This window comes from Filicampus tigris, chromosome 12 (genome assembly GCF_054856515.1).
Source record: "Filicampus tigris isolate MCC_2025a chromosome 12, RoL_Ftig_1.0, whole genome shotgun sequence".
NCBI lineage: Eukaryota > Metazoa > Chordata > Actinopteri > Syngnathiformes > Syngnathidae > Filicampus > Filicampus tigris.
Genome location: NC_141228.1, coordinates 18476054 through 18734291, shown reverse-complemented (window position 1 = coordinate 18734291; position 258238 = coordinate 18476054). Strand labels below are relative to the sequence as shown.

The 258238-nt window shown below is 42.7% G+C and overlaps 19 protein-coding genes, 2 long non-coding RNA genes and 1 pseudogene across 42 annotated transcripts in view; 15 read left to right on the top strand and 7 right to left on the bottom strand.

The window, feature by feature from the left end:
- Positions 1–44654: 44654 nt before the first annotated feature.
- prdx6 (peroxiredoxin 6) lies at positions 44655–49426 on the bottom strand. Its single transcript, XM_086047764.1, has 5 exons — positions 49257–49426; positions 47740–47896; positions 45847–45990; positions 44977–45123; positions 44655–44894 (listed from the first exon to the last, which is right to left on the bottom strand). The coding sequence occupies exons 1-5, from the start codon at positions 49346–49348 to the stop codon at positions 44769–44771; spliced, it is 666 nt and encodes a 221-aa protein (XP_085903890.1). The 5' UTR covers positions 49349–49426; the 3' UTR covers positions 44655–44768.
- A 783-nt stretch (positions 49427–50209) lies between these two features.
- plpp6 (phospholipid phosphatase 6) lies at positions 50210–52396 on the top strand. Its single transcript, XM_086047762.1, has 2 exons — positions 50210–51003; positions 51262–52396. The coding sequence occupies exons 1-2, from the start codon at positions 50505–50507 to the stop codon at positions 51627–51629; spliced, it is 867 nt and encodes a 288-aa protein (XP_085903888.1). The 5' UTR covers positions 50210–50504; the 3' UTR covers positions 51630–52396.
- A 2034-nt stretch (positions 52397–54430) lies between these two features.
- On the top strand, positions 54431–63466 carry LOC147138966 (flavin-containing monooxygenase 5-like). The gene is made up of 11 exons (XM_086046732.1): positions 54431–55061; positions 56469–56607; positions 57454–57642; positions 57722–57887; positions 59091–59233; positions 59328–59527; positions 59947–60082; positions 60424–60643; positions 61634–61706; positions 61793–62045; positions 62613–63466. The coding sequence occupies exons 2-11, from the start codon at positions 56476–56478 to the stop codon at positions 62760–62762; spliced, it is 1662 nt and encodes a 553-aa protein (XP_085902858.1). The 5' UTR covers positions 54431–55061; positions 56469–56475; the 3' UTR covers positions 62763–63466.
- Positions 61794–72692, bottom strand: LOC147138964 (uncharacterized). Of its 2 annotated transcripts, none has more exons than XR_015088914.1 (4): positions 72465–72692; positions 69621–69757; positions 68631–68797; positions 61794–62030 (listed from the first exon to the last, which is right to left on the bottom strand). It is a non-coding gene; the product is annotated as an uncharacterized LOC147138964 (long non-coding RNA). The 2 variants fall into 2 exon arrangements; XR_015088915.1 differs by lacking the exon at positions 61794–62030 and adding an exon at positions 64449–66990.
- LOC147138965 (flavin-containing monooxygenase 5-like) lies at positions 64914–72224 on the top strand (annotated as a pseudogene). The gene is made up of 10 exons (XR_015088913.1): positions 64914–65042; positions 66593–66725; positions 66791–66979; positions 67471–67636; positions 67981–68123; positions 68625–68821; positions 69583–69718; positions 70434–70653; positions 70722–70794; positions 70869–72224. The product of XR_015088913.1 is annotated as a flavin-containing monooxygenase 5-like (transcript).
- Positions 72693–72916: 224 nt separating the features above from the next.
- On the top strand, positions 72917–79677 carry LOC147138963 (flavin-containing monooxygenase 5-like). The gene is made up of 9 exons (XM_086046733.1): positions 72917–73485; positions 74850–75038; positions 75337–75502; positions 75815–75957; positions 76033–76229; positions 76325–76460; positions 76791–77016; positions 77696–77768; positions 79042–79677. The coding sequence occupies exons 1-9, from the start codon at positions 73354–73356 to the stop codon at positions 79415–79417; spliced, it is 1638 nt and encodes a 545-aa protein (XP_085902859.1). The 5' UTR covers positions 72917–73353; the 3' UTR covers positions 79418–79677.
- A 966-nt stretch (positions 79678–80643) lies between these two features.
- Positions 80644–89195, top strand: LOC147138962 (flavin-containing monooxygenase 5-like). Its single transcript, XM_086048100.1, has 10 exons — positions 80644–80804; positions 82911–83043; positions 84304–84492; positions 84862–85027; positions 85714–85856; positions 86135–86331; positions 86833–86980; positions 87050–87257; positions 87707–87779; positions 88420–89195. Exons 2-10 carry the CDS (start codon positions 82912–82914, stop codon positions 88835–88837), a joined length of 1674 nt encoding a protein of 557 aa, XP_085904226.1. The 5' UTR covers positions 80644–80804; position 82911; the 3' UTR covers positions 88838–89195.
- A 1163-nt stretch (positions 89196–90358) lies between these two features.
- On the top strand, positions 90359–111227 carry prrc2c (proline-rich coiled-coil 2C). Its single transcript, XM_086047207.1, has 34 exons — positions 90359–90738; positions 92089–92260; positions 92349–92523; positions 92604–92713; positions 93305–93436; positions 93519–93817; positions 93892–93971; positions 94451–94587; positions 94673–94754; positions 95011–95182; positions 95258–95903; positions 96690–96862; positions 96972–97230; positions 97427–97637; positions 97708–100164; positions 100549–100706; positions 100809–100963; positions 101207–101603; positions 101688–101773; positions 102384–102578; positions 103070–103330; positions 103409–103501; positions 103775–103876; positions 104043–104211; positions 104477–104695; positions 104800–104921; positions 105559–105713; positions 106711–106942; positions 107021–107131; positions 107636–107878; positions 108129–108229; positions 108770–108896; positions 109532–109813; positions 110060–111227. The coding sequence occupies exons 2-34, from the start codon at positions 92143–92145 to the stop codon at positions 110306–110308; spliced, it is 8508 nt and encodes a 2835-aa protein (XP_085903333.1). The 5' UTR covers positions 90359–90738; positions 92089–92142; the 3' UTR covers positions 110309–111227.
- Positions 111228–111591: 364 nt separating this feature from the next.
- myoc (myocilin) lies at positions 111592–123196 on the bottom strand. The gene is made up of 5 exons (XM_086046957.1): positions 120641–123196; positions 116384–116449; positions 116217–116291; positions 113927–114138; positions 111592–113060 (listed from the first exon to the last, which is right to left on the bottom strand). Exons 1-5 carry the CDS (start codon positions 121095–121097, stop codon positions 112473–112475), a joined length of 1398 nt encoding a protein of 465 aa, XP_085903083.1. The 5' UTR covers positions 121098–123196; the 3' UTR covers positions 111592–112472.
- Positions 115931–130885, top strand: LOC147138959 (uncharacterized). 3 transcript variants are annotated; one of them, XR_015088942.1, is made up of 7 exons: positions 115931–116096; positions 116183–116429; positions 117092–117332; positions 118367–118522; positions 127253–128011; positions 128107–128249; positions 130704–130885. It is a non-coding gene; the product is annotated as an uncharacterized LOC147138959 (long non-coding RNA). The 3 variants fall into 3 exon arrangements; XR_015088944.1 differs by lacking the exons at positions 127253–128011; positions 128107–128249; positions 130704–130885 and adding an exon at positions 125036–125547; XR_015088943.1 differs by lacking the exons at positions 127253–128011; positions 128107–128249; positions 130704–130885 and adding an exon at positions 120047–125547.
- vamp4 (vesicle-associated membrane protein 4) lies at positions 125923–134014 on the bottom strand. 2 transcript variants are annotated; one of them, XM_086046966.1, is made up of 9 exons: positions 133853–133985; positions 131944–132065; positions 131527–131652; positions 130031–130077; positions 129507–129557; positions 128091–128191; positions 127376–127455; positions 127240–127291; positions 125923–126065 (listed from the first exon to the last, which is right to left on the bottom strand). In XM_086046966.1, the coding sequence occupies exons 2-9, from the start codon at positions 131944–131946 to the stop codon at positions 126040–126042; spliced, it is 486 nt and encodes a 161-aa protein (XP_085903092.1). In that variant the 5' UTR covers positions 131947–132065; positions 133853–133985; the 3' UTR covers positions 125923–126039. The 2 variants fall into 2 exon arrangements, with proteins under 2 accessions (XP_085903092.1, XP_085903093.1); XM_086046967.1 differs by lacking the exon at positions 131944–132065 and having other exon boundaries at positions 133853–134014.
- On the top strand, positions 133771–135620 carry rangrf (RAN guanine nucleotide release factor). 2 transcript variants are annotated; one of them, XM_086046965.1, is made up of 3 exons: positions 133771–134028; positions 134177–134235; positions 134314–135620. In XM_086046965.1, the coding sequence occupies exon 3, from the start codon at positions 134359–134361 to the stop codon at positions 134929–134931; it is 573 nt and encodes a 190-aa protein (XP_085903091.1). In that variant the 5' UTR covers positions 133771–134028; positions 134177–134235; positions 134314–134358; the 3' UTR covers positions 134932–135620. The 2 variants fall into 2 exon arrangements, with proteins under 2 accessions (XP_085903091.1, XP_085903090.1); XM_086046964.1 differs by lacking the exon at positions 134177–134235 and having other exon boundaries at positions 133780–134028.
- itpa (inosine triphosphatase (nucleoside triphosphate pyrophosphatase)) lies at positions 135052–139932 on the bottom strand. Of its 2 annotated transcripts, XM_086046962.1 has the most exons (9): positions 139650–139932; positions 139403–139460; positions 139142–139206; positions 138703–138776; positions 138589–138620; positions 138411–138523; positions 138251–138327; positions 137820–137977; positions 135052–135489 (listed from the first exon to the last, which is right to left on the bottom strand). In XM_086046962.1, the coding sequence occupies exons 1-8, from the start codon at positions 139710–139712 to the stop codon at positions 137863–137865; spliced, it is 597 nt and encodes a 198-aa protein (XP_085903088.1). In that variant the 5' UTR covers positions 139713–139932; the 3' UTR covers positions 135052–135489; positions 137820–137862. The 2 variants fall into 2 exon arrangements, with proteins under 2 accessions (XP_085903088.1, XP_085903089.1); XM_086046963.1 differs by lacking the exon at positions 135052–135489 and having other exon boundaries at positions 137757–137977.
- mettl13 (methyltransferase 13, eEF1A lysine and N-terminal methyltransferase) lies at positions 138410–146078 on the top strand. 4 transcript variants are annotated; one of them, XM_086046956.1, is made up of 9 exons: positions 138410–138541; positions 141077–141342; positions 141949–142423; positions 143105–143304; positions 143378–143567; positions 143950–144099; positions 144295–144507; positions 145022–145153; positions 145313–146078. In XM_086046956.1, exons 2-9 carry the CDS (start codon positions 141175–141177, stop codon positions 145582–145584), a joined length of 1800 nt encoding a protein of 599 aa, XP_085903082.1. In that variant the 5' UTR covers positions 138410–138541; positions 141077–141174; the 3' UTR covers positions 145585–146078. The 4 variants fall into 4 exon arrangements, with proteins under 4 accessions (XP_085903082.1, XP_085903080.1, XP_085903079.1 ...); XM_086046954.1 differs by lacking the exon at positions 138410–138541 and adding an exon at positions 140086–140349 and having other exon boundaries at positions 141070–141342; positions 143378–143564; XM_086046953.1 differs by lacking the exon at positions 138410–138541 and adding an exon at positions 140087–140349 and having other exon boundaries at positions 141070–141342.
- A 147-nt stretch (positions 146079–146225) lies between these two features.
- On the top strand, positions 146226–172414 carry dnm3a (dynamin 3a). Of its 5 annotated transcripts, none has more exons than XM_086046949.1 (22): positions 146226–146886; positions 148042–148326; positions 150538–150611; positions 151280–151429; positions 151503–151706; positions 152203–152301; positions 153192–153352; positions 153421–153563; positions 154087–154222; positions 155045–155112; positions 155187–155325; positions 155402–155488; positions 155596–155666; positions 155763–155823; positions 156684–156710; positions 158593–158697; positions 163671–163780; positions 166728–166839; positions 168214–168375; positions 169780–169997; positions 170071–170184; positions 172098–172414. In XM_086046949.1, the coding sequence occupies exons 2-22, from the start codon at positions 148190–148192 to the stop codon at positions 172129–172131; spliced, it is 2412 nt and encodes an 803-aa protein (XP_085903075.1). In that variant the 5' UTR covers positions 146226–146886; positions 148042–148189; the 3' UTR covers positions 172132–172414. The 5 variants fall into 5 exon arrangements, with proteins under 5 accessions (XP_085903075.1, XP_085903073.1, XP_085903077.1 ...); XM_086046947.1 differs by having other exon boundaries at positions 170068–170184; XM_086046948.1 differs by lacking the exon at positions 146226–146886 and adding an exon at positions 147471–147606 and having other exon boundaries at positions 170068–170184.
- On the bottom strand, positions 172371–175654 carry pigc (phosphatidylinositol glycan anchor biosynthesis, class C). Its single transcript, XM_086046958.1, has 3 exons — positions 175545–175654; positions 174385–174615; positions 172371–174144 (listed from the first exon to the last, which is right to left on the bottom strand). The coding sequence occupies exons 2-3, from the start codon at positions 174610–174612 to the stop codon at positions 173488–173490; spliced, it is 885 nt and encodes a 294-aa protein (XP_085903084.1). The 5' UTR covers positions 174613–174615; positions 175545–175654; the 3' UTR covers positions 172371–173487.
- A 193-nt stretch (positions 175655–175847) lies between these two features.
- LOC147138952 (uncharacterized) lies at positions 175848–181983 on the top strand. 2 transcript variants are annotated; one of them, XM_086046946.1, is made up of 5 exons: positions 175848–175956; positions 176863–177192; positions 177291–178042; positions 178251–179344; positions 179859–181983. In XM_086046946.1, exons 2-5 carry the CDS (start codon positions 176884–176886, stop codon positions 181619–181621), a joined length of 3918 nt encoding a protein of 1305 aa, XP_085903072.1. In that variant the 5' UTR covers positions 175848–175956; positions 176863–176883; the 3' UTR covers positions 181622–181983. The 2 variants fall into 2 exon arrangements, with proteins under 2 accessions (XP_085903072.1, XP_085903071.1); XM_086046945.1 differs by lacking the exon at positions 175848–175956 and adding an exon at positions 176472–176735.
- Positions 181984–182359: 376 nt separating this feature from the next.
- Positions 182360–185754, bottom strand: tmed5 (transmembrane p24 trafficking protein 5). The gene is made up of 4 exons (XM_086046961.1): positions 185438–185754; positions 184549–184646; positions 184247–184427; positions 182360–183114 (listed from the first exon to the last, which is right to left on the bottom strand). Exons 1-4 carry the CDS (start codon positions 185624–185626, stop codon positions 182896–182898), a joined length of 687 nt encoding a protein of 228 aa, XP_085903087.1. The 5' UTR covers positions 185627–185754; the 3' UTR covers positions 182360–182895.
- Positions 185755–186832: 1078 nt separating this feature from the next.
- suco (SUN domain containing ossification factor) lies at positions 186833–218971 on the top strand. 5 transcript variants are annotated; one of them, XM_086046972.1, is made up of 23 exons: positions 186833–187082; positions 201888–202017; positions 203122–203205; positions 203600–203967; positions 205220–205360; positions 205578–205716; positions 206475–206586; positions 206741–206868; positions 206985–207052; positions 207147–207254; positions 207904–208009; positions 208905–208925; positions 209313–209368; positions 209563–209654; positions 209789–209854; positions 210476–210559; positions 211947–212037; positions 212752–213993; positions 214864–214951; positions 215033–215137; positions 215263–215521; positions 215801–215856; positions 216751–218971. In XM_086046972.1, the coding sequence occupies exons 1-23, from the start codon at positions 187030–187032 to the stop codon at positions 217300–217302; spliced, it is 4149 nt and encodes a 1382-aa protein (XP_085903098.1). In that variant the 5' UTR covers positions 186833–187029; the 3' UTR covers positions 217303–218971. The 5 variants fall into 5 exon arrangements, with proteins under 5 accessions (XP_085903098.1, XP_085903096.1, XP_085903095.1 ...); XM_086046970.1 differs by having other exon boundaries at positions 205578–205755; positions 215804–215856; XM_086046969.1 differs by having other exon boundaries at positions 205578–205755.
- A 590-nt stretch (positions 218972–219561) lies between these two features.
- Positions 219562–226560, top strand: mysm1 (Myb-like, SWIRM and MPN domains 1). Of its 2 annotated transcripts, none has more exons than XM_086046974.1 (19): positions 219562–219696; positions 220057–220120; positions 220217–220287; positions 220416–220490; positions 220634–220742; positions 220818–220916; positions 221547–222028; positions 222109–222239; positions 222372–222475; positions 223056–223133; positions 223215–223285; positions 223387–223441; positions 223525–223575; positions 224200–224274; positions 224338–224526; positions 224596–224728; positions 224994–225099; positions 225445–225502; positions 225600–226560. In XM_086046974.1, exons 1-19 carry the CDS (start codon positions 219641–219643, stop codon positions 225876–225878), a joined length of 2286 nt encoding a protein of 761 aa, XP_085903100.1. In that variant the 5' UTR covers positions 219562–219640; the 3' UTR covers positions 225879–226560. The 2 variants fall into 2 exon arrangements, with proteins under 2 accessions (XP_085903100.1, XP_085903101.1); XM_086046975.1 differs by having other exon boundaries at positions 219649–219712.
- Positions 226561–226918: 358 nt separating this feature from the next.
- Positions 226919–234557, top strand: oma1 (OMA1 zinc metallopeptidase). The gene is made up of 8 exons (XM_086048061.1): positions 226919–227593; positions 228253–228481; positions 229157–229330; positions 229411–229518; positions 230927–231055; positions 231465–231539; positions 232683–232832; positions 234179–234557. The coding sequence occupies exons 1-8, from the start codon at positions 227280–227282 to the stop codon at positions 234464–234466; spliced, it is 1467 nt and encodes a 488-aa protein (XP_085904187.1). The 5' UTR covers positions 226919–227279; the 3' UTR covers positions 234467–234557.
- A 14160-nt stretch (positions 234558–248717) lies between these two features.
- Positions 248718–258238, top strand: part of dab1a (DAB adaptor protein 1a) — a 190563-nt gene continuing 181042 nt past the window's right edge. Inside the window, exons 1-3 of one of the 2 annotated variants that reach the window (XM_086047316.1) lie at positions 248718–248804; positions 250433–250603; positions 255112–255268. The gene's annotated coding sequence lies outside the window, so the exon portion shown is untranslated. Of the gene's footprint in view, positions 248805–250432; positions 250604–255029; positions 255269–258238 lie in introns of those variants that run through there. The other variant, XM_086047315.1, reaches the window with a different exon arrangement.

The window sequence follows — 258238 nt, the reverse complement described above, 5'->3', positions numbered from 1 at the left end:
ACACGCGCACACGCACGCGCACACACTCTCGCTATTATCTGATGCTGTTTGATGTGCTCACTGACTAATGTAATCCTTTACCAGCTGCGTAAAACAGGCCAAGTGAGTGCATTTCAGAGTGCGTGCGTGCGTGTGTGTGAGTATTTGCACCCTTGGGTGCTGGCTAATAAAATAAATAGGACAATTTCATGGTAATTGCCTGCAATAGACAAGCATCTTCCCGTAGTTTGGCTGTATTACATTTAGTTTGGTTTTACAGCAGTTGCTGGGAGGAATTAAAAAAAAAAAAAAAAAGAAAGAAAAAAATCTGCAATGAGCGCTCTGACAACAATGAGGTGTGAATGAATCCTTAATTTAGTTATTTTGAAAGTATGGGCAAGGAAAAAAAAAAGAATAATAAGTAATGTTATCCGGGGGAAAAAAACGTAGCAATACTCGTTTCATTAAGTTGTAATATTTTGAGAAAAAAAATAGTTATTTGTTTTAAGCTTATAAAATGAGTTGCACTGTTACAAAAAAAAATAGAAGAATTTTATTGTGAGAAGGTGGGATTTTTTTTCACAATAATGAAGTGGTAACATTAGAAGAAAGTAATTATTTTATAAGAATACTATTGCCATTAGTATCGGAAAATTTGTAATTATAAAAGACAAGGAGAAAAAGAAAAAAACATCAATTTAAACATACAATTGGAATATATGAAAAAAAAATTAAAAGAAAACATTGTGTTATTATGAGGAAAAAATGTGTAATTTCACAAGAATAAAGTTGTAATATTAGGAGACATTAAGAAGAAATTTATAATAATAGTTAGGAAAGGAATTTGACAAAAGCTATTCATACTTCATTGTAGCAGAATAAAGCTGTGATTTACACAAAAATGAGGACTAATTGTGTAATAATAAAATCTGAATTTTAGAAGGAAAAAAAGATAATTTTACAAAAATAATGTCATAATATTACAAGAAAAAAATATTTTAAAAAGAATACAATAGTAATTTTGCAACAATAAGGTCTAAACATTGGGAGAAAAAAAAATGAATTTACAAGGTGAAAGTTGTTAGATTAAAAAAGGTGTACTTTTACAAGAATATTGTAATATTAGGACAGAAAATGACACATTTTTGAAAAAGAACATGATAATACTACTACCGCAGTATTGCTCTACTTTCATCCGTATAAAGCTGCACTTTTTGGGGGAATTTCTGTTTCATTTTACACGAATGAAGTCCGAACATTACGAGAAAAAACTCAATTCCTCTCTATGGGAGTCATTTTTTCCGCGCTGCACTTGTAAACTAACAAAACCAAAAACAGCCCGTTCGTGCTTGGCGCTGGTAAGAACCTTGGCGAGAGGAAAACGAGAGCATGAAGACGTTGACGAAGGGGAAGGTGAACAACGCCCCGGGTTGAGGCTCGTGTGACTGCGCATCCGATGGAATGATGCTCCGAAATGTTGTGCATCCAAGCCTTTCCCCCCTTCACTTTCATGTATCCTGCACCATGGACCGCCCCTCTACCACCACCCCCCCCACGCTGGTATGCAACATACCCCCCCCCCCCCCACGGTCCCCCTCGAAGACCCCCAGCTCCCCTTTTTGACTGTGTGACAGGGTTCAGAGGTCAGGAGCTGGCAGGTGATTGGATGTTGTTGTGGTAAGGGAATACGGGCTCGCTAAGTGCTGCAAAAACACCAACTGGCTCTCATATCACCGCCTGCAGGGCTAAAGTGTGTCGGTGTGTGTGCCGTGCGCGTGTGCGTGCGCGCGCATGCGTGTCAGGTCAAAAAGGGACAAGGAGCAGATTTTTGTCTTGAACTAGAACTTTGGAACACACGCTCCACCTGGGTATTAACCACATCCACATGTGTGTGTGCGCGCGTGTGTGTGTGTGGGTTGTAAATGAATGGGGTTCACCCACTTCATCCTTCATACCCCCTTTATTGTATTTCACTAGGGTTCAATTGGTAATCGGCCAATATTAGCTCTTCGAAAGAATTGGACAAAAACCGGCTGATTTTTATGTATTGATTTATTTTACATATTAACATGTTACAACATAAAACAAAAATAATGACCTTCAAATATTCTCACACCCCCAAAAAAATTTCACTCAATAAAGGAGAAAGTATTGTAAGACTATCAAGCGACCCCGCCAAAAAATGGTTTTATTCAATATGTATTCTTTTAATCATTCGGCCGATTAATTGGTGTCGGACTTTTATCCTGCCAAATATGGGAACTGGTATCGGCCTAAAAAAAAAAAAAAAAATCCATATCGGTCAGGCTCGAGTTTTTACAGCATATGCGATGCCCTCAAACGTGGGAAAGGAAACAACAATCCTTTATTAAAAGTGCCGTAGCTGCTGTCGGCCACAGCTCACGCTCACACGCACACTCGCTGACGTCACACGCCATCCCACCTGGCCCCGCCTCTTAAAGATACACATACACTTGTGCTTGCAAGTTGTTTTTTTTGTTTTTTTTTTTGTGGTTGAAAAATGTGTTTTAATAAGTTGAAATGAGTTTGAATGGTAAAAAAAAAAAAAAGTCACTTTTTCTGTGCGAATGTTTGTTTTTCTGTACATCCCCCCGATTGGCTGGCGACCAGTTTTGGGTGTATGTCACTTCGCTCGCCAAGTCAGTCAGTCAGTGGGAGAGGGAGCGAGAAAGAGGAGAAGTGGGACAGGAAATTCTCCTCGCTGGCTCCCATGTACTTGCTGTCTGTGCAAAGTTTTTGTTTTGTCAAGGGTACACTAGCATGTTATTAGCTGGTTTGCGGCTTCGACGCAGATGGCGCGTTGATGTGCGGCGTGGTCGCAAGTATGGCTAACAACGTGGACCTTTGTGCCCGCGCCAGCGTGTGCGTGAGCGTGCGCCTTTGGAAACTGGAACGCAAAGCAACATGTACTGGTTTGACACTGTCTGGTGTCAGGCACCATTAAAAATCAATGGGGCCCCTGGGTTGACATTAGGAAAGCGACGATGTAATCCCGACGAGCAACCTCTGGCTCGCGGGTCATAAAGATGAGCGGCATAAAAGAGGTCAAATTGTTTGAAAAACAATACGTGTAAGAATAGTAAACGATGATGTAATAGGTTCAGTAGCTTGGCTTATTGAATGTTTGTTTTGTGACATTTGGATCTTTGATCCTGGATGCCCTTGTAGGCTCCGTACGATACACTCTAAAAACAGTTGGGTTCAAAATAACGCAATTTGGGGTTAAAAATGGACCGATCCACAAATGGGGTCAATTTTTGACCCCAAATTGCGTTATTTTGAACCCGACTGTTTTTAGAGCGCAGCGCATGTGTCAAGGAAGAGAGTGCTCGATGATTGACGGGGAAACGGGAAGCATTTTTCGTTCAACTTTTGGGGAAATCGAGCGTCCACGATTAGCGTAATCCTGCTAACAAACAAAAAAATCAGGTCGTCACGGGGATTTTCCGCACCGCAACGACGAGGCGCTCTTAAGCGGCCGCGCCAGCCGACTATCTAGAACCCAACAATTGATTTGGAATTTAGGGGGTCATTCTCAATTCAATTCGATTCGAAATTTGCCGCAGCTCTTCATTAAGTTTCAGAGAAATGCAGTCGCGCTCCCGTGCGCGCACCCACGTGCGCACACGCGTACCCGCGCGCACACACGGCCCACGCCAAAATGTTTCACTGCAACGGGGAAGTGAACGCGTCTCTCACCTCTCCTCCACTTGTCAGTCAGAGTGCGATAAATAATCTTGCGGCGAAGGCCGGTAATTAGCTGGCACCGGCGTGAGAGCGCCCGCGAGATGACGGGAACAGCCACGGGTGGGAATGAGGCTATATTAAAAAAAAAAAAAAAAAAAAAGGTGGATGAGGAGGTGATGGAGGGTCATTGCCAGACAAACCCAGTGACCCTCCATCTTGTTTCGCTTTAACCATCTCCCGCCTTCTCTCTTCTCCATCCTCAGCACGCTCCGTTACAATCAACATAAACTTGCCTTGCCCCATTGTACGTCTTCAGGGGGGATTAGGGGGGAGTGTCTACGCTCTGGCGAACTTTTATAGCTTTATAACGCTCAAATGTTGTTGTTTTTTTTTCAATTTTTATTTTTCTATCAAACATCCATTCATGTAGCCCAGGTGGACGTAATTTATCGGACCCCCGTTGCTACCTCCAGATTCTCCGTCCTCACCCATCGCACCCACTTGGGTTGTAGCAGAATCCCGACTGATCCCGTATGCAATGCGAAGCAGATGTGCCATATACACGCACACACACACACACACACACACACACAAAAGCACACTCACACGTTAAAAAAAAAAAAAAAAAAAAAAAAAAAAAAAAGCAGCCTGCAGCATTTTGGGCCAGAGGGCGGGGGTGGGGGTGTAGTGTGAGGGGTAAGCAGAAACAGCTCCGTCGCTAGGGTACGTCCAAAATATAACAGAGAGCTGCTGAAACAGGCCGCTGATTTCACGCGCGCACATGCAGGCTGCAAAACAATGTTCTAAGTGAGACAAGATGGTTTGCACTTGTTGTCCGGTAAACTTGTTCACGTGTCGCGTCAAGTCCAACGGTGCAAATTGTCTATCTGTGTGCGCCAGTGAGTGAGCGTGTGAGTGCTTGTACGTGTCTACGTGTGTGTGTGTGTGTGTGTGTGAATGTGCGTTCTTGTTTTTCTATCTTTGTGCGGCGCGACCCCTGGACATACCACAAGTCTTAGTGCGGTCCACACACACGAGAAAATTGCTAAGATGAGCTGCCCGTTCGACTTTGCGTGTGCTTGCGTGTGTGTGCGTGGTCGAGGCTTGCTTGTGCTTGCAGGTGAGTTCAACGGAGGGAATCTTTTACTGATTGAATTGCTTCCCTGAGCACTTATCCTATCCTAGGATCTGCTGTGTGTGTTTGTGATGGTCTACTTGTCACTGTCTGACTGTTTTGTCAATTAGAACTCTTCGCCCCGTCTCCGTTTCTCTCCGTAGACCCTTCCATACCACCTTTAGAAGTCGCCATTTTGGATTGGTGTCATATCGTGGCGTGAAACTTGTGACAAAATATCGCACCTTTGTTTCGTGTCGAAGGCAAAGTTGGATAAACGTCTTCTGCTAAGGCTCCCACGAGGCAATTTTGCGGGACGGCTGTGTCGGAAGAGGCTTTTTGTGTCTCTTTCCGTAGCATTCGGCGTCATAAAAAACAAATTGAACGCAAGGCAATTGAATGTGGCGTAATATAGAAAGAATCAAGCAATGACAAAGTTAAAGCTAAAAACACGTACGCCACTCAAACAGGGGCGGAGTCTCGAGCTGTTGGGAGCCAAGGCGTGTAAGGCGGGTTTTGAAACTGGATAGTGAGGATGCTTGTTTAATGTGCACTGGGAGGTGGTCCCATAGACTGGGACCAGCAATAGAAAAGTCTCGATCCCCCTCTAAGCTTCCGCTGGTGCCTCCAGGAGCAGCTGCTCAGCTGACCTGAGGCACCGGGCAGGAGCGTAGCGATGGAGCAGCTCAGAGAGGTGAGGTTCAAAGTGAGACGATTGAGAGATTGGAAGAGAATCAGTCCTCTATCGCAGCAAAATGCACTCGTTTCTAGCCATCTCTCGGGGCGGCCATTTTGTCTTCTGTCGAGTGAAAATGACATCACAATTGCTCACAACAATTAATCACGGCTGACCTGTTTTCTGAATCTGAGCCGTGATTGGTCGTTGTGAGCAGTTGTGATGTCATTTTCAGTCGACAGAAGACAAAATGGCCGCCCCCGGAGATGGCTAAAAACGAGTGGATTAACACTTATTCCACAAACGCAATATTCATCAGAATGCCCTGTTTTGACTATTGGGCTTTCATAGAACATATTCTTGAAAAAAAAAGTTTGCATTGACTTCCGCTTTAAAGGGGGAATTCAACCCAAACATGTTTTTTTTTTTCCAGAATATTTTCTATGCAAGCCCAATAGTTGAAACAAGGCATACTGATAAATGTTGCGTTTGTGGAATAAGAGTTGATCCACTCGTTTCTAGCCATCTCCGGGGGCGGCCATTTTGTCTTCTGTCGACTGAAAATGACACCACAACTACTCAGGGCTCAGGTAACGAGCAATCACGGTTCAGCTTTAGAAAACAAGTCAGCTGTGATTGGTCGTTTCCAGTCGACAGCGATAACAAAATGGCCGCCCCCGGAGATGACTAAAAACGAGCGCATTTTGCTGCTTAACTCATATTCCACAAATATTCACCAGAATGCCGTGTTTCAACTAGTGGGCCTGCTGGGGACATATTCTTAAAAAAAATGTGTTTGGGTTGATTTTGACTTCGATGCAGTCTTCAAAACAAACCTGACAAAACACACACACACACAGGGCAAATGGGGATTCTTGGGAGTAATGTTTAACAGGAAGAAAACAGAGCAATGCCGTCAGCGTTGATCCCTTTGTGCAGACGTTGTGCTTTACTGGAGATAGCGGGGCCAGGCCTCCCAGATAAGACGCCCCAGTGGCAAGATGAAAGCATTCTCTTTCGTCCCCTTTGCGCCATACCTGGACGCTTCCCTCTTCTCAAAGCGGGGACCCGGGATGCTTTTTTTTTCCCTATCAGGGAATCCGTTGCCATTTCTTCATCCGGGCCACCTCGCCGAAGATAACTTTGGCTTGTACAGCTGCGCGGAACCGCATGTCAATAATTCCCAGGGAAGCCCATTTGAAAGACTTTGGCGAGCGTTGCTTAATCCCACATTTTCAAGTAGACACAAACATATCGCGAGTCAAATCCCAGTTGAAAAGCCAAAGGAGGGTTTCGGGACTTGTGTTATTATTTGAACAGTGTCCGAAACTGCCGCGGGTGTACTGGTAATGTTTAATCTGCAACACACACACACACACACACACACACGCTGTTTGAACTTTGTGCTTCTGTGCGACTTTAGAGGAAAACGTGTGTGTCATTCTGATTGGTTTGACTTCAAGGCCACTGTAGAGCCACCCATCCATTCTCTATAGAGTCCTCATTCGCGTCACAATTGAGCTGGAGTGTACCCCAGCTCGCTTTTTACTGAGAGAAATTGTCCATATTTACACTTAAGGACAATTTCGAGTCTTCAATTAACCTCACGTCGCCCACATTCCAAACCAGAATCTCTCTCCTGTGAGGCAGACATACAAACCACCAGGACCCACCGTGTCTTGAGGACCCGAATTTGTTTTGGGAAACATTCGTGGTAGCAACTAGGGAAAAAACCCCCAAAAAAAACATGTTTAAAAGTCGCTTTGAACGCGGGCTGACATTTACGCCCACTCTCTTAGCGCCAATGTTAGTAGCTCCCAACCGCAACCTGCCTGCTCACTTGTTCCCCCGTAGACGCCCCGCACACTTGAGCGCACCAAACATGAGAAGCGACCTAATTTGGCGTCATAAAACTAACATTAGCTACTCGCTCCAGAAGGACGCCCACCATGTTGAGTGCTGGGTGTAACGTGTAGATTACAGAGCTGTCAGGGTGTCCGCTTGCGAGGAGGCAATTAGAGCCGAGGGATGTCTTACTAATGGGATGCCTGACCCCAAAGACACACGCACACACACAACCACACTAATTATTCCTTCCTGAACTTTACCCCCCAAAAACAAAAGCAGCTCCAGAACGCACATTTCCACCTGAGCAGGATATGCAGAGACATGCATGCCATCAGTTTTGACACACAGGAATGACAAAGATTCCACAGTAGAGCCACTGGAATATTGTACATGTTTCCTAAGAGTTTGAATAAACACTGCGAGTGTCGGCGATGGTGTGGAGCAGTGGTGGCAAAAGTAATCAATTACTTAAGTAGAAGTACAGATATGTGTCAGAAAAAGACTGTAAAAGTACAAGTACTGATTCAACTCCAGTGGTGAATTAACATTAAAAAAAAACTACAGACTCAGAAATAAACTTAAAGTTGAAGTCAATCTCCCAAAATTCTTTTCAATATGTTGTATGTAGCCCCATGAGTCTAAACACGGCATTCTGATTAATTTGTGGAATATGAGGAATCCACCCGTTTTTAGCTAGCTCTGGGGGCGGCCATTTTGTTACTTCTGTCGACTGAAGATGACATCACAGTTGCTCAGGGCTCAGCTAACGACCAATCATGGCTCAGCTTCAGAAAACAGGTGAGCCGCGATTGGTCGTTACGTGAGTCCTGAGCAACTGTGATGTCATTTTTAGTTGCCAGAAAGTGGCAAAATGGCCGCCCGCTGAGATGGCTGATTTTTGCTGCTTGACAAACGCAATATTAATCAGAATGTCGTGTTTGGACTAGTAGAGGCACATAGAACATATTTTAGTGAAGAACAGTTTCGGGTTGACTTCCGCTTTAAGTACAAAAGGAAAAATGAATTTTCATTTTCAGTTATATACAATATGCATCACACAATGTGTTCCCACAGCTTTACTAACATTGACTACCAAAAAAAAAAAGCTAAATTAACCGATGACAACAATTATAAAAAAACAGACCTTACGTTTATGTGACTATTTTTTTTTAAGGCCAGAAGTGTTTTATAGGCTGGCACAACGCTTTCGCAATGAATAATTGTTGGAGCCAACAGCGTCAATCAAATCTCCAAAATTACAAATGATAACGCCTTATTTGATATACATTTGGATTTTTTCAATCATTCATATTTGGCAGGGTTAACGAAACCCTTCTCTGCGGTGTGTCAAATGTGACATTTTCACATTATAGAGACTTGAAGTAGAGTAATTAAGTATTTGTACTTAGTTACTTCCCACCATTTTGTCCAAGTCGGTGTATGTGTGCGTGCGTGTTATTCCTCAGACAGAGCGTACATTGTGACACGCCGGTGTCCCTCAAGGCGCTGGAATCTGGCACATTGTCTGCGTCGGAAACTCGAAGCCGTTACAACTCTCGACTTGTTTTGTTCCCAGCAGAAAATTCCAGTTCCAACCGTGTTTTTCTTTTTTTTTTTTTTTTTTTTGGAGAGGGGAGTGACGCCACTGGACGAGCGTCTGGAAGGAAAACAAGTCTCATTACGGCCGGAGTGTTGGCGGGTCGAGGACTGTTAGATAAGAGGGAAACCCGCCGTTGGCTGAGGGCTTCCGGATGCAAACGGCTGCTTGCTTTCTGGCTTTAGTCACGATATTCATAAAATGTCTCATTTGTGTTTTTATGAGTTACAAAGGGGAGAGCCAGAAGTTGAGTGAAAAGGATTCCGCCGATCAGGATAGGATCACTCGTTGGCTGCCGAACACAAATTTGACTTTTCAGAAAACGGATAGAGAACACTTGGAAAGACAGCACTTTGGAGCCATCAAAAATGTCTCGATGAAAAGTCCCCCCAAAAGTAAGACTTAAAGTAACAAAGCAACACTGGGACTAATCTCGCCACAAAAACAAACAAGGCACGACTCGGGGAGAGGTGACTGACAGAAACAGAAACAACCAAGTGGCCAAGGCAGCAAGCAACCAGGTAACTAAATACGGAGCAAACTGATGAGACGACGAGGCACCCCTGGACAAGACACGAGTGGATGGAGGGAGATGATGGGGCAGGGCTGTTGAGAGCGGGCGGACACAAAAACACAACACGGGAAATGAAACTAGTTGAAATACTGGTTGGAAAAAAATAAACTACCATAGTAGACGACTGCTCAGAAATTCTGGTAAAACTGGTCGAGATTTAAATAGAGTTACTGGTAAAACGGGTAATGCTCTGAACAGAAACACTGGCAAAAAAAAAAAAAAAAAAAGTAGTACACTGAATAGAAAGTAAATTCAGTGGAACTTTAAATAGAAACACTGGAAAATACTCGGACAATCCATGACACACATCATGCTACGGTGGACAATTCCTCATTTCTGACCCGTTTTCTGAATCTGAGCCGTGATTGGCCGTTGCGAGTAGTTGTGATGTCAATTTCAGTCGACAGAAGACAAAATGGCCGCCCCCGGAGATGGCTAAACACGAGTGGATTAACACTTATTCCACGAACGCAATATTTATCAGAATGCCCTGTTTCAACTAGTGGGCTTGCATAGAACATATTCTTGAAAAAAAAAATGTTTGCATTGACTTCCTCTTCAAAATAATAATAGAATAAAAAACTTTTTTCTGCAATATGTGTTTTTTAAAAATATTTTATTCTCACTGTATTTTATTTTCATGTTTAGCGTTAGCTTGATTTTTAATTCTTACTTATATTCACACCTACTTAAAATAAATTAAAAAAATTATTAATTTAAATGAAAGAACGATTTTTCATTTTCAATGCAAACAACAATTTTTGACATTAAAATTTCTATTCTATTATTTATTTTATCGTATTTGAATTTTTTAAAATAGTGACTTTAAATTTCAAATTATTTTTCTTCATGAATGCTTGTATTTTTATTCATATATTTATATATTCTTTTATTTTTTTATTTTTATTTTTTATTTTCATTTATTTAAATCACTTTATTTGTTTTCTTACACCATGATGCATTATTTACTTTTTAATGTAAAAATATGTACAATATATTGACAAATAAAAAGGGGCATTTAGTCCAATTTTTGAAATTGATATTTAATTTAATTTAAATTAAAAAAATGTTAAAAAACAGACACGCTGATTAGCAACAGCACTCAATGGGACGCTGCAACCACAAAACATATTGTAAATAAGTGAGTGAGTGAGTGAGTGAGTCTACGTAAGTAAGGTGCAAATTGATTGGCCGAGTGTAAGTATGGCGTGGAGGGGATTGACTGCGCGGAGGCGGGGGGGGGCATTCCGGCGAGGCCCCTTTGTGTGCCGCCGTGGGTGTCGTGCATGCAGATGTGAAGTTTGTTGTACGCCAGAGAGACATTTGCGTGTGACAGAAGGCAGCTTGTAGTATCAGTGGCGTGTGACACACAGTGCTCTCTCGGCAGCCACTTGAAGGACTCGTGCCAAGAGACAGAATGGCCGCCCTGTTCCCCGCTGCTGATTGACAGCAGGGCTCCTTTGTGTGTGCGTGCACGCGTGTACATGTGCGTGTGTGCACGCGTGTGTCTGCGTGTGTGCATACTGCGTGAAAAGCCAAGTGAGAGAGAAAAAAAAATGCTTCCTTTTGTCATTTTGTGGTAGCAATGTTGAGTTGTTGTGCTCACAATATCACTCGGTGTTGCGACCTAAATGTAGTGGAGTTTATCAAGTAATTCCTTTTAAAATCGAGGTTTTATTTTTTGCCTTTTTTTTTTTATTTGAGTGCAATTACTTTTCAATAAATTGTATATTATGAGTTAGTTGAAAGTAAATACTTCAAAAATAAAATATATATTTAAAATGACATATTTTTTCTATTACTAGTACTGACAGTTGAGTAATTTATTTTAATGTTTTTTTTTCTAAATTACATATTACAAGTTGATGCCATTTTAAAGTCATTTTAAATTCATTTAAAATATTTTTAAATGACATATTTATACATTGCTAGCTACTGTTGTTTGAAAATATTTCATTTTAATTAAATGAATATCTATTTTTCAAAACGACATCTCTAGTTACTTCCATTTGAAAGTAATTTATTTTAAATCTGTTTATTTGTTAGTAATACTTTTCAAAAGGAATATTAATACAGTAGTCACTGTTATTTAAAGGTAATTCATGCTAATTAGAAGTATTAATTATTAATATTTTTAAGGACCTATTGCCACTTACTGTCACCTGAAAGTAATCAATTTCACTGTAGTTGAAATAATCTAAATCTATCAATAATGTATAAATCTATAATCCAATATATAATCACATTTTAAGACATATTTCTAATTACTGTTATTTGAAAGCAATTCATTTTAATATAAATGTTTATTAAAGAAATTCTTCATGATCCGTTTTGGTTAGTAACAGAATTCAAACGACAGTTAACTCTTTTCTTTCCATGTTTCAGTTATGTACAGGAATATAATAGAGTCACTCATGTTTTTTGCCAAAGGCATTTTCTGAGAAACTGCTTACGAGCCTTTGAATGTGCTGCTGTTGTGGTTAGCAACAGAATTCAAAAGACTTCAGCAGTTAACACTCTGTGTTGCACTTCCATTGAACTACTACTTGAGGAAATCGATTCAGAGGTTTGTCGGTGGTGTTTTAACCAAACAAGCTTTTCAACTGTGTGTGTGTTTTTTTTTTTTCCCTCCCCCATAGCTTGCTGTGACATTCGCGTCTTTGATTGACAGCAGGTGCACACGGGAACAAAATGTCACGAGTTCCTGACATTCTGTGTCACGTCTTCACGACTAAAACTTGAGACTGGGGAAACACCTGCAGGATTTTTTTTCTCAGGGTGCAAACAAGAGGAGGGAGAGAAAACTGAAGAAGTGGCCCCTGCGGCCGTCTTGAGACGATAAATGTCACCACTGTAAACGCACGCATGGACAATCAGCACTGGGGCTCTCCCTGATGTACAAAGACAGAACTAACCAACGGTGGACCACCTAATTCTGTCACAATTAGGACAGGCGTCATGGCAGAGTAAAGAAAAAAAAAAAAACGGTACGGATAACTACATGTTTGAGCTCCAATAACATATGCATTGAAAGCCTTTGGTGGCTGGAATATACGTAACCCACCCAATCGTCATCGAGCTTTTCCAAGCCGCAACAACAAGGCGCTCTAAAGCGACAACGCCAGTGCTAAGCCCCTTGTCCCCATTGTCTTGTCTGACTACCACCCCATCGCTCTTTCCCCTTCTACCCATGATATGCATGCACTCACGGCCAACAACCAGGCGCTCTAATGCCGCTCGCCACCAAAATTACAACAGCTCAGCAATTATGTATTTCCGGTGATTCCGCCAGATTTGGTGATTATTAGGGATGTAACGATTATGCGAAAAGCGATTCACCCCGATTAATCGATTAATTGAACTGATGTCTTGAAACGTTTTTTCATTCCAGATGCATAGCACATTTTGAATGTGTAGATCAAATGATGCTTTTACTTCAAACATCATTGCGTATTGCGTTTGTGGATGGCTGCAGAACCACACTAGTGCACAGAGACGAGCAGGGTAGCAATTTTTAAAAAATCGAATCCAATCGAAAATAGGGGACTGAAAATCGGAAATCCTATTGAATCGGAGGTTGAGTGAATCATTACATCCCTAGTGATTATCGGATAAAAAGTGCAGGAAAATTACCAGTTTGTTTTTTTTATGACTCTCTAATATTTGACATTGACTTTTCACGCGCGAAAAGCGCTGAAACCAAAGAATCGATAAGTGGTCTGGCGGTCTGGCGCTGAATTATTTTGAGAGCGCTAAGCAAGTGTCGCAGATTTCCAAAGCCGTAAACAAAGTGACGAGGTAACGACAAGCACATTTGCTGTGTCATGATGGCAGCTCGGTGAGGGGAGGGGGGTGGGACACACGATCCCTCCGAAAGACCCCCACCGGCTGCTTTCCACATCATGCCCGACGCGTCGTCTATTTGCAGCCGACCCGACCGCTCCTTTTCTGCCGTGTGAGTCGAGGGAAGACGAGCGATTCCTCGGCTTATTCGTGGCCCGCCGCCTGCCTGAATAATTCAGTGAGACTCAAACGAGGGAGGGGACGCGGCGGCCACTTTATGGCCATTAGATACGAGCCGCGTTAGATTTGCTGGCGGGAAAACGTGTCAGAGAGAGAAAGAGAGAGAGCAGTCATGCGACCTGAGGGAGATTCCCTCACGTGACTTCCTGGAAAATCACCCGGCTTCCTGACGTCCATTCCCAGAAAGCAAGAGTAAAACTCTATGTCCCGTCCATTGTCATTGAAATACAGTACAGAATATATGATGAGATACACCGGGCGGTCACTTTATTAGGTACAGCATCTACTGCAATGCACGGTGCCCTGTGTTCCTTATAGTGCGGCCCACTCGGCATTTGCATTATCAAGAGCCCTGTAATCATATTTTTTCATGAATTTTTTCCTTCAAAAAAATGAAGCATATAGACATATACATACACATATATACATATACATATATTGAGGCAAGGCAGGAGTGCAGAATAAACTCAAAGAAAGCGTATTTATTTTCCCCAAATAAAAACGAAAAGGCAAACAAGGCACGTGGAATCAAAAATACAAAATTAATAGAAGTCCAAAAAATAAGACACTGAGTAGCAAAAAGAAAACCAGGAAGTGACTCACAAACAGGAACACCAACAGAAGCAAGAGGGAGCTGATTGGTCGACACAAGGGACCGGCCTGACGAGAACAGGTGGACACAAAAAATGAACAAGGCAAAGGGACACAATATTTCCAAATACCTTTTAAAAAATATATTCATTATTTGATTAAATAATGTTTAATTGATTTATGAGCAATATCAAAAACCTTTTTCACAATACCACTGTAAAGCTAATATTAATACTACTAATAACCGTTAAAATAATAAGACTTATCATGAGCATGGGCGTGAGTTGCGCAACTTTTAAAACATGTTTTTAACCTCATCTGAGGTCAAACCTGGCCCATTTGTCGGATTTGAAAAGCCAACGTTGACCCAAAGGTCTGCCTACATTTCGACCACAACATTATCATCCCCTAGTTTTGACGTCACCTCTGTTTTTACGAACAGAACTTCTCGTTTTAGCCGACAATCGAGAGTTGTGTAAACGTTAAAACTCGAAACTGTTCTCCGAGTGGGTCAAAACAAACACGTCGCCGTTTTCGGATGGTCTTCCTTCGCAGCCGATGAAAAATGCCGCTTGGCACGGCGTGACGCAAAATACTTTCCGTGCACGCACGCCGCGGTGTGTTCCCACCGACCGTTTACACGTCCCCCATGAGAATCTGATGTTTACTTTAGTTGCGCTGCGGCTTTTTTTTTTTTTTTTTTTTTTTTTTTTCGGCGGGCCGTGGGTAGAAACAGGAGCTTGGACCTCGGACGCCTTCCGCGGTTTTTAAGCACTTTGAATGAGGAGAAAAATATAGGCTGTGTTTCTGGGGAAGTGTGGGTGAAGCAAATCCCCCCTTTTCTGGCTTACTGTAACAGACCAGTGTTGGTTTCAGAGCAGCCACTCGTGTTTCGCAGCATCAATAATAAACCACCACAAGCGCGCTGGTCAATAAGACTGCCATTGGGCATGACGGTAAAAGACATCAGCTTAGTTGTGCCCGTCATTTAGCAGTTGATCCTACTGTATGTTGTCTTTGTTTTTTTTTTTAAATGCCCATCCCCTTCGTACATAATTGCTTCGCCTATGTAACCCGACGCTCGTCCCGCTAGCTCTAAAGTGTTGTTCGGGCCGCAGCTTAAGTACTCGCCTTGCCTAATCAGCACCAGGGCCAGATAAGGCTTATTAATAATTCAGCGTGTTGCTTTAAAATGCAGTTGGTGGTCAAAGACAATCTTGTTAAAGGAGAAGTCAACGCAAACATTTTTTTTTTTTCAAGAATATGTTCTATGCCAAGTCCACTAGTTGAAATAGGGCATTCTGATTAATATTGGAATAAGTGTTTATCCACTCGTTTTTAACCATCTCTGGGGGCGTCCATTTTGTCTCCTGTCGACTGAAAATGACAACTGCTCACAACGACCAATCACGGCTCAGATTCAGAAAACAGGCCAGCCGTGATTGGTCGTTGTGAGCAGTTGTGATGTCATTTTTAGTCAACAGAAGGCAAAATGGACGCCGACAGAGATGGCTAAAAACGTGTGCATTTTGCTGCTTAACGTATATTCCACAAACGCAAAATTAATCAGAATGTGTTTCAACTCGTGGGCCTGCTGGGAACATATTCTTGAAAAATATATGTTTGGGTTGACTTCCGCTTTAAGATTAGCTCCGGTTTCTGAACTGCAGCTGGAACGTCGACTGCTAGCTTCGGCCGTTTGCTCTGCCTGATGACATTTAAGCAGACATTTGATTCGGGTCTGACTTACAGCGGAAGTCAAGTCAAAAATGTTCTTTGCAATAATATGTTCTGTGCCCCAACTAGCGTAAACGCAGTATTATGATTAGTATTAAGCAGAATAAACATCCCGTTTTCAGCCATCCAAGGAGGATGACATTTTATGTAGCACCACTCCCTGCTGTTGGCGTGCACATAAAAGTCTGTACTCACTCACGCTTTACGCACAAGCATAAACATGGCGCAACACGCTGACGTAACCTGCGTGCGTGTAGCGGGAGGCCGAGGCACGCTCGGCGCCTCGGACCTGGTAACTCGCAACGGGCTTCGGCTAGCTAGCTAAACACATTGCGGGATCGCTATTACACCAATAATCATCGCCTTCACGAATAATATACACGCCTGAAAAAAAATCATCCTCAGGTAAGGAACCACGAAGAGCACAGAGAAGTCAAGCTAATTGCTAAGCTAACCTTAATGACTCCACTGTGGGGATAAAAATGAATTAAGCTCTATTGCGGCGTTCGTCAGCCAGGAGGAGTGGCCTATAAGCATAAAAGTTTCTTAAGACAGTGTACATTATTCATATTGTCAGTATTTTTCACAAGATTTCAACAGTTGATTGAATTTATATAAATAAAGAAAATCGATTGTTCATTCGTTATATTGTGTTTCTAATGTTTACTAAAACCCTTACTTCAGGTCCCTGGGGTTAACCTACAAAAATTTGCTCCTCAAAATCAGAAATTTGCTCCTCAAATGAAGTCAACGATTAGCAAAACTGCTCCGCAAAGAAAAGGAAATTCTTATTTCAGAGCCTTGGCTGATGTCATGTTGGACTTCTTTGAGACAGCAAACTAGTTGCGACAGAGTAACCGCGTACTGGATGGCAATGGCCGTGCCTCGTCCTCCTTGCGATCCTTCCCAGCCAGAATCCTCCTCTCCCATTGGGTGGGGCGCGTATCGCCTGATGTTGTCGGTCACCTGATGATCTCACGCTGTAGGTGATGTAGTCTTACAGCAGGTGAGTCATCAGGCGCCGCTTACTGGAACCGCATGGCCTCATCCATCCCCCACCAGACACTTGCTTTGTATCCGCTGATGCTGATGCTGCTTCGTCTTTGCCGCATCACGCAGCCTCCGTTTCTCACTCCCCCCCCCCCCTCCCCCTCCCGCCTACTCCTTCGCTCTCGTTCCCATCGGATGCCGTCCAATTGTTATGAACATGAAACCTATTGCATAAATCCATTGCTGAGGGTCGTACGGAATTCATGGAATCAGATTTTTTTTATCAGTGCGGCGGACCCTCGCTATGTCTGGGGTTGGGATCCAGGGTGAAAATGAAAATTTGTAGAAATTAGACAAAACCTATAGGGCTAGTTCATTTTTGAAGCGCGGCTTGAAATAGCTAAATTGACGCTAAAATGGCTGCTTTGACCCAAACTGGCAGATTTGATGGTCTTTTTTGTCGGTATAGTCATGATAAACATGCCTAGCGAAGTTCATGTTATGTGAAACTGGATTTGAGGGCGAATGTTAAAACTAATCTTATTAGAAATTTGTGTTTCCACGTCGAGTCGTCATCAAACTTCACTACCATGCTACGCTAAAATGTTTTGTGTCCAGCCCTGTGTCTAGTATATGTGGTTTGAATTTAGTAGCAATCTGATGAAATCTCTCGGCAGACTTTGATCCCAAATGGCTGACTTCCTGTGTAGTGTTTGGATATAGGTTATTGAAAGTTTTTGGTCGACTCATAATAAACCAACCAAATTTCTTGCTGATATAGGAACATGGATTTGGGCGCTGAATTTTCAAACTCGCCACACATGGAAATTGCCAAATTGACAATTAAATGCTCCAAAATGGCAGACTTCCTGTTTTGTTTTTCTTTTTATGGTATTGGTGCCTGAGACATTTTTTGTGCGTCAACTCATGATAAACATGCCTACCAAATTTAATGTTGCAAAGTGAAACTGGTTGTGTTTTCCCCACAATTCTAGAGGGCACTACGAAACCCATTTTTGCCAGCCACGCCCCCAACCAAACGTACATTTCCACACAGAAGAACAGGCCTGCAAAATTTTGCGTCTATGAGAAAGCTGTCACCCCAATGAAAAACGTTTTCTATTGACCCAGGGGGCAATTATGAGTGAGCCCTGGGAAGCCTGCCTAGCAACAAGTGCCCATGACTTTTGATTATTAATACTCTTAAAAACAACACACACACACAAGTATTGCTTCAAGTGCTGACTTAGCCACTTGCCATCTTTCCAGGGAGGATCCAAACAAACACGCCGTGCCTCGACACGGGCGTATTATTATTCTTATTCTCATTTGACGTTGTTGTTGGAGATCATTATGTGAGATAATTATATCTATTAGCTACGTGCTGTCTATTCGGCAGTGCCAATGTCAATATTGGTTCACACGACGCAGCAAAACGCTTGCCGGTCAGGTGGGGTGAGGGTGAGAAAGAACCACAACATGAGTGAGCGCAGTTTGTAATAATATAATAACATTTTTACCTACTTTATGACATTATCTCTTGCGTTTGGACACATGGGAACAATATTTTCAAATAGATTTTCAATTAAAAAAAAAAATACAAATTGGTGTCAAATTGAGTCAAGCCACGCTATTAAGTAGTTGAAATGTATGTAACATTTGAGTGGCTGTTGGAATGAAAATGTCATTTAGCCACTAAAGAGTCTCTGTTGGTTTCCTGGTGGCGCTTTTTGACGTCTGACTGACGCACACAGAGAGAGCTTTTGTGTACTGCAGGTGTGGAGCTACACAAGGCCAAGCTAAAGGGTGTTTTATTCCTTCGGGGCACCCCGCCTCCCCGAGACGTCTCCCCCGCTCCTAAAATATTGCAGGTCTGCTGCTGGAGAGTCAGGCCAGAAATTCTTTCAACTTCCTTTGCGATTTTATTTGCATGTAGCATGCACATGGCTGGCGGAATCAATCAGAATCTTTGGAAAATTCCGCCCCCGCGGACAGTTTCACTGAGCCACATGAAATTTGGTAGCCATGTTCATCATGATGGGAACCACCAAATATCTCAGAGACCCACGCCCAAGGAAGGACAGAAAGTCGGCCATTTTGAGTCAAAGTGACAATTTTGGGGTTATTTTTGCCATTTTCAGCAATCGTCAAAGCTCCTTATAGCGATTTTGTCCGATTGCTACCAAATTCGAACCGTCTATACTTAACATTTTGCAAGTTATTTTGGAAGGATTGATGACTCAAAACTCAAAAAACACTGATAAGTTGAGTTAAAAAAAAATGAACCCCCAAATCTAGTTTCACGCAGCAACATGAAATTTGGTTGGCATGCCCATCATGATAGGACCCACAAAAACCTCAGAAAGTTAGTCATTTTGATTCGAAGGAACTTTTTTAAAAAAAATTTTATGATAAATTTAGCCATTTCCAGCAAGCCTCAAAATGGATCTCATCCCAGTTAGAAAAGTTTCACTTAGCAACATGAAATTGGTAAGCATATCTATCATGAGTAGACCCACAAAAAGTCTTATGAATTCATGGCCAGACAATAAGTAAAGTCCCCGTCTTGTGCTACCCAAAAAAAGGGGCCTGGAGAGCCATGATGAAAACAACTCTTGCTGGTTTTAACATTAAGAGGTTCAGCATTGGAACATCCCCAATGGCAACCTTTTTCTAACTAACTTTAACGACTGGTGCTTCTCTCAAATAGAAACGCTCATCATTAATTTCCTTTTGATGGGATTTTTTTTTTTTTATGTGGCTTTAGCCCTAGCGGTAAATTTGCGTCTTTGCCGTTGGTGCCATAAATCGACTCGCATGCGCTCCCAAGCCCTCATCTTTGGATGACGGCTGCGTTTTAATGGGCCAGTTTGTATTTGCAAAGAAGCTTTTGAATTCTGAACTTGACGCAAAGATTTTGAGTGAGCCGGAAGGCCACTATGCTCCTCTGAAGAGAGAAAATAAACTCTAAGTGTTATTTATAATGGGGCGCTGATTTACAATACGCTGCGTAACATAAGAGGCGGGCAGTACATTGCGTCCAGTCGACAGGTAGACGAGCTGGGCAGCGCTCCCAAAATGGAGGCTGTTAGAGGCAGTCAAACGCCACATTACTGACCTTTCCTCTTTTGGAAGGCTGGCACCTTAAAAGCCCGAGCCACCAGCCCACGCCATCAAGCTGCCCACTTGTACTCGTCTGTCCTGTGGTGCCGTTAGAATGCTTACGTTAAACTACAAAGGAGTGCTTGTAGTTGAGTTTTTGAAGTCGGTTGAGCTTTGATTTTCTGGGATTTCACGTTAATTTTGTTTGATTTGTTTATTTGGATCTTATTTGATGTGGCTCGTTTGTCCGCTGGACTAAAATAACACAACATAAGAAACAATATAATGTAAATTAATGTATAATTGGCCCATTTTGAGTGTAAGGCTAAGCTAGGTGTGGATTTTTTGTTTAATTTAATTTTATTATATTTTATGTAGCTGAGTTTGATAGCTGGGAAAGTAAATTGTAGTTTGGTTTAAATTTTAGTTTTAATTTTAATTTAATCGTATTTTAATTTAATGCTATTTTGCTATGTAATAAAAATGATATTTTTATTTAATATTAACTTAAATGGCTATGCTAAGCCGCCACTTTGTTATTAATTTTTATTTGATCTTATTTTTTTTAATTTAAATGATACATTTATGTTTAACTTTTTAATTAAATGGATTAAATTTAATTTATTTTTAATTTTAATCAAATTTCAATTGAATTTTACTTTTATTTGCTATTTGATTTTATTTATTTCAGTTAATTTGAGTAAAGTTTAGATTCAATTTCACTGTGCTGATTTTGAGTGCTCAATTAAGATAAACAACACAATGTTTTTAATTTGATCTTAATTTCACGTTTTCTTAATTTTGATAATCCGATTGCGGGATTATGACAAAATGGCGGATAATTTAATTTCATCTTTATTTAATTTCAAGTGGACTACTGTATTTTCTTTTTACAGTGGAACACTGAGTCCTTTGAAGTTTGACGGGCGAACTGCACTTGTTTTTAGTACGAGCCGTCCCTCTTTTGGTGCGGTTAAGACTTCATTCCAGTGGGCTGTCCGTCACAGTGACTGTGTGGGCTAAAAGTGGGCCAAACGCTGACATGTTTTGCTTTGCAATGAAAACACACGTGCGTTAATACTCGGGGAGTGAGTGCGTGTGCGTGGTCGGGCGCTGCACTTTTCACGTGTGATGTGATTAGAAAGCAATTTGCTCCTTGACAATGTGACCCAAGAAAAACACACGCGTTATTAAAACGAAACAAATTACCGCATTTCGGCCCCGTAGGACGCGACAAATACATCACATGGACGGATTAGTGTTACCACATCCAATCCTTTATCGGGACCAACTGTGCCGCAAAATGACTTCGCTTGACCCACAATCTGGGCTGGAATAGCTTAACTGAACGCCATAGCGCTATTTTTGTACAATGTATGTTTTAATCTTTCAGCCGTGTAAAGAATTTGGATCAGTTGCACAAAGATCTTGCACATTTCCAATCCAGCCTACCAGACGATCTTCTGGATTTCATCGTGTAGGTCGCCTCTATGTGTTATGCTGCCCCGTGTGGCCAAGGGGCTCACACCTGAAGGAGCAGCACAATGCGCAGTGAATTATCATGATGCGCAAACTGTTTAATTCTTTGCATTCTAGTTACTAATGTTATTGCTTGCTAAGGTTTTGATGTAATTTGAATTTAAGTTTGCAATGTTTTTTATTTTGCTCAGTTTAAATTAATTTCACTATTTTGGAATGCTAGGCTAAGCTACCCTGCCGATATTTAATGTAATTTAAGAATTGTAAAAATTACATTTGGCTAATTTTGAGTGCTAAGCTATGCTATGAGTCAATATTTATTTCAATTTGAAAATAATCACATATTTGTCATTTAACCTAACAAAATGTAATTGTATTTAGAATTTTTTAAAGAATTATTTAGCAAAATTTTGTTCAATTGCGCATGAACAATTCTTTTCCCGGCAGTGTGAAGAGGCTGTTGACGCTAATGCGACTTGTTGGCGCAAGACTTTATTCCAAAGACAGTTGAGCTGAAATACAACGCTCGTTTGCTGCCAACTGTTGCATCTTCGCATGGGTCTTCAGTATCACTACCACACTGACACAATTAACGCAGCAGCTCTGTATTCATTGGAAAACAGACAGTCTGGCGTTTCTTAGCTTTGTTGCCGATTAGTGTGGATTTTTTTGGTCTTTTGTGGAGCTGGCAGTCTTAAAATCCAAGCAGACACGCGGATCACATTCCAACACTGGTGCCAGTGCGTGTGCGCGGGCAAGCGTGTTTGTATGTGTGCATGTTTGATATGAGCGTGCGTTTTGAGTGTTAGTGCGCGCGTGTTTAAGTTAGTGCATGTGATTTTGTCTGTTGACTTTCGGAGAGAGAAGCCAAAGCGGCTGGCTGCAAAAGAAAAGACAAAGCAGATGCTCGTTCTCGGCGAGGGCGACGGGACGGTGCCAAGAGACTGTTGCCGCTGGCACCGTGAGTGTGCGCGCGCGACCGCGTGCGCGCGCACGCGTGCTTGTACGTGCGCGAGAGTAATTGCCAATGTAGAGGGAAGGGAGGGTGGATTGTCTCAGTCGTGCATTAGTTGTGCCCTTATAAAGAAGGCGGCGGGATATACTGTTCTCTGAGTGAAACGCCATATTAAATAAACACAGAGTAGTGGGTGGCGTGTGTGTGTGTGTGTGTGTGTGTGATGTAAAAATAGATTGTATATACTTAGTCTTTACGCGCCGAGTCGAAGATTGGAGCTCAATCACGGCACAACGTGGAAGTGGAGCGTTTTTTTTCCCCCAAAGGCGGTGGTGGGGCTAAAGGACCACGATGTTGTTTTCAGTATTACCTTCACAATGTTTTTTTTTTTTTTTCTCTAACGCACCAAAACGGAAAAATGAAATTTAACAGTTGAACGTGTGTGCGTGCGTGTGTTCCATGAAATGGTAGCTTGACAAAAACATCTAAAAAGGGGAAGTCAACCCCAACATTTTTCTTTACAAGAATATGTTCCACGCAGGCTAGTCGAAACACGGCATTCTGATTAATATTGCGTTTGTGGAATATGAGTTAAAGCGGAAATCAACCCAAACATATTTTTCTTCAAGAATATTTTCCCAGCAGGCCCACTAGTTGAAACACGGCATTCTGATTAATATTGCGTTTGTGGAATATGAGTTAAGCAGCAAAATCCACCCCTTTTTAGCCATCTCTGGGGGCGGCCATTTTGTCACTTCTGTCGACTGAAAATGACATCACAACTACTCAGGGCTCAGGGAAAGACCAATCACGGCTCAGCTTCAGAAAACAGGTGAGCCATGTGATGTCATTTTCAGTCAACAGAAGTGACAAAATGGCCGCCCCCAGAGATGGCTAAAAACAGCTGGATTAACTCTTATTCCACAAACGCAATATTTTTCAGAATGCCTTGTTTCAACTAGTGGGTTTGCATAGAACATCCATCCATCCATCCATTATCTACACCACTGATCTTCACAAGGGTCGCAGGGAGTGCTGGAGCCTATCCCAGCTGTCTTTGGGCAGTAGGCGGGGGACACCCTGAATTGGTTGCCAGCCAATCGCAGGGCACACAGAGACAAACAAACATCCGCACTCACAATCACACCTATGGGCAATTTAGAGTGTTCAATTAACCTACCATGCATGTTTTTGGAATGTGGGAGGAAACCGGAGTACCCGGAGAAAACCCACGCAGGCACGGGGAGAACCTGCAACCTCTGAACGGTGAGGCAGACGTGCTAACCGTGCCGCCCCACATAGAACATATTCTTGAAAAAAAAATGTTTGGGTTGACTTCCCCTTTAAGCAGTAAAATCCACCCGTTTTTGTCCATCTCAGGGGGGGCGGCCGTTTTGCCACCTGCTGTCAACTGAAAATGACATCACAGTTGCTCAGGGCTCCGATAACGACCAATCATGGCTCAGCTTCCGAAAACAGGTGACCTGTCCTCCATGGGCGTGTCTAGGGTGCCGTGCCCGCCCACCAAGTTGCTTGTGGGACCTCCATCGGACCAGGTGCCAGGAGTGGGCCTACTTCGCTTATTGCGAATGTGAGCGTTAAGTTATGTCAAAGCAACACGAACGGTCAGACTTCACCAGCGAGACAATACCGTGTGTGTGCGTGTGTGTAGAGCAGATGTAGTATGAAGTCATTACCAGTCAGACCCAAGAGTAATTTGCTGCAGTACTGTTCCTTCAGATTGTAAGAGTGCGCGTGTGGGTGAGGGTGGTTCATGGTTATTTTTCATTATGTGTCATCTTCGGTGTTTTTATTGTCCGTATACTATTAACACATGAGGTAATGCAGTGCTTGACTATTTGTTTTAAATGAATCAAACCAACCATCGAAAAGACAGGAGATGCAGCGTAAATACAGATATGTGATTTTTAACAAGTAAAAACCTTACAGGGAAAATGAAAGAAATCAAATATTTCAAATGTATAGCGATATTAAGAAATTGAATTACACTTAAATTATAAATAATCAGTCTTAAAATGAAATTACTTTTTTTTTTTAATTGAAAAACATAAAATGTGTTTTGTAAATGGGATAATAATAGGATATTTAAAGATTTAAGATTAAAGATTTAAGACATAAAATATAGTTAAAATAAATGTAAAATAACATCTAGTGAAATATAATCTAGTAAAGTTTTTGAAATTTGTAAAAAACTAAATCTTAAAATTAAATTAAATGAAAGGTAGTGTTTAAAATAAGTAAAATTATTGAAGAATAAAAAACATGTTGTCTTTAAATGCAATGAAATCATGTTGAATATTTGAAATATATCTAAAAAGATTGAAAAAAAAACAACGTTGAAAATTTTCAATGACATCACTAATTCAGTATTTAGTCAGAATCAAACTTATATTTGAAATATAAAACCAAATCACAACAAATATTTGAACTAGGACACCTAGGACACCTAGGACACGTTTAAAACAAAGTAGTGACACAAAAACTAAAAAAAAAAAAAAAAAAAAAAAAAAATCTTCAAACAACATAATCAAACCAAATGATTATGAATCAAGTTTGAATGCAAATCAATGCTGAACACTTTCCCAGGCCGCCCGCTGCCGTTGCTGTGATGCTTTCCATGTCGCACTTGTTTATGGGGCGGGAGAACGGAGGGGGTGAGTCAGAGGTCCACAGAGAAGAGGCATTGAAGTAGAGGCCAATGTTTATGTTTGTGTCTGGTTTTTCTCTCTCTCTCTCTCTCTCTCTCTCTCTCTCTCTTTTCACTCGTACGGACGCAAGCAGCTCTTCTTTCTTCCCTCCCCATCCATCCATCCTTCCATCCATCTAGCTGACAAGCGTCAGTGTCGCTCCTCGGCCTCTATCCACCTGCCAGTGTTTGTGTTCCAGTCTGGCTCTGCGTGTCTGCGCGGGAAGGAGAGAGGGAGGAAAAGCCATCAGGTGGAAAGATGGAGGATGGGCGGAGCTGGAAAGAAAAGAAAAGAACGCCTGTGGTACCGCCATCAGAAGTTTCCATCGGGGGGGGGGGGAAGCCAGACGTCTGTGCAAGCTTTATCAGGACGGAGTGCGACTTGTTAGACAGCAGGGGGATTTTTTTCTTTTTTATTGTTGTGACTGGACTTTCCGTGTTTGCTTTTACCATCTGTGATTGTACACAAACAGCAAAAGAACACAAAAAGCACGTGTAGCTAAACTTTCTTTGAGATGGGCTAACAAAACGGGGGCGGAATCAGAACTTTGTCAGTGTCGTGGCCGTAAGATGACTATGTCACAACTCAGTTCAATTTTTTTTATAAAACACAAACATTGATACATTGATAAATAGTATCACAATAATATTGACCATTTTTATGCAAAATCTTGCAAAATTCTCACATACCTAAATGCATACATCCCGGTACAAAATGTTTACTTTGTCAAGTAAAACCCCCAAATTCTAACACTACAGTATATAAAATTGTTTGTTTGTTTGTTTTACGTACTTCTGCTAACACCAATGCGCAAAATCTCAAACACGAAAATTGAAAATATAGATGACTAGTTAGCTAGGTTATGAAAGCACAACAATATATATGAGTGAAAATTGAGACTTTTCGCACAAAATCCTACTAAATTCTTGTGAAAACAAGCTCACAATGGTTTTGGTTGAACGCAAACAAAACTAGATAGCTTTGTCACATAAACCCAAAATTAATTTGGGCCAAATCTTACTAAATTAAAAAAAAATACTGTACATATTTTTGCATAGACTACGCACGCACACAAAAATATAAAACAAAACCGAGCGGCTAGCTTTGTCAAGTAAACCCCCAAAGTATATCAGTTTTCTACCAAAAAATGCCACTATATATAAACTCCTACTAAAATGTATTTATTTTGTGGGCGGAGGGGTGTCGTATCCTCCATAGTTCTGTTAACGCAAATGCACAAAATTCTAAACATGAAAACTAAAAACATCAATAACTAGCTACCCTTGTCACCTGAACCTCCAAAATATGCCAGTAAAAGTGTATTTTTTTGTTGTAATTTGCTGGGTGCAAAATCATACTAAATTCTTATACATACTGTACACATTTTAGCAAAGTACATTTTATTAAATCTTCCCAACACATGTAGGTCACATTAATGGTGAAAAAAAGTTTTGAAAATAATTCATCTTGGTCTCTTTTTTCATGTCACAAAAAATGCCATTTGAAGAGGGGTGTGTAGACATTTAATGTCACTATATTACTGTATCAAAATATGGGTTGGGGGGTCTTTTTTACATAGTCAACATTCAAAAAGGCTCCCTGAAATACATATTATAGTTTCTGACTAATTACTGTACATTTTGTAAAATCCTACGAAATTCTTGTAACAGCAGCCATTAAAAATTCAATTTACTTTAAATTACAGAAGCTGTGAAAAACAAAGGTGGGAAAAACCTGTTTATCTCACTTGGAGTTTTTACTGGAGTTTTACAAGCGAGAAGCTGTAAAGGTGTAGAAACCTTTGACCTTTTAGGTGCACTTTGGCCTTTGTGTGCCCTCCTCTGCAAGCAGCAGCAGCAGCAGCAGCAGCTGTGTTGCTCTGCACCTTTATGATGTAAAAATTCACAACTTTAGCGTACTCGCACACTCCCTCCCACACTTGTCGACACATGAGAGGTAAACATGCTGTGGTTAGTGTAAAAAACGGACGTCCCCCACCATCCACCGTGAGATTTTTTAAACCACTCACAATTTCAGTATGACTGTGAAATTACCCTCTGAGTAGGGATCGTGAAACACTACAGATGACGAGGTTTACCACCACCAATAGGATCGAAGTGGAATAGTTTTGACTGCAAAGTTTTAAAAGTAGCTTGATAAATTACAATCGAGTAGGTCTCCACCTTAATTAAGGCGAGTGGGCTAGCTAATAAGCTAGCAACAGAGCTAGCTAGCTAAGCCGTGTTACTTTGACATACATACAGCTAACTTAACAAAGCTAGCTCCATTAAGGTTATCTTAATACATTGTATGGTAATTTTCTATACATTGATGATCTCTCTACCTTACCCAAGGCAAGTGGACTAGCTAACAAGCTATCAACAGACCTACCTAAACCATGTTACTTTGGCACATACATAGCGCAAACTAAGCAAAACCAGCTAGAGGACGCGGCTATCCAGTGAGCGTGAAAACATTGGTGTTTTAATAATGGGTCTGATTTTTATCCTGCTCCACGAAGGGTATCTTAATAAATTGTAGTCTTATTAGCCATTCAACTACTGCCAATAGCGATTTGGACCTTTCTCTGTATCGTCTTGAGAAGTGTACCACCCAGACTTGTATTTTGAAACATCCCTACGACGCTGCAAAGGTGCTGTTGTTGTCAGAGAGTGGGTGTCCCGCTTATTAATGGGGTCAGCGCAGCCCCCCCTGGGAGAAGGGGGATTAGGAGGAGGAGGAGGAGGAGGAGGAAGAGGAGAGGGCAGCGAGGACACACTGTCCAAAGCTTTCAGCTCTGGGGCGGCCAGATGAAAAGAAAATAAGAGTGCTACGCATTCCATATGTCGGGGCAAAGGGTGAAAATGTGCTTTGCATTTGCTTCCCTCTCCGGTTTGATTGGGACGTCTGTGGCACTTTTCGCGTGTGTGTGTATGTGTAAATGGAGCTCAGTTGTGCATTTAGTACTTCGTTTGAAGCACTACACAAAAATTGCCCAAGCGTTATGTGAGTGGGTGGCATGTTCAAAGGAGGATGACATTTTATTTTAAGCTTTTTTTTTTCTTATAAGTATTTTACTTTTTTGGGGGTCAAAAAGTCTGTTTTGCTCTGAAATATTTTTTAAAAACTTAACTTGTTCCTCGAAAATACATGATAGGACTTTGCTAGAAAATAGAGACAAAATTCTTGAATTTTTTTTTTAAAGTAACATTTTGCATTTTGCAAAGTATGCAACTTTTTTTTTTTTTAAAGAAAATGCTGTATATACTTTTACTTGAAAGTATGCATTTTCCCTTAACAATACATGACTATATGAAGGCGAACGTTTTCTTCGAATGAATGACATTTTTTAGTTTATGACTTTTTACTTGAAAATATTCAACTTTTTGTGAAAAATATCCTACTTTTTGTGCAAATCTGTTCCTTCCTTCCTTATGGCTCTTTGCTAATCCACTTGTGGAGATTTCCTTCCCCTGAACAGCGAGACGGATCCTCGCAGCACCTCTGGAGATCTCCTCCGGCGCTCAAGTTAAAGATGGAGTTGATTTTGTTGATTAGATTTAAGCCCGTGAAATGAGACCTTGGACACACATGGGAGAAACGGGGGTGGGGGGGTGTAGGGGTTGACTTATTAAAAAATGCCGGTGGTGGGTGACACAAGCCACAACATAACCTGCGCTATCTAATCAGGGCTAGGCAAAATTTTGTGCTTAAGGGGCCACATTTGATTTTGAACAGGATTATCCAGGATTTGGGAGTATTCCGTGTGCGGCCCACGGGCCATATTTTGCCCACTCCCAATCTGATGCGAGCTGTGTCAACAATTCCCACTTTGCAAGGATAATAATGCTGACTTTTCATTTTGGGGAGTCGATTTACGCCGCGCTGTTCTGCAAGGGGTGTTCCTAATATTTTGGTTAGCTACATGAGAAGAATCCACATAATAGAAATAGGTCTCGGTTGTACCAGTACAATAATAAACACATATATATATTGAATATTTTTACTATTTTTCCAAATATTTGAATATTTCATCCGTCCCACACATCTCCAAATCTCTGGGGAACCTCTTGGACCAGCCTGGCTCCACCGTACTCCAGGGGGAGTCCAGGGAGGGCATACCCCATCTGTGACTCACTTCCTGGGGCACAGGTACACTCATTGCCCTGGCATCACAGTGGAAGAGGAGGAGGCGTGTGTGTGTGTGTGTGTGTGTGTATGTGTGCAAGTGTGTGTGGTCACGGTGCAAGCCCAGCTAATGAGTCACACACAATAAGTCAGTAATCTTCGCCGAAGGTCTTGTGTTGTTTGGCATGAATATCAGTTATTGCGGAAAGATGGAACTTTTCCCTCACTTCCTCCTTAGCGAAAGGATTGCAGTCATGCTCACGTGGACTCTCACACCTACACACACACGCACACACAGTTCCACCAATATACTTCAGAAGGCGGGAAATTAACCTGAAAGTGGAAGTCAACGTAAACATTGTTTTTTTCAAGAATATGTTCTATGCAAGCCCACTAGTTGAAACAGGGCATTCTGATAAATATCGCGTTTGTGGAATAAGCCACTTGTTTTTAGCTATCTCTGGGGGCGGCCATTTTGTTTACTGTCGACTGAAAAATGACATCACAACTGCTCACGACGACCAATCGCGGCTCAGCTTGAGAAAACAGGTCAGCCGCGATTGGTCGTTGTGAGCAGTTGTGATGTCATTTTCAGTCGACAGAAGACAAAATGGCCGCCCCCAGAGATGGCAAAAAACGAGTGCAATTTTGCTGCTTAAATTCCACAAACGCGAAATTTAATTTAATCAGAATGCCGTGTTTCAACTAGTGGGCCTGCTGGGAACATATATTACATTATATTACAACATACATTCCTCACACAACACGTTGCACCGTAAACTAACTAACTAACCATTCGTCCTAGAAAGTAAAGAATGTTTCCCGCATTGATTTGTACCCTCCAGAGAGCCAGGGGTCACCTCGAGCCTGTTGCCCCTCACCCTTGGGTGGGGTTAGGTCTGTGAATGTGTGGGGGGCGGGGTGGGGGTGGGGGGGGGTGTCAGAGAGAAGCTGAGGGTTAATTGTGGTCCCTCTTAGAAGTAATTGCCAAAATCACCCACGCCTCACCCCAAATAAGCACCCCCACCCTCCCTTCCCAGTGTTCCCATCATCTCATAGCAGCGATACAAGTATTCTTTTTTTCATGCGCAGCATAGACGCTCGGCTTGTTTCCCGCGACGTGTTTGGCATTCCGTAGAGCGCCTGGAGGTCAGCGCTTCTTTGGACACCCCCACACACCCAACCCCCAGGCCTTAAAAAGGCACAAACCCAGCTATAGTTCTCCAGATATTCACACAGGAAGCATGGCAACTATGAGGAGGAGATCTGCAGGAAGAGCAGGAATGTTCATTTCAGGGGGAATTTCCCATAAAAAAAAAAAAAAAAAAAAAAAATTAAATACCGAAACAATGCAAGTGTGCCACACTGTCGGTTTAAGATTAAGAGGCTTGTGGGTGATTGGCTGTGGCACAACGGATGACCCAGCATCAAATGGAATACCGTTTGTCATTCAAAGTTAAAAACGTATTCAACATTTAAATAGGAAAAATGATCAGAATTTTGATTACAAGCACAAAAGATCACCGAAAAAAATGTGAAGAAAAAATATGATTTACAAAGTTCAATTGTAAGTGAAAACAATATATTAAAAATGTAATTTATGTTTAAGTAAGACCAGGGAGAAAGGTGAAAGGCTGGTCACTAGCTGGTTGGCAAAATGACTTGCTGACAGACTACCTTCTCTCATGTTGATGATTTCGCTTCAGATGGTATATGCACTTTCTTCTTTCATGATTGGTTTGATTAAGGACAGATCTGAAATCTATCGTGTAAGTAAAGTGCCGTTAATCCCGATGGATTGTCCTTTAAAATACTTTCAAATACTTCATTTTTCATTCTTTTTTATTTTACAAAGGAATCGTAATCGTAATCGTAAAATCGGGTACGAGAGAAAATAATCGGGATTTTCTTGTTACGTAAAATCGATATATATATATATATATATATATATATATATATACTGCATATATTTACTTATGATTCATTTACATTTACAATAATTTTCTACCAACTATCGAAAGCTGCAAATGATTGGAAACACACTGAAAATGAATGAAGGCATTTTTGGTTTGGTTGAAGACTCAGCCCTGTTTGCACCCCTAATCAACTTCCAATCCCCAACGAAGGACGACACAGAAGAAAAATGTTGGAATGGGCTGCTTGAAAAATGAGAGTCCTTGACCCTTTGTTACCTCCGGGGATGGATGATTGCATGCTCCCCCTCCATCCAATGGCCACTCCCTTCCCCCCATAAAAAGCTTTAAGTACAAGGCTTGTTGTTGGGCGTGGTGCTTTCTTGAAGTGTGTGTGTGTGTGTGTGTGTGGGGGGGGTGTTCTCAGCTGCCTCCATTAGCCTCTAATAGGGATGTCACTCTGGGGCTTTTAACTCTGCTTGTTAGCACACGGGGACTCCCCCCCCTCCCTTTTAGGCGTCCATTAGCATTGGCATTACCCATCATGCATTGCACACGCCTTACCTGAACACCTGTGACATGTCCTGCACACACATACACCGAGCGTCCAAATCTTGGCGGTGTGCCCGGGCGCCAGGTGGATGCCCGCTGATTATTGAAGCTCAGTGCTAATAATGAAGACGTGGTAGCCCCACTTGATGCCTGATAGAAATTGGAGAGAAAAAATTGGAGAAAAATTTGTCGGCACCGAGGTTATTACATTCATTCAACGAAAACGAAATGAAATAACGGATGATGTGAAACAAGAGCAGGCCTATGATATTCCAAGTAGCCGAAGCAGGTGAATAACGACAAGAAGACGGGAAAGGAATATGAAGAGACCGCAAAAACAAAACAAAAACGAAGAGACATGAGGGGGTGGTGCACTTTTGTCCTTGTTAAAGCGCGTCCATCTGGTCGCCATCTGAGCTCCTTGTGGATTTTTTTTTTTTTTTTTTTTTATTGACGCTCTTATATCTTGGCAGGCTCGGCCAGGGGGCCAAGGGGGGTCGGCTTACCTGCCAAAACACAACCATCAGGCTAGATTTTTTTTTTTGCTCAAGTGTAGTTTGTAATCACATGATTGCTTTCATATTGGAACCGGCCAAAAGTGGTACGATTTGGAGTTTGGAGTACGACGCGCACGTGTTTGGCTGTTTCTTTGGATTTTTGTTGTGTGGGAAGGAAGAGTAGCGATGTGATGACAAGTGGAACTTACTGACCTTTTTGGGGTCTTGGTGGAGGTCCTTGTTAAGAATGAATGCACAAACCAACTCATAACTTCTGGATAAGTGAACCTGGACCAACCCCCGACGCGATTGCCAAAATCCACAAGTGACGGATACCCTGTCATTTTATTTAAGGAAGCGAAAATGTGCCCCCTCACTTTTTTTTTATTAGTTATTAATTCAATATTTTATCATTTTTATTTGTGAAAAATTGTGATCAATGTGCGCCACCTGGAACTTTTTTAAATAACGAACAGCAAAAATTTGCGAGCGATGCACCCCAAGCAGCTAGCCATTAGCAAGTAGCTGTTAACGTAACCATGGCAGTAACCATGGCAACCAGAAACTTTCTCTGCATCACCTTAAGAGGTTTACCATCCTCTTGTACTCGGCGTCAACCCCATAATGAGCGACTGGAATCGTCCATCGCGCTTCTATTGGTGAATCAAGCCAGCCAGCTATCAGCAGCTGTGGTGGCTAACGCTAACAACTCCACTGCTAACATGGCGTCTTACTTTGTAGAAGGAGCAGGGAATTTGGACGCCATTTCAGAAAGCGCACAAGAATATGCGGGTAGTTGTCTTTTTTAGTTTGCGAATGGCCATTTGCCAGTCGGTTTCACTTTTCATGAGAACTCAAACACACAAAATTCAACGTCTCAGCCGCTAATTTCTTTTGATCCTTTCCCACATAGTTCATTAGGCTTTTCCCCCCCCCCTTTTTCTGCTGTTTTTGTTTGACTTGCTAACCCTCCAAACCAAATTGCCTTTTCAGACCTTTCGCTCAACATTTCAACTGGAAATGCGATGAAAGGGGATCGGGTTTCCGCGGGCGAGGGGGATTTGATCTTTGGATGTGAACGCGTGCGTGTGCGTGTAGCGGTGTGTGCGTGAGTGTGCGCGTGAGTGTAACTGGAGCTTATTAAGTTTGGAGGATTACACAAAAACTAGCCGAGCAATATGTGGCTGAGTGGGTGGCGCATCTTCAAAGGAAGACGCCAAGTTTAATTGTAGCTTTTTTTTTTTTTGGTTGAAAACATGCATTTTTAGTTATTCATAAACGTACAACTTTATTCTTGAACATATACCACTAATATTATCAAACTTGACAATGTGTTTATTTTTTTCTTGAAAATGTACAACTTGAAAATCCTGAAAACCTGCGGTTACATAAAAAAAACAACAATATGCAATTTTCTTGAAAGTGCAGTGCATGACTTTTTAAAAGAATTTATATATTTTCTTAAAGATCTTTGTTTTCTTTAAAACTTTTGCAAAGCGGTACAACTTTTTTCCTCCCTAAAAAATAGATGACTGTGCAGATATGGAGCCCCTAAAGTGACATGCGCATAAAAAAAAAAAAATTTAAAAAAATCAGTTTTTGCCCAATATGTTCAAATTAGTTGTTCTTTTTTTAAAAAAATTTAACCAGATTTTTGTCTTTTTTGTCAATTTGTGCAATTCTTCATCAGAGTATTTTGTACTTTTTTTGTTGCCTTTTATTTTACATTGTTAGCCAGATTTATATCTGTTTTTGTGAAAATGTTGCTAATTTTTTCCTTTAAATTAGATTTTTGCCGGATTTATGATGTCTGTGTTGTCTGTTTTTGCCAGATTTTGTCCTTTTTTTTTTTTTTTTTTTTTCGCATGTGAAGGAGTACGTGGGGCGTTTGGGGTGGGTGGCGGAGTGAAGACAGATGTGCCGGGAGATTGTAGCGGTGGGAAAGATTAGCGGGACAGCTGCGGGCGGCGCAGCTACTCTTACAAAAAGTTTTGGCTGCAGTTCAAGTTTCAGCTACTCTTCCCTGTGGTGCATTGTCGCTCTCTCTCTCTCTCTCTGGCTTGCTCTCTCTCACTCGCTGTGCTTGACATTTGCCAAATAGTGAGCCTGCGGTCCATTTGCGAAGGTCAGGCTTGACGTGACAGCCGTCAGGTGTGAGGCTGGGAAAAAGAGAGAAAGAGAAAGACAAAGATGGGAGTGCGATGGGAGGCTGCGCTTAGTTGAAATGCAACCAGAGCAGGCAGGTGACAGGGCAAAAAAAATTGCATGTTATTAAAAATAAACAGTTTTCCAGAAAAGATGTTTATCGAAAATACATGGCTATTTTTTTTTTTTTTATAAATATGACTTTTAACATAACAGAAAATATTTTGACTTTTTCTTTTTTTTATGACTTTAGAAAAATTATATAATTATATTCTGGAAAAAAAATTGGAGAGCAAACCTTTTGTTCTTTTCAGCGTGCGCGCGTGTGTGCGCGTGAGTCAGTCAACTGGCTTCAACTTGTCCTGTTGAGCGTACAAGAAAGCTTTTGTTTGGCAGCAGGACAGCATGTAATTTGCTCTCACTTCCTGTTTGGCAGCCACTAAAGACAAATGATAAGACGATAAGACACTCGAGTGGCGCTCCACGAGGTCGTCTGTCAAACTCAGTCGTCCCTGAAAGAAACATCTTTTCTGCTCTTATCACTTTTTTTGTGGAAGTATGCAACTTTTTTTCTGGAAATTTTCCCTCGTTTTAAATGAACCTATGCAAAAAACAATCTTGAAAATATACAATGTTTTGTTGAACCTATAGAATTTGTTTTATGGAAATAAATGATTGTACTAAAATTAAGCAACCTTTTTTTTTTTAATACATTTTTTTAAAAAACAACTTTATTCTGGAAAACATACAACTTTTCCTTAAAAAATTAAAGTTCAATGTTGAAAATAGGATCTTTTCCTTAAAAATATTTAAAACAGCTGCCATTTTTTGTTAAATATTTGACTTCTTCTGGATATGCATTTTCCCCAAAAAATATTAGACTATTCCTAAAAATATACTGTACAACTTCAGAAAAACATTTGACTATTTTTCTGAAAAAAAAAAAGGTTTTCTTTAAAAGACTTGACTTTTGACGAAAGGTTTGGACATTTTTCTTGAACAAATTTGATTTTTTTTTCTTTAAATGATCTATCGTTTTTTTTTCCCAAAAGAATTTACTTTATTCATGAAAAGTTTGGCCTTTTTGCTAAAAGATGTGACGTTTTGTGATTTGACGTTTTCTTGAAAATAATTGACTTTTCACAAATGATTAGACTTTGGCTTCTACTCAAAAATATTATTTTTTTTCCCTTGGAAGATCTTATGCTTTTTCTTGAAAATATTTGACATTTTTCTCTCTCCAAAAAATGTGACTTATTTTTTTTAAGAAATGATTTGATCTTTTTCTTGAGATTTGAATTCTTATCTTGACAAGATTAGACTTTTCTTGAAATGATTTGACTTTATTCTTGAGATCAATTTATTCCTTTAATATTTGACAGTTTTCTTGGGGGAAAAAAAATCCCCCAAAATGACCTTTTATTATCAAAATGTACATGTTTCTCTCAAAATATTCTACTTTTTTTGTGGAAACTGACTTCTTTTTTAATGAAACTATACATCAGTTCTCATTGCGCACCCACCTTCCCAAAAACGCTGTATTCGGTATTTATAAATGGTGTGAAAACATGCTTGACATACGTGTTTATAATCAATCGCCCTCATATATATACTACCAGTATATAACATATTACCGTGTGTGTTTATTCATCATGGAAGAAACCAAAGTCTTGTGCGTGCGTGCGTGCGTGCGTGCGTGCCAGGCATTGACTTCATCACCTGACGCTGCCCGTGACCTAAAGGTTAACAAGCCAGAGACCATGTACACACACTCACACCTACACACTCGCACACCCACGCACACACCGATGCAAAGGCATGGCTTGATGCTTTCCAGGCGCACTCTCCTCCCTCCTGTTCGGCTTGGCACCCTCGCCCTCTCTCCCACAAACACACGCATGCGCACAAACGCACACGCGCACACTCCCTTCACCACCAGCGCCTGCTTATCAAATGTTTTTTGCCTCTTCAGCTTCCATTTTCCCATGCACAGACAAAACAGTGCGGCGGTGCCAAGGGGCGGTGTGGAGGGGGGCGGTGGGAGGTGGGAGGGGGTGGGGGGGGGGTTTGGCTTCCTGCACTTCGCTCCTCCAGAGACCCCCTCTGGGGGCGGTTATGGCCCTGCAGGCTTCCTCCGCACCTTTACTCGGTGATGACAAGATGGAGGACAGGACACACTCACACACACATGCACACTAGTCTTGACCTCAGGATTGGGATGAACTTTCGAAGGAGCAACACCCCCCCCCCCCTTAAAGCGGAAATCAACCCAAACATATTTTTTTCAAGAATATGTTCTATGCATGCCCACTAGTTGAAACACGGAATTCTGATTAATATTGCGTTTGTGGGATATGAGTTAAGCAGCAAAATCCATTTTGGCGGCCATTTTGTCATTTCTGTCGACTGAAAATGACATCACAAACGCTCTCAGGTAACGACCGATCACGGCTCAGCTTCAGCAAACAGGTAAGCCGCGAGCAACTGTGACGTCATTTTCAGTCAACAGAAGTGACAAAATGGCCGCCCCCGGAGATGGCTAAAAACGGGTGGATTTTGCGCCTTAACTCATTTCCCACAAACGCAATATTAATCAAAATGCCGTGTTTCAACTAGTAGGCCTGCCTGGAACATATTCTTGAAAAAAACATGTTTGGGTTGACTTCCTCTATAAGCTCTCCTTGTTGCACACACTCACCCGCTTCACACTCACACGCGCACAATAAACACACTCTCGCGTGCACTCTCTCACACGCGCTGGCCTAATGTGAGATAGATGCTATTGTTTTGACGCGGCCTCATAAATACGTAGCGCCGGCTGACAGGGCCTATTAGCGCCTGCAAAGCAGCTTGATGAATGCGAAGTTAAAAGTGCAATCTGTCTCTCGCTCTCTTTGCCTATCTTGATGTCTCTCTATCAATACGGCCATCTTCCTCCTCTTCTTCCTCCTCTCTATTAGAGACACATTGATCACCTCACCTGACTAATGGCTAAGGGTGTCTGGGCCTTTAAAAAGTAGCCCGCCACAGCAGTGCCAAACGCTTCATCACCGCCGTGACAAGGCAAATGGCTCCTCTGCTAATAAAGTACGTCTGTACTCCATACAAGTGTGTGTGTGGGGGGGAGGGGCTGGGGGGGATTTGGTCAGGCGTGAGCGTGGGTGTGTGGGTGTGTGTTGAGAAGGTTATTAATGACTTAAAGTGGTTTAGTAGGAGGAGTGCTGGTGGTCTGCCATTCTTGTTGAGTTGTGCGTCGCATCTGCTAATGGCACAGCGTTATGATCGCCCGTAAGAGTTGTTGCATTACTTTTGCTTTTTTTTACCTTTAAAATGGATTAATTAAAAGGTATTTATTCATGTTTTATTCTGGATTCATTCATTTCATGAAATGAGTTATTTTAAATAACATCTGAAAATTTGTATAATAGAAAGTGTATGTCCACATTTCACATTTTTGTATGTACCTGTATTTTATTAAATACAGTAATAGGTCAATCAGTTAAAATGACATTAATTGTCCTTGATGAAATATTTCATTCTTATTTGTCATTTCATTAAGTAAACATTTATCTATTCTGTATTTATTTATTCATTGATCTAATTTGATAAATAATTATTTTAAAGAGAAAGTATTAAAATCCTTCATTTCACGGAGATGTATGTTTTATTTATTTTGAAATAATTCGTCATTCAAATAATAAACTATAAAATAGCACAAATTAATACAACTGAGTCACCGTATACCTGTCCAGATTTTGTTACCATGACGACAATTAGCAGCTTCTACTTGCGGAAGAACCCGCAGTGTGACAATTAGCAAAGCCTGCTAAGACAAGAAAAGCATTTTCACTCACGCCGGCAGCACTTCATATACTAAACTGTGTGTATGTGACACATGGACTCATCACCAAACAAATCCACCGCCCCCGTCTCATCTTGTCGACAACTTCATCGAGCAATTAAATACGCACCGGTTCCCCCAAACTAGCGCTGTTAGCTAACTAATCTGTGTTCCAACAAAATCAATGCCGCTCTGCTTACCTTGTAAGATTTGACATAATAGCAACGACGTCACACCTTGGAGGCATGTGGGTTTTTCGGCACCGTAGTGCCTCTGTATCATACTGTATTAGACAGTACCATTGCTTGAAAGTGGCTCCGGATCTTCCCCTCTTGAAGTTACCTAAAGTATGTTTTTTGGAATACGGGAGAAAGGACCTGGAGAAAGTCCACACAGAAAGGCCGGAGGCCGAATTTGAAACGACCAACTATGAGGTAGACTTGCTGTCCACTTGGACACCGTGCCGCCCCAAAATAAACCAGAAAGCAGGAAAAGAACTAAAGAGAGCCCTACAATTACAACTACCCTCCCACCCCCAAGTGCTGTTTTTCATCTGCTGTGTTCTTTTCCGCATGTTTATTTTCCTAAAAGCAGAGGGCAGCCCGTGTTACAGGGCAACAAGGAAAACACGGAAGAGGTGCTTGTGAAACTCTATCGCTGGAGGGAAAACAGGCTTGTGTGCGTGTCAAAGAAAGGGCGGGGCCATAGCGTTGGCAAGGTATACCAGATGAAAAGAAGTGGCAAAAAAATACATAAGTGTATTGTATATATCGTCGCTGTCCTGCGAAAAACACTTCTCTTATTTTGGAAACTTTTTAAATTAATGCGATGTCTGTAACGCGGAAACACCATTCATGTAAAAAAAATAAGAAAAATGGAGAGAAAAAAAATGGAGATAAGTATTTTTCACATGACGGTGACGATATTCAAAACATGTACACAGTATATATACATATAATTCAGCTTTAAATTTTGCTCTGGAAATTTTCTGTGAAAAACAAACAAAAAAAAAAAAAAAAGACTACAAAAGCAAACAATTCTAATTTTCTACAAGAACATTTCAAACAATTTCCATTTGATACTAATCTCTTCTGAAACAAATGCTTGAAAAGTCCAACAATTTGAATTTGTTACAGCCGACGAGCAAGCCCTGCGAAACTCGCCGGCTGTAGGGAAAACGGGCCCGCTGCCACTTTTTGCGCACGTGCGTGGCAAAGAATGGGCAGGGCGAGGTACCACAGGAAGAAAACTGGGAGAAAGTTGACGAGGGAGGTCGTGTGAGGCAGTGTCGCCACGGCAACTGTTTAGGGTTTGGGATGAGCCCCCCCCCCCCTGCTTTTAACCATAATGGGGCTGGTAATGAAACCAGTCTGGCTTTCCTGGCTCACACACAAATACGTAGGGAGAGCCGAGTGACTAACACATGTTTTGCTTTAGAACTTGTTTATGTTCATCCAGCGAGGAGAGAGCGCAGCCTATCAATTAAAACCACCGTCATAAAACAACAACAAGCGAGAATAAAGGGGAAAAAAAAAAAAAGTACAACTGCTGGATGTGATGTACGGCAACACCGTACAAGCAGCTCAACTCCATTTTCAGAGAGCTTTTTTTTTGTATTTTCATATTTGTATGGATCATACGCACAACCACCAAGGGTTTTCTATTTTACAGAAACAGACTTTAAAAAGATTCGACAAAAAAAAAAAAAAAAAGTCGCATATGTTTGGGCTTATCCTCCTGTTAGCATTTGACATTTGATTACACCCCAAAAAAGTACTTATTCCGTAAGTATCCACCTAGCACAAGTTAAATATTATTCTTATGTTTCGGGTTAAGTGAATGGACACATTTCATTTGATTTAAAGTGGCCTTGTTTTGTGCTCCAGTATTTGGATTATGTTTGGGTCAGCGGTGATGCTTTCAAAGTGAACACATCCGACGCTCACTCGCCGCCTTGCTTCTGATTCATTCACCGCTCTCGATGCCAAATGCCGCACGATGTTTCCCAAAAATAAAGGCTTTTACCATATTTATAGACAGCGGGTTTAGAATTGTTGACGGCATTGTGTTGAAAGGTTACGTTAGGTCGGTTTGACACAAATTGGAGGTGGAGCTCCGTTTGGGGATTTCCCCTGCTTGCCTGCCTGGCGTTTTCTGGCACTCCTTCTTGTTGTTGTCTACAACCTGGATAAATGAGTAAGATGTTTTCAGGGTAAAAGTTGAAGATTTGTGAGGGGGGGATAATAAGAAAATATGTTGCCTATTTGAGGAAAAGTTATATTTTAAAGAAAAAGATCCTATTTGAGAAAGTTATTTTCAATTAAAAAAAAAATGGATATAAATAAACATATTTAACAAAAAATAGTGTATATTTTCAGCAAGAAAAATATACACTTTTGAAAAGTCATATTTCAAATAAAAGAATTAAAAAGCTCAACAACAAAAAATTAAATGAAAAAAGTTGGATATTTTCAACAAAAATGGTGTCTCATTCCGGCTGTGTTTTGCAGTTTCCCAGAGCATTATTTTGAAACTCTCCATTTGTGTTTCCCAAAGTCTCTACGCTATATCATAGCTCATTGTATAGCCGCAAGAACACAGTTGTTCATTGTCCTGGTGCTGGCTCGTTCCCAAACTCAGCACTCGGGGAATTTCGGGCCAATTTTTCCTGCGCTCGAAACAGCAAAAATCCAATGGATACCTTTGGCAGAACACGCCACTTAAAAGTCACATACTGTAACACCCCTCCTGCATTTTTAACAACCAAACTCAAATAGAGCGCTTTGTTTTATTGCATCCACTGCGGTTACTGCTCTGCGGGGAGCGTTTAAAAAAAACCAGCACAGGAACAATACGTGTACTGTGGCGCCGCGTTACAGTATCGGGACAAGCGTTGTGCATTGAAAAGCTCACGTTTGGTTACTTTGACTGGAAACGAATGACCCTTGTAATAGAGTTTATATCCCCGTGCTTTGCTATCACGGTTTATCTCCTTTGAGCAGCCTACTCTTTTTTGCACAGGAAATGCATTAAAAAGTTTGTACTGGAGAGAGAAATCTCTAACAGTTCTCATGAACTCTGTTGGCTCTTGAGAGCGTTTTGTGTTCTACGTTTGTTTTCTCTTGCCACTCATAAAAGAAATTCATTTAGACCAATAGTAAAGCCTCAGAGGCTCGTATAATGTTAAAAAATAATAACATGGAAAGTTGACTGAATGGGGGAAAGGTAAGCAAATATGGAGTCTACGCTTTTTGACACATACAGTTACAAAATAAAAGTATGTAAACCCTTTGGAACGCTCAGGACTTCTGCATTAAGTGCTCATAAAATGTTATCTCACCTTCATCTAAGTCACAATAATAGAACAAAACAGTCTGCCTAAAGTAATAACCTCCTAAAATCTATGTTTTGCATTGGACACACCGCAGAAATAATGACAGTGCAGGGTGGAAAAAATATTTGAAGCGATTCAACTTTAAGCTAATTGGATATGATTTGAGGTGTTGGTTAAAGTTGAGGCAGATCCTGAATAGTCGTCTGAACGGCAAGAATATGATCCAGGCCAATAACACCTGTGTCCTGCCAGAAATCAGACACTCCGCTGGCATAATACCCTGGCCAATGGAAGAGATGCAAGACACTGATATCAAGCCAAAAAAATCTCCGGACAATGCATCAAAGGTTCCACCCCAAGTCCAGCATCCTGAAGCTGTACAAAAAGTGAAAAGGGAAGGACCGAGAACTAGTGAGCATCACAGGCATGATCCAGGAGGAAACAACTGCTTTCCAAAACAGATGCCCAGTAAGGAGAAGGAGCCAGATGGACGATCATGGAAAGACAAGCCCTGGCATGGTATGTACAACCGACATACGTAAGAAGTGGCTGACAACAACAACAAAAATATCAGTGGCTGGAAAAGGCTACAATGAAAGACAGTACTGAGGCACTAATCATGGCAGCACAAGAACAGGCCCTACACACAAGATCAATAGAGGTCTACCGCATCAGACAGGATAACAAAGTAGCAGGAATTCTGCACCGGAACATCTGGATCAAATATGGACTGGAGGTCCCGGAATCAAGATGGCAGACACCACCAAAGGTGATTGAGAACAACCAGACCAAGATCCTGTGGGACCTCCCGATCCAGACTGACAGATTGGCGGTGGACAGGCATCAGAAGACAGCGGTCGTGATAGAAGCAACAATCCCGAGTGATCGTAACATCTGGAAAAAGGAACATGAAAAGCTGGAGAAATAAAAAATAATTGGACAAAATGTGGATGGTGAGTGCCATAGTGGTGCCAGTAGAGATCGGGGCACTGGGGGCAGTGACCCACAAGCTGGGCGGACAGCTCGGCAGATACCAGGGACAACATACGACATCTCTGTCTAGAAAAGCGCAATACTGGGAGCAACAAAAATCCTGCGCAAAACCCTTTGGCTAAGGAAGTAAGCTTGAAGGAGATACACAGACAAAAGTTGGATATCTTCGAGAAAAAAGGAAAAAAAAGACATGGAAAAGTCATAACCTTAGTAGGTGATGTCTATTTTCAACAAAACGTATACTTTTGAGGAAAAGGCCGCAAGCTTATCTCATTACACTGGTTTCCATCAACATCACTTGGTATGGTTATTCTGACCACCAATGTACCAATCCACCCGCACCACCCCAGCTCCTTGGAGCCTTTCTACTTCATTTACAGTCTTGAAAACAACTCAAACATGATCCACCCTCACACTAAGCAGAGCCTGACTCGTCAAATCCCGCCCATAAATCCTCATGGGGGGGGGGGGGGGCTCCGATGTGACAGAATATGAGTGAGCGCTTGTTTTGCTTATCAATCCTCAGGAAAAAAAAAAATGGAGTCTTGCTAGTCTGAGGTGGGCAGGTTGGGGGGGTAGGGGGGAATATCTTCCCTGAGATGGAGCGGGGGAGTTTGGTGGGAGGCCAGTCCTTTCACAGCACTGTTTATGTCTTTGATCAGCCCTACTACACATACGTGTACATGTGTGAGCATGTGTGTGTGTGTGTGTTTGCAGCTGGTACGGGGCTTGGTGTTGTATTACCACGCTGGAGGAGGCTCCAGGATGACAGATGAACATAGAGGGGACGGGGTGGAGCGGGGCGGGGGTAAAAAGGAGGGCAGTTGAGCCAGCGTCTGACACCCCGTAAGCTCTTCTTATGCTGGCTCGCTATTAGAAGGCTATTGTTGTTGCGCTAAGCTATGGCACAAATGCATTTGATCAGTACTGCTGTCTACACAATGTGGCTGTTGTTCACCGTGATAGACAAGACGAAGAGGAGGAGGAGTGGATGGAGTGCACTCCCGCCAATAACACTACTGCTGGGTACAGGTTGGAATCTTGGCAAGCCTGTATTTAAAAAAAAAAAAAAAAAAAAACAAGAAAAAAAGTTGTATGGTTTTAAGAAAAAAGTAGTACACAATGTTTCAGCAGGAATAGCAAAGATCTGCTCAACCCCAAAGGAGATTTATATTTGCGTATTGGTGGCGGAAGATGATGCCAAAGCACTACTTTTTTGTGAGATGGCGCTTTGATGCCATCTAGTGGCATCTTACAGGGGTGCCGAAAGAGCACAAGAACAGCAAATTAGTTTTTCAGAAAATACTGTAATGAGGATAACTTGGTAACTTGATAACCCAAACAAAATGCTAAGTGACTTTGTGTGGAGCAAATAATGATAATACAATCATAAAAAGTGCATATTATGAAGGAAAACATTTTTTTGAGAAAAAGACTCATGTGGTCACTTATTTTCAAAATGGCTTTTTTTCTTATAAAAAGTGGTATATTTCCAACAGAAACCATTTCAAACGTTAATTAAGGACTGTGTTTTTCCCAATTAAAACATGATTACAACTGTTACTACTTTTGGGAGTAGAGCACACATGGAAGAATCAGTTCTAACAGTACAGCGTGCATCTAGCGACATCTATTGGTGAAACGTAAAAGTGCAGGACTGCAGTATTCTCTATACCAGTTTTTCAAACTTTTTGAGTCAAGGCACATTTATTTCATTGAAAAAATCCCGCGGTACACCACCAGCTGAAATAGTGAAAAAAAAAAAAGATCATTTTAACTATATAAGTGTTATATTGTTTATATCAGCTTTTTTTTAACATTGAATAATGACATATTACAACGTCTTGAATAGGAATTAAATAAAAACAAATAAAGTATTTTCTAATGTTTCATGTTGATACTCAGTGTGAAACATGGGCCTCATTGGATAAATATGCGTCACTAATTCGCTTGTCTCTAAACAAAGACAACTAGCTACTTGCTGCTGCCACCTGCTGGCATGGAAGAGTACTACAATGTAGTAAAAACATGATTACGCTGCCAGGCGCACAGGGACACGAATTAGATAACGACACACCTGACAATATCTCGCGGCACACTGCTCCATACCGGGTAGCACAACGAAACTATTGCACAGCAGAGAAAAACGGGAAAGCCAGCTTATTTTGAATTGAAGTGCAAAGGTTATTTATTATGGGATGGTCGAGAAGGCACTAACTCTTGTGTTTATTGTTGCGGTGGACTATTTTGACTTCTTTTGTGATTCGGGAAGGGCTGATGGTCTTCAGAGCTGAGTGTAGCGCAGGTATTTTTTCCCAGAAGGCACCTCTTTAGTGGTCACCCCGTTGGGGAAAAGAGCGGCGGCGTCAGCGTCGGAGAGGTTGGGAAGCACCATGACTTTGTCTCCGGGCTGCAAGACGAGAGAAAGTCCGTCCCGCGGCTGTGATGGAAACGCGAAGCGGAATGCGGGAAAGGGCGCAAGCGCAGCGTACCTTCCAGTCGACGGGCGTGGCCACCTTCTTCTGCGCAGTCAGCTGCAGCGAGTCGATAACGCGCAGCAGCTCGTCAAAGTTCCTCCCCGTAGTGGCCGGGTAGAGGATGGACAGCTTCAGCCGCTTGTCGGGTCCGATCACGAACACCTGGACAAAGAAATGTCACAAGCGTCGGAAAAGGATGTGCTGTGTGATGGTTTTTTTGTTTTTTTTCGGGCGTCTTTTTGTCTGTGTGTGTTTCTTGTTTGTGTCATTGTTTTGTTTTGTTTTTTATCATGATTGTTTTTAGTGTTTTGCTTCATGTGTTTTGTCCACGTTGTTTTAGTGCATTCGTGTGTGTGTTTTTCTACATGTGTACGTTTTTCTGGTGTGTTCTTTGGTGTGTTTTGTAGATGTGTTTTTGTTGTGTTTGCTTCATTTTCATGCGTGTGAATGTATGATTTTGTTGTGTCTTTATTTGTATTCTTTTAATTTGCCTGTCCTTACTCTGCCATCTGCAGCCATGGTCGGCATGATTGCAAAAGAGAATTTGTTCCCGACTACCTAAAAAAACTCACATTTTTCATGTGGTTTTTTTTTTTTTTTTTTTGGTTTGTGAGTCTTGTTGTTTGTGGCTTTTTGTTTGAGTGGTTCTGTGTTTTGTTTTTGTTTTTTCAGCTTGGGAACAATAAAGAAAAGCGACTTCTTGACGCCTTTTTGCTGGGTTTTCCGAATACAAAAAAAATCTGAATCTGAATTCATATCGCAAGAGGGCAGACATCAGATCTGCCTTTGCCTTTTACACAGAACTCTCAAAAGGCAGAATAATGTCAGTAAAAAGGCTCATTCTTGTTCAGCGGGCCGTCTATTGCGACAACACCGGGTTCTTACACAGCGAGCGGTGAGCGGGATGCCGTGGCAGTCGGTCTCGTCGGGGTCCAGCATTCCCAGCTTGGTGGCCAGCTCCCTCTTGTCGTCAGCAATGATGGGGAAGGGCAGATCACTCGAAGCCTGACTGTTGAAGGCCATGACGTCCTGCACACAGTAAATGTCACAAATGTTTAATTACAGTGCATGAAGCAGTGAGTTACATTGTGTATGAAATGAGGTTTTACAGTATGTAAAAACAGTAAAATTACTCATACATAAAAAGTCCATTCAATTACAAATGATGTTAACGCATTCAATAAATTGTCACTTAATCAATGCAAATGTGAAGAATATGAGCACATAACTGAAATTAATTGATTTATTTTAATTTTTTTTTAAACCCAGTAATAAAAAATTTAAAAAGCTGATGTGCCACAGTTGTTTTCAAAGTGCCCAAAATTAAATACATTAATAAATTATTAAATCACATATTAACACTTGTATATACTATGTATATACATCACACATTTCAATTAATTAGAGGGCAAATTAAATAATTCAAATTTAATTGGCCTTGTTCATTTGTAGGATAAAGTAAATAAAAATGATTCGTTAACTACATTTTTTTTTTTTTTTTTTTTTTTTTTTTAAATAATCACTGACCACAGTGTCACAAGAGAAGTTGCAAAAGCTCCAAAGTTCAAGTTGGGTAAACAATAAACGTGCCGCCTTGGAGTGACTGAAGCACTTTTTAATTCATCCTATTTTGAGTCATCTTCAAAGTTATCCATCCGGAAGGCTTGAAGATTAAAGTTTGATGACCTCGACAGGCAGGTTATGGCTTGCGTTTCAAAGTTACGCAACACAAACAATGCAGCACAAACAATACACAGGCACACGCACTCTCACACTGTTACTCTCGAGCAGTGCAGTGCAGTAAATGCTACAAAAAATTATTCAAATAGGTTATTTCTATATCGCCGATTCACTTCATGCCGGCGTGGTCTGAAACGTAACCGCCGCGTTGGAGTGCTGGGTGATGCATATCAAAGTAGATTTTTAGCAGGGTCGATTGCACCTCTTAAGGGATTGATGTTCATCGGTCCAACGTTAGTCAAATTATCCATAAATGCAGAAAGTTCAAAACACTTTCTTTTCCAAGGAGTGAACGTCAAGTAAAGACGACTACAAAAGCACAGGGCAGAATGCTTAATGAGTTATAAAACAACCCTAGACTGTCAGATAAATATTTAACAGAATTCAGGGGCACATGTCAACAGATAGTTTCTACTCCACGTAAAACATTAAACAAGGATGGGGTTCATGGGAGAACACCAAGAAGGACGCCCTTGCTGCCTATTAAAGCGGAAGCCAACCTAGACGCATTTTTTTCCGAGAATATGTTCCCAGCAGGCCCACTAGTTGAAACACGGCATTCTGATTCATTTTGCGTTTGTGGAATAGAAGTGAATCAGCAAAATGTACTCATTTTAGCCATCTCTGGGGGCGGCCATTTTGTCTTTTGTCTACTGAAAATGACATCACAACTGCTCACAACGACCAATCACAGCTGACCCGTTTTCTGAATCTGAGCCGTGATTGGTCGTTGTGAGCAGTTGTTATGTCATTTTCAGTCGACAGAAGACAAAATGGCCGCCCCCAGAGATGACTAAAACCGAGTGGATTAACACTTATTCCACAAACGCAATATTTATCAGAATGCCCTGTTTCAACTAGTGGGCTTGCATAGAACATATTCTTGGAAAAAAAATGTTTGCGTTGATTTTTCACTTTAAGAAGAAAGAAAAAAAAAAAAGGAAAAATGCTGTATTCTCAGGACAGATGAAACCAAAGTTGAACACACAATGCTATGTGTGGAGGAAAAATGGCACAGCGTGTGCGTGTGCCCCCCACCTTGCTCCAACCACGGTGATCCTCCACACTGTCGACGGACAGGGCGATCATCTTGACACCGCGCTTGGCGAACTTGTCGCTAAGGTTCGCGGCACACGCCAGCTCAGTGGTGCACACAGGGGTGAAGTCCTTCGGGTGGGAGAACAGGATACCCCATCTGCGCGTTGAAAAGAGACACAGAAAAAAAACTTGCCGAAAAGTTCGAATCAAAGACAATGGAAAGATTCCACATTACAATAAAGTAGACATACAGAAATCCACCACTATTTACAAATTCACCTTTTGTTTTGGGGGGGGGATTATTCACGGCTTTCGGACAAAGATGTTAAGCACTCAGTCGCGATGTTTTACTTCAGCATGTCGCTTTGGGGAGGTTGAATGACACAATTGTTCATTAGAGCTTCTTTGAAAATAGTTATAACAGCACATTAGTCCATGACTGAGTGGGGGGGGGGGTCATTTGCTCATGTGACTTCACACATGACTGAACGATAGACAGGCTCTCGATTTGAAGGTCTCGATGCAAGGAAGCCGTCAAATGGGCTAGGTTTGCATGCGTGTAAAAGGCAGGCACAAAGAGGCTGGGAACCTCAAGGGTGTGCCAACAAACTCGGATGCCCCAGTTCCGACATGAGACACACAATACAAGCCTTGTGTGCATGCTGCTCCCAGGTTTCGCTCAGTGACCAAGTTGAACTGTTGTTATTCCGTCAAAATGAAAGTGAAAATAGAAGATTGAAAAGTTTAATGCTTTCAGCACACCACAAACACATTTAAGGACTACACTTGAATTCCACCAGGCATTATTGACCAAATTGTAAAAGTTGTTTAAGACGACGATACGGGATACATCGATGCACAACTATTATTAATATATGGAAACAAGTATTGTTATAATATTGTATAATGTAATTTTGAGCAAAAGCACTTTCATGACACTGAAGTACGACTATGGATTTTAGTAAACTACTCAAGAGTGACAAAGTAACCAATTACAAAATATCTCTTATTTTCTTTAATTAGTAATGTGGATATGATTTCTAATCACATGTATCTAGAGAAAATTGCTAAAGGCAAAAACATGACTTTAAATAAAAGTACACTTAATTACAAAACTCCAAAATAATGTTTATACATTTCTTTTTAAAGTAGATGCACACTCAAAACTACTCCAAATTTTCAATTTCAATTCAATTTCACTTTCACAATGACAGTTACACAATCTAATCAATTAAATTTAATTTAAAAAATATTCAATTAGAAAACAAACCAAAAAATGTAAAATGACTTAAAGTTACAAAACTACTACTACTGTTACTAATAATAATTATAATATGACTTTTGGTGAGGGGATGGGAAGCAAAGGGGGGAAAATACCCACAAAATCACCAAATGCAATTCAATGTTTTGTTACACAGAAAAGCACACCATCCGGTTGATTCAGCAACTGTCACACGGTCCCGCTTGCATAAAGAACGTTTCGGACATCGTAAAAGACAAGTGTTGGCTCTACTTACGACTTGCCCAGGAATTCGTGAAACGTAATCGGGCCGATGGTGGTGTCGGCCTCGAAATTGGGAAACACGTCACCGAGCAGGATTCCAGGCATGCTTTGCTCTTCTTTGAAGGTCCACGCGTGGGAAAGATTAAGGTGGTTGTGTGGGCTGTAATCAACCCCTTACGCAAATCAAACCCGGAAGTAGGTGTGCTTCGTGCGACTGATATCAACCAATGAGAGGTGAGCACGGGGGAGATATTTTTTTTTATCAGGGAAATAACTTTATTGAAAGAATATACACGACAGTTACAGTGTCGTTGATTTTTTTCTTTTTTAATTTTGAACGGCAGAAATGAAGCAAAGAAGGAATAATGAAAGGAAGACTGGAGGGGGAAAAGCAAGGAAACAAGGATGGTGTGAAAGGAAGAATGGAAGTATGAAAACATGGATGTACGAAAGGAAGTTAGTGGATGAAAAGGAAGGTTGAACGAAAGCAGTGATAAAGGGATGACATGAAAGGGTGGATGTAAGTAAAGAATGAAAGCGAAGCGAAGTTTCGCAAGTAAGAAATGAAAAAGGGGAGGGGCTCACAAAACGTGTATGCTGTCCACAGTCAACACTCAAGAAAGCTGTCTCGAAACCAGAATTTGAAACCCAAACTCAGGCTACAAACCCTATTTTGAAACCCTACTTTTACTTTTTGAAAGTAAGTTGTTTTTAATGAATTTAATTACAATGAATAAAAAAACACATGAATTATAGTCATCATTGTTATGATTGATGACGTTATGAGCAAATGTATTTGTTGCTTTATTTCCAAACAGTGAATATTGTGCTAAAACTGGTAGGAAAAAAATCAAACTCGTTAAAACAAATATCATTTAAAAAAACGTTTTGGGGTTCGTTCATCATAATGCCAAAATTAAATAAAAATGTCATTTTAAATGTAAAACGTTTAAAATTATATTTCGTATTATTGGAAATCAACAAAACAGTCAACTCATTTTGACGATCTACTTCACATTTTATAAATTTAAACAAAAATCATGATCGCAAAGCAAACATTTCTCATCATGTCTTTCGTTGATTATAGAGAAAAACACAACTTCCCAGCAGGCTTTGCGATAGAACAACAAATATGGCGTCCTATAGCTTCGCTACGTGATTTGAATAGTCAACCTTTGCGGTCGACGAGGTAACGCGGCGACAGCCTGCACAACACTGCGGAAACACTCCTACTGCGTTGTCAGCTCGCCGCAACGACAAAATGTCTTCACCGAAGACGAAAACCCCGAGCCGCGCCGGCGGCGTTAGTGTGGGGAGCCCGGTGCTCGGCGGCACCAACAACGGCCCCTACGAGTTCATGTCGCTCACCAAGCCTCTGAGCCGGTCGTCGACGCCGCCTCATCTCCTCCAGCGGCAGAGTTCCGACGCAGCCACTGCGCGGCTCCGCGCCTCGGAGAGCCCCACTCGCCGCCGTGGCTCAAGCTCGTCCACCGGCTCCGTGCCGCCGGAGGAGGACGGCATCCGGCTCAACCCGTCGCTCTTCCGCGTTGCCCTTAGCTCGCTGCTCGCCATCGACCTGTGGCTGTCCAAGAGTCTTGGGGTGTGCGCCCGTGAGGAGTCGTCGTGGGGGAGTGCGCGGCCCCTCATGAAGCTCATCGAGGTGACGGGCCACGGCATCCCCTGGCTGGCTGGAACCGCCTACTGCCTCTACAAGAGCGACAGTGCTGCCGGCCAGGAGGTCATGCTCAACCTCCTCATGGGTAAGTACGTCCGTCTGCTGGACAACCACCTTGGCCAAGGCTCAACAAAAACTGACGGGTAAAGTCGATTTTTAAAGCAGATTTGTGCAAAACTAATGTGTTCCAAGCACATTTATCAAGGAGTGATTTATTCAGTTTTGGTAGAGAGGAAAGACCTCTCCAGGCAAAACTAGTGGGAGGAACATTGATGTCCTACTTCCACATTTGTCAATTCGACCATTCCAAATCAAAATGTTAATTACTATGTTTATTTTCCAGGCCTTCTGCTGGATCTGCTCCTCGTGGCCGTGGTGAAGGCGACAGTACGACGGCGGCGTCCGGCCCACAACCGCATGGACATGTTCGCCACCTTCTCGGTGGACCGCTACTCCTTCCCGTCGGGTCACGCCACCCGCGCCGCCATGTGCGCCCGCTTCCTGCTGGCGCACCTGGTGCTGGCCGCTCCGTTGCGGGTCCTGGTGCTGCTGTGGGCGGCCATGGTGGGGCTGAGCCGCGTCATGCTGGGCCGCCACAACGTCACCGACGTGGCTTTCGGCTTCTGGATGGGCTACTGCCAGTACAACCTGCTGGAGGCGCTCTGGCTCTCGCCTCATAGCCTGCAGGCCCTGCTGGGACACACAGCGTAACAATCAGAGACTTATTGTGATTGTCATCGTTGTGGGAATGCTGAAGAGCACGGACGGACATTTTCGATGCACTACTGCGGGGGCTGTATCATTAAAATTCAGCGCTTTTTTTTTTCCCCCAGTTTCACATCAAAATTTATTAATTGCAAGTATCAGAGTTCAACCTCTCTGCTCTTCAGCATTCACACACAATTTCCATATTCACTGTTGTTTTTATTGTTGCTGCACTTCTGTGAATCATGTGAAATATTTATTGTCCCACAAAAGTGGGTTGTTGGTGCATTCCAATACTTTTAGTCTGGTCCAGTTTTGTATTGTGACTCTTAAAGGCAGTTTTAGCTTTTGCTAAATGCTACTGTTGTTCTGTTGCAATTTGAAAAAAATCACTGGGTTTTTGTTTTGCCATGCAGCACATACTGTAAATACGCACGACTGTTAAGTCATGAGGCACAAGGAGCATGAACATTTTTTTAAGGCTGCGTTCCTTTTTTTCTAAAGGGTGTTCTTCAAAATCAATTGGTTTCTTGCTTCAACGTGGATAAGTATAATCCCTGAAAGCATGAAAATTGTGACCACTAGTTGAGTGATGGAGTTTTGTCTTTTTTTTTTGTAAACCTTTGATTTTTGCTACATCTTCCATTTTGTATTTGGGTTTTGTTCAGAATGATTGAAAATCAACAGCGTTCTTGTTTTGACATGCAGCTCACATTACGTTTTGTGCTTTTGACTGTCAATAATTTTGAATGCTTATAAACAGTGTTCAGTCAGATGAGTATGAAGTATTTTTCCTTTTGGCTTTTTTTTCTATCAGGTGTTCTTTGTTCATCAACAAGGAGAATTCTAGTCAATGAAGGGTGACCAATAGCCAATTGACAAGTGATTTTTTGGGGGGTTTTGTTTTGTTTGTTTTTTTACCTTTCGCCTGGACTATGTCCACCATTTTGTGTTGGGTTCTGACTGTTAAAAATTACCAGCAGGACAAGTGGGCAGGGATGAGTATAAGCGCTAAAAAGTTAAGTGAAATAATGGAGATGACTAAATGGGACAGGAGAATCAAACCAATTCAATTCTTGTGTCACTCCAGTATTTTAGCCTCTGGCTGTGGTTGGCCACCCCTAAATTAGAGGATAAAAGAAGATGCGACGAGACAAGCTGTGGCAGAATACTTAACTGAAAAGATCAAATATCGTATAACAAGAACAAAGTTTGCATCTGCTTATCACTACTGAATATGTTAAGATTGATGATTCCACTAATTCATCAAATAATGATATACAAATTCATTTTGCAATCAAATGTGGGTAGTTAAGCTTGGATAATGACATACTAAGGGCCACTAGTTTGGTATAGTACAAGTCAGTTAAGGTTATTTATACTACAGCTGGAAAAATATTATTTTCATGATAGATGAAATAGATTTTTTTTCTCCATATATTGAGAATGATTCAGTTACTAGTTTGTGCGATGTCAGAAAATATTGATTGCTGATTTACAAAGTAAAAGCAAGTGTTTGCAACTGTCTTATTTTTATAAAACTCAAAAGATAATCCCAACAATTATCCCAGAGGTTTTTAGAGGGATAAGCGAGGCTATAATAAAAAGAAAGAAAGAAAATCAAGCTGAAAAGTCATGCTCTCGTGTTTACTCCCAAATTCTGTGGCACTGAAACCATGCACCGCAGCTTTCTTTTATAACAGTCCTATTTCTTCATAGAACAAGTCATAACGGTTCCAAATATGCTTCAAAATAAATAAAAAAAGAAAGAGAGAGGAATGCTCCTCCTCGCCAGCCGCCAGGTTATTTCTTCTGCAGATTCTGCTTGGATGATTATTTAAGGTTAAAGCAAAATTTCTATTCTGTCCAAAAGAAACCCAACACAAAATCACAAGACACAGCTTTTAGCCAAAAGTAAATACGTCAAGAAAATTAAATCCCACACCACCTTTGCCACGAAACACTCTGCAAAGCTCTCAAAGTGACAGTATGTAGAATGTTTTCATTTTTCAATATTCATTCATTAATAAAAAAAAAACACGATTTATTTCAATAATATGCCCCCCCCTCCCAAAAAAAAGTTCTATCACATCAACGTACATTTTTTAAAATATATAATCGCAGGTCTAGTAATCGCTAATTATATTACATAGGGTGCACTTCCCCTACAGGAGGCTGCCATGTTTTGCCGCCATTTTTTCCTGAATCAAGCACAGAATCAAGATTTTGTTGATGCAGAGTAGCAATGCAGCCCTAAGGCTGGACTTTCCTGGCAATGGCATGCAAACGTGCTACCAACCATGATACGTATTAGTTAAACACATTTTAATCATGAGCACCCGAAAATCAAGTACTGTGCTTTTTTTCCCAGCGTGCTGGCAGGATAGTAGCAGAGGCAGACCGAAGGATTTACAACGGAGAGCGGTGATAAAATTAGCGTTGTCATGCCTCACCCTTTTGTGAAGCAAAGCAGAATGTTTTGGATAAGTAAAGGGTACATGAAAACCAAACAAGTGTTTATTTTACTTTTCTTTAGCAAATGGTGAGTTTTCATAATCTGACTTCACTGTCCTCCACATTAAAAAAAAAAAAAGAAAGGATTATGCCTGAGAAGAGTGTAATATTTGTAAGTAATTATTTTTTTGTATTTATAGTGACTTTTATAGTGGTCATCGTGCAAGTGTGCATAGTTTTTGATTCGATTTGAAAAAGTAATAAACGTTTACAGCTAAAAATGTTACGGCCATAGTATCACCTTCAATTTAAATTGCATCATCTTTTATAAACATTTCAGGAATGCTGCTAAGTTCAAAGTTGAATGTACTATCATCTTAATTTACTTTATTTTTATGCTTGCGATTTACACGATGATCCGATTAGTCGACTAATTCCAACTTCTATCGGTGACTAGTCGAATAGCAAAACAATCGTTTGTGACAGCCCTAGGTGAGGATTGTTTTTCATAGCCGACACGACACGACAACATTAAGCTATGCTATTCAAGTGACATGCATACAACTTGCCACGGACTGCAGAAAATGAAAACTCTGAGTTTGTGTGAGTGTGTGCGCACACAGCCACACACGCACACACACTTGATGCAATCATAAACAGTCTCTGATCCTCATTGACTTTTCGGCGTCAGTTATCACATAGCAGATTTCACACTCGGCTCGGTACGGATCCACGCACTTCAAGTTCTGTGAAAATAATTTGGTTGCTCGGTACAGGAAAAAAAAATGCTAGAAAAAAACCTTATAACAACTCCACACACACACAAATGTGGGGTGTTTGCGTGTGTGCGTGCGAGGGGGTGGAGATGTGTGTGTGTGTGTGTTTGATATAAAAACAAAATGGAAAAGGACTTTAGGACCCTTCGAGGTGATCACATCAGTTAACCTTTGGCTTCAGCTGTTGTTTGGACCTGACGCTGTACAGGTAGGACCCCCTCCTCCTTAAAATTTGCGTGATACATTTACGAATTGTCGTTTGGCCAATATTTTGTATTTTGCAATAGTTTGGCCCACTCGCAAATAATTACATTGTTTTCATAAGGGCAAGATGCAACATGATTTACAAGTAATTTGTTCGACACACATTTTTTTGGGGTGGTGAAACACCTATGCAAAGTGTCATAAAAGTGTGTTCAAAGTGATTTCAGTGTGTGGGAGGGGTATGTACTTGTATCGCAGATTTTCACCCATGGATTATTATGATTTTTTAAAAAAAATACTTTTTACGCTTACAAATTGTATATTTGGTTTCAAATGTGTACAGAATGTGTTTAATAGGTTACATTCAGTTTAATTCTGTCATCATTGTACGTTTTTATGATATTACAAAGCGTGATTTTTCTGATTAAAAACACATAGCGTTGTGTGTTATATAACTTTGGCTTCATCTGTCCACAGAATGGTTATGGTAAAAAAAAAAAAAAAAGTAATAGTAATGTAGTCTAATCTTTGGAACATCCAGAGGCTGTTTTGTAACCTTTAAACCCGGAGCAATGTTTTTTTTTTTTTTGGGGGTGGGGGGGTTAGTGCTTTCCCCCACGGTGTCCTCCAATAACATCCATCATTTAAAATTTTACTTGTTTTTAGGCTACTTAACAATGAGCATGTCATCATGAAATGACAGTTTAGGATTCTTCATGTTTATGAGAAACCACTACTTTTGCATTTTTTGTCACCTCAGTTGAGATTCTGCACTGCGCTCTTGGAGTTACATTAACAGAAAACCACTAAAGGGAGAGCAGCAGCAGTGATGAATTTTCTCCATTTATTACCGTAAATTGATGAATGCTGTCCAGTTTAATGAAAGTAAACAAGGTGTGATTTGGGGCTATTCTGAGAGCTCCTCTCTATGAGGCATGTTTCATGTCAGGCTTCAGCAGAATGGAAAAATTAAAATTTACGAGTATGTGTGTGTGTAGGGGGGGGGGCAGCTTTAATCAAGGCCCCCAATCTTATCACATTGATTGGGGTCCCTCTGTGCTGACTTCTGACAAAAAGTATGTTTTTTTTTTGTTACCTGAGGCTAGAGCAACTGTGATGTCATTTTCAGTCGATAACATGTAGCAAAATGGCCGCCCCTGAAATGGATAAAAATGTTTCATATATAATAATAAATAATTCATATTCCACAAACGCAATGTTAATCAGATTAGAGAGTTGGGACCGGATAGATATTATTGTAACGAAAATTTGGGGGTTTACTTTCACTTTAAGAGATTCATTGTTAATCAGAACCTGCCATTTTGCACTCTGACTTTCTTATTCTTGTTTGTCTTATTCTTGCTTTAATACAATGCAGGAATCTTATTTATTATTTTTTTTTTTTAAATAGCTCCACCATGGTGCGTAGCGTGGCAGTCATCGGCGCAGGCCCGTCGGGTCTGAGTGCAGTCAAGGCTTGTCTGGAGGAAGACTTGCATCCGACTTGCTTCGAGAGCAGCGACGACCTTGGAGGACTATGGAAGTTCAAGGTAAAGATATAAAAAAGAAAATACATAGGAATCAATTGTAATTGTATTAACGTCTGAATGAGCCAAGGGTGGGGCCAGGCACTTTCTACCTGAAAGTGGGGGGGGATCCACAGTACCCTCCCACGGCAAAAAAAAAAAATCAGCGCGTAGATGTGTCCACGACACCGCCGACTCCTGGTTAACAAGATATTTCATGGTCATGTTCGTCGATGATCACAGATTTATGGGCATATTGAAGATGGGAATGAGGGCCATCAATTTAGGAAAACTTTCATCTCCATCAACTAATTACTTTGCCGGGGCATCAAAACCGCGCCAATCGTCCCGAGAATCCACTGACTGTGCTATGATTAGGGTTGCACATAAATACAATACATTTTTATTCATATAGTGCATTTCACAACAGCTACAGCTGTAACAAAGCAACGACAAAATAGCCATAATGCAACAAGTGAAATCAATAATTTAACACAAAACACTATATACAATAGACACCGTAAAAACAGCCGAAAATTTTCAAAAGCCAACGAATAGAAATGTGGCTTTCAAATGAGGGTTTTACCCTAGAATTAGGGTTTCAAAGTAGAGTTTTAAACTCGGGTTAAGGGTGTCAAATTATGGGTTTAAACAAGGATTGTGATTTCAAAATAGGGGTTTAAATAGGGTATTAAACTAGGGTTCTGTTTATGTCCATGCATTTATAATCATGAAAAAAATAATAATATCAATAAAATAAATATTTTTAAAATATACAAATAAATAATAAAATATATAAAATAATATAAAAAATATTTATTAGAAAGTTTGTTTTTTTTTTAAACAAAAACGGATGTGGTTCCCCTGCAGGAGGTGTCCGAGCCCAACCGCGCCAGCATCTACCGCTCCCTCACCATCAACATCTCCAAGGAGATGATGTGCTACAGTGATTTCCCCATCCCGGCCGACTTCCCCAACTACATGCACCACTCCAAAATCCTCAACTACTTCCGCATGTACGCCGACCACTTCAAACTGCTGCAGCACATCCGCTTCCAGGTAAAGATTGCTTGCTTGCTTGCTCGCTTTTTCGGTTGCTTGGATCGACGGCTTCCTCACACGCGCGCCGTTCCTCCAGACTTCGGTGAAGCGCGTCACGCCAAGGTCGGATTATGCCAGCACGGGCAAGTGGGAGGTGGTGACGGAGAAGCGGGATGGGAAGGAGGAAACGCACGTGTTCGACGCCGTCATCTGCTGCTCTGGACACTACACTTACCCCAACCTGCCTCTGCAGGACTTCCCGGGTAACTGGCGTGCCCTTTAGCCTGCTGTCGACGTCATCAAATTGGCTATACGGGAAATTCAAAAGCATTTAATAATAATGAAAGTGTTCTATATGAGAAAAAGCATTTTGCGAGAATAAAGTTGGAACATTATGAGGAAAAAAACATTATTTTCATACGATTAATTTTTTTTAGAACAAACCCCTCTTTTTTTTTTTTTACTCTTATAATGGGAACCAATATTGGGAGATTTTCGCTATTTGCCAGCCATCTCGGTCCCTATTCCCCGCAAACAGAGGTCCACTATTTGAAAAATAATATTTATGACAATGAATTCATGTTGTTAAAAAAATTAGATTTCACATAGACTGAAGTTAAAATATTTTAAGAAAGAAATATTCTATTTATATTTTCAGGAAAAAGTTAGCAAAACACGTAACTTTCTTACAAGGCTTAATGCTACCACACACTGCAAAGCACCACAGACAAGCTATTAAACTATAGCATTGCATCAAGTCTAATCTGATCAATTATTTAATCATCATAATATATCTTAATTTTATAAGATTCATGTTGTAATAGTGAGGGGAAAAAGGAATGTATTTTTTAAGAATTGTGATATTATGGGAAAAAATATTTTTAAATTAGTAATTTACAGAGACTCAAGTCGGAATATTATGATAACGAAAACATAATTTCACAAGAATAAAGAAGTGATATTACCAGAAGATAGTCATAATTTTCAGACAATAAAGTAGTATCATATGAGAAGAAAGAATGAAAAAAAGAGAAAGAAAGAAAGAAAAATGTATGAGAATACATTTCTGATATTACAAGTAGAAAAAAAATCTAAATGAGACTAAAGTCAGAATAGAAAATTGACATTTTTACAAGAATAAAGTATTATATTAGATGAACTGTCAAAAGATTTTGAGAATAAAGTTGCATTAGTACAAGAAAAAATAAATGCTTTTCTGAAAATGAATTACAAAAAAGGTATTTTAAAAATTACAACAATAAAGTTGTAATATTACAAGAAAAGTAGTCATTTTCTCTTTTATTCACAGAAAATAGTGGATTTTTCTTGTTATTGTCAGAATAGCATCTCAATTTCAGTACAAAAATAGTTTTTCCCCCCTTTATTCTTAGAAATATGTGGGTTTTTTTCTCTTAATTCGTGAAACCATTTAGACTTTTCCCTGTTGAAATAAATGTCGCACGCAGGACTGGACACTTTCCAGGGCCGCTACTTCCACAGCTGGGACTACAAGGGTCCCGAGGACATGCATGGCAAGCGCTTGGTGGTCGTGGGCATCGGCAACTCGGGCATCGACATCGCCGTGGAGAGCAGCAAATTCGCCGAGCAGGTTGGAGGGGATCTCCTCTTCCCCCGTTGTCCCCGCCCAACATCATGCTAACCAGTCCCACTAACCAGTCCCACGTTCCCTCTGTTCGAGTCAGGTGTACATGAGCACCCGGCGCGGGGCCTGGGTGATCCGACAGGTGTCGGACGATGGCCTGCCGGTGGACATGAAGTACAACACGCGCTTCGTGCACATCCTGTTCCAACTCTTCCCCATCAACTTCTTCAACTGGTACGGCGAGAACAAGCTCAACGCCATGTACGACCACACCATGTACGCCCTCAAGCCCAAACACAGGTACCAAATCAACGTGAAGGCGATTTGAAATGTGGACTCGTCAGACCACAGCACGCTTTTCCACAGGTCCAGCCCAAGGAAGCATGGTAGAGTTTTAACTTGGCATTTTTAACTGAGAATGGTTTTGTGAAGTGCTCTTAAGACGACGTGGCATTATCTTACACGATGCCGTTTTTTTTTTTAATGCGGTGCCACTCAGACGCAAGCTTGATATCAAAATAAAAACAGATCAATCAAATGAAGCTGTATCCAGAAGTTTCTTCATTATCCTCCATCGTTATCCTGACAACATCCGTAACTGTCAGGATGATTCCACGTAAAATAATTCACTTCATGTATTCAATTTACGCAATTTCATATGAATTGAGGTTTGTACAACAGTTTTCGTATTGAATACAAAAGTGTTCATGTGTTTTCAGGCTTTTCAGTCAGATCCCAGTGATCAACGACGACCTGCCTTTCAAGATCCTGTCGGGCTCAGTGATCATCAAGCCCAACGTGAAGGAGATCCGCGGCTCCTCGGTATTCTTTGACGATGGCAGCGTGGCAGAGAAGGTCAGACATTTTCAGGGCAACCCTCAAGACCAGTCGCGGGCAATTTTTTGTGCTCAGGGGCCATGATGGGTTTTTAAAATGGTGAAATGGGTCAGGTCCTTTATAGGACAGGTAAAATATAAAAGAACACTGCGTCAAAAGCAACCCAAAATGGCTGACTTAGCTAAATGCTGGGTTATTCATAGCCAACGCATTGGGTTGAGGATTTTGAGGGGTAAAAACTGATGAATCAAAGCTATCAAGAGACAGGTTATCAGGTTATCAGTAAAGCAGCAGCTAGTTACGTAAGTAGATGGCTCGGTCATCGGCGACCTCCGCCCCTGACAGTGCGTTTGTTCCAGGTGGATACCATCGTGTTCGCCACGGGTTACAACTACGACTTCCCGTACTTGCCCGCCAACTCTCTGTACAAGTCGGGTCACCGCGTGGGTCTGTACAAGCACGTGTTCCCTCCCAATTTGGAGCACCCAACCCTGGCCGTGGTGGGCTTCATCCACGCCCTCGGAGCCATCATGCCGCAGGCCGAGATGCAGGCACGTTGGGCCGTGCGAGTCTTTAAAGGTCAGGCGAGTTTGACTCCTTTTCCATCAATTGAGGACTTTTTTTCCACTCGCAATCTGGTGACTATTTTTGGACATCTTTATTCTAGATAAATTAAGATTTTTTTTTCTTGTAGTATTGCAACTTTAGTCTTGTAAAATTGGGATTTTCTTTTGGATCTTTAACTCATTCACTGCCATTGACGAATTTATTTGTCTTTTCACAGTCCGGCCATTCAATCCCTGGAACTTTATATTTTTTTTCACATTTTTTCAAACAATAGGGTAAAAGAGGGTCTGAAAATGTCTGGCAGTGAATGAGTTCAAGGGATTGCCACATTTGCAGTAGCCTAATGAAAAGTTCATTCATATTGTAAAATGACAACAGGAAACTCATTGCATCATACCATCTCAAACTCAACCGAACTTTCAAATTGAATTCCCATTGACTTGAACTGAATCATTCGACTTTGAATTCAAACTGTCCTTGAAGTCCTATTGCACCCTATATAAGATACGTGACGAATTGTCTGTCACTGGAGAGATGCACGTCCCGTGTTTTTTTGCCATATTAAAACTTAACAATTATACTTGTTTCCCCTTATATTATTATTTCAATCTCTAAACATTTTGGCTTTTTCTCCTAACCTTGCAACTTTTTTATTCTTTTTTTTTCAAATATTTATTCTTTGACTTTTTTCTCATAATATTAATGGATTTTTTTCTTGCAATATTGTACATTTATTAAAGTAAAAAAAATACAACTTTGGTCATGTAAAAAAAATAAAATGTAAATTTTAACTTTAATTTGTTTTCATAATGGGAATTCAAATTTGGTATAAAAAAAAACATCAATATTATAACGTTGTTGGGAAAAAAAACTCTTGTAATATTACATCTTTATTGCAATGCATCGTAAATGTCTTCGCTCGACACGACTACCGAGTGTGATGAGATTTTGCTGGGTGTACCCAACATTGTGGCCATAGAGCCTTTTTCTTTTAATGTTCAGGACATATGAAGCTGCCCTCAAGCCAAGCCATGGTGAAGGCTGTGGAGAAGGACACCAAAAGCATGGAGCAAAGGTAAAAGCTGCTCACCCATTTTGCTGGTACTGTTAATCGAATCAACCTCCCCTCCACCCCCCACCCCACCCCCGCCTTTGCCGTAGCTACATCGTGTCCAAGCTAGCCCCACTACAAGTGGACTTTGTGACCTACATGGACGACCTGGCGGGCGAGATCGGGGCCAGGCCTAGCCTGCTGTGGCTCCTCTTCACTGACTACGCGCTGTTCAAGGAGGTCCTGTGGGGGCCCGTCACCGCCTACCAGTACCGCCTGACTGGGCCCGGCAAGTGGGAGGGCGCCCGGCGGGCCATCCTCACCCAGTTCCAGCGCATGTTTCAGCCCCTGAAGACCAGGAAGGTCAGTAGCGCTCGCTGCTCAGCGACTAGGTGGGCATCTTCACTGAGAGTCCTTTCAATTCATTTTAGAGTTAAAATATAAATACTTTTTTGTCATTGATTGGTTCAAATTCAGTTAATGAAATGCAGTTCAATTCAAAATTCTATGTCCCCAAAAAATGATTACAAGCTGCATAAAAGTTTAACTAAATTACATTAAATTGAATAAAATCATTAAAAGTTAATTAAATCAAATTTAAATGGCCATCAAATTGAAGTCATAGTTCATGAAAAGTCAAACTTAATTGAAAAAAAAGCATTACTTTAAAATGTATTTAAATCACATACAATTAAAAATAAAAAAACTTTTGTTAAAATAACAAATCTAAGTCAATTACATACAAATTGAAATTTACAAATGTAATTGTCTATTGAAAATGAATTCAAATATACTTTAAATTAAAACACGAGAATCCAAAAATTAAAACATCCGCACAGAACACATTTGGATGTTGGCTGAAACGAGGTCTAGTGATATTTTGTGACACCAACTTCTCCACGTCGTCTTCTTGTCGTTTGTCGCCGACAGGTGCAGGAAGCGAATGCGGCTAGCTCGGCTGGCCTGTTCAAACTGAGCCTGACGCTGGTGGCCGGAGGGGCGGCGGTCTACTACGTGAACGTTCGAGAGCCCGCCCTCCTGCCCAACCTCATGTCCAAACTTTTCCCCAAAAGAATTTGAACCACTTTCAGTCCGCTAGCTTAATGCTAACTATAAATAGCATCTATGTTGTAGTTGCTTTAATCCTTTTAAGCAACTGGATTAAATACAAACAGTGCAGCAAAACATGTAAACAGACAGTTTCCTCTCTGTACTTCTTTGCAAAATACAATCTGGCCTTCCGATTCTTTTTGCTAATGAGTGATTTGCGCGTTGTGATATGGCCTGTATATTTCTTCTCTTGAAACCTTCGTCAAACTGTGGATTACGATACCTTCACTTCTGCCCTGTGGAGGCTGGCAGTAGCATCACTGTTGTCTTTGGGTGTTTCTTCACAGCTCTCACAATGTTTCTGTAATCAGCTGCTGTTGATAACCTTTTTTCAAGACACTCCAAATTGATGTATTGACTATATCCAAAGTTTTGTGCAATAGCTTCGGTCGATTTCCCCTCTTCTCTCAGCTTCAAAATTGGTTTCCTTTCTCCCATAGACAGCCCTCTGCTCTTCATGTTTGCTTAATAGCAAATGTATTTTTCACAGGAGAAACCCAAATCCCCAAACAATCACTTATGTTTAAGCAATCAAACTAAAATGAAACACCCATCAGTCACATGTTCCAATACTTTTGTTCACTTGAAAAGTGGGTTACTTCAAACAAGATACTCTGTGACTTGTTTCACACATCTAAATGTAAATACCATGAAATAAAATCTGGAATTCTGAACTTTTGGTTCGTATTCATCTTTTGATCTGAAACCCAAATGCCTTTGGTATATAACAAAACAAAGGAATTGACCTAGCAGTCCCAATGCTTTTGGAGGGCTGCATTTCTAAACTTTTTTTTTTTAACACATTTTTCTAGAGACAGAGACACTTTTCTTCTCTCCCTTTTAGACCCATGTTGTTCATGTTGTATAACAAGAGTGAGCAAAAACATTTTTTTCCTCCTGAAGTTGCAAACCACACCCCCCGGGAAACCACACACCTAACATTTATATCATGTTATTTGACTCTTGCCTGATTCCCTGACAGTCCAAGTTGTTATTTAGTTGAACTGAGTGTAAAGCCTTGACTTCCTGGATTTCATTAATAATCAAGTGGAAAAGCAAGTTAAACACTATAAAAGAGAACTCAAGTCAAAGACGCCACAACAGTCTTCTTTTATGCTCATTTGCAAGCTGGTTGTTAGCCCTTTTGTTGTTGGCTACATGCTATTTATGTTAGCATCTGCTCACTAAAATTCATTCGTGTATGAATTGGATTTTTTTTTAACAATCGTCTCAATTTACAAATCACAGACAATGAACCAACAGTGTTATTAACACACAAGGGGAAAAATACGAGCAAGGGGGATTTTAAATAAGAATATGAAATAACGAGCATAAAGCAATAGTCTTAACTGCTTTCTTGTTTTTGGAACCTAAAATGGGTTCATGTACTGCTTGGTTTCCGCCTCAAAGATTAAGAAAAGTATGAACTGATAAGGAGCTAGCTAGCGAGTGTAGCGAGTCTGTTAGCTAGTGAGATTTCAGAAAAAAGGAATGACTTAATAGCCACAAAAGAAGCTATTTTGTCAATCACAGTTAGCAAGAAGTTAGCAAGCTAATTAGTTTGTTAGCTGACAGGCTAACAAACAAAAAACACTTGATAATCAATTTTCAAATAACTTTGGAGAGGTATTTGTTTGCTAGGTACAGCAGACCATAACTATTTCCGGAAAATATATATATAAAATGAATATATATAATATGAAAATATAATTAAAAAAAATCTCAAATACACAATTTATTTCTCAAACACACAGCAGTTATTTTGAAAATACTGTAATATGTTCTCTTTTGCCTGTGGCACAAATACGTCTGTGTACTAATCACTTTGTTAGCTGGCAGGATTACACCGAAGAAGAACAGCCAGACCTTTTCCTATGTCGCAGTAAATTCCATTTCCTGTTTTGTGGTTATCGTGTCACACTTTGTAATTGTGTTGCTGTCACGACTGAAGACTAATATAAAAGTTTTTGCTCAATTTGCACTCTGATTCACGGTTGTCTTCCCGAATGAAGCGTTCATCAGACTGCCATCTACAGCTGACAACTAACTGACAACTCCGTGTGGGGAGGAGGGCGTGGTCAATGAAAATACTAATATCACACACACATACACGGACGCACACACACACACACACACACACCCCCGACTGCCCTAAGAAGTCGGAAAAAGTCACTTTAGCTGCTGTTTTGAATGGGAATGAAGTCACATGTGATAATTTTTTACCTTTGAGGACTACGTATCTCTTCCAAGGTACTGCACCTGTGCTTGTTGTGTATTGTCTGTTTCAGTGCACATTCTGTTCTGGTTTATGTTGCATCAGCCACACTCACAGTTGTGCTTGTTTTTTGCGCTTATCATTTCCGCATGTAAAGCTATTGCAAACCACTTTCTAAAGTATGAGGAATGTTCTTTTTTTTGTTTGTTTGTTTTTAACAAATGTCCAAAATAGACAGGTACAAGGAAAGAAGGGAATTGACAAATATGCAGAGCAAATCACGATGTAGAAAAACCGGGATAGAACTCAATAGGGGTTCAGACTTTTGCCAAGCTTTTAATCATAAAAAAAATATGTGATGGGGGGGAAACAAAGTGCCTTTTTTTTTTTTTTTTTTTTAAATTTCTGCAATCGGGATGCACTCTGACAAGAAAGAGGGAGCAGTCATGTTCTGGACATGTTCAGGCCATGCAAGCATATTATTCAAATGAAAGGAGGCATGAATTATGCAAACAAAGGAACAACTGCATTTGGAAAGTATTCACACATCACTTTTTGCACATTTTATTATGTTAGGCTTATTCCAGAACGGAATTAATTTTCCCCTCCAAATTTTACACACAACACCCCATAATGACATGAAAAAAGTGTTTACTTATACAAATACTTGCAAAAGTATTAGTAAAGTAAATCTCCATTCGCCATTAGTGTTAAGGTCAGTGAATGACGTTCGGATCAATTCGCATCTTGTGCTTTTCCGAGAAAACACGTCCGAGACCAACAAATGAAAAATACAATTTTTCAAAATGTTAAATGGAAATGGAGTGCACTTACACTGAAAAAAGGTGTGACGAATTTACTCCATTTTATTTCATCAAGTGGTTGCACCCAGTAAAATGATCTGGATCCAGTTACATTTTTAATTATTTTAAGATGTATAGTACAGGATTGGACACATTTTACTGTTACAGCCTAATGCCAAAATTGAATTATTTTTCCCTCAAAATTCTACATAAAAACCTCATAATGAAAACAAGTTGTTGTTGGCACTTACGGTCTGTCTCATCAGTAATCACCACTGCGAGTCACTCACATGACTCGTTCGATATAGTATTTACACCCAATGCCTTTCCTGACACAACTCATTTTTATCCAGGCTTGCAACAAACAGTGGCTGGGTAGTAGGGCGCTGGCAGGGAATCAAACCTGCGCCTTCCACACAAAAGTATGTCTCACAACACTACAAGTGCAATAACATGAAGCAGTGTTTCTTAATCAAAAATCCAAAACACGGATATGCTGTTGCTTTCTGTAGGCGTAAAACGCAGGATGGGAGCGGACTGAGACATTCAATAATCTCTCTGATTTCTCAGATTTTATCAGGTGAAAAAAGGTGTCGTCGGTAAACAATTCCAGCAACAAGGAGGGATGAGCTTCAGGTGTTAAACGTTACACCCCATTCCTGCCCGACAACTACTTTGCCATTATCCAATCAGATATGCGTAGGAATGTAGTATGACTGGAATGCAGCTCATCACGCCAAATGGCAAACAAACACACCGACCATGCTAACTTTTGTCTCCAGCATGGTTCAGAAGGTAGCTGTGATTGGCGCCGGGATTTCAGGCCTGGCCAGCATCAAATCCTGTTTGGAAGAAGGTCTGGATCCCACCTGCTTCGAGAGCGGTCCGGACATTGGCGGTCTCTGGAGATTTAAGGTTTGCTCTAGAAACGAAACGCTTTTGGCTGAAATATGCAACAACTTGTCGTCGACGCGCAACAGGAGGAACCGGAGCCCGGGCGGGCCAACATTTACGAGTCGGTGATCCTCAACAGCTCCAAGGAGAGGATGGCCTTCAGTGACTTCCCGCCTCCTGCGGAGCTCCCAAACAACATGCACCACTCCGAGGTGCTGCATTACCTGCGATTATATGCGCAGAACTTCGGCCTACTGCGGCACATCCGATTTCAGGTGGGGCTGCACTGTGGATGATTTCAAGAGATTGTGCAAAGAGGAATCGTCAAAGATCCTTCTTTCTGATGTCTCCCATCTTGTGAAACATTATAGGAGAAGATTAGGTGCCATTTTCTTGGCAAAAGTGGGGAGGTATAATGTTTTAACATCAGGGGTGCTAATATAATTGTGGAGCACATGATTTGATATCAAAGATTAATTCCAAATGGGGTTCTTTTCCCATGTATGCACAAATTTCACTGAATTTATTCCATTTTGGAATAAAGCCGTAAGAGAACACACTTTACCAAAGGTCTTTAACCCATTGACTGCCATTAATGAATTTACTCGTCTTTTCACAGTCCGGCCATTCAATCCCAGGAACTTCTTTATATTTTTTTCAGATGTTAGGGTAAAAGAGGCTCTGAAAATGTCTGGCAGTGAATGAGTTAATTAGTTCTTCAACCCAAACCCAAACCCTTTATCTTTGTTTTTGTTTTTGTTTCAAGACCGCTGTGGTCAGCGTTAGGCAGACTGCGGACTTTGCTGACACTGGTCAGTGGGTAGTAGAGACCGAGGGGCACGACGGGCGGCAGGAGAGTGAGGTTTTCGATGCCGTGATGGTTTGCGCGGGACACTTCACCACACCCGACCTGCCACTCAAAGACTTTCCAGGTACCACTACCCACACCGTCGTCGATTGTTGTGCATATAGTGAATCCTCACTATTTATGGGGGGCTGCGACCAAGCACTAACGTTAATATCTTAAGATTGCGAGAGGTGGTTGCCCCCCTAAAAACGTATTATCCATACAGGGGAGTGAACCCCTTTGTAGATTCGCCTATTCTCTTATCTTGGAACAGATTTGAAGGTGATCCTGTATTCTGATTGGCCAGTCTGCTTTTCCGGGCTCAGCAAATTCTTGTCAATTTGTCAACATTTTGACATGATATCAGAGGTTCATGAGCTTTTTTTCTTTTCTTTTTTTTGTTTTTGTTTTTTTTTGTTCATGGTCCAGGTATAGAGAGCTTCAATGGCAAGTATTTTCACAGCTGGGAATACCGAAACAGTGAGGGCAATCGGGGTAAAAGAGTGGTTGTCATCGGGATCGGAAGTTCCGGAGGCGACATTGCGGTGGACATCAGTCGCGTTGCTGAAAAGGTGTGTTTCTTTTAAAGTACTCGAACAGTGAGGCTTCCACCTCAAACTGAATGCCAATAAACAATCAAATGCAAATTGACATTGCAATGTATAGGAAAATGCAAAAAATTGCTAAGGCTGTCAATTTGGGAAAAAAAATAAACTGCTTCGTTTTGGGCGTTCGGTAGGCTTTATTTTTTTAGATACTGTATATTTTATGTATGTAGTGTGTCATATAAGTGTTTACTAAATCAAAAACTCAATTTGAAATGGATAAATAAACTGTCATATTGATGTTCATATTGATTTAAGGTGCATTTGCCTTTATTCTAGTGTAAGCCTAACTTATAAGACCATGTATCGCTTGTGTTTGCTTAAAAAAAACAAAAAAAAACATGGGAAGACAACCTTGAAAAAAATGGAATTAAATTTCAATACTGAGAGGAAAAAAAGGCACAATTCGATTATTTTCTCAATCTCTCAGCCGTAGAATTAACCACGAGATTGCGTGGTGACCTGCAGGTGTACCTGAGTTCGAGGAGCGGCGCTTGGGTGGTGAGCCGCGTGGGACCCTGGGGCCTCCCGGTGGACATGTTGAACGCCTCCCGCGTGGATATGATGCTGCAAAGACGTTTCCCTTCTCGTAGCAACAGGGTGGCGGAGAACATGTTCAATCGGGTCTTTAATCATGAGCTCTATGGATTGAAGCCACAACACGGGTACCAATGTCATGCTTGCTTTTGAAAGCTTTCGGAGGTAGTTATCAGAGCTGTAGCGGAAGACCCTGCATTTATTTAATCTATTATACAGAATCTAGTCAGGGGGTATAACCACATCCTGTCTGGTGTGAGGTGGGCACCGCTTGTCGGACAGTGACAAGTGCTCTCAACACAACAGGGCAGGTGAAGTGAGTGTCGGGTGTTAAACTTACACAGCCCTTTCCCAGAATTGCAGAATTCCCTTGCGCACTGCTGTCATCCCGTCCCTGTTATGGCTCTGATACTACCGCTAAAATCAGTCAAATGTTCAGTCAATACCATTTATTGCCGCTGCCATTTATACAGAAATAATACAAATTTGGCTTTTTGTTATTAGGACAATAGGAGTATTGTCTTCAATATAGTCCCATTTTTCCCAGAATAGAAGGCGTAATATTATGAGAATGAAGTTGTATTTTTTATCTACATGTGTAAAAATACAACTATGTTCCCTTGTTAATTAAGACTTTGTTCCTGTAAGATTATGATTTTTTTCATCCCGAAAAACACCCATCTTTGGTCTTATAAATTAAAAAAGAATAATAATACAAATAAAAAAATAATACAACTTTGTTCTCATGACATCAGGTCAACCTTTTTTTCTCGATTATCGTAATTTTTTTCCCTCAAAAATCGTCAACTTTTTTTCATTACTATGGCATTTAGGGAATTACGGTTCTGAGAAATAATCTGTATTACCGTGATCTGTTTCTCTCTCTAAGAACTTTTTCACAAAACGTCGTGGTGAGCGATGACCTACCGGCTCGGATAATCTCCGGTCGCGTTCGGTTGAAGGCAAACGTCAGGGAGTTCCGCGGATCCACTGTGGTCTTTACCGACGGCAGTGCTGTAGACTAGGTACGTTCAAATACTGCTAAATGGCACCCTCAAATAAACCTGGAAAGAAAAAAAACATGTGGTCACGGAAATGATCTCAGATCATAGATACTGTTGTTCTGATGCTGCCAAGTTAACTGCTGTCCATTAGAAAGATTGCGCTAACTATGGCCCATAAACACGTGCAGCTGAATGACATCACATTTAACATTTACAATTCTGTACATTGTAGACCAGACTCTCAGAACTCAAACTAGGTCAGAATTTGATTTAAAACCTCAAAAGGGTCCATAACACAATCAAGAATCCACAGCTGTCTAGTTTAGCATCAACAAGAAAAACAGTGGGGGTGAGATGGAACAAAACGAAATAAAGCAGCTATCTTCAGCATCATATGTTCTCAACAGCTATGAATTTATTACACAGGTAACGACCAATCACGGCTCACCTGTTTTCTGAAGCTGAGCCGTGATTGGTCGTTACCTGAGCCCTAACCAACTGTGACGTCATTTTCAATTGACAGCAAAATGGCCGCCCCCTGAGATGAAAAAAAACAAAACAGGTGGATTTTGCTGCTTAATTCATATTCCACATAAGCATTATTAATAAGAATGTCGTGTTTAGATCAGTGGGGATGCATAGAACATTTTATTGTAAAGACAATCTATATATATTTTAATTTGATTTCATGAAGAAAAATATTTTTTCAAGGCACTGTATGAATTTATTTCCTTAGGTAGACGTGGTGGTGTTCGCCACAGGGTACAACTACAGCTTCCCCTTCCTGCCTCCGACCCTGCAGGAGAAGTCGGGTTATCGCCTGTGCCTCTACAAGCATGTTTTCCCACCCAGGCTCTCCAGACCCACGCTGGCTGTGGTGGGTTTAATTCACGGCCTGGGGTCTTTCACGCCGCTGGCAGAGATACAGGCCCGCTGGGCTATCAGAGTTTTCAAAGGTAAACCCCCAAAACTTTATCTGATAGACCGCAATAAGTTTAAAGTAGTTCCTCCCACTCTTCTGCAGGTTTCCTAAATTTACCTACCGAGAAGATGATGCTGGATGAAATTGCGACGGAAACGGAAACCATGCACAAAAAGTACAAGAAGAACACAGCCAGGATCATTGTCCATTGCCAATTTGTCTTTAAAATGGGGTTTTGCCCTCTCTTAGGTACACCTGCTCCAAGCGTACCCCCATCCAGGTGGACTACATGCCCTATCTGGACTCTGTGGCATCTCAGATCGGGGTTAAACCAAACATAGCTCTGCTTCTTCTGAGAGACCCCAGATTGGCGTTCCAGGTGTTGTTTGGGCCTTGTACCTCCTATCAGTTCCGACTGAACGGGCCGGGTCGCTGGGCCGGGGCTCGCCAGGCCATCTTCTCACAGTGGGACCGTGTGGTTCGGCCATTCGACACAAAAGTGGTACCGAAAGCCCTAAAGATCAGATTCGTGCCGAGACCAAGCACACCGTCCAAATTGAGCGTGGTGCTTTTCTCGAGTGCAGCCCTGCTGTATGCCTGCTTCTACAATACTTAATGGACTCTATCTTCCAGCACTTGAAACATTCTAAGATAGCATACTGCTAAATGTTTACAGTGATGCTTGTTGTTTTTTTAGACGCTCGATAACATTACTACCTCAACCAAGCGCACTTTGTGTGAGACAAAATTTTGTTTGGGTAGCAACCTAGCTATCTGAACCAATGGTTTCAACGCCTTTTTGTCTTGTCCACCCGAGAGTCAAAATGGTGGCAATGTGCTCCATTAACTGAACACAAATTAAATATTTACAATGAAACAGGTTGAGGATTTTTTTGACGGTTAACCCTCGTTCATGTGCACAAGTTACACATTCATAGCACTTATCCCTTGTGGTTATTCATCAACTTAACCTCAATGTTGAGACGACCCTAATGGAGTAAGATGCTTGCTGTGGTGTTCATGTGACCTCGGTCAATAAATATTATATTTAAAATATAAATTTGAAATTGATCAATGGCTTACAAGTTGAGATGTAAGAAAATGTATATTTTGACTCTCTTATTTACATATATAAGGTAACACTGTCCAAATAATAGGGCTTTTGCACAATCAGCTTAAGCATTCGGCAAAACAGGTCAAAAGTACTTCCTTCCGGGTCAAGTGACTGTCATTGCAAGCAACCGTGACAAAGCAACTGTATAAATATTAAACGTCTATGTTGTCTTTTGCTTTACAGAGGATATCTTCAAGAGCTACTGTAAGAATAATAATGCATTTTATTATTCATGTGTTTGATTTTTATCATTAGGCCAACTTGCTTGGTGTGCTTTGCTTTCACATATGTATGTTAATTGCTCACACACACACATAGACAAAACAAGTTCATAGTGTTCCAGCTGCTTTCGCTCCCCTTTCCCTTAGAGCTGGAACACCTTTGTTATCAGGGACAAAAATAAAAAGAGAGGGGGCGCAGGAGCCGGGCAGAGAGTTTTAGGAACTGTAATCGTACACTTCCCTGCGCTCTCCTTGCAAGTAAAAAGACAATATTGTTGTTGAGTGTCTTCTCTCCTCATTGTGAGCATAGTTTATGAATGTCTCACTTGGTGTGAACCTGACAGCTACCAAAAATGCCAATATATGAAGTTTTCCAAAAAAGGCCACTCCAAAAATCTCGACCCCCATAAACTTTGCATAAACATTGGCCAGAAATTGGTGCATTTTCACTGCTTTTAATGAGTAAGAATTTGTCACATGCATGCAATTGAGCAGAGGTGGGCACCTGACCCTTTTTTTTTCCGGTCCGTCCTCCGTCCGTGACCTGGATACCCTTCTTCTGGGTACCCTTCCTCGTCCCTCCGTCCTTGCTCATGTAAAGTGAGGGTTCGTTGATAGTTGATGGAACACTCCTTATAAAATGAGAAGGATGGAGACGGATTTCTTCTTTAAACAAGGGTTTTTACTCTTCACTCAGCAGCTATCAGCACATACCGTACATTACTTCCTGACACTCTATCACCTGACTAAAACTAACCAATCAGGAGCTAGCAGCAGAAGCAAAGATAAAATAATATAAAAAATTAACTTAAAAACAGGAATTACCTTTGAATTTACTGTACTGTTGAAACTGGTATTTCTCAGTATAAACTGTTACAAATTTCTGAACCTTACATTCATAAAAATGATCGCCCCCGACCCGGTTGCGTCCTTAAGTCCGCTCCACCCACCAAAAAAAAGCTTCCGGCATGACGCGCAGCGGGAGAGATGCTAACGGCAGAGGTTAATTTAAAGTTCATTAGCGGGCTAATTTACTATTCAGACCCGCTGTAGACACGCTTCAAACGCGCTACTAGTAGTTACCCAACTGCTCGTACTTACTTGGGACACTTTGTGTGATGTGACGTCCGTGGCGTCCGTCCAGGTCGGAGGGACGGACAGTTCCGCCCCCCGGACTGCCCAGCTCTGCAATTGAGTCGCACCTCTTAAAATGCTGCTGTGGACAGCAGCCTCTTGCGCGCATTGGATGTGTCACTCTGGATGGGAGAACCAATGTGCCTTGAAATTGCGCAAGATAGGCACGTAAAAACAGGAAACAAAAACAGCCTATCAATCAGTCACTCGGTCTGTCAGTCAGGTGTGTGTGGTCGCTGCTCTCCAGTCTCAATCAGCTGGCAGCATGACTCGGACTGTGGCCGTAATCGGCGCGGGGCCCTCGGGTCTAACCAGCGTCAAGTCCTGCTTAGATGAAGGTCTGGAGCCCACCTGCTTCGAGAGCGGCCCTGACATCGGTGGTCTGTGGAGATTCAAGGTGAAGGCAGTTTACAAGCTCATGTTTTCTAGTTTCTGCAACACCGCCTGGGAAAAAAAAATCCGAATGAAGTAAAATGTTAAAATACAACCAGCTTGCTTTTCTTCATGAACGTCATTCATCCTCAGTTGTTAGTCATAAGGTTATTGGATTTGGGTTCATGATGTCGTGTTCTATCAAATGGGAAAATTCTAATGTTCGAGCAGAAAATGAGCATTCGACGACTAGGCTACAAATACAATTTGCTAGAGATAAAGAAATAAAGCAAGAGTAAATATTTAAAGATAAAAACTAAGATTGTAAAGATTTCTGTTAGTAAGGTCCAAAAAAATGTGAGTTTGGGCATATGATAAAAGCCAAAATTGATTAGGTTTATAATGAAATTGATCAAATCAAACTGAGAACTTTGATTCTGTCCAATTCTATATAACCAAACAGTGTTGTTGTTTTTTTCAAATACAAAGTAAAATGAGAAATGACATGATATTTAACGTGAGCTGGCTTGTTACGGTTCTATATTTTTTTGATCAATGTGTTTTGCTGGACACTTATTTTATATCTCTTAGCTTAGTAGAGTCCCAGCACATGGGAAAATAGGTGTTACTGTATGTTAGTTATTTGTCAACGTTAACTGAGAAATTTTGTATAAAACACATTACATTAGCTAAAGGAGGATATATATTTAATTAGCTAAAGGAGGATATATATTTAAACCCCACAAATTCTTCAAACAACGCTGATAAACATTCAATAGGCGTTCTCCACACAAAAACAACAGTGGGAAAATGAATTAAAAAACCAAACCAAAAAAATATGTTGAAAAATATTTTACAAATCCGCGGGGTCCACTGTAGGCTGTATCAGTTAGCTAGCTGACTATCTTGAAGCATTGTTTTTTTTATCAGTTTTAAAACACTTCACATCTAGCTATCAAGACTTCACTATCTTTTGATGAATCTCTCAGTTAATATTTTATTGTTAGAAGACTAGTAGTTAGATTTCTAGTTAGTGTTTTTTTGGTTATCACTTGATGAAAAGAGAAAAATTACATGATAAAACATTACATCCTACCTGCTAGCTAGAAGAACTGTGTTTTGATCACTATGTTAACTACATAGTTACTAGTTAGATATGTTGTTCGTTAACGTTCGTTTATTAGCTAATCTGTAATAAAGTGAAAAATTACGTGATTAAAAAAATGTTACATGTTGATTTTACTGAGACTGTGTCAAATTTGTAATGTTTTTTTAAAGTTTATAATCCCCAACCATCATGTTTATTTTACTCCCCCCCCCCCCCCCCTCCTACATGGCATTTGAAACATTTTTCTTAGTATCCATACAGTTTTACTGGGATTTTTGCAGGAGGAACCAGAGCCAGGGCGAGCCAATATCTACCAGTCGGTGGTCATCAACAGCTCCAAGGAGATGATGACCTTCAGCGACTTCCCGCCGCCGGCCCACTTCCCCAATAACATGCACCACTCCGAAGTGCTGCTCTACCTGCGCCTATACGCCCAGTCCTTCGGCTTGCTGCAGCACGTCCGCTTCAAGGTGGGCGGCCACAAACTTGTATTTTTCGTAATTTAATTGACTGGTGACAAGTACAAACTAAGTCAGCTGGGATAGGCTCCTGCTCATCTCTGAACCTACTTTGGATAAGCGGTATCGAAAATGGATGATATGCCATATATAAAACTAAAATATCCAGTAATTTTCTATAATTGCCCAGTTTATTTCCATTTAAATTGCTCAACTTTCCAGACTCTCCCATTTGAACTTCCCATGGCAAGTTGAATTGTTTACTAACACGTTAATACATATGGGGCCTGTCGCCATGGTGTCCATTCAGACCGCTGTGGTGGATGTGAGGCAAACTCCAGATTTTGCAGCCACCGGTCGTTGGGAGGTGGAGACCAAGCGGTGCGACGGCCAGCGGGAGTGTCACATTTTCGACGCCGTGATGGTCTGCACGGGACACTACACCACACCACACCTGCCCCTCAATGACTTCCCAGGTACAAGCACCAGATGCACCCTGATCCCATCCATTACAGCATTCTTACAGGATTGTTTATTTGAAGATTTTAGTAAAAACGTTTCACATGTTGAGTTTCTAGTCAGTTTAGATTAGTGAAAAGTATCTATGGATGTCGAACAACGGCTCCTTTGTGTATGCCAAAATAATAATGTGGATCTGGAAAGAATGGCACTTATATTCATTTCAAATGAGAAAGATATACACGTGTATCAAAATAATTCATCAGCAAATGATTGAATAAAGATAAAGAATCCATCCATCCAGCCTGTCGTGTTTTGTTTTGTTTCAGGTATAGAGGACTTTGAAGGCAAGTATTTCCACAGTTGGGAATACCGCGGCCCCGAGGGTCTGCATGGGAAACGGGTGCTGGTGGTCGGCATGGGGAACTCGGGAGGCGACATCGCCGTGGATATCAGTCGAGTTGCCGAGAAGGTATAACGCCCTCCCCGGATGTTATTGTAGAAGGTACAGTATATTTCACCTCTCCCATTTTTGTCAACCGTGCAGGTGTACCTCAGCACCAGGAGTGGAGCGTGGGTGGTCGGCCGCGTGGGTCCCGGCGGCCTCCCAATGGACCTCTTTGAGAACTCTCGGATGGACGCGCTGAAGAGGAAGCTGTTTCCTTCGTGGGTCAACCAGATGACGGAGAAGCAGCTCAATCAGTCCTTTGATCATCAACTATATGGAATCAGACCAAAACATAAGTAAGGCAGCCATTTTGAACATTGTTTATTTCCCACACACGGTACAAAATAACATACAAATTGACCATATACATTTTTACCGGCGGTGGTGTCAGTTTTTTTTCTCAGGTTCCTGTGGTGAATGACGACCTGCCGGCTCGCATCATCTCAGGGCGCGTCCAGGTCAAACCCAACCTCAAATGCTTCAATGCTTCTGACGCCATCTTTGATGATGGTACCGTGGTACACAAGGTGAGTGTTTGTGGCCGTGTTTGAAATCACTTCCTAGCCACTACGTTAGTGTACTGAAGTGATTCCCAACCATTTTTATTTAATTACAAATATGTTCCTTCATATACTGTATCCATACCAGCAACGGTACAATAAAGCTACATTTTCACCTATTGCTATTCATACAACAGAATAAGTTAGGCTTCCTGCAAGTACAATATATAAACTTTGCATTCAGTTGAATAGGCCCAGATTTCATTTTGGATTAAATTGAGGCAAACTCACCATGACGCCCATATTAATACGCCATCATATTTTTGTTTGGTTATGAACCTCTCATTTATGTGGCAGGTGGACGTGGTGGTGTTCGCTACAGGCTATGACTACAGCTTCCCTTTCCTGCCCCCCGACCTGCAGAGCAAATGCGCCCCAGGCCCCCTACACCACCTCTACCGACACGTTTTTGCGCTCGGCTTGGTCCCACCCACGCTAGCCGTGGTTGGCTTGATCGACGGCTTTGGTGCCGTCAACCTTCAGGCAGAGCTGCAGGCTCGCTGGGCCACGCGTGTTTTTAAAGGTACACTACATCTATTGCCCAATCCCAATACCCACACTTGCACTCTGATTGCGGATTTGACCAAAATATTTGACCAAAATTCCTGTACCTGTGCCGAAAAAATGTCTCTTCAAGTGTAAATATCCAATTATTACAAAGTTTATCATATGTATACGTGTAATTTCAATTGATGTTTGACAGTCAATGTTTCCCTGTTACCGTTTACCTACATATTTTATCCTAATTTAGCTGCCATACTTAGCAACCTTCCGCGCATGCACCGCATATGGTGCAGGAGCCGCAAATAGTCCAAATGATGGAGCCATAGCTCCCATCGACTGGAAGACCGAGCCCGAGTTTTACTTTACTACTACTTGACTGAAGTTTTAATATCATTTTAAATAGCGACATTGCCAAAACAACAACCCGTGCCGCCATGCTCGCTGACGGAGGGGCCACAAGTCAATGACGTTTGACAGTACCCACAACTGCATACATGTGATCCTAATTTACTATAACCACACTGTTAAACAGCATTTTGTATGAAAACTCCGGCGTGCACACATTCACACTTATTCAATAGCGCAACCCATTCACGGTATATAAAGTCAAGTTTTACCTGCAGAAGTAGTGTGAAAAAAAACGCTATCTAGTTAGTTGGTCATCCATCCAATGTTTCCCCTTATTTGACCTGTTGCAGGTTTGATAAGTCTCCCCTCACAGGAGGCCATGATGGAGGACATTGAGAAAGAAATGGCAACCAGGCACAAAGAGTATGGCACCATTGTTTATATATTTGCTTTTTTATTTTATTATTTACAGCAAATTAACCAATTCTTTAAAATGTATTTTAAAAATGTTAAAGGTATGCATCCAATGTTTGTATTTTTTCATGTAATCAAATCCGTCTAAAAAATGTTAATGTGTAAAAGTTCAATATTTTTCATTATTTACAATAAATTAAATAACCAATTTTTAAGTAAAATCATTTTTCCTTTTTTAAAATGTTAAATGTAGGTTTATTACTTTTATTTTATGAACAATAAATTACACAATTACCGGTATGTAAAAATTAAATTGTTATAATACAAGTCTTTTTATTTTGTTTTTTATTTACAATAAATGAATTATTGTTTAATACAGTATTTTTTAATTCTAATATTTTCATGAAATTATAGCAACCACATTCTTTAATAAGGAAAATAATTCACAAATTTAAAATGTATGCAGGCGGCACGGTGGTCGACTGGTTAGCACGTCCGCCTCACAGTTCAGAGGTCGCGGGTTCGATCCCGGCTCCGGCCTCCCTGTGTGGAGTTTGCATGTTCTCCCCGTGCCTGCGTGGGTTTTCTCCGGGCACTCCGGTTTCCTCCCACATTCCAAAAACATGCATGGTAAGTTGATTGGATACTCTAAATTGCCCCTAGGTGTGATTGTGAGTGCGGATGTTTGTCTCTGTGTGCCCTGCGATTGGCTGGCAACCAGTTCAGGGTGTCCCCTGCCTACTGCCCAAAGACAGCTGGGATAGGCTCCAGCACGCCCCGCGACCCTTGTGAGGAGAAGCGGTACCGATAATGGATGGATGGATGGAAAATGTATGCAACCAATTACTTTAATAATTTAATATTTGTAATTAATAAAATATGTAAAAAATGTTAAATGTTACATTGTTTTTTTAATTGTGTTATTTACCAGTGATTAACCAGTTCTTTAATCAAATCGATTTAAAAATGTTAACTGTATACTGTGCAATTTGTACAATTTACAGTAAATTGACAAATTACGTAGATTAAGATTACTAGAAGAATGTAAAATGTTATACTATTTTTATTTTATTGGCTATAAATAAACTAATTGTTTATTTTAGTGTTTTTATTTATTCACAGTAAATTAACCAATGAGTTCATCAAATGTATTAAAACTGTGAAATGTTTGTTTTTTACCAATACTTTATAATGACGAATTTGACCAACCAATTTTAGGAAGATGTACATGAAGAATAAAGATTCCAGAACTCTTATTGCTTAAGTTTTCCTTCGACTTCAGTTTCACCAACGGCGAAAAGAACCCCACGCAGGTGGATGTCCTCCCGTATTTGGACTCCCTGGCCGTGGAGGCGGGCGTTCGACCCAACATCTTGCGGCTCTTCCTCAGCGACCCAAAGCTGGCGTGGCGGGTCCTGCTGGGCCCATGCACCCCATATCAGTACCGCCTGTTTGGGCCGGGCAGGTGGGACGGAGCCCGCCAAGCCATTCTCACCCAGTGGGAGCGTGTGCACCAGCCTTTCCGGAGTCGGCGAGCGGAACAGGGACCACCGCCAACAATGTCGTATGGTCTCATTGGGCTTTTGTCAGGTGCCGCCATCCTGACTTTTTGTTTCTACAAGAATTTTCATCTTTATCTATCCTGTTTTTTCTCTTAGATCAATGCCAGATGTTTTTATGGTAAAGTAGGATCAAATGAATCTTTTTTTATGTTTTTATAGAGGCAACAACCTCTTCTTGTAAGAACTCTTTTTTTTGTCCACGTTACATGTTTTCTTTTCATTTTAGCCGCAAAACACTGACAGAACACACAAATATTTGTATTACGTGAAATTAAAAATATACAATCGATGTAAAAAAGTCTACACATCCCTTTTCAAATGCCAGTTTTTGGTGAAATAAAAGACAAGATAAATCATTTCCAATTGTTTTTCTGCCATTAATGTGATTTATAACTCACGCAATTCAGTGTTTCTTTTCAAGAGGGGAATTAAACAATAATTGAGATAATGTGATAGCACAAGTGTGCACACCTTCTTGCAACTGGGGATGTGGCTGTGTTCACAAATAATCACATTCAAACTCATGTTAAGTGGGAGTCAGCACACCTTTCCCACATTTTAAGGTCCCTTTGATTAGCCCCAAATTGCAGTTGTTTTAGTAGTTTTTTTCCTGACATTTTACCAAGAATGAGACCTTCCTCCAAAATAGATGAAAAGACAGCAACATTGAATGAGTAGCAGCGATTTCTGCCAAGTATTGGCTGTTTAGTACATCAAAAACAATCTCATGTCTTCTTCACGTCTGGGCTGTAAGGAATGGGTGGCCAGACGGAAGCCTTATTTTATAAATAACTTCCATCCAGCATCCAAGCATGATTACATTTTGCAAAACCACACTTGAAATGGCCTAAACATACTTAGTTTACGTAGTTTAACAAGAATATAGTTATGATAATAAAAAACAAAACATAAGTTATATAATGGGGGCTTTACAAGGACAAAAATATTATGAAGGGAAAAAAGTAAATAGTACGTTGTCATAATATGGATTTTTTGTATGATTGAAAAAAGAATTAATTACAAAAAACATATGATGAAAACTAATCTTAATTTTACAAGAATAAAGTCTGAATATGAGTGTAAAAAACATTAATTTGACAAAAATTGTCGTAATATTCCAAGATAAACAGTGTAAGAATGAAGATGTACTTCTGTGGGGCAGAAAAGAATTTTACAAGAATAAAGTCATAATATTGGGATAAAACGTATCTTGGATTCACAAAAATAAAGCCTTTCAATAAATATTTTAATTTATATATATATTTTTTGCAAGAGCCCTTATGTAAGTGTACCTGTAAGTGTACTGGGCGAGACTTTTGTTTGTTTTTCCAGCAGATCACGCTGCCATGATGAGTTCAGGGGTCAAAGTCGGTCGCGGGTGACTCCAACACTCCGCCCACATGCAAGCACTGATGCGAGTGCGAGCAGACAACAACACAAAACCACAAGTCACTTCTATCATCTTGTTTTGAGTGCAAAACGGGTAAGATAACGTCGACTGTTTTTGTTCTCACGCCATCTTCTGTCTTTTTGAAGCCACAAAACAAAAGAAGCCGTGTTGACTCGAGCTTGCTGCGTTCACTTGCAGTCTCGACTGTTGGAAATTCTAGTTTTGACATAGTCAAGTTTTTGTAGGGTGTTGTTTCTGAAAGTCTGACTGATTCAGACTGAGTGCTGCGTGCTACTGATTAACTCATATAGACGCTTGCGTGCGGTCCGTGCGTGTGTTTTGCACTTTGAAAGCTTCTTTGTCGTAGGGACACTCTATAAAGCAAATCGTTTTAAAGGGCGTATTTGTTGCAGCAGAAGTGGCAAAACAAAAAGTGCTCACACTCAGTAGCGGAGCCAGAGCGGGGACAAGGGGGCGGTCGCCACAGGGCCCACAAGCTCACAGGGACCATGATAGGTCCCCGTTTTGTAGGATGTGTTCATGTAATCGTAAATTTTTCTCACACGAACTGGTTCTTACAAGTATAACTATTCACCGTCAATGGGGAGGCGGGGTGGGTGCGAGTGGTGCAAAATACGTCTGTTTTGTTTTAATTTCATAGTGGCCCATCAAGAATGCTACTGTGCTGATGCCTACGCTCCGCCCCTGCTCACACTAGAAGCAAAGATACTTGAAAAGGTCAAAGTAAAAAGGAAAGAATTAATCATCAACTCATTTACTGAAGTCAAGTTAAAAAAAACCTAAAAGTACAGCCTGAAATGTGCAAAAGTAACGCCAAAAAACGATAGCCAAAGGAAACTGCACACCATACTCTGCACAGTGCACATTTTTTGCTTTGTCACTTTGATGTTTTCTTTACGTCTTTTTAAGTCATGTTGTCTGCAGGGGTTGGATTAAGTCACAAGCCTATTTTGACATAGTAAGGAGTACATAGTACAGATAAATCTTTTCAAATGCAGGGAGGAAAAATGAAATGTCGTCAGAAAAATACTCAAGTAAAATACATATGAAAAATAGACTCAAGTATCGGCTAGTAAAGAAATATTTGTACATAGTTACTCCCTTAGTAAGAATATCTGTGCCATCTGAGTTTGAATTTCAAACACAGAATTTTTGACCATCAAATTTGAAATTTGTGAATTTTGTACATAAAAAAGGGCAAAAATCTTAAATTCATTTTAAATTCAAAGTCAAACTTGGATGGCCCGAAAATACCATAAACTATATGTGTGCTATCTTAGTGTTTTTTAAAACAGCTTCACTGTCAAAAATTTCAATATCTAATATCCGATTAAAATTTAGATTTTTGCATAAATTAAGAATTTTTGTTTGGCAAAATGTATAATACGTAAAAAAGTGGGATTGAGGTGGATTGGGGTGACGTGAAAATTTGTAAAAATGTCTATTCATTTCAACTTTTTTTTTTTCATCCAAAATGTGCAATTATGGGAAAAAACAGGAGCAGAATGTCATGTTGGGTCTGTGTTTGTTGGGTTTTCTTTCTTTTCTGTTTGTTCTCAGTGTTTCTGTGTCTCATTATGATTATTGTGTCCACCTGTGTTCCTTCCACTCCCTAGTGTTAACCAATCATCTCCCTCCTACCTTTGTGTCTTGTCCAGGTGTTCCTCGTTGTCTCGTCAGTATGCCTGTACTTAGTTCCCAGTTTCCTTTCAGTCATTGTATGGTGACTAGCTATGTTTTGTCATAGGTTCATGTCTTGCGTCTGTGACGTTCAGCCCTGCGTCCCGAATATAAATCAAATTTAGTCTTTTTCTTGTCATTATTGTAATGATGACAAATATTTTTGCTTCCATGTCAAATTTTACAATAGGATAAAAAATCTTTTCGCAAACAAACCATTTTGAGTCGTACCTCAAATTAGGGTTGTGATTATGGATTTCCAGAATACTAATTGTGTCGAAAGGTCCACGCATGATGTTGTAATAACCGAAAAAACAATTTTACACCTACGTCAAATTTGACTTATAAAAACAAAAAATCAATTTGCATCAAACCACATTGAGTCAAAACTCAAATTAAAGTTCATGATGAGGACTTCCCATTGCTGATATAATTCTCTGAACATCTCGTATGATAAGGGACATGTTTTTAACACGTTTGTTGCGTTGCATGCTTCAGTATGCCTCGTCGTGTGGCCGTGATTGGAGGAGGTAGCTCGGGCCTGGCCTGCATCAAGTGCTGCCTGGACGAGGGTTTGGAGCCGGTCTGTTTTGAGAGCAGTGATGACATCGGCGGACTGTGGAGGTTCAAGGTGGGTTGAATACAGCGGTGGGAAGTATCAGAGTATAAATACTAATAGATATTGAATCAACCATTGCTCAGCTCTTGATTGATTGAGATCGCAGGGACCTATCCGGTGGAAAATAACAAGGACTGTTCCGACATGAATGTCAGATGCTCTGGCTCTAGTACATGGAGGAATACAAACCATAGAATGATTTTAAAATGGCCACGTTTATAACATTCAAATTCATGAAAAATCATGCCATTGTATCTGTTCTTAAGATCAGTGGACGTGAGCACATGAAACCATTCTTTGCTTAACTGTCAATCAAATGACACTACTACGACTTTAAAAAGTGGATGCTAATTTATCTGGCATTCCACCTGAAACCACACTTTCCCTCATGTCTGATCCGCAAAAAATTATATGCTGCAATTAGTACGCTAACATATAGCAAGATAGTAACCTGAGTACAGCAGCAAAAACGCTGAAGCAGACTATTAAGGATTTACTTCATCCCCTGTGGTCAGGTATTATTGTGAAAGAGGATAGTTGAATTACTAAGATGGTAACAGTAGCTATGCTAGCATTTAGCAAGAAAGTAACCTGAGTCTGGAAAGGTCTGAGGCAAAATGATAAGGATTTGACTTTGTGTACTGAAGCGAGGTACTTTTTTCAACCAGAATAGCTCAAATTCAAACATGCTAACAGTTGTTTTGCTAGGAGATAGTGAGATAACCTGAGTAGAGAAAGTGCAGAAGCAGACGTATTTTACAGTGTGCTCTTTGGTCTGGTACTTTTTGGAAAGAGATTAGTTCAGTGTTATCATTGCTAATTTAACATTTTTGATCAGTTCACAATGCTAGCAAAGCTATGGCAATGCAGTTTTTATAGCATAAAAGCCTGAGCTTTCCGGGCTAAATGGATATTGTATATTAGTGATATTTAAAAAAACAAAAACATTTTTTCTTTGTACTTAAGTACATTTCAGAGTCTATACTTTTTTTACTTAAAAACCTTAGGGTTTGCTGGGGAAAAAAAAACATTGATTATGCCTATGACTCACCAAGGGTAAAAGTATAAATGCAGAGAAATACATTTTCTATTGCTCTTTAAGCGAAAGATAAAGGGATAAGTAAGCAGTTAAATCGGCGCTTACGTTTTACCAGTCTTTTTTTTTTTTTTTCACACAAATTTCTGTATTTCCACTTAAGTTTAAGGTGTAAGTACTTTTGCCACCTCTGGTTCTTGTCATGATGTTCATTCTTGAGCGTATGGTCATTGCAGGAGAACCCCGAGCCAGAGCGGGCCAGCATCTATCACTCGGTCATCATCAACACCTCCAAGGAGATGATGTGCTTCAGCGACTTTCCCATCCCGGCCCATTTCCCCAACTACATGCACAACACCCTCATCATGGACTACTTCCGCCTGTACACCGACCACTTCAAGCTCCGCAAGCACATACGCTTCAATGTAAGCACAAATTCATTGTAATGACAGTCACAGAGACCTCTGCCGAGGACAAACAACTTGCCGTTGTTGAATTGAAAAATCACAACTGTGCCGAGTGGTCATGTTCCGTAATTTTTCACCTTTTTTTTTTTGCGTCGCTTGGAATGAAATGCGGGGCATAGGTACACTTATACTTACTTATACTACGAGCATATACTTACTATACTCCCACTGTTACTTCAATCTTAGTCACTTTCTCCGTTGCAATAACACAAAAGGATCATAACAAGTAATAAAAAGATAAAAGGACAATAATATGATTAAACGGTATATGGCTAAAACAACGTTACGTACCAGTCGTGTTGTCTTTTTTAAAATTTATGCCCTCAGACCAAAGTCCTGCAGGTGAAGCAGAGGGCTGACTTTTCCCGTTCGGGCCAGTGGGACGTGGAGGCGGAGAACCAGGAGGGCAAAAAGAGTAAACATATCTTTGACGCTGTGATGGTCTGCATCGGACACCACTGCCACCCCAACCTGCCTCTCCAGGACTTTCCAGGTACCAGGTTTAAAGTAGGGGTGGCGCATATGGAAAACATTCACAGCTCTTCCTTCATTTGCAAGTTTATGTCAAGTTTATTTATATATTTATTTATTTTATAGGACTAAATCAAAACAGAGTCTCAAAGGGCTTTACGGGGACACAGTTCACAAAATTCAATGACATCCCCTGGGCGTTTCACTATTTCCACATTTTTTTTTCCAGTAAATTTTAAAATAAACAACGCCTTTCTCATGTTGTTAATAGAATTTTGAGGGGAAAATATTTTAATTCGGGACTAAATCTATAACATTAAAAAATGTGGTGAATGTGAAGCCTTGAGCATACTTTCTGGGCGCACTGTACAATGCAATTCTAATGCAAAGGGGAAATAACTTTTGTGTCCTATTGCAATCTGAGATCAAGCACTCACTGAGTACTACTTTTCTCATAAACCTTCACCTCAATTAAACTTCCAGCGTCTGCATACTGAGGGATCCAAGTGATTCTTTCCGCATTAACTCATTCACTGCCATTGACGAATTTACTTGTCTTTTCACAGTCCAGCCATTAAAATCCCAGGAACTTATTTATATATATATTTTTTCAATTTTTTTCAAACATTAGGGTAAAAGAGGGTCTGAAAATGTCTCGCAGCGAATGAGTTAATGACTCACGGTGGATGCTGTTTTGTTTTGAGTCAGGCCTGGACACGTTCCGGGGAAAATACTTCCATAGTCGTGACTACAAGACACCTGAGGACTGGCGGAACAAGAAGGTGGTGGTGGTCGGCATCGGGAACTCTGGAGGCGACATCGCCGTGGAGCTCAGCAGGGTCACCAAGCAGGTAGATGATGTGGTGTGCGTTGGATCATGGGCTGAAACTAGATAGGTATATAATGTGGTATGCTCTCAAACATGAGCTCTTGTCAGTGATAGACACATGATGTGGTATGTTTGGGATTGTTGGATGATTCATCGTTAGACCGCTGAGTTGGTACGGGTGATGTGGTATGCTTTGGATCCTGAGCTGTTCCCTTGCAAATTGCAACGTTTTAAAGTAGATTATCAACTTTTTTTTTTTTGTTTTGTTTTCTATGACTGCTTCTTGTTCCATCCTTTCAGCTTTACCTGAGCACCCGTAGGGGGGCTTGGGTGCTGTACAGAGTTTGGAACAACGGCATGCCCATGGACTTGGCCCTCAACAGGGCCATTTTGCTGCTCCGGAACCTTCTTCCCTTTGGAATGGTCTGCGGCCTGGGAGAGAGCATGCTCAACCAGCGGTTTGATCACAGTCTGTACAACTTGAAACCCAAGCACAGGTACAGTATATAAAGTCCATATAAGGCGTCAAAGTAAATTGCATGTTTGAGCATAAACCAAGCATGAAGATAATGGAATGACCTTAGCATTTTCTGCGGCTTTGCCTCCATCATCCATTAATGTTCCACTTCTCAGAAGCTAACGCTGTTCGCTAATGCTAATCTGTGCATCCAGCAGAAGTCATTGCAGCTCTGCTTACATTTTGGCTCTGACCTGATAACTGAGGGTCTTGGAGTTTCTGCATGATTATGTTTCACACAGTTTAGTCCAGTGGCCATCGCTTTGAAGGTGGCTCTGGACTGGATCTTAGAACAGTGGTCCCTAACCACCCATCCGCGGGCCCTTTGGTACCGGGCCGCACAGATATATATCTTTCTAAATTATAATAATATACTTTTTGTGCATTATCAAAAAGCCTAGTGATTTTGAGTAACCCTCGGCCGGTGTTTGCCGTATTGCTGTGAATGTTGTCCTAACGCGATTGGTTCTCAACGTGTCAGGTTGTTCAGCCAGCATCCCACCGTGAACGATGAGCTTCCCAACCGCATCCTGTCGGGGACGGTGCAAGTGAAGCCCAACATTAGCCGATTTGAAGGCTCCACGGTGGAGTTTGACGACGGCAGCGCGGTGGAGGACGTGGACCTGGTGGTAGGTCATCGAAAACGTCATTTCGTCATCTTGGCGCAAATGCACCTTGTGTTTTGTTTTTGTTGTCAGGTTTTTGCCACAGGCTACAGGTTTTCCTTCCCCTTCCTGGCCCCGCATGTGGTCAACGTGTCGGAAAACAAGGCGTCTTTGTACAAATACGTGTTCCCCCCGGAGTTGAAGCACCACACCCTGGCCATAATTGGACTGGTGCAGCCTCTGGGAGCCATTATGCCCATTTCTGAGATGCAGGCCAGGTGGGCCACTAGAGTCTTTAAAGGTAGGACACCGATGTGTAGTGGCGAGAAGTAACCAAGTCCAAATACTTTGGTGTAGTGCTACGTTTACTCTATGCATAAAGTTCCAGCAGCCACTGAAGCTCCGTTTGCGCAAACTGTAGTGCGGTGGGCAATTTTAGCCATTTTTTTTCCCCAAATATTTAAAGTCTTGCTAAATTTTCTCACAGAGTTCACTACATTTGCGCTTGCGGTTTGCCACGGATGCCAATACGCTCCTTCCTGCAGCGTGGGTACCCTTCCGTCGTCCGTCATTCGCCTTTTTTTCCGCTTGGTGAATTAGTACCCGTCTATAGGCCGGTCTGCCTCTAATTTCAAACGGCCGTCCGTCGGCGTCAGACTAAACTTTCACTCGCACCCCCTGCCTCTGTCACTCTGTTAAAACAAGTAAACTTGACCTGTTTTGTGATGTCATATTTTGTGGTATCACCAGGCTGCGTCAAGCTTCCTCCAGTGGCTGACATGCTGGATGACATCAAATATAAGCAAGAAACCATGGCTGACAGGTAACCAACTCCATGATGAGACAAAAATATATGGACACGTCAACTATAGGAAGTGAAAGAAAGACAATGTGGAGTCACTTAAGATGGGCTTACATGTTCTGTACTGTGGGCTGTAACTCCTGGATTCGTGGCATTTGGCCTCTACTTAAGAGTGTCAAAATTTGAGTTCCACGCAAGCTTCTGATATGTCACCACTTGTGGGAACAAAATGGAGCAATTAAGGAACTGTTATGCCCTCGTTTGGAGCCATTTCCAATTTGTAAACAACGATAGCATAATCAGGTTGTGCACGCACCGCTGGCCGTTGTAGCAAAATTAACTCCAAGTTTTACAAGTTATTTTATTCATTATCTTTTTTTTTTTTTTAATTAATGTATTAATTGTTCATCTGAATTTTACTCTGCCAAATAGCGGAATCGGCATCGGTCGGGCACTAGTTTTATATAATATTATTTTGGTTTATTGTGGTGTTTGCTTATACAATTTAAAAATACTTAACAAAAAATAGTTCAATTCATTTCAATGAGGAAAATTGATTTGATTAATTGAGTTATGAGCAACAAACCAACTAGAAAAAATTTAACTCGTGAGTCAAGGTACCACTATATAAGCACTGGGGGGGGGGTTCTTGTACTTTTAGGTATGTGAGCAGTCAGAGACACACCATCCAAGTGGAGTACGCGACCTACATGGATGAGATAGCGACACCGGTGGGCGTGCGGCCCAACATCCTCCGGCTGCTGCTGACCGACCCGAGGCTTGGCCTAAACTTGCTCTTCGGCCCCGTCAGCCCGTACCAGTACCGTCTGCGGGGGCCTGGCAAATGGGCTGGAGCCCGTCAGGCCATACTGACACAGTGGGACCGGGTGGCTCTGCCCATGCAGACCCGACCATGCGACCAAGCCAAAGCCGAACGCTCTCTGAAGTGGCCCCTTGTTGTGTTGTCCGCTGTGGGCGTGGCTCTGTATGTGAATAGAAGCAACCTGGCTGCTTTGCTGCAAGACCCCGCCATGCTTTTGGACCGGGTTAAGGTGCACCTGCCCACACTGGGACAGTGAAATGTATATGAATGGTGACACACATTTCAATCGTATAATTAATGCACCTGGTAAAAAGGAGAGAACGACTGAAAAGTTATCATTTTTTATGAAAATCATTATTGTTGTAGTGAATCATATCCACACTGCGTTCGTTATTAATTTATGCGCATACATGGGTTGATTTATGACAATAGTACATTCTAATACATTTGCACCACAGGGAGGGACAAAATTGCAAATTCATTCTCTGACAAGCAGAGCAGACAAGCATGAACCAGGATCCACCCAATATAAATGTGAAAAGCCAGCTCTTTAAGCTATAAAATAATAACCTACATTTCAAATTATAATGATAATAAAGTCATCTTAACTAGAAGCTATCTGATTCTTTAATATCTGTATGCACTTTTGTGAAATTTAACATTGAACATGTAGGGAAAGTGTGGTGATGGCTGAACAGTGCCACCTACAGAGTCTCCAAGAACACAACACCTGCCGCAGGGACTGGAAAAAAAAAGCGCCACGATGCTGCGTGTGACCCTTCCGGCACGATAAAATACGGAGCTTTCAAAAAATATTTTTAAACGTGTATGCTCGTTACAGACATCACATATATACATTCGCGATAATTTATATTTTATGAAAAAATATTATAATGAACTATGTCCGACTAGCAACTGGTGAACGCCGGTAAAACCCGGAAGAAGATCCGCCCCGCGTGATTCGGTCACATTCGGGTTGCCAGGTTTATGCAATGTGTAAAAGAGGTTTGACGCATACTCATCAACATCCACTGCACAGCAGCGTCTCCAGGCAGAGGAGCAACATCAGTGACAGGCTGCTGTCACTGCCCTGCTCCACTGACAGACTGAGGAAGTCTGTCCCTCCCCCACGCCGGACGGCTTTTTGATTCCATCTTGGGCGGAAAAAGGCTAATATCACCTCAACTGTTCTGTCCATATCTTGCACCATATTAATTACCATACACCTTATTCCAGATCCTGAGACCACCTTGGAATTATGACTTGCATTTTATTTATGTGTGAATTTTTTTTATAGATGTTTGATAGATTTCACATCTAAGTTTATTTTAGATATTAGGTTTAATAGTAAACATTTTAATATTTTTTATGTCCATCCATTCATCCATCTCATGGTAAAGCTCATGATACAAAGAATACCACATCATACATCCATTTATAAAAGGGATATCTTTCAGACAAGGGTCTATCCTAATATTTAAAAAATGCTGGATTTAATGACAGCACTGATTTTCTGGCCCAATTTAAAATCCATGTCCAATTTCACATTGAATTAATAAAACATTTAAATAATACAAACGTGTTTGTTTTACAACAAATGCCGCCTACGTTGACTAATTGCCGAATCACCCTAATAACAAAATATGCATTCGAAACATTTTTAAGATCAGAATGCAGCTACCGCTAAAAATTCATAGAGAGAGACAGTTGGTGAAAGGTTCTGAGGAGAGAGAGCGAGAGGGGAGGCGGTCAGGGGATACGATTAGTTAAATCTGGCAACCCCCAAGCTTCCATCTTTGATTGTGCGACGGGCCGCGGCGAGAGCGGGGCCTCACTGCTCACTCACCTTAACCACAGCGCTCTTGCTCCCCGGTAAACGGGTGTGGACATATTCAGAGAGCCCACCGGACTACGCCGTACCGGCTCACCCAAGCGAAGCCCGAAGCTACGAATACAGTACGACCGGCGAACCGCGGACGTGGACTCGGACGCCGTCGCAACCGACGAGCCGAGCGAGCTAACTAGCCGGAGTGGGGCTAGCCAGCTTTTGTAATCCGCCGGCGAGACACCCAAAACTCGCCACCTCGTCGCGAGCATTAAAAACCAGGATTCCAACAAAAAAGTAAAAAAGACAAAAGGAAGCACCGGCACTGGCAGGTAAGACCATCGTGGCCGCCTGGGAAAATGCACGGTTTTTTACCTCTTAAATGCTAGCTCGCCACTGCTAGCACGCTTTCGGCCACTGGTAAGGGGCTCAAAGAGGATGTGATGGCGACTGGCGAGAAATGAAACAACGTTCAGCCAGCCAAGCGGCGGCGGCCTGTTCTCAAACCACACCTCTCTCCCCCACATAACATTCAATATCCACGAAATCCAGTCATTTTTGCACATACTTTATATTGCTTCGGTTTTACATGCTATGTGTGCCCACCCCCCGAGTTGTGATTTGAGCCGGGAGGGCCTGCACCGTGCGCCGGTATGAGGCACAGTGCCGCAACCGGTGGTGACGGCTAGGCTAGCTGTTGGGCTCACGAACACAACGAAGCACAACGTTAATAATGCATCTTTTTATTTCATCGTCGCCGCCATTTTATGGAGTCAATCCAATGTAACGGATTGCCTTGCAGGCGGATGACTTTGAAAGAAGAGTAAGAACGCGTGGGCTGCGATGGGGAGGGTCCTTGTCTGTGTCACTTTGACAGTGAGGCGTCATGGTATTGATTGATTGGTCACTCAGTGTGTAAAAGACAACTTTGACCACACTGACAACAAAAGAAAATTAGATTATGAGATCAAAGTCACTAACATCAAAACGTGAATATTTCCGAGATAAAAAGTTGTGACCAAAGTTCGTATTGCGGAAGTCAATTCGTATTGATGTGTTTTAATGTTAGGTTTATGCCATAGTATAATGGGAATAAAGTCTTAATGTTTTGAGAAGCCAGTCAAAATGAGAAGAAAAATAAAGTAGGACTGACACAGAATGGAATCTTAATGCTACACGTTGTAATTTTAGTAGAATAAAGTAATGCGAATTAAGTCTTAATGGTGAAAAAGTCGCAGCAGTTGTGATCGTCACAAGTCACTGCTGAGAAGTGGAAGCAGTGTAAGGAAGGTTTCCCCGCGGGAAGGGGTTAAAATAAAAATGAGTCAAGTGCGTGACCCACTTAAGTGAGTGTCTAATTATCGGAAAAGCCCTCATTTATTGCTTGACATAAGTCCTGCCAGCAACCTCTAAATAATAAATTACCGGTGTATGTGTGACTAAGCCTCAGCGCTGTTGTGTCCTTTCTTACTACGGCCACTTATACACACTTTTAAAACCTTAACTGATATTTAGAACATGAGAAAGCACACACATAAGGCAGGGACAAAATGTATAAGTGTGTGTGGTGTACTCAGGCTGCCCAACACAGCTCACACAAGCAGCCAAGAAACTTGGTTTCAAACATAGCCTGATTGTCATTTAAAAAAAAAAAAAAAAGTAATATTGCCTCATTTTCTTAGGAGCTGGTTCCGGTGGCTAGGCCAAAGGACCAGACTCAATGAGTTTCCAGCGAAATGTCCGAGAAGTCAGGGCAGAGCACCAAGGCAAAGGATGGCGGAAAAACAAAGTATGCGACCCTTAGCCTCTTCAACACCTACAAGGGCAAGTCTTTGGAAACCCAGAAGACTGCAGGTAGGTCAAAGTGTTGCATTGTCATGTGCCAGGCTATTATGATGAGACTGCCGGGTGCTATAATAATGGCCTCCTCTTTGTGCATCAGTCGCTGCCAGACATGGGCTGCAAAGTTTGGGTAAAGTTGCTGCCAGCAGGCGCATGCCCCCTCCAGCCAGCTTACCCAGTTTGAAAGCGGAGAACAAGGGCAACGACCCCAACATTAACATCGTCCCCAAAGACGGCAGCGGCTGGGCATCCCGGACTGAGGCGGGAGACGAGAGGTAGAGCCTAAACTTTTCTTTTTAGAGAGTGCTTTGAAAGTTTGACTATGGAACCTCTGCCTTGAATTTGTGTACCCTAGGCAGCAAGAGACACCCCCACCCCAGGCCAAACCAGCAGTGGTCCCGTCTCAAGAGCCTCCCACAGTTGGAAGCCGCTCCTGGGCGAATAGCAAGCCGACGCAGCTAGACGGTAAGAAATCAGTATCACACCTCCAATTTAAAGGAGACGTGAGTAACTCTAAATATGGCATTTATTTAAAAATAAAAGAATACATTTGGTTTCCAGAACCGCCGTGTGGCGCAATGCAGTTATAAGGACATTAATCCTCGTTGTGTTTGTGTTACCAAGTGTTGAATGTGTCCTATTTAACACATTTATGTTGCACAATTTTCGTTTTATTAGATTTTTTTTAAATTTATTTATTTTTTATTTTTTTATTATTTTTATAGCAAATCGTGACTTTAGTTTGTGTAAAATGGTGACATCCAATGTCAATTCCGTGCACAATTTGCATTACTCACCTAAGCATTGCTCGTATACATTTTTTTTTTTTTTTTTAAAGTTTCACTTTGTTGAATGACAGTTCCATAGAATGATCTTAGCAACACATTTCAGTAAACCGCTGATTTAATTGGCTGGCCGATAAATCGGTTGGGCCCTATTGTTTAATTTCACACTTGATGGGCTGGCACCCCAGAGAACCACTATTTGTATACAAACCATTAAGATTTCCTTGTATGTCCCTTTTAAATACTGATAATGCGTTTCGTGTTGTTATAGGAGCTCCTCGCGTGAGCAGCCACTTCCACCAGGAATTCCCCAGCTTGCAGGCGGCTAGCGATGGGGAGAAAGATGGCCAGCAGGAGGAGGACGAGGAGCCATACGGGCCGGGCCCCAGCCTCAGACCTCAAAGTATGGCTGCTGCTGTGCATTTAATGTCACTCTTTGTTTGTTTGGAGTCACAGGCGGCCAAATAAAGCGTTGCATTTGTCAGATGTGGGCAGTTGGCGTGAAGGTGGCGGGAGGAATTTGAACACCTCGTCCAACCCCGCTGAGATGGACAACAGGCCCCCAGAAGAGGGAAGCGCCGTTCCCGACGCCTCCCCGACTCACGAGGACGCTGACGAGGCCGGTCGAAACCTAACCGCTGACAGCCAGAGAGAGAAGCGGGACGGCAGGGACAAGCTGCAGCCCTCGGGCCCCACTCAGCCGAAACTTAACGGGGGCCAGCAGCCACCCGCGGGGGTGCCTTCCCACTTTGACCCCACGTTCAGGAGCATGATGCCACCTTATGTACGTCTGATGAGGCAACGTTAAACATTTCCGCTCGTTCCTTCTCATGTTTGTTGTATTTTTTGCTGTTTCAGATGTTTCACGCTTATCCTCAAGTGTCACAAGGCCCAAGGCAAGCCAATATCCGATACACCGTGGCACAAGATGGCGTAAGGTGGGTTCCTTCCTGAAAGGTGGTCTTCTCTAGTTTTCATTTTTGCGAAGGCCATCTTGGAATTACCGTATATTAAGCCTCCTGTGACAAATGAAGCGCTTTTTGTGCCGCATAGATAGTTAATGTTCTACTTTGACTTCATGGCCGGTCAGGGACTGGCGTTGGGCCGGATGGGGTCATGTTTAACCACTAGTCGACCTTGCCGCCATTTTTAACAAGCTTCACTTATGGAGTTTGCCTAAATGAGCCCCAATGGGAAGCAGGTATCCCAGACAGCTCGTTGATGCTAAATTGCAAAGCTTTTTTTGTGCCTATGCCATCAAATGTGGGCAGTGCTTGACTTCAAATTATGATCATTTAAGAGTGGCTAAGGGGCCCCGTTCATCACTGCTCAGTTTTAATTTCTGTTTGAAGCAACCTTGAAGGGGGTTGACTTGTTCATGTCGACATGGTAACTTGAATGAATTATTGTCCCTCAGGGCTCCACGCTTGGCACGGCCGCAACAGCCACCCCCTCAAGCGTGGCTCCAGGATCCAGACAGACCTTCGATCGTCAGCGCGACGGAGCTCAAAGAGCTCGACAACTTGGACACCGATGCCGATGAAGGCTGGGCAGGTCAGTAGAACGAATGCGGGTGACTCAATAGCGCCCCTGTTTTTTTGTTTTTTTTTTAACAATTATCATCCTTTCCGCGTTCCAGGAGCTCAGATGGAGGTGGACTATACGGAGAAGCTCAACTTCAGTGATGACGAGGAAGCTGCTAAAGAAAAAGGAGAAAACTGGCAAGTGTTTTGGAAGGGTTCCACCAAGTGCCTCATTATGTACTGCGGTCTCGTCTTTCCAATTTAAAAAAACAAACAAAAAAAAACCCTTCAAATACACCCACGCAAACTGTATTCCTCAAACACGCATCTAGGAAAAATATAACACTACATAAAAGATGGCAGTGCTGACATGCTCATTATTTGTTAAATTAAGGGACTATGTCTGACCTTAATTTCACTTCAAGCCAATATATCTTTTTTTTTTTTTTTGCAGGGAATGGATGGGCAAAGTGGAACGTATGAGAGCTCGCCCTCCAGATGGCCAGGAGGGATCCGAGGAGCACGGAGCCGGTAAAGGGCCATGGGCGGACGGTGTCGACCCCAGAGCGCCGTCACCCGGCAGTGCGGGCCACTACAACAAAGCGGCTGCCCCGCCAGACTACCAGGTAGTAATGCCTTGTGCGCGCTTACAGGGCGGCTAAGCCGCATAATCAATCGCTGCTATTGCATCTATTCCCTAGGGCGGCTCTCGCACAGGTAGCGGCGGCGCGCCGCGTGGCGGCAAGCCACCCGCCGCAGTAGCTGCCGCTGACGAGGACTCGGACGCTTGGCGGCAGAAACGCAAGAAGTCGTCGGAGGTTTCCGAAGCCGTGGAGCGTGCGAGGCGCAGGAGAGAGGAAGAAGAGCGGAGGATGGAAGAGCAGCGCCTGGCCGCCTGCGCCGAAAAACTGAAACGGCTCAATGAAAAACATCGCCAGTTGACAGAGAGTCAAGCCAGTTTGCCTCAGACTGCATCCGATGAGGGTCTCGCCCCCCAAGAGGAAGCTCAGTCAGCTCCTGACCTCACGTCGAGTCCTGCGCCCCCAGTCGAAATTTTACAGCCACAGGCCTCTGTAGTACAAACCCATCTACCCGAGAGGGCGGAGCGGGACCGGGACGGGGCGGGGATCAAACTAGAGCAAGTCGAACCAAATGCAGAGGAAGAGGACAAAGAGGAGGTACCCCTACCTCATCATCCCAGCTCCCCTGCGCCTGTGGTTTCAGCCCCCGAGCCTCCGACCGAAGCAGAGAGCACCCTGGCAGAGGGCGAGCCGCTTGTCGACGAGAGCCAGGCTGAACGGACAACAGTGCCTATCCGAGACTATTTCAACATGGAGGACAACAGAGGTGAGAGAAAATTGCATAAGTCAGACAGACGTTTCCCCTGACTCCACTTTTACTGATGGACTCGAAATTGGGTGCATGTCAATCAAAAGAGGACATATGGAAAAAGTTTCAAGGACCCATGCATAAAATTGACACATTTTGATTTGAAGCACCCGTTTGGGGTGAATTCTACAGCTGGTACTGTGACAAACTCTTAGTGATTAGCCCCAATTGGACACAGTTCCCCTAGACCTGAGGTTCCCAACCTTTGATTGAGCAAAGGCGTATTTTATTGGATAATTTCCCACAAGAAATCACTGTCCAAGATGATTTTCCCAACCCTTTGAATCAAAGCAAATGGTTTACATGAGAAAGATGTCACGGCACGCCACCCCAAAAAAAAAAAAAAATTCCTATTTTTTTTTTTCAAAAATCTATACTATTGTTCAGTCCACACGCGTGCGTGTTACTTTTACACATTATTGACCAATCTCAAGTGTTGAAAATGGCTTGCTCTCTTTCACAATGCTATGCAAGTCATTTTCGAGCCAATTAAGCGAAATTGGATAACTTCCTGCAGCGCAGTTGGACAATCATTTCTCAAGGCAGATAAGCAATGCCGAATTGCCAAGCTTCTTTGCAAACGGCGTCAGATGCTAATGTGGACAAAGCATGGCAGCGAAAGGGCCTGTTCATCACTGCTCACAGATTGCCATAAAAAAAACGCCACATTAAGCCAGACCGCTTACACTTTACTTTTTGATGCGTGTTTTTTTTTTTTTAATTTTTGCGTCTTTCTGTTTACAGTGGATGAAGCGCACCTATCACTGCCTCATATCGACACCCCCAGCGGTGAGGATGTAGCCATTGCACCCCCACTGCTGGAGGCTGAGGCCGCTGCTGGTATGCGTCCTTCCCTCACCTCCGGTTACTCCAAACAGTTTCAAAAATCCCTGCCGCCTCGTTTCCTCAGACAACAGGTAAAATCAAATCCACAGCTCTCTTTTCGTCTGGCGCTAGATTGTCATCATGGAAGAAAATGAGAAATGACAATCAATACTGTATTTTTTTTTTCTTTATTGGTCTCAGGAGCAAATGAAGCAGCAGCAGTGGCAGCAGCAGCAGCAGCAACAAAGTGGGGGCTCCGTGTCCCCGTCGGGTAGCGGTGGAGTTCCAGCTAGCCAACAACCACAGCAACACCGCTCAATGTATCAACCCATCGGGCCGCATCACCAGCACCTGGCCTCCATGGGCTTTGACCCCCGCTGGATCATGATGCAGTCCTACATGGACCCTCGCATGATGTCCGGGCGTCCTCCCATGGACATGCCGGCCAACATTCACACTGGTAACTTTAAACTTTGTACAGCGCTAGTACTATGTGATAAATGTTGCCCTCTCATCACCCCCCCGCCCCAATAATTTTACACTCAACTGGCGGACAGTCACTCCAGAGATCCAAGTATCTTTATAGACAATTCTATTTTCATATGCGCCCTTTCATGAAACTGCTAAACCAATGTCTCCCTCCTCAACATCTCCAGGGAGGATCCCCCCAAAACAGATTGCGCGCAGAGAGCCGGGGGACAACTCCAGTTCCAGCTCGGACTCCTTTGACCACTTGACTCGACCCATCCGTGACCATGGCCTGCCGCCTGACTCAAGGATGGTTTGGGGATCCGACCCGTACCCTCCGTCGGAACCACTGCCGTCTGTAACTCCTCCTAAAGGGCGCGACGACAGCAAGGAGCCACGGTAACAAACCGATGACGAATTACTTAATTTTTATGTTCATACGTCTCACGATGTTTTTCTCTGATTTTAGGAATGACTCCGGTTTAGATTTGGAAAGGGCTCTCCCGTCAATGTATCCCCAGGAACACAGTGCGTTGGACTCCCGGAAGAGTAACTTCTTTAGGGACCCGCCTGAACCCATACCAGCCTTTTCACAGAGCCCAGATGATGTGCCTGGACCAATCGACCGGGTTCCGGTCACCTCCAGCTTCGACCCTGACGAGTCTGGTCTGCCGAGTGGGGAAGAAGTCGAAGCGCTAGGAAAAGCTATGCTGCAGAGAAGTGTCTCCCAGGGCTCCTGTCACTCGCTAAAGCTCGACGAGCCCAGGTTTGACGGGCTGACGCTGGGAAGCAAAGCACTAGAGCTGCAGGACCCGGTTGAGCGGGCTGACGACAAGCCTCAGAGCGAACTCTTCACGCCGGCCGCCTTGACCAACAACAGAGCCACGCCACCAGCCGACGGGCTGCACAAACCGGAGAAGCTTCCTCTACCTGTTCCCAGCAAGCAGAAGGCTGAGCTGCGCTGGGGTGGGAGGCCCGGCCGCAGAGAAGGGCTGGGGGGGGAGAGGCCCCTCCGCAGGTCTGGACCAATTAAGAAGCCCGTTCTAAGAGATATGAAAGAGGAGCGAGAGCAAAGAGAAGAGAGAGAGAAGCGCCATGAAAGAGGAGAACGGGGGGATCGGACCAAAAAGGACCAGTCGTCCAAAGCTCCCTCTGCGGCTGCCGCCGTCTCTGCCGCCGCCGCCGCCGCCGCTATTGCGACAGCAGCCTCTGAAGGCTCCAGAGTGCAAGGCGAAGGCAAGAGGGAAGCTGCTGAGGTTGAGGAAACGCAGATTGTCCTTCCTAAAGCCAGAGAGTCCCTAACATCCTCCGGGGTTCCTACGTCTTCCTCTCAGGAGGATAAGGTTGACAAACCGCCCAGCATTGAAAAGCACCCCGAACCAAAACTGCCCTCCAGAAAGGAGTCAAATCTCGCTCTCCGTAACTATCGACGAGAGGAGAGGGAACGAGACCGTGACCGCGAGCGAGACAAAGAAATGGACAGAGACAGGGAGTGGCCGGTCGACGCTAATTTCAAGGGTCGGGGTCGAGGAGAGTATTACTCCAGAGGGCGGAGCTTCCGTGGGACGTACAGTGGACGAGGGAGAGGCGGTCGTGGTCGGAGCAGAGAGTACCCTCACAGAGAACCTCGGTCCCGCTCAGATCTACCCTCTGGCGCCGTGGCCTTCCGGAACCGGGAGGAAAGCGAGACGCGCAGCGAGAGCTCCGACTTTGAGGTTATACCGAAGCGCAGACGCCGACGCGGCTCAGACACGGACTCGGAAAGTGAGGGCGGAAGGGAGTCGGCCAGCGATACCGGGCCATCCGATCGCGAGCCGAGCGCCAAGCCGAACCGCCCGCTACGACGCGATTTCCCCGGCGAGGTGCGTTCTGGCCTCCACAAGCCGGGCTTCGGACCACCTCACATGGCGGAGAAAGCGGGCTCTAGATTGGACGATGAGGGCAGGCCCAAACCAGGGTTTCTGCCTAAAGGAGAGCCTTCTCGACGGGGGAGAGGAGGATTGTATAGTAGACGAGGTGGGGCCAGGGAACGCGGAGGCCCCCGCTCGGCCCCTCTTAGAAGACCACTGGCCAGAGAGTCCTCGTCTCAGTGGCCTTCCAAGCCAATGGAGACATTCAGACCTGAGGACATGGAGTCCACATCAAGATACGATCACCCGCCGTCGGATCGGCGGCCACCGAGATCTGACGGTAAAAAATTCATGGACGTGGGCCCTCAGAGCAGCAGAGAGCGACCTCGCCGATCTCGACCGGCAAGACCTCCCAGGCAAGATAAGCCGCCCCGCTTCCGGCGGCTAAAGGAGCGGGAGGCTGCAGTGCTGGCAAGTGGAGAGCCGGGCCCAAGTCGCCCCGTCTCTCTGCCCCCCGTGCCCGTTCCTGCGACTGCTGCTCTGTCTGCACCCGCATCTGTGTCGCCGACCTTATCAAGAGCACCAGGAACTCCCTTGACCGTCCCTGCAGAAGCGTCAGCGCCCGCGCACAACCTCCCTGCTCCCCAAGACGGGCCCCTCTCCGAGACGAGCGGCACTGCCGCCGTCGCTGCAGTCGGGACCAAGTCCCCCGACCTGTCCAACCAGAACTCGTCCGACCAAGCCAACGAGGAATGGGAGACGGCCTCCGAGAGCAGCGACTTCAACGAGAGGAGAGAGCGAGAGGAGAGACGAGGGGCACAGGAGGCTGCCAGCAACGCGGCCGCCGCCACCACGGCGCCTGCGCCCCTTCAACGCTCTTTGACGCCGAGTAAAAGCCCCCCAGAAGGAGTTGTCTCACCCAAACGGGATGGCGGCGCTGCCGCCAAGAGGAGCTTCTCCAGCCAGAGGCCTATTGAGCGACAGAACCGAAGAGGCAACAGTGGAGCCAAACCAGGTCGCAGCTACGGTGGGCCCAAGGGGGACAGAAGGGGCGGAGCCAAAGGTGGCCGCAAAGGGTGAGCGTGCACAAATGCCTTTCCTTTTCTTTTTTTTCCTCTCGTTGGCTCAAGCTGAGGCAGCGAGACCTTACAAATGATCGGTAACACAATCAGAAGCATAAGTTCTAACTTAGCGACGACTGACATGATCTTTTTCGCCAAAAGATCATTTATGTAGTGCTTTTCATACATTAAAAATGAAAGGGTTTCAAATAAATAAAAGTCCACAAAGGTTTTTTGTTTTTTTTTTAAACCTGGAGTATTATTTTTGTCAAATGCAAGCACATTTTTGGACATGCTTGATCAGTTCATTTAGTTAGACTTGTTTTTTTTTTTTTTTTTACATATAGATATACTGTGACAACATACCTCAAGCCCCAATTTCTTTTTTTTCCATTTCAGCCCTGGCATTCAGCAAAGCTCTGACGGAACAGCATCAGCCTCTGCATCGTCGAGGTCTGCCAAAGATCAGGCTGCACGGCGCAAAGATGAGGCCAAGCTGGCTGTCAAGAAGCCCAAAGAGAATGCTCTCTCACAGTTTGACCTCAACAATTATGCCAGTGAGTCAACTGTTTTGATTGATTTGATTTTTAACATTTGCACACCCTCTGCTTGCTTTGTCCTTTTTTCAAAAGAATGAATGCAAATGTCGGTTCCCGTAGGTGTGGTCATCATCGACGACCACCCTGAGGTCACTACCACGGACGACCCGCAGTCCAGCACCAACGATGACGGTTTCACTGAGGTGGTCTCGCGCAAGCAACAGAAACGTCTCCAGGATGAAGAGAAGCGGAAGAAGGAAGAGCAAACTACTCAGGTGGGCAAACAGAGATTATGATTGGCTAGTGTGAAGGCTCTCACTTTATTACTACGATGAATTATTTACGTTTTGAGTGGCCTTCAACCTGCCCGAAAACTCGCCAATCCTTTTTTTTTTTTTTCTTCCCTGTTTCATTGGATTTCATTTTTAGCCACTGTAGAAATGCAGAGCCACAGTCTTGTGAGTTTTTCAATGCCGGACTGGTTTGCTGTAGTTATTATACCGATGCTGTGCTTTCAGAATTGGTCGAAAAAAGGTTCGGGCGACAAGAGCAGAGGTGGCGGGGGAAAATTACCACCGAGATTTGCTAAAAAGCAATCATCACAGCAGCAACAACCGCAGCAACACCAGGCCCCGTCGCAATCTCAACCTGCGCCACCGACATCCAGCCCTCAAGTCCAGCAACAACCTGCCATCTCCGCCCCCCAGCATCCTCACCTCGCGCCCGCTCAGCCAGCTGCAACCCCCCAGACCCTGGAAGGAACGGTGCCCTCCGTGCCGGCCGCCACTGTGGAATTTACCTCAAAGAGCCTACCCGCCACCACGGCCGCCGGCGCACAGACGCACGGCAGTCTGGGTACCGAACTGTGGGAGAAGAAAGTCGCTGGCCCGGCCGGCCTCCCCGATGTCAAAAAGCGTACGTCGTTGATGCGTCTACTGCTTTTTTTTTTTTAATCGGACTGCTGGGTGGAAGTAATCACTCTTGTTCATTTCTTGGCAGTGGGTCCCATCAGCCCTCCTCAGCCTCCTTCTGTGAGTGCCTGGAACAAACCTCTGACCTCCTTTACCGGAACAGTCTCCTCCGAGGTTTGTATAGCCCTACCGTTCAAGTTCCGATAGGTGGGAGAGTCCAATTCATGCCGTGTCTGGAGTCGGACTCAAAGCGGAAGTCAACCCAAACGCATTTTTTTCAAGAATATGTTCCCAGCAGGCTCACTAGTTGAAACACGGTATTTTGATTGATTTTGCGTTTGTGGAATATAAGTTAAGCAGAAAAATGCACTAGTTTTTACACATCTCTGGGGGCGGCCATTTTGTCTTCTGTCAACTGAAAATGACATCACAACTGCTCACAACGACCAATCACGGCTGCCCTGTTTTCTGAATCTGAGCCGTGATTGGTCGTTGTGAGCAGTTGCGATGTCATTTTCAGTGGACAGAAGTGACAAAATGGCCCAGCGATGGCTAAAAACGAGTGCATTTTGCTGCTTAACTTATATTCCACAAAGGCAAAATTAATCAGCATGCCGTGTTTCAACTAGTGGGCCTGCTGGGACATTTTAAAAATCTGTATTTGAAAGGAAGTGGACCATTTGTTTTGTTTTTTGAAATAAGGTGTTTTGTTGTGTAGTGCATGCAAACATGGCAACCTCCTAAAATGCCATCTTGTTGTTATCTACCTATTGTATTGTGTCAGGGTGGGAAATCCGCTTCAGAGGGTGGCGTGGAGTTGGCCATCGACAGTATTCAGTTCGGGGCGCCGTCGTCCGCGGGCAGTACGGACAGCGACGGTGTTCCCGCCCTTCTCGAGACCACCACAGACAACAAGCTTCCTGCTCCTAAAGAACAGAGACAGAAACAACCTCGCGCCGGACCTATCAAAACACAGAAGGTAACCATCTGCGTGTTTAGTATTTGTGCAACATCAAGTTCTGTTGAGTGCATTCTCCGAAATAGTTGCCGTCCCTCCATATTTCTCACACGGACATTAAATATGTTATTTCCCCTGCGGGAATTTAAATGGTCACAGCAGCAACATTCACACGCACACTTGTATAAGTGTAGTATGGTAACCAAGAAAGTACAACAAAAACAAAGAGCATCATTAAGTGCGAATTAACAGAAATTCAAATGTTATCCAAAGAAAAAAAAAACCGTAAGATTAAGAATTCTAGTTATGGGACTGTTAAACTGTTAAATTGCTAATCCAAACAGCAGGACCTGATGACTAATAGAAACCATCTCAGATCAATTAAAGTGGATCAATTAAAATGCAGTTTTACAAATACACGGAGTCTTATTTGATTTATTTTTTGTATTCCAAAAATACAGTCTTTCAAATAAAGGCCTAAACAAAGTGCCCTAAATGTTCCTTTACCTCAGCTCCCCGACATGGAGCCAGTAGAAACCAAGGAGTACAAGCCTGGTCCGATTGGCAAAGAGCGCTCCCTGAAGAACCGCAAGGCAAAAGACGCCCGAGGTGGTGAAGGCGAGGGGATGGAGGCGGGAGTGCCGGGAGGCGGTGTCGTCAGCAGAGCTGCCGCCTCCAGCCCCCCCACCAGCGACGCCGCCGTCGCTGAGCTGGGCGGAGACATCGAGGGCATGATCACGGTGCCCTCGGCTGAGTACACCAGCAACTCCAAGGTAAAATTTCCGCCATCTCCTGGCTTGTGCGTTACTGAGGTTCGGCTGAAAAGTTTGTGTGACGTTTTCCGCTCTCAGGAGTCTGTCACAGACTACACCACCCCCTCTTCCTCGCTCGCCGACAGTGTTCCAACTGGAAACAATAAAATGGAAGAGAGTCTGGTCGCCAATGTGAGTGTCCATGTAACTTTCTAATCCAGGGGTGAGCCAACATACAGCCAACTAAATTTGTGTTGAATATATGTATTTTTAATTTTTATTTTTTTATGATTACTGTTAAACAATTTAATCACTTTTTTTTTTTTCTTTGCGCCTCATCTCGTCGACTTACCTGGCACACAAGTCTGTTCTAAATGTGGCCATTGGCCAACCTGGTCACATTGACGCGGTATACAAAAATGTTTAATGTACTTGGAATACAACTTTCTTTTCTGGGCTCCTCAGGTGGCGCTACCACACTCGTTGCCTCTTCCTCGACGAGAGACCTTGCAGCAGAGCTCCCCTCTCAGCACAGTCTCCCCCGCCACCGTTGACCTAACACTGAAGGTATACAAACTCAAAATCACAGATCACCAGCACTGTATGATGGCAGTAAACTCAACTCGCTTTAACAAGCAGCGGTTTGGAAGAACAATTCTACAAAAATTCTTCAGTGCAAGTTTACTGTCGAACTTTGTCCATTTTTTTTTTTGGTTTTGTTTTTGTGCCTCAGATGGAGTCTGCTCGCAAAGCGTGGGAGAACTCGCCGAGTCTGGAGAAGAACTCACCAGTCACCTCCTCTTCCTCACCCAACACCTCCTGCGCATCCTCGTACTCCTTCTCTTCGGCTTCCATGCCGCAGATCCCCGTGGCCTCCGTCACCCCCAGCACATCGCTTTCCGGTAACCAACGCTGAAATTGACCCACAAAAAAAAAAAGTCTCCTGGGCAGACTAGTGGATCCTCTTTGATTGTTCTGTAGTCATTAAGGTGGGACGGCGACATCAATTAATTGTGGATTTTTTTTGAATAATTCATGATGAAAATCGTAGAATTTCACTAAATGTGTCTTGCCTCTTGCCCCACCTCAGGTGGCGGGGCAAAAAAAAAAGTCTCCACAACAGTCAAATGAGTTGGTCATGTTAAAATTTGCCCCCTGGTCATACAGGTTCGGGCACCTACACAACATCGTCCCTTGGCACCAAGACCACCACGGCCTCTGACCCCCCCAACATCTGCAAGGTGAAGCCCCAGCAGCTGCAGGGTGGGAGCCTGACCTCCAGCGGCACCAGCAGCGGCAGCAGCTTTTCCCAACTGGGCTGCGTGCCCCCACTGCTGCCCCAGCAGCAGCAGACCCCGCAGGTGTACGTGTCTCAGTCTGCAGCAGGTGAGACCGTCACGCTACGGAAAATGCCCCCCCCCCCCCCCCCCCCCCCCCCCAACTCACCTTTTCTTTTTAATTGAACATTTTTATGTTTTCTATTCATGTAGGTTCTGCAGCTCAGATTCCAGCCTTCTACATGGACACCAGCCATCTTTTCAGCACGCCACATCCTCGCTTGGCTCCTCCCTCTTTGGCGCAGCAGCAAGGCTTTCAGCCTGGCCTCTCGCAGGTATGCAAAGTTGTCGACGATGGTTTGCAGGAAGTGCGGTGGGTCCTCTCTTTTTTTTTTTTTTTTTTTTTAAGACAGATTTCCGTTTACTGTAATTGACATTGTAAACCGAGATATGCCTTTATTGACCTGTAGAGTTGCATTTCGTCGCTGTCCTGTGAAAAACACTTATCTCCATTTTTTTTTTTTTTTTTTCTTATTTTTACATGAATCATGTTTCTGCGTTATAGACAGAGCATTAAAGTGAAAATTAAAAACATTTCCAAATTTGGAGAGAAGTGTTTTTCACGGGATTTCAAAAACCAGCGACCTTAACTCCACCATCACGGCTACGTTTTCATGGCAACTTCTTTGTCAGTGAGAAGCGGGACTCAAAAAGAACAAAACCTTTCCACAACGCTTCGCACCACACGTAACGAAAACTGTCGAATCGTCTTTTGGTGGAATGATGCACACCCCTAATATATATGTAGCAATCAAATCAAACAGTAAGTTCCCCTGAGTAACACGGTGTGCCTTTTGTGCCTCGCGAACACGTATTCTTGCATCATGCAGCATTCATAACCTTGAAATATCGCACATCAGGACGGTCACAAAGTGAAGAGCCACCCATAACGCTGTCCGTCTGACTCTTCAGCCAACAGCGGTGCAGCAGATCCCAATCCCCATCTACGCTCCGCTGCAAGGCCAGCCCCAGCACCAACACACGCACCAGGCCCAACTCGGACTCGGCGCCGGTCCTCCAGTCTCGCAGCCCCAGGACCTGTTCAGCTCCTCGCTGCAGCCGTACAGGTACCGCTCATTGTTGACACCAAGGAGGCAGAGAATGGCACGTAACAGTTTAGCTCACCGGTACCTGGTTAGCTTCGTTTTGGTTATGCGCTCCGATCGAAGACAAAATAATTGACCAATACGAAGACTGGTTCAGGACCATTAATACAAATACCAACATTAAAGTGGCGAGTATGTGACTATATGTAAGGCTAGGTTCACACAGCAGGTCTTAATGCTCAATTCTGATTTTTTAAAAGTTCATATTACATTATGAATGCGACCTCGGTCTTGTCTGCTGTATGAACACATGCGTCGTCAAAGTGGCCCGCATGCACAGAAGGAGAGACGACGTCACACCCGACGACGTGTTTGCGGAAGTAAATGTGGTCCAACGTGTCGGGGCATTTATACAGTCAAGCCATTAGGTAGCAGCTAGAAATAAATACAGTGTTTGGGGGAAATCACGAGGCGAGGGTTTGTCTCATTTCATGGTGACATCACTAACGATGACGTCACGCCTTAACCGTGCGTAAAAAAAATGAATCGATCTGAGCAGTGGCTGAATTACTACGATCGCCATAAATGCTCACTTTATGCTTCATGTTTCAAGGTGGATTAAACGAAAGTAAAATATAAAGTCAATAGTGTTACTCAAAACAAGTTTGTAGATTCGATCCCCTGCCTGCGCGGAGCACATTTGGAGCTCCGGATGACGTCAATGTCGGATATATGCGACCTGGCCGTTCAGACCGCGAACGCATTGGAAAAGATCGGATACGTATCCGATCTAGGACCACATGTGAAAGCGACCCAGGTCGCGTTTGAAAAAATCGGAGTTGAGCCGGTCAGACTGTCCTAAAAAAAAAAAAAATCAGATACGGGTCGCATATGGGCAAAAAAAAAAAAATCCGATCTGGTTCGCATTTGCCTGCGGTGTGAACCTAGCCTAAGATTGCCAAGTAATGACTTACTTGAAGATTTTTTAATTTTTCTAAGTGACGTTTCCTCGCTTCAGGTCTCAGCAGGCGTTCATGCAGAGCAGCCTGTCGCAGCCCTCCATGATGCTGTCGGGGCCGTCTCTGCACAGCTACCCCGGCGTGCAGGCGCCCGAGCTGGGCAAGCCGCAGTCCAGCCTGGCCTACCAGCAGCCCTCGTCCACCCAGCACATCCCCATCCTGTTTGAGCCGCAGCTCAACCAGCCGTCTGGCATGGGGGGCTCCCAGCTCATTGACACGCACCTGCTGCAGGTATTGCGACGGCTCGCGCGCGGCCGCCGGATTGTAAGCAAGGCAAACATGTTCACGTGATGCGTTGTGTGGGTTTAGGCCCGTCAGGGGATGAGTCAGCATTCCAACATGTACTCGGGGCAGGTGCAGCAACATGGTCAGAGCAGTTACTACAGCAACACCCAGTCTCCCAGCTCTGCAATGCAGCAGGTAAAAAAGAGGGACACCAGTGTTGTGCACGGGGTGGGCGACTCGAGTCGGACTTGGGTGGCCAGTTTTAAGACTTGGCACCGACGTGGCTAAACTTTACGAAGGACTCGAACGCTGTCTTGGTATTCATGACACTCGTCACGCCGTACGTGGCTCGACAAGTCTTGCCCGTTTACGTTTGAAAATGCTCATTTTCGACAAAGGTTGCCAAGAAAAGTAGGGCTGAAACAAATCCGAGAATAATTTGGGTACCTCAATTCCGCCCCCAAATATATATATAAGTGCACAGTGCCAAGAAGTTAAGCTAACCACAAAAACGCTGCGCCAACGTGGTAAGAAGGCCAACTTCAAAATAAACTTTACTCACCCAAACAATGCAGTTGGTACGTACGGAAAGCACCAATACTTTTTGTCCATGCAGTGTAGGAAAAAAAAAAAAGTCATTTCACCACATTTCCTGCGATCAAATAATCAATAATCCAAAGAAAGCACGTGCGTTTCCAGGTGACGGTGCCCCTGCCAGGTTCCCAGCTCTCCCTGGCCAACTTTGGCTCGGGCGGCGGTCAGCCTCTGTTGGCGATGCCGCCCACCCCTCCGCAGGCGCAGCCCCCCAACATCGGCAGGCAGCCGCCCATCTCCCAGCCGTACCGAGGCCTCATGGGCCCCGGCCACAGTCACAGTCACAGCCACAGCCACAGTCACAGCCACAGCCACAGCCACAGCATGATGCAGCCTCCCACCAGCAAGGTACGATTTTGCGCCGCGCAGGGGTCCTCTGCTTATCGCTAACCTCTGCTTACGCAGTAGAAAACGCATAATTGTGTAAATGCTAAAGAGTATATAAACAAACTGAAGATTACACAACTATAAAAACTATTCACGTCAAAATGTGAATTTCATTCAGAACAGCCTTTTTTTATTTTATTTTTTTTTAATTTTTTTTTTTCTCTCCCCTCTCTCCCCCGGTGTGTTTGATTTGAATTGTAACATGTTGCAGATGGACATGGACCTCAAGTTGTTTGGCGGCGGGATGGACGTGAAACCCGTAACGCCTCCAGTCAGCGCCCGGAGCACCACGCCCACATCAAGCCCTTACAGGTCAACAGACACTCCACACCCTTAGCTGTACTGAACGTGGGGCTGTTCGATTTCTGCCTAATAAGAAAATCCAGATTCTTTTCTCTCAAACCCGATTTTACGACTACGGTTTCTTTGTAAAATAATGAAAAATGAAGTATTTTGAATGTCTTTTATTTAAACTTGATTTGTCTTTCTTTGAACTCAAAATGCCAGTCAATTTAGCTTAATACGCACAGAACAATCCATTGGGATTAACAGCATTTTATTTACACAATAGATTTCAGATCTGTTCTGAATTAAACCAATAATGAAAGAAGAAAGTGCATCTACTATCTGAAACGAAATCAGACTGCTTGGATACACCAAAAATAACAAAATCCAACGTGCCGATTTGAACGTTTTTAACATCGTTTTATCCAGAAAATCCGGTTACGGTTCAAAATGGCTTAATCGAGCAGCCCTAACTGAACGTGTGTGACAGCGAAGCCCACGCGGGGGCCGAGCGATGAACCGCGATCTAGGGATCGGTGTCGTCACGCTGTTGTGTTCTCCATCCAGGGCAAGCTCCACCTCCCCCAGCAGCCAGTCGGCCAAGTTGAACAGCATGTTGTACCAGAAGCAGTTTCAGCCCAACTCCGGCAACATGAGGATGACTCAGCACTTCCCCGGCCAATTCAACCCTCAGGTGGGACACGCGGCAATCTTACCGAACGGGACGAGCTTTCATCAGCCCGCAAAATGCAGCTGTACTGCAGCTATACTTTTAGGCCAGTAGAGGGCGCTTATGTATCATAAGATGTTTGCTAGCTCTCTGAGCGGCGGGAAGAGTTTCTCATGTTTTTGGGTGAGTAGCTTTCTCGCCGTCAACGATCGAACAAGGTAGGAAACGGATAAATATCAATATGCAACACTTGTATAAGTCCCTGCTAGTGTTTACGTTTTCAAGTGATCACTTCTACACCATTATTGATTTCGCTTGTTGTATTATGGCTACTTTTGTTGTTGTATGTAAAGTGCTTTGTTACAGCTGTAGCTGTGGGAAAATGCGCTATATAAATGAAATCGTATCGTACTCTTCGGAAATCACAATGTCCCATCACCGGTCTGGTATTTTTGGAGCAGGCGCCATATTGCTGACTCCTAGTCTCGTAGACAGGGTTTAAATTTAGTCATAAATGGACAAACTCTCGAGGATAAGTTGGTTTTTGAGGGCCACCTGGAAATCAGCCTAAAGTGACTCCTTCAAACCAAAATGGCCTCTTGTCACCTTGCGACCATTACTCCCCTTTGGTCTCAACTCTTTCATTTGTGTACTCACAGCTTCTGTCCCAAGCCAACATGGTGTCCCCCCTTGTGCGGGCGCCTCACACCAACTCGTTCGGCGGCGGCGGCATGCAGCGCTCGCCCATGGGCCCGCCCATGACCCCCAACGTGGGCATGGGCATGGGCATGGGAGGCGGCGGCGGCCTGATGCCCCACCCTAGGCCTCAACACCCGCAGCACAGCCAGCACCCTCAGCACCCTCCTCCTCGGGGGCCCGGCGGGCCCCCCATGCCGCCCAGGGGCACGCAGGCCGCCCTGAAGGCTGAGCAGGACCTCAAGGTCAGCAGCATTTTGGCTTCTTCTTGAAATTCCTCATCTGAAAACCGCATTCTACTACGTTGCGATGTTGATTTTAATCCACTTAATTTTTCAGCCCTAATGTTTCAGGTAGTCGTTTAAAGTTAGACACGGTGCGGGCAATAAAGGAATTCGAACCCATATTTACAGTAGTTTTAACAAACCGACGAGATCAATTGAAGGACGCCGATGTACTTTGGTGTGACTTGGCGTCGGTCCCGCCCTCAGGCCAAGCAGCGCGCCGAGGTCCTGCAGTCAACCCACAAGTTCTTCTCGGAGCAGCAGCAGCTCAGCAAGGCGCTCAAGCCGCCGGTCCAGCTGCTGGACGCCGCCCCGCCACAGATGGCCCAGCTGCCGCCCCCCATCTCCAACCCCGACGCCGACAAGCCGCCCCAAGTCTCCTCGCTGGCGTCGGCCAAGCCCGTCCGCACCGGACCCATCAAGCCACAGGCCATCAAGCCGGAGGAGGGCAAGTAAAAAAAAAAAAAAATGGGAGAATTCAAACAGCTGGCCAGCCGCCTTTTATCAGCTGCGTGTGCGCGCGTGTGTGTTTGGGAAAACATAGAAGAGTTGACACCGATGTGTGCTGCTCACTTTTTTATTGCTCTCTCTTTCTTTTGACTTCAGCTCCCTTTTTTTTTTTTTTTTTTTTCGAGGATCAGTTTGACCTGTTTAGTTAATGGAAGTATGTTTTTGTTGCTTTTTGTAGTGGAAACAATCTTGTCGAGCAGATGCGGTCGAACTAATCGTGACATTCGAGCATCATTTCACACCATGGAACATCCCAAATTGTCTCCCTCACCCCTCCCCATGTCAGAATTGACCTCTTCACCGCACGTGTGTGTTTGTGTGTGACAGGATGCTCCTGTTTATTTAGCCAAAGGTTAAAACAGCACAGGGAGAATATTGTAGTAGGATTGCTCGAACACACACACATTCACACATTCATTTCGAAAACACAGAAGGAGCTGCAATGTGAACTGTGTTGGCAGAATTTTTCTTTTATATATTATATATATATCTATATATACTGATGAGAAGCATCAGTCCTGTTTTCTCCATGTCTGCCTTCTGTCCCAAACAAACAAACAAGCAAAGAAGCCGAGCACGCTCCGGTCTCTCGTCTCTTCTTCGCCTTCTCCATCAGAGACTCCCTCACACACAAAATGGCCGCCCCCGTTTTCCAGGCACGAGAAGGAAAAGTTTGGGAAGATGAGTGGATGATGGATGGATGGATGGATGGATGAATGAGAGAGAGGGAGTGTCATTTTTTTTTTCTCGTTTTTGTTGTACTTGTACAGGGGTTACATCGCTGTATTAAAATATGTACGGTCTTATTTACATTCTCTTGGTTTGGTTACAGAAACTAATAAAAAATAAAATACAGTTAAGAGGACCCACGTGTGCTGACTGTTTTTGTCCACTTGGTGGCATTGCGGTATTGTTAAAGAAGTCACTGTTGAAAGTGTGGAGTTTTTCGTTTTGTCATTTTTGGACATGTTTGAACCAAAAATAAGCATACAGGCCGCTAAAAATATACTTAAGTGAAAGTATCTGGCTCAAAAGCTAATTTAAATTTGAAACCCGAGATATTACCAAGGAATATGACATAAAAAGTACATTTTGACTTTTATGGAAAATTTACTTCAAAAGTTATCCAGTACTAAAATTGATGTTTTTTTTTTAAACTGCTTAAAAAAGTGCTAACTGTTTAACGTCACACAATGTTGCTCTGCTTCTCGAACATTGAATAGCACACATCATTTTAAACACCTTTTATTTGAAGATGAACAATGTACATTGCTGACTACAGTGTCCATGCAATATCATGATGTCAACTCTTCACACACTGTACACTTTAGTATTTGTACACACACACACACACACACGTCATGAATCAATCATATTGTGCGACAAGTTACGGTTGAAGTGCACGCCAAAGCAGCAGGTGGCGCCATCCTATCCCATCGGAAGAAAGACGTTTCCTGGGAAAAGGCACACTAATGAGGGAATTGGGAATGGCAACCATTACTGTACTGTTCGTAGTTCTCAATTACACACTTGGGTGCAATGTTAGTCAAACGTTCCCGTAGCACTATGCACACAAATAAAAACAAACATCAAGTACAAAAATAATTCCTCTTCTGAATACTGGTGTGCTTGGCCTGTCTGCCAGTTCACAATTTAAAAAAACAACTGCGTTTTACATTACAACAAAATGTTTTTTTTACCTTTTAACTTAATTGGAACTCGTGTTTTTAAAAAATTTTGGGGCTCATTTTTGGTTCATGATTTTATGTGGGTTCTTTTTTTTTCTTTTTTTAAATGTACATGATTTTACCAGATTCTACTTCATCATTCTTGCAATGTTTTCGTTTTTACATTACGCTTTCACTTAAATGTAACATTTGTTTTTCATTTTTAAATCATTTAAATCTTAAAAAACACTTAACAATTACAAACAAGATTGAAAATCCAAAGTTAAAAGATAAAACTCATTAAGTTATAACGCGTATTAAAAAAATATAAAGTTGTGGTGGGCTTCTTGAGCCTTTCAGCCAGCGGGCAGCCTCACCAAAGCTCTGAGTCTTTGAAGCGAGCGGAGCGAGCCAAAGTCACTTTATGTAGGGCGGCGGGGCTCTCAGGCCTCGGCCGCCGGGGGGCGCCCCAGCCGCAGGTCATAGGAGACCATGTGGAAGTTGTCCCAGGCGAAGAGCTTCTTCTGCGCCGGGTTGTAGTCAACCATGCTGTTGTAGCGGTACTTGTTTTTGAAGGGGACCGCCAGGGGGCGCCCGCGGCTGCTCTCCGTGTCGTACACGTAGTTGACGGTGGTGTTAGCCGCCGCGTAGCTGGCCACGGTGTAGAGGCGGCCACACACCAAGAAGGCATTGGCCACGCTGTTTTTGCGGATGTTGGTCTCCCAGCTCTTGGTCACCCGCAGGTCATGTGGGTTCAGCTTGGACAGCACCACGGCGCCCTTGGCCTTGCTGGTGGAGTAGATGGCCCACAGGCCGCGCTCATCCACCGCCAGGTCGATGTCGGTGTAGCCGCCCCACGAGTACGGGAACTGACCGTGGAAGCCGGCGTGCGGCAGTTCGCGCCGGGCCGCCACGCTCTCAGACGCCAGGTCGAAACGGATCAGGGTGCGGCTGCGCCGCCGCTGGTAGTACAGCGAGCCGTGGTACAGGACGGCGCCAGTGCTCTCCAGGGACTCCGGCAGCAACACCACCTGAATGATGCCACGCACAAAGTCAGTGTCCAAAGTTGAACACCTTCAATTCAAAACCAAAATTTCCTGGACAAAACGGCACATAAACATTTTAACCTACTTTTCTGGAAAAAAGAGATGTGTCAAAAAAGTCACATTTGACTTTATGGTCAATTCTATTTGACCCCAAATTCTCTGGAAAAATATGTCTTAAAACATTTTTAGAAAAAAATTATACTTGTTAAAAGGCCTCAAAAGTCCACAATTTCATATTTTGCCCTCGGTCAATTTGAATTTAACACCAAAATCTGGGGGAAATTTATGGCTCAGAACTCAAACGATTTCCATTTTTAGCCAGAATTTCTGGTAAGATAATACATTTATAAAGTTCAACAATTTCACCTTTGAAAAACATGTTTGCTGTCTTTAAAGTCACACAATTGAAATTTGAAACCAGATTTTTCTGAAAAAATATGCCACATAAATCAGACAACTTCAAACACTTTCACATTGAACCTCAAATCTGAAATCCTAAAACCTTGTTTAAAAAAAACTGCCTCAAACCTCAAACCATTTACATTTTTTGCCAAAGTTTTCTGGAAAAATATGCCTTAACATTTGAATTTTATACCAAAATGTTCTGGAAGATTATGCCTCAAAGTGGAAGCATTTGGATTTTGAGTAAAAACACAATTTAAATTTAACACTAAAACTAAATACGGAAACTGCAGCTTAAAAGTCTATTTGAATTCTATGCCAACATTTTTCTGAAAATTCCTGAAAACTCAATTTCCAATTTTAGCCAACATTTCTGGGGAAAAATAAAACTCCTCAAACGTCCACCAATTTCAAATGAACATTTCCTAGTGGAAGTCAAAAATAACCACCTTGGTGGGGAAGCCCTTGGAGAGCTGCTCCATGTCTTCGTATCCAAAAAGCTGCCTGACGTCAGAGCCGACCGTATCGATGCGCCACACCATGTTGGGCCCATACGGGGCGACGGCCTCTGGGTCCTGCATCCACACGCCGTATTTGCCCGCGATGCCGTCGGCCTTCCTGTGAGTGACGGGCTCCGACACGGACACTAGTACGCCACAACCTGGACCAAACAGAACCAAGAACAGCGTTAAATTACATGTCCGGTGTGTCACAACTAACTTTTATTTAAAGCGGAAGTCAACCCAAATCTATATTTTCAAGAATATGTTCCCAGCAAGCCACGGCATTCTGATTCATTTTGCGTTTGTGGAATATAAGTTTAAGCAGCAAAATGCACTCGTTTTTAGCTATCTCTGGGGGCGGCCATTTTGTCTTCTGTCGACTGAAAATGACATCACAACTGCTCACAAATCACGGCTGACCTGTTTTCTGAATCTGAGCCGTGATTGGTTATTGTGAGCAGTTGTGATGTCCTTTTCAGTCGACAGTAAACAAAATGGCCGACCCCGGAGATTGCTAAAAACAAGTGCTTATTCCACAAACGCAATATTTATCAGAATGCCCTGTTTGAACTAGTCGGCTTGCATAGAACATATTCTTGGAAAAAAAAATGTTTACGTTGACTTCCACTTTAAGAACAAATGTATTTAACTTTCAGACGCAATACATTTGAATTGAATCAGGTTTTTTTTAAAGTTTAAAAAAAATAAAAAAATTTAAGACCCATGTCGATGTTTAAACCATGTATGTTAATGTGGCTTACATTAACATGAAATGTACTTTTTAGGAATAATTCCTGTCTCATTTATGATGAACACTTAGGCCTATTATATATTTCAATGTTGGTCATGATGGTGGTACATGAATAGCTCATTTATTTTTGAGGCGACGGCATAAAAAGTTTGTCTACATCGCGTGACCCTGAGACCATGAGGACACCTGTATTAACGTTAGCATTACAGCAGCGACTCGGACTTTGGCGGGAAAAAGACTGGTGGTGCTTTCCCGCCAGGTGCAGGATTTGGCAACACAACAGCGTTTTCAATTCCAGCTTGCACATGTGAAGTGCACGTGCGATCATCCCCCCGATCCTCTCTGGCCAAAGAGTCGGCAGAAGGTTCAAAAACGCTTGTTAAAAAAAGTAATCAGAGCGATATGCTGCGACCAGCGTGACGCTGCTATTCTGGACCCCAACGCAACCCTATTTATTAATAGCAATATTTGTTTTGGGGCTGTCACCATGCAGGCTACTTTGTGTGGGTGTCATGTTTGTCAGTGTCATGTTTGTGGGCCAGACGGGAGGAAGGCCAGACTTGACAGCGTTTCTGACGTCATTTTATTGACTCGAAAGCTGCAAAATAGTCATGAGAGGAAAACATGCATTGCTTAAAAAAAAAAAAGCATGGCTGTAGGTTCTTTGGTTTGAAAGGAAAATTCAATGGCTTCGTTGTTGTTATTGATCATCACATCACAACATTTTAATTGGACCGTGATTTTGTCCCAAGTTTTAATTTTGGCCCACTGGGAATTTGAGTTGTCATTAGGTGGCCCATATGACATGGGATCCAGAAGTTTGAAAAGCAGCTGATTGATGGGCACCAGTGTTTAAAGAGGGGCTCGTCCGGGGGTTGAACCCAGGACCGCTCGCAACATAAGCGAAAATCATAACCCGAGACCAACAAGCCTCACAGTTAAGAGACCGACCCAATTACTTGTCATACGGTTGCCCATGTGACAAGGGTGTGGAAATTCCAAAAGCAGCTGATAAAAAAAAAAAAGATTTACATACAGTCGTATATTTTCAAAAAGGTCACTAAAATTGTACCAGTATACTTTCAAGGTTGCAGTCGGAAACCACTGTATTCGCCTGTGCAGACGGAGGTGATAACTGTCATGTGTAGTACTGAGAGTCTCCAATAGGAGCGCTACAATGTGCTATCACTGTTTAAGAACCAGCAATGTATGTTCGAGCAAGTATACAAGCCAAAGACATCGAGCTGCCAATCCGTCGATCGCCATCCAGAGCTTTACTGTAAACTTTTATAAGAATAACGTATTCCTTATACAACCTTATATAAGAATAACGTATTCACGATTGGGACATATACTGCAAATACTGTGAGGTGTCCTTTGTAAATCGTCACATTCAGACGGAAAAAAAGATGTTGCTTTTAATGTTTGTGACCTATGTGTTTGTAATTTAGCATCTGAAAGAAGAGTCCAGTGACATTCTCTAACCTGTGTATTCTTCGGGAGCCGGAACTTCGGTCACCTCGGCCTTGAGCTCCTGGAAGCCCTGCTGCCATACGGAGTCTGTCACACACACATACACACACACACACGTTGAGGAGCCTAAATTGTTGATGGTGTAACAAATCGGACACTGGATTACAGGACCACCTGACCTCTCAAATTGCTGCTGTCACCCTGCCTGCTTGGACGCTCCATCAGGTGGGACATGGGGCTCGAACCTGAAGACACAAACATGATTTGGACTCAGGTGTTTCGATGACATGGACAAGTCCAGCTGTGCTCGGCTGAACCATGACAATGGAGCGGTTGATAATCCGATTGATCACTACTGTGTGTTAGGACCCAACCCATATGGATTTTTTTTAAGCAAATGTTGATTCCAATATAACTGATTAATCAGCTGATTAATTTTAAAACGATGTAATGATTAATTCATTTTTGGGTTCTCCAACGCTTACAGCAGTAAAGCTATGAATTACAGGCACATTTGGCTGTTTTACAATATTTTGTACTTTAGTTATTTAACTGTACAACAGAGGGAAAAAACGACATTTAAAAAAAGTTTGTTTGAACGTCATTATCTTTTTCATATGATGTAATGTGTGTCAATGCATTACAAAAAAAAAAATCTGTCTATTTTTATCAAATCGGCAGGCCGGTTAATCGGTCGGGCTCTGATAATGACTAATTTTCCCTCCAAGCTTCGCGTGTGCAAAATTAAAGATTTTTTCGACAATAATAAGTGAAAATAGTTACGTTAGATACATTTGAGCCTGAATACAATTTGAGAAAGCCTGTTTTTGTTAAAAACGGTTCGCTGAATGTTACTTTTTTTGTTTGTTTTTCTTTCTGCCCGACAGTGCCGATATAAAGATGAACTGAAGACGCATCCATGATTTAACTGGTAGTTGGTGAGGCCGTGTGAGGGCAACGATAGCAGGGAATGTGACAGCAGGAAGTGGACACCGGCCTCTTCGTCGCATTCCCAGCTGCTGTGGAGACAGCCAGTCGGAAGGCGACATGACGCTCAGGACACCCTGCCGGGCGCCCCCGTTATTCGCACCTTAACTCCGTACATCTGCCTTCAAGAGGCGTGGCCTAGTGAGTGCCATCAGGACCTGCAGTCAGTCAAACAACTATGGTTATTTGAGCATTTTTGTTGTTTGTCTGCTTGTTTGTTGTTTTTAACACCTGGTAAAGGTGACAAGGCAAACAGGTGGGGATTTTTCATTACTTTGGGGTGGCCCACAGCCCTTTACCCCACTAGAATAGAACCGATCCTGCCGTGAACAGATGTCCACACTTAGAACCAACGCAAGGGTAATCGGTAATAAGATGACAATTTTTAAAGCAGTGTTTACTCGAGGATCTTAGTTAATCATTAATGTGTTCGTAAATCAGACCTTAACACAGACAGCAGAAAGTGGAGGAAAACATTTTTGCTTCTGAAACTGAAATATCTTCATTCGTGAAGCATTATAAACAGATATGTTATTGTTTTAGTTGTAAATAGTTTCTTTGCATATCCAGAAAAAAAATCTAAGTCAAAAGTCATTCTATAAATTGAGAGGGCCGCTAGAAAATGGACGACGGGCCATAGTTTGGACACCCGGCATTAATCGCCCCTTAAAAAAAAAAAATAAATAAAATACAGCCAGTATCGGTATGGATGATTCGCGCTGTGGTGGCAGCTTTAGAACGCCTCGTTATCATTATTCCAGCCACGAGAAGCTTTTCGGGGCTCGTGTAGTTGTGTAGAAAGATGGTGGAAAAATTAGCATCCATTTTTCAGGTCGTACTATTTGATTGGCAATCGATAGTCACCCGAACGGGGCAAATTTGGTAAGGTTGTTAGCAACAATCTTCTCTGTGCTGTGTCAAATTCAGGAGGCATATTTATGTTCACGTCACAGGTGCTTTAAAAAAAAGAAAACATCCAAAAAACATCCAGAAAAATAACCTAGCATTAATCTATAAAATCAAGAACTTGCCCAGCCCTAATGACCCCACCTGGTTGTATTCTTGCTTTCCCGTACAAGTTGAGAGAGAATTCAACGCACGTTGCATGCCGCGTGCAGTGGCACACAAACTCTGAGGTTTAATGATGCAGAAAAACTTGTTTTAATGGCTTTCAGGCGGAGGCTGGTGATGATGGAGACATGCTAGCGAGAAATGCCAGCGACATGGGAAAAGTCAAACGGGACAGAAAAAAAAAAGAAGACGTTTGGGGAAAAAAAAGAACCGCAGAAAAATCAGAGGTTAATGGACAAAGCCATTCATCAGTACTGCAGGTAAACACATTCTCATCCCCAGTGTGCATGCGTGTGTGGTCCAGATGTGCCGCCATCTTTTGTTTATCACCGGAGAGTTTCCATGGACCCCTTGTATGGTTAGGATATGTATTCTTACAAAACAATTTTTAGAAAGTCCAATATTCTAGAATTCTATTTGTCTTATCAAAAAAAGACAAAATTCAAGGAACAAATTGAACTTGTATCTCAAGGAACCACTGCGCTCTCCAGATGCGCACAAGGTCACGCAGTGCGGAAGGATTTATTCCTAACTCAAGGAAGTCTTTGGGGGGGTCAACAGACTAGCATGCGGGGGTAATTAAACGGATATTTGCCCCCTGCAAAGGCAACACCAAAGCGCTTAACCTCCTTGGCTCCTTGTATGGCGTCGCCCCCCCTCACTGGCGTCATGAAAAGCCTCGAGTGCATAACCTCCGATTCCATGGCTGTGCCTCGCATTTCAAACCTCCCCCCGCCCCAAAAAGTACTTTGCACCCTGCTCGCCATGCAAAGGAAAACGCACATCATAAAGGGCTCATAAGTAGTGAGCTGAGCCGCTGGGAGTAAGCTGAGCCGTGTGTCTGTTTACGCGCAAACATTCACTTGAAAACATGAGTCTCCCCTGTGGATATCAGATTACTGCGGTCCAAAAGGCTTTACACTGGCTCCCAATCGGCTACAGAAGAAATTTAGAAATTGTGCTACTGGTCAAATCACTGAATGCTTTGGGTGCTGAATACATAAAAGAAACGCTGATTGAATATAAGCCCAGTAGGGCTCTCAGATCTGGACACTTGAGTCAATAAGTGGAGCCCAGAGTTCAAAAGTAAACATGGTGAAGCTGCACATTTAGCTGTTATGCTGCACACAAATAAGTGGAGTGTAAATACCTTTGAATCCAGGTTATAATAATATACACATATATACACATGGACATAAATACACATACACATGTATACATATACAGTATACACGTATACATATATACATACACACACATGATACATATACTATATACATATCTATACATACATACATATACATATATATATACATGTGTACATATATACACATATACTGTACATATATATATATGTATACATGAATACATATACATACACTCACATATATACACACACACATTATATATATGTACATATATATATACACAGTATATACATACATATATATCAACATCCACATACCGATATATATGTGTATATATATATACACGTGTATACATACACACACATGAATATGTGTATATATATATATATATATATATATATATATATACATACATACGTATATATCCACATACCTACATACACACTTATATAAAACACACACAGAAAGAGTAACATCCAACCTTTAATTCAAGTGCATTTATTCAGTGGGGGGGGGTAATCCCAGGGGGGGGGGATCCCACATTAAGAAGTAATTATTTTACATGAAATCATGTGTGCCACAATTATTAGCACCCCTGATGTGAATACTTTGTCCAACTCCCTTTTTCCCCAACAGCACAGCACCTAATCGTCTCCATAATGTTTGACAAAATGGGAGAATATAGAAAGAGGAATCTTCAACCATTCCTCTTTGCACAATCTCTCGAAATCATCCAGCGACCTGGGTCCTCTCCTCTGCACTCTCCTCTTTAGCTCACTCCACAGGTTCTCAATAGGGTTGAGGTCTGGGGACTGAGATGGCCATGGGGAGGAGCTTGATTCTGTCTGGTGAAGCATTTCTACCGTTTTCAGTATGCTTCTGCAATAAAAATTAAATTCATTTCAAGGCTTTTGTCACATCTTCACCAGGGGTGCCAATAATTATGGAGGCCACTGTATGTGTGAATGTGTGTGTGCGTACACTCATTGCATCATACCCTCTCAAACTGAGCCGTACCAAATCCCACACCCGCTCAATCTAACCAAGTCGAATCATTCTACTTTAAAAATGAACCGTCCTTGAATCGTATCACGTATCGGAATACATACGCAACCCACCAATTGACAGTATGGCACCGGGGACATTCTGATCAATTTGTGTGCGGTTAATCATGCCTGACATGTAGACTGACCAACTATATGGAGTGGGAGACACTTGGAGTGATCTTACCTCCAGCGGGTCTCATCAGACCACTACCCGGCACGGCGGGGGTCTGCGGGGGGCACGGTCTGCTCCTCAGCCTCTCCGTCTCCCTCAGCATCTCCTCCAAGCGTCTCTGAAGCGAGCCCAGCTCCCGCTCCAGCCGCTCCTTCTCGCCCTGGAGCAGGTTCCTCTCGCCCACCGCCCGGTCGAGCGCTTCGCGGAGCCGGGCCTCGGCCGCGGCGGTCCCCGCGTCCCCCCCGGTCAGCTTGGACACCAGCGCCTCCAGCACGGAGAGCCTGGTCTTGATGCCGTCCGCCTCGGGGCCTCCAGCCTGGGGGCAGCTGGCCTCGGCGGGGCTGGCCACGGTGAAGGTGTACTGGCATCGCCCGCTCCGGTCGTTGCCCCTCCACAGGGCGGCTCGGTCCTGGGCGTCACCCCGCGGGGCCAGGAGCCCCAAGAGGCACATGGAGAGCAGGAGGAACATGATGGAGGAGTGACGAGTAAATCCCAAAAGGACTTTTCAGGGATGGATTTCTTCGTTGTTTATTTTTATTTTTTTTTGTTCCTGTAGTCTCCCTTGCGAGCAGGTCGCTTGCACTGATCTCTGGCAGTGCCGCTTGCAGATATTTATACGGTGAGTGGAAGAGGTGAAAAGGAGGGAGGGAGAGAGTGAGGGAGGGGAGAAAGGAAGATGGATTTACGGGAGGAGGTGTGTTTTCACTCTTTCGGCGCGGCTTTATTTCAACCCACCGACGACCCCAAACAAACAACCCGGACTTTATTTGTAATCGGCGTTTTGTGTTTGATTTAATAACCTGGGTGTAATTATTAGGATATGGCCCGCGCATTCTGAGAAAGCCGGGGCCTCATTGGATACGGTTACGGCAGTGTCACCTTTCGTATAGTTAGGTGGGGGGGTGGAGTTCGAAGGTGGTAACAGCGCAGAATAGGGTCCCCTGGCTCGTTTATTTGTAATAAACGAAAAAACGTTTTAATGAATATATATTATGCATTAATTTTTTTTGACATTGATTTCTTAATGATTGGTTGATATTTCTATTGTAAGTAAAAAAAAAATGGGTAGAATAAAAATAGTTTTAAAATAATTGGTTCCATCGACTTATTGTAAATGATCAAATAAAAAGTAAAAGAACAAATTTAACCTGTGCCGAATATTTTCTATAGAAAAATAACTGGTTGATTTATTGTAAACAATTCAAATAATTTTGCATATGCATGACACTTTTTTTTAATAATCAAATAGAAGACAGGAGTAAAATAAAGTTGTTTACATATGCATTTAAATTAACAAATTTCAAATTTAAATGAAAACTGTCATACTTTTTTTTTTTTTTCCGAGCACCAATCTCACATTTGGCACTTCACAAATGTCTGACCAAACTTGTGCTATATGGACAAAAGTATTGGGACATGTTTGGTCAATCATTTTACCTTCAATAAGCATGCACATATTTCCCAAAGGTGTTGGAATTACCGGGTGCCGTATCTACAATTTTGAGGGGGAAATATGCAAAATTTTGGGAGAGATTTAAGAGACATGGTGATTTGACATGACTTCCAACACTTCCAAATAGTGTGTGCCTCAATAAATTGAACACAACACAAGGCGCACGCACATGCTCACAAAATGAAAGCCCTGTTGGCCGACACGTCGTTTTTGCCGCCGCTCGCTCTTCATCTCTTCGCAAGTTGAACCGCTATCTGACTTTTAGCGTCACGGGATAGCCACGGTAATCCCGTTTATTTTCAGATGAGCATCGCGATGAAAGATTCGCTGCCGAGACGCACGAGCCAGCCTTCCAAAGATGCAGACGGGCCTTCTCATCTTCAACTTCATATCCTGCGCTTGTTTGGGTGATTAAATGCCGGCCGGCCGTGCCCATGATAGGGAAAAAAATTGAGCATTTTGGAGTGATTTTGCCTCTGCGAAAGCAGACGAGCTGCCAATTTCAATCGTTAAAACCACTTCCGTATTTAACCGCCTTTCTCAACAGCTCCCCAAAACCGTCGGTCGCCTTTGGAATTACCCTTGAAAACCAGAAGTTCTCCCAGAAATTCAACACATAACAAAATGATTACAATCTCAGACCCTGTAGCAGACAGAAACATAATCCCAAAAGAATTAAAGATTTTAGACATGTGGCTTTCACAGAATTTATTATTATTTACTGTTCCAATCAAAGATGTAAAAATAATGTGTCAGTGCAAGAGAAGCACTATTTTAATTTTTAAAAATCTAGCGGTAATTACCATCCTCTGTTACAAAGACGTCAATATCGTCATTGTCTACAAATCATATATCACGTTCGACTGGTTCCACTGGTCGTGCACGTCGTCTATATATGACTGCCGTTACTTACTTTAACCAGAGCTCGATCCCGGCGATCGACGGCGTCCGCCATTAGCTTACCTACGGCTCGAAAAAAATCCGCGACACCGTCACGTGTATATTCTGATGCATTAAATTGGCTAAGAGACGGAGAATTGGATGTTTAAAAAAGTACAGTGACGTTTACGCTCTCCCAGTTTGAAAGGTAGAAAGACGCAACAGCTGACCGCAGTTCCCGGCTCTAGTGGTAGAAACGCGGTCATGCGCTTCCGGGTTTAATGGGGCAAAGCGGGGTAAAAACATGCCAACAATCGAGCCAATTTTGAGGATTCTTTCAACCAAAGGCCCGATTTTAGAATGCCTCTAAACCAGGGGTGCCCAACCTCTATCTACCATGTTTTACACCCTGATTGAAAAATGAATTAAAAGTCAGTGGGCGTCTCCAACTTGTGATTGATGTCTAAAGTTATGAAGAGGTATGTCTCGGTTTTGGGAAAGGAACATGGCGGGCAGTTGTTTAAAAAGTGGGATTAAGTATTTAACCATGCTTGTTTTCACAAATCTTAGCCAAAGGGCTTAAAGTGTCTTTCATTAGAGATTTGTTGCCTTTACTTCCAGCTACCGACACGCCCATATCATTCCATATAACTTCTCCGAGTGCTCCGTGTGTGTGACTAATACTGCTTGGCACCCGCTTCTTGTGTGTTTGATTTCCTTTCATGTGACTCACATAAGCGTCGCTATGCCCGGAATCTGAAGTCATCGCAAACGCAGGACCAAAACATGCTGTGCTGCCAATGTGGGAGGGGAAAAAAAAAAAAAAAAAAAGTTCCCTGTTTGTTACAGCATGATGGGGCTTTGTGTGCTTCATCAATCAGACTTTTACCAACTCCATTTTTTTTTTACTGTCGTGTGATTGAGTGGATGTTTTAAACGGTCCCAGACTCTGTCTTTTTAAAACGTCAAATAAAACCATCACCCTCGGGTAGGCGTGCCACAATGGGGGCCTGCGTGAAATAAAAGACCTTGGTAGAACAATAATGAGGTCTGAGACATTTTTGTAAACTGTTTCCAGACCAATAAAATGTAAATGACAGCATTTAGAAGACAGCACAAAACATCCCCCTTTACAATTTTTCCTTTCTTTCTCCGAGACTTTTTTTTCACCAAATTCTGCTTGTACGTGTCCAGTCCCCTCGAAAAATATCGGAACGGCAAGGTCAATAGCTTTGTTTTTGTCGTCTACCGAAGACATTTGGGTTTCAGATCAAAACATGAATATGAGACTACAGTTTTGATTTCATGGTATTTACATTAAAAACTAAGAAACAGACCGTTCCAATACTTTTGGATTGGACTTTTGGAATTGTTGGCATCTTACAAGCAAAATGACTCCATATGTTTGCTTCTCAGCAAAATGTTAAGAAGGACTTCAGGTAATGGTTAAAATGACTTAAAGTGGAAATCAACCCAAACATTTTTTTTTTTCAAGAATATATTTTACGCAGGTCCACTAGTTGAAACACAGCATTCTGATTAATATTGAGTTTGTGGAATGAGTTAAGCAGCAAAATCCACCCCTTTTTAGCCATCTTCACGGCTCACCTGAGCAGTTGTGATGTCATTTTCAGTCGACAGAAGTGACAAAATGGCCGCCCCCGGAGATGGCTAAAAACGAGTGGATTCATTTATTCCACAAACGCAACATTTATCAGACTGCCTTGTTTCAACTTGTGGGCTTGCATAGAGCATATTCTTGAAAAAAATTTTTTTTTTAATTGAATTCCACTTTAAAGGGCAACTACAAAACACTTTGCAAAAATATGTTTGTCCCGCCACTAGTCTAAACACGGCATTCTAATTTATATGATGATTGTGGAATACAAATCAATCAGGCAAGTTGAGGTTGTCATTTTGTTTGTTTTGTTATTGATTGGAATTGTTTAGTTTGCTTTGTAGAAAGAAAAAAAAAGAAATGAAGCATTTCCTCTTCTTTATCTCCCGCCATGTTTTTTTTTCCCCCCATCAACTCTCACACATGTTCCTCCAACTTGTCCGTCCCAACTTTACAGTGTCCTCCCGACCGCTGGCTCAAACCAGATCAAACTGGAGAACGGACCTTTAAAAGTACTTTATTTCAGACGGAGAGGAGGCTGGGAGGGAATAAGGACTGGAATGCTTACAGCAAAGTGTTAAAGAATCAATATGTACAAGCTTGGAATAAATTAAATAACAATAAAAAATAACAAGGGGTATTTATGTCCAGACCATTTTCACAGTTTTAAAAATGGCAATTGGAATGCAAAGAGAAGATGAACCATCCCGATAAAACCTTCATACAACACACGTGTCAGATTCAGCAGGACAAAAAAAAGAGAAGAAAATACAAGCACTACAAGACCAAACAAAGGCGGCGGCTGATCACATCGGCCCAGAGACATTCATGACCTGGAGGTTTTGGTTTTGACACTTTAACCGGCAAGGAGGATGATGACGGATTTTGATGTTTGGTTGATGCCCCTGAAACCACTTTGCCCATTAAGATCATAGTTAAAAAAAAAATAATAATAAAAATTGGCTGTTGCGGTTTGATTCAGTTCTGTACAGAAAATTTTACAGTACTTTTCCATTTGAGGCAATACACACTTGCAGTCCAGTGTCACTGGTGGATAGAGAATAGTCACTACCATGAAGGTTAAAAAATTAAAAAAAAAAAAAAAAAAAGTATGAAGACCAAAAATCCTCCATTGTGGTTCCCCGGTATGGCCTTCCTCTCGTTGTTTACATAGATTGGCGGGTTACACGATAAGGTCACACATTGAACTGTACTACTTGGCGTAAAGAGGTCCAATGAACCCGAGTCTACGCTTTCTAAAACTCCAAAGCAGGGATGAAGGCGGCCGGGCCAACATTTGTGATGATCGCTGAAGGTGTGTGTGTGTGTGTGTGTGGGGGGGGGGGGGGGGGGGGGGGGGGGGGGGGGGGGGGTCGGCCGGTGCTCACGAGCCCATCCGGATAGGACGATCGTGTAACGAGATGAGGGTGGAGGGCGGCCCGTCGCAATCCTCCTCGGATACTAACGGTACCGCAGAATTACTGGAACTGAGAGGGACAAGACAGAGATTAAGATACAATTCGTTTTTTATGATACTGTCGATGTTATGACGAGGGGTGCGCATTTCTCCAATCCAGTTATTCAGTCGATTAATCGTATAAAATGTTATTCATATTCAAGTCTATTACAACCAAGGGCAGAGCCATGGCACAGGCCCCACCCCACATTTTGAATTTATTATAATTTGAATTTGGGTTTGGTTGTGTTTTTTATTTTCTATTTTATTGAATATTTAAAATGATATAATTGTGCTTGTCTAGGGAAGATCTGAACTTCATATTATTCAGATTGTCATTTTACTTGAATATACGATGTGACGGGACAGCGAGAGAAATATTCAGGCCCACCCTGATTTTTCAAGGCCCACCCATTAGCCACATTCTGTCTCCGCCCCTGATTACAACCCCCCCCCTCCCATTTACTGTTTATTAACCAACTTATTTGGTATTGTTCAATGATTAAAAAACAACAATTGAGCAATACCACAAGACAGGAATGAATGTGTTACACACCAACGTTTTCGGAACCGATTCAGAGACGGGTTCGGTCATTGTTTTCCAAAGTACAAGCAGATGTTTGCAAATGTCTTATTTGGATTACACACAAAAGACTTAGCAGTTTGCTGTCATGAAGGACTACAGAAATCTGAGAGTAATTACCGGTACTGTTGGGAGGCTGAAATCAGAGAATCTGGAACATTTCTAGTGAAACAATTGCTCTACATAATTACTCGATTATTAAAATTGTTATTCGATAATTGATTAGGTAGCGATTAATTTGGACACCTCTCCTCTCTGCCAAAAGACTATTCAATCTTGATGCGTGGGGTGCGATACGATTCACTGACGGTTTACTTCCTCAGTGTCAAGATTCAATTTGGTGCGATTACAATTATTATAATTTTTTACAATTCAAACTGATGTGGAACGGATCTGTTCGATAGGCTCTGACGCAATGAGTTTCTTGTTGTCATCTCATCAGTACTGTAAATGTTACCGTTACATTACCGTCAAAGATGCACCTCTCCCAAAAAGACGATTGGATAAGTAACTTCTTTTATTTATTGATAAGTGGAACAATTCGATTTGATTTGACGCACGCAACGTCTTTTAAATCAAAACCAATTTTCCGATTCAAATCGGTTTTCTTTTGCTTACTCACCGATTATAATCAGCAGGAGACCCACCACGACCAGAGCGATGATCATCTTCATCTGAGGATGACAAGGCACACGATCTTCGTGACACAAACCATCGGTGACCGGGACGCGTAGGTTGAAAGGGGGCCAACAACACACCTTCATGTTCCGCCACATCATCCTCCTGTGCAGCTGTTTGGCTCGGCCGCTGAAGGCCGACGCGTTGTCCGATAGGCTCTCTGGAAAAAAGAAGAAAAAAAAAAAAAAAAAAAAACGGCCCGTGAGGACATGTGAGGATACATTTTAGGAGAAGCTGTGTAACGCGTTTGCTCGGACCAAGGCTAAGGTGACTCAGACTGCGCGCTGTTGCGCAAGGTTCCGGAACACATGAAAAGTGGCCAATTTCTACACAACAGAACAAAAACACATTTGCCGCCTACTATTTAACTCTGTGTCATGTCCTCGTGATCGCCCGGATACCGCCGCTGCGAATGTACCGTTGGCTGGCGTGTAAACACTCGGGTCCCCTCGTCCAAGGACAGAACCCCCCCCCCCCCTTGTGAGCCTTTTGTCATGCACGTGTGAATGTAACCAACTAGTAAGTCGGCACCAGCAGCGGGCGCTCGAGGGCGGCGCTCATGCAATTAGCGCACAAATGTGTTCCACATGTGCGTTGCTGGCCGCTCAGATACAACAACTGCGTGAATGCTAACCAGCTGGCGACGACCTCATGTCTTCATCAAAGAGGCGGCGACAGCCTGTTGGTGAGCACGCGCACGTGCTCGATACACACGGGTAAGCGAGGCGGCGGTGTTTCTGACACGTTTGCGTGCGAGCACCTGTAGGGTCCACGGTACGATGAAAAATAACTCACCCGACTTGTCCTGCAGGTCGTCGAGACGCTCGCCCCTCTCGATCACCTTGGAGATGTTCTCCTGCATCACGTCGATCACCTCGTCCACCTGCGACTGCACACTGAGCACAATCGAGACACCAGAGAGTCGTCAACATCGGAATCCGCCATGAAACCGTGGTAGATATTAAAAAAGAAATTCTTAAAAAATCACAGAAACGTACACTTTTATGTGGCTTTTTTTTAATTGTTTACATACAAATGACTGTTTCGCTGGGATGGCCATTTAATGAATTTATTATTTAATGCATGCAAAAGTCTTTGCTCACAAACATGTTTTCAGAAACAGGCAGATAATTAAATATTTAAGAGAAAGGAAACGAGCTTCCGTACTCCGTTATAATTCGTTGACACATATATTTAGACAGGGCTTTGGTGACATCTTCTGGCATTTCAGAAAAGGCGCATGAAATGGAAATAGCTGGGGTATCAGTGTCAAACATACGGCCCGCGGGCCGGAACCGGCCCCCAGGGAGGTTCGATCGGGCTCGCAGGATCATTTACATGCGAAAAAAATGCATAAAAGACACGGAATTAATATTTTTAATACGATGCAATATATGAATTATCCGCTAGGGGGCACACTATTTTGATCAGAGTAGAAGACAACATTGTTTAAAAATTCCTTTCTTTATAAATCTCGTTTAATCTTAAAGTGCATTACTATATTTTTCAATACTAATTGTTAAAAATTTGTGCCTTTTTACAATCAGTGGGATCAGTTGCAAATGCATATTTGTGAATGATAAAAGTAAATTGCACATTTGCCCAAGCAAATCTAAGGTGTTTCGTGAAATATTTTGTAAAAGGAATGTTCATTAAATGTCAACATTTTCCTAATGTTCTTGTGCCTCTTGACACCAAAACAGAGGAAATACATGATATATTTCGGTTATTTATAGCTGAGTATGGTCGAATTTTTATGGTCCGCCCCGCTTGACATCTACCGAGGCCGTGTGTGGCCCACAACACCCCTGCTCTACGCGCACAAAAAAGTGAATGGTGAACCCCGAATATGCGGGGAATTAACGTCCTTGCGAGCGGGCAGGGCGCTCCGGGGCATCCGACTCTTTGCACGCTTTCAAACGTCAGAATTTCCACAATATGTGCGCCCTTTCAAGTTAGAATTGACTCCTCACATGGAAGCGCTCTGTGAAGGAAGGGCTGCGAGGTTTAACATTAGGGTAGACGGCAGTGGGATGGGGAGAAGATCTCCAGGGGAAGATTACGCAACAACGCGCATGCTAACGCGCTTCGGTTACACAATGCGCTAACTACCTGCAAGCCTCCGGTAAACACAACAGGCCGCTTACGTAACAACGGGCACGGGCCCGACTGGCTGTTTAGCATCGTGGGAAGGGATGTGTTTGGACTCACTGTTTGAGTTTGTCATTCTGGCCTCCCAACCGGGGTCCCGTCGGGCCGCGTCTGGAGAATGGGCAGAAATCAAGTCAGCGTCACTACAGAGCACTGCGGTACTGTAAGCAAGCCTCACTTGTTGAAAAAAAACGGCATTCTGACTAAGAATGCAAAATTCACCCGTTTTTGTCTGTATTTCAGGGGGCGGCCATTTTGCCACTTGCTGTCGACTGAATATGACATCACAGTTGCTCAGGTAACCACCGATCGTGGCTCAGCTCCAGAAAACAGGTGATCGGTTGTCACCTGAACCTTGAGCAACTGTGATGTCATTTTCAGCTGACAGAAAGTGACAAAAATGGCCGCCCGCTAAAAACGAGCTACTGAACTCAAATTCCACAAACACAATAATAATCCCAATGCCGTTTTTTTAGACTCGTCGTGGCGCGTAGAACATATTATTTCAGAAGAATTTTTCAGGGTTGACTCCCCCCCCCCTTTAAATAAGCTATTTTAAAAAGTATGTGCAGAAACAAACTCACAGAAAAAAATCTTCCTCCTCATCAGAGTCTTCCTCCAGCAGGTTCCTCTGCGAACACAAAACAGTCAGATTACAAAGGATACAAAGATCGTCAAACGTGGAATTAGCTCATATCAGTTAAAAAAAAAAATATATATATATATATATATATATATATCTCAGCGTTATTAAGTGGAGTTGTACACCACCGCAAACTACAAGCACAAGAACCGTGTTGGAAGAATACCCCCGAAAGAGCATTTATTACCTTTGTAAAGGCGGATGTTTTTGCATCGGAGGTGCACCTAATGTTGTGGCTGTCGAGTTCAAAAAGAGGATTTGCTATGACGATGATGAGTGGCTACAGGTCCGCTCGCCGTCCCCGCCTGAGCCAACATCAAAAGCATCGAGTCCGTGCCAACAAAGGACCGGATCCAAAGTGTGAGCGCGGATCAAGAGCAGCAGACGCGAGTCTAAAAGAAGCAGCGACACCAAACACCCGACGCTATTCGCGGGGAATCCGGTTGGGCGGCTGCATTCGAGTCCCCGCATGAGGAGAACGGGTCCTGCGCGGCTCGCTGTTGCCGGGGGGGGGGGGGGGGGGGCGCCGCCTCGCTTCCATTATCTAAATACGGTGGAAGCATTACGGGATGTTCTGTGAGATTATGTGGACTTTAAAACGACATTTCGTACAGGTGCTGTGGAAACACAGAGACTCATGGAGGGTGACCTTCATCTAACCCTGATGAAGTATCCACAACACACCACAACAGAGTTCAGATGGGATGGTGGGTGTTGTGAGGCTCGAGTTTGGCAAAGACAATTGCACAAAGGCACTACAGGAAATCAAAGCGGAAATCAACCCAAACACTTTTTTCTTTTCAAGAATATGTTACTTCTGATTAATATTTGCGTTTGTAGAATATGAGTTAAGCAGCAAAATCAACCCCTTTTAAGCTATCTCAGGGGGCGGCCATTTTGTCACTTCTGTCAACGGAAAATGACATCACTGTCGCTCAGGGCTCGGGCAACGACCGATCACGTCTCAGCGTCAGAAAACAGGTCAGCCGTGATTGGTCGTTACCTGAGCCCGGAGCAGTTGTGAGGTCATTTTCCGTTGACAGGAGTGACAAAATGGCCGCCCCCACAGATGGCTAAAAACGGGTAGTCTAACTCTTATTCCACAAACGCAATATTAATCAGAATGCCGTGTTTCAACTAGTGGGCCTCAATAGAACATATTTTTGAAAATAAATATGTTTGGGTATGAAATGAGTATAATAAATGTAATTAAAACTCAAAATTTACCTCGATATTTCACAAAAAAAAAAAAAAAAAAACATTTTCATGTACATGCATACACTCATCAACATGACTTGGAAGCTGCCATTTCAAGCGAAAACGAGGACTGTGCGACTGTCAATCCGGCGCACTTCCTTCCGTGCTATCGAGACTCACAGCCTCGCAATCGAATAGACGCGCACACCCACGGGCAGACGGATCGCCTCCCTTCCTCACCCTCTCGCTGCGAACGGATCCCGTGACCTCGTCGTCGTTGAGATGTCTCTTGAACTTGGGGGGCATGTTGTCGTCAAGCTGCTGCTGCTGCTGCTGCTGCTGCTGCTCCTCCCGATCGGGCTCCCTCTGCAGGAGGCACAACGCAAACGGCCATTGGGTGAAACGCCAGATAGAACGCCAACAGACACTTCATTGGGTACGACTGCATAATATAATGCCGCATTTACACAGATAACGCTCAACAGCTGCTAAGAGGGATTGACGGGAGGTATGTCGGAGATTTTGTAAAGACAACTGTGTGTGTGTGTGGGGGGGGGGGGGGGGTGCTGGGGGAGGGTACTGGTGATCCATAAAATGTGTCCTTTAAAAGTCTCACATAACACTCTCGCTCTCTCCGGTCAACCATAAAACTTATACCATTGAGTCCAGTTCAGTTTTGAAACGGTTGCGTTCTCCGCGTCCGATTCTGGCACCGCAACTGGAAACCTTTCAGGCCTTTCAGTGCGAGGAAGTTTCCAGTAAACACGCAAGAGAAGTGGCTATGGTGAGGAAAGAGAGGAAGGTGAACACAACTCAAAAATAGAGAGTTAGTTAGTAGAGAGTCGATAAGGAAACATGAAAAGCCCTGGAAATTATTGATTTAATTAAAAAGTATATTTGGGTTGAGGTTATCCATAAAGTCCAGTTCAAGACCCAAGATTTGCAATGGGACCCAGGACTCCAGGGGCCATTTTGGGCTTCACTCTCAGTTTGGGGCACCTTTCATCTAAAATCTAACATGCAGAGCATAATCACGCAACATCATGGGAGAGGATTGTCAACACTCACAACTAAGGCAAAAAGGAAATGTGTAATATCTCAAATAAGTCTGTTAAATCCTTGAAAATGAAACAGAAGGGACAGACTTCATTTAATTAACCCATTCACTGCCAGACATTTTCAGACCCTCTTTTACCCTAACGTTTGAAAGTTTTTTTTTAAATATAGATAAGTTCCTGGGATTGAATGGCTGGACTGTGAAAAGACAAATAAATACGTCAATGGCAGTGAATGAGTTTAGCACTTAAGTTTGAGGTGGATCAAAAGGTGGTGTACTGTTTGGAAACCAAAAGGGAGGGAGGCAGAAAGGTGTTTTTAAACAAAGGTAGGAATGAAAGGAATACAAAGGAAGGTAGAAAAGAAGTCAGGAAAGAAAGCTGAAAAAGCAGGTTTGTGATGGAAGGCGGTAAAGTGGTTTTGAGCAAAGGGAGGAAGGATGTAAGGATGCATGAATAAAATGCAGGACAGACGTAAGGAAGGACAGAAGGAAGGAAGTTGAAGAAAGCAGGAAAGAGGTTCAAAAGAAGAGAGAAAGGTAAACAAATGATGGCTGTAGGAAAAACAAAGGAAGGCAGGCAAGAAGGCAGGCTTAAGTGATAAAGGAAAGATGGAAGGATGCATGAATAAAAGGCAGGTCTGAGGGAAGGAATGAAAGTAAAAGGAGCAAAAAAGTGAAGGTCCGAAGAAAGGAAGGAAGGTCAAAAAAAGGCAGAAAATCAGGTTTAGGCAACAGATGGTAGGAAGGATGCATGAAACAAAAACGGTGTGAAAGAAGGAGGGAATGAAGAAGCATGTAATGATTCATGAATAAAAAGCAGGTCTAGTGGCTAAAATGTATGAGCGGGGGAAAAAAGGTTTAAGCAAAATAATGTAATAATTATGTGGGGATACTTGAATAAGACGGGCGAGATTGAAGGAGGGAAGAGCAGGTTAATGCAAGGAAGGAGGGATGCAAGGGTGCAGAATTAAAAGGTGAGTCAGTGGGAGGCAAAGAAGGAGGGAACGAGGGTCAAAAGGTCAGGAAGGAAAAGATGCCAGGCAGGGAAGCAGGTTTGAGAAGAGGGAATGCAAGAAAGGAAGTTGAAGTTAGGTTTAAGTAAAGGAAGGATGTATGAATGCACAAATAGAATGCAACTCCAAGGAAGAAAAAGATACCAGTAAAACACTTGGAAATGTAATGACGTTTTTTGTTTTTGTTTTTATTGGTGTACCTACTTTTGGCCCACCCTGACAGGAATACCTGTCACGAAGCTCCTTTGTAAAATATAAATGTCACAATAAATCCCAGAGATGTGCTCTGTTTAGTTTCAACAATACTTTCATCGCCCTTCGGCATCAAAGCAAATGCTTGGAAGCACCATTTGAAAGCAAAACTTGCATATTAAAGAAGCTGTGTCACTGCTCTGTGTCATGTCGTAGCCGCCATGCGACGCTACGGATGCGAACGCCACCGCCACTCGCCTCGGACAACAAAAGAAGCAAACCTCGACGTAGGAGGAGGACTCACGCTTTAAGGTGTCAGATTTGTAAGAGGTTTCATCAAATGATGTCCAAGAAGAGGACCATCGTGGATGTTAGCCGAGCTTCCGTCGCCGATGATGCTACTGTTTTGTGATAGCTCCACACGGACCAGCTGACCAGGAAGTCGGCAGGAGAGCCGCACCCACCCGCCACAAAATACAGGTCAGTTATGTAGTAAGTTTTAATGACATTAATAGCAAAACACAAATCAGTTTTATAGAAATAAAATTAAATTTACATTAATGATATTTAGGAGAAATGTAGAAATCAAGCCAGGTTGATGTTTGTCTTGTCTCCGCCTCGCCTGTAGATAGCAGCAGTGTGTATGTTAAGCGTCCATAATACAAAGAAGAAATCACACATCCGGAAGTACGTTTTTAACATGTCAACACTGCATTTCCGCCACGTTTCTGTGTCTAATTTGTAATAAAGTGTGTTTATCTGCAGATAAAGTAAAGACAGTGTCAATTGTGGGAGCCTCCTGCTGACAACATGCAGCGCGTCAACGAGCCTCATCCGCTGTTCGGAGGCGCTCTGTCCGCGGTCCTCCCTCACAGCGCCGCGGACGTAAGCGAGATGCGTGAGATCCCGGACAACCAGGAGGCGTTCGTCCACACCCGAACCGACCAAAGCCTCATCGTCGAGCTGGTCGAGTACCAAGACCACGTCGCGGACCAGGACGCGGCCCGGTACCACTTTGAGGACATCGCGGGTAACAACGCCGCCACGGAGCCCGGCGCGCAGCAGGTGGCGGACGTGATTGCCTTGCCCAAATCGTCACTCTCCCTGTCGGCGTGCAGCTCAGCCTGGGCGCTGACGGGCACCCAATGCGTGTCCAAATACAACGAGACCGCGAGAAACCGGGTGAGGCTTCACCTAGGCGTGTTCCGTCTGCCCCAGTTCGGCACGGACGTGTTGGTGACGTTCAACGACCCGCAAAGCATCTGCCCCGACAGTAGCAGCAGTCCCGCGGCCGTGGGACCCGGCGTAGAGCCGTGGACGGTGGAGGACTTCCAGCACCTGCTGCAGTCCCTGACACTGCATAACCCAGGACTGTTTGGCTAAAAAAACTGGGATGGGGAAACCTATGGACCGTGGGACATGAACAGACCGCGAGAGCATTTGAACCCCTCTTTTTTCCCCTCCCAAGTTTATTTGATAGTTATTGCAAAATAAAATTAAATGCTCCAAAGTCAAACACCATATGTTCCATTATGCAGGCTAACTTTTGAGAAAAAAATCCCACTTCATATAACCTCTGCTAACTGTTCAGGCAGTGTTTAAATAACATTTTGACATTCTTGACTCTCATACAAGTGTAAACATAAGATAATTACTGTATAATAAAAATAAGTGTAAAACTACTCACCCTTTGAAAACACCTGACAGATATATAATGGAGTGGTGGTTGCTAAAGTGTACACAAAAGCCCTGTTTCAGTCAAATTCTATTCACAAATCAGTGTTGGTGAGCACTTCTCCTTTGCCAGGATCATCAAAGTTACAGGTGTGGCATATCAAGAGACTGATAGAATGCATGATTATTCCAAAGTTGTGCCTTAGGCAGGTCGGTGGGTCTGATTAGGAACTGAGCAGGCCATACTTCTTCCACTTCTGGTTTAAACTGTTGATATAGAAAATGTTAAAAAATATTATTTGTGAATTTTTGACTGTAGTGTATAAGCAAAAGGTCAAAAGGATAAACATTGTTATGCGTCAAGTGCATGTGACTTCAGTAAAAGTCAGATCCAGTCACACAGAGACTTTGCTTTGCTCATAAACTCCACAAATACCAAATTGGAATGTTCCCATCGCTTTGGAAGGAACAAAAAAAAAAAAAAAAAAAAATTAATTCCCATCCTCCCCTCCGGTTCTGTTCAAAACATTTATGGAAAGTTATTAATATGCCGCTTTTGAAACGTAAGACAGCCGTCATCCATTTGGTATGCGGCTCAAAGCTCTCTTTCATACTCCTGTGGCTTCTTGTTATTCTTTATAAGTCTGGAGTTTTTCATGTTTGTCAGGTGCACTTTGTCTGTCCCCCTGGAAGCCACATCAAAACCTCCTCATCCTCTTGCGCAATTATGGCAGACTGAGACTTGATTTAAGTCACACAGCCCTTATTCATTTCATTTTTCCAGCGAATAAAAGATCCACTATCCTAACCCAACAACAAAGGGGTTGGAGCAAACAATAAAATGAACACATACTGTAATTTTTTCCCAGTGCAAAGGGCTCTTACATAAAAAGTACCATTCAAGGATGGCACAAAACTGCTGAAAAACAAACCAACATTAAATGCAGCAAAAAAAAAAAAAAATCAACTCACCCAAAATTTTTATATTACTGAAGGGAATATGTCTGTCTTGCATATCATTCTAAATTAAAAAATTATTCGGCCAACTCACGTAGTAGTATGTGCAGTATAAGTCCCAGTGTAAGCGCAACAAAGACATGTCTGCCATCTAGTAGTGATTGGTGATATTACAACTTAAAATTACAGTCGACCTCTGCATATTCACAGTTCGCCACCTGCAGTTTTTTCTCGTTTTATCCGGGATTATTTTCCCCTCCATGAGCCGTCACCTTACCGTGGTGGAGGGGTTTGCGTGTCCCACTGATGCTAGGAGCTAAGTTGTCTGGGCCTTAATATAACATAATGTCTCCCTTAAAATGTTACTTAAACATCACCAGAAAGGTTTTTAATAATCTTGGAACCGATTCTTTTTTATTTCCATTATTTCTTATGGGGGAAAAATGGTTAGCATCAGGGAACAGACTGTATTGGAATTTGGAGTTTCCGCAATTGTTTTCTATAAATGTGAAAGCGCGTGATTTTGTGTTCGATCCGCACGTGCGGCGCTGGTGCCGCACGTGGACCGTAGCAGTCACATTTCAACTTCCTGTACCAGGACTTGTGACTCCATGGGTCATTTAATACCCAAATTCGCATGTTATTGCAGTTGTGTTTGGGCTGCAGACCCCTTGCCCCCCCCCCACTGCACCATCCAGCCTGAACAATCATCATCGTTCCTGGGCTGTAATCTGCTGCTCTCATCAGGCCTCTGCAGCTACTCTTGTGTGATTTATGCTCCTGGATCAAATCTTTTTGTGCTTGGAAGCTACAGTGCAACCGGAAAGTATTTACAGCATTGTCCTTTTTCCACAATTTGCTAAAAAAAAATGCTTTTTTTGGGTGCAAATTGAGTAAAACGAGAAAACTAAATGCAGTGAATTCTGGAAAGTATTCAAAGGCTTATTTTTTTTTTTCTCACACCATTTCATCCTTATTCCAAACTGGAATTATTTATTTTTTCCCCTCACAATTCTACACACCACATCCCATATTGACAACACAGATTTTTTTTTAAAAAAACAAAGCTAGTTTATTAAAATATGAAACTAAATGTGTGGAAAAAAGTAGAGCCTGTGAATACTTTAAAGTATTCAATGGGCTTCAATTTCCCCCCACATTTGAACTTATTCACAGCCAAGGCTCCATACTTTGTTGACCCATCTTTGGCAGCAATTACAGCCTCAAGTAATCTGATTACTTTAATGATCTACCTTAGCGAAGACAGAGTCACTGTGTCCAATGCGCTGAAGTATAATCAGGATTGACCAGAGGTCAATTTTCAGCTTCACAGCAAAGGATGTCATTTCTCACTGTTGTGTGCAGTATTTAGAGGAGAAAAAAAGGGTTGCAACATAAAACGTGGGAAAGGAAAAGCACTTTGAATTCTTACCGGATTCACTCTAACCCTTGCCAGATTAGGTCTTGACAAACCACAGAGGAACAATTAAAACAAATCTTGATTCAGTCGCTGAAATGTTTGCATAGTTTCTGCATGATGTCTCCCCCCCCCCCCCCCCACGGAATAACACATGTTTAAAAAAAAAAAAGAGCAAAACATTTATTAAGAGCAAATGACTGGAAGCACATATGGCGCTCACTTGAACTGTAGTAGAATCTACTGAACTGCAACAACATGGCCGCTCAATCGTCTAACTTCTTTCTCTTGGCCAGCGGCGAAAAGTGCTCCGACATGGCCGCGAGTGCCCGGTATCGATGAGAAATGGCGTTCTTCACTGCTTTAGGCAGCTCCGCATAGCTGGAAACAAGGAAGAGGGAGGTTTTAAAGATGGATGTTTAAAAAAAAAAAAAAAAAAACTTTTAACGGCTTGTACACAAACAGATGTGTCTCTGGTGTGCCTCTCCACTCATTAAGTGTGAATGTTATTATGTTTTTTTTTTTTTTTTTAATTTTGTAAGAAAATAATTTTTTCAACACATACAAGTACAGTACTGTAAGTGTATAAGTTCTGAACCCCAGTTGAGCTCTGGGTCCCCCATGTGGTAGGAACAAAGCAGCGCAAGCACCTACGTTTTGTCAAAGCCTTCTGGCTGGAAACAGGGGTCCCATCCAAAGTCTCGAGGTCCCCTTGGTTCCACGATGCACCCCTGGGAAAAAATACAAAAATGACATCATATGAGACAAACATTAAAGGTTTGAGGGTGTGACTGAGAAGGGAGGTAAGAGAGACCTGCGTTATTCCTCTGAACAGCTGCACCGGCTCGTCTTTTCCGGACGTAAATGCAAACGTGCAGAGGGCCCATGCGGATTTATCCTCAAAGCCGGCGAGGAGTTTGTACAAACCTTTGTAAAGAACACACGGTGAGAAGTTTATCATTCAACGTTGACAACATGACTCGATTGCTCACCTTCTGGCTTGAGTTTATCCAGGAACCACTTTCTGCAAAACAAAACATTTCTGTTGAAATTGCCTCACGATTTAAGGCTTTGAATATACTGGTTATATTAGTCACAAGACTAACATGTAAGGGCCTGGCAATCCTCCCAATGCTTTGAAACACAGACAGGTGTCCTCCACTACGACCGGGCCGTCAATCTGAACAAAACACGCAAAGCAATTAGCTTCCAGAAGAACAATGTTTCAAATCTTCAGCGGCACTTAAGTTCCCGCCATTCTAACACCAGGAATGAACTTCTTAAACACAGGTTGTTCACTTAAAGGTCAGGCAGAAAAGTACACAACGTTGTTTCCAAAATGCATCTTTGCAGTGATAGTCAAAATTGTGGCTCTTTGCCTTTGATTGGTTGGTCACCCCTGCTCTACAGTTTCTGTTTTGTAGCAGCGGGTCATTTTCTTGCAGCCCTTCTTCAGATACAAAAAATGTGTCTCCTTCTAACTAGATAAATATCCGACGCAGGGATGGTACTCTAAAATATGACATTTTATATTTGAGAGTGCACCTGTTTTGCCGCCTCTTTGCATTTCTGTATGGAAATCTCATCTGGCTCTCCTTGATATTCAGGCACTACATGGAGGGATATGGATGGATGGATCAAAAGTTAAACATGTTATGCACAGCGTGAGGGAAATTAAAATGTCACAGCAACAATATTCACACATAGACATTTGTATATAGTAATCTGTAAACTGATAGCCAAGCAAATGATAAAACTGTCATTTTTCTAGATTCATTAATAGTATATCAAAAACGTCGCACTTACAGTCAATTTTCTTCGAGATAAGTTTGTGTGGAAACTTGTCGCCAAGAATCTGAACTACCTGTAAAGAAGTGAAATCGATAATCTTTTAGTATGGTTTGGTTGCACTACCATAGGTAACAAGCAGGTGTCTCTGGCGTGCAAAAAAAAAAAAGCCACAAGTCGAGTCATTTTATGCATTTTAAAGTGTATCTCTGAAAAGCGCACCAGGCTTCCTTCGTCTCTCCATCATTAATAACACGTAGCTTACTTCTTCAAGTTTTTTCGCGTTTCCAGTGACAAACACCACGGAACGTCCAGCCGGCACCGCCATACTTGATCTTCTTCGTCGTCGTCAGGCACGTCAGCTCCCCTCTTCTTCTTCTATGTTTTTTTTTTTCTTAATAAGTGGACAGTTTGACACGGGATGTGGAACAACATCTATATCGCGTTTTAACAATACAAACTCATCTTTAAAAAAAACTTAATATGATTTAGAAATTAAAAACATTTTATTTTTTTACTATTACAAACTACTTGTCCAATTCTTCAAAAAGAATATTAAACCAGAAACAATTGCAGCTAGTTTGAATTTCATACGGAGTAGCAACGCCAAGCACCAAGTAACAACCAATAGAAAACAGCTCGTCATGTATTAACCAATCACTGAGTGCTTTTGAAAAATACTATCCAATCAGATAGCTGTACGTCTTGTAATGTAGTCCGACCTAAACATTGCCATGAGGACAGTAAGAATCTGGTTACCAGATCTGTATGCACAATCTAAAAAAAACCCATAGATTAAGGTAAAACAAACAATGAGTTTATTACCTCGAACTGCCGAGGAATTCAGCTCTGCTGAGTACTGGGAGAGATTTTTTAAGAAGCGCGGAGAGAAGTCATTTGAGTGGTATGGAGACTACAACAAACTATGCGGCGTGCTGCACAAGTACATCAAAATGCAAGACAAGGTAAACAAATCCTTATTATACAGGAGACAGTCACATTCTAGGTTTTCAATTGATTTTAATAAAACTTGATCAACAACAACCCATGCCATTCAACACGCAGACAACACTCGAAAGTTGCAGAAGACGTTTATTGCCAAGGCTGATTATGATTCACAATGTAAGAAAAAGAGAAGAAAACAATGGCATTTTTTTCCCATTTCAAGACGGTTCGCCTAATTCATAATGTGTTCTGCTTTACAAACTGTTCTGTAAAAGGCAAATGCACGTAATTAATTTGTATTTGTTTTGCACTTTTCCCAGAGAGGAAGAGACAGTACTTTCCAAAGTTACCTAACAGGACAATAATATGACACCAGATTCATCAATCTGAGCATTGACCTGTAAGTGACTTTTAAACTAAATCCTAAAATGAACAGGAAACGAGTGCAAGGACGGCAGAACGGGGGTGACTTGCCTGAATCTTTGGGATGTAGACAAAAGCCTTGCGCTAATTTTTTTTTAACAGATTAGAGAAGGTCTAATGACGTTTTGTTGAGACAGTTAAAGCGAGAATTGCAGTAGTCGAGAGATGAGGAGACAAACGAATAAATCAGCATTTCTAGTTCAGAATGCAATAATAACAGGGGCCTAAGTTTAAAATCCGTTTTAAGGATTACAGTTTTAACAATATGTACGTAAACGGTACAGTTTTAACAAAAGTTGTCACATTTTAAATTTGAGGTGCTAGTGGTGGGCTGTGGAAACTCTGAGTTGAGCGAGCAGCTTCATGACGTTGGCTACAAGCACCTGACCAACATCGACATCAGCGAGACTGTGGTGTCCCACATGAACCAGCGCAATGCCGAGCGGCGGCCTGACCTCAAGTTCCAGCAGGTGGACGCCACCCAAATGCCGTACCAGGACGCTTGTTACCAGGCCGCTCTGGACAAAGGCACCCTAGACGCAATGGCGTCAGAGGAAGGGGGAGAGCTGGCAAGGAATATGCTCACTGAGGTACTTTGTACAAAAAAAGTCAGTCACAGCACATTTGGACTTTCAGTCTTCATTTAATGTCTTTAGCAAAAAAAAAAATAATAATAATTTTCCATTCAGTGGTTCTTTGAAATTCAAATTTCCCAAAAGACACAAAAAAACCTTTAAAAATACATGTATGTCATATTTTTAAGTGAGGGAGGGACCTGGAAGAAATGGTGACCAGGATGTGGAGGGTCAGAGAGAATTTTGCCTGCCCTTGTCTTTAGTACTCGCAGCATTGAAGAACTAAATATTGCGGCTGCTATAGCTATGGATGTGGTTGGGGTGACGGCAATAAGCCAAGACTTCAAATTTTATGACGTAATCATCAGACATAGCATTAGCATACAGTAACACCGTTACATTTGAGGTTACGATGTCTGGGATTAGTACCAAATATAAAGTATTACAAAGACCCTTTGTAATAATGTAATAAGAAATCCACGCCAACACGTTGAAAAACATACTGGACGTAAACATACATTGTATCTTAATTCCATTGTGATGCTGTCTAAAGGTGACGTTATAAATCCAAATACTTGTTAACATTCAGTTAGTGTACATTTCCTGTACGTGTGTTTGCAGGTAGGCCGTGTGCTCAGCGTTGGCGGAAGGTATGTATGTATCACACTGGCTCAGGAGAATGTGATCCGCCTGGCCGTGGAGCACTTTGTCCAGCTGGGCTGGGCGGTGAGGCTTCACTGCCTGCAGGAAGAAACCAGCGCCGAGGAGGACGACGGCTCCTTTGCTCTGCCCGTTTTCGTCCTGGTCTGCACAAAATTCCGCCAGCCCATGCCGACGCCCATTCTGGAATTTTGCCTTGGTGAAGACGGCGCCCCGAACCGTCTGGCGCTGGCGGCCGACTTGCTGGCGGCCGTACGGGAACGCCAGGCCTATTCTGTCCTGAGGAAGAGGCTTCGCACCCGCACGGATGCCGACGCCCACTCGTCGCTAACGCTTTGCCACGCAAAGAGCGGCCTGCCCAGATACACTCTCACAGTGCAGGATTCACCCCCAACCGCCAAGGTGCCAAAGTTCAACCAGTTTGCCATATTCATCGGTGAGCTTTGTTTTATTTTTTTTATTGTGTGTTTTAAGTCACCAGACCACACACGTCATTAACTACACCAGCAGAGCTCTCTGTTGACCTAAAATGTACAAATTCTACAACGACGAAGTACATTTGTGAGTAAATTGAGACTAGATTTTGAACCCCTGTTTATCGTGGGGGCTACGTGTCCAACCCACCTGTGTTGTGGAGAGACCATATAAAAAAAGTTTCAATACCCCTCCCAAAGGCTCAAGCACATTTGATCTTGTTTACGTAGACTTTAACTTATTAAAACACATTTTTAAAAACTTAATTCCTTAGCCCCTACTCTCACTCACTCGCTGGCACAGTTCTCCATTTTTGAGGCATGCTTGCTTCAAGCATTTGTCACCCCCAGTTGAAGTTTACTGTAAAACTGTCACATAAAAAAAAAAAGACAATAATTCATCCAAGGAAAGTCGGCTAGCTTAATGCTAACATATAATACGAAACGCCATCGATGCGCTAAGGGAAATTAGTGTAGATGTTACAGTAATTATAAACCTATAAACAAGTGCTACTTTAACCCCCAATTGTGAATGTTTGTAATAAGTATTAAAAAAACGTCGCAATAGCAGCGCTGTGAGCAATATATCTTGGTAGGTGTCTGTACTGCATGCCATCCTTCTTGAACGTGCTCGTCTCTTGCAGTGCCCCAAGGCAGCGAGACGGCGTGGCTCTACAGCTCCAGCGAGGGCCGGCGGCAACTGGCGGCCAGCGCTAACTTCCGCCGCCTGGTTGTCGTGGCCATGCACAGGAATCAAGAGTATGCCGACATGCAGGCCGTCCAATCGGAACTCTCGCCCATGGTGATGGACCTGGCCCCGCCGGGAATGCCAGACAATCAGCAGGTGGGTGCCAAGAATTGACTAGCATCCAGCTAGTGTGTCGTCAACCGGACAGATTTTTTGACTCCTTGTTCAGGTCCCGTTTCTGTCGGTGGGCGGCGACCTGGGCTGGCGGGAGGAAGTGAGCAGGGGTGTGAGCGAGCACAGCGGGGAATACTGTGTGGAGAACGTCAGAGGGGAGGACGGCGAGCTGTACCGCAGGCTGGTGTTCCTGTCCAACGCGGCCCTGGTGCAGTCGGAGAGTCGTCTCGTCTCCTCCAATAGTAGTCAGCTGACTTTTTTTTTTTCTCCTTAATTCATTTTGCTTGTTAACTTTGGATTTTAAGGGATCTACAGAGTTGTGAAAAGGCATCAATTGTAATGAAAGTTTTCAAAGAAAATGGTTGAATTTTGGATCAAGTCCGAGTAGGAGTTTGTCAGAATTAGCCCGAAATTCAATCAAAATGGCTGTTCAGTTTTTGTCATGGGCCCTTGAGATTTCGTGCATCCCGTTATGATAGACATGTCCACCCGGTTTTGTGTTAATCTGTAAACTACAGTAACTCATGTTTTCAAACTTCCGAACACCAGAATTTTATCCCAAATGTCTGCTTTAACACAGACTGTCCAATTTTCTGAAAATTAACTCATGCGTTTCTGTTCTTGCAGCCTCAAGTCATAAGAAGAAGAACAAAAAGAAAATCAAACAGCCGCCATCGTCCTCCCTGTCAGTGCACAGCGGCTTCCTCTGCTGTGCCCATCACGAAGTCATGGTGGCTGGTCTCTCCATGCTGGCCATAGGCAAGGAAAAAAACAAAGGTGAAGTGGAGTTTGTATTTTATGTGAAAGAAATCCTCATTGTTGTGAATGCTTGTCAGTTTGTGCCCTGTGATTGGCTGGCAACCGACCCTAAATTGTCCATCGGTGTGAATTTGTCTAACACTATGCCCTATATATTTTCCTAGATTGACTTGTCTTATGGGTACCCGTACCCCTCTCTCTCCCCTCCTTAAGATGTCCCGGTGTCAGTTCTGGTGGTTGGACTCGGAGGAGGAGGCCTGCCCCAGTTTCTGCGAGACTTTGTACCCGGTGTATCAGTGGAGGTGGTGGAGCTTGATCCCGTGGTTCTGGAGGTGGCCAAGGAGTGGTTCCACTTTCGACCGGACGATCACCTGACCGTCACGCTCGGGGATGGCCTTGAACGTATCCGCGCTCTGGAGAAAGAAGGTGGGGGACGCGGATACCGCTAGCTTATGCTAACGCAGTAATTAAGTCGTAAGCGAGAAGTTTCAAAGCACGCAAACAGCCTTGGCTAGCAGGAGAAGCTCACCAAGCAATCTGCATCTTCACTCAGTATTCTTACTTGTCAAACCGCGCAAATGGCTTTGGCTAGCAGGAGAAGCTAACCTAGCGTCTTCACTCAGTGCTACTACTTGTCAAGTCGCGCAAACGGCTTTGGCTAGCAGGAGAAAACTAACCTAGCGGTCTTCATCTTCACTCAGTGCTCTTACTTGTCAAACCACGCAAACTGCTTTGGCTAGCAGCAGAAGCTAACCTAGCAGTCTGGGTCTTCACTTAGTGTCTCTCTTTTCAGACGGCTAGCAGAAGCTAACATAGCAGCAGTGTGTAGTTTCACTCAGTGCTCCTCCTTGTCGCACCAGTCACTAAAGGTCCAACTCAGTTCTCACAAAAAGTTGGTCAATACCAGACCAAGAAGTGACCATATGCGTTTTGTCTCCAGGTGGCCGTTTGTTTGACGCCATCATGTTCGATGTGGACAATAAGGACAGCACAGTGGGTATGAGCTGTCCACCTGCCGCATTTGTCGAAACCTCCATCCTGCACAAAGTCAGCAGCCTACTTACCCCTAAAGGTATAGTTCACCTTTTATGATGTAACCTTATGACCTTTTATTTGTTTAGAACTAACTTAAGGATATGATAGCAAATAACTGAGTTGTATAATTTCACAAATACCCAACTATTTACCATAATGCTATATGTCCCCGTTAATTCTTCTTTTGGCTGCCTAGGCATTTTCATACTCAACCTGGTGTGCCGCGACTCCGCCTTGAGGAAAGATGTGCTGGAGCGTGTCAGCGGCGTGTTTCCCGCCATTCTCTCGCGAAAGATCGACGGGGAAGTGAATGAGGTCCTCCTTTGTCGCCACCAAGGCGAAGGTGTCTGCGTCCTGCCTTCGCTGAAGCAAGCGGGTCACGATCTGCAGAGAGCCCTGCGCTCCGGCGAGACCCACGGCCCGAAAATAGACATTGCTGAGTTGTTGAAAGATATGAAAGTGGCGTGAGGGTGACTGTGACTCAAAGCAGAGTTGGAGAACCTATGGTGACAAAATGCTAATGACAAATAATAAGAAACATTTAATTTTCATAAATTTTGTGTGGTGAGGACTGAAATCACTTTTTTTTCACATGTCATTATGTTACGGTCTAATTCCCAAATAGAATACAGTGCTGTCTTTTTTTCCACGCAAATTTCGAGATGCAACACCCCATAAGGACAACACGTTTATCTTTTGCAAATTTAAAAAAAAAAAAAAAAAAAAAAGCAAATAATTCCCATGTCCATAACTATTGACTACCTATGCTCAGTCCTACATTGGGCAGCAATAGCTGCCGTCTGACAATTGACAAATTTCCGAAAAATGATTATGAAAAAATAATAAGAAATCATGTTTCATGCATCTGGAAAGTATTCACAGCACTTCACTTTTAGTGTCCCACATTTTATTATGAAACAGCCTTATTCCAAAACTGAATAAATTCTACTTTCTAAATGCAACACCTCATAATGCAAATTTTTTTTTTTTTTTTTTTTTACTTTAAAAATATTTCCATCCATTATCCATACCGCTTCTCCTCACAAGGGTCGCGGGCATGCTGGAGCCTATCCCAGCAGTCTTCGGGCAGTAGGCGGGGGAAACCCCGAATTGGTTGCCAGCCAATCGCAGGGCACACAGAGACAAACAAACATCCGTACTCACAATCACACCTAGGGGCAATTTAGAGATTCCAATCAACTTACCACACACGTTTTTGGAATGTGGGAGGAAACCGGAGAACCCGGAGAAAACCCAGGCAGGCACGGGGAGAACATGCATTAAAAATATTTGTAAAAAACAAATTACATGTCCAGTGCTTCCTGAAAGTAATAAGTGCTTCACTTTTTACACATTTTTTTTTACAGCTGTATTCCAAAATGGAATAAATTATCTCCCCCACGATTTTACAGAACACATCATTATGACAACATGAAGAAAAACTTTTAATTGACACATTTATTAATATCTAAAAATAAAACTGATTTACTGGTATATTAATGTTCACAAGCCGTTCCTTTGATATGGATATTAAGGCCACTGGGACCTCCAAAGCAGAATATTGTCAGTGATGCGAAAAAATCCTGTCGTTGAAACCGACTGACAAATCTCTCATGCTTTGTGTGTGCTCTGACATGCACTAGGACCAGATGTAAACAGGTGTGTGTCTTTCCAAATCATTCCAATCTGGCTTTACCACAGGTGGGCTCCATTTAAGACATAGAACAATCTCAAGGATGATCAGGTGGAACAGGAGGCACCCGAGCTCAGGTTTGTGCCTCATGACAAAGACTAAATTGTTACGCATACTTTTTTTTCTTTATTGTTAATCACATTTGCATAAAATAAAAAAATCCCTATTAGGTGTTCAGAGTAGAATTTCAAGGAAAAAATGAATGTAATCCATTTTAGAATATGGCTCTTACTACAATGTGGGAAAACGGAAGTGCCGTGAACACTTTTGTGTTTTTTCCCTTTTCTGCATTAGTGTCACATCGCAAAGTAAAGCAGCAGTGCATTTTATCTCACCTAAATGTGTCTTATCTCATTGACACTCTGCATTATTTCAACCTTAATTTTAGCACCAGGCATTCCATTTCACTCCCCTCGGGCTGCACTCCTTTGCACTGCACACACTTCACTACCTTGGAATGAGGAAGAGTTATTTACAGTAGAAGTGGAATTGCACTCCCTCTCTCCCACTCACCAAATGTTTAATTCAATCATTTTAATTGTCTGTATTGGAGAAGGAACGAGAGTTATAATTGTATTGTATTCACAAAATGTAAAAGTGTGTTTACATGGGGGGGTTAATACAGTACAAATTAAGTTGCATGGGGCGCATGCGCATACGTTTCGCGCCCGTTAGCTGTCAAAAAGTTGGGTGGTTTTTTTTTTTTCCTTCTCCCTGCTCCTCCACCTACTCCTCTTTCGAGCTAACCGTGGAGCCCACTCAGCATCGCGGCTAACTTCCTAAATGTCTACACGGAGGTAAGGAGAAGCGAAACCGTGTGAAAAGTGAGCCCGCGTCAACAAAATAAGACTAAAGAGTATTATTAGCGGTTGCTTCGCCCTAAATCTGGACGCTAGCTCTTGAGAACTAACAAGTTAGCAAACACGCCCCTAACGTCAGCCCCTTTAAGAATAACTTTGCTTGCCTTATATTCTTCACATAAATGTAACAGTCCAGTCGTCATAGATTAGTCTAGAAAACTGAGAATTTGGTCGCGACGTTGCTAGGGGCAACAGCGGGATGGGTCGTCGCGTGAGTGTAATTGAACGTAACACTGAGAGGTTCTTGAACGCATCATGTGACGATAATAGCGTTGTGTATTCTTCATGTGCCACAACGTATCAATTTCTGTCGCCTTTGTTTCTTTATGGTGTCTAAAGTATGATTTTGAGTGTTATTTTAATCGCCCTTAGCTCCAACTTGCTGTTGATGCGGCGGGGCAGCCCTCTTAAAAGTTGAGGGGGAGTTCAGGGGGGCGTTCCGGGGTTCGGAAATTCCGACTTCACAGAAACACCGCCACCTCCTCTTCCTCCACCACCACCACCATCGTCGCCGTGCAGCATGATCTCGATGATCAATCGTCTCCAGGATGCCCTGGGCAGCGCGGGCCTGAACTACAACCTACTCCTGCCGCAGATTGCTGTGGTCGGCGGCCAGAGCTCCGGGAAGAGTTCGGTGTTGGAGAACTTTGTGGGAAGGTAAATTCCACTAAATAACTGATTTGATTATAGTGCTGCTTGGGAAGTTTTATCTTACTGAGGTATGACGTGATTTTCACTCACAGTTTGCTGTAATATAATGACATTAATCAGTAACAGACATTTTCAGACCCTCTTTTACCCTAACGTTTGAAAAAAATACAAATAAATTCCTGGGATTGAATGGCTTGGCTGTGAAAAGACATAAATATGTCTTTGGGATTGAATGAGTTAAGTGCATCTTGCATATATAGTCGTGACGTTTAATAAGAGACGGCATGGTCTGGTCGACTAGTGGTTAGCATGTCTGCAACCAAAATCTTGGAGAGGGGCCACAAATTTTTGGCAACAGTACCGAGGGGCCACAAAGGGCAGGCCGCACACTTCTTAACCAGTTGTATGACAAAAATGCTTTTTTAAATAAGGGCAAAATATGTGCATATGTCGTTTTTTAATTAAACCAAAGTACAGAACGGTATCTTAATTTATGTAATGCTCCAAAGTATAAACAATCCACTCTTCAAGAAGTGTTAGGGTTAAGGGCGTAGCAAACAAAAATAACCACAGAATGCCCAGTATAAAGGGCCCGTCTTGCATAAAAAATTCCATTCAAATATGGTACAAAACTGCTGAACGGCAAACCAACATTAAGTAGAAGTGAATCTGTGCACGCTCCACAAGTCAACTCACTCCATTTTTTTTATCTAATACCATGTTTTTCCTGCATACCTATCAAAGTTCCCAATTGAATTGGCTGACCCGCTCACCTGTGAAACACCGTGTAGTAAAGGGCAAGAATTAACGTTCACTCTGCTTTATTGAAGGAGCTCTACAAAGCCGCTGCGCCATCCGTAGAGCTGCTTGTCCAAGCCACCATACGCGTTCCTATCACTACTATTAACCATACTGTATACTGTCAACGGTTCTTGTGAAGAACAAAAATCGCCGTTTGTGTACTTTAGAGATCTGTGTTGTAGTGGCGACTTAGGTTGAAATCTTTCGTGGCTGATAGCGTCTCTAGGCAAACTAGGCAGATTGCTTTGTGTTTAAATTCAGTGAGCTATATAATCTGCTTCCTATTTTACCCAAAAGACACCATTTTATTGACATAATTTGGTTTTGCCACTGCTTTTCGACACGCTCTTTTTTTTTTCTGATGGAGAAGTACATCTTGGTGAAAAACTCTGGCTTCTTCCCACATTCATCCAAAACTACATTATCCATAGGTATGAATGTGAGTATTGATGCCGGTCCCTGTGACTAGTCTAAGGTGTACCCTACCTCTCACCTGAAGCCATCTTTGATAGACTCCGGACATGCTTGCTTAATGAAAGAAACTAAATTGTCCGTAGGTGTGCTTTTGAATGTTTTTTATACAATACAATACAATTTCATTGATTTTTTTTTTTTTTTTTTTTTTTTTTTCCTGTCCGCTACGTGTCCGTTGCGCATCTTCAAAGAGGGAGTATTTTTGCTTTATTTGAGTCTTATTATACACTGTGTAACTTGTTTTCACACTGACAGTTGGGAGTGTTGAGATTTGACTCAAAACATTGCCTGTACTGTACAGTCAATAAAAGGTTTTATGACTGTGACTCTGCGCCTGGAACAAATTGGACATTATCTCCTATGGGAAAGGTTGTTTTTCCAAGTCATCGCGGAATGCATTGTGGTCCACAGTGTGACAAAATGAGCACACATTTTTTGTGTTTCAGTGTGATAAGACCCAAAGTAAAGTCCAAGTCAGATCGTGATGTGCAATGTGACAAGAGGGCTAATTTAATTCTTAACCCCCAAAAAAAGCACCCTGCCTTGTGACTCAGTCATAAGTTTCCTTCAAGATTTTTTTTTTTCCCATAACAATGCAACACGGTGATGAGGAGTAGACCAGTCGAAATCCCCGCAGTCCGATTAGGAATTGTTTCAAAAATAACGCCTGAAGGCCTTTTTGTACTCACCTTCCTGATTGTCCATTGATATGTTTCACTTCCTTTGTTTGACTGTATGTTATGACATATCCAATTCGGGCTCTGTGCCAGCAGTGTGATCAGGAGCAGGATGCGGTGAAAACAAACATCCCCAATCAAGATCTGTATGGGAAATAGGATTTCTTTTTAAAGTGTTCCAGACAAATATGGGCGACTGCCTTGGCATCAGTGTGAGTTTCCTTCTCCTTTTCAGCGTTTTGTATGTTTTATTTTCTCTTGACAGAGACTTCCTTCCCCGTGGTACTGGGATTGTCACTCGCAGACCTTTGGTCCTGCAGCTGCACCACGCAGACACCGGTGAGCGAGACTTCTGATGATTCGCCGTGTGTATGTTGACAGTTGTATTAATTCGCGTGCGCTTGGAGCTGCCACTAGATGGAGGAAGAGAAAAAAAAAAAAAAATCTGTCAATTTTAGGGCCTCTGAGCCCGGATTAGCATCTCTATATTTTGACAGTACAGAGAGTTCCATTCCTTGGGTGATGACACAATCCTGATTGCCCCCATAAAGACAATAAAAGTAAGGAACATATTTTCACTTGTGGAGGCAGCACTTCATCCCAAAATTGGAATTGCATAATTGCATCTTTTCAATTAGTGCGGATTCCTGCATGTGGTGCGTGCAGCAGACTCATTGTCATACTACATAACACCTACCGGTGTGACATCGACCAAATGCACCGAACAATCAAGCACATACAGTATCTCACAAAAGTGAGTACGTGTCTTACATTTGTGCAAATATTTTGCTGTTCCTTTTCATTGGACAACACAAAGGAAGTAACACTTCCACAATGGGAAGTAGTCACTGCATGCGTAACAGTGTAAATTTACTGTCCTCTCAAAATAACTCAGCCGTTGATGTCTAAACCACTGGCAATGAAAGTGAGTACACCCCAAAGTGAAAATGTCCAAATCTGTCTGAAAGGGTATTCCACGATGCCGCACAACTTTCCTGTCTCTCTAGAGTACGGGGAATTTTTGCACTGCAGGGGGAAGAGGTTCTCCGACTTTGACGAGGTCCGCCAAGAAATCGAGGCAGAAACCCGCCGGCTGACAGGAAACAACAAAGGCATCTCTCCCATCCCCATCAACCTCCGCATTTTCTCCCCCAACGGTAATCCGGCCTCATGCTCGCAACATGGTCACACCTCCACTCCAAACGTGTTAACAACGTCCGTCGTGTGCAGTGCTCAACCTGACCCTCGTGGACCTGCCCGGCATCACCAAGGTTCCCGTGGGCGACCAGCCGCCAGACATCGAGTACCAGGTGCGAGACATGATCATGCAGTACATCTGCAAAGAGAACTGCCTCATCCTGGCCGTGACGCCCGCCAACATGGACCTGGCCAACTCGGATGCGCTCAAACTGGCCAAAGATGTCGACCCGCAGGGTGAGTTACTGAGCCTGGCGCGCTCTCAAATTTGATCCCTTACTCCATAACTGCAGTGCAAATGTGATTGTTAGCCACACGTTTTAAAGGTGACATATTATACATTTCTTGGATCTGTGCGTCAAAATACAGACAGCATCTGTTTTGACCTTTGATTCAATCAGCCCGTTTTGAGGGGGCAGTCTTATCTCGAGCAGATGAGCCACCGAGAAACACGGTGTCGGGTGCTTAATATGTAAATTAGCCACACTGTCATACTACCAGCAAAATTCCAAACCGCTTGCTCACAGGCATTTTCAGAAATAGGCAAAGATCGACTTGGGCGTTTAAATTAACACTTGATGGGTGGCCAGATGCTCTAGTGGCCCATCTATTTGTATCCAAGCCAATAAAAAAGTGAATTTACCATTAATACTGTATGTCCCCTTTAAAATCTTAATCTGGAATGTGTAAAAATGTGTATATTTCACTTCCTCCCACCCTCACTATATGATAGGCCAGCGCACGATAGGTGTGATCACCATGTTGGACCTAATGGATAAAGGAACAGATGCTCGGGAAATACTAGAGAATAGATTGCTTCCACTGAGAAGAGGTGAGTCACCGTATGTGTGTGTGCTCGAGTGTGTGTATGTGAGATGAGATAAAGGATTTCAAGTGAAGCAATACCGGGTGCGGGGCTAGTTCATACCTTCTTCCAAAAACGCTTTAATGCATTATCCACAGAAAAGCCCCTGAAGTCAGCAGCGCAGAGCTGTAGCTTTAGTCACGGAGCCTCATGTTGTAACGTCTACAGTGGAATGCACACAGAGTGGAACTTTTTGGACTTTTCTGAAAAAAAAAAAAAAAAAAAATGCTTCAGAAGTCAAATAGTACTTGGGAGTTCAAGCCATCACGTCACCGGAGATATCAGGACTAGATTTAAGACCTCAGCTCAGTTAGCGTTGGCATACTTTTCATGTGTTGTACCTTGTTAAATTTATGCCGGCGCGCCTAATAAAGTGTACGTCCGTCCATTTTCATTCAGCTCGTTCACTGACAGCCATTTTCAAACCATATCGCCATCCACTTCAGAGCATTTTGACTCATCTTTCAAGACCCACTGAATATTGTGTGCTGTGACGATATAAAGAAAAAGTAGACTCTTTCTGCAGCAGAAAAAAAAGTGTGTTTACACCTTTTTCTGTTCTTTAATCAATCAGCAGTAGAACATCAGTTGGTTTCACCAAAAACACTGGTTTCCGACCCCCAAAAAAATGTGGAAAAAAAAAATCAAACACACCCCACAGCAAGGGAGAAATGCTCTTGGTCATCTTTTCAGTGACTGATAAGGCCTTGGCTGTTATGTGAGGGGAAAATGCTCAAATTTGGTTCAATTTTTGCTATGCGTTTGACCCGCTTTATACCGAATGGCAACGTAGAATAAAGGTGGTCCGTTCACTTTTTCATTATTTTATTCCTATGCATTCATTATTTCCTCCCAAGGTTATATTGGGCTAGTGAACCGCAGTCAAAAGGACATCGAAGGGAAAAAGGATATTAAGACAGCCTTGCAAGCGGAGAAGAAATTCTTCCTGTCCCACCCAGCTTACAGGCACATGTGTGACAGAATGGGCACGCCGTATTTACAGAAGACCCTCAACCAGGTCAGACAGGCAGAGACGTCGAACAACACGCCGGGACAATTGTGACTCACAGTTTGTTTTGTTTGCAGCAATTGACAAACCACATCCGGGAGAGTCTGCCTACGCTCTACAGTCACATGCAGTGCCTACTTGCGTCCATCAGTAAAGAAGTTGCCACGTACAAACTCTATAATCCAGATGACCCCATCTGCAGGACCAAGACCCTCATCAAGTCAGTCACTGAAGAGTGTTCAGTAAAACGCCCGCTCGCCCTTAAAGCCGAAGTCAACGCAAACATATTTTTTTCAAGAATATGTTCTATGCAAGCCCATTAGTTGAAACGGGGCATTCTGATGAATATTGCGTTTGTGGAATAAGTGTTAATCCACTCGTTTTTAGCCATCTCTAGGGGCGGCCATTTTGTCTTCTGTGGACTGAAAATGACATTGCAACTGCTCACAACGACCAATCACGGCTCAGATTCAGAGAACAGGTCAGCCGCGATTGGTCGTTGTAAGCAGTTGTGATGTCATTTTCAGAAGACAAAATGGCCGCCACTAGAGATGGCTAAAAACAAGTGCATTTTGCTACTTAATATATATTCCACAAATGCAAAATTAATCAGAATGCTGTGTGGGCCTGCTGGGAACACATTCTTGAAAAAAAAAATATGCTTGGGTTGACTTTAAAGAAGAAGTCACCCCAAACATTTTTTGGGTAGCTTCTCATCTCCTCTCCTTTCTTTCTTTTTCCAGGCTAGTGCAGCAACTGTCCGGCGACTTTGAGAAGTTAATCGAGGGCTCAGCCGACGAAGTAAACACCGTGCACCTGTCGGGAGGTGCGAGGATCAACCAGATCTTCCACGAGCGCTTCCCCTATCAACTGCACAAAGTGCGTGTACCTTATTCAGTGTTTTGCGGGACTCAACAAGGTTCTCGATGGGACATAGCCAGCGATAGCCCTTTGAAAGTCTGAAGACAAGCTTGGAGAATTGCAACTATCATTTTAGGGCAAACTCTAGGACTCATACTTTGACGAACCCCGAGTAGGGAATTTGTCCAAATAAACCCCAATTGGAAGTAAATATTCTATACAGATGAGGTGTAAATTGCAACGTGTTTTTGTTGCCATTTCATGTGGGTGGAGAATGGTTTTAAAGGTTGATGATCAAGGATGTCTGGGGAAAAAAAAAATGTAATTTGCCCTTGACAGCAAGTGTCACCCTTGACACAAAATTGCCATTTGAACAGTTTGATCAATCCACGTGAAATTGGGTCATTTCTACTGTAACAAAGCACATGGAAATGTCTCACGGACACATGTCTGCAATTGAACATTAAGACAGAAATTTTTATTTGGGCGATTTCCAGGCTCGTACTGTGATGAACTACGACTCTGGACTTCACACAATGATCACCAATCAGAAGCAGAAGACTTTAGAAAGATTGGCAACATGAAATTGTCAAGCTTTTTTCCTTGATGGCGTAGCACGGTATCAAACGTTGTCATTTTGTGGCTTACCAGAGAGAATCTTTTTTATTTATTTATTTATTTATTTTACCTCTGACACATGTTTCAATGAGCGACACGAAATTTGATTGGACATCTTTCATAACGGGACGCACCTCAAACTCTCATGGGTGCAATATTTAACTCGCCAGGGAAACGGTGGTCAACTTTCATATATACGATGTTGCTTCTGCTGTGCCACAGATGAAGTGTGACGAAAGAAAGCTGCGGATGGAGATCGCCTATGCCATCAGGAACATCCACGGCGTCAGGTGGTTTCATCTTTTACTTTTGCTCTTGACAGTTGTGTTGTTGTTGTGTAACTTTCTTCTTGGTTCACCTGCAGGACGGGCCTTTTCACCCCCGACATGGCTTTTCAGGCTATTGTAAAGAAGCAGATCTCCAAACTAAAAATGCCCTGTTTCGGATTTGTCGACATGGTCTGCAAAGAACTGGTCTCCACCATATACGAGTGCTTTAATAAGGTGTGAATCCATGGGGGGGGGGGCATGCGCCAGTGCCATTGTTCGCCTTAACTAAAGTGACTTCTTCTCCCTAAAGCTCAGTTCTTTTCCCAAGCTGCGGGAAGAAACGGAGCGGCTTGTCACCGCCGAAATCAGAGAACAAGAGAGCACGTGCAGGGATCAGGTCAGTCGCGCACATTCGGACCGCCGCATTTGTTTTTCACCACGGGGATCGCTCCACTTTCACGGGTTCTGTTTTTCTTCCACTTCACTTCCGTTTCCTCTCCTCAGATCTCCCTGCTCATCGACATGCAGCTGGCGTATATTAATACCAAACATGAAGACTTTATCGGCTTTACTCAGTGAGTAAACCTCATAGAAGTGCGTTCAAACGATGAGGTTTTTTTTTTTTTTTTTTTTTACATTTTTTTAAAATCCATCCTTTTTCTGTCAATCAGAGCTCAACCTCTGTGCCACCGCAGCGATAACAAGCTCGTTGCCGGCAGTGGAGTACAACAGGTGAGAATTTGGGCCTATAATTTCATTGATCGCCCCTGTTCATTGCAAAAGTTACATTCCAGACTAACACTGAAAAAAAAAAAAAAAAAAAAAAAAAAAATCAGTTGTATGACCATTGGTGGCACGCATTAAATTGATGTTTCACCGAATGAATATGTGAAACATGATTTTAATGTGTGCAACCAATCTCCATACTGTTTTTATGTCACTTTTTTCCAGTGCACCCTCGACAGGTGAAAATCCTCAATACAGAGACCACATCAAAACATTTTTAATCGTTTACCATTTAAAATACATCCCATCCCACATGCTTTACTTCTTTCACTTAAAAAAAAAGAACACTTTTGAAACCAATTCTAAAAGTATTTGAACTCAAAATAAAAAAAATGCAAGCATACAATATATATATATATATATATATATGTATATGTATATATATGTATATGTGTGTAAGAATTATGGAATCATATTGAAGTTTAGAGACTCTGTAAAGTCAATTCAGAGATTTGTTTCTGAATATGTTCACAAGCTTTTCCACCATCGTTCTTGATTTTCTAGTGTTAACGACCTACACAAACGCATCATGTGCCTCCGTAGCTGCACGCGGATGTGAAACTGAGCACTTTACAGAAGTGTTTCCAATGATGATGATGATGACATGCTCTCGGCTCCTCGCAGTTCAAACCAAGGGACCCTTGGGCGGAATTAAATGATCGCGGGCATGGTTTATGACCTTGTCTCCTTTTGTTAAATGTTGCATTATCAGCATCACCGGCCAGAATGTTAAGAACCAGCGACAGTTGGATTCCATCTTCATTCCTTGTGTTTTTTTTTTTTTTTCTCCCCCCCCAAATCTCCAGGGTGTGGCCCCTCCTTCGAGTCTAATAGTAGGATACCAATCTCTTTAAGCTTCTCCTGGACATATGTGTGCACAGGATTCTGGGACGGCATGACGGTTGCAATCGTGAACGCCGACAAAAAAGGACTTGCGCCGCTTCATTAATTATGTTATTGTTGTCTGGCGTACGTGCGCTACTAATGTCAGCCTTTCTTCCCCGCTTTAGTTAGCCATCTTTATTCCTTTTATTCGTCACAAGTATTTCTTTCAGTCTCTTTCTGCCTGTTCTGCCCTCCTGATGAACGCTTGCTTTTTTGTGTTGAGTGCGGCAATCTCCTGGGAATCGTCTAATCTGCTCAGTGACCCTCTTTATCGCTCATCAGTTTTCACAACTTTTGCTTTTATGTTCACTAGTTGGGTCCTTCGTTACCACCTCGTAATCTAGGGGTCCTCACTATACAAACCCGGGCCTATTTGGCCAAAACGCTTCCAGTTCAATGTGTGCAACTCTGTGGGTATTTGTTAACCTTATTTAACGTGAATTTAAAGAAGTCAAGTCAAAAATGGGCTTTAAAATAATATTGTGTACGCGCCCCCACTAGTCTAAATACGGCACTCTGATTGATATTGTTTTCGTGGAATATGAATTAAGCGACAAAATCCACCAGTTTTTTTCCCCCCCCACCTTATGGGGCAGCTATTTTGCCACTTGTCGTCGACGAAAAATGAGATCACAGTTGCTCAGGTAACGACGAGGCGCGACTCACCTGTTTTCTGAGTTTTGGTCATGTGATGTTCGCAAGATGAGCTGTGATTGGTCGTTACCTGAGCCCTGAGCTACTGCAATGTCATTTTCAGTCGACAGGAAGTGGCAAAAAATTTTGAGTTGACTTCCCTTTTAAAGTGTACATATTATGAAAAATTGGCGTTAAAATGGCTTGTGTACAAATACTGCCCTTTATTTGAATTATGACGATAATTCCGCACACTAAATGATAAGTGAAATTTAATGCCTTCGTGATGAAGTGCTGCCTCCACTTGTGAAAATACATTCTCAGCTGTCGGTTTGCAAGAAGTAAAGGCTGCTTCACACGGCAGGATAATCGGCCCAATTGTAGCCCCGAATCTCCCCTCCCGACAATCGTAGATCGGTGCCGACTCTCGTAACGGATCCAAAGAGAATCTTAGCAGGTAATCCTGCCGTGTGTGGTGTGCTCAGACGGTTGACTGTGAGGTGGCGGGGCGGCAAGGAGGCGCGGTGGGAGTTGAAAATCAAAACAGTCATGGCACAACAGAACCCAACGTCTTTTTTTTTTTTCTTCTTTTTTTGTCACTTTTTACCCCTAAAAATAATTCACAAACTATAGCCACAATCAAGACACGATCTGAGACCCTTAATCCGCCACGTTTCTTTCCCCCAAAGGCTCGTTTTTTTCTCGAGGGGTTTTGCCAGTTTTTCCGCCTGACTCGATTCGTTGCTCCTGCCCTGTGGCTGCACACCACACATGCTTCAAAACTGTTACACCCGTGTTTTTTTTTTTCAGGTCACGTGAGGGTTCTGGCAGTCGGCCGACAATTTAAAAATTTTGCCGCGCGGACCAGGCTTAACTCTGCCCCGAATTTTGCTGATTGCAAAAGTCTTTCTGTACTTTTGTCTCAACAATATAGAGAAGGTTAATTTCAGAGAGGAAAGAAATGCAGGGTAAAAAGTGTGCAAAAGTTTTTGATCCATGGTGTATTTTACAAAAGCATGTCAGTGACTTAATAAAACACTTGAACTGTTTTAAATTGGGGGAGAAAAAAATGCACACAATGTCGCCTTTCGCTTGTAATTGAGGACCCCTGGTTTAATCTGTAAACCTGTTCTCAAAGTAGTAGTGCCTTACTCCAGCTTTCGCTGTCCAAATGTTTTACTTGTGGTCCCTGTGCAGGTCATACGAAAAGGATTGCTCACCATCAACAACGTCAGCATCATCGCCAAGGAGTACTGGTTCATCCTCACCGCCGAGAGCTTGTCCTGGTTCAAGGACAACGAGGTGAGCCCTTCAAGTTTTCACGTTCAAAAGAAAACACAGCAGTTCATTTGAGAGTCAGCGTGGCTTTATTGGAAGAAATCGGCGTGAAGCGCACGTGCGGCGGGATGCCGAGAGATAACTGAGGGGGGAGGGGGGGGCGCGGTTGTCGGAACGTTTTTTTTTTTTTTTTTTACCGAAGCGGGCGCTCCTGGTGTCAGTGGGGCTGCCATCTGTCTGCCTGTCTGTGCCTGCTGTACAGGAGCAGAAGGTCTGCACAGCAAGTGTAGACAGGCAGACACACCACAACAGTCTGGTCAGCGGCTGACGTCATGGGGAGACGGGCAGGAAGTGAGGTCAGAGCTGATGAATGCCGGGGGGGGGTGGGGAGGAAGGTTCAAAACCAAAAATGACAGCCGCGGTCGATGGTAAAAATGTTGAAATTAAAAAAAAAAATAAAAAATTTCGTGAAGCATGAGCGAAAACGGCATCTTTTGACCCGAGTGTTTCCTCGACCACCTGGACCTGTCACTGAGAACACTCCCCCCCCCCCCGCCCGCCCCCTAAAAAAATATATTGCTCCCTCCATTCACTCTTCCCCCCCCGCTCCCCCTCTTCTTCCTCCTCTGGGATTTCAGGCATTTGGAGCGGCTCACTTTGACACAGCTGGAGTTGCCCCAATCCAAACAAAGACAAGCAAACACACACATGGACACACACGCACACACACAGAGGACCGACTTGTATATACAGTATACACACGCAGAGACTGATATAAACACACTGGCATGGCAAATGGCGGAGAAAAATATACACTCGTTTCGACGCACACATGGTGACTTTTGAGATAAACACGGTACAGCGCGTTCCCAGACCAAGCAGCCCCGGGGCACGCTTATTTCACACACACGCGCGCACACACACAACTAACCACGGTGTTTTCCCTACTTTATAACTTTCACACAAGCCATGATGGCATCCCTTGGAACTCTGGTTTAAGTGTGTGTGACGCTTGAAATTATTTCCAGTCATCCACGCTATTGCACAAATCAGCTCTATGATATGTCATTCCCAAATGTGTGTGTGTGTGTGTGCGTGCGCGCGCACGCGAGCCAAGTGTCTGCTTCCTCTCTCGCAGTTCCTACTCTCACATTCCCGCCCACACTACGTCCACAGACATTTTTCCTCGACTCGCCGCCTTTTTTCTTTCTTTACCTCCCTTTTTTCCTTCTCTGCCCCTCTTCATTTTCTCTCTCTCTCTCTCTCTCTGTGGTTGGCAGTCTCCTTGGGACTTTGTGCATTCCTGGCTGGAAAATTTGAAGCTTTGTCCAAACACCAACTTCCAAGATCTTCTTGCCCAGAGAAATCCCACATGGCTCTTTCTACATCGCAGAGCCCCCGCTCCTCCCCCCCACACACACACACACCCGCCGCCACCCCCGCAACTGCCCCTTCCCTCTCCCACTTTTCCACCTCTCCATCCCTTGATTTGTAACAGGCCCGCACCATCCACGCCTTTTTTCCTGGATTACAAACAACAAAATCGCGTATTGGAGCGAGCGTTCTTATCGCCGCAGTGCACTGAGCAGATATACATTCCTTCGCCCCCCGCCACCCCCGACTCAGCCGTCTCGTGGGCCTCCTGAGGATAAACAGACCGCTAACTAATGCATACACTTAATCTACACGCCTCCCTATGCGCGTGAGGCCTGTTCGGTGTCTCGCGTCCATTTCGACGCTGCTCCAGACACAGCAGCCCTGATCTGTGACACCTCGCACCGCTAAGATTTAAGAGCAAAAGTCGAGCCTGCAAACACAAGCGCCGTTTATGTAGCCGTGCGCAAACACCCAAGACGGGTGACAGTTGTCGGAATCTGCCGTAACGGTGAAACGACAAAACAGTTTTTCTGCAAACGCGTCAGAATTGACTTTGTAAAGTTGGCGTGAGTGTATGTATGCCAAAAAAAAAAAAAAAAAAAAAAAATCACCCCCGAAGCCTTTCCGTGCACAGTCTAACCAATGTGCAGACTACTGTACACCACCAAAATCCTGAACAGGTAGTCTGAACACTGGGATGACGGAGCAGGAGCCTTCACTTGCTTTTTTTCCACGCCGGCAAAAGTTTCCGTTGGTCTTATCCCGTCTCGGCCAGCCGTCGGCCGGTCATCCCGTCTGTCCGTCATCCGCTCCTCGGGACGTTCCTCCTCATGTCTGGGACGTTAGCGTAGCCGGCGGCGTCCCGGGATAGTATCCAGTTCTCAACGTGGCACTTTGACTCATTGGGAGTCCTGCCTGTTCAACTCGGGAAGGCGTAAGGAAATAGAGAGGAGAGAGAGTTAGGGAGGAAGCCGGCGGCCATATATGGCTTGACGGGGATCAACTTTGGAATCGTCGGCACTCTCTTCCCGCTTTTCCAGCTCGGCTCTCAAGTGCTCCTCAAACCCTTTTCCGCATCTCCTCCCGCGAAATTAACCTCTCTCTATCCTTCCTCTTCCTCATCTCTACTTTCTGCCTCTGGAGCACCCTATACTCCATCCAGTCTCCTCCCCCCTTCCCGCCTAAAACGATCCCAGATGTTGCTGTACCGGCGCCAATCGCTTTCTGTCATTTTTTTTTTTTTTTTTTTTCTCTCCCTCGGCCTCTGTTACAGGAAGTGGGCCCCTTTTGGGGGGGGGGAAAAAAAGGAAAGAGTCGACAGAGGAAGAGTCGTAGGGTTCAGGGGAGCACTGGGAGGGAGAGGGAAGTCCAAAATGTTCTACCAGTGCATCTTTAAAAAGGAAAAAAAAAAAAAAAAAAAGCAGATGCACGCACACCTGCATAGCCATTGAGGACATTAAACGCAGCGCAATTCAAGGAAGTGTTTGCTCTGTGTGTTAGTCACACGTCCTCCAACTTGCATCCAAGACTACCTCATCAACAGCTGTACCTTCTACCACAGCGGCCTTTTGGAAGCCCCCTCTTAAAAGTTAAGGGGGTGGGGGGTGGGGGGGGGTTCATTCTTGGAGAAATGTTGTGCGTTGGAGCCCGAATCTGAGTAATGGCTTTCACATGTGGAACCGGCATTTTTTTTTTTCTTCTTCTCCCGTTCTCGTTCGCTGCCAACTTGGGCTCTTGTGTTCCTTGCCTTCCACACCGTCTGCTTCTCCTCACTTCTCAGAACGCGCCTCCGTTATTCTGCTTTTTCACGCAGAGATCCCGCGTAATTGCAGCATCAGATAAGGCCTTTTGCGTGGAAGCGAGCAAGGAGGAATCTTGCCACAATTGCGTGCGCGTTCACAATAAAGGCGAGGCGTGTGGGAAATCTCCGCGTATGCATGTCATGCCTCGCTATCTGACGACCGTTGTTTTCTCTTACCCCAAGCAGATGGTCTTGTCTGATATCTTCATCCGATAAATTTAATCAAACCTGAACTATCGCTCTAGCCGCAAACACGCTGTCTAATCAGTCATTAGTCAGACATATGTGAGCCTTACAATTACAAGAATGTGCAAAAATCAATCTATGCTCGCTGTAGGGCATAAACCCCGTATATCCAAATATATTTTTCCACAAATTGATACTTAGTCTGCCGCCATGTCGTCGAATATTTTTGCACGTTATTAACCGATTTGACCCTTTCGTGCATAGTGGTCACTACAGTGGGCAGCTATTTAAAACTTGCTTTCGCCTATATTAATTCATCTAAATTTTTTCAAAAATATTTGTAACCCTTTCACGCATTAATTATGATTTAATGTTATTTAAAATAGAAGTATATATTTTTTGTTTAATATAGGCGAAAGCAACTTTTAAATAGCTGTCCACTGTAGTGACCACTTTGCATGAAAGGGTTAATGTGTTTTAAATAGCTTGAGAACAAATCTATTAACTGTTGGACACTCAAACTACAATATATGAAAAGTGTCGTAAAACTCCCGTCTGGATGTTTTTTTTTTTTTTTTTTTTTTTTTTACAATAATGAGTGAAAATAGTTAGTTTAGAAAAATGTGAGTAAGCCTCTTTTGTGAAAAATTGATAAATTTTAGTGCTTGGATGCAGAAAGGAGCATGTCAGCCGCAAAGGTGAGAAAGTGTCTACTGACTCATTTCCACCTATTACACTGCTGTCAGCTCATTTTATTTATCGCAAAGACGAGGATGGGCAACGTAAATGATGGCGGGGGCTACAATCTTTTATCGGTGCTACCGGGCCCACGTAGAACCGTGCACTTCCTAACAAGCGATGTCTGCTATCTAGTGGTGAATTTTCATAAAACTGTGCAGTGGACCTCTGCTATTCGCGGGGTGAGAGGGACTGATTGACGCCTGTTGAAACCAACTGGAAAAAATGCCATGTATTTTTTGTAAAACAAAAGAATTCCTCAAAAAATGCTGATGAACCTCTAATATCTGTTTTCCATTAAAAAAAAAACAAAAAACGGTTGGCTCCCTACCAAAAATAGTGAAAAATATTCTCTAAGTGAATCTGCAGGTGCTGAAAAGCGAGTATGTAGGAGTACGCTGTAGTAGCGGAAATAACCCCCCCCCCCCCAAAAAAAAATTGTTATACAGTATTTTTTTTTTTTTTAATTAATCAAGGGGCCACTCAGTGTGTGGGCTTGACAGTTGCCCATCACTGCTCTAAGACCTTTTAAAAAAAAAAAGAGTTTGGGAAGATCACAGTCATTAGCTTTTATGAATATTAAAATCCTGAAAAGTAGTGATTGTGGCGATGTGAGGATTACGCCACACAGTGACAATTGTATCAGTATTAGCCGCTTGTTCTCCAGTCCCACACAATCCTGCACAAGTTCCTTCATACGGTTGGACACTTTCTCCTTCAGACGCAGCCTGAAAAATGTTTAGTACCAGACATGCGACTGCACTAGGCCCTCGAGTGCAAAAAATAAAAAAAACACCTGTGTCATATTTTACTGCGCATACCGCTGTCAAGTTTACTCTTACCCTTTTGTGTGTGTGTGTCTTTTTTTTTTTTTTTTTTTGGTCCTTTCTTCCAGGAGACGGAGAAGAGGTACATGCTCCCTCTAGACAACCTCAAGGTCCGAGATGTAGAGAGGGGCTTCATGTCCAGCAAATACGCCTTCGCCCTCTTCAATTCCGAGTCAAGGTCCGTCTAACGAGCGTGTGTTTGTGCGTGATTAAGTGAGACGAGGTAGCGTTTGCCACGGCCTTTTCGACGAGTGCGCGTGAGGGGGAGGAAACGGGAAGATGCGTTGCCCTTCGTGTGACCTTGCCTGTTCTGGCCGGAGGGTATCCAGTTGGTACCGGCGGCGGGTGTGGTTTTATTGTCTCCGCGTATACGCCAAAGCGCGGGGATATGTTACCTTAAAGTGTGTGAAACAGATGGAGAGAGCATAAGAGGAGTGGGGGGGGGGGGAATAGTGTAATAGGAGCTGATTGGACCAGCACATATGTACTGTTTATTATACTGCTATATTCACACACACACAACCTGCGTTCATGCGCAAGCGTGTGGAGCACACCATAGCGACGGCAGGCTCATTAAGCAACTAATCAAAGCCAGAGCGCTTGGATCCGAGATGAGGCGGCTCTCGTTTGGAAAGAATTGCTCGACTGCACCGCAGAGAAAGAGGAGAAGAACGAGAAAAGGGGTTGAGGGGAGGACGAAAGCGTATCAGCGCCATCAGCCAGGAATGTGTCAAAATCTGTCCTCTGCCTCCAGCGCACCCCCCCCCCCCCCACTCCCCCCAAACCAACCAACACCAACATCTCCCCCTCCTCCTTTTCCTGTGCTGCTTCTCTTTTTCGTATTTTCACTAATCTGAAAAATGTCTTGAAATCGAAAGCAGCCGCGTCGAGAGCAGGAATTCCTTCACAGAAGATGTAGTCGGGATGTGTGATAAATCTACGTGGGGAACACTTTGACTGTGTGCATGTCCTGATTGTAGACCAGCGGTGGGGGTGCTCTTTCGCATCGGGGGTCGTTTCAGTTTTTATAACCGTGCCAGATCGATGTTTTAATCCAAATTAAGCAGTACATATGAGAACGTTTTGAGGACCCATGCCGGTAATGGGATTTAGGCCTGCAAGAATAGAATCAAAGTTGGATGATCATTTCGGGAAATGTCGGAAGGTTGGAAAAACAACCCACCGATTGACATGAAATTGGACGGCTATGCCGAGCAGGAGACACAAACCCGAAATGGAACAGGAAGTCGGCCATTTTGATTTGAAGCAGCCACGTTGGATGAATTTCAGGACTCGTAGTTAAATCATTTCTCATGAATTTAGGTTCGAAAATAGCACCAGCTTCACCTATTGAAACAAAATTGGTTGGACATCCGATACATGCGTCAAAGTTTGATCAACACTTCGAGCCGCCGCTGTGAAGAAGCGGCAACGGGGGGGGGCCTGTTCGTCGTAGTTTTGTGTTTAGAATCGCATGACGAACTACATCAGACGCTCTGGTGGGCTGCATCTGGCCGGCACGCAGAAAGTTGTTCGGCCCTGTTGTAGAGTAATAGCGTTCTAGTACTGTCATTGTTGGCCCGCTGCCCCGACTGCTCGCCACCACACCCTGACTTATTAGCCTCAGCCAGTGTAGCTCCAGCCTATTTGTTGATCTCTCCTCATTGCTCTCCCTTTCCCTCTAGCTTGTTCCGTCTATTCCTCTCAGCGTTGCCGTTGTCACACACACACACACACTCAACGGATTTCACATATTTGAGGTTGTGAGTGTGAGGCGGGAACAGCGAGAGGAGGGAAGGAACAACCGAGCCATTAAAGAAAAATGTCTTACAGATGGGACGCAGATTTGTCTTTTTTTTTTTTTTTCCTGGTTGAGTGGATTGCGCAGCCAAAGCACATAGATGATGTGGAAGCAAGGACATCAAATGCAAACAAAAGAGTAAAAGATACGAGTACAGTAGATGAGTTGCAGCGGGAGCTTGTGTTAGTAACTGCTGAGACGTGCGGGTTTGGGTCCCCCGCTACTTTGAATGCCGTATCATTCAAAAGCAACAGGAGTCCGACCGCTAAGCTGCAATGGTGCCTTAAAGATTGGTCGGAGAATAATCGTATTCTCGTAAGAAAGCATTGCGGTCGCAGTGGACAAGGGCCAAACTTCACGGAGTCCTGGCACTTTGCAGGGATTGTAAATTAGAATTTTATCGTTCACTAATTATATTTTAATTACATAAATATCTGTGGGACAGAGGAAAGGGTGGGAACGAGTTCCATAATCATTTTTTGCACTGCTTTCTGAATAGCAGCCAATGACTATGGTTACATCTGCCTTGTGAAAATCCATCCTTATAATATAAAATATTACCAAATATCACAATATGGTCTTTGGAGGTATTTTACGTACACCTTATGGACAAAAGTATTGGGACTTACACCTAAAGGAATAATGTAATTGTTTTGTGTACAATATGCTCAAATGTGTCTGTGGGTAGAAAACTAAAATGAAGTACCGGTAAAAGTATTTTGTTTTAATGCCTTGAAAATAACTACGAAATACATGTGACAAGACTTACGGGTTTTCGAAGATAGGATTTTATTTTAAATTCTTTTTTGCTTTCACTTGTTCACAACCAGCCACAGATAATGAATAATTCTTTACAAAAGAGGCGTCAAGCTGTTTATTGCCACTCCCAGATGAGGTTTACTTTCAAAACATAAATATTGTAAATAAATAGATTTGCCTTAAAGTCAATTTACCTTATTGCTAACAAACAATGCAAAACACCATAGTTGAGCTAACCTATAGCATCAGTGTTGGATATTTGAACACAAATGGTGGAGCAACACTTGTCGACCGACAATCTAGCAATACTCACAGGCATATATTCTGTACGCTTTGCAAAAAAATGACACATTTTACAGCAACTTATGAAGTCAGTTGAGAAACTCTTCGCTTCGCGTGTGTTATTATTCTACTGTAGAGTGAATGCTTTTGAGGCTCTGAAGTCTCACAAGATATACTGATGCAGTTTTGTTTGACTTTTGAGGGCATCTGTTTCCACTGAATTATGGTTGAAATTTTTGAGCGCATTGTGTATTATTTTCCTGATTGTATGATTTACTTGAAGGAACGTGTACAAGGACCACAAGTTTCTGGAGCTGGTCTGCAACTCTCAGGAGGAGCTGGACATCTGGAAGTCCTCTCTGCTCCGGGCTGGCGTCTACCCAGAGGAGGTCACGGTGAGTACTCTGACCCCTTTGTAGAACCCCGTCGTGAGACACCCCCCCCCCCCCCCCCCGCCCTCCTTGCGGCTCCTACCTACTCTCACCATGCTTGCTGCCCGTGTTTGATTTTTAAAATGGACAGATGGCTTGGGTCATTCGTAGATGGTGTATAAATTTTTTTTTTTTAAAAGTCAAAATGTGTATGTATAAAATTTTATTTGAACTTATATCAATTGCTATTGAACTAAGATCGTTATGTACTGTCCTAAATGACATGTCAAATATGTTTATTTTATCACAATGAATCCATTAAAAATATTTAACACAATACAATTAATTAAATACATTTGAAATATTTTCTGGAAAGAAGTGACAGCTTAATGTACCAAATATTACGTCACTCTTGATTGGCCAGGTCGTTTGCAGATTGGGTTCCAAAAAAAAAAAAAAAGTCCAAATATTTATGTGAAATTGTTTATTTTAATCATTAAAATAACATTCATGCAAGTTTTTTTTCATTAATTCATATTTAAATAAATTATTGATTAAAATAATATACACAATATTGTAAAATCAAATAAAATATTATTTCGATAACTAGCTAAAAAAATATGATAACTTTTAGATTAATTTTCAGGAATAAACCGACAAAATAATGCGCCAAACATGGCCAGTTCATTTGTCGATGAGGTTAAAAACAACAATTACATAGATACAAAAATATATTTTAATGAATTAATTTTAGGGGGAAAAAAACTGCAACAAATATTCTAGGACTCTTCATGGGCCTGGTCATTTGTAGAGGAGGTAAACAAAAAATCAAAATGTGTATTTAATTTTATTATTCAACACGCTAAATAAATTTTTCAAATGCTAATAAATGAATCAATACATTTGAATAATTCAATTTTAAGGAAAAACCTGACAAATGACTGCAGCAAATCTTACAAGAGTCTTGCTCATATAAATGTTGTGTGTCGGGTTAAAAGCACAGAGTGGGCCAGATGTGTCCCGCTGGCCAACCTTTGCAGACCCCTGCTGTAACCCCTTTTCACCCCTTCTTCTCATGAGTGAGGGGCCCCCCCCCCCACCCCTCGCGTCTCGCTCCGTCGTTGGCTCCTCGGCGCAACATTCTTGGCCAATGATGTCACTGCAATGCGTGTGTGTTCCAGTCTGGTTCTAATCAGCAGATCCCCGTCTCTTCACCCCCCTTTTTTTTTTTTTCCTCCTGCCCACTCCCCCATGTACCTCCCCTCCATTTTGCTCTCCCCGTCCCAGCTAATGGCGTTCGACTCCTTGTCATGCACAAGCCGGTTATCTTTTCCCGGATGTGTTTGGGGTGTGGAAACTGAAATGACTCTTTAATGGTTTTTGTTCGGTTTCGCCCAGGTGGACGCGCAGGGCAATGGGACGTCCGAGAACTTCACGGACCCCCAGCTGGAGCGCCAGGTGGAGACCATCCGCAACCTGGTGGACTCCTACATGGGCATCATTCATAAGACCGTCAAGGACTTGATGCCCAAGGCCATCATGCACCTGATGATCAACAGCGTATGCGAAACACTATTTGTTATTTTGCTATTTCCATGAGAACATTTGGTAGCTCGTCAGAAAGCTCTGCAGGAGCCTGATAACGATCGTGATCATCCTCGGTGCGACACCTGTGCGGCACACCCTGGACGGCCGGCCAATCACAAGGCACAGTTGAGATCGGAGGTGGCAAATCCAGTTCCAGGAAGGGCGCTCATTTACCTGCCAGTTGAGTAGAAGCACCTGTGGCTAAAGCCAAATTATGGCAGAGTTTTCCTTTCTGGACCTGGATTTGCCCCCGGAGGGATTATAACGAGTACAATAATAAAAGTAAAATAATAAATATGAATAAAAACAAGCATTCACACTGGGGCTGAATGATTTTGAAAAATGATGGAATTGCATTTTTTCTTCCCTCAATATTGCGTTTTAATATGTGATTCTTTTTTCAAGGTCATCTTCCCATGTATTCTTTTAACAAACACTAGCAATAAATTAAGGTGCATTACAATAAATATTTTTTATACATACCAATAAATGTTCTGGTCTTATAGGTTAGGCTTGCGCTAAAATGACGACATGAACCACGAATTAATATGAAATGCAGTTCATATCTACTTTAGTTAGAGTTGCTAACTTATTAACAATCTTTGAAGTGTTTCACGACAACAACTTCACAAAATTTGACCAAACAAGTGTGGTGTAAACAAGTCAAGAGTTACAAATCAATCCAACAATAGTGCAAACAAATCTGCGGTTTTATCACTTCAGCTTTGAATGGTTCAATGTCCTATTTTGGACTTACTGTAATGATAAACCTGTCCACCCAATTTCGTGTCAAAACGGGTGAAATTGAGACTAATTATTTTCTAATGTGAACTCAGTGTAAAGCGCTGGTCATCTGGTCAAATCTAAATGCCAATGACCAATGTAGGACTGAGAAGAAGAGCTTCATTTAGAAAGGCCATAGCTTTGTCTAATAGAAAAAAAGTGCTTTGTAGCCATCTTGTGACATCTTTAGGCAATTATAATTCTTTTTTTTTTCAGTTGGCATCAATTACTTGCGGGCTCTCATTCTTCATGGCAGAGCTCGCTACCTATCCTCGTGAATATCTGGCGTTCACTGTATGGTTATTAAAAGTTTATGGTAGCGATAGCTTGACGGGGCAACGGATTTATGTTTCCTGCGGGACAAATTGTTTCAAATTCCGCACAATTGTGAGGTTGACCAATGTACTGGAATGGATTGTTTTTCGAGGTTCCACTCCATTGAATTATTTTCCAGTGGCTCCAAAGAGAAAACTAGTATCCCATGTCGTATTTTCACCCCCCTTGTAAGAAATGCCATAAAGCCGCGTGAAACAATCTCATGACAGCATCTAACGCGTTTGACTTGTCGCATCTGTTTATAATCCCTCTGGCAAGGTGAAAGAGTTCATTAGCTCGGAGCTGCTGGCCCAGCTCTACGCTCTGGGAGACTGCTCGGCGCTGATGGATGAGTCACCCGATCAGCGTCAGCATCGGGAGCAAGTGCTCGGCAAGCACGCCGCCCTGCAGGCCGCGCTCGACATCATCGGCGAGATCTCCACCTCCGGCTACGCCGGCCCCTCGGACCCGTCACGTTCCGGCACCCGGCACTCAAGGTAGGCCGCGTTCTCTGCGCTCGTGCAATGCGTCCAGACCCGCGGGGCATCACCACGTCTCCGCCTAAAGCAGCTCCACGCTCCCTAAAAAGTCTGCGACCGGCGGCAAGTCTCGAACCCGCGGCCGCGCCCCGCCCGTGCCCGTCCACGCCAACCAGCGGCTTCCCGGCCCAGCTTGCGTGCCCAGGTAGAAGCCGCACGGTTCAGGCTCGTGGCTGCACGCCGCTGTTATTTGAGCTGGGCGGGGGTCTGCTGCTCAACGTGTTTCTCATACTGGCGGGCAGAGCGGACCCCTCTCTGCATGCTTTCTATCCCGGCCAGAGACAACAGGCCCGTCAAGCCCCCCCCCCTCCCCTCCCCTTTCCTCATCTTTCTGCTCGCATGTTTTATTGCCGTCCCAGATTTCCCTCATGCAACGGTCGTTATTTTTCTTCCCTCCCTCCCTCCCAACTTCTTTGTCTCGTACATTTCTTCACTCTAGGTTCCTCCCCAGCTTCTTGGCCCGTCGCTCCCTTTTTCTCCCTGCCTCATTTCCTCTGCGCTCTCCAAGGTTCCTTAGGTTCTTTCCCACTCGCGTTCCACCTCTTTTCCCTTCCTTGGTGCTTTTCATCCTACCGTGTCCATCCGTCTCCTCCTATAGCTAGAGGTGGCAAAAGTACTCACACCCTTACTTAAAGCGCAAGTCAACCCAAACAGATTTGTTTTTAAGAATATGTTCCCAGCAGGCCCACTAGTTGAAACCCGGCAGTCTGATTAATTTTGAGTTTGTGGAATATAAGTTAAGCAGCAGAATGCACTCGTTTTTAGCCATCTCTGGGGGCGGCCATTTTGTCCTCTGTCGACTGGAAATGACATCACAACTACTCACAAGGACCAATCACGGCTGACCTGTTTTCTGAATCTGAGCCGTGATTGGTCGTTGTGAGCAGTTGTGATGTCATTTTCAGTCGACGGAAGACAAAATGGCCGCCCCTAGAGATGGCTAAAAACGAGTGGATTAACACTTATTCCACAAACGCAGAAGTAATCGGAATGCCGTGTTTCAACTAGTGGGCCTGCTGGGAACATTTTTTAAAAAAATATATGTTTGGGTTGACTTCCACTTTAAGACGAAGTACAGCACTGATTTATCTCCTTCACGAAAGTAAAAGTAAAAAAAAAAAAAAAGGAACCGTTTGGCAAATAAACGCTCTGTAAATGCATGCGTGGGAAATAAACTGACACTCTCCCAGTGTTATCTACTAATAATAATCAATCACTTTCTTCTCACCTCCTCCTTATCAATAACTGGACTTGCTTCTTCATTGCATGTTCAACTGGTGAATCTGACTGATGGGTTTTATTTAGTCAGGCCCTCCTTTATTTCCCAAGCTTTATCAGCTCCAAGACCCAAATGACCCCCAAAAAACCCCAATGATAAATAACTAAGAAATATATTCACTTTCTTTTGAATTACTGTATTTCACATGCTGTGTGAAGCTGTTAGTTGATGAGAGAGAGAGGACCAAGATGGAAGTCTCCAATAACCAGTTCAAGGGCACTGGGATATTTGTCATCTCGCGACATGGGTTTGCTACAACCTGAGTTTGAATGTAGGGTTGGTTCAATTCTCTGGCCAGCATGATGCAAAAATGGTTGACTAAAAACTCTGAAAATAATCCAAAACAGGTTAGCGAGACACGCAAGGAAGGGTGGAAATGTTACGAAAATGAGCAGATCTGTTGTAACTGTTTCCCAACTCACAGACATCTCTTTTCAATGCAAATATAAAAGCAAAGAGTTCAAGTACCGAAAATGTTGTGGTCATAGTTAAAAATGGAGGTAGGTGGATCGGCAGATGTATCAACAGAAGACTGGTAGATGAATGGTTGGATAAATGGACAGGTAGATTTTACTTGTACATGCATCTATGCTATTTTCTACAGTACATACTTACAGTCAACAGATCTGTTGGTGCATGCTAACTAATCTGTTTAACACTAACATCTCCTTCCCCTTGAGCTTTTTTTTTTAATTTTTTTATTTTGCTGCTATTTATAACTCACTGCTACTTTGAGTTTTACTAGACACAACTAACACCGGTCTGATGTGTTCCCCCAGGAGGCCTGCTCCGGCAGCCCCAAACACCAAATAGGAGGACCCCCGCCCGCAGCCCCGGCGATTCTTCCCCCCCGCCCCCCTTCCAGCTGTGCGATGTGCGATCCGGCCCGAGCGCAGTCGTCGTCCGCCTGCGCACTTCTGCAAGTCGTGAGCCTGTTTTGTACAAACACGAGCGTTAGTTGCTGAAGTTTCTTCAAGTGCCTCAACTTTGTGTAAATATACAGTAAATCAGTTATTCTATGAACGGCAGAGAAAAGAAAAAAAAACACAACACTATTTTATAACTTTTTAATAAAGAGCTGTTTTATTTTTCAGTATTTGTCTTTTGTCAGTTTGGAATATTTGAATAACAGCCAAGCATGCTTGTTTGTCTATAACTGTATGTGCCCTGCAATCGACTAGGGACTACTTCGTGAACCTCACCTCAGGTAGGTAGATTGATGACTTTTTATCTTAAAAAAATAATTACAAAAATTCTTAATCATACAACTTTATTCTTATAAGATTAAAGAGACCTTTGTTTGTACAGATGTTTTTTTTTATAGCAAGATTTCATAGTTACACTACAGGTTCCTAAAATGGCGATATACCGCCAATTTCTACCTGTAGTCAATCATTAACCTATTGCAAGGCAGTAGTAAAATCATAATTATAGTAAATATTTGTATAGAAACCTTATGGCCATAAATACAAAATAACACAATGAAACAAAAAAAAAACAGGAATGACTACCGTATCTGAGTGTGCCTTCTTGTGGTCGTACTTGGATGGAATGTGCTGCCCTCTAGAAGTCAAAAGCTTAAAGCTGCAAGGGGGGAAAAATTGTGTTCTCCATTGCAGTAAAGATACAAAATAGTTGAGCAAGTTACAGTAAACCTTTATATAATATATAAAATATTTTTCAGATACTGCAGTAGTGTAATTAAATGCATTATATTGTATTGCTAGTGAAAGTTTAGTTGCCGACGCTCGGCCGTTTAAAATTAGAGGCGGACCGGCCTATAGATGGGTTCTATTTATTTAGTCATTACCTGATGTAATGCCACTGCGATGTCATTTTCACTCAACAGCAAGTGGCAAAATGGCCGCCCCCTGAGATGTATTAAAACAGATGGATTTTTGCTGCTTAATTCATATCCCACAAACAGGACATGAATACCGTGTTTGGAGTACAAGTAGTGGGGCCGCATAGAACATATTGTACAGAAAATGTTTGACTTGATCCGCTTTCAGTTGGGATTTGGTTTAAAACATTTGATAACACTGTTCGAAAAACCTTTCATCGTTGTTTGCAACTTCCACTATATATATATTTTTTTTTACATTGGATCGCATGAGTTCATGTATCTAATGAAGTGTCCAGCCCGTGTCTGCTTCATCCAGGCCTTCTTCATTGGAGGAAGCGGCTGAGGTCCTCGCGGATCTCCGCCTCGTCCCAAGGCCCGTGGATGTTGTCCTTGTGCCTCTGCAGCCGGACCAGCAGCCAGGGGCAGAGCAGAATCACGCTGGCCAGGGCGAGCGCCAGGATGGCCGCCCCGCCGGGCCAGCGCGACGCCAGGCCTCCCACGCCCGCCACGCACACCCCCGCGCACAAGGGGGCGAAGTGGCGCGGGGCCCCGTTCCTCACCCGCCTTAGCAGGCAGGGCCACAGGGCAAAGACCGTAAGGGCGCAGCTGAGCATGGTGAAGGTATGCAGGGCGCCCGGGAGGCGGGAGGCCAGACACACGGACGCAAACAGGGCGGCGTTGAGGGACAGGCTGCCCGGTGGCGAGGGGTGGGTGTAAGGGAAGGACACCAGGTGAGCCAGCAGCATGACGGCCGACATGGCGTACACCGTGTCGGTGCTCACGGACTCTGTGAGCGTTTTTAGCACGGGCGAGAAGCCGAAGATGAAGGACAGGAAAATGGTGCCGCTCTGTAAGTCAGCCAAACAGGTCCGAGGGTGGAGAACAGGTTCCGCCTGAGATGCGAGGGCTTGGTACAGTCCGTAGCCCAGTAGGGAGCTCGCCAGGCTGATAACCATGAGGGTCTCTGGGGACAGGAGGCCCTATTAAGATAGCAGACGACAATAAGGATGGATGGAGAAGATACTGTAGCGCTCAGTCATCTGGGATAGAACCCGGACCAGAAAAGGCTGTTGTAAAATATAGGGCCGACCGAAAAATATAGAATGAATGAAATTACTTTTCATCCCTTAACATTTACAACAATAAATATATGAATTACGGGCAGAACATTTCACTGCAGGTAAACTACAATAAAACAACTGTCCAGCAGACGCCTTTACCTGCTCCATGTAGAGCCAGAGGGTGATGAAAATGGCCACGCAGGAGAGCTGCTGCCCCACCAGGCCCGCTTCTCGCACCACGGCCCAGTAGCGGTACTGGCGGAGGCCCTCGTTCCTACGCAGCTCCTCCAGGAAGCGCCGGTCCACGTAGTTGTCCGGGTAAGGCTGGCGCTCCCACAGCACCTTCCTCCAGGCCACGGCCGCACCCGGGCCATCGTCTGGCCCCATCGCCTTGAACACATAAACAGAATTAGATTGGAATGAGATTGCATTTTCAACTAAGAGTGGAAGCTGTTGCACGTTCTCTGAACTACTTGATGATGAAACAAAGCAATCAGGAAATCGGGGTTCCAATAAATTTCTGTGAGGCGTTCTCTCTGTACTTCAGTGGATTTTTCCCTCCCACATTTCCAAAACATGCATACAAGTTTCAGTGGAGACTTGCGTCCATTGGAGGAATTCACATCAGAACACAGTAGAGGGCCATTTTGAAAGAAAAAAAACGTATGCTTCATTTCGTTTTTTATATATATATATATATATATATATATATATATATATATATTAGGGATGTCACAATATCATCGACGTATGTCACGATATTAATAGCAGCAAATCTGTTTAAAACCTTTTTTAAAAGTTTTCCATTTGTGCAGTTCCAGCACCCTCTGATGGTGAGGTAAATGCTTGAAAACTGCAATTCAAAGAGTTTAGTAATGCTGGCTCAGGATGTTAACAGTCTCAGATAAAAGAAAACAAAGTCAGAAGGAAGTTTTAGAGTTTTACTGGAGTCACAGCACGCTCCCATTGACTTGATAATTTAGTATAAAATGTTAATCTCTGCTTTAGATCAGTATTTCCCTAGTCTTGGCCTTACGACAATATCAGTGCCGTGCGACTGGATTTGGGTCTACTGGTGACTGGCAGGGCACTGATATTCTCCCCCCCACCAAAGTGCGATATAAATTGGTTGAATGGCGTTGACGGCAGACAAATGTTGCAGACTTGAGTTGTCAACGCGCCTGCGCAATTTAAATCGCCAACAGCTACTTCCGGGTTTGACCCCTCGGTTAAAAACATATCTACCCATCACTACTATGTTATTATATTTATAACCGATATAATCCCTCGAACAGTTCCCGGTACATAAAGGCTCTTACCCAAAGAGAATGTTCCTCTTGGCAGCGGATGTTTCAGCCCTGTCGGTGTCCCGGAAGTAGAAATGCATAATAGAGTGGATAGCGACCCCAACTGTTGGAAATTGGAAACGCATAAGCGGTCGGCCGTCACTCACCAGAAACAAACTTTTCTATGTTGGACAATGTTTCTTCTTAAAACAACTTTTGAGTAACACATTTCCCCAAATAAACATTTAAATATCGTTTTTAAATTTCTCACTCAGTCTTTTCACTGATGCAATATTCTATTGACCGCTTCGTCCGGTTGTGGCGCTGCTAAACCTTTCGCACAGGAAGTTAGGTTGCGCAGTCGGACAAGTAGAAGAAAATGCCCTAAACCTTTACCTTTCGCTTCCGTTGCTATGCCACACCCGTAAACATCTACGTTTAAGTGGTAAGGCTTGTCATATATAATGATCGTTTAAAAAAAAAGTTTGTTTTCGTAGTTCCATCGTTTATTAGCTATTTTAAACACTTATATTTTGATGTGATTAGAATCAGACCACCAGGCGATTTGAGTGAAAGTCGCCTATTTTCGTCTTGTATGCTTAAATGCTCATATTCTTTGTGTCTGCAATGCAATTGGTTTTTATATCTCGCCGTATGTTTTGCCTTTATGTGGCCATTTTGTTGGGTTGCATTGAACGTGTGAATGAATGGGGGAGCGCTCAAAATAGTGTGCTTAAATACTCTTATCATTGGCGTTTTGTCTAAAAATTGGATTTTCCAGTACTTCAATTTGTGCATTGTATCTTTTGTTGGTTTCGTGACTTGAGTTGGTTTAACTGAACAGGTGGTTAAAGAACTCCCTCTTAATTTGAATACAGGGTTGCAATTTACAAGCTGCTCGTGAAGTGGGGGAGGGAGGTAGAGAGAGGAAGGTGGGGGTTGTGTAGAATGAAACTTTACACATTACTTTAAGTTTCTTTCCTGTTTTATTTTGTATGAAAAGGCAATGCAATTTAGGTCAACATGGATGTTATATTTGTGTGTTCATTTTCAGTTCAAATGTACTGCATTTTCTCAACCAGTAGTCAGCCAACCACCAGGGGGCAGTACATGGAGCGAAAGGGATCGACATTCGTTGTCTGGATTTGTTTTAGACTACTAGTCAAGTGCCTTTAAACAAAAGACCATTCATTTAGCCAGTAGTAGATGTTAAAGGAAAAAAATGTAAGGTCAAAATATTCTCCCGAACATGATAAATAATTGATGGATGATCATGATTTCAATATTGATCAAATAATCATCATTATCACTTTGGCTGTAATCCTGCACCCCTAATGTTCTTTCTGTATAGATTTCTGGAAAAACTTTCATAATGATGGACGACGATGATGATGATAATGTAAGATGGACGTGCTCTCAACATCAGAAGATGTGGATGAAGACAGAGCTGCGGGATCTGGGGCTGTGGCCGGGATGTCGCCCGGTGCACAGAGTGGGCAACGCCATCTCTCTCTGGCGTTTTCCCCCGCAGCCAGAGCTCCTCGATCCAGAGGCCGAGCTGCCGTCCCCAAACGTCTTCCAGCTCCATCCTTTCTTCATTTGGAAGCCTGAGCATGAGATCATGGACAGGCTGAGGAGCACGTACCAACTGCCATGTCTCCACGGCTGTCCCCAGACACAGGTGTGTGTTCTTTGATGTTTACGTGATGCAATGATGACGTGTCACACATTTAAAGGAGAATAAAAGTAGTTCCCTCTACATGCTCTTTGTTTAACCAGGTCGTGTCTGCCGGTGTGGGCCGGCCCCGAGCGATCGTCGGCACCGGAGGGCAGTACTACATCCTGTCTTCGCGACTTCGCTGCAAGGTCTGCCGCAAATGTTGGTTTGCGGACAGTCAGTGGTGGCTAGAGAAACTGCCCAAGCGTATCACTAACATCCTGCCGGCGTTCTTGACCCCCCAAAAAGCCATATGCAAGACGGTCATAGACGAGTTGCGGCGCACGAGCAAGTCGCCGTCAGACACGGCGGGCCAGCTGAACGAGATGCTGCGCCTCAAATACGAGCGCGCTCATCTGGCTTATCTCCACACACTGGAGAACGTGCGGGACTTGGAGGCCAGTGTGTACGGGCAAAAGATGCCCGGCCAGTTCCTGAGGAGGGACGACGCCCCGCGGTTGTTTGGCTCATACGAGGAGCCTGAAGGTTGGTGCGGTCTGTCCGTGACTGATCACTACCTGACGGACTTCTTCCTTGAAGAGTACACTCGTCAGGAACCGGCCATCAAGAAACTGCTCCAGGGCACCTTTGGCCAAGTCTTCAGGGCAGACCGCACGAGGAAAGAGGGCAGGAAAGTCACCTTAGCGGCTGGGGTGTTTTCCAGTTTCGCCTTGTTTAATGAGAACTCGCTTATCGTTTCCTGGGTGATGGTCCAGTCAGAGACGGACAAGTCCTTGGTGCCCGTGTTCCAGGGGTTAGCATCTCGCTACGACATGGCCGGGATGCAGAGGGCCAAATATCACTGGGTGGACAGGTGAAAATTCTTTTCAAAGCTTTGTCCCGACACCGACCGTTTTATAAACATGCGGACAGAATTGTTAGATTGACAGAATTGAAAAAAATAATTCTTTCATTAACAAAGGTGTACCAGAAATTGTGTTTACGTGTATAGTATACTTACATCTCAATTGTATTTCGACTCACCAATTGTTTTTAGTTTTTGCTCTTTGTTTTGTGTGCAGGGACTGCTGTGCCAGTTTCCACATTTCAAACTGCATTCCAGGCGAACACCTGAGGTGGAACGCGTGGAAGACCACCCCTGCCAACATCTCTTGGGCCACCGCCGGGCCGCTGACCAACTGCAGCGCGTCGAGGTCCGACTTCAACCGAGACATCGTCGTGAAGTTGGACGTCTTCCACTGCATGCGGCGCTTCCTCCGCGAATGCACGTCGGAGCGCCACCCGCTCTACGCGCAGTTCTGCCGGCTGCTCTCTGACGCTTTCGGCGCGGTGGGCCAGGGCGGGATCCGTCCTGCCGATCCCGCCGAGCAGCACCTTGGCAAGCACTGCAGGACCAAGATCCCGGCGCCGCTGGAGTTGGTGGAAAGAGTGGAGAGGGTCCTGAACCACTTTCACCTGTCAACGGACCCCAACGACGTCCCTCTGTTCAAGGCGTCGATGCTCAGAACCTGGCGCATTCAGAGGGTCCACATTCTCCGCGGCTGCCTGAGCGAGCCACAACTCGGCGAGGGCATCGCGTACCGGCTCGGCGCTACGCTTCGGTCGAACCACATGCCGGGCGACGGTGCCGAACTCCCCGTCTGGATTCCTGTCGCGGGGCAGCACGAGGGTCACCATTTTCATCGGGCCGAGTGGGTCACTGGGACTCGAGCCTCAAATGAACTCTTCCAGGCCCAGGGCATGATGGATGTGGCTCGGTGGAACTTTCAGAGGCTGGTTGACCTCAAGATGCTGGATATCAGCCTCCCCGGTGTCTTTGACCCCGCCTTGATCGTTGAGCTGAATCGGGCTTGGGCCAAAGTCACCGGGTCGGACAAGTACCCGGCGCTCCGACTCTCTGAGCGCGACACGGGAGAGCGGTTCGGCTTGGAGTATGTGGAGCCGGACTGCTGTCCGGTCACCTTCTGCTGGACCGAGCGCAAGGCCCAGACGACTGAGGAACCGGCGTCAGCAGAGCCGGGCTCTTTGTCCGTGGAGCAGGTGCCCGCCGTCACCCCTCCTCCGGAGGTGGTGGAGACAGAGCGGACGACGCCACCTGTGTTTAAAGTGGAAGCGTCGGAAGAGGAAGGCGAGAAGGAGCTGCCGGCAGTGAGAAGTAAGTTGGATGTGAAGGCGTAGTTCATTACATTGCTTGTGTTGTTTGAAGAGGGGAAGTCGACGCAAACATTTTTTTTTTTTCTTCAAGAATATGTTCTATGCAAGCCCACTAGTTGAAACAGGGCATTCTGATGAATATTGCCTTTGTGGTATAAGTGTTAATCCACTTGTTTTTAGCCATCTCTGGGGGCGGCCATTTTGTCACTTCCGTCGACTGAAAATGACATCACAACTGCTCACAACGACCAATCACGGCTCAGATTCAGAAAACGGGTCAGCCGTGATTGGTCGTCGTGAGCAGTTGTGATGTCATTTTCAGTGGACAAGACAAAATGGCCGCCACCAGAGATGGCTAAAAACGAGTGCATTTTGCTGTTTAATTTATAATCCACAAACGCAGAATTAGTCAGAGAATGCCGTGTTTCAACTAGTGGGCCTGCTGGGAACATATTCTTGAAAAAAAAAATATGTTTGGGTTAACTTCCCTTTTTAAGTGCAGCCTCTTGTTTCAGCACTGATTCCTCTGACCTCCACATCAACGCCGCTGCCTCGCAGTGCCGACTCTGGACCCTCGGGGACAGGTGGGCCGATATCCGTCCTGGAGCACGCATGCTGGACGGCCCCCATGATGGACGCCATTGACGGCCTGCTGGACAAGCATCGTGAAAGCGAACACGAGGAAATGTTGTCGCTGGTGCACAGGGATTACGCGGCCATGCTTCGCCAGTCTGCCACCGTGCCCGGGAGCTTGCTACAGCCCACCGCCAAGCTCCACATATCCCGCTATGTGAACATGAACGCTTCCAAGGTCGTCAGTAGGGAACATGTTCCTGATACTCGGCACTCCCTGACTAAGGGTAGCCAGATGGCCAGCGTTCCAGTGGTGACGATGGAGCCGGACTGTGTTCTACCGGTGGAGATCGAGCCGGACAGCGTTCCACCGGTGAAGGAGGAGCCGGACACCGTTCCACTGGTGAAGGAGGAGCCGGACACCGTTCCACTGGTGAAGGTGGAGCCGGACAGCGTTCCACTGGTGAAGGTGGAGCCGGACAGCGTTCCACCGGTGAAGGTGGAGCCGGACAGTTTTCCACTGGTGAAGGTGGAGCCGGACAGTGTTCCACTGGTGGAGATCGAGCCGGACAGCGTTCCACCTGCGAAGGTGGAGCCGGACAGCGGTCCACCGGCGAAGGTGGAGCCGGCCAGCGTTCGATTGGTGAAGATGGAGCCGGCCAGCGTGCGGGTGATGAAGATGGAGCCGACCAGCGTTCGAGTGGTCAAGATGAAGCAGACTTGTGTTCGAGTGGTGACGATGAAGCCTTCCAGTATTCGAGTGGTGAAGAAGAAGCCGGCCAGTGTTCCATTCGCGGAGACTGAGCCACCCGTCTTTCCGCCGGCCAAGAAGCAGCCGGCCGTTTTTCCGCCGGCCAAGAAGCAGCCGGCCGTTTTTCCGCCGACCAAGAAGCAGCCGGCCGTCTTTCCGCCGGCCAAGAAGCAGCCGGCCGTCTTTCCGCCGGCCAAGAAGCAGCCGGCCGTCTTTCCGCCGGCCAAGAAGCAGCCGGCCGTCTTTCCGCCGGCCAAGAAGCAGCCGCCCGTCTTTCCGCCGGCCAAGAAGCAGCCGGCCAAGAAGCAGCCGGCCGTCTTTCCGCCGGCAAAGCAGCAGCCCGTGCCGTCGAAGCCTCCTCAGAGCCCACTTCTCTTGTCAAGCGACTCCGTTTCAAAAATCATAGAAGAGGTCTTGAACAAGCAGCCAAAGCTACAATCACAGGCGGCACCAAAGAAACATAGGAAGCTCTGCCTGGCCTGTGGACAGCCTAAGTCCAAGTTCGACGCGGACGGCTCGGCCATCCACCACTTTTACCAGCAAGGGGAAAAAAGGTACTTCTACTGTTCCAAAAAGGTCCACAGCGCGTACGCTGCCGAGGGGCATTCGGACCCAATGATGCAATTCGACACGTTTTTGGAGTCCGAGTTTTTCCAGAGGGAGATGGAGGCGACCTGGGGTCAGGTGAAAAACAAGGCAAGCAGAAAGAGGAAACGGAGAGAGAATCAGCAGATCGGTCGTCTTTGTCGTTTCTGCCATCAAGCGCAGAAACAAGGACTTAACGGCCTTCACGTTCAAACGACCTTCCCGGGGCATGCGGGCAAGTACGTTTACTGCCCAAGCAAAGTTTACTCTCTGTACAAGGACAAAGGCATGGACAGGGAGATGACCTGGAAAGAATTTCAGGCATCCCAATTCTATGACACAGAGTGGCAGCGATGGATTGATTCTTAATTGACGCCGTGCTGATGTGCTATTTGTGTACATATTGTAAAATATTGTCATACTGAAAATTCTGTGTTATGTTCACGTTTTTTTTTTTTTTTGTCGTCTACTTTCATTTTTATTAAATTTAATAGTCATCTTTGTACCAGCGGATTCCCTTTCCATTTTTTTTTTTTTTTTTTTACTTTTCGACACACTGGCTAGGTGACGAGTGGTGACCCTCAGGGGCATGCACAAAGGGGGTCTCAGCCTTGGTTCCTGGGTGGTCACTTGATGAACCAGGAGGAGCTGGATGTGCGGCTCCTTTTTTTTTTTTTTTTAAATGTATGCAGATCTTTAAAATTAACAGATATTTTCAAGAAAATCGAATAACCTAATGGCAAATGTGCTTAAAATGAATTAAAATTTGGATTGTGTTTTCATGATGCTAAAAACCACAAAGTATACTGCATGAACAAAACCACTTCTGTCATTACATGCCTTCCAGTTTCTTGGAGCTAAATTTGCAATGCACAGTAATCAACATTTTGAACAATGTAGGCACTTCCGGGTAACATTTGTTTACACTGAAGTCAGGAGTCGAACCGGTGAAGCAAAAAGACTAGATTGTCTCATGACGGGTCAGTGTGGGTGCCAGGCAGGGATACTTACCACTATACAAAATACTAATGAGATATGTGCGCTGATGTCAGAGATGGTTGAAACATTCGTAAAAAGTACCACGCAATACAATTTTTTTTTTTTTTTGTCAAAAATGTTTAATTTACACATTTACAAGTAAATTAATAAATATCCCAACCTCTGAACTTGAGATAAGTTCTGCTCAGTGATCGCTATATATAAAATCTTTATTTCAGATTGTAACAGTCAATAAAAGCGATCAACTCACTTTGAAGTCGATTAATAGAAAATCACTCAAAAACGCAACACCGGATGGAAGTATAGGCTGGAAAAGTAAACATGACATTTTGGAATTTCCAAAAAAGCAGACAGCTAAATGAAACTATTTAGTTCCACAATTATGACAGTGTGACAAATGTTAAGCTAAGACTCCCAACGATAAAAGCCTAGTGAGTCCGATCAGTCATAAAAATCTTTACAGCAATGATGTTGACAAATACAACTTTCCTCAACCTCGATATCCAGTGGACTGAAGAAAAGAAAAAAAAAAAAAAAAAATCAGAGGCTCATTTGCCGTGTTTCTGAAATGTTCCGATCTGTTTTTTTTTTTTCTCCCTTTGCAAACCTGCCCCACCACCACCCCCCTGCCCCAACAAGGTTTGTTACGTGCGAATCTTCGTCTGGTCGTTGAAGAGCGAGCGCACCAAGTAGATCTGCACACCCGACACCAGCATCATGACCACCAGGTTGACCACGGACCAAAAATTGACCCGGTCAAAATTGCTCTCCTGCAGGTTGCGGTCGCGGGCCTCGAAGGCGCGCAGCACCGCCTGGATCTGCATGCTCTTGCCCAGCCGCGACTTCACGCTGTTGATGGTGTCCTGGCAGGAGAGATGGCGGATAAGAGCCCAAACAACAAGATGTGAACAGGTAAACATGGATCGTCCTCCAAGATGGAATTTCTGTATTTAAAAAGGAGACTACTACTACAGGAATGCAGACATTTTTTGGATAAATAAATGAAAAATAAATACATACAGTTAAAATAGCCTTGATCCTTCGGGTATTTTGACAGCAATTAAAACACCGGGAAATTGTTTTAAATTGTGACATAAAAATGTGTAATACGTCCCCGTTAAACCATGTTGCGCTAAAAGAATGACTTAAAAAAAAAAAAAAAAAAAAAAAAAAGGACAGCTGGAAGATGCATTTCCTGTCACTAAGCTAAGCAATGCCTGTGTGCTCTTTGACACAATTCGCCAGGGCGGAGCTCAAACAATTGGCCTGGCCCCAAAGAGCTAATAGGTGAGAGTTCAGCACACAAGCCTGCCATCAAATTTATTTTGCCGCTTGGGTCACTTTGCACCCAATGTGGCAAATACACCACTGGACAAAATTTATTTATCTTTCATGTAGAGATGCAGTGAAATTGTCTAATAAGAATAAGAATAAGAATGCCTTTATTGATCCCACAGTGGGGAAATTTTCAGTGGGGAATAATCAGAAACTCAACAGAAGACCCAGCATTTATCTGTCTTTGCCTTTTAACAGTGGTAAGCGGTGGATTTTGTACTTGGTTGCCACACTTAATACAACAATTTTATGCCTATAAAACTATGATAATTGTGGAAATGTCCTTCGTTTTCGTCTTTGTCAATATCATACACGAGCATTTCGGGGTTGATTTTAAATGTGTTTATTTCGGTATTGCTGTACGTCCGTACAGAAGGAGGGTCGAAACAGTCGTTTGGGAATTCTAGTTTACTTTATTACAAAATGCTTGTGCTTACTTTAAAAAAATAAACAAATAAATTATCTTCCACTTGACAAATACTCCGTTTAAAAATAAGCTCCACCTAATACTAAATCTAATAAAACCGAAACTAAAATGAAGCATTTTTGGGAAAATAAAAATGTATTGAAAATGATCAAATTTGAAAAAACAAAAATCAAAACCAAATAAAAACGGAATTGAAACCCCCCCGAACTATTATAACCCTTTTGCAGACTCACCATGATATCCTCCAGCTTCATGTCCAACATGTCGGTGCCGTGCACGTACTCCTTCCAGTCGTCGGCCTCCTCCTCGGCGTCCATGTTGTCCAGGATGAGCTCGAAGAAGACCAGCTTCTCCGAGACGCTGCTGAACGTGTTGTCGAAGCAGAACATGTAGTCCCCGTCCTCCGTCTCCACACTGGGGGAGGAAAACAGGAATATTTGTCTCATTCTTTTTAATTGCCTGTATACAAATAGTGAAGTACGCACACCATGTTATGACATGGAAAACAAAGCCTAATATGTCTGCTTGAACATACGTGTGCATTCCATCTGACTTGTGATAGTCGCTGTAGAGAATCTGGCCAGAGGGAGAGGAGATAAAGAAATCCACGTCCAAGCCTGCGCCGTCTAATACCTATGATTGACATTCAGGACAAAAGTGGTGAACATTTTTTTCATATTACATTCACAGTTTGTTGTCTCCTCTTCCTCGGCTGTTTCCTTCCCTCCAACTTCCTTTCTTTTATCCTTACCTGAGACTTGCCATTTATTTTGAGTCCTTCCTGCCTTGGCTTCAGACTTTTTTTCCCCCCCCGCATCTTTTCTTTTCTGACCATCTTCCATGATCTTTCCTTGCTTCTTAAAGATTTAAGATTTACTTTTGTCACGCATTCCTTCCCTCACTCGAACCTACATTATGCCTTCCTTCCATCAGAGAGCTCTTTTTTCTTTCTTTCTTTCTTTCCTGCCACCTCTGTGGTTCTGCGATTTAAACCTACCTGACCTTCCTTCCACCGCAGATCTACAGTTTTCTTTTTTTCCCCCTCAGACCCACCTGTCGTTTTGTATCCTTCCTTTTTTTAAAACTACTTTGGTGCCTTAATTCCTTACCTCCTTCCTTCCAACTTAGACCAGCTTTTTTTTTTCCATCCCTGAACTTCCTTTCCTGCTACTTTATTTCCTTTCCTTCCATGTAGTTTCATATTTCCTAACTGGTCTGCTACCTCCCTTTCTGCAACATAAATACAGTCGATAAAAAGCACATCTAAAAAGTGTATACCTACTTTTGTCCCAAGATTATGGCTCCCAAAAACACTGCCGTGACACTGATCGTACGCACCACGTCACCTGGTATAACTGGCAAAACCTTGATTTCTATTAATAGATTTCACTTGCAATCCAATTGAATATTTGAGTATTCCCGACCTGATATTCTATTTCCAGCGAGGCGTCTTTCTTCATAGTCTGGTAGAAACATTCCTTGCGACCGGCGGGCAGAGTGAACGTGAAGTCGCTGTCCAGAGACTGCGAGAAGGCGGCCAGCGCCGAGAACCTCTCGGAAACGACGACGAGTAACACCGACACGACACAAGCAAACGGCCGCACCGTGGCCATAATCGCCAAAGAGCATCTACGAGTAAAACTAGTGATGCAGTCTGCTTCTGGTGTTTGCCCCGAAAGAAAACCCCCAAAACTTAAGCTTGAGTTGAGCCCGAGGACACGCGACAGCACAGGACCCCGCCTGATTATTTTTATTTATTTATTTATATATTTATTTTTAACGGTAAACAACCCTAGTTGTGTACGTGTTTGATTCAGAGTATTCGGATAACAATGTTATATTCGTTTTAGTCCTAATTTATGTTTTTCATTGAAGGCAACATTTTGGACAACTGTTTCGAAGTGCATTTTGGGAAGTGTTGTTTTTTAATGTGCATGAAAATTCCTCGATTCCACAATTATGGAAAAAAACCCGATTGTATTTTCTGGGAGAAGTAAATGATTACTTGAAAGTAAATGTTACGTGTGTTATGTTGTGACCTTTATACACATATATACATATATCAATAGTTTGAACAGCAAATACAAACTGCATTTTAGGATTTTTTTTATTTATTTATGATGGTGAAAGCATCATCACAGGTAAATTCTTCATGTGTTTATAAAAATATTCACACGGTATCCACAGAATCACCTTTCCTTTAAAAATGTATTAAGACAGCTTTTGTTGAAATATGTTGATTACATATGTCATATTCATAAACTACAGTTTATGGAGTATTGAAATTCATAAAGGACTTATTTGGAAAATATAAAACTAACATGTTTGTTAAATTCTGATGAGACGTGGTGTATTTCCCACCAATTTACAGGGTATAATAAATTAAAGACAACATTTTCGACACCAATTTCGAACTGCATTCTGGTAACGGTAAATTAATACAAAATATAAACGATAGACTCATTGATTAAATCGCCTCCAATTATAAATCACCGCGATTGAAAACAAACATGTCCGATGTAAGTAACGTCCACGCACTACGTTTAAACAAACGCGCCCCCCCACCAACCAAAGAAAAAAACACAATTTCCATTTGCAACGTTTGCAGGTTGCATCTTTGTTGCAACATCTAACTAATCAATTTGTTATCAAGGTAAAAGATGACGCGTCTTGTTCCACCGTGTCCACCTCAGTCCAGTGGGCGGTGCTGTTTCCACGCAGTTGTTGCATAGTCTCTACCCATTGGCTGGCGAATCATTATCTCTCGCGCGATTGGTCACTTTCCTTGATAAGGGAGGGGTTGAATTCGGCGAGCTAGTCGTCAACAGCAGTCTGAACCGCACAATGGGCATTAGCACACATCAAAGATAAACTCGCGAACCCCAAGTAGACAGCTGCTTGGCCATTTCGAAACTTTAAACACGACTAACGATTTATTAGTCTAATTTGTTTTGTTTTGTTGCGAGATTCGAAAGAAGCTCCAAAGAGCGAGGATGTTGGTCCCCGTGGGAAGATAATGAAGAGGCTGCGTGTTCTGGTTGTGTGCCTCATTGTAGCTCTCCTGTGCTGGTAAGACACATTTCCGCATCCATTAAGAATAGGGGGATGACATTTTAGCAGGCTTTTTTTTTTTTTACTCTATTTTTGTGATGGGGTGGGGGCATCACGTCGTAGCTTTGTGTACGTCCTTGTACGTTATCCATTTGCCTCTAACGTACATGGCTAACGTTGTCGGCGAATTCAAGAGTGACGCAAATTCAGTCAAAATGTATACAAAAGAAACGACGTTGTAATTCTGTCTTTAGTCGATTAAGTGGAATGTGAAAGCTTGTACTTTCAATTACTATTTTATAGATTAGTAGGTTAGCTAGACAAACGTCGCTTGGTAGCGGGCAAGCTAGTATGTGTCACCTGTACGGTAGCCGGTAATGGCTAATTTTAAGCAAACATACTGTAATGTATACATTAAATGTCGGTGGTGTGGGAAGATGAGAGGTCTTGACATGTATGTATGTATGTATGTATGTATAGTAGGTTAGCTCAGAATCTGTAATTCAGAGCAATCAAGCTCGCTCATGTCACCTGTAAGGTGACCGATAGTGGCCAATTTTAGGGCAAAAATAGTCACAGTCTACATTGCACAGTGAACGCTCGCTTATTTGTGGGGGTAATCGACATAGCATCGACACGAAGGTTAAAGTTTCGTGGATGAACACTCCCTGCCTAAAAATGTTTACAATTGCATATCGTTGCTGTCCTGTGAAAAACACTTATTTTTCAATTTTCTTATTTTTACGGAAATGGTGTTTCCGCGTTACAGGCATCGCATTAATGTGAAAATTTTAAAACATTTCCAAAATTGGACAAGTGTTTTTCACAGGACATCGACGATATATTAATGTTATAGTTAGTAGTGTCCGTGATGCGTATTTGAAGTCATTTTCAAAATCTTTTGGAGCAAACAAACGCTACTTTGATTTTCTAACAATCAAATATTTTAATTCAATGTAAAAAGAACTACCATTATAACTCTTGATTACTTCACCCTTGCACCTCAATCTGTAGGCATGACTTGTACTACAGCAAACTTAAATTTATTTTGTGCCTTCGTCAAGGCACCCAAGGACGCCATGTCAGCATAGTGCTTGACTTGGCCTGAATAAAATCCTTTTTGGAATATTTTGGGGAATCTGCAAATAGTTAAATAGTTACGTTTTCAGTTAATCACTTGTACTGTCGTACAGAAAAAAAATTGCAAGAAGGTAAGGGGTGGCTGTACATAAAATATGAATAACGTAGTGGGTAGGCGAGGTGCCCTGTGCACAAGGATAAACCCGCTGTAAATTATATACCGGTATGTCTGTTTTGAAGCTGACAGCACAATATTCATTTTCCCGCATTGCAAAAACATTCATATTAAGTTATTTCAAAATCTAACTTGTCTAAATGTGTGAGTGCTTCCTTAATCAGATGAGATAAGCTCCAATTTACTGGCGACCCGAATGAGGAAAAAGAAAATTAATAAACGATAGATTATTTTTCTGGCTTGTTGGTTTCGTTTCAATTTTTTTATTTTTTATTTTTTTTGGTGACGTGAATAATGTGTTGCATGACAGATCCAACCCGTTACAGTTTCCTGGAATCTACAGTATGTGATTGTGCACACCTTTTTAATTTGTAGGTGAGCTTCAAAATATTTCTTTCCTCATAGCAGCAGAAGACAAAGGCTCAACTGTTGTTTTTTTTTTTTGTTACCACAATGTCCTTTCTCCATCTACTTTGAAGGAGCTATATGATGCATTTTTCAACAATTCAAACCCTAACCCAAGCTCAAAACCCTTATTTAAAACCCGAACCCCAGCTTTATGTGGTGTTGTGTGTCAAAGTGTTCCGGAAAGATTTGAGGAATGTTGCAATGTTGATGTAAGATATTTTGAGCATTTACAAGATTAGTCAGTTTAATGAATTAATATTTGTAATAAATAAGTGTAAATGTAATAATGGGGGGGAAAAAACGATAATTGCCAACAGATGTTCCAAGATGGTGGCAGATTACTACTTTTGTCTAAATGAATATCAACCAAGCCACTTCAACATAGTTCCTCAAAAAAAATGCACTAGGAGTGCGCGTGTACATTTACAGTGTTGTGAAGGCGTGCTCTAACTTACTAACAACCCAGGCTAAACGCAGCTCCTCCGCAACATGCTCTTAATTGTGATGCATTACTTCCTTGATGCAAGTTACTGTTTTGGTTTCCCATTTAAACAGGGCATCTGAGTACGTTTCAGAAAGAGCACAAAAATCTTGGAATTTTGCATTACAGTGGGTATGGAAAGTATTCAGACCTCTTGAAATTTTTCACTCTCTGTGTCATTGTAGCCATTTGCCAAAATAAAAAAAAATGCATTTCATTTCTCATTAATGTAGACTTTTTTTTTTCTTTTTTAATAAATATGCAAAAATTTCTACAATTGTTTTTTTTTCTGTCAAAATGGGGTACTGAGTGTACATTAATGAGAAATAAAATGAACTTTTTGGATTTTGCCAAATGGCTGCAATGACACAGAAAGTGAAACATTTCAAGGGGTCTGAATAGTTTCCGTACCCACTGTAAATAGTTGCTGATAGGCTCCTCAGAAAAAAAAACACCCGCTATGTACATTCATGAATAATGAATCACGAATATACGGAGGACTACTGTCTATTTTAAAACCTGATATTTCCCGACTCCTTCGGACCAGTTTGTAGGTGGAGCTTTGTTGTTTTTCCACTTTTGCACTTGCCAGCTAATGAGCATGCAACATCACGTAAAGCTAATTACGGATGCAAAACCTCACTGTTTGTTGTCTGCCTCTCGCTCCCCCGTGCCGACTCTCACACATCCCTGAGGATGCAGCGTGATGTCGGCGTCATTCTGGTTTACTAATGTGGTGCTTCGTCGCAAGAATATTTGCTGGCCCTGACCACAGTTTCTGAAGAACACGTGAAGAAGATGCTGCTTGATCCAGCAGGATAGAGTTGAAATTAATGGTGGTTTACCCCAAATAGATATTTATACTTGCAGTGATCCATTTGACTATTTCGTGGACGTTTTCAAATTACAGTGGTGGGGGGAAAAAAAATTGGGTTGGTGCTTTTTGTAAATGATTGAGGGCATTTCTAGTTATTTCAATGGGGAAAGGTGATTTGAGTTAGAAGCCAGGTCACGCAAGTCAAGGTCCCACTTGAATTGACATCATCTGCCGTTGAGCCTTGCCTACTACCAAGGCTGCTTATCAAATCATCACATTCCGTTGATTCCATCCCTGTGTCACACTTGGATTGCAATCATTATGCAACACTACAGTATTAACACTTAGAGCTATAACCACAGCTAATTGACGCGTTGGAGATTATACTGCGTATGACGTCCCACAAGACTGTAGATGCCTTGTAAGCCACGGCAATTTGATGAATCAAGATGACGTTTAGCCTTTGTGCTCATTGAGGGGAAAGTTGTCCCCCAAACTTGGTCAAATTACAGTTTTGTTGTTTTGCTTAGCAAACCTTTATGAGACATGTACGGTATTTACAAACATTTTTTTATTGATTTTTAATTTTAACAGATTAAGTTTTTTATTGGGAATGATTTTGAAATCTAATCATGTTTATTTCTTTATTTTTTTTCCCCCCCCAAAAAAAAACATTTGCGCAGATGCTGCTGTTAGCCACAGCTCACGCCTGGACACGCGCACACACTCGCTGACATCACAAGCCACTTCACCGGGCTCAGCCTCCTAAAGGCACATGCGTGTACACAGACACTACAATACCTAGTTTTTTTTACGTACTCATTTTATGCTTGCAATTTTTTAATGTTCAAATACATTTACAGTGCGTTTTAAAAGGGCTCTTTAAGCGTGTGGGAGGGCTAAAAACTAGTTAAACTACATTTAATTAGAGAAAAAAAAATGGCGGTCTCTGTCGTAGTTTTTCACCTGTGCAACTGGGTCTGCAACACGCACGATAAACTGTGGTTCACTGTAATGATTGTACGGCTAATTTTCGTGACATTTGTAAAACAATAAAGACCTCTTGAATTTTTATGAGCATAATTTTTAGCGATGAGAGCAAACTCATTAAAACAGCACCGCTGTCAGTCAACACTGTACAAACTGTAGGCGTTACCAAAGAAGCTTCTATGGAGCCCTCGGCGACACCTTTTAATTAGACGCTGAAAGTAAATGGTGAAGAAAGAAGAAAAGTCCTTCTGAGCCATATCTGTTCCTGCTGTGCACGCGGTGGCAAAGAGTGGGGAGTGGGGCGGTTGGTTAGAACAGTAACAAAGCCTGCCTTGGAGAGATGGTCTTTGACTATTAGTTGGGGAAAAAAAACATTAGTTCACAGGGAACATCCATTTTGTTTGCCTGTTGATGCATGCTTGTGTATACCCCCCCCCCCCTTCTCCTCTTACGCATACTCTACAAGTCACGTTGTGAAGGTCATAAACGTGTGGATACGCCACAATAAAATAATAATAAATTATGATCCTGCATACAGTGTTAAAGTTGTTGCTAATGTGCATGATCCAAAGATGACACGGATTGGTTGCGGCTTTCGTCCGGTGGTTGCCGGCTAGTTATTAGCGGCTAATGTTTACGCGGGCAGGCGGTGCAAACTCTTTTCACATTGTCATGCTTTCCACTTGGGTGCCACTTATTCAAATGATTCAACAAGTTCCTTGTACTCTTTTCACGTTGTCATGCTTTCCACCTGGACAAGTTTCTTGTATTGCTGTTTTTTTCGGCATGTTGCTCTGGAGATGACGCCGCAAAAGTGATGGGAAGGAACCGCTCTTGTCAAAATAGCTTAATCTTCGGACTATTCCACCGAGTCACGGCTGCGCGTTTAGCTGCATGTTTGCTCTTTTTTTTTTTTTTACTGTTACTTTCTGTTTATTGGCGAATTCAGTTTGCTTCATCTTGCAAACCAAAGTAAGAAGGAAAAACGGGACTCTGTGTGCGGGTCTGATGGAGTAAATATGCTCACGGCTCGCAGCTGGTCACGTAATATTACGATTCTCAATCATATAATCACCCAGCCCCGTTTATATTGCCGTTCGGAAGGTAATCGGCGGGATGGCTGACGCTTACATAATTTTTATTTATTTATTTTTTCTCCGTGCGGCCCAATACCAAACAGGCTGTGGCCAGTATGAGTCTGCGGACCGGTGGTTGGGGACCACTGTTGTATTGAGTGAACGTCTCCAAATATTGTCGATTTTTGGACAAAAAGCCAGCCCTATTGGGTACAGTATTTACAGATGATCTCTTTACTTGGGTGTAACCTTAAGCCGTTAAGTGACTCAACAAGTTCAACATGCTGCCAAACTCAGTTGGAAATTGGCATTTTGTTTACAGAGTGATGTTGTACTTTTATTACTCCACCGTACATGTACCACTAACCCCAGAAAATCGAAGTACATCCCTTCTCGGTGTCATTTCCCACTAAATTTACAAGACAACATTTCTTTGTTTACGCAGTTGACATTACATTGCTACTAGAGAATTGTATGGAATATAATTTCTGGAGTGACACACTAATTGGCTGTGCAAACATGCACCTTATCATCATTTTGAGTTCACATTTTATCAGTTTTCTGTGCGGTGGCGAGCCGGCCAGATCCAGTTCTGTGTGTGTGGAGGCTGAGCTGGACTGGCACTCGATTGTTCCTGCCCACTGGCCATGGAGGCAGCTAAGCTCTGTAGACTGCTGATAGGGAAATAAACTTTCCAGTTTTGTTTCGGATTCTTTACATAGCCCTTTTTTTTTTTTTCTTAATCAAGTTAGTATAACATTTTCAGAGCTCCATGGGCACCAACAATTTGTTTGACCAAGTTTTACTAGCCCTTTGTCGGTGAACAAACACACTTTAACAACACAAGCTTGCCAAGCAACTTAATGATGGCAGCGTATTTTAGAATCTCGTATCTTAGGGCGTTTTTTTTTTTCAATGATAAAAGGTACAGGGACTGTTTACAGAGAAAATTATCTGGTGGATTAAGAGGTGGAGGTTCCTTTTACGTCACAGCGCTAACCTGTTATTTATTTTCTGGGAAGAAGGGTCTTGTGCTGATGTGTTCGAGCGCACTTGATTTAAAGGTACCATTTTGTTGTCAACGTAGGTGCAGGAGATACCGGGGGGGGTTTTGATTTACGACTGAGTTCCCTTCTTCTGGTGACAAAGCAACCCAAATGTGTTCGCAAATTGGCAGATTCCATAGTCTGTCACTAACCTTCACCAACGCTGTTGTCAAGTAGTAATTGCTATATTAAATATTTGCGTGAAACACTGTTGTAGGCCATAAATATAAGAGGAAAACAAAAACATAAGTTCGGTGGTAACCGATCACTACCTGGTATATCGGGAGGGCTGTAATCCAAAGATCTCCCTGGATTTGGATTTGCTAACGTGTCCGCTGCATAGGCCACGTGCCGTCTTCGCTCTCTGCTCACTATGCATACCACCACCTGCATTCTCAAGTTCTAATAGTTTTATTCACCACCGTGGCCAAAGGCCTCGCTACATTTGGTTGACCTTTTCAATTTTCTGCCCCAAATTTGTTTGAATGGGCCAGGAAGACGGCTCCCTCAGAACCGATTTGAGTTCTGTGAGCCTCAAAAAAAAAGTGGAAAGTGAACTAGTGTAACTGTAATTCTTGATGCCTGGGGTATCTTGTCGAAATTAAGATAGCTGGATACGTGTAAATCGTGAAGAAATTGCTATACGTCTCCTTTGAAAATGATTCCGAAGGTAGTTGCTTGCCTCACTTTCTAGAACATGCTCTGCTTCCCTTCCCCCTCGCTCACTCTTGACTCTCTTCATTATTTACCTTTGGCTGCAAGCACCGACTCCCCTGCCTCCTTTTCCGACTTGTTTGCGGCGAGTGCAAGAGTGTCTTTCCACACCCCCAGCTGAGGGTCATTATCACAAAGAGGTCCTGTCCATAGCGCTGCATGGGAACATTGTGTTCCAAGCGTGCAGGGATTTTTTTTTTTTATACAGGAAGACATATAGCATGGCAGTCCCGCAAACAATGTTCACATGATCCCATTTCCCAGAGTAAATATGTTTTAGTGGGTCTTCCTACTGTCTTTTTATACCAAAGGGCAAATGATCACAATATTGATGTCTTATCAGATTACTTTAGCTCCTCAAAATCCTCTATTAGACGCCGTGCCGTATTTAGTTGCCGGATGCGTCATTCGCTTATCACACACAAACGCCTCCCTCGTCTGTAAATAAAAAGTTTAATGAGGTTTCTCAGTCAATAGATGCTGTCATTCACCAAACAGAGATATTAAATAGTTTGTGAGTCTATTTGAATCCTGTTGCTAACCAAAACAGGAGCACCCACCTGGGTTGTACAGTCTCAGTTGAACTAAATTGTGGCGACGGGATGCTAATTCATTGCTCCGCCCCCAACTCTCTGCTGCGACTATGAATAATATAATTTGACTATGAAATTGTTATAAATACACCTCCGCATTACGTTGCGTCCTTTATAAACAATGAAGAAAACAAAATGAGTGAAATCAACTTCAAAAATAATATCAAATATTAATATTAACCAAAAATATTAACTCATTCTCTGCCAGACATTTTCAGACCCTCTTTTACCTTAATATTTGAAAAAAATGGAAAAAGACATACATTTTTTCGATTGAATGGCTGGACTGTGAAAAGACAAATAAATACGTCAATGGCAGTGAACGAGTAACATTTTTTTTTTTATTTGTTTGTAACAGAAAAGATTTGCAGTGCATGAATTGCCTGATAATAAATTAGCGCCACTGCCAGCTGTAGTGGATGTGCAATTCTAGTTTAAAAAAAAAAAAAAAAAAGTTTATGTAGAGGTGTTCTGTGACGATTTTATTTTTTTGTTGTTGCAACAATTACGACATAAACTGCAATCAATCGAATTGAGCTGAGTAATATACTAGCATCCAGTGCTTCACCATGCTAAAGCGCAACGGGCACACAATGTACAGCAGTAAAAGTTTAATGAGGTTTTTCTTCACCGCCCCCTCCTCTAGGCAAGACCACTAACATGTGGCCACGCCCAACCACCGCCGAAGTGGCTCTTCCCGTCACATTACATTAAAACACACGACCGCCTCCTAGATTCCCCCCCCAATCATTTTCTCCTGGACCTTGCTTGGGTAGTTTGACGTTTCCATACTGGCTGTGTCAATAATTCCTAGTGAACTAGCCCTGCTGCTCGAGTATTTTGGCACACAGACATGTTTGTGTATTCCTGTTTATACACTTGGAGAAAGACTCCAGTGTACTTTTTTTTTTTTTTTTTTGCAAGCGTCACAACCCCGCTATGTTTCTGTATAAAGATCCTTGTCAATCCGAAGGCCCTACAGGTTTAGCTAGCGTGTAGTATTAAAGTCTGGAAAGGTGCCGGACCTTGTGCCAGTGACTTGATAAGTAAAATGTTTTTGACAAGGATAAAAAAAAGCCTCTGAAGAGATTGTTGTGATTCCGATTGATACAATTTCAAGGTTTGTGGAGTCATTCCTGAAATGCATGTCGTGTCATTTAGATGTATCAACTTTGTAGTTATTGATGCAGGCAATTTCTAAATGGCTGTACGAATGAAGGTTGTCGCGTGTAAAGCGGGGTACAGCACATATATTTTAGCATTTATTCCGATCAAATGTTGGATTAGATAAGGTAGACGAGAGGTTAGTTTAGGTGAAAGGTCCTAAAACGCAAGTCTTTGTCCTTTTTATTGTTTGCAAGTTAATTTCGGTTGGAAATGAAGAGGATGCCATTTTCCGGCTTTTTTTTTTTCCCCACTCTCAATTATGTTCCACGTGCAACATTTAAAGCATATAACGCCCGAAGAATTTCAAGTCAAACTCCCCATTTTACAAGGCGTTTCACTTTTTGAAGTTTTGTTTTGCAAGTGACTGAAGAAGCAGCGAGCAATTCATCATCCAAATTAACGTGGCTGAATATAAACAAAAACGTCTTGTTGGTGATTTAATTCAAGGCGTAGTTGCAAACCCGAGTGTCAGAGATGGCCGTACGTCATTCTTAAAAGTGGGCGGTTAATGTGTTTTGCCTTTTTAATGGATACAACAAGTCAGCACACATGAAAGCTCTTACGGGAATGAGGCTGCCACACAAAGGAAAAGTGGGCAACTTTTCTACTGCTCACCTTTTAAGATCCGTTTCGCTTGGTTGCTTGAAAATGAGATCGTCCATTTTGTGGTGAAGTCAAGTGACACTATTACGATTCTTTGGTGTGGGGGGGGGGGAAACCATCTGATTTCTTCCGATTTGAATCAGGCTTCTTCAGCAATCTTGGGTTTGACACAAACCATCAAAACTAACATCTTGAAATATTCTGGAGCTTCACTAGCTGGATGAGCTAATAGTTCCTCATTTGGATTTTGGATGATAGAGGGATGTTATCCTGTTTTTTTCTTTTTGTCTTGAGAACCTTTATTAACCTCCAAGACCGTTAGTATCTTGGAAGATGTGATTCCTAACAAGTGTTTTTTTTTTTTTGCAATCTGTCACAAGTCTGTTTCCCAGCTGCCCAGAGGATACACCAGTGGAGGGGGATTATATAAGGATCAGATGGCTCTACGGCAAACCGCTGTTTCACAGGAGTCCGTACTTTAGAGTGGAGAAAGAATTTGAGTACGCATGCAAACTTTACCCCACCCTCCCTCATCTCTCCGGTAGAATTGTTTGGCCTACTTCTGCTCAAGAAATTATTGGCACACCGCCGCCGTGACCCACAATTTACTTCTGACAAAGTTTGTAGTGGATTTTTAACTCTCTCTCTCTCTCTTACTCATTTTTAGTGTTTTGGTTGAAGTGTACGCTTACTTGCAACTTGTGAAAAGCTCAATTATTTGACCGTTATTCTGTTAAGCTGTTTGTCAAATTGACATGTTTGGAAATTAAGTAGAAAATTAGGATTTAATGTATTCTGATGGCCCTATTTCTTCTTTCTTTCCATAACATTTACAGATGAATTTGACCTTCCCTTAACGTTTAAAAACATATCCAACTGCTCAATTTCCACTTTGTATGCCTTACATATAAATGCTCTCGACTTCGGAACCCTGAAACTCAGAACTTTGAAGCAGATTTGCAAACCACAAGTTTACCGTGTTGCCCTTCAGCCGTTAAAACGCTTCACCGAAGCCCGAAAGTCTCGAGCGTTTTTGCTAGTTTTCACGTTGCTCCAGGTGTAAGAACATGAGACGAGACTACAGCGGAAACTGCGTTTAGTCCACATCACAGGCCGCCGGTTAGCTTCAATAACAGCAGGGGCGCGCGAGGGAGTTTAAATGAGCAGCTGATCTGAGCTCAAAGCCAAGAAGGGGGGGGGGGGGCGAGGAGGTCGGAGAGGCGGCTTCCGATCCACCGGACAGCTCTGCCCGCATTCCATTCTGAGTTTCAGCAGCATCATCTTCTGACGCAGCCCAGCTCCTTTCCCTTGGAGGCCCAGGGGCAACGCTTGTCCTGAGTCAGCATTATCGGACTGCACGGAATGCACGTTAGTCATAAAACACTTCACAGAGAAAGAGAGAGAGGGGAGGGGGGGGTGGGCTGGGCCCCGAGGCTTTATGAAGCCGGATTCTCTCACGTGTGCAGTCATGCCTGACGCCTCGGAACACTTGTAATCACCACGCCAACCTCTCGGCCGAGAAGGGAGCAAGGCCCCGATGGCATGCGGCGCAGCTGTTTGTACTGTTTGACCCGGCAGATGTAACTATCTTCGGCCTGTTGTTTTTTCTTTCTGCTCAGTCACCAGTCGGCTCCTGCAGTACAGCTCTGACATTTTAATGGGCTTTATCCGCTAATTCGGTCCTAACGCCAACAGGAATCAAAGATCCCTGCAATTCCTTGATCAGTCTTTGACGCCATGCTCGGCCCACATTAGAAGGCTTAGGCAATTTAGTGCACGCTCATTTGTCAAGGGTAACTTCTGATTGGGGATCATTTGGGACAATTCCCTAGTAGGAGTTCTCCAAAGTGTGAGCCTTTTTAATTTGCCCAAAAAGGGGAGTAAGTTCCGTATGGGTTTCTTGGGATATTTTGGCATGTCTTGTCTTTATAGTTTGTCCACCTAATTTTGAGTTGATAGAACTCTTGGTTGCATTTTTTTTTTTGTCCTAACCTTTCAAGAATCCTCAAAACAACCATCCCGCTTGCTAAATTCTGCCAATTTTTTAACATGAGTCCTTGAGACTTTTTCCATGTGTCCTGTTATGATTGATAGACATGTCCAGCCAGTTTCGTGTCCGTCAATGAAACTGGTGTCGAAGGCTTGTTTTTTCGAACACTCTAAGAATCCTCAATTCTTGGTAAAATGACTATTGGCGCGCTACTGAGTGAGTTTTACAGCGTTGTGTTGGGGACTCCTAAAATAGTAACATTTTCACCAGGATATACACACCGGGTTTCTGGGTATATTTAGACCCCCAAAAAGGCGATTCGTTGATCTGAATAAATTATGACAAACCGGGATTCCAAGAGGATGTACATCAGAGGCTTTGGTTGATTTGGAGTGTTCCGTGGACTCAAAATGCTAATGCTGAAAACAAAGCTAGCATCGAAGCAAAGATGTTCTCTCAGCTGTGTGCCTTTTGATTGGCTCAGGTACATTCACACATCATTTTGTAGAGGTTCATCAGTAAGGTGAGAGAGTAACTGGAAGACTTCCTTGCAAATTAATACCGAAGTTATTCCTGATCCTGTTGGATTTATAGCCCCTCTTGCACAACGTGATAAAATGTTCATTGTTGCCATGTTTACGATTCAGAATCTTTTTTATACCACAGTGAAAAATCAAGTTTCCTCTGGGTCTGATCCAGATTTAGCATTCAGCGTAAATCAATTTTCCAGAACGCTAGCCCCTCATTACAGTCGCTGGTTACGCTAATAGCATATGCCAGTTGACTTTGAGCAAGAGGCAGGGTACAACCAGCCAATCATAGGGCAGATGTTGAAAAACAAGCATTCACACTCTCCCATTCAAACCTAGGCACATTTTAGTCTTGAATTTCTCTAACGTGCATGTCTTTGGAAGGTAGGAAGCCAGTGTACCAGCAAAAAACTCACACAAGGAACTGCGATGAAACCCCCCCCCCCCCCCCCCCCCCGGAATCTTAGAACTGTGAGCCACACATGCTAAATTACTAACCACTTGTCCACCACTTAATTTTTCAAATGTCATAGAACAAGGTTTTTGTATGTACAGCCTTTTCTGGGCTAACTGGATCCAAGAGAACAAAACACCCAACTCTTGGCGAAAGTCTGGTTGTAGCTAGTCTCACGTTGCTTCCTTGTGTAACAATTGCAGAGCAAAACCAAATTGCTAGGTTGAAGTAGGGTAAAAAGCGTGGCAAAGGAGGAGTGCGTTTACAGTTGCTGACTCGTTAGTCTTGCTTAAGGCTCTTCCTAGCTTGTTTGTGTCTAGCAAACAATTGTGCGCTTAAGCACTCTTCTACTCTATGGTGCCTATATTCATTCCTCCTAGCCATTTGTGGGATGTGATTTCCTCCTCCTGCTATTGCATAACCATTGGTGCCCAAAAGTAGGTCACGCTACGCCCCCCCCAGAAGAAGGCGCCCCCCCCCCCCCCCCCGGCCCCGTTTTTCATCTGTTTTCTTTTCATTCACAAGGAATGTTGTAATCCAGTCTTTTTCCCTCTTTAGGATCCTGAACGAGGGCAGACGCGGTACCTTTACGCACATCGTCTGGGTCTGGCGTAGAAGCCGAGAATGATCAATTCATCTCTTTGTAACTAATTGATGATCGGCGGCTTTTTTACCGAATCATTTTACAGTAACCCTGAGAGGATGTTGCTCGTCATGGCCAAAGTTTGTTTAGGATTGTTTACATAAGGATGTGTTTGCTGGGGGGGGGGGGAAAATGGTGTAATGCAATTCACGACACTCAAGTATTTAAACAAGCAATCGTTATCAGTGGCCTCGGTCCGAATAAATGCGTGCGTCAGTCAGTGTAATGTAAAATATATATGATTCTGTGAATAATTTCTATGATTTGAATGCAAGGTAGTGTCATAAAACGCACACAAAAAAAAACCAGCAGTTTTTGGTTGCCATAAAAATATTAAGGTAATGTTTTTGTAAATTTGCCTGTTGTCACATAAAATAAGCTTTGCTGTGTTGCTAATGTGTGTTCAATCTGTTTTCAATTAGAGATTGAACGGTATGGTGGGATTAGTATCAAAGTTTTTAGTGTTATCACAACATTGCGTCTCATGGGTGTTTATTATTTTGCTACGTGGCTACTGTTTCTTTATGGTCGTTTCCTCGTTTGTTCTTCTGGTTGGTTTGCTGCTTTTTTTTTTTCCCCACCCTGGTTGAATGCATGAATGGTCCACAACTCTTCTGTTTGCTTCACCTCTTATTTTCTTCTCTTTGTGTTTGGTCTTCTACTTATTCTTCTACTGGTTTAGTTGATGGCTTTTGTTTCTGCTTAGTTGGCTACTTCCTTGTCTTCTTGCACAAGTTGGTTTGCATAATCTTTCTGCTGGTTGGGTCCGGTCTTCTACTGGCTTGTTCATTTATTACACTGATTCTTCTCGTACTGGTTGTCATATTATTTTATTTTTATTTTTTTCTGGTTTGCTTCTTCTGTTGCTGGTTGGATTGCAACGTCGGCTTTTTCTTGTGGCCTTCTATTTTACATACAATCAACATACATCGTTTCCTCCAAGACTTGAAATCAGATTAAGTCAATCATAATCTGCCACCGAATCAGCCTTGAAATTTAATTGGCACAATGTATATCTCACGTCAGTTGCCTTGAATGCAAGGTCCACCTTTTGTGAACGCCTCAATACCCAACCATCCATGCATTAATTATCCGAACCGTTCATCCTCGCAACCAGCTCTTACATAAGCGAAATGTCATGGTCCGTGAAACACTGTACGAGTGAAGAAGCCACTGCGTGCGCGTGCGTCCGTAATTCTCGGAGTGGTTGCCCACAGACCGAAAGGGCATAGGAAACATTGATGTAACACAAGATCCTTTAAAGCAGAGCACCTAAACTTAGCCTGCAGCCTATATTATCTCATGGTTGCTATTTATTCACATACTGTGTCTTTTTCAATGGCTTTATGGATGGCCCTGATTGTATAATTTCCCACTTGATGCGTGGGCAGGTGACTCCAGTGACCCAACTCTTTGTATACAAGCCTTTAAAAAGTCATTTTTCCATAATGTGCATTTAAAGTATTTTTTTTTTTATCTCGTCCATTAACAGATCGATTGTGAAGACTGTTTTTGAATGATGGCACAGGGGCTGGCATAGCTGGTTTTCTTTGGTACCTTCTGGGCACCCACTGCTCATCATGTCGCAGCCAGATAGCTCGACTGGTTGCTAACGCGACCGTCCCATGTGTCCCGCTGAATGTCACTCACTATAAATGATGAACTGGGCGTTCGGTTTGTCCAAATGGCAAGCACAACCGTATTTACTTTTTGGTTGTCTGATCTAGACTTTATAATCACTTGGCCGTGTGTTCCAATTCAGTCTTTATTCACTCTTTATTTCACTTTTAAAAGGGGACTTAGTGATGCAAAATGTTTTGGGTTGGACGCACAAGATCTGCTTTATCACATCCCGCGGTAGCCGGAGCAGGGTGAGCACTGCCCTCTAATTTTAACCAGGGTCTGAAACGGGTGAAAATGCTTTCATTCTTGGTCATTGAGTTGTAGGAAAAAAAAAAAAAAAAACACACACACGCGTTCCTGTTAATGCAACGCCTTCTGGGCTTACCAACTCATTGTGTACTTTCTACTCATGATATCATTTTCTGCGTTTCAGGTACCCCAATCATCATGCCTATTGTTCAGAGCACAGTTTATCTGACTCGGGTCGGCCTGCTGGGGACAAGGACAACAACAACAACAACCCAGATGACCGGAAGCAGGAGCAGGACTCCGTGCAACTCCAGGTCTGTTCCTGTTTTCTGTCCAATTAAATCTGGCAGGAATGAACGACTTAATGTCAGCACCGCTGCTTCGTCCTGCGGTATTATTAGACTGGAGAGTACGCACGGCACCCAGATGGTAGGGCAGGGAGCAGGGTCAAGCTCTTATTGACCTGGTAAGGGAAGGAGGAGGTTCGGGATTATGGACACCCATATGTGTACTCCAAGAGGGCCAAGTCCTCGAAACAGATAGGACTTATTTCATCTTATCTTGCTTATTTTACAACTGATTATCTTAAAAGCACCAAATTGGAAGATAGCTGCCTCATGGAAAAAAAAAAAAAAAAAAAGATTTCTGGTTCCATGTTGTCAGGACCCTTTCTGGCTAGTGGGTCATAGTGCAGAGGGTAGAAATATTACTGAAGTTAGTCACTAGTTAAGACCAGCGCTTTGAGTTTAAAGTTCATGGGTGGAAGGGTGTCAAAAGCCACGGCGTCGTCCTAAAATCAAGGACGTCCGTGCACCGAAGAAGGCAAATCATTGTTTCCGAGGCGCGCGATTTCAAGTGGGCAGTGGGCAAGACTGTCACTCGCCTCTTAACACACAGAAACCTGAACTACAGGTAAGCGTGCTGTTAAGTGTAACAGGCCCTCAAAAGACTGGAAAGGTTGGCTGTCAAACAAATACTGAGGGCAACATGGTCTATTAGTCTTTTTTTCAGTGCATTGTCTCTGGGAATTTCACGAATGCTTCTCCTTGAGTAAGGGTATCAGGTATCAACTTTCTTTGCACGTTCATGGCAATGTTAGAATATAACTTACCCATACAATATTTAACCGTCCGGTTATGTTTGTTTCGTAGCACGGGTGTTCATGGATCTATCGGTGTGTAATCTGCAAAGAATTATAACAATGCAAACGTTAAACTATTTTAAGCGCATTCCATTTTAATAGCAATTTTCTAATGGGTAAATTTGACCCGCAGCATAACAGGATGGTTGAATGTTTTGTGATGGTGATGGTCAAAACAAATGTAACGTTCAAACAGCTTTTGGAAAAATATTTTAGTCTTCTATTAAGACTGAATGATGGAAAAAAAAAAATGTTAATTGATTTATGTATTACGTAGGAGGTGGAAGAATGGACATCACGCACCTCCTACGATATGGGACTAGAGGCCGAGAGAGCAGCACACCATGTACATCAAGAACAGGTACAATTATTTTGGCGTTGGCGCGAAGGCGCGTCGTTTAGATGAGTTCAAGTGTTGATAGCCAATGTAAAACAAGCACAAGGCCTATTTGTGTTCTGGGGCTGCTTTGCTACATCGGGCACAGGGAAAATAATGTTGCCAACCAAAATAGCAGCACCTACTGATGACTTTGGTGTTTGTACCCACTTTTAAAACCGTTGCAGAATTCTCTTTTGTTCTGAGGTGGCTTTGCTCTATCCCGCATCAGAAAAAAACTCAGTTGCTAACCAAAACAGCAGTCTCTTTTTTTTTTTTTTTTAATCTATTTTTTTAGACTTAACCAAATGCAGCTGCTTTTGGGAAAGCTGCGCCGGAAAAACACAGCATCACCTTATCCATTTTCTTGTCCCCACAGACTGTGAATCCTCAAGTAGTTAAGGAAAAGGAGGAAGAAACAAATTTAAATCCAGAATCCGAACCTCTACTTGCTGCTCCTGAGCCAGAACCCTCGCCAGAACCCGTGTTTGAGTCAGACTTGCGAACTGACTCACAGAGTCAGGTCCAGGTCCGGGACCAGGATAGTGACCAGGAGGCCACAGACTCCTCTAGCTCCTCAGAGCCAGTTCCTACACAGGACCACGTACCCAACAATACCCCAGACCCCGCAGAAATCCTCAGCGACGAGGCTGCCGCACATCACCACGCCGACTCGGACCCAGCCGCACCCGCGCATGAAGCAGACTCCGCATCTACCTCACAGTGTGATGGTCCCGCTCCCACAGGGTAAGAGCTGTACCTTGCACCGTTTTGTTTGTTGTTGGTTTTACCACATAAAAGTTCCGAATTCCAGCTTTTATTTCATAGCAAAGGAAACAGGCGTTATTAACTCATTCATTGCCATTGACGAATTTACTCGTCTTTTCACAGTCCAGCCATTCAATCCCAGGAACTTTTTTTTCAAACATTAGGGTAAAAGAGGATCAGAAAATGTCTGTCAGTGAATGAGTTAAATGAAGTTAAAGTGTACAACATTTAATATTTGGTGGGATAACTCTTACTTGAAATAACTGCATTGAGCCTATGACCCAATGACTTCATTAGACTGTTGCTTTCTTTATCTGGAAAGCTTTTCCAGGCCTTTACTGCAGTTTCTTTCAGTTCTTGTTTGTTTCTGGAGGTTTATCTCTTCATTCTCCTCTTCAGGAGGTGAAATGCATGCTCTATTGGGTTAGGGTCCAATGATTGACTTGGTCAGTCTAAGACCATTTACTTTGTCCCACTCGATGAAGTGCATTGTTTTGTTGGCAGTGTATTTCGGGTCATTGTCCCGATTTGGTTTGGGTTGCATTTGTCTGTAAATTGCCAGACAAAACCTCCCGCCTGTTTTCTGAGTTTGATCAGTTGACATTCGTAAGGTGAGCCGTGCTTGGTCGTCACCTGTGCAACCTGTGATGTCGTTGTCAGTCAACAGCAAGTCGCAAAATGGCCGCCCCTGAGATCGGTATAAAAACGGGTGGATTTTGCTGCTTATTTCATATTCCACGGACGCAATATTGATTAGAATACCGTGTTTAGACTAGTGGTGCCGCATAGAACATCATATTAAGAATTTTTGATTTGACTTTTCCTTCAATAAAATATTCTATTTTTGCATGTTTTTATGTTTTTGTATTCCCACCCTTTAATTGTGTTTTATATTTTTGAGATATTTGAAACCTTTTCATTTAGTTGTTTTTAATGTATGGACTCGATTTTTACATTGAAATGAGTCTGATCCCAAACGAAGAGGCTAAAATATTTCCTTTCCAATGGACTTAAAATTAGTATTGGAGAATTGAGGAAATCACAAACTCTCCGAATGTACAGTATGTATATGACCTCTCTTCTGAGTGGGACCTCCTGTAAGGATGAGCCCGATGATTTCAAGGCCCCCAAACCCCCTGGCCTACCCCTTGTGTGCGTCTGTTTTTCCTCTCTCGCTCTCGTTCCCGGTGTGAGGAGGTGCGGTAAAAGCCATGTCCTTTCTTTCCCGTAGTGCAGTGCGGGTTGCCAGTGCAGGAGACGAGCCCCCAGCAGACAGCTTTGTCTTTGCTGAGTGCTCTGACTCACAGTGTGGGGTCACCCCCCCCGAACTGGCAACCTGTGAAAAGCCCCCTTTTGGCAGCTCCCCCCTCAGGTGAGTTTGCAAGCCCCCGTTTCCTGCCCACCAAGGGATACGATAATCCCAGGTAATGACGGCCCAAGCTCGATCAGCTCTGCTGTGCGCCGACACCGATCTGTCTTCTCTTTGTCCCCCCCCCCTCCGCCCATATAATTTCTCCATCTCCCTCATAATTGGATTAATTCACATAGTATCCATCACTCATTTGTGTCTCCCTTCATTTTTGTTGTAGAGAGGCTGACAAAGAGGAGCAGCAGTCGGACCAGAGCCAAGATGCCGGTACAGAAGCACTTGCGGTTCAGTCCACTTCGAGCCAAGTGGAACGCGAACAGGAGGAGGAACAGGAACTGCAGGAGAAGGAACGGGCTAAGGTGCAGCAGGACAGCAATGCCTCCTTGCACCAGCAGCAGGTCATTCACATTTATAGAAGAAAAAAAAGAAAATGACTGAAAAGTTTGAGAAAATGACTCTTAAATTGAAGTAGACGTCCTGTGAGAAAAATGGAATACAAGACTGTGATAATCGTATAACAGTCTTCTATTTTTGAAAATGGCCGTATACGTTCAGAAATAAATTTGTACTCTTTCTGGATACAAATTGAGGAGAAAGTAAGGTTCAAGTTGTAAATTTACAACTTTTTTTAATGACATTGGGTGAAGAAATTTGTACATTATAGATAAGACAACTCTATTTTTGATAGTTGTAAAGTTACAACAATAAAGTATAATATTGAAGGTAAAAAAAAATCTATTTTCCGGATTTAAAAAAAAAAAAAAAGTTATTTTCAAAAGTGAGCAGAAAGAAATAATTTGTGTATTTACAAGAATTTATTTTCAGGATTTTATTTTTTAATTTTAATTTTATTTTATTTTATTTTTTTTTTAGATTTGAGTTTTAATGTTTACAAGAATGAAGTAAAATATTTTTCAAGAGCATTTGGTATTTTCAATTGTGCATTTCAAAACACTCAAGTCTTATATTGAACAGAAGTTGTGTTTTTATTTATTTTTTATCTCAATCCGGAAAATACCCTATTGAAGTCATAATTTTTTTGAGGACAAATTTGTCTGTTTTAATATTTTCTTTTCAATGAAACGTTTTCAAAAATGACTGTTTTGTTTGTGTTCAGGCGGGGGAGGCTGGTACCAGCAGGGAATCGGATCCCTCGGTTCCCAGCAAAGATGACATCCCAACTTTTGATGAGTGGAAGAAACAAGTCATGGAGGTGGAGAAGGAGAAAAGTAAGCATCTTTACCATGCACTTGTAGTATTCTCACAGTTGTACCTTAAGCAGGATGTTCTATTATGCCTTACTATTATTTTTTTTTCTGGTTGTTTCTAGCTTTTAGGCTCCTCTCAGGTTTTATTTCTTTGCCTCTCGCTCTCTCTGCACAGGTCAAAGTCTCCACACAGCCGCTAGCGGCATTGCCCAGCCAGTAAAGAAGGTCCAGAAAAACTTCAAGAATAACTACGCCTCTGTGGAGTGCGGCGCTAAGATACTCTCTGCAAACAATGAGGCCAAGGTTGGTGGGAAGAAAAAAAAAAAAATACTTCAAACATGTCTCCTTAAGACAACACAAACTGAACAAATACAGACTTGCTTTTTAAAAAAAAAAAAAAAAAAAAAATCTTCCCTCAGAGCACGTCGGCTATTCTCATGGAGAATATGGATCTTTACATGCTGAATCCCTGCAGCAACAAAATCTGGTAATTTCGATCATTTCAGATAAAACCCCAATATCCTCCCTAACTTTTTTGCAAGCAGTGTATAAGTTTCTTCCACCTCTCGACCGCTCTGCAGGTTTGTGATCGAGCTCTGTGAGCCCATTCAAGTCAAGCAACTGGACATCGCCAACTTTGAACTCTTTTCGTCAACGCCTAAAGATTTCCTCGTCTCCCTAAGCGACAGGTACGCCATGTAAATATCCGAACACCGGCAGTGAAGAAGCGCCTTGCACAACGGTGAGAGCGTGCCTCTGTTTGACCGGGCCTAATTTTGCGGCCGTTGCCTGAATTTCGTAAACATCCACTGCTCCGACTGCAACTTTGATCATTCAAAATTCTCAAGTATCACCAGAAAAAACTTGTAAGATTTTTCACTAGAGTGTAAGCCGCAAAGCCTCCACAACTCTGCTTCACCACTTTAAAGCGACGGAACAAATTATGCCAAATGCGGTATTGCCCGGAATTTCAATTTTAACCAGTATTACCGTTTTTGAAATGTTATCACAGTTTACCGATAAACCCTTTCATTGTAGCGTTGGCTTGTTTGTGTGAATGTGGCGGAAAAACGTTCACGTTTTTAATGTTTTATCACCATTTTTTACATTCATACTGTATGTGCCGCTCCCCATTATCACTGCGCAATCAGTTAGCTTGACGAACAGCATCGCGGCACACAAAATGTTAAGCTTGCCGTCCTTTTTGACCTTCAGGATTTATTCCACGCATGCGAGGACTGCCCCTTGAGTCGCGTCTCGACCCATGTGGCATTTTACACCAGCCTCGGTGTTGGCAGATTTTCGAGGCCTCACTTTTGGCCACGCTGTGTTTCGCAGGTACCCCACCAACAAGTGGGTGAAGCTTGGGACCTTCCACGCCCGCGACGAGCGCATCGTGCAGAGCTTTCCACTGGATGAACAGCTTTATGCTAAATATGTGAAGGTACATCTTTTTTTTTTTTTACCCACTGCCTCACCACCTCAGTGAAAGTACGCTAATCTCTCTAGGGGAGTTTGTGGGGGCGGGCAGAAAGAATCCATTTAACGGTTCTTTTTAGTTCACACAGTTGCATTCATGGTTGTAAGCTCAGGGGAACCTCTTATGACTTCACGGTAATTTAACCCTGCAGTGAGGGCGCGTAACTCCATCCCGGGAACGAGTGAATGGCGAAATGTGACTCTTATTAATGGCCGTCACATCGTGCGTCCGCGAGCTAAAGGTCAGATGCGCTTTGTGCCCTGGTGCAAATGTTTTGCGATTCAGGGATTCCAAACGCAACCCCTCAACCTTTTCACTGATTAACACGAAATTGAGGGCACATGTATATCATAACAGGACTCACAAAAAAAGTCTCAAGGAGCTATGCACAAAATTGAACAGGAAGTCAGCCATTTTGGTTTGAAAAAAAAGGTCAAGGACCCATGGTTGGATTGAACAGGAAGCAAGCCTTTTCCGATTGAAGCAGCCTTTTTGACCGATTGGCTGATTTGGTTAACAATGTTGGAATGTTATTTAAACCGGTTAAAATTTGTCTTTGATTCCAGGGTTGCTTGCATCGCCGCAAAAATCTTTGTAGTATAGAACATGTCATGTCTTGCACTGATGTTTCACATCTTTTTTTTTTTTTTTTTTTTTTTTCCCCCCCTCTTGCTTGCTTGTCTCCTTAAACGCTCATTCGAAAAATTTCCATCAGCGTCCATCATCACCATATGGAATAATGGATCGATCTGTGTGTGCGTGTGAACTTGATAGAAAATGCTCGCATCTCCTTTTATTGAACTCATTTTCTTGTTTTATTTCTCCCGCCTTCTGTCGTGCTGTCTTGCTCTGGCCTCAGATGTTCATCAAGTACATCAAGGTTAGCATTCTCTTTCTTTCTGTCACAGGCTGTCTTTAACTGTCATAACAAGTGTCTTTTAATTGGCCAGCTGTGGAAACACTTGCTTGTGAATACTAACACCCACGCTGACCATATTGCTTCACGTTGGTAATAGTCTGGTGGTTTGGCGACGTTAGAAACGCGGCGTACATACACTACTCACGATGAGATATTTGCTTTTGGTTGAAATGTCAGAATGAAGCTGAAATGCTCCATCGCCTCACATTTCCAACTGTTCAATGCTTCGCTTCATCCTGAAATTTCACTCAAAAGCCCCAATATTGATAGCTTTTTTTTTTTTTGTGAGTAGTGTATACGGTGTTGCGAAATCACGCCTAACATTTTCTTTGTCTGTCCTTTTTGCAGGTTGAGCTGCTTTCCCACTTTGGCTCTGAACACTTCTGTCCCCTCAGTCTATTCAGGTAAGTTAGATTGCTTCCACTGGTGGTTGTGGTTCTGTTTGCCGTTGTTTCGACACCACCAGACTTTAGTGGTCTGTCTTAAATACGACGTTCATTCAGAAAACAACTCTTGTGTTGCAACAGTGACCCTTAACCTCATTTTTTCTGTAGGCAGCTTTGTGGACGTAACCGAGTGCATTTTTGTTTTTGCGTAGGGTGTTTGGAACCAGCATGGTGGAGGAATATGAAGAGATAGCCGATTCCCAGTATCCTTCCGAAAGGCTAGAGTACCTGGATGAAGATTACGGTAAGTATCCAGCAACGCAATAATGTGTACCAATACGCAAGGCGTGAGATGTACCTAATAAAGCGTCCACTGAGCACATGGTTTCAGTCTGTTATTGTTGTTGGAGGTGTTTAAATGTGTGTTTGTCTCCGCAGACTATCCGCCCGGCTATCAACCATCAGAGGATAAGGCGTCTAAAAACCTGCTTGGCTCCGCAACGAGTACGTACGCAAAAATGATTCTGAGTGACGTCTTAGTGATTCTCAAAATGGAGCAATAAGGGTTCATGGGCTTCCGAAAGTTGCATGTGGAAGAAAAAAAAAAATACTGAAGTCTCTATTTGGAATAATTGCTCACAAGTGAGTTGACTCTGTTGACGCCGCAATACACCAAAACTGACTGTTTTGGGGAAAATAGGAAAAGGAAAAAAAAACATCACTTCTAATTTGGAACATAACTCTGTTCACTCATGTCAAGGCTGAAAAGCTGCCTTTGGAAAAGCGAAAAATGCAAAGTCAGTCGGGGCTTCCACATGAGCGAACATAAGTGCTTTTTCGCGCCCCATTAGCTAGTCATGACAGTTTCCGCTTTGTATTCACCTATTTAGTATTGCTCATAGTGTACATATTCTCAAATGATTCTTTTCTGATTTTACTCGCAAGGGTGCACACATGTCTGAGCAAAAGACATTGGCAAATAATTAAGTCAAATAAATGAACAGCATTTTTGCAACAAAATGATGAACTACAATTTCATGGAAGAAAAAAAACCCACTGCTGAGTCAGTACAGCAAATATTCCAAGATTCTTGATAAAATGCTCACATTGTGTGTTGACTTTCAGATGCCATCCTCAACATGGTCAACAACATTGCTGCTAATGTGCTGGGCGGGAAACCCGAGCTGGAGGGCCTTTCAGGCGCAGAAGGTATCACTGTTCTTCTTTTTACTATCCTGTCCGGGGTTCTCCACTTCCTCTTGTAGGGACCGCTTCACTGAAATCCAATTTAACACCGTTGAGTCATGCTAAACTCACATGAGAACCCCGTGAGTCGCTCTCTGGTGATGTCTCTGGTGACATTTTCATTTATTCAATTTGAAATGATTTCAACAGGATTCCAAATCTCTTTACGCGAGTGTAATTTCATTTCATTCAACAAGGCCTGCCGAAATGGATGCGGCGCAGATTTTTGTCTGAGTGACCCAGTGATGTTGCGTATTGAAACTTCAAGTGACTTAGCCATGACTCAGTCCGCCCCACAGATTGTTGTCATGACACTCGTCCCTTTTTTTTTTTTTTTTTTTTTTTTTTTTTTGCATCGATGCTCGATTGAATGAACGGAGTGGATGATTGAGGACATGATTAAAAACGGCAGATGGGAACCGATTGGCTCAAAATAAACTATTCCATTGATTATAATATTAAAACTTTCAATGCCTCACGGGCAGTCAGAACTTGTATAACTCTTAAAACCAATTTGCCTAACACAACTGCAGGTTCGCTACGTCCTATCATTTTTTTTTTTTTTTAATCATTGGAGGAAAGAATGCTTTGCAATAATATGTTTTACATGGATTGTTAGCGGAATTCCCAACTGTCTTTGAGTCTGTGAAGGCGTCAACAACCCTCTGACACTGTGGAAGCTCTTTGCGGACCATGACTTGTGCTGTAAAGGGTGACTACAAAAAAAAAAAAAAAAAGTCAGGAAAAGCCTACTCGAACAGCCGAACTTTATTTGGCCTTAATGAGTGGCCCTTTAAATGGTTGCAGGTGTGTGCTGACTAAATGCAACTGGTTAATTCCAAACACAAACACATGCCAAATTGTACAAGGATGTGCACACTAGTACATACAAAAAAATACATTTAAAAAAAACAAAAAAAAAAACCAATTGATTAATATGCAGTTTATAGATTTTACAGGTTTACACTGTAAGTGACATTAATAGAGGAGAACTTTTTTGAAAAGGTTTACATAGGTCTCATGTTCCAAAAGCCTGGCATTTGAACAAGGGTGTGTAGACTCTCTTGACTGTATGTGTACACAAAGCCCTTCGTTCAATGAGCTACTATGTCTCTGTTTTGCTGCCGGCGCTTTCATTTCTGTGTGATGTGTGTTTGTGGAAGCAAGATCGGTTCGAACTGGAGCAGACCAGTTCTACCTCCTCACTTACCCAAACATGGGCATGCGAGCCAAGCTGCCCGCTGAGGAGTTTCTCTCCTCCGCGAACGCCACTCACTAGCAGCACTGCGGAGCTTTTAGCTAAAAAGCAACTTGACCAACTGTCTTAAAATGCCGTTTTGCCCAATCACAGGTAATGTAACTGAAGAGGTGTTGACCAAGAAGGAGGAGAGCGCGGAGGTTGCGCCCGCTACGCCAGTGGAAATCCCTCAGAACTCTACTGTGTAAGGCCCTTGGTGCACCATAAAACAGGGGTGGGCAAAGTATGGCGTGGGGGATTCATACAGATCACTTTGTTCTTTAATCCGGCCCATTGGGAAAAAAAAACGTTTTTTTCCGACAAACTAACATTGTACTTGAAGGGGGAGTCAACCCAAACATATTTTTTTTCAAGAATATGTTCTATGCAAGGCATTCTGATCAATATTTTGCGTTTGTGGAATAAGAATTAATCCACGCATTTTTAGAACATCTCTGGGGGGCGGCCATTTTGTCACTTCTGTCGACTGAAAATGACATCACGGTGTCTCAGGGCTCAGATAACGACCAATCACGGCTCCGCTTCAGAAAACAGGTGAGTCGTGATTGGTCGTTACCTGAGCCCTGAGTAGTTGTGATGTCATTTTCACTCGACAGAAGTGACAAAATGGCCGCCGTCTGAGATGGGTAAAAACGGGTGAATTTTGCTACTTAACTCATATTCCTCAAACGCAATATTAACCAGAATGCCTGTGTTTCAACTAGTGGACCTGCTGAGAACATATTTTTGGAGAAAAATATGTTTGGGTTGATTTCCCCTTTAAGTTGAACATTAAACGATTGAGTGAACATTTTATTGGACTATGAATTCATATTAAATTAAAAAAAAAAAAAAAGTCACGTAGTGGCCACTGTTAATGTAGAACCTTGCTGTATAACATTTATTTTCCTTCCTCCAGAGAGAAACTTGTAGTTCCCGAAGAGCACACGGCCCCCGAGGACGCCAGTGTTTCTTCCCCGTCGCCCTCCTCCCTCGAACCGCACACGGACAGACAGATTGTCACTCTTGTGGAAGAGGAAGATGACGAAGAGCCTCGGCAGTCCACGGTCACCCTCTTGGAGGAGGAGGAGGAAGACAAAAGTGGAGACGTCGACGTCGTGGCAGCGGATAGCGAGAGCTCGGCGTACTGTCCTTTCTTGTCCGTGTCCTCGCTGTCCTGCCTGGCCACACTACCGGAGCTGCTCCAACGCTGGTGCTCCGCCATATTGGCCAAGGAGCGACTCCGCAGGCTTCACAGCCAGACGCGCCCCGTTGTAAAGGACCCCGCCCTCACGCCTCCACAGATCCCCGTTCCCACACCAACACAGGAAGCCCTTCCCCGGACTGAAAAAACACCTGAGCCCGAGGCGCCTCTCAGAGGCCAAAATGAGGACCGATCTCAAAGCGAGTCCCCCCTCACACCGCCCCTGGTCCCCCACGATCACACTCCGCTTCTCGACATCCGGCTGGAGCCCAGCAGAACGTCCGCCCTTCACCCGCACAGCTTCTCGGACATCCACGGTTCCGTGACTCCCACCCACGAGGACATGCTGCTGCCTCCCATCAAAGATGACTCCCTGAACCCCATCGGCACGCCGCCCCTCCAGGTCGCCCCAGTCCCCGACACGCAGCGACTGAGCGCCACTCCGCCCCCCTTGGTGGCGAGCCCCCCGGCGCAGCTTCCCACCCCGGGGACGGACGCTCCGGATGCTGCCCTCCCCGCCCCGAAGGAACAGGACCTTCCCACCGCATCTCGCCCCGAAGACCTCGCCCCCCCCGCCACGGAGCAGCCGACGCCTCCCCCTTTAACGAACCCTGATGCACACCTGCAGAAAAGCGACCAACAGAAACCTAGCACCCCTCCTGACGAGCAGGGGGACCCTCAGGGAGGAGAGCCTCATCGGGCGGCGGACCCGGCGGAGGACGACCTGTTAAACGGCAGCGCGCACCGGGCGGCCACTGATTTCTACGCCGAGCTGCAGAACGGCGGGGACTACAACAACGGCGGCGCGGTGGGCGGCAACGGCGCGATGCCCAACGGGGCGGCGGTCCACGGCTCCAGCCAGAAGGAGAGCGTCTTCATGAGGCTCAATAACAGGATCAAAGCCCTGGAGATGAACATGAGTCTGTCTGGCAGATACCTGGAGGAGCTCAGCCAGAGGTACAATCACGTCATACTTATACGTTGCATTCTAAATTAGTATTCAAATGTTTTTCTCAGATTTAAAAAAAAAAAAAAAAAAAAAAAAAAAAAAAAAAAAAAAAAAAATTTATAACTAGTCTATGCAAATCAGACATATTTTCAATTCACCAGCTGTTAGCGAAAATAATTTCTTTAATAGGGATGGACCGATTACCGGCCGGACCAATTATCGGCGCCGATATTTGTCAAAACGCACTTTTTAAAACATCCGATGGCCGATAATAAATCAATTTAAAAGTGTGATGGAATCAAAACAAAAATATTTAAATTTCTGTCATTTTGGAGAACTTCATTTACTGTCGAAAACTATATGGAGCTATTTTTTTTTTAAAGTGCTTTCATTTCACTTTTTAAGACATGCTGACGACCCTGGGTGCTCCCTAAATTTTTTTGTTAGAATTTGATAACAAAGATGTATATTATCAAAAATGTATAATTATACCCCCCAAAAAATCTACATTATGCAAATCTAAAAAAATGTTCAATAAACATATGCTCAAAGACGTTTCAACAAATTTTCTTTTTTCTTTTTTTTTTTTTTTAGGTTTTGATCCTAATTTCTTTTTTTTACGATAAATTAACATCTGCTCCAAATACAAATATCGGTTATCGTCCGCCTTGACTACTAATAATCGGTATTGGCCTCGGCCCTAGAAAAAAACATATCGGTCTATCTCTAATGTTTATAAACAAACCTGCCAATAACAATATTTTAACTCTCTAAAAAAAACTTTTTTTTTTTTTTTCTCTGAAAGTCAGTTCAATGCCTTGAGAACTTCTAAATAAAATTGACTCTCTGAGATAACCAACCATTCCCCCCCACTCAAGGTACCGCAAACAGATGGAGGAGATGCAGAGGGCGTTCAATAAGACCGTCATCAAGCTGCAGAACACCTCGCGTATGGCCGAGGAGCAGGTGGGTGTGAACGGAGTCGCCGGCGGTGTTGAAGCGCGCTTGGCATGAAGTCATCTGACTGTGCTTTGCTTCATTCCTCAGGACCAGAAGCAGCAGGACTCCATCCAGGTTCTGCAGAGTCAGCTGGAGAACATCACCAAACTGATGCTTAATCTTACTGTTACAGTTGGGCAGCTTCAGAAAGAGGTAAAAAAAAAAAAAAATTGAGAAAAACCACACCCGCCAACCATTTTTTTTTTTTTTTCCCCCCCTTGAAAACGTACGACCTGATGTGGCAGCAAACCCTTTTATCATACGCATCTCCCGCGCAGGTATCCGACCGTCAGAGCTACCTGGTGGTCTCTCTGGCCCTGTGCGTGTCTCTGGGCCTGCTCGTGTGCCTGCAGTACTGCCGCAGCTCCGGCGCCACCCCCAGGTCGGTCGCCGTCTCCACAGATGTCGCGCTGCCCCAGAGCAAGTACTACCCAAGCCCCAAGAGATGCTTCTCTTCCTATGACGACATGAGCCTCAAGCGCAGGGTGATGTGTCCGCTTGTGCGCTCCAAGTCCTTCCACCTGTCCTCCACGGAAGGTAAACAAACATCAAACGGGATCCATGCGACGGGCCCTGCCGTTTATTCTGCTGCCTGTGCGTGTTTGCCCTTATGGCTCAAAGCGGCCAGTGGCAGCTTGTGTGCGGACGCAGGCTTAAGGAGCATAAGAATAGAGTGTGAAGCTTTGTTGGCTCATGGTAGACATTTGCCAGCTGCGCTCTAATTTAAAAGTTCAAGTGACGCAGGCTTGTTACATGTATTGTTTCACCCCCCACCCCCCGTTATTCACCTTCCCCTCTTTTTTTTTTTTTTCCCAGTAGGTCCAGATGACTTGTACATTGTAGAGCCTCTAAGGTTTTCTCCAGAGAAAAAGGTAAATAGTCTCTCCTGCTATTTTTTTCTTTTAAGATAGCGTATCCTTTATGCTCTTATAATTGGGTACAATAATCAGGCGCAAAGAGTTTTGATACAAATGAGTTCAAGGACCACACCAAAAAAAAAAAAATCCATCCTTCCATTCTCTGAATCGCTTATCCTCACAAGGGTCGTGTGTGCGCGTGAACCTATCGCAGCTGACTCGGCGCAGCAGGCGGGGTACACGCTGAACTGGTCACCAGCCAATCAGGGCACAAATAGACAAACATTTACACTCACATTCACACCTATGAATAATTAAGTATAAAATTAATCTACCTTGCATGTTTTTGCAATGTGGGAGGAAACCGGGGTGTCTGTAGAAAATCCCACACAGGCATGGGGAGAACATGCAAACTCCGCACAGTAAGGCTGTGGACCCCCCCCCTCCCCAAAAGAAATTTTGGTGTGTGTATTCTAACGTTATATTCTCAAAATATACCTTGAATATAAACTTTCAAAAACATACAGTATATTCTATCATGACATGTTCACTTCTGTGACATCGATGCTAGTTTCGTTAGCCCGTCTATGGCGTTGTGTGTTAGCATTAAGCTAGTGGACTTGTTAAATGTCACTCAACTACAGTGTATCGTCGCTGTCCTGTGAAAAACACTTATCTCCAATTTTGGAAACTTTTTTCATTTTTCACATTGATGCGATGTCTGTAATGCGGAAAAACCATTCATGTAAAAATAAGAAAATGAAAAAAAAAATTGAGATTTTTCTTGAAATATGAATTTATTTTTTCTACAGAAACATGAACTTTTTCTTAAAATTTTGCAAAAAGTATTTTAAGATTAAGAAAAATGGACGTCTTGTTAAGCGATCCCCTTTTTCTCTCGTCTCGCAGAAAAAGCGATGCAAAACAAAACCTTTGGACAAAGTAGAAACCCTGAAGCCGTCTGACCCTTCGGCGCCGCTCACCAACGGCGACATCAAATGCAACGGCTTCCACCCATGCCTTCCCCCTCCATCCCCCACCCTCCCGCTTCCCCCTCACCTCCCACCGCCTCCCCCTCTTCCCCCTCCCGCTCCATCTCCTGCCGAGGAAACCCCGCCCTTGCCCCCCTACTCCTCAAAGGAGTCCCCCACAGAGACCAGCAGCTCCGCCTCATCCAACCACTCCGAGGAGTCTTTCGCCGGGCGCCTGCCGCCTCCCTCGCCCGTCTTCTCCTGCACCGAACTGCCCCTGACGGCGCCCCTCCAGCCCGCCCGGCCGCCGCCCGGCCCCCCCGCCAAGTCCCGGCAGGAGAGGCGCTCCACCAAACGGCGGAAGTCGCGGCAAACCGAGCTGGCGGAGGGGCACGTGGCCTCGCTGCCCGGCCTTCGGCAGCTCATGAAGCACAGCAAGGAGCTCGGCGTGGGCACCATCAGGGTGACGGCGGTCAGCGGACACGTCTGAAGTGATCTATCCCAAAGAACCTCATTTTGCCCTCGTCAACTCCCCTCAAAAGACCTTTTAATGGTTACGTGCCTTTATGACCCCTTGTCATCGGTGTTCAAAACACACAATTGTTTGTTTGCGAGGACAATTCCATTTGACGCGTGCATCCACAAAGTATTCAAAGCATGTATCATTAGCGAGAGAACTGAGTTACAAAATGCATCCTTTCCTTTCTTTTCTTTTTTTTGTGCTCTTCACCTTCATGGCTTGCCATTATGACTCCTGGGACCACTGTCTTTGTTCACTGATTGCGTCCCAGTTCTTGTGGGTTGACCCCCTCAGCAGCCTGATGAAGAAAACACTATCATTTCCACGCTCACTCTTTAAACGTTTTAGTTGCAGCAGCAGACATTACTTAAACAATATTAACATTTATTCTTGCTAGTAAATTCTAAGTCTTGTTAAATGTCCCTCCCTCCCTTCTGTCGGCTCACAGACAAAAAAACTAAACTTCTATGGGCATAAAGATTCCTGTTTATATTCTTGAAAATATAGAACTTTACTTTTTTCTCCCCTGACATTACACATCTCTATTGAAAATGACCATTTTCTCGACAATATTAGACTTGCTTTCTGAACTTTTTTCCCCCACAAATGTAATTTCACATCGTTTGTCTTTTCTGTAACCAAGCCAACCTGGCCGCGCGCACACAAGTCCGAAAGAGCAGTTTTATTTATCTATCTATTTATGTTTACACACTGGCTGGCCAGTCTCAGTAGTAGAAATAACTACAAAAGCTAAATAATACTTGTGCATGCAAACACTCGCTGGTACAGACGCATAGCGGCTAGTGTGTTGAGTTCACATTTATTCTAAGTATGGTAGCTGTCACATGACCTGAGAAAATGCCTCGATCTTCACTCTGCTGCTGCTGCTTTCTGGAAAACCTGCTTGCACTTAATTCTCATTTACGTCAGTTGTTGTTTTTTTGTATCTGCTGCATGCAAAGGCGTCTAATCTATTTGCTCATCTGTCAAGGGTTTGTTTGATGAGTTTAAACAAAAACAGTGTTTTCTGATAGGCTCTGAGTGGTTATCTTGAAAGAGACTGGGAACCATGATACTTCTTACCCGCTTATTCACCCACTTTTTTATTTTTTTTTGCACACTTTTCCCAACTGTGAAAGAGGATTTTAATATTTGCTCATAAGCTTGGTGAGTCTGCTCCGTTGTGTGTGTGTGTGTGTCTCCTCTTTTGTTCACTCACTCAGTTTGTGCGCATTTCGTTTAAAAGGGAAACACAGGCAAAGATGGTTGTATGGAACACTATCCATGTCATTGTAGTTATTTTTTTAACCCCTTTTTATGTCTGGGTGCGTTCATATGAGATTTAAATTTCTCTTGTGTGTTACAAGAGACTACTTTAATTCTACTTAATAGCGAAACAGAGGCTGCTGAACGACCTCTGTGTGCACTTTTTAAATGACTCCTCATGCCTATTTTGGTTGCTTTTTTTCTACTTTTCAAAGCGTTTTCTTTTGTTTCTGTCTCCTTCACTTTCTCTGTGATCCCTCTGAAAGCTGCACAGTGTTCTGTTTTTTTGAGCAGGAGTGAGTTACTACAAAAGCTGTAGTGCCATTAGCAACTGTGAATTTCTAAATAAAATCTTTTTTGTTGTCGTCTTTCACACTGTTGTCCCTTTTTTTGTTTCTGTGGGCACAATGTTGCATCTGTGAAGACAAATGCATATTTCGTCTGATTTATTATTGGATCACGGAAGCCAATGCACATATGTCAAACTAAAAGGAAATATCTTGTTTTTAATCGTTGAAATAATATCAAATTACAGAGGTTCCTCGGTTTACGATGGAGTAACGTTCTACGTCGGCGACGTAACCCGAGGCTTGTACGTAAAGCGTCGTAGCTTGCTATCACAAACGCTGTGCTACTACTAAAGTCACAATTACTGTACATATTTGAACGAAAATCTCTTGCAGTTCCCAAATATAAAACTTTCAATGACAAACAGTCCGTTCGCAACCTCGAAGCTCCGTTTGTCGGTTCCGTTGAGTACTCCATGTAAGCTGTAAACTCGTCCCTCCGGCCACATGAAGTCGCTCTCACGTCTGTGTTGTGGTATTTGCTCATCTTAGGCTGTATCTTGGATTTACTTAAGCATTTGTAGGGTTGGGAATATTTTGTATTTAAAATTCATCACAATTAAAACCACATAACTACAAACGAAGCTGAAGCTACTTTTTGGAGGGGGGGATTCACGGCGAAGTTAGTCCCTCCAGCCACAGGGTGACGCTGTCACTTCCGGTCACCTCCTGGCTGTTTACGTTCATCCTTCAAGATGGAGGACGAGGTGGATGTTGACATCGAGGGAGACGAGTTCGATGTTAATATCGGGTAATTACCTTCTAAGGTCCGATAATTGTCGATTTTTATGGCTTTCTTATTTCACGAGCTCCCTCGTACTTAAATTTCCGGGCTCCCGGTCGAGTATTTTCAGTGAAACGAGCTAAGCTAAAGCTGAGCGTAGTTGTGTTGAGGCTGTTAGGCTTCTGTCATATCCTGAATGCTCATTCATTGTTCAGTGAGTAAATGGCTGTTTGAAATCACTCCCTATACACAATATAATGTGTTATATATAGCGACTTCGCCATTTTGTAGTTTAGTTTGACTAAGTGTGTATGTCATAGTGTCCACTGCATACTAATTAGGGACTAGTGTGTGATTCTGAACATGTGTTATTTATTTCTATAATAGTGAGCAAGATGCAGGAGGGTTGGTTCAGCAGCAGTCTGCTTGGAAGAACAACACGGGGATTCTGGTAATAAACCTAGCTATTACACCATTACCAACCGCACTTTCCTCTTTTCATACATTCTGAATCTGCTTATATTGGCAATATGTTTTTGCGATTCAGCCCTGGGAGCTGGACACTTCCATCAGCAACGAAAACCGAGAAGCCATCCACAGAATGCTATTGGAGGAGCAGTATCCTTTTTTCCCCCACACGGAAGTGAACTCACCATGCCTAAGGCCCCATTGTCTGTGTTTTATCAGTATTTATCAGCTTTTGAGGAAATTCTTGGTTGACCTTTTTTGACCTAAACTACCTTTAGATACTACCTGAAAGGACAGGTGATTCCTAACCATGTTTGGGCCAGTGATGCTAACAATAAGCCTAAAGTGAAGAAGTAAGTACAGTACACATGGAAACAGCATATAACAACAAATTCACTTGGTTGCTCAATTTAATATTTGTATACAAACAATTAAAAGTGTACATTTACATTCAACCACTATTTAAATGTGTCTAATGTGCTGCCTTTCTGTTCAGGTCTCCAGCTAAGACCTCCTCTTCCTCCTCCTCCTCCTCCTCCTCCTCCTCCACCTCCTACTCATCCCGATGGTCCAAACAGGAGAAAGAGTTGTTTGAAGAGGGGCTGGTATGTTTTTAAAAATGAAGCATCATTATCAAATCATTAACGTACAAATATGTCGGCGGCCTTGTTGGCGTGTAGGCGCAGTTTGGACGAAGATGGACAAAAATCGCTAAGTTGGTGGGCAGCCGCAGCGTCCTTCAGGTCAAGAACTACGCCAGGCAGTATTTGAAACACAAGGTGAGTCGTGCTCATTTCACTGGAAATAACTGCATCAGAGTATTAATAGTAAATGATAACGACATTAATGATTTAAGTATTATGAGTCATGCCTACTTATCCAAGTTGATTTTGCAGAAGAATTTTATCTTATTTAGTGTTAGTAATGCCCATAGATACTGTTCTGTTTTTGGATGTTGATGCGCATTTAAGGTTGCAAGTGATTGGTCAAAGTCAGGGAAAAGAATACAATTCCATAAGCACTAAGTAATAAGTTATTGTGCGTCGTTGCGATATAAATATTGCATGTGTCACTATCGCAATGACGATATTTTTCCTCTATATATCGCAGCCCTAAATGAATTAATCCATCAAGATTTTTTCCTCACCAAAAAGAAGTCCAACATATTTTATGTGTGCTTTTATTTCATAATATATTTTATTTCTTTTAATATTTTTCACTTTATTTTTTACATTTTTTTTATACCTAAGATTAAATAAACAATAGTGAAAGAAATTAATCTCAAAAGATTTTACATGCATTATTTCACTTATCTATCTTGACTAGACTTAAATGTATTTTATTTGTGTAATTCTTCTTCTCAAAACAACACCAACCAAGCCCATATTTGCTTTTTCGCCGCCCCGCAGGCCAAGCGGGCGCCGGGCGTGGCGGCTCCCTCTACAGGCGCCGCGCTGCCCTCGCCACCCGCTCAGCTCAACTCCGCCAACACGGTGCGCATGGAGAGACTGGATGAAGACGAGGACGAGGACGTGGACATCACCGACGACCTCTGCGGCGAGCACGGGGCCGAGCGTCAGCCCGGACCACCGCCCGCGCCCTCGCTCGGCCTCTCGGAGGAGCCCGCCGAGGAAGGAGAAGCCGAAGCTGAAGCGTCACCAGGTTCCCAGGAGGAAGAGGAGGAGGAAGCTGCAGAGGCCGACAGACAGGAAGAATATCAGGAGGAAGAGGAGGAGGAAGAGGAGCTGAAAGCGCCGGAGCAGGAAGCGGAGCTGGACGTGGGGCTCATCAGCGAGGACGAGAAGCAAGCCATCCCGGAGTTCTTCGAGGGACGGCCTTCCAAGACGCCCGAGCGATACCTGAAGATCCGCAACTACATCCTGGACCAGTGGTGAAGCACGAAAACGTTAAAAGTACGTAGCGCACAGCAGGAGCGTGTGGAATGCTAACGCCGATGTGGCGGTTCGGCAGGCTGAAGAGCAAACCCAAGTACCTGAACAAGACGTCGGTGCGGCCCGGCTTGAAGAACTGCGGCGACGTCAACTGCATCGGGAGGATACACACGTACCTGGAGCTCGTCGGCGCCATCAACTTCAACTGCGGTACGAACCTGCGCCGCTTAATTGGTGCTACGGAACCCCTCCGCTACGACCGTCTGCATTTTCATTCGGTCATTCGTTGGTTGTCTTTCTTTCGTTCTTGCTAATTATTTATGACATTTTTCCAATTTTCAGAGCAAGCGGTGTATAATCGGCCCAGGGTGGCGGACCGCACGAAGCAGAGGGAGGGCAAAGACGTGCGGGAGGCCTACCAGCTGGCCCAGAGGCTGCAGAGTATGGTACGGTGGCCATTTTTGGAGTCCTTTGTCGGGTTGCGGGCCACGCGGCTCGTCTGCCATTTTAGGCTCTCTTGTAGAACTGCAACTGTGTCTTTTATAGCATTTTTAAAATACGTTTTCCTAAATCTTTTTCTAGCACTGTATATTCTGTCGCTAATTTTAGTGAGCTAACTTTTATTTCTGCCCTTTGTTTTTTTTTGTCTTTAGTTATTATGCTTTTAACCGTGGTATTTTTAACTATGTGAAGCACATTGAGTTACCTTGTGTATGAAATGTGCTATATAAATAAAGCTCCCTTGCCTTTCCTTCCAAAAGAAAAAAAAAAAAAAAGCATTATATTACAAGACAAAAACGGTTAATTTTACAATAGTTAATATTGCAGGAGAAAATATGTGATAGCCCATAGACAAGAATCAAATTGTAAAATGAGAAAAAAAAACTATTTTTGATTATTTTACAGGAATATGAATGTGCAAATGATTCTTCAAGTGTGTCCACAGTGTCTTATGTTTTATTGTGATTATTGTTGCATTTCAACATGAACACACACCAATTTCCTGGCTGTGTTTTTTGCCGGCAGCGGACCAGGAAGCGGCGCGTCAGGGACACTTGGGGAAACTGGTGTGACGCCAAAGATTTGGAGGGACAAACATATGAGGTGTGTTCTCACACACACATGAATACGGCACATGCACGATTTCAGTACACTAGTACACGCCTTCGCCTTTGTTCTTGTTAGCATCTTAGAGCCAAGGAGCTGGCCATGAATAGAGAGCGGCCCAAAGCCTGCAAAATGTCCAGAGACAAAGGGTGAGCGGCGCACACAGGACACACCCGACAGACACATTTCCAAATGTTGTCCATTGTGTTTGGTAACGCTTAGCGTCCATGTTTCTTGGGACTTGTTTTAGGTCTTTTGATCCCTTCCAGCTCATTCCATGTAGGTGCTTTGGAGAGGAGGCGCAGGTCAGCTGGACTCTCATTTAATAACTCGCATTGAAAGAGTAGAGCGTTTGTAGCACAGTTGAAAAATGTCGGAATTTTTTCAGGAACCATTCAGAGTCATTGTGTGTGCCGAGACGCTGCTGATTATGGACATGGTGAGTGCACGTTCGTGCAAACGACAATAAATAGCAATGTTATGGGAATTATGTCTTAATATTATGAGGAATGAAGTTATGTTAAAGTGGAAGGTTTATTACCTTTTCCAACAATAGTGAGTTAAGAAATAAACCACATAATTTTGTGGTACTTAATTTGTAATAATATGAGAGAGAAAAGTGTTATTTAACAATAAAATCATACTATTATGCTCATTTTGTGCTTTAAAATGACACTTTTTCGTCATAATAATCCAACTTCATTTTTGTAAAATATCAATTTTTTTTCCTGTAAAAGCACAAATAAATTTGGTTAAAATTCAAATTTTTCCACTTATAAAACAGACTTTATGTCCATAAAAACTTTTTTCTCATTTAATAGCAATATTAAAACCTTTTTCTTACTTTTCTTAATATTTATCGGTGAAATAATAGTAGCATTAGAAGAATTAATGCATGTTATGAGACAAAAATATTCCTATTACAAGTATAAGAATAACATCCTCTTCTGAAATGTAATCCATTTTGTTGATTTATTTTAAACTAATTGAGCACGTATTCCTAATGAAATGAATGCAATGACCTTTTTTTTTTTTTTTTTTTTTTCTTTAAATTGCCCGTCAGCATGCTCACGTGTCTCGAGGCGAGGTGATCGGTCTGCTTGGAGGAACTTTCAACGAGGTGGAGAAAGTGTTGAAGGTGGGACTAACTTATGAATAAATATGACCACAGATGTCATGAGTAACTTGAGTGCGTGTGCAGATCTGTGCGGCGGAGCCGTGCAACAGCGTGAGCACGGGTCTCCAGTGTGAGATGGACCCTCTGTCGCAGACGCAGGCCTGCGATGTGCTCTCCTCTCTGGGCTTCAGCGTGGTGGGTTGGTACCACTCCCACCCGTCCTTCCACCCAAACCCGTCTGTGCGCGACATCACCACGCAGGACCAGTTCCAGGTGACGTGCGACAAAAGTTGCCCTACACCTCCTTGAGTACTGGTTTAGTCATTTGCGTTTTGTTTGTAGAGTTATTTCTCCCGCGGCGGCGCTCCCTTTATCGGGATGATAGTGAGCCCGTACGACCCGGCCAATCCCTCCCCGCATTCCCAAACCACCTGCTTGTTGGTCAAGGAGAGCCAGGAGCCCACGGCACCGCAAAGTACGTTGACAAGAAAACATCAAATTGAAAAAAAAAAAAACGTTTTTTCATGATAGAGGAAAACGCAGTGTAATTACTATAATATTATATATATATATATATATAAAAAAAAAACCTTTTGTTTCTGTTATAATAATAGTGTGTGTTTTACAAAAATAAATAGGTAGTATTTTAAAAAATGTGTCCATTTTATATGAATAAATGCATACTATTATGAGAAGGCCTTTGTGAGTCTAACTGAGTAACATTTTGTGTTTCTTCCCAGAGCTTCCCTACAAATTTGACTTCCTGCCATCACAGGACATCCCAGACTGGGATCAGACTCTAAGACGAGCCTTGTGGATCATCCACAAGTACTCCCAAAAGCCAGGGTGAGAAATCCAACTCCATGTCCACCATTTTGGTTTGAAGAAGCGCCCGAGCAATTTATCGACTGGGCGATTTAATAGGGCGGAAGCAAATGCCACATTAACAGTACTTACAAGTTCGTTCATATTGTAAAATGGCATCAAGCAACTCATTGCCATCATACCCTCGCAAACTGAGCCGCGTCATATTGAAATGAATCGTTATCCCACTGAATCGAATCGTTTCACTTTAACATAAACCGTCCTTTAATCGTATCGTATTGCACCCATTGTATCAAGATGCGCATCAAATCGTCTTTTATTGGAGAGACGCACTCCCTTAGTGTATTTCTCACGTTTACTTTCTAGGAGTGTGCACATGGAGCGATTTTTCTGGAGGGACTCCCACCTCACCTGTCTGGAAAAGGTAACAGCACACACAACCATCAACCTAACATGGCTCTTAAAAGAATAATGTACCATTTTTCCCCCCTCCCCCGCCTTCTTTCCCTCCCGACGTTCAGATGCTGTCGTCACTGGCCAGGTACCTGGAGCCGCTGCCCGACGAAGAGGGAGAAGCCTTCCTCACACAAATCCACGCTCTCTTCCTCTCCGACTTCATCGCCCAGCAGCAACAGCAGCCCGGTGAAGGCGAGCGCCAGGAGAGCAACTCGTCAAGTAACTCGCCCGCACCCTTGAGTTCGGGAGATGTCGAGGAGGATTCGGGAGGCGACGAAATGCACTCGAGCACCCTACTGCATTTGGGCTCTGTGCTGTCCACTGGACATGACTATTTACTCTGATGTGGTTGTATATAAAATGCTACGTGTACTTTTTTTTTTACCATTATATTTTACGAGCATATTTCCATTGAGGTTTTAAATACATACTGTACATACAATAATACAGACTCTATGGAAGAAACATTTGCTTATTTGTATACACAGTGACTCGACTGACAGGTTTTTAAAACAATGCTCATCCTATTTGTTTTTTTAAATTGGACTTGCTAGCAAAAATCTGAGAGTGCTAGATGGTGGCAGTAAACTTTAAAAAAAAAAAAGATGTCAAGTGTGAATGCTTACTTTGCATGCGTGCTTAGTCGACTATCAAAATGAATAGAAAATAGAGAGAATGATATATTGTGTATTTAAAACAACTTGACAACTTTGCCTTTGGAATCTTTGCGTGCTTAATGCTAACAATGCAAAACGCCATAAAAGGGCTAATAAATAGCAAACAAGTCACGGTATTATGACTGAGCAGTTGTGGCAACTTTCTTCATACACGTGCATGTAATGTACTGCCCCCTGGTGGCCAAGGCACTCAAAAGATGGAACCACACTGTGATTGCATGACTCTTATGCATAAACCATTTGCATTGTTTAATATGTTACTACTGTATATTTTCATGCATAAACTGTCTATTTGCATTCTGTTAAAATTTTCTTGCTGTACATTTTTACAAAGTAATACAGCAAAGTGCTCTTTTTCTAACTACTCTTATTGATTAATATAGTCATAACATATTGATAAATTCCAAACAAGTATTGACATGTTATAAAATATGCATTTCAATAATATTTTGACAGTGATCACTCGGAACACTTCTGACGAACATGTTTATAAGTGTATTTAGATAGTAAATAGGAGTTATACCGTTTATAATTATTATTACTGCGAAATACGAAAACAAATGTCATTATAAATAACAGCGCCATGGTAAAAACATGTAATTTTAGTCATTTTAAAAACAAGATTCCAATTTACCGGAACTTTCAACTCAGAGCCTTTGTTTCTACTCGGAGCTTTTCATAAAGACTTGTTTCCGGGATATGGGAGTGTGGAGTTACAGCTTTTATGAAGTTGTAGTAATTGTTTACATTAACATTACTACTACTATTAAGGGCAGAAACGGAATAGAAAACATGTATCAAAAATATATGTGATATTTTTGGACCGGGGTGGTCACCCGAAACCTTTCTTCCGGACTTGTTTCTGGGGGGACTCATTTTGCAACCGGAAAATCTCCGACACGGGCAAAGTTGAGAGTAATAGTTCTCGTCGTATATCACTTAAAATGCGTTTAAAATCAAAAGCCATTTGGGTTAAACGACATAAAACATGCCTACTATCGAAACGCAGTTAAATGTAACCAAGGTTACAGAGAACCCGCCTGACATTGACAGCCAGTGAAGACCTCCATGATGTTTCCCTTAAGAGGGCTTCCCCTGTCTCACCTGACGAGACACCTCCAGGTGTGCCCTCTCTCCTTCTACATCCGCTCATTGCGAGCTCCTCACCGGCTTCGACACGGAGCCCCTCTCGCCGGCAGACCCGTTCTGGTCCCTCACGGCACCACCGCCGCGACGGTCTTGTCCAAAACTCCTTCCCGCCTTCAGTTTCCATCATGTGGGGCTCAGTTTCGTACCTCGACCCAGGTGAGGGCTTTACCCGCTCCTCTCATCTGGATGGTGCTCAAACCTGTCCAAAAGCTCGTGGCCATCATACTGGGAAGGTATGGGAGCAACTGCCATGTTTAATATGCCATTCAACCAAATTGGTGCCATTTACATCCCCAGGCAATAATAACATGAAAATACATTTTTATAAAGCGTCCTGCACATTGATATGTATTGTCTTTAAAGTTACCATTCAATTAGTGTAATTGCCATGGCTAAAAACCCACTAAGAGTTTCATTACAAAAAAAAAACTGACATGATAAAACAAGTTCTGAGATGAACCAATGCACATTGAGATATTCAATATGTGTATCATCAAATTTTGTGCTTAAAAAAAAGAGGAGAAAAATATTCAACTTTGAGTTTATTTGGACTAATATTACAAAATGAAAGTGGCACTGATTTGGTTGGAATGCTCCATAAAATACAAACATATATAACAACATATAAACGTTGATGTATGTATATTTCTATATTAATTTGAGAAAAATCGGATGCACACTCTTTTCCTGAATGCATTGCCGAGGTATCGGCTCGGTACTCAAATCGGTATCGGATTGGAGTATCGACAAATCACAGACCTAAAATTCTAAAGTTAAGAGTAGAAGTACTTTGGCATTTAGATTTTTTTCAAGCAAAGAATAAGAAATAACCACAAATATTTTTTTCCTTTAAATATACAAGAGTACCATATTACTTGACGTCTTACTGCAGGAGCCTAAGGAAGTGGTGGGTGGCGCTGCCTGACAACCGGCGCCAACTCTTCCGCCAGTGGGCATGGCAGCGGCGCTGGTGGCTTGTAGCAGCCGCAGGCGTGGTCGCCGCAATCACAGCCCTGCTCCTTCTAACACACCTGGACCAGTCGCCGGTGACTGGCCGCACACGCCTCTTGGTGTTCAGCAGGAAGAACTACATGGAGCTGGCAGCCTTCACTTCAGAGGCGGTGAGGCGACGCCATGGTTTTTCATGGAAATAATCTGGGCCTATCGCTATTTGTAAAACTTTTATCTGCTGTGTAGCCTGTGTTTTAAGTCACAATTAAGCATTCGTAACAGTAGCATAAAAACAATGTCAAAACAACCGATCAGCACAGGGTTAAACAAATCTAGAGAATGGTTAAAAACCTGAAAATATATATATATATATATATATATATATATATATATATAGAGAGAGAGAGAGAAAGAGCTGGACAGTTATTTCAATAGAATAAAATGTAGGAAAAGAAAACCAAAACACAAATAAAAAACCTATATACAAACATATTTTTTATGAAATAAACAGTCACAAAAAAGTCTAAAAACAGGTAACAATTGTAAAACACAAAACCAACAGCGGTTTCTGCTACTTTGATTTAATTGGAGTTTAAGACCATACTATCATTTATCATTTTTAAACAAAAATAGAAGTGTTACAATATTTTAAGAAATCTAGAAATACTATTTAAAAAAATTAAAGTGAAGTTTAGATTTTTTTTTTTTCCATAATAAAAAAGAAAAAAATTGAAATGGATATAGAAATAGAACCGTATCTAAAAAAATTACAACCCCCACAAAAAAGCCACAGAATCAATTATTGAGGAGATGAATGTTAACGATGGAATACTTCCTGTGTGCAGTACATGGAGGAGTTTGGCGAGCTGCTGCTCCCCGAGACCGACGCTCGTCACCATGTTGTTGAGCAGGTGGTACAGCACCTGGCCCGGCGCAACCGGGACCTCCCCGAAATGGCCGACGTCAACTGGAGCGTCCACGTGGTGCAGAGTGACAACACCAACGCCTTTGTGCTCCCGGTCGGCGGCCATACTTCACGTCAACATCTCAAAGAATCCGATTAAAACTCATAGTTTGTGTTTTGGGCTTGTTGTTGCAGAATGGCAAAGTGTTCATGTTCACCGGCATGCTGGAAGCTGTGGTAGATGTCCACCAGCTCACCATCGTGCTGGGACACGAGATGGCTCATGCTCTACTGGGACACGCCGTGAGTCGCAACACAAATATACCACACAAATATACTTCCTGGAAAGGGTGTTATGGTAAAAGCTTCAAATTTACCATCACATTTAGCTTTCATTAACGTCAAACACCAAATTCTTTTTATTTCTATTTATTTAATGTTTTATTTCATATTTATTTTGGTATATACAGGTGTACAAATAATAGTAAAGAAAAAGTTACAAAGTCTTTTAACAAACAAGATTAGGCTTTTTTTTTTTTAAAGTGTGGATTGACTAAAGCTTTAATAAAAAAATAAAATAAATAAAGCTTTAAAACATGTTTAATAATTACTACTACTACTACTGCTACTACTATTAATAATTAAAATACATTTAGTCAATTTCAGCACTTCCTGGTTTGATAAAGCCTAATCCTGTTTAATAAAGCTTTAGTGAAAAAAAAACCTGTAACATTTTATTTTACATATACATTTAATAATTTAATGATAATGTGTATAAAATAAAAAAATCTTGATCAATTCAGACAATTATGTTTCACGGTTAAATAAAGCTTCAATAAAATAAAATAAAAATCACAAATGTGAATTTAAAATGATAATAAGAATGATAATACATTTAGTCCATTTTGAGTAATTCCTGGTCAAATTAAATATCAAAAAAATAATAATAAGAACAACACTAAACTCATTGACTGCCAGACATTTTCAGACCCTCTTCTACCCTAACGTTTGACAAAAAATATGAAAAAAGGTACAAATAAACTCCTGGGATTAAATGGCTGGACTGTGAAAAGACAAATACTTTCTTCAATGGCAGAACACACAAAATGTAATGAATATAAAGTAACAACAGTAATGATAATAATGCATTTCTGCAATTTGCACTGTATTGTGGTTAAATATAGCCCCGATTTAAAAAGACCTCAAACACTTACATATAAAATGCATTAGTCAGCATTAAAACACAACAGAGCACAGTTAGAATGAGAATGTTTTTTGTTTTTTTTTCCTTCAGCTAATTTTATTGTTTGTATTGCAAATATTTTTACTGGTAAATGAAGTCCAATCATAATACAATTCCACCTTAAGCACATTAAAAAGCCATTTGAAACGGCGTAAACATCCCATTCATGTTGTTTCAGTGGTGAGGTTGCGGCCGGCGAGTGTTTACGGCCTCGTTAAAAGTCCATTCTCGTTGCGGCGTGAACAAATGTGCCATCAACTCGTGCCGTTTGGGAGTTTCAAGCCGGGAGGAGGCTTGTAATTAGATAAAGGCAATTTGAGCCACAGGACGCCTGATTAGCCCAGCTACTCACTCCACCGTTGGACTGCGTAAAACGCACTACTTCTCCCCCGCCGCCCGGTCACATTCTCCTCCTAACCTGACCTCCACCTTGACCTCCATCTTCTCCATCAACTTGTCCTCCCGCAGGCGGAGCAGGCCAGCCTGTCCCACGTGGTGGACCTCCTGTCCGTGGTCCTGCTGGCCGCCATCTGGGCCGTGTGTCCCCGTGACAGCCTGGCGCTGCTGGGTCAGTGGGCCCAGGACAAGCTCACACAGGTGACTGGCAAACACTGCGTATTCATAGAAATATTAATATTGTATTACCGTATGCAGTGGACGAACGCAATCCGTTACGTACACATGAAAAAAATTGATGAATGACTTTGAAATCAGAAGTCAAGCTCAGTTTGTTTTAAAAAAAAAAAAAAAAAGGTTGTTTTCTCTTGAGCGCCGTTAAATTCAAAACGCTGTCAACATGAATCCTAACGGGGAGCGCCGTCGACGTCAATTGCCGTCAAACGACATTTTTTTCATGGGAATGGGCGGAGAAAAAGTCTCGGCCAACTCTGCAAAGTTTAGCGCAATAGTGGTCTAAGTCCACACATCTGACAAATATGTCAATATTTCATGAACGACGAATGAATGGCGTTCAGTTAAACTCCCGTGCGTGTGGCGGCCCCTGCAGTTGATGTTCAACCGTCCATACAGCAGGAAGCTGGAGGCCGAGGCGGATCAGGTCGGCTTGCAGTTGGCGGCTAAGGTAACCTTGGTTGACTTGATTTCAGCTTCTGAGACCGCACACATTGTTCATTTCATTCAAATATATTCTATTCATTTAAAAATACAATACAATACAATTTTATTTATATAGGCTGGAGCTGTGACACCACTGTACAAACTATAAATAATGATCATAATAAACAATAAAAAGGCCGTAATACACAAGTGTTGATCAATAGATGAACATAAAACACTATATACAATTGACACCGAAAAGAGACGAAAATTTCAGGTCTGATCAAAAGCCAGCGAATAGAAGTGTGTCTTCAACCGGGTTTTAAAAGTGGACAGTCAAAACAATGATTACGTATTAAATAATACAATTGAAAGACTTGATTGAAGAAAAAAAAACATTATACGTATTAGCACCTTAAGTGATACAACTGAAACACATTTAGATTAATATAAAATAGTACAATACAATACAATTTTATTTATATAAACATCATTTACAAATTAAATTACATAGATTATATATAGATTATATAATGAGTGGAAAAATGTAAAGTAATTGGGTATATGGAATACTTATGAAAATGTTTACAAATTAGAATACATGGATTACACATTTAATAAAGTAATATACTAATTAAATTAATAGTTACAATTAAAAATACATTTTTAAAATAAAAGTATTAAATAATTACATACGACATACAATTACATGATTACACCTTGAATTATAAATTTGGAAATTATGATTATTATAAATAATCAAATGAAACGTTCAATAATGAAAAATGTAAAGTACATTAATAAAACTGATTCATAACAATGAAGTAGAAACAAAATAAATAAATGCTTGAGTATGGAATTCAACAAAAAAGTAAAATAATAAATAACATACAAATAAAATGAATTATTATTAACTATTCCACATTAAATACTAAAATAAAGTACAACAGCAAATCTCGACGTCACCTTCATTGACTGTCATTTCAAAATGTGCCACATGGGGGCACCATTGTCACAGTAAACAAACGATGTCACAGCCCACTAGCTAATAGGTAAAAATGATCAATCTTGTGATTTGAAATGTGAAATTTGACAAATACTTCGAAGGACTATATAACAACATTTGGCATGTGTGTGTGTGTGTGTGCGTGCGTGCACGTACATTCAGGCTTGTGCGGACGTGCGTGCGGGCCCCGTCTTCTGGCAGCAGATGGAGATCAGGCAGCAGCTGAGTGGAGCGCCAAGCCTGCCTGAGTGGCTGTCCACGCATCCGTCGCACAAGAACCGCGTGGCGCAACTGGATCGCCTCGTGCCGCAAGTACACAAACACCTCACGGTGCACACACACTCACACACAAACAATGTGTATCGGCCAGAAGACCGCACGTAGGACCTCCACATTTTATAAGTTTTTCAAGGAGCTAATGAAGCGTCTGGAGAGATATATTATTCCCTGCTGCCGGCTTGGGAGGGCAGGAAGGATGGCAAAGGTGCACTGGGTTATTTTGTTTCGTTTTATTTTATTTTTCCTCCTCCCCGCTCCGAAAAAAAAAAAAACCCAAACAGGATATCAGCTTAAGTTTACATCCTGGAGGCGAGCGAGCTGTGTGGCTTAGCGACTATCAGACGTAACTGCGGGCTAGACGGAAGCTCCTATGGAAGCATCAGCATCCACAGTCATTATTTCTGTGTGTGTGCGTGTGTGTTTGTTTTGTGTGTGTTTTAACCTTGAGTTGGCTCTCCAAGCGGCAAAGACGAGCAGATGGCTAAACACAAATTTGTGCTTGCCTACGTTGTCTAGTGCTAGGCTAGTGGAAAAAAGCGACCGGCTACAGCTATGCGGCCGTCCGCATAGTCTGTTAAAAATCCACCTTTGTCATCTTTTTAATATCGAAATTAAATATAGGTAAAGTAAAATGATTAAGTAGTAGATTAAAAAGTAGCATGATTGAAAAATAACTGAATAAACAAATAAAATGACTGTACATAAAATAGTCAAGGGGAATAGTGATTCATTAAAATGACATAAAATGCTGAGAGAAATGATAAAAGTGAAATAAACATTTAAAAAGTAAATATACTACAAATAAATTAAAGCACTTCAAAAGGGTACAAAACAAATAAAATAATTGATGATTTGAAAATACTTTACATAAACGATTACATATGACAAAAATAAAATAACTAAATAGAAATAGAAATTCTTACTCATTAAATAACTTTGAATAATTGATTAAATAAATAAAATAAAATGAGCACGAAAGGATAAAATAAAAAAATCTAATAAAAAAAGACTAAAAAGTAAAACAGTCCAATAAAATTGATCAAATAAAATAATTTCAATAAAAAATGACTTCAAAATGATTACGCACGAATGAAATAGTTATTCTTGAATAAGATAAAATGTATCCCAGTGATCATACATTTAACTAATAAAAAAATGGATTATAAAAGTTAGATACAAATAGCATCAATTAGTTTATTGCCCACGATTATTCAATCTTGGGCAGGCGATTCTTCAAAATCAAAAGGAGTCTTGACTTCAAAAGAAAATTTGGAAGCATAACACGGACCACTAAGGGATTTACGATCCGCCTCCCATATCGTGAAACGGCCATTGTTTTCAAATCGATCAGGTTCTTGTATGCATGTGTGTTTGTGTAGGCGCTGGAATTGAGGGAACGCTGTGTGTGTCCCGCCCTGCCGCCCACCGACCCCCGCGCCGTCTTCTCCAAGACCGTGCGTGTGCTGCTGGAGGACGCCAAGGCACTCCCGCGACCGGGCGCGGGCCCCGCACTCTCGCCTCGACACGTGCCCGACGGGGTGGTGGCACCCGCGGCTCTGCTCGCCCAATCCCCGCCATCGTTTTCATCCGGTGGGAGCCAGGGCGACAATAAAGCTTTGGACAAAGCCGGAGCATCACCTGTGACGCCACCTCCAGAACGGGACTGATGCTACTCAGTGATACATAGAAATTGGACCCTTGTATTTCCCCCCCCCCCCAAAATTTCCTGTACTTCTGAATAAACTCCAGAAAACCTCATTCCAGTGTAAAAGCAAACATCCGCCATTTAGATGTGAGCAATAGCCTGCAGACAAGAGGGAGCAGCACAATGTCCATTGAATTGAACCTAAAAATGTGGAAAAACTTCTTTACGTTGTTTTCAATTACAGTAATTTCTTGAGAATAGCACACACTCAAGTTTTATAAGCACCCTAAAAATAGCCCTTCAGAAGAAAATGTTTCTTTGAACTCACGAATACCTGTGAGTTCACTGTGATGTCATTTTCAGTCGACAAGTGACAAAATGGCCGCCCCCTGAGTTGGATAAGAACGGTTGGCTGTTGCTTCTTAACTCATATTCCACAAACAGAATTGTAATCAAAATGCTGTGTTTATACCAGTGGTGGCACATACAACATATTGTAAAGAAAATTTCTGGGTTGACTTGCACTTAACGGAAAAACATTAAATTGACTTGTTTTAGCATATTTTGCAGAGGTTGATATCTCTACACGTTTATGACAAAATGTCACTTAAATGTCATTGTGTCAGGGTTTCAAGGAAGGTCCTGAAGGCCAAAGAACCTCCTTTTACATTTTGGTGTTATCATACAGTGCTTTTGCACTTGTTGATCCATTCAAATGTGACTTTAAAGTAGAAGTGAACCCAAACGTTTTTTTCAAGGATATGTACTATGCAGATAAATTATTGCGTTTGTGGAATAAGTGTTAATCCACCTATATTTAGCCATCTCCAGGGGGCGGCCATTTGTCACTTCTGTCGACTGAAAATGACATCACAGTTTCTCAGGGCTCAGGTACCGACCAATCAAAGCTGACCTGTTTTCTGAAGCTGAGCCATGATTAGTCGTTATCTGACCCTGAGCATCTGTGATCATTTTCAGTCGACAGAAATGACAAATTGGCCGGGCCCTGAGATGGCTAAAAAGGGGTGGATTTTGTTGCTTAACTCATATTCCACAAATGCAACATTAGTCAGAATGCCGTGTTTCAACTAGAGGGCCTGCATAGAACATATTCTTGAAAAAAATATGTTTGGGTTGACTTCCGATTCAACACATGAAATTAATGTGAAATTACAACAAGAATTGTCAGCTAGTTGTGACGTTCACACGCAGCCAGTTGCCGGGCGGCTTTCGAGGCCAAAAATAGAGAAGACGACGGAAGCATCTCAATCGACAAGCAAGCCGCGAAACCGAAGAACATCCGTCTTACGGTGAGCTGCCGTCATTTACATTTAAATCAAACATTTGATTTTGGGAGGAGGACCAAAAACAAAGCAAAACAGTCTGCGCTTGTTATTCCAATCTTGTGTTTCTTCTTTCTAGACGCCCACACGGGACGTGTGGAATAAGGCGGGAACGCTGGCAGCTATTTTCAGGTATTGTGAGAGTGCGCAGGACACAGCTGCTGTGTGGGAGGCGCCCGCCGCGTCCCATCGTGCACTCTGGCTGCACTTTGACCTCTGAAACTCTTCTCTTTTCTTGTCATATTTTATGCACTCTTTTAAAATTGATAATAGATAATTTATTGCAAATTCCTTTGTGGACCCTCAAGTTAGTTGCATGACAGGTTAAGGACGTTCAAATTTTTGTTTTGTTTAAAAATATGTCTATGGATGAATAAAAAGACATTATAATAACAATTACACTGGTCAACAGCAAATTTTAATCAGAGGGGGCTTTACATGTCCCTAAACATATTTTTGAGGGTGATATAAAAGAAAATGTTTTACTAGCACAACCGGTTTTTGAGATTTTTTTTGTTTTTGTTTTAATATTTGATGTATAAAAGCTTCCACAATACGCATTTTACCATGCATTGTAATTTATAGCTATGGCGGTTCAGGAAAAAAAAATCCACCTGTTACTGAACCCAACCCTTAATTTATAAATATTACTAAATATCTTACTATATTATGTTATTATTATATTATGATAATCTTGATGTGCTCGAGAAAAAAAAATATCTAGAAAAGTTTACTTGCATCTCTGATTAAAAAACGTTGTAAAAATTTGTTGACCAGTGTTGTTGTTGTTGTTATTAATATTATTATTATTATCATCATTATTTACGTTTTAATCATTACCTATTTAAAAAAATATATTTGTTTGCATGATCAAATGACCAAATGTTTTTTTGTCTTTTGACATAATTTTATTTCAGTATTTACTTTATTTGAATTCAAAAAATAAAATGTTTTTTGACATATACTATGTTGTTTATACAGTGAATATAAAATGTTTACACAATGAAAAAGTACACAATTTATATACTAAACACATACATAAAACTTACTTATACTTCTTCCATTCATGTTGACTACATACAGTATTTACTTGAATTACGTATCTTTGGATTTCCCAATATGTAATTTGCAAACTAATAACTACTATGAAGGAAACATTAAACATGTTAAACAGAAGATACGCGGCCAAAAAACAAATGACGACTGCTGCTTATTCGAGGGTCTGTTATCGCGTCAGTGTTAATGGGAGCTGACGGTGAGCGAATGCGCTTACAGCTGCTTAGTGCGGATGGCTGCCGGATTAAGCCTAGAATGCATTCACACAATAATCCTTACGGGTTTGGGGTTGATTCCGTCACTTTTGTTCATTGTTTTCTTATTTTGCATGATTCCGTCTGACTCACACCTGCTGCGAGCCGCCTTCATCACACTTAGCGGCACGACACGACTGTGTCTTGTTGTCATGGTTTCCTGCTCTGCTCGCTTTGAACGACGAAACAACGATGCCTAAAACCCAAAATACATCCTGTTATGTCAATCAATATACACACACACACACACATTGGAACGACAAAGTCTCCGGTATATCCACTTTCCTTCCCATAGTCGCCATACAGCATGCTATGTATGTGTGTGTGTGACACTTAGCTTTGCGCCACTTTGGCCTACTTAGTGCTGTAAGTAGCACACATAGCGCCACAGTGCTCCTCCTCTGTCTCCGTGGACTCCAGCTGAATAATTGAGTGGTGCTGAGGCAGAGTATTAAACTAGCTGCTGCTTTGATAACGTGACGGACACTCTCACTCTGCGCGCGCGCGCGTGTGTGTGCGCGCATGTGTGTGTGTGTGTGTGTTACACGGGTGCTGTGATGACTGCTAATACTATGCTAAGACATACTGTATGCTGTCTGAAGAAACAGACGGTGAACTACTACTGCGTTTTGTCGATATGTTCGCTGCATGCGCCACGGGGACAGATCCTCTACAGTAGCTGACAGTGTAATCGAGAGGCTAGCTGATGGAAGCGCTGCCTCCATGAGGGAAAATATAGTCCGAGTGGTGCTAGTGCAACATCGACATTTTGTTTTGAACACTGTCCCCGAACTTTTAACACTGGCAGATTTGCAGTGTATGTGGTGAACAAGTAGTGGGCTCGCTATACAAAACACTCACTTCACTTCGGGCGCACTAAAATGATGCACAAATAGAGCAACTAGTTACTCAATACTTCGTTTTTCACTGTTTTTCATTTTTACTCAAGTAATTGTTTGGAGGGCTACTATTTACTTTGACATTGTAGTACTCATCCATACCAGCAGGTCGCAGCAGCAGCAGCAGCAGGTAGCTAATTGTCTTTGTTTAGAGACAAGCGAATTAGTGACGCATGTTTATCCAATCAGGCCCATGTTTCACACTGAGTAAGTATCAATATGAAACATTATAAATACGTTTTTCTTTTGTGTTTATTTAATTCCTATTCAAGACGTTATAATATAACGTCATTCTTCATTGTTAAAAAAATGCTTATGTAAACAATATAACACTTATATTGTTAAAATAAGATTTTTTTTTTTTCTCACAATTTCAGCTGGTGGTGTGCCGCGGGATTTTTTCAACGAAATAAATGTGCCTTGACTCAAAAAAAAAAAGTTTGAAAAACACTGCCCTAAAGTAACTTAAGTACTCTTACTTGAGTATTTGGCTACTCGGCCCACCTATGGGGGTAAATGTGCATCCTCACACTTTAAAAAAAAAAAAAAAAAAATCCTCATACACACAATACAAAAACAATACAGCCTCATGCTAGCTGATAAAGAGCCCTTTTGATTTTGGCAGAAGCTTTTCCTCTGTGCCCAGGCCTCATTAACGCCGACAGTGTGTGTGTGTGTGTGTGTGTGTGTTTGTGCGTGTGTGTGTGTGTGTGTGGGGGGGTGTATACGTGTGTGTGTGTGTGTGTGGGAGAGAGAGAACGAGGGAGGACTAAGCCCTCAGTTCTTATCAACAACAACAGACCTGTGTGGCACGCACACACACATACACGCGCACACGTACACACAGTTATAAAGAGTGCGGATAGGTTGCCAGCATCGGCGCAGATATTCCCCTTGCAGGACAATGATAGACAAACGTACACGTACAGAACGGGGTACGTGTGTGTGTGTGTGTGTGCGCGTGTGTGTGAGTGTATTATTAAGAGGTCAATGTGGTTGTCAAGACAACATAAATACTTCCGCAACGTGTTAATTTCTATAGCACACTATCATCGGGGTTAATTGTGCTTTCAATTACGGCGTTTATGCTGATTAAAAATACAAGATGGGATCAAGTGGTCGTTAATGTGTGCCAAGGGCTTATTTGCTCTTTTAAGCGTGACACTTAAGTCAATTGTTTGCAAGTGTGCATACAATTAGAATGACTTGGTGTGTGGTATTTTGTCAATCCGATCACATTACATGTTATACAGTTTTACTCTCACATAATATCCATACTCCGGTATTTTATTTGTATTTTTTATTTTTTTTTCGCACAATTGCGTCACTATTTACATTTTAACACTTTCAATTGGATGTGTATTTTCTACAACAGTTTGATATTTTTCACAGGATATCATATCTAAAAACAGTTGGGATGTTGCCAAATTATACTACTAAAAAAATTACTTAAAAAAAAATGTAAGTTATTTTTCAAAATGAAATTTAAAAAAAATATAACTAGTAAAAAAACGTTTGTTTTTGTTTTTTTACTTAAATCATATTACATTGGGGAAAATATTACTATCAAGAAAAATAGTAGTTACAAGAATATTTTTTACATTAATTGTCATATGTAGTCAAAAAGTCATTGTTACAATAATCAAATCTTTGCCGTTGTAATATTACAAAATATTATTACTATTATAAAAAATATTATTATTATAAAAAATAATATTACAAAAATCAATTTTCGTAAAGTTTAAAAAAAAAATACATAAAGTATAATTACTATGTAGATACAACAAGGTAGCTCATTTTGAGTTTAAGTGAATTTTACATCCCAAAACAACATCATTCTTATGTGTCTTTCATTAAAAGTAGTCTCAGATGTCACCTTTTGGCGGGTGAGTGTGTATGGCTTTCTGCGTGCGTGCGTGCGTGCGTGCATGTGTGTGTGTGTGTGTGTGTGTGTGTGATTTTTGAGCCAGTGGCTGCCCGTCCACTCAATCTGACATATGAATATTGCACAAGCCATTCTCTCCTCTCCTCTCCTGCCCTGCTCAATTATTCATGCAAGGCTCTGAGTTGGCGAAACTTTTTTCTTTCACTCCAGGCTTTCTTACAAATAAGTAGGCGCACACACACACACACACACACACACACACACACACGCAGAAGCTGATAAACAAACGGTGTGCGCAGAAAAGGTGGCAGGATGCGAGGGATGCCACGCGTTCATCTTTCATTTATGTCTGCAGGATCAATTCTCTTCAAAGCCTCTCTTCTGGATTAGTTCTTGGTGTTGTGTTTAGTTCTATTGTGCAAGGTGGCAATTATCATGACGAACTAGCTTAATGGTAACACACAATGCAAAAATGGCATTGACTGGCTAACAAAAACTAGCATCACTGTTGCAGTTGTAATTAGCTTATAAGCAATGGATATTTGAACACAAATGGTGCCGCAACATGTTGACAGACAGTGTAGCAATACTCACTGGCATGTATTCTTTATCCTCTGCAGCCCGCTGAGTCACTTCATCTTCATCTTCTTCGTGTTGATGCACAAACGGTTTAACACAAAAGTATTTCACCAATTATTAAATGAACTATTGAAAGCCAAGATGGATTTATGTGTCCCTAACTGCGTTTTTGATGCTGATTTCAAAACTGTCTTTACTTTTGTCCTCATCGCCTGGGCTTGTTGAGATATTTTCATTTTTTTATTTCAAAGTTTGACCTATAAAACTTGCACAATTCAGATTTTAGCATGCGTTGTAATTTATAGCTATGACATTTCGGACAAAAATAATTCCACCTGCTGCTGAGCCCTTAATTCATAAATAGTACAAAATATATTACATATTATGTTATTTTTTAATTTATTATAATTATGAAAACCTGATGTGCTGGAGAAAAGACGAGGGCAGGTTTGGAATCAGCGCCAAAAATAAACGGAGAAATTTATACATGCGTCTCTGATTGAAACATTTGTTGACCAGTGTTAGGTATCTTATTCATGTTTTTGGTTTTATTATTCGCCATCACTTATTTAACCAATTATTTAATAAACTAAATTCAAAAATGTTATGTTATGACCCAATTATTTTATGAAAATTAATGTAAAAAGTCAAATGTACACCGTATGTATTCATACAACTTTTTTTATTCCAAATGTTATTATTCACAATCGTAATTATTCACAATTGTAGGAAAAACAATACATTGATTAACCAATTATTTTGCAAAGAAAATGAATTTAAAAAAAATGAATAAATACATTTGAACCAACCGCCATTTCGAAAACAAAATTACTGCAACCGATAAATGATTGAAATATACATTTAATATCATATGTATTGATATATTTTTAAAGTGCACCGGAGTGGTGAAACTAAAACGTTGTCGTATCGTCTCCCTATGTTGCAGAGTTTCGCCTGTGGCAGGCGTGTGCGTAAGCTATCCCACCCGATAATCGTGCGTTCGCTATCCAACCATTCCAATGGTTGCACTTGTCACCGCCAATTAGCGTCCGGTCCCCCTTAAAGGCTGTGAGCTTTTAGTATCAGATGTGACTCACACATCTGATACGTGGAACCCTCGTCGCCGCCGGTGACACGGGCGACGGCCCACTAGCGTCGACCTGAAGGTGACAGCGAGGTCAGCCAGAGTCAACGTGATGGACGGCACCGGCCATATGCTCCGGCACAGTCACCTTGTCCACAGGGCGGTTAGCAGGGGCGATAATTTGACTTTTTACGGTTTAGGTTGCCTACGTTGCACTGTGAAGTCGAGTGTGTGTGTTTCCTCCGCTGGGAAAAGGAGGCGGCGCTTCCTTTTCACTTGAAAGTGCAGGAGCATGCTGGAGGACATCAGTGAGAAGAAAAAGTGCAGTAGAGATTCCATCAGTGGAGGTTTTGAGTGGCGCTGATGGTAATCTCAAGGTTGCAGGAACAGGAAGTGGTGGGGTTTTTTTTTTTTTATCATCACTTTTGCTCGGCTGATGCATTGGATTTGGAGGAATAGCTAAAATTTGGGGGGGGGGGTTCTAATCATTTTGGAATTGTCATTGTAGTTAGTTTTTATTCCATTTTATGTTTTGATTTTTAAAATGTAGTTAGTTTTAATTCGTTTCAAAGTGGGTTCGTTTATTTTTTCAAAATTTTTTTAGTGACATTTTTAGATTCGTTTTTATTAGTTGTAGTATTAGTTTTAGTTTTCTTCTTTTTAATTTTTTTTATTTTGTGTATTTCTTGTGCGCAAGATAAAAAAAAAACCCATCACATTAAGAATTGTGTAGTAGTAAAAAAAAAAAAAAACAACCAAAATATTTTAAAAATAACCGCCCACAAATCAACATCCGGCCAATAACAGACAATTTGCTACGTATCTCGATTAATGCGATTCAAGAACGGTACATTTTCTAGAAGAGCAATTTGATTCGGTACCATTCAGCGGGATTATGATTCCATTCAACATGGTACTGCTGTAGCTTTTGTCATGTTGATTATTATGTACTGTAACTGTTCAATTCAAAGGAACAACAAATCATCAACGACATCAAACTGATTTATACCGATTCGTGCCTGATTTGCATCTCTCATAAAATACGATTCGCTACATATCTCAGGGGTGTGATACGATTCAAGGATGGTACATTTCCAAATGTGTCACGATTCAAATCGGTTTAATTAAATCAAAACCAATTTTCCGATTCAAACCGTTTTTTTGTCACACCCCGGGTGTCACCTGTTTTTTTTTTTTTTTATCTTTAGGTCAAATGAATTCCCCCACTTATGAACAAGATGAAAAAGGAAATTATAATTCCACACAGGTTGCTTGAAAAAACAAATTTGCATCCACTCATGCTTTCGTTCATTTTCCAATAATTGAACGCAAGTTTAATATACGTATATATTAGGGCTGCGCAATATCTAAAGCGATTATTTTTCACTATTTACAACCACAATAATAAAGCCGGCGCTAAATGAATAGTTTTCTTGACAGCGTCCATCAAATGTTGGTTGGACGTCATTAGCCGGGCTTTATTGGACGCCGGCAGCCACGCGTGCGCAGTAGTACGTGCTTGTGTGCACTGCTCCGGAGTGTGTTGCACTTGCAGCGGTGATTGACGAGCAGCTGCGAGCGCGCAGCCGACGTGTGACTGATCAGTAAATATTCTCTCCTGCTGCTGCCTCAGCAAGTCTCAGCGCATGGATCACATTGGCAGGCAAGCAGGCAGCAGGGGGAAAAAAAAAGCCAACTCATGAGAGCGAGAGAGGTTGTGAAGGCTGCCAGAGCACAACCACACAGCAGCAAACACCATCGACTACTCAGTCCTGTGATTTATGCCCTCGTGTCCTGGACTCTGGTGGCTGAGTCCATTGGAAGGGTGCAGGTTCACCTGCAAGTGTAGTAGTGCCGGGGAGAACTCTGACGTCCGGCTCCTCTCTTGGTAAGCTTTGGAACGGTACAATATTTGGAAAGGAATTGTAGATATCGCTCAAAAAGATGCAACTTAGTTCGTGTGACTTGAATCTCTAAAATAGAAGACTTATCTGGAAAACTGTGACTTTATACTCAAAATATTATGACTTGGAAAAAAATACAGTACACAACATTTTATCTTGAAAATATACAACTTCAATCTACTTTTTTTGCTCAGCATTGTCCAAGTGTTCTTCTCCAGAATGTACCTTTCATCTAGAATTTGTTTTTTGAAATCTTCTGAAAACATTGAACTTTTTTTCTCAAAAATGTACTTGTAATTTCATCTAAAACATATATGATTTTTGTCTTGAAAATATACATTTATCTCAAGTTTTTCCGAAAAACAACCTTACATTGAATATTTAAATCTTTTCATACATTTCTTTTTATTCTTGAAATATTTTTTTTTATCTAAAAAAAAATGACATTCTATCCCAAAAATGACCATTTTTTTCTGAACTGTATTGTCAAATATATTCTTTTTGTCGAAAATCTGCAACTGCAAAAATATGACCTTTCATTATAAAAATTGACAAATGTTTATCTAAAAACATACGTCTTTTTAGCTTAAAAACAGATTCCTCAAATATTTTCTTTTTCTATCATAGTATGTAACTTATTCCTCCAAAATATATAGTTTTTCATAAAAAATCTGATTTTAGCTTGAAAAAAAAGTTTTTTTTTCCCTTGAAAAGTGTCCTTTTTTTCTGACTTATATGCAAGTCATGCACAAAATTAAATTTTCATTGAAATTTTTTTTCTTGAAAATACACTTCCTATTTTGAAAATAAATCACGCATTATCAAGAAAATAAGTCACTATCTCAAAAAAAATGTGGTTTTTTTTTCTGAAAAATATTAAATTCTTTCTCAACCTAAAAAGCGTCCCTAGCCCTCCGTAGTCCCCTCTGTGAACCCCTCCACGGCATTTTTGCCATCCTAACAGCTGGGTGCCAAAAAGTGGTACCGCCAGCATCAGTTCAAATCTGTGAATGTGTGACTTCGCGGATGCCGAACCGCGAGTATCCTGTACTTTAGACACACACAGAAAACAAAACAGCGTTTAGTTAAAATGCCCGACGTACATTTTGAGCATGACAAAGTCTTTTTTTTCCCGCATCTTTGTGCAGTCGCGGTTGCCTACTAATTGTGTTGTCTGTGAAATGAAACGGCGAGGCAGTGTGAGCCTTGTCCAATCGGGAGACCCACAGCTTTTTTTTTTTTTTTCTCCCAAAAACCGGATTGAAAAAAAAAATAAAGCTCCATTTTTTTTTTTTGGTGGGGGCACAACTCTGTCCTCTCGCTTGTGCAAAGCCTGCCAGACGGGCGAGCATGCCACAATGGGTTCCCTGTGCGCTAACATGATTACATTGACGTGGTGGAATGGAGCCAGAAGGAAGCAGGCTGCCTCCCCACTGAGTGGCTGCGCTTCTGCAAGTCAATAATAAACACGCCACTTCCAGCGGGAGAACATTTTCTCGTTTATTGATCTGCAGGTGATGCCGGGACATCATAGTCACGTTGTTTTTCTGTCCATATTGGGGATCAGTAACCAGGCGCAAAGCGTACATTTTTTCAATGGGATGGCCAGGGTGCCACAAGGTCTTATTCACGTAACCGAGAAGGCGTTGTTTATCATACCATCCGCAGTCAGGGTTTCACCATATATAGCGCACACATATACAGAACATTGCCCAACACACGCAGGAACAAGTCTAAGTAAAAAGCGACGCTTTGCTGAGATTAATTCAGGAGTTATCGTCATTTTGCGTACTACGATCAATGGCTCAATCGTTCGAATGGTATTTGAAAAAGCATAATGAAACAAAAATCGAATCCTTCTACACGATTCTTAACAGGATTTTTGCTTCGATTGCTCGTATTATGAATGTGTTGGGCAAGATTTGTACATGTGTGCATTTTATTTCATGAAACCATGACTGTGGATGTTATGATAAGCAATGACTTCTTGGCTATGTTGTTTGCTTGCTGCATGGGAAAGTAGTGACTTTGATTGACATTGACTGTAAGAGTTTAATCATCTTTGCTTAAAGTAGAAATCAACCCAAACACATTTTTTTTTTCAAGAATATGGTCCCAGCAGGCCCACTGGTTGAAACACGGCATTCTGATTAATTTTACGTTTGTGGAATATGAGTTGAGCAGCAAAATGTACTCGTTTTTAGCCATGACTGGAGGCGGCCATTTTGTCTTCTGTCGACTGAAAATGACATCACAACTGCTCACAACAACCAATCACGGCTGACCTGTTTTCTGAATCTGAGCCGTGATTGGTCGTTGTGAGCAGTTGTGATGTCATTTTCAGTCGACAGAAGACAAAATGGCCGCCCCCGGAGATGGCTGAAAACGAGTGGATTAACACTTATTCCACAAACGCAATATTTATCAGAATGCCCTGTTTCAACTAGTGGGCTTGCATAGAACATAGTCTTGGAAAAAAAAATGTTTGCGTTGACTTCCCTTCTAAATACACAGTTAATATAAATGAATTGTGGCAGAGTATCAAGAGTTATAAGAATATTGCATTCATGTGAAAATGAGAGGAAGTCACCGGTATCAAAATCTTCCTCTAGATGCGGGGGGGGGGGGCTATTAATTTATTGCTTGTGTCTACATTTGAAGAGGACCTTGAGAAATATGATCGGATATTAAATCGTAATTGCAATATCGAGGGGAAAAAAATTAGATTATTTTTCAAAATAATTAAAAGTCCTATTTGTAAGTCCAAATACCGCTGTATTTATATAAAAGCCGTTCGAAAGTAAAAATTCCATAATATGCCCCCTTTACAGTTTAGTTTAGAAAACTGATTTTAAAATGGTCACCGAGCGATACGGCCTTATTGTGTGCAAACAAAGATTGTGAAGACAAACCGTCCCCTTCTCGTGACCTCGACTCATCATCGTAATTAGCAGATAACCTTTAATGAGTCCTCGGCCTAAGCGCGGAAAATGCCACATTAGACGCGACCGCGTGGCAAAAAGAAAAAAATGCACGTACACACATTTAAACGGCGTTGAGCGTTAAACGTGTCGTGCCTTAAATGTCACCTGACTGTATGGCGCGGAGGGCACGCCGCCGCGCTCTTTGGCTACGGGGAAAGATCACGCTGTCGCTAAGCGTTGTCGCCGCATGCTGACAAGCAGAACCGCAGAGGACCACTAAAACGCATATGACAATCTGTGGGCAGCTGTAATTAAACACATTTGTCATCATGCCACTGATATGCAACCGTCACAACTGTTTTTCGCCCCCAGTGGAAAATGTCAAGCTATTTTAAAAGGCGGACATTATGTAAAATGGACTTTTCAAGTGCTTTTATACAAATAGTTCTCCGGGGTGCCTGCCCACCCATCAAGTGCGAAATTAAAGTAAATCTCTTATTTGCAAGTACATATTACCGGCATTTTGGTATTTTACAGCCTTATTTTAACATGGCATGAATTCATTTTCCCTCCAAAATTCTACACCAATAGCGAAACAAGAGTGCAACCACATTATCTCAGTTGTTTATTCTCACTTCCCCTCTCAAAGATTTTTTTCAAACGACTTTTAGTCTAAATCACAAAAGTGGGAAAAGTTTTGAAATTGCTTATCTCGGTGTCATTTTTTTTAACATCATAAAAACCTTGCGTTTGAACAGGGGTGTGTAGACTTTTGTGATCCACTCTATGCCTCTCTTTCAATGCAAAAACTGCACACTGATGAATAAATAAGTGAAGTCAGGACTCAAAAGCTTCCTCTTGCACCCAACATGGTGCGCTTGTTGGTCCCAACATCAATAATTTCCATTCATGTGCTGTCTTGAAAACAAATATACTGTATCCGAAAGTTTCCACCAATGGGCTCGAGGCAAAGAACTGGTATGCTGATTTTAGTGATTCATGAAAATAGCCATGAATATTAACCACAGAATTGTACGGTATGGCTCCCTCCTGACATGCTGGGATGAATTGAAGTGAGAGATGGAGCAATTATTGTATGATAATGCCCTTAAAGTTCGTGATACAATGCATAGATTTATACACATTAATTCGCTTTATTTAAGGATCGGCGTGGGTGTGTGTTGGGTTATGCATTTGCCTATGCATGAACGCCACATGAGCGTCGTCCCGCCTTGAATCAGTTTGGAAGTGATGCTGTCATCTTGCGTCAAGCTGCCAGCATTCAAATGCTGGAACATAAAGTAGCCGACACACACGCACACACACACACACGCACACGATGACACCAGCTTGCATGTATTCTCCCTTCGTCTTGTGGTCTGGTCACGGCTGACTTGCCGTCGATGCTCTGGAAACGCACCATGCCTCCAAACATACAAGTTGCGCAACACTTTATTTCGCACAGAATTTATTCAGCACGTGTGAAATTAGACACAGATTTACAATGTTGTCTTGTCAATACTGATCCCTGTCAAAACTAGTGTGTGTGGACATTTAGACCAAGTTGTGTGCTGCAAAAATGCACAGGTTATTGGTTGATGAGGAAAAACAAAAGGTAAATATGTGCGTATAAAACGTTAACATGTGTATATTTTAATGGTAAAGTATGTATTTTAAAATTGTATTATTAATAATTTCATTGGAATTCATGATCCAATTCTTGTTGTATAGTATATCGTCACCCTCTTAAAATAATCGCTTAAGTCATTTTTTCATTTTTTTCAGAAAACACAAAAAACTGAACCACATTCCGATAATCGTATATGCATTAATAATTTCATTTCAGGCGTAAAATTGAATGACCTCTGTAACTAAGGATGCAGCTGATTTTGGTGAGGTGGCGAGCACCCTGAGATGTTTATGGCAAAAAAACATTGTTTTTTTCAAACTATGACATAGGCCATTATTTTAAGAAGCTGATGATATGTCAAGATTAATAATGTTTTAATAATAATATTTTTGCTTTGATAATTTCATATGACTCAATTAACCGTAGGTCCCGCCCCATCTGTTCGCTCCAAGTTGTCACTCAAAGCTCAGCATTGCGAGCACGTGCCAATTGTTGTCATTGATTAATGAAGTGAATTCTGCCTAGCAACAAGTGTCCCAGGAAAACGTGACATGATTATTAAAAATAATTTTTGAGGAATTTTGTTGCTCTGCTGGATGGTTAAAATGTGTAAAACCGTTTTGTCGATTGTTAGATATTTGTTGTTCAATTGGAAATACACAATCAAAGCAAATGCCAGCTGCTCGCCTCCCCCCTTTGACAGGGCAGAGACTTGGTACGGTCCAATTAGCTTTTGCTCTTTCTCCTCTACGGTACAAGGCAGTGACCTTTGTGACCTTTAACGAGACTAACACGGCAAAAGGTAAGAAAAAAAGCACATTTGAAACACAAACAAAGTTAGTTAAGTAAGAAAAGTATGTTGAAAAAGGAAGACTAAACCCCTATGTTGTTGGTTACAAAATGCTAAATGCTAACGTGAGTGCTTTTGTTGTATTTTTAAGGCTCAAGAAATGGGGGGAAAAAAAAGCTAACGTTAACTTGCTTTGTTACTGTGCCTGGACAGTGGGCACTAGTACTAGTACACTACACAGTCTCTACTTTGCTGCAGCACTGCAGAATGTGTCTCCTTAGATTTTGGCAGTGGGAACATGACATATCTTACATCGCTATGGAACCAAGACACTGCTATTATATGACCTGTGTATGTACTGTATGTATGTCTGTACAATATGTGTGTATGTGTGCGCGCCTGCTTGCCAGACACCGGACTGGGAAGAAATCAAAAGTGTCCTGTACTCGCTCCCAGAATCCCCTAGCCAGTATAAACAGAGGGTGTCTGCGAGCAAAAGAGACCAGTGAATTATTAAAGTGTTAGGAAGCGTTGCTCAAAAAGAGCCGGTGAACCACTGAGACACCGCAATACGCACAAACGCACACGCCTTCATACCTACACATACACACACACGCGCACACACACACACTCTGACAGGTCTGGTTATACCCAAAAGATGCCATGCTCACAATCACTTGCCGTGAAGAATGTTTGTGAGTATTGGTGCTGAGCAAAGCTGTTCGATTCCACAGTGTCCTTATGTCCAGCTGCATGTATTGGACAGAATCCAGTAATGGTGCAACAATTAGTCAAATGGACAACTAATTATCTAAGTAATCGATAATTGTTTTTGATCATCGTTGACTGGTTTAGATATGTTTTTTTACTTAGAAATTTTCCAAATGGTCAGATTTTTTTTTTTGCTTCTCAATAGTTAACATGATCCCATTTCTGTAGTTCTCCATGAAAGTTAATGGATTATCTTTGTTTTGAATCAAAATAAAACGTGCCTTTATTTTGGAGAGCAATGATCAACTTTTGCCTATTTTCTGACATGTTAACTGAGTAACTGAATCATAAGTAGTTTAAGTTTGTGCATTTTCTGCACTGTCAATTTCAAAACGTCATGCTTTTGAATAAAAGGATGGATTTTTTTTTTACATCAGATTGAGCAAGTAATCAACAAAATACTCAACAGATTATTCGATTATTAAAGTAATTGTTTGTTGCAGCCTTAGTATCCAGTCTCCTGTCGTATTGTTTGCGCCCTATAAATCTAGATCTGAGTTAGAAAATATTTATGAACTTCTACCTCGTGCTCCAACCTGTTTAAAGATGCATTTTACTGCAGTTCTGTTCCGCTTAGATAAAAACGAGGTAGAGAAATAATGTGAGACAGCAGCGTCGCAAACCGGGTTGTTGTTGTTGTTGTTGTTGTTGTTGTAAACTTAAACGTGACGTGATGCACTGCAAAAATAATTACATTTGCAAGCAGTGATGAACGGGCTCCTGTTTTTGCATTCCTTGAAATGATGGCAAAACATTGATGCCATGGTCCCCTCACATTGGATAGCGTAGGTTAGTGATTCTAGTGGTGCATGCTAACAAACCACAACAACAATGAAGGGAATTGAGTGTATCCTGTATTTACTCCTCAGCCATGTTAAGGTGAAAAATTCTACCCAAGACCAAGGCCAGCCGGAAACCGGATCACTGCAGCCAAGTGGGGACTGCGGCGTGTAATACGGCAGCTAACAAACAATGGAGGAGAATGCAGGTCTACTGGGATTACTTCTCGGCCACGTGAAGGAGACATGTTTTTTTTCCGAGTGAGTATCCCTAACCCTAACGAAGAAAAACGGGCTGCTGCAGCAAAATGGAGACTATGGATGAATATACTGCAATGGCATAAACGCAGGCAATGCTAACATTAGCATGAGCGCCACTGCATCGGTCTGCATAAAAGTAGGGAGGACGCTGCTAATCTTTTATAGCCAGCCAGTGGCAGCTTGCAGCATTATCTGCACTGTGTGCGTGTGTGTGTGTGTGTGCGTGTGTGTGTGTGTGTGTGTGTGTCGGCCTCCATTGACTGCTGCTAGCCAAGCTGGCATTCATTATCAAGCAGGTAATAACACAGAGCACTGGCTCTAACTCAAGCGGCCGAGGACTCATTAATATAAACAGGCCCCTAAACCCAAACTCAATTTACTTGAAAGCCTCTTTGGAGACGCTGCTTGAGTAAGTAAAGAGTGTGGTTTTTTTTTTGTTTTTTTTTCTGCTTCTGCGCTAACTGAGTGCACCAAATGTATTCGTCTGTATTCTGCCAACACGCGCCGCGCTCTGCAGCAGTTTAAAGCCAAAATATACCGATCCCAAAACACTTCGTTTCAAACACATCTTACAACATTACCCTTACAAATGTATATATATATATATATTTTTAAATAAGCTTGGTCCTCATCCCCCCCAGTCCCAAAATCATGTTTGGCCCCTGCCCTTAAAGATAAATAGATCACAGATTATTTGATATTGTTAAAAAAAAAAAAATGCGCCTGAACTGTATGTTGTCGCTTGGCAACTCAGAAAATACCAATTACTATTTTCCTATTCAGAAATTTTATTACGTTTTTGACTATATTTGAATATTGTTCAAATTAATTAAGACAAAAAGCATCCCTCTCTCCGCTAACTTCGTGCCTCTAATTTGAACTGAGTTGAATTGAAATTAATGTGTTGTCGCTTGGCTCATTGTTAGAAAACAAGTTGTGGAAAAAAAAAATACTGAAACAGAAGTTTAAAGAAGGTCCCAAAATGTTCACCTGTGAAGGTTCTAGTACATTTTAGGTTTATTTCACCCAAAAGTTCAATATCCTTAACATTGTATGAGAAGTGTGTTATTTAAAACATTGCTTTTTTCTTTTTTTATTTATTTTGAGCTCATAACATCTTTAGTTTGGGTCTAGTCATTACTGAGTCTAATTAGCCCTTGCTAATGTTTAAATTTCCAACTTTGTGATCCGATGATCAGAATGATGATCCCCCCCCCCCCCCCCCAAAAAAAAAAGATATAGAGATTCTAAATTTTGTCTTGGATGACGCACATAAGCTTCATTAGCCTCCTGCGGCAGGATGTTGTCACAGGCGCTGTGGGATGTCGACGGAACTAACGCTAGTCATATATGCAGATGCACAAGTGGCACCACCTTGTAGCTGCTGTTGATTTAGCATGTGCCAGTGCTTTGATTAATGACATTAGATTAAAAGACAGGGAGGTCTTATTGCTGAGAATAGCACATAGACATAGAGCAGTGTTTTACATCATCCTAATAGAATTGCACACTAAATAGTTGGCCGTAACGTTTTGTCAAGGGCAAACTCTCATTTTCTACTTTTGGACCCAAAGATGCTTACTAGTGTTTTTTTGGTTTTTTTTGAGTATACATTTATTCACTTGCCAAGTCATTAGTCACATCGGCACAATCGAATTGGAGCCAATACAAAATGCTCAGTTTAGTCAAAGAGGTATTTATTTAACAAGAGGTGCACTTATTGCACTGCAGCATACTGAGATATTTCCAATGTTTTGTCCCTCTCATGTAGCTGAATAAGATAAAACAAAAAAAAGTGTTAAAAAGTGAATGTCGATATCCACCACATTGATAAAACATGCTCAATGTCTCTCTTACGGTGTGGCGTCAAATTGGTTTGTTCATCTGTGGGTCAATGGGTCCGTTATTGTCATACTGCTGGACATCCCTATTCTGGAGAGTTCTCGGCAGTCATTGTCAAAACGTATTGATTTGTAATTTGTGAAAAAAAAAATGGCCACAGTAACCCAAGTCAAAGGTTGTACAGGTCCTTACTGTTACCTTGTCAGCCATCTTTCACAGGTTACTGAACCAGGGCTAGATGACTGCTTCATAAATGCAAAGGGAAGTGGGATTGCTTCAGCATTCCCACAGTCAGTACGCTGGTCCACTCTCACACCAGCCTCCTTCCTCTTCTCCCCTCCTCCTACTCCTCCTCTCTCGCCCTCCTCTTCCTACTCTTCCTCAGCCGCTCAGTGAGCATTCGTAATTAGCGAGCTTTAACAGTTCGATCTGATCCTCCTTGAGGTTGGATACGTCTGAGAAGCCCAATGGAACACAGACTGTCTGCTTGCCACTGCCTGAAAATACTGGAATAATGGAAAAAACACTTTAATCTCTCTCAAGAAATGAATAAAATGAATCTCTCTATCAGTCTTAGTTAGGCCAACTAGTTGATAAGCTAACCGTTGAGGTAATAGTTATCAATTAATTAACCCCTAACGCAGTCTCGTTGGCTTATTAGTATGTCTTGGCTATTCACAATCACTGGTTATTGAGTTTATTTTGCTGTTGGCTTATTATGTTGGTCCTAGTCACTTAGCCAAATGTTCTACTTAGGTATTAGCTTGGTTAACCTGAGAAGCAATTTGTCGAACTGGTTCGGTACAACATACTGATAAACCAACTCGTTAAGTAAAATCTTTCGATAAACTAACCAGTGAGCCAATAGCTTAGAAGACATTTTGACTTGACTTAGCTCAAGTGGTTAGCCTACCTTTTTATCATGTTAGCTTATTGGCTAATTAGTATGTCTGACCAAACAAGTTAATCAAAAGAACAAGTTAGTTGGCTTGTCCTTAGGGCAGTCTTAGTGAGTTATTGTCGACTTGGAGTGGCTAAAAAAGTCAACACAAATGAAGAAAAGTGACTTGAGCTTTTCCCTTTCAGTGGTCCCCACAGCGAGTCACTTACATGATTTGTTTGGCAATTTTTACACCTTACGCTAAGTATCCATTTTAGCTTGCACGTCAACATATCCATCTAGCTATCTTATGTATTTTTGCTATGAAGTTATGTTATCATTTTAGTTGGTTGATTAGCATATCTTTCTAAGCAAACAAGGTCACCGTATCCTCCGCATAGCAACTATTTTAGCTAGCCAGTTAGCTTTTCTAGCATCTGTCCATATTACAAATGGTATAGATCCTTACATCTATTTCGCATGTGCTGAATGTACTCTAATGACGCACTCCTGATGATTACCACGGAACAACAGCGTTAGAATTCATTTCATTCCGTTCATTTAAGTGGCTCACTATTTTATTTCCAAGAGGTTTGTCACCGGGAAGTCGAGTAGTGGCGGAAGTCATTTGGTGGCGGTAATGACGTTTTAAGTGTGGCGTGCTGCAGTGTGGTGTGAAAAGTGAGACTGTTTCCTTGCAGATGACGTCGTACACCGGCACTCATTTAGCCAAGCAGTGCTGTCAGGGTTTCTTGCAGTGGCCATAGCAACAGCAGTGGAGTGGAGAGGAAGATGAGGATTTTGGTTGTTGTGATAATGCACAGTGTCCTTGTTGCAATGGAAAAAAAAAAAAAAAAAAATTTTAAATCTGTGATTTTGATTTATTTATTTGTTTATTTTTTTTTTTTAACCCACTTTTAATATCCACCCATCAATCAATTTTCTATACATCATTATGTTCATGGTTGAGCTGGAGCCTAGCCCAGCTAATTTTGGGTGAGAGGCTGTTTTTTTTACTCTGGGCTGATCGATTGCCCGCAAGTCGCAAGGTAAATCTTTGTTCTGGGCTGATCGATTGCCCGCCAGTCCATACACAAACGGCATCTTGGACTGGGCGGTAAAACCAAATGTGCAATCCCCATTTTATTTTTTTTAATTTATTTTCTTGTTTTTCACACTGAGCGTTGTTTACATTTTTCAAAAAGTTTTTTTGTTTACAGTTTTATTATAAATAAGTACTTCCCCTTGATTCTGAATGTGTATATAAACATGATCCTGAATGAATTAAGATGATTTAAATGTTCAAAACTGCCCGATAACACCACACCACTCCACCTCTCTCATGGTCTTTTCTCCCTCAGAATTGTACAGGTGAAGCAATGCGACTGCAGCAAAATATTTGTGACTTGGAAGCACAAAACTCACGCGAAAAGTTTACAATGTGAATAAATGACCGAACCAATATATTATGAGGGTTATAAACGGATTCCTACGCAGTATCGTGTGACTGTGACACTTGAGGGAGGAGGAGATGCTGCTATTAGGTGGAATGTGGTAACAGTGCGGACACAGTGGGAGGGGTTGAGCGTCAGTGTGGGGGGGGGGGGGGTGTATCGGGATGCTGAGCTCTGCAGCAGTGAGCGTCGCGCTTACCACTTGTGAGCTCCCCACCGCCCCACCCCCGCCCCCGCTTGCATGCCGGTGCACTCGTCTCGCCTAAACACCCTCCCTCCTGTATCTGTCCGGCACTTCAGCAACCGCCTTCAACTGCACTCGCTCTCTACAGGTTTCCGCCGGAGCGGCTCTGGATATCCTGAGAGAATTCTCTGGTTTCTGGACAAAAAAGGAAGCAAGGGGGGAAACGGAGGAAGAGGAGTGGCGGAAGAAGAGCGCCGGGGTGGTGGCTGAGAGGAGGATCTGGGAGTGACCCTGCTGTCCATCAGGTGTGTGTTCAGTCTGCTTACTTTGTTCTTGGCTTTATTTGAAATGTGGGACTTGTATTAAGATATATTCAGTGAATGCTTGTCGTCTTGCTGATTCAAGCTCAATTGAAGAACACACTCTGTGACTGTGCATGTTGAGGGAATTAGATGTCACTAGCAGTGTATTCAAGTTCAACAGTGTTTGGGACTTTTCCGAAGACTTTTTTGTTGTTGTGGTATATCCAACTTTTTCCCCAAAAAGTCCGGATTGTGCAAGGTAAAAGTGGCAACATCACAGCTGCATTCTCAGTTTACGTTGGCGTTGTTCTTTACAGCCACTAGAGGGCATCTAGGGATTGCTATGATCTGCTGTGATGCAGCAAACGGACTCATTTGTCATCTCTTTTTGTATTCAAGAGTTGCTTTCGAGTTTTGGCTTGGTAAGGGCATCTCAGCATTCACAGTGCGTTTTTTCCATGTACTGTAGTAGCATGACTGTAGTGGAATATAGAGATGTGAGGAGGAGAATATAAATACGAAAGAAGGTGCTCAGAGTGTTGTCGGCTCACGCTGACCGATGTGTTTGCGCGTTTGTTTTTAATGGCTTGTCATACGCCGGCAGGGGAGAAATCTGGTATCAATCACAGCACGACTGGGCGCTGGCTTGCCGCTCCCCTGGCAGCTTCTGTGTGTGTGATTGTGGGAATGTGCTCCACAGTAGCCAATAACATAATGTCACGCTGGTCCTGGAAGAACTCATCGTAGGTTTTCTTGTTGTCCATCGAAATCTCGACTCCCATAACACGGCCTGCTGGCTGCCCGGTCATCATTTCTCAGTCTCAATTGGTCACAGGATGCAGTCAACGGAGTGACTGTTCATCAGCCATCTAAGTATCTAGGAGCCATCTTTACTGGTCCCCCTAGAGACAGATTGAGGTGCTATGGGGCCCACCAAGCTACTTTCAACAGGGTACTGATTTTTTAACATCTTAACCAAATGTGACTTATTTGGACTTGGGTCCTTGGGGCATGTTGGGCAAGTATTTTTTTTCTCTCATTTACTCAATCAGCTGTTGCCTCCTCCTTCTTTAACGGTTGATCGCCAGGTCTTTTTTGGTCCCCTCTTCATGACTTTGCCATTAACTGGGGTCCATGTCATTGCCACAGAGGGATTTTGGACTTCGGTCCGTATCCAGCTGGCTTCACACACCTTTTGTTGTTTCATTCGGTCGCCACTACTTAAAATGTGAGTGACCTCTCATATGATTCGATAAAATAGCCATTTGTACTTAATGTAAAACTACTCTTATATTGTTTGGTGTATTTGAGGTGAATAACAGCCTATCTTCTGTTGGTAGTACTAAAATTGACCTGAGAGAGGCAGCATGGTGCCACAGGACATCTAGACATAAAATTGAAAGTGGAAAGAACAGTAGAAGAAGATATAGAAGATGCTAATCTTACTGTTAGCTTGTCTGGTAGCTGCTTTACTTCATAATTGTGGTTGCAAACGCTCGAATGTGATGTAGTTTGTACTTTTTAGAAGTGGATGTTATGTCAGCACCCGCCCGTTGACCAGATGCCCCACTGTTTATATTCAGCAGTTTGGGGTGGGGGGGTGGGGGCGCTCAGCACGGAAACAAATGAAGTGCAAGTGTATCTAATCAGGTAGCAACTGTGACTCAGCCTAATCCATCGTAGTGCGTGTGTGACTCAGCAGTACACACACTCATAATACATGGCTCCAAAAATAAAGGGTCTCAATGAATAAATGATTGCTGCTGAAAATCTTTATTACCTTATGAAATGTGTTGGGAACAAAATAACATGAATGATTATTGGAAATAAAAATGGATAAACCATTGCTGGTCTGGATTCAGAATCATACTCAAAACGAATGTGCCTGTATGCACTCACTGCAACAAATGGTGACGGATGCTCTCCTCGTGAATCTCCTCCCAGACCATCAGGGTATCAATCTATCAGTGGTGTGATGTTGCGGCAGCGGACGGAACACGGCATGATGTCCCAGATGTGCTGGATTTCAATTTGGGTCTGGGGACCGGGCGGGCCGGTCCTTAGCATCAATGACTTATTCATGCAGGATCTGCTAATGCACTCCAGCCACTTACGGCAGAGTATCATCATGCATCAGAATGGACCAAAGGCCCGTTTGGACCAGTACGGCCTGACAATGGGTCTGAGGATAACATCTCCATACCTAATGGCCATTAGGGAGTGTACCTCTGCCAGTGCTCCTTCTGTTCTTCCTGTTCCTAGCTTGTTGTCCTCCACTCCTCTTGGTGTACTGACCCGGTCTCTTGGTATCGCCTCGATGCACGTCAACGCGCTATCCAGTCTCAGCTGCACTTACCTGCGCAACTCCGGTGAGTCGCAGATGCTGCCTCATGCTACCTCCAGTGGTGATGACACTGGGAAATACAAAAGTGACCTGAAATCAGCGAGAACGGATGAGGAGAGGAAATTGCTCTGTGGCCACCATTTGGAGAAGCATTCCTTTTAAAGGGACCGTGTGAATTGCCTCTCATTTCCACCTGTCGACTTTCTGCTCCACTTGTACAACGCAGGTGAAATTGATTGACAGTCACTCTTGATTCCTAACTGGACAGGTTGATATCCCCGAAGTGCGCCTGACTTGGCGTTGCGTTATGTTGTTTTCCATTGAGGTCTTCAAGCAGTGTATCTTGTCACAGTGCTGAATATTGACTGCTATTATTGTGTGGCTACCAGCTGGGATATTACACTTTGATGTCTACGTCCTCTGCAATATGGCGACGTTGGCGGTCGCATGTGTCCGAACACGAGCGGCTCGTAACCCCCCCCCCCCCCAACCCCGCCGGCTGCTCGAGTGTCATCCGTTAAACCGAGAGGGGAAAATCCAATTACGGCGGTCTCGCGCTGTCTGCCTCCCGACGAAGTGGCGTTTTGATAACTTTGATTGCTCAAATCTGCTTCAATCACAGGACGCGC

Bases quoted from the DNA above. Each gene is read 5' to 3' on its own strand.
- LOC147138966 (XM_086046732.1), top strand. From the start codon at position 56,476: ATGGTGCGTAGCGTGGCAGTCATCGGCGCAGGCCCGTCGGGTCTGAGT. The intron at 60,644-61,633 runs GTCAGGCGAGTT...TTTAATGTTCAG, and splicing joins GGCCGTGCGAGTCTTTAAAG to GACATATGAAGCTGCCCTCA. The intron at 62,046-62,612 runs GTCAGTAGCGCT...TGTCGCCGACAG, and splicing joins AGCCCCTGAAGACCAGGAAG to GTGCAGGAAGCGAATGCGGC.
- mettl13 (XM_086046953.1), top strand. From the start codon at position 140,197: ATGAGTTTATTACCTCGAACTGCCGAGGAATTCAGCTCTGCTGAGTAC. The intron at 144,508-145,021 runs GTGGGGGACGCG...TTTTGTCTCCAG, and splicing joins CCGCGCTCTGGAGAAAGAAG to GTGGCCGTTTGTTTGACGCC. The intron at 145,154-145,312 runs GTATAGTTCACC...TTGGCTGCCTAG, and splicing joins CAGCCTACTTACCCCTAAAG to GCATTTTCATACTCAACCTG.
- itpa (XM_086046962.1), bottom strand. From the start codon at position 139,712: ATGGCGGTGCCGGCTGGACGTTCCGTGGTGTTTGTCACTGGAAACGCG. The intron at 139,461-139,649 runs GTAAGCTACGTG...ACTTCTTTACAG, and splicing joins ACGCGAAAAAACTTGAAGAA to GTAGTTCAGATTCTTGGCGA. The intron at 138,524-138,588 runs GTGAGCAATCGA...TTCTTTACAAAG, and splicing joins GGATAAACTCAAGCCAGAAG to GTTTGTACAAACTCCTCGCC.
- myoc (XM_086046957.1), bottom strand. From the start codon at position 121,097: ATGTTCCTCCTGCTCTCCATGTGCCTCTTGGGGCTCCTGGCCCCGCGG. The intron at 116,450-120,640 runs GTAAGATCACTC...TTGTGTCTTCAG, and splicing joins TCTGATGAGACCCGCTGGAG to GTTCGAGCCCCATGTCCCAC. The intron at 116,292-116,383 runs GTCAGGTGGTCC...TGTGTGTGACAG, and splicing joins TGACAGCAGCAATTTGAGAG to ACTCCGTATGGCAGCAGGGC.
- tmed5 (XM_086046961.1), bottom strand. From the start codon at position 185,626: ATGGCCACGGTGCGGCCGTTTGCTTGTGTCGTGTCGGTGTTACTCGTC. The intron at 184,647-185,437 runs GTCGGGAATACT...TGTCAATCATAG, and splicing joins CGCTGGAAATAGAATATCAG to GTATTAGACGGCGCAGGCTT. The intron at 183,115-184,246 runs GTGAGTCTGCAA...CTCTCCTGCCAG, and splicing joins TGAAGCTGGAGGATATCATG to GACACCATCAACAGCGTGAA.
- LOC147138962 (XM_086048100.1), top strand. From the start codon at position 82,912: ATGCCTCGTCGTGTGGCCGTGATTGGAGGAGGTAGCTCGGGCCTGGCC. The intron at 84,493-84,861 runs GTAAGCACAAAT...TTATGCCCTCAG, and splicing joins GCAAGCACATACGCTTCAAT to ACCAAAGTCCTGCAGGTGAA. The intron at 85,028-85,713 runs GTACCAGGTTTA...GTTTTGAGTCAG, and splicing joins GCCTCTCCAGGACTTTCCAG to GCCTGGACACGTTCCGGGGA.
- mysm1 (XM_086046974.1), top strand. From the start codon at position 219,641: ATGGAGGACGAGGTGGATGTTGACATCGAGGGAGACGAGTTCGATGTT. The intron at 220,121-220,216 runs GTAATAAACCTA...TTTGCGATTCAG, and splicing joins AGAACAACACGGGGATTCTG to CCCTGGGAGCTGGACACTTC. The intron at 225,503-225,599 runs GTAACAGCACAC...CCCGACGTTCAG, and splicing joins ACCTCACCTGTCTGGAAAAG to ATGCTGTCGTCACTGGCCAG.
- dnm3a (XM_086046947.1), top strand. From the start codon at position 148,190: ATGATCTCGATGATCAATCGTCTCCAGGATGCCCTGGGCAGCGCGGGC. The intron at 153,353-153,420 runs GTCAGACAGGCA...TTTTGTTTGCAG, and splicing joins TACAGAAGACCCTCAACCAG to CAATTGACAAACCACATCCG. The intron at 155,113-155,186 runs GTGGTTTCATCT...GTTCACCTGCAG, and splicing joins AGGAACATCCACGGCGTCAG to GACGGGCCTTTTCACCCCCG.
- pigc (XM_086046958.1), bottom strand. From the start codon at position 174,612: ATGGGGCCAGACGATGGCCCGGGTGCGGCCGTGGCCTGGAGGAAGGTG. The intron at 174,145-174,384 runs GTAAAGGCGTCT...CTATCTTAATAG, and splicing joins TCTGGCTCTACATGGAGCAG to GGCCTCCTGTCCCCAGAGAC.
- vamp4 (XM_086046966.1), bottom strand. The intron at 127,456-128,090 runs GTGAGTTATTTT...TCTTTTTTCCAG, and splicing joins CGACCTGCAGGACAAGTCGG to AGAGCCTATCGGACAACGCG. The intron at 126,066-127,239 runs GTGAGTAAGCAA...TGTCCCTCTCAG, and splicing joins TCTCCTGCTGATTATAATCG to TTCCAGTAATTCTGCGGTAC.
- suco (XM_086046969.1), top strand. From the start codon at position 187,030: ATGAAGAGGCTGCGTGTTCTGGTTGTGTGCCTCATTGTAGCTCTCCTG. The intron at 209,655-209,788 runs GTAAGTATCCAG...TTGTCTCCGCAG, and splicing joins GTACCTGGATGAAGATTACG to ACTATCCGCCCGGCTATCAA. The intron at 215,138-215,262 runs GTAAAAAAAAAA...TCTCCCGCGCAG, and splicing joins TTGGGCAGCTTCAGAAAGAG to GTATCCGACCGTCAGAGCTA.
- oma1 (XM_086048061.1), top strand. From the start codon at position 227,280: ATGATGTTTCCCTTAAGAGGGCTTCCCCTGTCTCACCTGACGAGACAC. The intron at 227,594-228,252 runs GTATGGGAGCAA...GTCTTACTGCAG, and splicing joins GTGGCCATCATACTGGGAAG to GAGCCTAAGGAAGTGGTGGG. The intron at 232,833-234,178 runs GTACACAAACAC...GTGTTTGTGTAG, and splicing joins TGGATCGCCTCGTGCCGCAA to GCGCTGGAATTGAGGGAACG.
- prdx6 (XM_086047764.1), bottom strand. From the start codon at position 49,348: ATGCCTGGAATCCTGCTCGGTGACGTGTTTCCCAATTTCGAGGCCGAC. The intron at 47,897-49,256 runs GTAAGTAGAGCC...TTCAACGCGCAG, and splicing joins CACGAATTCCTGGGCAAGTC to ATGGGGTATCCTGTTCTCCC. The intron at 44,895-44,976 runs GTACGCTGCGCT...CTCGTCTTGCAG, and splicing joins CCACGCCCGTCGACTGGAAG to CCCGGAGACAAAGTCATGGT.
- rangrf (XM_086046965.1), top strand. From the start codon at position 134,359: ATGCAGCGCGTCAACGAGCCTCATCCGCTGTTCGGAGGCGCTCTGTCC.
- prrc2c (XM_086047207.1), top strand. From the start codon at position 92,143: ATGTCCGAGAAGTCAGGGCAGAGCACCAAGGCAAAGGATGGCGGAAAA. The intron at 104,922-105,558 runs GTATGCAAAGTT...CTGACTCTTCAG, and splicing joins TTCAGCCTGGCCTCTCGCAG to CCAACAGCGGTGCAGCAGAT. The intron at 107,879-108,128 runs GTACGATTTTGC...AACATGTTGCAG, and splicing joins TGCAGCCTCCCACCAGCAAG to ATGGACATGGACCTCAAGTT.
- plpp6 (XM_086047762.1), top strand. From the start codon at position 50,505: ATGTCTTCACCGAAGACGAAAACCCCGAGCCGCGCCGGCGGCGTTAGT. The intron at 51,004-51,261 runs GTAAGTACGTCC...TTTATTTTCCAG, and splicing joins CATGCTCAACCTCCTCATGG to GCCTTCTGCTGGATCTGCTC.
- LOC147138952 (XM_086046945.1), top strand. The intron at 177,193-177,290 runs GTGTGTGTTCTT...TTGTTTAACCAG, and splicing joins ACGGCTGTCCCCAGACACAG to GTCGTGTCTGCCGGTGTGGG. The intron at 179,345-179,858 runs GTAAGTTGGATG...CTCTTGTTTCAG, and splicing joins GGAGCTGCCGGCAGTGAGAA to CACTGATTCCTCTGACCTCC.
- LOC147138963 (XM_086046733.1), top strand. From the start codon at position 73,354: ATGACTCGGACTGTGGCCGTAATCGGCGCGGGGCCCTCGGGTCTAACC. The intron at 75,503-75,814 runs GTACAAGCACCA...GTTTTGTTTCAG, and splicing joins GCCCCTCAATGACTTCCCAG to GTATAGAGGACTTTGAAGGC. The intron at 76,461-76,790 runs GTGAGTGTTTGT...TTTATGTGGCAG, and splicing joins ATGGTACCGTGGTACACAAG to GTGGACGTGGTGGTGTTCGC.